Raw genomic sequence first — 288358 nt, forward strand, 5'->3', positions numbered from 1 at the left:
CCTTGGAAGTGGAATAATATTGCAGTTTGCTCAACTTATTCCTAAAATACAATGCGATAGGGTTATGCCTCATTGCTTATATGCTGATAATTATTTTACCTCTATGAAACTAATTGATTTTTTAACATCGAACGGAATAGGTTACGTAGGAACCATACGATCAAATAGAACAGAAACGTGTCCATTCAGTGAAACGTTCAAAAAATCTATACGTGGAATTTACGAAAATTGGTACGACGAGAAAAATAAGGTGCTTTTATGTAGGTGGAATGACAACAGCATAGTTACTTTGGCATCGAATTACCATAAAACGACGCCAGTTTATCAAGCGCACAGATACTCCTTTGCCCAAAGCAAAAAAATCAAAGTAACACAACCACATCTTATTCGGGCTTATAACGAAAATATGGGAGGAACTGATGGGATGGATCAAAATGTTGCCTATTACAGAACAAATATAAGATCCAAGAAATGGTATTGGCCTTTATTTATCTGGGGTCTTGATGTCTCCATACAAAATGCTTGGTTAATTTACCGTAGAATGAGACAAATTATCCCTGAACAACCCGAAATGGATTTGCTGCAGTTTCGTCGAAATATAGCCAAAACCTTGTTGACGATGTTCGGAACTCCTCCAAGAAGACCTGGTCCATCTCAATCTTCCATAAACAACATTACACAAGATGTTCGATTCGACAACATCGGCCATCTTATTTCTACCCTAGAAAAACGAACCCGATGCGTCTTTTGTCACTCAACAACCAATAAAAAATGTATTAAATGTAAGATTGCATTACATGAAAAATGTTTTATTAAATTTCATAGCAATACGCAATAATGTTTTTATATTATTTTCATGTCAGTTTATTTAAAACGCTTTTATATGATTTAATAAAATATTCCAAACAACGTATTATTAAAAAAAAAATTTACATCCTGACTGCCCAGTGTTGCGTTTTCGCAACAGCCAATTGTCAAGAAAGAAGAAGTTTTTCATTTTTTAAACATATATTTTTGTTAATTTTGTGACTTTTAGAACATAAATTTTTCAAAAATTAAAAAAAAATAAGCATAAATAGTTCTGGGCATTAATGGGTTAAGTAATATGCCAGCTAGGAGGCGTTATTTAATTATTTTCAGAAATCTAGTTTTCTTTGGAAAATATTAAATACAGGTATGCATTTTTAATCCTGTATTACAAAATTAGATCAAATTAGCAACATAATAGCGAAAACCGTATATTGATACCTTTGTTCTGTCTCGAGATATCTTAAGAAACGTGTAAGTTTTAAACCAAACCGTTACTGTCACCAGTAAACTAAGTTAAAGAAAGGTAGTGTGCTGTGGAAAAAACAAAAAAACATTTTTTAGATGTCAACGTGTATTAATTAAAACAACAGTAGGACAAGCAACACTATAAAATATAACAAAGAAATAAAAACAACTACTTCGTGACGACTTAAATGGTCAAATTATTGCCCATCGTTTTTGATTCAAGCATTTACTCTTTCAAGAGTATATTGAACAGCAGTTTTAATTTCTGCTCTCGAAATGCTTTGATTGGGGTTTCGTATTCTCTGGATCATTTTTTCTCGAGTAGGTGTAGCTGCAAAAACAAGGTCTTTAATCCGTCCCCATACCTAAATGAAAGTAAAATACTAAACCGTCTCCACACCAAACAGTTAAATATGGCGATATTCAGATAATTGGACCCTTTCTTTTCGATAATGCTATTATTGGTGAACGCTATCTAATTTTTTTAAGGAATGAATTGCCTCTTCTTCGGGAAGATGTACCGCTAGCACTTCGTATGTCCATGTTGTTTCAGCACGATGGTTGTCCTGCGCATTTTTCCAGAGTAGTAAGAGATTTTTTAGATGAATCATTCGCTGATAGATGGATTGGACGTGGAAGCCTATTTTTTTGCTAGCCAGATCACCAGATTTAACTGTTTTAGACTTCTATTTATGAGGGCGAATTAAAGACCTTGTTTTTGCCGCTAGGCCGACTACTCAAGAAAACATGATCCAGAGAGTAGGAAACGCCATGCAAAGCATCGCGAGAGCAGAAATTGAGAGTGCTGTTCAATACATAAAGAGTAAATACTTGCATCGAAAATTATGGGCCATAATTTGAACATTTAAGTGGTCACTAAGTAGTTGTTTTTATTTCTTTGTTATATTTCATAGTGTTGTTTGTCCTATTGATGTTTTAATTAATACACGTTGACATTTAAAAAATGTTTCTTTGTTTTTTCCACAGCATACTACCTTTCCTTAACTTCGTTTACCGGTGACAGTAACAGTTATGTTTAAAATTTACATGTTTGTTAAGATATCTCGAGATAGAAAAAAGGTATCGACATGCGGTTTTCGCTATTCTGTTGCTAATTTGATCTAATTTTGTAATACAGGAATAAAAATGCAAACTTGTATTCAATATTTTCCAAAGACAACTAACTAGATTTCTGAAAATAATTAAATAACGCCTCCTAGCTGGCATATTACTTAAGAGGCTGTTTCGAAATTCTAACTCTTATATTGACGAAAAAGATCTGTTTTCAACAAGACCAAGTTTGCAAAATTCGATTTAGCATAACCGGACTTACAGCCATTTTTGCATACCAAGGTTCCCACTCTCCCCTACCTCTTATTTGCAAAGGTAGACTTAAACTTGTGAAATCAAATATGCGCAGAATTTTATAAAGAATACGATGATCGGATTTCCGGTGCCCTTTCATTAGACAGATTTTGTAAAATTTAATTTGTTAATTTTCGATATTATTCAATTCCACCCTTTAGCGGTGAACCCACAATTATGAAAATAATTTCCTGGCTTTTCCGAGGCAACTTTTGTTATAAATATTTTTTTCTGAAATCTGTACTATAAACGGTTCCTGAGATATGGCTGAGAGCCATTCTTATTGGGACACCCGGTACATGTGAGGTCCACATATATTTTTAGAAAATAATTAATTTCATAACTGTTTAAAGAGCGTATTTTATGTTTTTGAAAAAATAAAGCATAATAGATTACGTAGTCCACACGCACGAAATGAAACACAATATAAAACAAGTCGGGACAAAACAGAGAGCAGAGATCGAAACTCATCACAAACTGGTAATGGCAGAGATGACGTCATGGCGAAAGCCGGTACAACAAGAACAGATAGAATACAGCAGAATAGCAAAAAAACCAAAAGATGAACAAAAGAAAAGGAGATATCAAGAAAAACTGATAAGGGGTTAAAAATGGAGGAGAGAAAAGTTGGAAATGGAGATGGAGGAAAAATGGGAATAATTTAAAAAAGTTATAATGAAGAAGGCCGAAGAGATATGCGGCAATCTAACAGTCGGAAAATTAAACAAAAAACGGAATGGTGGAATGCAGATATAAAAGAAAAAGTGAGGAAAAAGAAAAAGGCATGAAAAAAATACAATAGCATAAGAGAGAAACAAGATAAAAAATACCAAAAACACAGAAACACTTATGGTGGCTACGTACGTGGTTAAACACAACAACCACAATTCTTTTCAGAGCAGCAGTGTTCAAAATACAGATTGCCGTGATGATCGGCCACATCTGAAACGGATAGGTAGGTACTACAAAAATAATAACTTTGATTTAGATGCCGATGGTGATAAGCACAGGACATGTTGATTATGTAGGAAATCTGCAAGGATGTATAATATTTTTCTGTTAGATAATATATGCGATTCTCAAAAAATCTTTATACCTAGAATATTCTCGTTTAAATTATTAGGTACCTAAAATTTTATAATAATTAAACAGATTATGTCCACATATAATGTTCAAACATATAATGTCCCACAGGTCGACTCAGCCTGAATAAAAATGAGTACCTCGGGTAAAACCAGGTTTAATAATAGGCGGATGAAGCATAGCACTGGTCTGTTACCTTTCATGTATAGCGTTGGCCCTAGATATAATAGACTACCAGGCTATAATCCCAAAGCCGCGTCAGCGGTATAAAACGGGAGACTATTATTATTAGGCCAATCAAGTTAGGTTTTTACTAGACATAACGGAAAAGACTAGGTTTGACAGTTGAAATGTATAGTATGAGATATTACAAAAAGACTACCATCTTTGGATTCATCAATTTTTTAGTGGAACATTTTTTACTTTATCGTACTATATACGTAGTATAGTATAATAGATATTACTTTATCGTACTATATACGTAGTATAGTATATTACTTTATCGTACTATATACGTAGTATAGTATAATAGATAAAGTTATAGGATCGTGCAAAAAAAATTTTTTCAGATTTCACTTTTTTTCGACGTTTTGAGTCCCGCTGAGTCTAAAAAGCAAATAAAAAAACATGTCGGAAGTATGTACGTACGTACGTACGTATGTACGTACGTACGTATGTCGCCACCGCCCAGCAAAAACTACCGGACCGATTTTGATGAAATTCGGTATGAGTAAGTTTAAGAGAATTTTGTCGAGAAACTAAGCTTTTAAAAAAAACCTCTCAAAGGGGGGCCGAAATAGGGGGGTTATTTAGGGCCCATTTTTGCAAATTTTTACCGAAATGAATGAAATTCAACTCAAAGTAAGCTCATCTATAGGTAAATAAAAATACGGAATTTGACATTTCCAAATTCAAAATGGCGGCCAACATGGCCGACCGCCCACCCGACACATTTCGCTACCTATCTAAAAACTTGTTTAAGATAAGTTTAATTTGAAAACATCGTTATATAGCTTAAAGATGGGGCTATAAGAAGAATGTTATCGTTTTTCAGAGAAAGTTACGGGATGCCTATATTTAAGGGGTCAAAATTTGACATAAATTTGAACTAGATTTTCTCAAAAATGGCTCCAAGGAATTTTTTTATTTTTTGATATGTTTTTGATGTCCTATCGCTAAATTGAATGACATTAGTCAGATTTCTTAACTCCCTATAAGAGGCGAGTTATGTATTTTTTATAAAAAAATGTTTGAGTGCCCGTAACTTCCTTCATAATAGAAACTTAAATTTTAAATTTTGCAGACATATATGGTACTTTATTATCTATTATCACAATAAATTTTACCAAAAATATGGCTTCCGGTTGAACCGGAAATGAATAAAAAATCTTAATCTTTTTATATGCGCCCTGTATATTTTTACATATTTTGAAAGAATGCAAAATTACCTTTCCAATGACATAAAATTCGTTGCTGTACCTCAAAAACTCGAAAAGTTACGGTAAATAGAAATTTTGCTATAATCTTAAGTGTGTCCTCTCTCACGCGATCATAGCAGAGCATTATTGTAGGGCACTCAATGAGGGTATTTGGCTCCGAATTCTATCCTACTACATTGATGTACTTGATATTTTCACAGTAAATAGGGAATAGCTCAAGAAACAAAATCTACCCTATATACTATGGCGCTTTTATCTTGGGGCGGTTCCCACTTCTTCAAGGGGGTGGAAAATTTGTTGGTCAAAATAAGCACGGAAGTGGCTAAAGAACCTATGTCTAAGCAAAAACTGGTCTATACTTTTTTTTGAGAACTCAATACTTTTTGAGTTATGCGTAGTTGAAAATTTTCATTGAAAAATGACACCTTTTCGGACTGATTTTTTGTGAATACCTTAAAAACTATGCATCGAACTAAAAACACTATATAAAACATTATTTAGATTATAAATAATAAAGAGATTCGTTCATTCGTAAATGTTGTATTTATAATACAAAAATAGATATGGTAGGTGAAAATAGTTTGTTTTTTGGTGAATGCTCAAATTGGTGTATTCAACTTAAAATAACAGAGGAACGGTAGGTTTTAGGTGTATAATGCTACCAACACCTTTTGTAGTGTTTGAAAAGGCCTTTAAAAAGAGCACCGTTAAATGTCGGTTACATACAAATTAAGCGAGATATGGTGTAAAAAAATATAAGACTAATGTACTTTAAGGAAAAATGAAAAGTATATACATTTAACTCCCCATCCAACATAATTTAAATGTATTGTTTTTCTTTTGCAATACCTTTTAATATAGTGTTACTTCTACTTTCAAAAAGTTGAACGAGTTTAAAATGAATGGTTTTTGTAGAAAATGTGATCAAATTATAGAATGAATTTTTAAATTTTCTTAAAAATCTTCCTTTTTCTACATGTAATTCGAAAATAAAAATATTTCACCCCTAAGAATTGGTGGGAACCGCCCCCATGATAAAAGCGCCATAGTATATAGGATTGACTTTGAATTAGGAGATTGGACTACTCCCAAAATTTCCTTAAAATCCATGCAGTAGGATAGAATTCGGAGATAATATCTTGACTGGCATAATCGAAATAGAATGAAATGTAAATAATATAAGCTATTAATTTCTCAGAAAAATGAACTAATTTTAAATTCTAAAATATCAAAATAACGAGTAACTTTGTTATTTTTATAGAATGCCAGTATCTAGTACCATAACGATAATAGATCGGTACGATAAAGTTCTCGGGCGACCCTTCCGTCCAGCGTTTTAAATAAACAATCAAAACGTCAAACTTAGTTTTTTACTCATAACTTAAAAACTTGTTTATTTAGAAATTTGACGTCCACAGGTAGCTTTCTCAGAAAAAAAGATACATCGAATGAGATACGCTAAATAAAAATCGGTTAATAAACAAAAAAGTTATTGCAAAACGGATGACAAAATCACTGTTTTTGAATATAGTTAATAACAATTTTATTGTTTGTTAAAAGACGTTTTAATATACCCAAAATTGAGGGCACTATGGTGTTTGAATGGTGTGCAAAAAATTGTCCAGATCTGTTAAATAGTTTTCGTAAAATTTAATTTGTTTATAAAATTTTTTGAAAAACGAGCCAATTTCTGAGGCTGGTCCAGTTAATATGGCTGAATGTATCTCAATAATCCGGGGCTCATTTCCTTCGCTAAGATGTATACTAACAGCTTATGAAAAAAAAAAGTAAAAAAAAATTACATATATTTACACAAAATTATTTGTTAATAAATAGCAATTTTTAAGCTTATAACCAATTACAATATTTTCGTAGAAATTAGATAAAATTAAATGGCAATAAAAAATCCGGAAAGCTGGTTAAAATAAACAACTTTAAAAAAAAATTTTAGCTCCTACGACCCTTGGGGTCTGAGATAGCCCCTTTTTTGAAAAAATCACTGATACGTTAATTAACAACACTAAGAGCTGAAATTAACCAATCTTTTATAAGAAAAGTCAAAGTTTTTAACAAAGTTTTTAGTAAGAAAAAATGTTAAAAATTGTTTAAATAGGAGCGTTATAAACACAGAGTATTTTGCGTTCTGACTAAAGTAAAAAATAGCGGGCGTAGTCGACTAACTGAATAGTGTGCGCGTTTGGCGACCGGCATGCGGCAGCAACTATTAAAATTACGTTATCCCGACCAAAAAAAATCCACTTTAAGGTGAATGACAAATTTTCGTCATTCCTTATGTTTTCGAGGTCTCTGAATCCGAATATGGAGTTAATTTTTTTCTAGAATTAGTGGAACATGTTCAAAAATCAAATTTTATGCAAAAATGCGAAAAATCAATTTTGATGATTTTTCAGTTTTAACTCACTGTATTTTTGGTCGCTGTAAATATTTCCTTAAGAAAATTTTACTGTGTTATCTTTGAAGCATTTAGATAACAATGAGATTTGTCCAAAATGACTCAACACGTTAAAAGAGAAGTTGTTAATTTTTAAACATTTTGTCGTCATATTTCGTTAGTTTCATGTTTACTTAAAAAAGTTGAGTGACAAACTTGTTAGTTTATAATTTTAATTAACACAGAAATAAAATATAATTTATGAAGAAGTTTTCCAACAAAATTTAATTTAAAATATACAATAGGAAAAATGTTATGTGACTTTATAGACTAGCGGCACACCCCAAAAAAGCTTATTTCTCGAGATACTGATACTAATTTTGGTCATACTTTATATTTTTGATGGTGGTCAAAACTAAAATTAGGGTTGTTTTGAATTTTACGTGGGGGAACATTATCAAAATCGCAACTTTACCCCAAAAATAAAAAAAATCACGTTTTTTTGAGTTTAATTTGCTACAACTCTGTTCCATTGTCATATTTTTTTCTGATATTTTTATAGTATATATTTCTCACCTTTCTGAAGACAATGCTGAAGACCTGCTTCAATATTTCTGTCTTGCCATAAAGAAAGTTATAAATTGTTTGAAGTAAAAGGTGCAGATTCTTGAATTGCAAAGTTTAATCGCAAAAGTTGAGTAACAAAATTTGAAATTTAGCTGTTTAATTAATTTTAAGTTAAAATCTAAAGTACAGAGAACAAAATGTTTTATAGAAAAAAGTGGTGTAACTTTTAATTTTAAGAAAAACGTGATTTCATTTTTTTTATTTTTAGGGTAAAATTGCGATTTTGACAATGTTTCCCCATCTAAAATTCAAAATAAAACTCATTTTTGTTTTCAGCACCATAAAAAGTATAAAGTAAGACCAAAATTAGCCATTCACCACACCGTGGTTGATATCTCGAGAAATGAGCGTTTTTTTTGGGGGGGGAGTACCACGTACCACTCGTCTATAAGGTCGCGTAACTTTTTTTCTGTTGCATATTTTGACTTTGTGGCCTTTTTATTGTTATTTTTAAATGTATTTATTTAAAATATAATTTTACTAAATAAATGTGCAACATAGTAATATTCATAAAATTCAAGTTTCTACCAAAATATGTAAATATAATATTAAGCTTCGAATCCGGTATAGTGTCAATGTTAAAAATGGGCTGCAACGGTCTAGCGCTAGCGAATGCTAGTTCGCGAATTTATTCTCATTCGGCTGCGCCCATCATTTTTTTTACTTTAGTCGGAACGCAAAATACTCTTTCTTTATAACAATACTGTTTAAACAATTTTTAACATTTTTTCTTGCAAAAAACTTTGTTAAAAACTTTGACTTTTCTTATAAAAGATTGGTTAATTTCAGATCTTAATGTTGTTAATTAACGTAACAGTGATTTTTTCAAAAAAAAGGGGCTATCTCAGACCCCAAGGGTCGTAGGACCTAAAAATTTTTTTTAGAAGTTGTGTATTTTAACCAGCTTTCAGTATTTTTTATTGTCATTTAGTTTGATCTAATTTCTACGAAATTATTGTAATTGTTTATAAGCTTAAAAACTGCTATTAATTAACAAATAATTTTGTGTACGTACATGTATTTTCTTTTTACTTTTTTTTTCATATGGTATTAGTATACATCTTAACGAAGGAAATGAGTCCCTGATTATTGAGATACATTCAGCCATATTAACTGCACCAGCCTCAGAACCTAGCTCGTTTTTCAAAAAATTTTAAAACAAATTAAATTTTGCAAAAACTATTTAAAAGATCTGGACCATTTTTTGCACACCATTTAAACACCATAATGCCCTCAAGTTTAGGTATATTTAAACATATTTTAATAAACAATAAAATTGTTATTAACAATATTCAAAAAGAGTGATTTTGTCGTCCGTTTTGCAATAACTTTTTTGTTTATTAACCGATTTTAATTTGGTGTATCTCATTCGATGTATCTTTTTTTTTCTCAAAAAGTTACCTGTGGACGTCAAATTTTTAAATAAACAAGTTTTTAAGTTATGAGCAAAAAACTAAGTTTGACGTTTTGATTGTTTATTTAAAAAATGTTCCACTAAAAAATTGATGAATCCCAAGATGGTAGCCTTTTTGTAATATCTCATACTACACATTTCAACTGTCAAACCTCGTCTTTTCAATTATGTCGAAAAACGGCTTATTTTTTACTAACTTGATTGGTCTATATTATAATTTTCAAAAACACGAAAACAAAATAATGAAAAATTTTGGTCCAAACAAAACGTTCCGTAACAAAACGGTATTTATAAATGTATGAATTATATAGATTATTTTAAAAATAATTTTTCCCCGCTGACAACAATAATATGTTCTAATGCATGAAAGACCATTAATCAATCAAAACCTTTTGACCCAAATCACCCTTAGACCACCGCGCCCTTTATACTTCAATTACACACTTGCCAACCGTCAAAGTGAATTAAAAAAATTCATGCTAATTTTCAACTGTATCACCTGCACTGCTCCTAATGTTGTTTGTAGATTCGGGGGGTTGGTCATAGGAGAGGGGGCAGAGACGCCGGCGCCGTGTCGAACTTTGGGGTGTGGCGGACGTCGCCGCGTTCCGCTTTCACAGTCGGTCGTGCGTCTTCCATAACACCAACAAGTTGTGAGGTTATGGGGGCGATAAACTCGTAACAGGTTATCGTTTTGTGCAACAGTTTTCAACTGGGGGGAAGCCGGTAAGTTTCAAAATCAAGACATCAATACATTGTTTTCCTTTCCCAAACAAATGAAGTTCTTGATTTTTATTATTCTATTTGAAAATTGGAATATAATATTATCAGCATACAAAATATTTTTTAGTTTTGTAACAGTTATTAGAACTTTGAATTTAATTAAAACATAATAAATACTAATACTATTTAAACAATATCGAAAGGAGCTAATTAACAAGCATAACAAATATAACCTAATAAGCATAACATCTAACACATCACATAATATTAAGTAATTTCATAAATGAATTATACTTTATTTCTTTGTAACTGAAAGCTCATCACAAATGAAAATTCACTAATCTGAAAATAGAAGGTAAAGTAGTTAAACTGAAATCATTCAAAAGAATATCCCCTCCTGTTTAAATAAATGTAGTTTTATATATTATTTTTAAATAGTCCATCCTGTTCAAATGGAAATAACAATACAGACCCATGGATTATAATAAGTAATAGGTATGAAACTCATGGGTCAGTGTTACTATTTTTTGGTTTTACTGATGATTGTTTGCTGCATTGTTTTCTAAAATCCTCCTTTCATAATCTCGAACCGTTTTTTAACGTTTTCACAGTTTTTATTAAGGTACTTTACATTTACAATTTGGTGCTTTTCAGATTTATCAACATCCATTGTTGCTTTATTCAATAATTTTCCTTTTACCACTCAATTTTATTTCACAATATTTTTTCATTTGAAAGGGAAACTGGGTAGCCAAATTTTGATTTTGGTGTGGATCAACTATAGGCAGAGCTGGGCCGGTTACTGATAAATTGTACTCGGGTACAGAGTTCGGGTACTTTTCATATTTGAGGAAGGAGTACAGAGTACCGAGTACATTGCTCCAGAAAAGTACTCAGAGTAACATACTCAAAGTAAAATTACCCGAATTTCTCGGGTACCTACTTATTTCGAGTACATTCGAATATAGAACCTGAAAAAAGGTAAGAAGGTAATAATTATCTCTGCATCTCTAAACATATTTATGGGTCACGAAAACATAAAATACCGTACACGAACTGAAATTAAAAAATAATAAGAATTTTAAAAATGAATCGTCGATTAATAATTAGTACAGTAACACCACTCACACTCACTGATTAATTTTATTGACTTTTAAGATAACTAATTTTTCAGTTTTCATCAGTTAGAGCCTTTCTTCGAGGGCTATTAATTATTGTAGCATAAGAGAAAAGGCGTTCTACAGGCGCAGAAGAAGGCAAGCATGTATTACAGTAAAACCTGTGTTATCGGCCACCTGTACTAACGGCCAATTTCAAAATTTCCCAAACCAATTATATGTAGACTCCGCTATTTTAGACCTGTATTTACGGCCATCTGTATAATACGGACGCGGCCAAATAAACACATATAAGTCTGGATCCCGTGTATGAAAAAAAAGTTGATTAATAGCAAGCTGAAAATTTGTTAATAGCTTAAGGGTGTCTATTCGGACAAACTTTGATATATGGGAACACTGGAACAGAGGAAGTTTTAATTGTGGAACAAATTTGGAACGGTCAGACCACGAAAACGTCACATGTATTTTGTCCGACAGAACTTCCAATTGATTTGTTACCTTTTCATTAGACTCTCATGCAAAAATCAGACTGCTATTTATCACCTGTCATAATTCCTATTATTTGGCATGTTCTACGTGTTCCACTCATTGTAATGCCCATTTGGTGATAAATAGCAGCCTGATTTTTGCATGAAAATTTAATGAAAGCGTAACAAATCAATTGGAAGCTCTGTCGGATAAAATACATGTGACGTTTTCGTGGTCTGACCGTTCCAAATTTTGACCTGTTCCACAATTAAAACTTCCCCTGTTCCAGTTTTCCCATATATCAAAGTTTGTCCGACTAGACACCCTTAAGCTATTAACAAATTTTCAGCTTGCTACTAAGCAACTTTTTTTTCATACGCCGGATTCAGACCTAATATTTTTAAAGCACATTTTGTAGAAATTTAACTATTAATGTCAACCAAATTATTTTGTTGACGGAAATTCCCAGTACTATTTATTTATTGCCTATTGTACCTACCTAAAAAGGGATTAAATAATTAGGGTCGGTGCGCGGTGGTCACAGTGGCGGATCCAGGGGAGGGCGATGGGGGCGATCGGCCCCCCTCTCAACCCACGTTATATATAAATATTATAAAAACATTCATTTATTCATTTATTTTTCATAGGAATTTAGACAATCGTCCCCCCCCCCTCTTGACGATACTTTATCCTGCTGGATCCGCCCCTGGGTGGTCACAAGTTTCTTAAACTCTTATAATAAAATGTCGTAAACGAGGACATGTTTGTCACTATTTATTACTATGGTTTAAGATCACAAAGATTGGACGAAAAATATGGTGTCAAAATTCAAATTATCAAAGGATATTATAAAAACATAAAAGTGAATTGAAAAATTCTTTAAAAAAGCTTAGAATATATTTCGTAGTATTATGTACCTACTTAGTTTTGTTTTATATTAGTAGGTATATGTATTAAAGAGTCCGTTTATATATAGAATTATTTATTTAAAAAAACCTATACAGAAGTAAAAACTTCAAATTGTATTTTGGTATAAAATAGTTTATTTAAAACTTCTAAAAGTCATCCACATGGATTGCAAAACGTTTTCGTTCTGAACAGAACATCTTCAGTGCATTCCGCAAAGTATTTGTAACTAGCACACCAATGAAGGTGGTAACTTCAAAATATATGGCTTACATTGTACCTTATGATAAAATATTATGACTACAAGTCGATGTTACTAGATTAAAATATGTATGTGCCTAAAGAGCAACATGCTTCCCTGCCCGAAAAAACTAGGTACTTGCCATTTGAATTAGCACAGACCAACTGACCAACAGTTGAGAAAAAATTCAATATAATTTCAAAATGAAAGTCATAAAATTGTCTGGCCGAAAAATTTAAGCGAACCATTAAACTTACTTTCTTGTATTCTTTTCAAATATACAAACATATTTTCAAAATTTCAATATACAGGGTGTTGTTTTAAGGTCACAATTACTTTATAATTTTTTGTTAATCCGGACCTGGATTTTTCTTATGGTTCGGGTGTCAGTCGTTTGGGTTTTGAATGAGACATACGTGTACCAAATATCAAAAAAATATACAGGGTGGTTCTAAAGTTATGGCTTAGGAAGGAAATGGGCAAAATCGATAAAACACCCTGTAAATCGGTTATAAAAGTCGGTAGGGCAAAAAATGTAGTATACCTAGAACCGGCTCGGTGACCTCTATTCACCATTAAAATATTTCCGTTTCCCAATGAAACACCCTGTATATATTTTTAGAAAAAATTCACCGCCAGATCTCAGTGTTTAAAGCTTTAACTTCTCCCATTTATTCCTCAAAGATAGCAGACTTGGAAGTAAGTACCCATAATACACACATTCTTCTCCTTGCTGAACATCGAGGGTTGTAGCGAGGGGTTTCAAGACCATACAGTACTCCTCTAAGTACAGCAACTCGGTTTCTTTAAAGTTTTTTATATGAAGCCTTTGAAAAAGAGACAGTAGCTTTTCTTTTTCACTTAAAATTTGCAAAACCGACTCATAATAAGAGTTCTATTTTGTTACAGCTGGATAACTTTTGACGAATGGACTAATAAGGAAAACGGCGTTTTTGCGTGTTGCTATTAATTTGCTCTCCCACATGCAGCGACAAGTTTAGACTTGCAAAAAGTACTCGGAAAATGTACTCGTATAATAAACTCGGGTACCGGGTATTTTACCCATATGATATGGTCACGAGTACCGAGTACTTTATTGAAAATGTACTCGGGTACTGGGTACTGAGTACCCAAAATGTACTTAGAGTACAAAATTCGGGTACTTGTACCCGGGTATTGCCCAGCTCTGAGTATAGGTATATATTAATAATGCTTTTTTATTTCCTTATTTGTTTTTATGGTAATCTGAGGTGCAACAGCTTCCCCTATATACTTCGAGAGCCCGTTGTCTGGTTCGACCTAAAATTTAATAAATTTTATTACAAAATGTAGTTTGTGAAAACTTGTTGTAATTTCTTTGTCATAACTTTTTGTTTTTGGTACTTATCTTATTATCTCTACAGTATGACATTAATGTATCCGACGGAAACTTCTTAATTTTTGGTTATCTTGATTATTTCATTCATAGAGATTCTGACCAAAGAAAGCTACAGAAATAAAAATTACAGCGATTATTTCATTCATAGGAGATTCTGACCAAGAGAAAGCTACAGAAATCTGAATTAAATCGATAATTTGTGATAATTGCCCGTCGTTAAGTATATTACGTCAGATGCCCTTCGTTGCTACGAAAAAATACATTCAGTGACATTAATGACAATTAATGTTTTAAAAATTATAAAAGTGATGACTTTCAATCGTCAAATATTTATAAAACTGTGTGTTTAATGGTACTTACATAAATAAATTACAATAAAATTTTGGTTTTAAACAGTTTTATTCATGAAATAATCGCAACAAATTGCACTCGACCTCTGAAATTAATATAGAATTTTTGCTCTCGTGACACTTTGACATAATTTCACTCGCCTACGGCTCATGAAATTAAAACTGTCAAAGTGTCACTCGGGAAAAATTCAATAATTTCAGAGCTCTTGTGCAATTACTACTGATTATTTTTTGATGATTTTAATTTCCAATCGTATAGTAAGATATTTGATCACGTGTTTAATTCTGTCCAATAAGATTAAAATTATACTGAGAATTATCTACTGTAGAAAATTACCGATATAATTTTTTTAAGTAGATTGTTTCTGTTTAATGGCAACCCGTTTCCTAGTTTTGACAACTTTCACATTTAAGAAAATATCCATAATATACGTATTAAAAAATAATCTTACGAATATCACACGACAGTAAGAATAAATAAGAAAATATTGCTTCATTTTTACTCAAATTTGTTGTCATTGGGCAATAGCCCAATTTCTGTCTATTGCCAGAAAACAAATTTTCGAAAAACTGTCGCATTATTTTCAATTTTTTCTCACTCTCTTGTGATATTATACCCGATAATTTTTGATAATTTCCAGTCGTCAAGCATTACGTCAGATGCCCTATGATGCATTACGTCAGATGACAATAATTAATGTTTACAACTTGCCACAGAGAATATCTTTCCCAAGAAACAGGTTTGGTAAATATTCATGCGAAGATATCAATATTATATTAGTTAAAATTATTTAAAAATACAGTTTTATTATCTTTCTATCTTACCGAATTACCCCTCGAGCTCATAAATTATCGATTTGTTTTGCCCTCGTGACACTTTGCCATAATTAAAACTGTCAAAGTTTCAGTCGGGATACAAACTGATAATTTTACAGCAATTTTCTTCTTCTTTAAGTGCTGTCACACAATCGGAGGTTTGATATCATCATCACTATCTTTACTCTATCTACCGCTGCTCTGAAGAGGTCTATTGAACTGCATATAAACCAGTCCCTTACATTTTTCAACCATGACACTCCCATACTTCCTATACTCTTTCCTCCTCTTCTATTTCCCTATATTTTCAATATTTGCATGTTATATCGCTGTCCCCTCATTTCGTGTCTCAGATACTGTAACTTTCTTATTTTTATTGTGTTTATTATTTCGCATTCTTTGACATTATCTCGCAATATTTCCGTGTTCCTTTTCTTGTGTGTCCATGATATTTTACTAGTCCAGAAAGCCACTGCGCATCCGCTAGGAAAAATTATTCCGATTCGGATTTTTTGCACAAGCTTACTCAAAAAGGACCCCTTTTAACAAATTTGCATGTTGCCAGGACCAAAAATGGGTCAAAAGCTTTTTAAATGTTTTTTTTTATTTGTTTATCTGTCGCTGCTCCCCTCCATACATGGACTCCTAAAAATGCTTGTGCATCGCTGCTTACTGTGTCCTTTCAGCGCTTTTTTTTGTTTTCCAACCGGTCTCTTTCCCTGCATCCAAGCGTTCAGTGCTCTTTTTGGTAGTCTAACCTCTCCCATTCTTGTCACATGTTCGGCCCATTGCAATCTTTGCATTCTGATGAAGTGTGACAGGGGTGTTTCCTTATAAAGTTGATAAAGCTGGTTGTTGTATCGAATTCACAGGTCCTAGTTTTCTCCTCAGTACTTTATCTTCGAATGCGTCGAATTTGTTTTTGGATGTTTCTTTCAAGACCCATGCTTCACTGCCATAGCATGCTATTGGTCGAGTTAAGGTTTTATAGATTCTTCTCATTGCATTTCGGTGGACACTTTTAAACCGAAATATATGGGAGAGTGCAAAATAAGCTCTGTTTGCCTGTGTTATTCTCCTCCGTATTTCTCTATCTTCTAATCCATCGCCATATATTTCTACTCCCAGGTATGTAAACTTTCCAACCGTTTCAATGTCATCTTCATGTATAATGTTTTGTGGGACTATATTTCTTCTCGTCTGTATCATTATTTTTGTTTTTTTCTGTGTTAATTTCCAAACCTAGCTATTCGTTTGCGTTTTTAACTCTGCATATGGTTCTTATGCCCCTGTTGATGTTCTACTCATAATATTAATATCATCGGCATAAGCGGCCAGTTGAACGGTTCTATTGGTCAGTAGGTTTCCTCGTCCAGTCTATATTAACTGCATACTCCAGTGCCAGGTTAAACAATGTTGGGGCCAGCCCATCTCCTTGCTTCAATCGCTGCGAGATTTTGAAAAAGTCTGTCAGGTGGTTTTGTGCTCATACACATGCCTGAGTTTTATGCATTGTGTCTTTAATGAGCCCAATTAGCTTGTGTGGTAATGCCAATTCAGCCAAAGTAGGTATAGTCTCTTCCTTTTGACTAAGTCGTATGCCTGTTTGAAGTCTACAAACACGTTGTAAACATCAATGTCGTGTTCCCATGATTTGCTTAAGACCTGTTTGACTGTAAATATTTGGTCCATTGTCGAACTTCCCGTCTGAAGCCAGTCTGAAACTCTAAAATATCATTTTATGCTAGTGGTGGGAGACGCTGGTTTATAATATACTTACGTGAGGACTTTACATATAATATGCTGTACATTGTACATAGTATAGAGAAACTCCACGGTAGTTTTTGCACTTCAAACAATTTGTAATTATTGAAACATAAATTTTATTTATTGCAATATATATTATATATTAAAAATTTTATTAATTAAAAATTGCAATTTTAAAAATTTAAAATTTTGGTGCAACTATATTTTTATTAAATAATTAATACATTTAAAAAAGTTATTATTTATACTATTTATATAAATTTTTGTTAGGGACCCGAAAATTAAGTAGTGCCTCGGGCCTGATTTAAAGTAAAAGAGTCTCTGGCGCGACACTATTTTACATCGTTGCATGTGTATACAGTATGGTGCAGATGAAAGGAATAAATTGGTTACTTCGCAAACCGGCAACTTTAAGAAAAAATCCCGAAACAGGTCGATTTTTATTTTTAAGTTATTATATTGTTGCATATATGGTATACTAGTGACGTCATCCATCTGGGCGTGATGACGTAATCGTTGATTTTTTTAAATAAGAATAGGAGTCGTGTGCTACCTCATTTGAAAGGTTCTTCAATTATCTATTCAGTAATATAAACATTTACATAATTATTTATACAGGGTGTCCAAAAAAAGTTTTTAATTAAATTATTTGAAAAAAAAAGAAGAATGTATGTAATTTATTTAATTCAAAATACATTTTACTGTTACCCGAAAACTAAAAAATGTTTATTTCTCAAATAAACATTGCTTTTCGATTAAATTCAATCTCTTGCTCTTGGAAGTTTGAACTTTGAACATTTAATTTAAGCGAAAAGCAATGTTTATTTGTGAAATAAACTTTGTTTTCTGATTTGTGAAAGCAGTAAATTGTATTTTGAATTAAATAAATTACATACATTCTTATTTTTTTGTCAAATAATTTAATTTAATAAAAATTGTTTGGACACTTTGTATAAATAATTATGTAAATGTTTATATTACTGAATGGAGAATTGAAGAACCTTTCAAATTAGCTAGCACAGGACCCCTATTCTCATTTAAGAAAATTATCGATTACGTCATCACGCCCAGATGGATGACGTCACTAGTATACCATAATATATGCCACAATATCATAACTTAAAAACAAAAATCGACTTGTTTCGGGATTTTTTCTTAAAGTCGCCTGTTTACGAAATAACGAATTTATTCCTTTCATTTGCACCATACTGTATATACACATGCAACGGTGGAAAATAGTGTCGCGCACGCTTGATAACAATTAAAAAACAAAGGAGTTTTGAATATTGTATTGCAAAAACACTTCGGGATTTCATCAATCGATGTTCATAGAATATCTACCTACCTTGGCAACATTCAAATTTTCAGTTTTTCACATAGATTTTGAGGGTTAAAAATGGCCGATAACGCAATTTTTCAATTTTTAATCGCTTATATGTCAAAAACTATCAACTTTAGAGAAAAGTCACTAAAGACCTTTTCTGTTTGGAATGATCCAAAAAACCTAAAGAACTTTGTTCCATACAAAAAAAATAATTTTTGGGAAAAAAACAAAAAAACACATATTTGGGAAAAAACAAAAAAAAACGTTTAAAAAATATTTGACCCACTTTTGGTCCTGGCAACATGCAAATTTGTTAAAACCGGTCCTTTTTGAGTAAGATTGTGCAAAAAATCCGAATCGGAATATTTTTCCAAGCGGATGCGCAGTGGCTTTCTGGACTATAAGCATCCTTCTGTAAACCACATTTCAAATGACAATAGCGTATTTATGTGTTCCTGCTTCAGTGTCCAGTTTTCAAGTCTATATTATAGAATCAAAAAACACGCAGCTCATAACTCATACTCTTAGTTCTAATCTAAGTTCATTATTGCGAAGAATTGTTTTTACGTTTACACATTTCTTGCTATTTATATGCTGACTTTTATTTCTATTGTTTAATCATTATTTTCTGTAATCCAGCTTCCCAGTTATTTGTATTTATGAACCATTTCTATCGGCATATCTCCCAAATGTGTTTTTTATATTTGTTTTCTTTCTCATTATCACATATTTAGTCTTTTTTATATTCATTTTTTGATGAATTCGGAACGTCTGCTCATAAGCATCATAAAGAGGAGAAAAACAGAATACTTCGGCCATATAATTAGAGGACCTAAATACCATCTGCTTCGCCTTATAATACAAGGAAAAGTGGAGGAAAAGAGATGGATTGGTCGAAAGAAACTTTCATGGCTGCGTAATATTAGACAATGGTGTGGCTGCACAGTAGAAGAATTATTTCGCGCAGCAGCCGATAGAGAGAGATTTCAGGAAATTGTAAACATGATGACGGCCAACGTCTGAATACAGACACGGCACCTAAAGAAGAAGAAGATATTCATTTTTAGTCCACATTTCTTACAGAGACTGCTTGACTTGTTTCGTAATAGTTGGAGTTGTTCAGCAAAGCTTGCCATAATCACGATGTCGTCTGCATATCTTATGTTGTTAGTAGTTCTTCCGTTAATTGTTATTCCTTGATTTTCAGGTAGTAATGCTTCTTCAAAAATGGATTCACTATATACATTGATTGGTAGTGGAGACAAAATACATACCTGCCTAACTTATCTCCTGATTATAATTTATGAACTCCTTGTTATCTACATATTACAATTTGTCTTGTTTGATTCTAGTAAAAGTTATTTTTAGCTTCCTTTTGCCTATGTGTTTTGTCTTTACAATTTAAATTAATTTTTTATCTCGATTTGTCAAATGCGTTTTCAAAATCAAATTAACAAACATGCCATTCCACATTCATATTCATGCATCGTTGAGCTATCACATTAAAAGCAAATAACGCCTCTCTGGTTCCTAGTCCGTTACTGAATATAAAGTGGCCATCATCTACTCCTTCTTCTTTCTTCTTCTTCTTCTTCCTCTTTACAAGCAATTCTACTTGTTCATTGGCGGATTGATACCTCTATGGAAGGTTGTCACTCCATATTTTGCGCGGTCGGCCGATACTTCTTCTACGTATTGCTGATTTATCTCTTGCTATTTTGACCACACGTGTCTCCCCCATTATGGTGATGTGGTTGTTCCATATATGATGGGCTTTATAAATTGTAATCCTGACTTCATCTCAGTGTTAATATGTCGGTTTTGTCATATAGTTTTATTAAGGCATCCTGCCAATCTATTTGCTTTTTGTACTTGATTTCTCACTTCTTTGTACAGGTCTCCGTAACCTGACAATGTAATTCCAAGGTATTTTACTTCCATTACTTGTTCAACACTGATACCATCAATTTCTATTTTGCATCTGATTGGTTCTTTACTGATTACTATTGTTTTGGTTTTCTGAGATGAAATTGTCATATTAAATTCTTTTGCTGTTATATTAAATCTGAGGACTAATCTTTTCAGACTATCTTCATTTTGGGCTATCAATATTGCGTCGTCTGCGTAGCACAGTATTTTTACTTCTTTGTTTCCCATTTTATATCCTCTTCCTTTGTTGACGTTTTTGATGATTTCATCCACGATTAAATTGAAAAGCATAGGACTCAATGAGTCTGCCTGTCTTATCCCACTGCCTATATCTATAGGTTCTGTAAGTTGTCCATCTATTCTGACTTCCATTTTATTGTTTTGGTAGATGTTCCAATAGTTTTTATGTTATCTAGAGGGACTTCTCTGATTCATTACTCGTACGTCTTGTAAGATTGTAGGGTAGTATTTAACAAGCTGATACCTCTGTAGTTTTCTGGCTGCTTTTTATTCCGCTTTTGGAATAGTAGAATTAGTTCGCCCGTTTTACATTCTTTCGGTACTTTATTGTGTTTTATGATTTTGTTAAAATTAATGTTTTTAATTGTTCTGTCATTGCTGCTCCACAATTTTTCAGTAATTCGTTTGGTATTCCATCCTTACCTGCAGCTTTTCTGTTCTTCAGCTTCCTGTGCACTTATATTAACATCTTCATTTGTGGTAATTTCTGGTGTTTCAGGTTCTAGCATCATTTGTTCTTCCTCTGCATAGAGCTTTTTTAGATAGTCAATCCATGTATCCTTTTCTATGTATTTTGGTTCTATTAGTTCCTTTACCACCTCCGTTCTTTGACCTCTTATAAAGCGCCATATTTCCTTTTGGAAACCATAAAAATCATGTTCCATTTCTTTTGAAAAATGTTCCATTTTCTTCTTCTTTCATTCGTTTAATTTTGAATTTTATTTGATTATTTTTTTTGTAAAGCCTAATTCAGCAGCATCTTTTAGCCCAATGCAATCTTAAATCTTACATAATATTATTACATTGGGCTAAAAGCTGATGCTAAAAAAACAAACAAATAAAATACAAAATTAACCAAGCTAAAGATAAAGGAATAGATGATACTTAGTTTGGATTCAGTAACGGACTAGGAACCAGAGAGGTACTTATATTATAAGTATTTTAATTTTAGATTTGTTAGTGTAGATTTTGATTTGTTAGCGTAGATGAAAATATCAGCCCAAACAACAAAAAGCTTAGTAATTGCCAAAGAACCAATAAGATGCAAATTGGAGTTAGACAATCAAATTATACAAAAATTAATGACTTTCAAATATCTGGGAATTAATCTATCAGCCGACAACAATATCGAAGAAGAGGTAAAAGACCAAATAATTAAAGCCAGTAGAACGGCCGGATGCCTAAACGACACAATTTGGAAAAACAAACACCTCAGATTGAAAACAAAGGCCCGAATATATAAGTCAGTTATTAGGCCAGTTATGACTTACACGGCCGAACAAAGACCAGCTACAAGCAAAACACGAAGACATCTGGAAACCAACGAAATGAAGATCTTAAGAAGGATTGCTGGAAAAGGACTACAGGATAGGGTAATAAGTGAGGAAATCAGACGCATATGTGGGGTAGACAATATAAATACCTGGGTAAAGAACAGAAAAGAAGAGTGGAATGAGCACATAAGCAGGATGTCTGAATCAAGGATAGTAAGAATAGCCAGGGACAAGTCACCGTTAGGCAGGAGAAGTATAGGACGCCCAAGGAAAAGATGGAATGACAACTTAGGGGCAGAATGAAAGGCACCGTTGAAGAAAAACAGGTAGTACTGCCTATATAAAAGAAGAAGAAGAAGAAGAGAAGAAGATTTTGATTTTGCAGTATTTGTTTTCTCTGTCAGTAGCGTACTGATAGATCCGCGGGCCCTGGTTCTAGTTGGAATACAAACCCCCGCCCAATAAAACAAACATTGTATATCAAAAGCATTTACCAAACATTAAATATAAATCATCATACAAAACTTAAGCTAATTTAAAATAATAAAGTAGTGTTAATCCTATCTTTTTTCATACTGACATGAGTGATCACTTTACTCCAGCCGTTTTTATACCTAAGTAATAAAACTCAAAAATTTTCTACATCTAAGGCCTGGATCCCGCGTGCCAAAAAAAACCTTGGTCACTAAATTTTTTTGTATTGCTTGTGAAAGACAAGTTATGTAAAGGTTATGTAAATTTCCCTACTATTTTTTATATATTTTTGAAATGCCTTGGGGGGGGGGGGTACCTTCAAAACCAACCCTGGGTACGTAAATTACATGAAGAATATGTAATTTACATAAATATGTAATTTACGTCTGTAGGTAAGATCACGAGTGCGAGATAGAAACACTAAAGAACTTTGCCAGAATTGGTTCAACAACCCGTCAGAACAAAACATGGAAGAATACAAAATAGCGAGAAGGCCAACGCAACAAATAAAAAGAAGAAAACTGACTGGTTTCGCTGGAGGATATTGAACAAGACAGAAAAAGCTATAAATAAAATAATTAAAAAAAGTCAGAGCAACCAAAAATACGAGGATTTGCCCGCGTTAAAACAAGAGGATTAAAAAACCAAAAAGGAGAAACGGTATTTGAAGACATACACAAAGGCGTGGAACAAGGTTGCTCTATTTCCCCGGCACTATTCAACCTTATATTGGAAGTAATAATAAGGAGGACAAACTTTGCAAACAAAAACATTATTAGAAATCAATTTCAACTAACAGCATATGCAGATGATCCAGGCATTATAGCGAAGACGAAAATTGCACTTATAAAAGCAGTAGGAAAATTATAAGATAAGGATGCGAAGAAAAGTAGTACTAGAGATAAATCAGCACAAAACAGAATACGTGACAATAGGAAAGGACGACACTACAACTCAGAAATATCTAATAACACAGAACGATAAATTTGAAACTGTAGCACCTTTAGCTACCTGTGAGTAACAGCAGGAAAAACCGAAAAAGAGAGAACAGAGGAAAGAATTCTGAAAGGCAAAAAGACGTAACATGGAATGAATAGAAATCTGCTGAGAAGAAATAGAATCTGCTTAAAACTCTAAGTAAGAGAACAAAGATGGAACTATATAAGGCCGGTTGTTACCTATGGGATGGAAACAACGCCGATTAAAAAGAAAGAGGAAGATAGCCTTCTGTGAAAGAAAAATACTGGGCCACAATGTAGCAAGAGAGGGAGAAATAAATAAGAATGAAAACAAGTGCCGAAATTGAAGAAAAATTAAAGAGAGACAATATAGTCATATACATAAAATCAACCCATCATAAATACGGAACATTTAGGCGTCCCGCGAGACTTTTTCGTGACACCGGAACAAACCATTAAAACATGGGACAATCCCGTTTTTACGGGACGTTTAGCCACCGTACTAGGGAGATAAAACGCTTAAACAAAAAATAGTAAAAATAAAACCTTGGATAACGGTGGGGTCGATATCTTTAATCAAACGACCAGATTTTCGTAAAAAAAAAATTAATAAATCAATTTTTGCCAACACTTATGGACAGGCGCAAGTTTCGGCACCAATGTATTTTAAATGCATTCATTTTTTTCGAATCCTGAGAAAACTGATAGGTATTTTTCAAAAATTTAAACACAGAATGAAAGATTACGTTATTACCGAGGGCCAAAAGTTCCTGAAAACTTCTATGTTTATTTTATTAAGTTAAAGGGGTGAAAAAAAGGAGAACATTGAGTGTGATTTTCGATTACAAATATCTCATTCAAAAGAAACTTTTTATTTATTCTAAGGGATTTTCGACTCTTAGTTATCCTCACTTTTGTCTATATTTAGAATTTAATTTCAGATATTTTATACGAATTACCGAGAAGTAGGTAAAAGCTGAAGAATGAAGGTGTTATAAATACGAACAAAAGGCGCATCGAGCATTTAATTTATTGTCTTGGGATTATTTTTATAACCCTCCGTATTTCCATATACAACTTTGTAGTTTACAACAACTATTCATGGATCATGCTCATATAAACACAAGTGTTTGAGTATTAGGAACAGGCGGTTATTCTTTAAACAAGTGTTGAAACCAGGGCTTCGCGTAGATAAAAAGAGTACAGACCCTGACAAAAGAGTTCCCTATTTTCCCTAATATGTTTCAAGATTCAGATTTCAAAATTCAAATTTTTCAGATTTTCAGATTCAAAATTTAATTAACAGTTACATTTCCTAGCGTGTACTTGCGTAGTTCAAAATGTCCCCATCAAATTATAAAAAAAAAGAAACAAAAAGCATATTAGAGCGAGACCCTGTGGGGTCAGGGCCCTGGTTCCGCGGAACCATGCTCAGTACGCCACTGTTCTCTGTCACTTAGAATTTATCAAGTAGGCGAGGCAACTAAGCATTAAACCTAGGAATTTTGTACAATAAAATGAATCGTCATGCAACTTTTTGCATTCGATTCGGGAGAGTGTCAGGAAATTTTGTGAACTATCACCTGGCATTTCATCCATGCTAGCAACTACTTTAAAAGCGCCAATATTTAAAAATATTTTTTTGATATTTTTTTTTAAACCTACTACAAAAGAATTTTGAGAAAGTTTAATATTGAAAAATTCATGTTCAGCGACCTCCTAAACCCCCCGAGTAATGGTTACTGACTGATTTTAAATTTTTATAACATAAAACTCTAGGCGACGAGTTCCAACCTGGGCACCAGGTACCTCGGAGACCACCGCCGTCATGAAATTCGTGCTCAGCGACCCCCAGAACCCCCGAAGAATGGTTATTGACTGATTTTAAATAATTATCACATAAAACTCCAGGCGACAAGTTCCAACCTGGGCACTAGTTACCTCGGAGTCCATCGCCGTAATGAAGTTCGTGTTCAGCCACCCCCAAAAACCCGAGTATAAAAATTGGACTCATTTTTGTCAATATTTCCCGATTTCTAAATTTTTCATTTTTCATCTCTTCGAGGTGAACTTTAAAAATGCATTTTTCTTATGCACAAAATGCAATTTTCATCTCCCGGAGATCAATTTAGTTCACAGAATTCCCTGACAGTCTCTCGAATAAAATGCAAAAAATTGCATAACGATTTATCTTATTACACAAAATTCATAGGTTTTTGGCTTTTCGGTGCTTCCTTGATTCACCTAAAGCTAGAGTTTACATAAATTGTACTTTGCAGAATATTCTTTACTTACAGTAAACATATTTTTACGCTGTTAACCTTTTATAAAATCTGGGTCATAGCTAGGGAGAGACCAATGAAGTGATTAACAAGCTAATTAAAAATGGAAGTAAGCTACAATTAGCTGAGTTCATCACACTTGTCGGCTCAACAATAAATTATAATTATGAAGTGCTGGATAATTCCTACCATAGTTAATAATATCCTGGAAAAAATTGAGTACAATTTTTAATTCCAATGTGTATATTTCTGATATGATTTCTGTGCAAGAATTGCTAACATAAAGCAGCGTCCTCACTGGTAAATTTTTACGTGCGTATTGAACTAAGGGTTCGTCTCAATAATTTGCCTCACAGATTTAACTGCTCGACCGCCGAAAGTTTCTGTATCGTTCGTTGTGCTCGTCGGCTCAGGTTGTGTGGAGTAAAGTTGGATTTATAGTTTGACGTAGCTTAGACGCACTGGAAAAGTTTAACACCGAATTTTGTGTACTCTTGTTTATAAATGAACGTAAGCGGACGACGCGACGGCACGTAAGGCCGATGCCACATTATGCGTTTTGACCGGATGCGTTTCCTACGCATCCGGTGAAAACGCATAGTGTGACAGATCGGTCCGGTTGCGTTGGAAGCGGATGCGTTTTGAGTCATCGGTACGCGCTTACTACCTGCACCAGACTAAACGCATAGTGTGACAGGTCGGTCCGGTTGCGTTGGAAACGGATGCGTTTTCACCGCATCCGTTCAAAACGCCTAATGTGGCATCGGCCTAAGAGAACCGTAACGGAACGGAAGAGATGACCAACTTTCATCTTTTACAGTGCGTTTCTTGCATCTGTCCAATTAAAATGAAGAATTTTATTCTGTCACCCAAAGTGGACTCGCCCTTATTTTTTTAAAGTTGTTTATCAATATATTCCAATTTTGTTAATTATTTGTTACAATGGATGTTAAGTTATTAATTTAATAAAAATATATCATAGAGTAATTTCAATATTTCAGATAAATATGAGTTGTTTATTATCCCAATTCGGGGTTATCCAAACATACAATAGGTAAATCCAATAAACATTTTAAAGACTAGGAAATGAAACAAAATAGTTAGAAATCCCATATCTCACGGCACCAAGGAGCATACCTTCGTGTATTTCCTAATCCATGTAACACACAAAATGGATATACAGGGTGTAATAAAAATACAGGTTATAAATTAAATCACATATTCTGGGACCAAAAATAGTTCGAATGAACCTAACTTACCTTAGTACAAATATGCACATAAAAAAATTTATAGCCCTTTGAATTTACAAAATGAAAATATATTTTTTTGAATATATCGAAAACTATTAGAGATTTTTTTATTGAAAATGGATATGTGGCATTCTTATGGCAGGAGCATCTTAAATAAAAATTATAGTGAAAATTGTGCGCCCCATAAAAATTTTATGGGGGTTTTGTTCCCTTAACCCCCCCCCAAAGGGTTTTGTGTAGGTCTCAATTAAATTACTATTGTGGTACCATTAGTTAAATTTAATATTCTTAAAACTTTTTTGCCTCTTAGTATTTTTTCGATAAGGCAGTTTTTATCGAGTTGAAGCTTATTTTTTAATATGTTTACATAAAAATTTTATGGGGGTTTTGTTCTTTTAAACCCCCAAATGTTTGTGTACGTTCGAATTAAAATATTGCTGCGGTACCATTAGTTAAACACAGTGTTTTTAAAACTTTTTTGCCTCTTTTTATTTTTTCGAGAAGGCACCTTTTATCGAGATATGGCTTCTTTTTTAATACGATTCAAAATATACCTAAAAATGTAAATCATACATAAATTTTCATATTATTACCAAGTCTTGAAATCGTACTTAACCATATACAAATATGTGGTGGATTTGACAAATATTCGAAATATCTCGATAAAAACTGACTTTTCGAAAAAGTACTAAGAGCCAAAAAAGTTTTAAAAATATTGTGTTTAAGTAATGGTACTACAATAATAATTTAATTGGAACGTACACCAAAGTTTGGGGGGGGGGGAGTTTAGAGGAACTAAACCCCCATAAAATTTTTATAGGGTGTCCAAATTTCAATATCATTTTTTCTTAAGATGCTCCTGTCATAAGAATGCCATATGTTCATTTTCAATAAAAAATCTTTAATAGTTTTCGATATATTGGAAAAAAATCGATTTTCATTTTGTAACTTCAAAAGGTTGTAACTTTTTTGTTGTAAACACATTTGTACTAAGGTGAGTTAGGTTCAATCAAACTTTTTTTAGTCCCAGAATATGTAATTAAATTTATGACCTGTATTTTCGTTACACCCTATGTATTATAATAAAATAATAGTATAAATAAATAAACACAAAGTTTGTTGACGGTTGGTATAATTTATAGGCTATGTTGTTGTCACTGTTTCTACTTTTTACTCATATTACCCATGCGCTAAAATTCCGCTATGTCGATTTATAAATTGACATAATATTTTCTTACGTCTTCAGTCCGTTTCTTACGTCTCCGTTTCGTCTACTTCTATGCTGCGTCAACCTATAAATCCAACTTAAATAACGAAACGTCTACACTACACACCGTATGCGACGCAAATCCTTTGGTCAAAATCCGACAACCGATGGAGCGTGTGCGTTGTGTGCGTCGAAAATTCTTGCGTCCCATTTATGCTACGAACATGTCCACATTAGCACAATTTACCTCGAGCACGCAAATATTTGCGACGAACAGCTAGTTCGTTGCAATTTTTTACCAGTGAGGACCCGGCTTCAGTCATGTGAAGGACCCATCAGATAATTAAATAAGTATTTGAATAGTTGTGGTTGTGAATGAACACCATAATATGAGTGTTCCTGTGCACATTCATATGGTAGGCTCGCTACAGCCAAAAAAACCAGAAGGCGTCATTAAATATTGGACTCAAAAACAACGATACAATAAATTCAAACACAACGATACAAGATAAGCATATACAGAAGAAATAAATAATAGGTTCTCTAATGTTGAAAAGTAATAAACCACCAAAAAAGAATGATAAGATGATGTGCACAACACAGTTCTTCTCCAAGATAAAACAACTACCAAGAATAAGGGGATCATAGAAGAAATATTAGAGATGATAAAACACTGCCGGTAGTGTTAGATAAGGTAGGACCGAAATATTTAGAGCACAATTCGTAAAGAAATTACAGCTCCACAAAAAATTATGAAAGCTTCTGGTATCTTTAACAAAAAACAAGTCACTGTATGCGTAATGCTTGAAAAATGAACAAAAGCTAATTTGTTCAACTATCACAGATCACAAAAGCCACTAGAACTGGGACACAGTTTAAATGGCCAAAGTAATTTTAGCGCTGAGGTTGTACACGCTATCAAACCATTAAAAAGTAACTAAGCTTCAGGACCAGATTAATGATATGCATGCAGAAACAATCAGGTGACTCAATGAAGAAATTCTAGACATTCTTGTCATGAATTATAACTGCTTATAGCAGTTGGATTTACCGCTATAATGTTTTGTTAATAGCATTCATTAATTCTATATCCTAATTCCCAAAAAGAATGTCCATTTTCCAATTTATTTTATGAGTTGTATATCATATGAATATTTTAAAGCCGTCCCTGTTTGAAAGTTGCAGAGCATTGCAAAGTATTGCGTAACGTTGAAAAGTGCCCCAACTACCCTTGAAAGAATGGTTTAGTCCGTCTGAACTAGCTGAGTTTTTGTCAAGTAAGCACCTCTAAGGATCAAAATCGCGCTGTGGTTCCGTGGTACTTTTCTCGATCTGTGTCTTCAGAGAGAAGCGCAGTTAGTCCGGTTTGAAGATTTGAAGCGAGAAGACCCGCTTGCCGGTACTCACTCGACAGGGCGTTGCCCGTTGTCCTTTGCCGGTATTAAGTATAGTATTGTCGTTTTGTGAAGCTATGAAGATCTAGTAACCTGTAGTGAGTGCTCTAGGAGGATTTTTACCCCATGATAATGGATTTGTATGGTGAAAATCGGGTACTGCGTATGAGTTGTATGACGCAGTTCTATAAGCCGGCATTGTGTAGAAGTCTTTGTTCCTGTTTTATGATGTTCTGGTCCTGATTCACTGAAGAAATGTCTTTCCTGTTCCGTTTTGAATGCACCGCCACGCCTCGTGTCAAAAGGTCACCGATGTCTTGTTTCCTGTTCCATTTCCCCCCCGTGTAATGTTTGAAGTGTGACGATGGGATTTTGTTAAAATGAGAAGGTATGAGATATTTTCTTTTTAAATAAATTCCAAGTGGATATATTAGAGTTTGCTGGTAAAAGGTTTAAGTATTTTTTATAAAGATATTCTGTTTTCAACATGGTAAATTTTTTTATAAATAAAATAAAATGGCAGTGACTTATGACATCTGTCAAAGTCAAATTTTGTTAAGTGCGTCAAATTTTAATTTGACATATATACTGCCCATCAAAAAAAAAGGATTTCTAAAAGGTTAATTATTTGGAATATTAATGTTAAAACCAGTCAAAGTTTTGTAAATTAGCAGTCATGTTTGTAATAACCTCATAATGAAAGTATTTTTTTTTATAATAAAAACAAAGTTTTTAAAGGTTTGAATAAATGTAGTAAAAAGTACCTTTTTTGTTTTTCTCACCCTTTTGAAAATTTATTAACTAGATTTTAATACAAGTGAAATGAGTTTTAGTGTAAAAGAAGAAAAGGAATATGGCATAGAAGCCAGTGATGATAAAGATAGCCCAGTTTGACCCAACGAGGAATCTATGATGAATGTCCCCCAATTTGGTACCCGTAAGTGTAGCCCAAATGTCCAGTAAGTATCCATATGTGAACCAGAGGATTTATTTCGAACGGCGTCCTTTTTTTTAAATAATAGAAAGATCCTCTAGTCTGAGTAAGTACCCTTTTGTATTTGATTATGGTAGTTTAGTCTTCTTAACACCCCTTCACCCACCCTAACGAATCTGCGACCTAGCCACCGCACAACCAATGAGCTGCCGTCTCGCAAAGAGGCTTTATGTGTCTGTTCCTTCTACTAGCCCCATTTCGACCCACCCACTATTCAAGTAGATAGTCTTATCCCTGATCCCATTATAGCAGACATGTAAAACGCTTCACTCTAACGATATATACGATACGCGCCAGATTCCAAAAGCTTGGATTCGCTCTGCCCAAACCACCACCTGCGAAATTCTGCAAGGACCGCTGATGGTAGGGGAGCCCAAGCGGGGATTTTTGCAGTTACTCGAGCGGGTCAGATTATTACATTGGGAGAAACCTTGTACCCTTTAAATGCACATCTACCAAATTATATTGGCTCTTAATGCAGGGGAGTTCGTTAAGGGGGGGGTCGGAAAAAAATCTATCCTTGGAAAAACTCGAAATCGTCAGATTAAAATTAGGTAAGTTAAGTACATGGAAAACAGTGTATATTTCAAAAATCTGACGGTTTGAGCGGGCGTGAGGAAATGGGTGAGTCACAAAGTTTCAAAAGAAAAAAGCGAATATTTCGCGAAATGAATGACAGATCGAAAAACTAGAAAATATGTGCTCAATATTTTTCAAAAATCTATCGAATGGCACCAAACACGACCCCACAGAGGGGGGGGGGTTTACTTTAAAATCTTTAATAAGAGCCCCCATTTTTTTATTGCAGATTTGAAATCCTTACGTAAAAACAAGTAACTGTTATTCGAGACATTTTTTCGAATTATGGATAGATGGCGCTATAAAAAAAAAAACGATTTTTGGAAATGGAAAATTAAATTAAAAATGGAAAGTCCCCACTAAATTGGAAAACTTTACTTAACTTTTTTTGGTTTTAGGACCTACTCTTCACAACGCAATAGGTCCCCATAACGCTCGAGTGACTGACATTAATTTAGCATACTTTACTTCCCTAATAAGCCTAATAATGAGCTTAAAAAAACTTTTTATGTACTCTATCACATATTATGTCTAAGTTTTTAGTTTGTGAAAACTGTCATTATAGATAGCAGTGCGTGAAGTAACAATGTATTTTAAATGGGATTTACTTTTTCGCACTGTTTTTGGCACACTTTCATATAATCAAATATCCATAACTTTCGCGTTGTCATGGTGGTGACATTGTCAGCAATAAATTAAGACAAAAGTTTTGACAGTTTTGTGGTTTAAAAGAATTTTTAAATTTCAAAGTTCTAAAAATTGTAGAATAGAAATGAATTCCAGTGACGAAGAGTTACAGTTTTTTTCACAAGATTATTTAAGAACTGTGAAGAGGTCAGTGGCTAGAGGCAGTTTGGTTTCAAAAATGGACTTAGCACGGGAGAGGAGATTTTAAGTATGAAAGCATTAATACAATAGCAAATGAGCTCAGGTTCACTGCTAAGGCACGTCATCGGGAGTTTCTAGAGTTTTCGATACAAAATTGATGCAAACAGATTGCCGTGTAATCTGTTTGTTTATCGGCAATCTGTTTGCATCAATTTAGTGCCGAAAACCCTCGAAACTCCAAAAGATGTCGTGACTCTAGGCACCAGGTGATCCGGATGTCGGTTTTGATGGCCTATTCATATTCAGCGACTCAAAAAGCTCCGAGTAACAAAATCTGGACCCTAATATACTGTTATGACAGTTCCGTAGATTGATCCTACATAGAAAGAGTCCCTCGACGTGAAAGAAGAAGTAGTCGCATACGAGAATGTTCTGGATGTCATGGAATAACCCAGAAATGTCTGGTGACGTCTAAAACGTCAGAAATGTATATAAACTCAAATGTGTTTGACATTTTACAGTTCAGTTGTAATTCAGATTTAGCATTCGACAGTTGTCAATTTGTTAATATTGTATTTGAGTTTGAATAAAGTTACTTTCAAGAAGTTGTAACATTGGCGACAGCGGTGGGATAATAAGACATTATCTAAGTAATTTTCATATGGTCAAAACAAGATCTAGGTACTAAATTTAAGAAAGAAATGGATATATCTGCACCCCCAGACTGGTTTTTAAAAATGGAAGAGTTGAAAGAGAAACATAGGCAAGAAGAGAAAGAAAATGAAGAGAAACGTAGGCAAGACGAGAAAGAAGAAAATGAAGAAAAACGTAGGCAAGAAGAGAAAGAAAATGAAGAAAAACGTAGGCAAGAAGAGAAAGAAAATGAAAAGAAGCGCAGGCAAGAAGAGAGACAGCTTAGACAATAAGATGAGGAGAGGCGTAGACAAGTAGAGGTAGAAATAAGAAATAGTTTGTCTCAAATTCAAGAAAGTTTTACATTAGAGGTAAGTCAAATTAATAGTAGAATATACACCTTAGAAGAATTATATAACTATTTAGATAATAAACTAGAACAGCAACAAAATGATTTAATTACAACAAAGCAACAATAAAATAATTTAAAATCTAGTTTAGAAAGACAAATAATTATGTTAAAACGAAAAATAAATACCCAAGTTTCTTTGCCTAATATTATTTCAGTAACTAATATCGAATCAGAATAGACAGCTTCATCAAATTCAATAGTTTAACCAGCAATTAGAACAACCAAAATTTTAAAACCACCTACGTTCGATGGCCAAAGAGCATGGGAAACGTATCGTTTCCAATTTGAAGCTGCAGGTAGAGCGAATGGATGGACCGAGAAAGAAATAGCTGCTTCTTTGGTAGTGTCACTTAGAGGATAAGTAGCAACCGTTTGTAACGGGTAGTTCTTTCAAGACGACAGACTCAGTAAAACACAGGTTGAAAGCAAAGCAAACCTATTAATTCTAAATTATGTACAATATAAGGCAAAATAATAATTTAATATTCTATTTCGTCCCAGCGAAGTCCTCCTTCGGATGGGCGTCTCACTTCGGTACACCTTGCGTCTCGTCTCGAGTTGGCCTGCCTAAGTTTACGAATCACCTCAAAACAGTGCACGTCGCGACTCAGGTCGGCCTGCCTCGCTCACTTCGCTTAGCTGGTTATGGAGCCCAGAACGGTCGTTCAGGACTGCCTGATTTCTGCTTGCGACCTTCTTAAATATCCGTGTGCCGGTGTTGTCTCGGAGAGGTGGAACTCGGTGGGGGCATCTGCGCGAATTGAGAGAATCTCTCGGTTCCCAGTGTCGAGGAATGTTCAGCATATAGGCATATCATTACACGTTTTACAATTTCTTCCCCAGGATGACATTAGTTATATGTCGCTCGTACAAGCTTTAGAGACAAGATTTGGCCAGCAGCATATAAAGCAGGTTTTCCAGAGTCAACTGAAAGTTAGATATCAAAAACATAACGAAAGCCTGAAAGAGTTCGAAGCCGATATAAAAAGATTATTGCATTTAGCCTACCCTAAGGCACCTAAAGATTTTCTGGAACAAATCGGGATGCAGGCTGTCATAGGTGGACTACATGATATCGAAATGCAGCAGGCTCTCCGATTACAACACCACAACACACTAAATGGAACACTAATCTCAGCTCAGGAGTTTGAAGCTGCAAAAAGTATTTCCAGATCTCGCACAAAATTAAAAGAAATAAGATTTAGAGAAAACGAAGTAGTTACAACCTCAGATAATCAACAACCTATTTTATCCCAAATTTTAAGCATACTACAAAATATTCAACAAAGACCTCGAAATGAAAACAGAAGATGTTTTTGTTGCGGAAGAATTGGACATTTCCAAAATAATTGCAGAAGCCGATCCTAGTCAAGCAAAGAACCAAATACCGAGGTCAGAAGATCGCTTAGATCGACATCCAGAAGCCCATCACATAGTCCTACAAGAAATACTAGTAGAGATAGGTATCTAAGGAATCGATCCCCTACAACTGACCACAGATGTCCAAGCAATGACCAGGGAAACGAATAAAAGTCGACACTAAGGGGCGGGCGTCGGCTGTATCTAACGAAAGCCCCCAAATTCGCAGTTATACTTTTAATAAAAATGAACAGAATTTATTACTTAAGGGCCACGTTGACAATCAAAAATGCACCTTTATTATTGATACTGGTGCAACAAAATCTTTTATTCGCACCGGACTTCTGAAGAGAAAATTACAGCCAACTAAAACAAACTTAGTTCTTGAGGCAGCTTCACTATTCCAATTTATAGAGAAATAACGGCAACCATACAGATTGGTAACACCTTGATAAAACACCTGTCTCTTGTAGCTGATATTAAAGATGAACGCGTTCTTTGGATGGATATTATGCAGAACAAATTTATCATAGATCTTCAAAATAAAACTTTGTTTATTGAGAATGAAGAAATTGTCCTAAATTTTAAAGACTCGATAGCTCAAGTAAGAGTTATAGTGACCGAAGATACAGAAATTCCTCAAAATTCTGAACAGATCGTCCTGGCGAAATTGAGTCAAAAACCTGCAGGTCTACATTTTGGAGTTGTGGAAAGCGAGGAACTTGTTAATGACGGAATCTTGATAGCTAGATGCCTCGTCAACGAAGATGAGACGATTCCAGTAAGCGTTGCTAATTTGTCTAAAAAGCCTTTTAAATTAAAGAAAGAACAACAAATAGCATTATGGACGCCAATAGAAAAAGTAATCAAGTGTGAAAATATTTGAAAATGAATACAGCTTTAAGTTACCAAGTTGACGCTAACCTCGCGATATAATTAATCAAAAATTTTGATCACTTAACAACTGAAGAATTAGCAAAAGTTAATGAATTTATAAATGAGAACTACGACATTTCTGAATCAGATACAGCTACAGGGCGTACTAGTTTAGTTCAACATAGAATTGATACTGGAGATTCAAGACCATTTCGTCAAGCCCGACGGAGATTACCGTTTGCTAGACAGAAAGAAGTTGAAAACATAATACAAGATATGATAAACTCCGATATCATCGAAGAAGCGTCGGGCCCCTGGTGTTCACCAGTAGTCTTAGTAACTAAGAAAGACGGATCTACTCGTTTCTGTTTAGACAACAGAAGATTAAACCAAGTTACACTAAAAGACAGTTATCCATTGCCACGAATAGATGATACACTAAACACTTTATCAGGTGCTAAATGGTTTTCAACATTGGATTTAAAAAGCGGATACTGGCAGGTAGAAGTACATCCTGATGATCGAGACAAAACAGCTTTTTCAATTGGCCGTGGTCTCTACAGGTTCCAAGTTCTACCATTTGGTCTTTGTAAAGCTCCAGCTACGTTTGAACGTCTGATGGAGATGGTTTTAAGAGGACTTACCTGGAAAACATGTCTAGTATACCTTGATAATAAAATGATTAAGTCCAAATCATTTGATGACCATCTTAAAAATTTAAACGAGGTATTTGACAGATTGAGAAATGCCAATTTAAAGCTAAATTATAAGCACTATTTCAAAGAGGGGCGTACTATCTAGGACATATTGTTTCAGCAGGAGGAATGAAAACTGACCCAGAAAAGATTTCAGTTATTAAAGATTGGCCCAAACCAGGAAATAAAAAGGAGATCAGAAGTTTTCTTGGACTCTGTTCATATTACCGAAAATTTATTATAGATTTTGGCCGCATCGCTAAGCCCCTTCATCGACTTAGTCCTGTCGCCAGGGGGGGTACAACGGCCTCGTTAATTCAGATGGACTTACTCAAGTTTTTTTTATGTATTTTGACCCGTAGAACACGAATTTTTTGGGTAACAGTTGATCCGGATGTCGATAAGATTGTTATAGACCAAGAACTTGAGGAATCAAATAACAGCGATTTTTGGCAAAACAAAACAATATTTTGTATTTTTTGGGCCATTTTAAGTAAAAAATATTTCTACAAGTTTTTTCGTAGGATGCACAGTTTTCGAGATAAACGCGGTTGAACTTTAAAAAAATCGAAAAATTGCAATTTTTGAACCCGAATAACTTTTGATTAAAAAATAAAATAGCAAGTCTGCTTACCGCATTTGAAAGTTTGAGTCAAATTATATCGGTTTTGATTATTTGCATTGGTAAAAATTTATTTTTTTATTGTTTAACAAAGCTATAAACACGTAGGGTTTCCCGTGCTTTTACATGCGTTTTAACGCATGTAACGTAGAAATAGTATTGATTGCACTAGTACCTATTCTACCTACTCGTTCGATTTTAAATGAGAAATCATAGAAACATCACTCACGCACTAGTTGTTTGTAGCTTTGTTTAACAATAACACAATAAATTCGTAGCAATGCAAATAATCAAAACCGACATAATTTGACTTGAACTTTCAAAGGCGCTAAGCAGAATTGCTATTTTATTTTTTAATCAAAAGTTATTCGGGTTTAAAAATTGCAGTTTTTCGATTTTTTGAAAGTTCAACCGCGTTTATCTCGAAAACTGTGCATCCTACTAAAAAACTTGTAGAAATATTTTTTGCTTAAAATGACCCAAAAAATACAAAATATTGTTTTGTTTTGCCAAAAATCGCTGTTATTTGATTCCTCAAGTTCTTGGTCTATAACAATCTTATCGACATCCGGATCAACTGTTACCCAAAAAATTCGTGTTCTGCGGGTCAAAATACATAAAAAAAACTTGGGTAAGTCCATCTGAATTAACGAGGCCGTTGTACCCCCCCTGGCGACAGGACTAACTAACCGAAAACAATATTGAATTTAACTGGACACCGGATTGTCAAAATGCCTTCGTAGATTTAAAAAAACGACTTACAACAATCCTAGCCTATCCACGAGAAGATGGAAAATTTCTGTTGGATTGTGACGCATCTCAGCATGGTATTGGCGCTGTATTATCACAAGAACAGGAAGGCGAAGAAAAGGTTATTGCATATTTTAGCAAAACAATAGGAAAGGCAGAAAAGAATTATTGCGTTACCAGAAAAGAGCTCTTAGCTATCATAAAAGCCCTAGAACATTTTCATACCTTCCTTTATAACAGAAATTTTACAATCAGAACTGACCATAGTGCTTTGCAGTGGCTAATGAATTTTAAAAAGCCAGAAAGTCAAGTGGATCGATAGATAGAGAGACTCCAACAGTATAACTTCGACATAGTACATCGAAAAGGGCGTCTCCATAATAATGCCGATATTCTTTCTAGACGACCCTGTTTTGAACGACAATGTCAGTACTGTAAAAGACTTGAAGAAAAAGAGAGTGTTTCCGAAGAAGTAATTCTCTGCATGACTACGGTTGAACAGGATGAAGATAATGATCAGACTTCCCTGGAAAACATTAAGAAGAGTCAAAAGAAAGATAATGACTTAAGAGTCATAAGAGATTGGGTTAAAAATGGAGTAAGACCTATTTGGCAGGAAATATCCAAATAAAATGGAACTATAAAGGCATACTGGGCTCAATGGGAATCTCTATATCTTTCGAATAGTCTGTTATATCGGAAGTGGGAAAGTCCCGATGGAGTATTTATAGTTCAACAAGTGATACTACCAAAATCACACATTAAAATGTGTTGCAAGAACATCATGGCAGACTGTCTGGAGGACATTTTGGAGTAAAAAGAACACTGGCCAGAATTCGAGACAGATTTTTTTGGATAAATTGCCGCCGAGATGTAGAAGCTTGGTGTAAGAAATGCGATTTATTTAACGGTAGAAAAGGCCCTAGAACAAGAAGTCGTGGTAAAATGGCACAATATCTTTCCGGAGAGCCTTTTGAACGGCTTGCAGTAGATATTCTCGGTCCACTCCCGCTGACAGAGAGAGGAAACAAGTACTTAATGGTTGCAATGGATTATTTTTCAAAATGGCCTGAAATTGCACCCCTTCCTAATCAAAAAGCGACTACAGTAGCAGAAGCATTTATAACACACGTCGTATCAAGACATGGAGTCCCTTTAGAGTTGCATTCTGATCAAGGTCGAAATTTTGAATCAGAATTATAGCAAGAATTAATGAAAATCTTGGGTATTAAGAAAACTCGAACTACGCCTCTCCATCCACAATCAGACGGAATGATCGAAAGACATAATATAACTATTTGTCAATATCTTTCAATGTTTGTTGCTGATAATCAAAAAGATTGGGATACCCTAACTCCCCTGTTCTTGTTAGCCTACAGAAGTTCCGAACAAGAAGCAACTGGTTATCCTCCATCGATGATGATCATCGGAAGAGAAATGAAGCTTCCTCAAGATCTTATTTTCGAAAGATTGCCTCCCTGCGAAGAAGAACTTTCATCCTTGTCCTACGTTCAAAACTTAAAAGAAAGATTGGAAAAAGTCTACGAATTTGCTCGTAAAAGTTTGAAGCTCCAAAGTGATAGAGCTAAGTCCAGGCTCGATATGCATACTACTGGGACAATTTTCCAAAAAGGTGACCCCGAGACCCCGTATGGTTATACAATCCCACACGCAAGAATGGACTTTGTCCGAAACTTCAACGAAACTGGGAAGGCCCGTACACAATCTTGAAGAAAATAAATGATTTAGTCTACCGCATCCAGTTTTCAGTTAGAAGTAAACCCAAGGTAGTTCATATCGAGAGATTAGCCCCATATCATGGAACTGATCCACCCTGTTGGCTTCAACCAGACCCTGATAGACCAGTTATTCGAGGCGAATAACTATAAAGGAGGGAGTAGTGTTATGACAGTTCCGTAGATTGATCCAAGTTCCTCGACGTGAAAGAAGAAGTAGTCACGTACGAGAATGTTCTGGATGTCATGGAATAACCCAGAAATGTCTGGTCACGTCTAGAACGTCAGAAATCTATATAAACTTATGTGTTTGACATTTTACAGTTCAGTTGTAATTCAGATTTAGCAGTCGACAGTTGTCAGTTTGTTAATATTGTATTTGAGTTTGAAAAAAGTTACTTTCAAGAAGTTGTAACAATACTTATTTTGACGTTTATGTATTTTTGGATGCACCATTTGCAATCTAAAATGCAATTATGCATTTACACTTATTTTTCTATCGTAAACTTTTTTCATGGCATAATCCTGAACACAATGCAAAACATTGTAAGTTGCTAGTGGCTGTATTTAACAATCGATTATCGATTTATTCCGGTGTTTTTAGTGCTAAATACCTTGGTATTTTTATATAATAAATACTCATATGTGTTTACCGCAGTGGCCGATCTATGGGGAGGGAAAAAGGGAAATTCCCTCCCCCCCTAACAACATCCAAAATTAATAAAAAAAATTTATTTAAGCATAAAAATATATTAGCTGATATGTAACTTAAACAACAGACTGACAAATTCAACCCAATTAACACGCTAGTTAGGAAAAGTAAGGGAATTTAATGCATATAAGATATTATTTATGTCTTTTATGTAGTTGGGGTTAATCTCTTTTATGTCTTTTGGTTGGTGTTTCACTGGAAGTTCCCTCCACTAAGGCAAATTTTCCCTCTCTAGATCCGCTACTGGTTTACAGGTATTTAAACATCCAATTAAACAAAAAATCAAATCTTCACTGGATCAAGTTTTATGTTAACACATTCACGGTCATGACTGCATATGAATTAATTTACTCTATAAGAATACGTGTAGGTATACAATGACGGCGTGTCCGTGAAAGTGTTAAGGGAAACTCCGAACCTAATAATTTAATTTAAATACTACTATCAAAAGTGACAATCTCCCACCTAGACCAATCTGAGCAAATTTATAAAAACGATTTAGACATAAAAATCTGAAATTTTAAAACATTTATTTCTACAGGTACAAAGTTATTACATTCATAACTATAATAAAAAGAGTAAATAACTTGTAGTCTCATTAATATAAATGAAAATCGCATTAATATAATGGATATTGCTGACTTTGATATGAATTGTTGGAGATTGTTTATTTTGTTGTGATAGCATATGGAGATTGTTGACTATGCACCAGATAATTTAAAATATTCGTTTATGAGTGAAGATGGGGATTAATGATTAACATTCAACTTAAATTATAATTTATTGTTATTTAAAGTAAACAAATTATTTAGGAATTAAACTTAAACGACATATTGTATAGTGTAGATATACAACAAAATTGTAGGCTACATACCTTGATTCTTTCTTCAAAGTTCTTTTCCAATTCTTTGAATTTGAAGGTCTTTGTCTGGAATTTTCTTGATTTGTTTCAGTAGGATATTGTTCCATAATTAAAAATACGTTATACCACTCCTCAAAACTGAATCCTTTTTGTAATAAACCAAATTTTCTAATTGTGTTTTTCACGAAACAACCACTATTTGTATGTTTACAAGCATACTAAAATGACATTATCAACATGAAGTGTGGTTAAGTCACGTGATGGATATCTTGATGTTCATTGGTTGAATTGAATATTGTCAACTATGCTGTGAATACCCCAAGGAGATTGTTAACTTTGCAGCAAATGCCAGTTTTATTATATAAATTTGTCAGGGATTTTGTCTATTTTGACAAAAATACTCCGACTTATCCTATAAAGAAATAGCTAGAGTGAAAGAGAGAACGAAAATCTCAATTTTAGTCAAAATTGGAGATTGTTAATTTTGATATGACACGACTCTATTGTTAGCAATTGACGATATTTGGACAATAATTCTTGAATAGTAAAAATAAAAAAACTCTCTAGCAAACAAAAACCAAACTGGTACTGTAGTTTACCAAATTAGATTCGCACTGTGTTAATCAAGATGTAACTGATTAAAGATGGTGTGGTGATATGACTCAACGAAACTGAAGTTTGCATAATCAATAATCATCTTATGTCTTAGGGCCGGTTGTTCGAACGCTAATCAACAATGATCACTATCAAATATTTAATTTCTGTCACCAACTGTCAATGTCAACTTTGATTGGGTTGCTGAAAACATAATTGATTATAATTATGAGATTAGTTAATCAATTAACATAACAATTATTAACATAATTTATTAACTAATTTCGTAATTGTAATCCATAATTATGTTTTCAGCAACCCAAACAAATTTGACATTGACAGTTGGTGATAGTAATTAAATATTTGATAATGATCATTTTTGATTAGCGTTCGAACAACCGGCCCTAAGTCTAGTAGGGACCAGGTACTGACCACGGTGTGGTGAATGGCTAATTTTGATCATACTTTATGTTTTTGATGTTTTTACATCAAAAACCTTTTTTTAAATAGAAATTGAGTCATATTTCTGAGCTAGGTAACCTTTGAATGGCATAACCGATTTTTAAAATTAGACATGCGTTGGAAAGGTAATGTGCACTACTATCAGAAGCCGTAAAGGTCGGACTCAATTTTTCAAAATTTTTGGGAATTTTGGGGACGAGAACGAAAAACAGACCCTAAATGGGAAGGGCCGTAAAATCCACATCCTTGGACAAAAATGGATGGCTGACATATGGATGGGCGAGTCTTTTCCTAAACTTTAAGATAGGATTTGGCTTAATTTTTAATCTAGTCAGATTTAGAAAATCGAAAATTTCGTGTATAGTGTCGCATGTAGGGGGGTGGTGAGCCACTGGCGAGAACTGCCGTTCTCTGGTAATACCACTTTTATTCTTTTATTAATTGATTATAATTTCTTATTGTGTGTGTATGTCTCGATGTTTTCAAAGTTATTATTTGTCCATTTGTTCTTTTTCTGTTTATAAATTATAAATACTGGCATATTCAGCAACGAATCTATATTACTACAAAAAACATTAAATTAGGGTTCCCGCTAATTGTGATTTGTTCCGACAGATTGATTTTTTATGCCCCAGAGATTAATTATAAAATATATGAAATGACATTTTGTTATGAAATAAAATATTATTTTACACCATTCTGCTTTCAAAATATATACATGTAATCTAAAAACAGAGAAAGTAAATATTGTGTTGCATTATTGTGAAGAAATAACTACTATGCGGAAAATTATAAATAGAATGTTGATATTTGCAAATATTTTGAATAAAACCTAGTAGAATAATTGGATTTCTGTTTTATGTACACTATATCAGAATTTAAAATACACATAATAATATTTTAAAAATTATAAAACTAACCTATAGAAGTTTATATGGAACAGTTACAAATAAGCCATTTTTATTTAAAATATTTATATTATACCGGGTGTCCACTTATATTTTCCCCCATTTTAACTGTCTATAACTTCTAAACGGCTCAAGACAGAGATATGCAGTTTTCGCTGAAATGTTTTATTTTAGTAAAAGTTTTGTCTGAAGGGATTGAATTTTTATATCGCTTTGAAATACGAAAAAAAAATGGCTGATTTTTGAAAAAATCGGTGTTGACTTTTTCTAATGGAACACCCAGTATATTTTTCTGTAAATTGAAGGAAAGGTCATTCACCTATCCAGCGATATAAGTTTTTCAAAATCGGTTGTCAAATCACTGAGTAATTAATTTTTAAAATGAGAGGTGCAACGTGGATATCACATACCTAAACAAGTAATTGGACTTCGTAAGTCCTAGGTTTTCACTCAAAGTAATCGAAAGTAGAATTGGAAGTCGATATTTGAATTCTTCGTGTAACTTTGCGTGGATTGATATACAAATTTACTCATTTTGAGTCATTTTTACTAAAATGTTTACACAGAAATAACTCTAAAGATTCCAATCTTTCAATACGCTTCGATTTATGTGTTACATATACTATTTCTGAGTCTATTGAGTCCGTGCAAGTTCGGCAAAACGACACCTGGTTTCTACGCTCTGCAACTTTATTCGCACTTTTAATTATATTGGCCAGTTATATTAGTCCTGGTTACTGGATAATTGTCAAGGCCATAGTCCAAAAAAATAATAAGAAGAAAAAATAAGATTCAGGTTATGTTAGTAAAACTTAAACAATTTATGTAGTAAATAAAATTAGTTATTAAAATGCAGTACTGCAAGCAAAATACAATTAATTTAATTTCCTTTATATAATAATTGCATATAATATCAATATTGTAGAGCAGCATATAATTTTTCTTCTTCAATGACAGTAGGTATGAAATGTACGTCAATTTGACAATTTCAATGGAAAATATGAATTATTTAAGAAAGTTGCAATATTTCTCCGCTATTCGCGCATGATCGTTTCTCGTATCCCTTCAAAGTACTTTTTTTTTTTTTTTTTTTTTTTTTTCCGAGGTGGGAATCTTCTTAAGACCGTCTGGGAAGGTGTCCCAGGTGTGTCGGATTCGGCCCGCCCTCTCTGTATCACGAGCCGCCTACCGACTAAACCCACCTCCTCTTTCTCCAGCCGACGGGTCTGGAACCGCTCTTAGCGAGCATATCTGACCCGTCGACCTTACTCATAGCTCCCCTACGGCACTTCTAGCGTGCATTCCATGGATTGGTTGGCCGCTCGGCCGCCCCCCGCGCACGCTCCGCACCAGACAGGCCGGTGAAGCGACCGCCTAGCTCAACCCGTGCGCGGGTAGGTCGACCGGGGTGTCCCCAGCCCAGGATGGAACGAACCAGAGAATGTCAGTTGGCAGTTACGAGCAACTCCAGTCATTCATACTTTCATCTATCCACGCTGTCTCATCCACCCATTCATACTTTCTTTCATTTAACCCCAAACATTCCTTACTTTCATCTATGCACACTTACTCGTCCACCCATTCATTCTGACATTTAGATGGGACAGTCTGTGTAGGTTGGATGTAAAAGGTCCTTCCCCACTGATAAAACGATACAAAACATGGTATAACATACAAAGAAAGAACTAGAATAAAAGGAGATGAAAAGAGAAAGTGGAGATAGAATTAGAGAAGAGAGAAGAAAGAGAAAAGAAGAATAGGAAAGAAGCAAAAGAGAAAAGAAAAAGTAAAGATAGAGAACATAAACAGGAAATAGAAAGATAAAATTGATCAAAAGACGATTACTTGTATAGATAAAATTAAGTAAATAAATAAATAAACTACAATAAAATAAATAAATAAATAAATAAAACCATGTAAGAATAAAAATAGACAGTCAGTGTGGTTTGGATGTAAAGGGTCCTCCCCCCTCTGACTGCCCGCCACGACACAAACACATTTTTTAAATAAATAAATATAGTGGTCATCCCGTCTGCAGACGCCTCTCCTTCTCTTCCTTGTGTTTCATTGTCTTGGTGACAAAAGCAATGACCAGGTCGAAGTCTCTCTTGCCATTGATAGCTTTATCAATTAGCTCGTGAGGCTCGCCTAGAGGGGATCCCAGACCCAGCTGCAGCTCGGCACGCCCCGCATGGTACGCAGGGCACACGAACACGACATGCCGCGCGTCATCAACCACCCCACACTCGGGACACAGATCGTCAGCGGTCTTCCCTATACGGTGGGTATATTTTCTGAACGATCCATGCCCCGTCAAAAACTGTGTGAAGTAGTAGTTGACGCGCCGATGCCGACACCCGCACCACCTCACCACATCCGGGATCAAGGATCTCGTCCAGACCGCCTTCTCGACTTCGGCTGCCCATTCCCTCTGCCACAACTCTATACTTCTCTTTCTTTCTAATGGTCCTGAACCTATTGCCCCATTGCCCCGTTGGTACATTCGGACTCTCTCTCCAGCCAGGATGTGCACCGGCACAGAACCAGCCACCACCTGTAACGCAATGGTTGATACAGTTCTGTACGCGCTGCACACCCTGATCAGAGGTTTCCTTTGTGCCCTGAGAAGCATGTCTTTATATTTTTTCATCCGGAGGACCTCGTACCATACCGGGGCCCCGTATAATACTATCAATAGAATGGATTGTAACATAACTGTTCTTTTCTGTGATCCTGGGCCCCCTATGTTTGGCATTAACTTGTTTAGTACCGAGGTCCTTTTTTCAGCCTTTCGACATGCTTCCTGAACGTGTTGTCCGAATGCTAGTCTATCGTCTAACGTGATGCCTAAGTATTTCACGGTCTTTTGGGGTCTTATTTCGGAGCCATTGTACTCGAATATTATGTTGTTTCTGTATCTCGGTCCCCTCAAGATTATCGCTTCAGTTTTCTCTACTGCAAGTTTTAAATCGTTTTCTTCTATCCATTCCGCGGTTCTCTTTATTGCTTGGTTTACTTTTTCTATTATGCCCCAATCGCCTTAGACTAGTAAGGCCAGATCGTCCGCGTATGCAATCGCTTTTACTCCTCTCTCTTTGTTTATTTCTAGTACCCCGTTATATAATATATTCCATAGTGAGGGTCCCAGGACTGACCCCTGGGGTACTCCCGCGGTCATTTTCATCTTCTTTTTCTTTGATATGCATACGGTTCTTTCAGATAGGTAGTCCTTTATTATGTTGGACAAATATTCCGGAGCTCCACATTCGACTATTCTGTCTACAATGAGGCCCCAGTTTGCTGAGTTAAAAGCGTTTTTTATGTCCAACAGAACAAGGACTACCCACCTTTTCTTGCTTGCCTTTGCCGAGTCCTTTATCCAGGTTGCGGCATCTACTGTCGATCTGCCTTTCCGGAATCCGTACTGTTGATTAGATAACGCTCTCTCATCTTCCAACATGACCTCCAGTCTCTTCTTGATAAGTCTTTCGTAGAACTTACCAAGGCAGTCCAGGAGGCATATTGGCCGATAAGAGGCTGCCGAATCGGGGGGCTTCCCAGGCTTCAGGAGTAGAACTAAGTTCGCTTCCTTTAAGTCCCTGGGAAACTCTTGCTTCTGCAGTAGGTCATTACATATTCTTCTGATCAAACCTGGTTTCTCTGTTGCTATTATCTTGATTGCCTCTGGAGGCAGCCCGTCGGGGCCGGGAGCTTTCCCCGTCTTCATCTCCTGACCAGCGGTTTTAATTTCATCTTCCGTGAACTCCTCTACCATTGTTGGAAAAATCTTAACAAAGTTTTGGACTGTCTTCGTGGGGAAGAGGAGTTCAGCTGATTCCATCCGCTGGTCCTCGTCAAGTTTATATGGGGCCATTATTTTCAAGGACTTCATGGTAATTTTATATGCGTCGCCCCATATATCCTCATCTAAAGCTTTAATCAGGGCCTGCCACTTTTCTTTTTTACTTTGTTTTATTGTTTTGTTTAATTTTTTCTTCTGTTCTTTGTATATTTCATTGAGCTCGAGGTTGCCCTGGCTTCTCGTGTAATTCCTTCGAGCTCTGAGGCATTTCTCCCGTAGATCTTCAATTTCATCCGTCCACCAGTAGGGAGTTTTTTGGTTGTTTTTCCTTTTCACGGTGGCCAACTTTACTGCGCTCTCGAGTACTCCTCTCAGTTGGCCAAGGTCAGAAATCTCTTCCTCATTTATTTTTCTGACCTCCGATAGGTACGTATTTGTGTTAAAATATGTTGTAGTGTGTCCTATCGGCCGCCTTATTCCCCCTTTAACCTTTATTTCATATTTGATGTATCGGTGGTAGGTAAATAACTGATCGTCGAGAACATCCCAATCGTGGACTCTTCTTGATAGCCCCTCGCTTGCAATAGTAACGTCAATATGTGTTTGACTGGCCCCCCTTACGAACGTAGGTTTATTATTATTTAGAACTTGGAGGCCAGTCTGGGCTATCCACTCATTCCAGAGTTCCCCCTTTTTGTCGTTTATGGGGGAACCCCACAACCTAGATTTTGCATTGATGTCCCCGGCGATCATAATTTCTTTTTCGTTCGCGGCGGTACTCATTATCTCATCTACTATGTCTTTGTATCTAGGTAGAGGGATGTTCGGAGACACGTAACATGCCAGGAGGCTGAAGTCCCTAAGTCTGATGAGGACATGATTTTCCCCCCTGACAATGGCACGAACTCCCACATCCCCATTCCTAATGAGCACCGCCACGTTTTGCTGGCTATCTTGTACCCACCCACCGACCGATGTAATTTTCTTATTTGGTTCGGGGACGATGAGCAGATCTATTTCTAGCTTGCAGGCTTTTGCGTGGACAAGATCGTGCGATCTGCGCGCTCTGCCCACGTTCACCTGCAGTATCCTTATACCAGGTTGATCCTTGAGGTCCGTTTAGGTTCAGTTCCCTGAGGTCTCCTCTGCAGCGGATTCGCATCCTATTATTAGGTTAAAATGTCTAAAAACTAAAGTGAATAAATAAACAGGTATAGATAAAATAAATAAATAAATAGAAGAAATAAAATGTATATAGATAAAATGTATATAAATAGAAATTTTCAATAAATAGTATATATAGATGAATAAATAAAATAAATAAAATTCAATAATTAAGTTAAATAAAGAGAGTGTATAAATAAATTTTATTAAATTGAAATAGTGGTGAGCATAAGGTGTTTTCCGTGAAACTTTGTGAGAGGTGGCCTCCTGTTTCGCAGGTGGGCTGTATAGGGGTCCATTTCTGTTCTCCAGGAAACCATCTCTCACCTTCTTACTTTTATTTTTTTTCTTATGCACCCTTTGGGGGTTCCCTTTCCCTTCCCCTACCGTACACCCACGCCCGATAGGCTGGGCATTGCATGCGGTCCATGCGATGACCTTCTTCATTACAAGTGAGACAGAATGCAGTGTTACCACACTGCACTGCCGTATGCCCTGTTTTCATGCAGTTGTAGCAACACGCTACCCTGCTCTCCCCTTTACATTCAAATGTGCTATGCCCGTAATGGAGACATTTGTAGCACCTCATCGGGGTGTACCTCTCCATAATGGGACAGAACACCCAGCCTATCGCTATCGTAGTGTATCGTCTCAATTCCTCCGCTTTCGTAGGGCGCACGGCTATGGTTGCCACTTGTTCTCCGTGCTGGTTTGTTCGTAGCATTTTTATGTCTACCTCGTCCTGTGATATTCCGGTGTATGCTTGTATGGCTTCATGTAGGATTTTCTCCGTGACCCCTGGGTCCAGACCAGTTATTGTGAAATAATTCTCTTTGCGCCTTACTGCCATACTAATACCGGACATCTTCGTGTCCATCTCCCTTTTTAGCTTTTCTGCAGCTCCCCTTCCTTTAAGCTTCACGAGGATGTCCCCCCCTTCGGTTTTTTTAAGTCTATCCACCTTCACTCCTATTTTCCCTATATTTATTTTCGCATTCATCTCCTTTAAGACGTCTGTATATGACTTGCTCCCGGTTTTAATTAGGAGGGATTCCTCTTGCTCGTTTTTAACTTCTTTATCCATTTCTTTGCCTCGTATAATTATCTCCCACGTTATTTTTTCCCTCCTACCCACGAATTCCAGGGCTTTTCGTACCTTCTCTTTGTTTATTTCGTTATTAATTGCTACCCGTATTATTTCGGGCGGCTCCTTCCTCTCTTTAATTTGTTTTAGGGCCTTCTCCGCCACTTCATATATACCTTGGTCCTTAATTTTTGCGACATAGGTATACCATTCTCTCCTTACAGTTGCCATGGAGCTTCTGTTCCCATTTTCTATGTACTCTACGTTTCCCTCTTGACAACCCTCTATGATTTCATGCACTTCTTCTCTGATAGTGCGTATTACGCTTTCTATTCCACCCTCTTTTATTTCATTTTTTGTTACTATCAGGCATTCTTTCTTAGCTATTGTTTCTTGCAAGCCCCCTTGTTCCCATTTTGTTTTTTCGTAGACTGTTTCCTCCCACCTCTTTTCATATATTTGGTTGAAGTCATTTATGTCCCCCCCTTTGTTTAATACTTCAATTATCTTCTCAGTCTCCTTTCTTTGCTTTTCTCGCTCTATTTTTATTTTGCATTGTTCGCATCTAATGCTCTCCTCCTCCGTTTGTGTCTTCTTACTTTGGTTTAGGCCTGTTTTGTTCTGATTATATATTTCCCCAATCAGATTTCTAGCTATTATTTTGTGTTCCCCCTGTATGGGGCCTTTATTGTTTAATATTTCCAATACTTGTTTTAGCTTTCTCAGGATCCTTTCATTTTCTGTCTCCTCGGGGTATTCGGCGGTCTCTTCCCTCTTCTCTTTTTTGAATCTCTCATTTTCCTCTAGGCTATCCCCTTTTCTTTTTTTGGACTGTTGTATTGCTTCGTAATCCTCGTCGTCAAACAACAAGGCTTGAAGAATGCTATCTCCAGTTTTTTGCCAGTGTGTTTCCGTTTGATCTTCTCTTTTATTTTCCTCTCCTTCCACTTCTATTGCTTCCGCCGAGGGTTCCCTCTCCTCTGCATCTCCTTCTTTCTCTTCCTCTTCTCTATTAGTTTCTTCTAGCATGTTGTCCAATAATGTCGAGTGTGTTATGGGACCCGACCTGTTTATTTTTGGTTGATTCTGATGCCTCTTTAACATTTCTTCCTCAAACTTCTTTCGCTCCTCTATTTCTTCCATTTTGCCGTCGTGCGACAGTTCTTCCCCATTCTCGTTTTTGTTAATCTTAGCTTCGTCCTGTTTCTTTTGCCTGTAGTCGTCCTCTTTTTTTTCCTGTTCCTTTGGTTTTTTTAATGGTTCCATACAAATCCCACGAGTTGGGACGTACTATACGTCAGACGCGGCAGTGCGCCCTTACCGCGTTAAGGCTATGTTACTTCGGGAGGTCGCCAGGTATCCCGAAGGGATCGTTTGCGATGCTCTAACCCTCGCATCTCTCATATCTTTGGCACGATGCCTTCCACCGTGATAATGGGGATTATTTTATTGAGGTTTACTCCTCTAGGCTTTTTTCACGGTTGCCTCCGGACGCAGTGGCAGTCTGTATTCGCAGGCTACTTGGAATTTCCGCGTAACTGCTGCCTCCCCTGTTACGCGGGATTGGAATGGGGATTTGTGTATATGGGATAAAGGTATTTAGGTGGGGTGAGACATTTCGGCCACTCTTTATAAATGGGTTGGGATCATTCTAAGAATGAAAAAGGTGTTTGTCGAAAGTTGAAACTGGAGCCCCCGCAACGACGCAAAGCGCGATGCACGACGCAGGCACCCCGGCGAAAGGCCCCAGCCCCGACTCCGACAAAAACGTTTGTTGAAAGTGGCGATTAGAATTTGGGGATAGAGTAGCCTCCGGGAAGTTGGAATGTGTAACTTAAAATTGCTGAAGGCGAAGGCGCCGCAACTGTTCGCTTCAGTTGCCGCGCCTTTTAGCGTCCAGCGGCGGTGTCCGGCGACCACCTTCAAAGTACTTGCACACCGCGAATAGTGGTATTTCCGGTTATAACTTTTTAAGCGGAAATTACGAAAATACCAAAATTTTACATTTGTTCTCATCTTGCTAAGCCACGTTGAATAATATATCACTTATTCTCTTTCGGCGACTTTAAAATAGTAAATACTTACGGTTGCAACTCTAAAACCGGAACTCCGACGTCAAATTTCTCATGTTTAATAATACCATCCTTAGGTTAAAAGCATTCATTCGACACCCCATTTGTCATTCTATCTGTATTAATAACGGAGGAGTTGTATTCGCGGATGGACAGACAGACGGACAGATAACCTAGGTAAAATTTTTCATCTTTAGTACCATGCTTGAACTATAAGCTATCATTTGGCACCTCATTTGTCATTAAACCTGGTATAATGACGGAGGATTTATACTCGCTGTCGGAGGGATCGACAGACAGACAGCCTAGGTAAAATTTTTCACCTTTAGTACCATCCTTGTATTATACGCTTTCATTTGACACCTCATTTGTCATTTTACCTGGTATAATGACGGAGGAGCTATATTCGCGGTCGGACGGACCGACGGACAGACAGCCAAAATCAAATTTCTCATCTTTAGTACCATCCTTGGATTATACGCTTTCATTTGACACCTCATTTGGCATTATATCTGGTATAATGACGGAGGAGTTATATTCGCCCTCGGACACACCGACGGACAGATAGTTTAGGTCAAATTTCTCACCTTTAGTACCATCCTTGGATTATAAGCTTTCATTTGACACCTCACTTGTCATTCTACCTAGTATAATGACGGAGGAGTTGTGATTAGAGACAGACGGACGGACAGACGGACGTGGATAATCCAAAGTTTTCACATTTTTTCAAAATTGGGTGAAAACAATAACATAACTAAGCAAAATTATATTGTTATGAGTGATTTCCACATTGCATCTCTCATTTTAAAAATTAATTTCTCAGTCATTTGACAACCGATTTTAAAAAATTTTATATCGCTGGATAGGTAAATGACCGTTTTTTCAAGTTACCAAAAAATGTACTGGGTGTTTTAACAATTTTTTTTTTTTTTCAAAAATCCGGCATTTTTTATTTAAAAGCAATAAAAAAATAGTCATTTACCTAAAAACTTGAAAAAACGTTCATTTACCTATCCAGCGATATAAAATTTTTTAAAATCTGTTGTCAAATGACTGAGCAATTAATTTTTAAAATTAGACATGCAATGTGGAAATCGCATAACATAATATCAATATTATTTGCTTAGTTATTAGTCCTGTCGCCAGGGGGGGTACAACGGCCTCGTTAATTCAGATGGACTTACCCAAATTTTTTTTATGTATTTTGACCCGTAGAACACGAATTTTTTGGGTAACAGTTGATCCGGATGTCGATAAGATTGTTATAGACCAAGAACTTGAGGAATCAAATAACAGCGATTTTTGGCAAAACAAAACAATATTTTGTATTTTTTGGGTCATTTTAAGCAAAAAATATTTCTACAAGTTTTTTAGTAGGATGCACAGTTTTCGAGATAAACGCGGTTGAACTTTCAAAAAATCGAAAAACTGCAATTTTTAAACCCGAATAACTTTTGATTAAAAAATAAAATAGCAATTCTGCTTAGCGCCTTTGAAAGTTCAAGTCAAATTATGTCGGTTTTGATTATTTGCATTGCTAAAAATTTATTGTGTTATTGCTAAACAAAGCTACAAACAACTAGTGCGTGAGTGATGTTTCTATGATTTCTCATTTAAAATCGAACGAGTAGGTAGAATAGGTACTAGTGCAATCAAGACTATTTCTACGTTACATGCGTTAAAACGCATGTAAAAGCACGGGAAACCCTACGTGTTTATAGCTTTGTTAAACAATAAAAAAATAAATTTTTACCAATGCAAATAATCAAAACCGATATAATTTGACTTAAGCTTTCAAATGCGGTAAGCAGACTTGCTATTTTATTTTTTAATCAAAAGTTATTCGGGTTCAAAAATTGCAATTTTTCGATTTTTTTAAAGTTCAACCGCGTTTATCTCGAAAACTGTGCATCCTACGAAAAAACTTGTAGAAATATTTTTTACTTAAAATGGCCCAAAAAATACAAAATATTGTTTTGTTTTGCCAAAAATCGCTGTTATTTGATTCCTCAAGTTCTTGGTCTATAACAATCTTATCGACATCCGGATCAACTGTTACCCAAAAAATTCGTGTTCTACGGGTCAAAATACATAAAAAAAACTTGAGTAAGTCCATCTGAATTAACGAGGCCGTTGTACCCCCCCTGGCGACAGGACTATATGTTATTTAGGTATGTGATATCCACGTTGCACCTCTCAATTTTAAAAATTAATTACTCAGTGATTTGACAACCGATTTTGAAAAACTTTATATCGCTGGATAAATGACCTTTCTTTCAATTTAGAAAAAAATATACGGGGTGTTCCATTAAAAAAAGTCAACAACGTTTTTTTCAAAAATCCGCCATTTTTTTCGTATTTGAAAGCGATATAAAAAATTCAATCCATGGAGATAAAACTTTTACTAAAATAAAACATTTCAGCGAAAACCGCATATTTGTATCTTGAGCCGTTTAGAAGTGATAGGCAGTTAAAATGGGGGAAAATATAAGTGGACACCCGGTACAGTGTAGAAACCGCTTAGGGAATAAAATTCTTATTAAAATGTCATTATTTTAAAAAATTATAGAACACTGGAACATTTCAACTTTTTTTCTTCTTCTAGTGCCGACTTCATTAACCTTCCGATGACCAACCTTTTTTTGTTACACGGATGACAAAAGGGGGTCAAAAATGACTTCAGGTCAAAAATAACCTGGAATGAATGTTTTCAGCATTTAAATCTTCATCTAACAATACATCCTCGTTTTTTGATACTATTTCATCTTCTATATCATCATAAAAATCGCTAGCAGTAACAATTTCCTGTAACTTAGCCTCAGTAAGATATTTGCGGGCCATATCTTGCATGTACACAAAATACTAAGAAACTATAATAATATACGCCACGAAATAATAATAATGACTAACTGCAGCAGACAGGAATGTCATGATTCGTACATAATAGGCACCACAGTTTCAAAATAGGTTTTGATAAAGCGAATTGTAAAACTACTTGGAATTCCACATAATAGACGGTATTTTACTAAACGTCATCTTCATAATATATTTTTTGTTCGTAAAATATAGGGAATTTTATTTATTTCAAAATATAAGGATATCTAGAAAGATATTTAAGTCAAATAAAAAAATAATATCTTAAAAATTTTAAATATAATAAAGAAAAACATACCGTGTCCAAATTTACATATCGGGTCCAAATTTACCCCCTTGGTCATCCGAAGGTTGATGAAGGTTGGCTACGACCATTTTAAATATTTCGTGTCTAGCTTCTGCTTTTCTTAAAATCATATGTGTGTTTAACCCGGTCCAGTCGTGAATGCTTTTCAAACAGGGTAGTATTTGTCGTCTACCAAGACCCCGTTTTCCTTTGATCTTACTCTATATAATCAGCTGTAACAACGCGTACTTATCATTTCTAAGTATGTGCCCCAAATATGCTGTTTTTCTCCTATTATTGGTGTTCCATAGTATTTTCAACATTCTCCTAGGAAGCCACACCTCAAAAGCTTCTGTCTTTCTCATTAAGTCAGCATTAGGCACCATAAAAAAGAATAGAGTAGAACATCTTACCATCCGATATCCGATTTGTAGATTCAGTCTTTCGTTACTCAGAAATTTCTTGACCTTCAAAAAGGCTGCTCTTGATAGCTCTATCCTTGATCGAATTTCTAATCTCGGATTTAGATTTTTCATAATCTATAGATCAATACATACTCCTAAGTATTACATTTTGTCCACTTGTTCAATATGATTTTTTATCTGGATCCTTGTTATTACTTTACACCTCTTAATGATAACCAGGGCTTTTGTTTTGTTTATGTTTATGATTAAAAACCAAATTGTTCCAGAGTATCATAAATTAGTATCACAAAACTTCAGAAATAAATGAAGTTATATGTTAAAAAAGAAATTATCAAACCTTTACCAAAACACACTATTTTTTATTGGATTAAAACTTCAATTAACTTGCAAACAATTTAAGACCATTTCAGGAAATAACACTCTAACCTAACAAATATATATAAATACTATCTACTATTGAAAATCTCCCGAAATTTTTGATTTGTCGGGATTTTAGCGTGTCGGGATTTTGGCGTGTCGGAATTCTGGCGTGTTGGAAGTTTGGCAGTCGGGATTTTGGCTGTCGAGATTTTGGTTGTCGGGATTTTGGGGTACACCCCTATTTAATTAATATAGCTTTGTACAGCATTTTTTCATCTGAAAAACCAATATTAAGTGCCAATTTCTCATATCAAGTTCAACTCCCGTTTAACCTGAACTTTTAGTGAACGCCAGTTTAAAGTCAAAATCGTCTTTCTAAATTCCCGTTAAACCGATTGCAGTTTAAACTACGTTCAACCTGAACGCTAGAACTCGGCCGTTCAAAGATTTCAGAACCCGGTTCAGATGATTTCATGGATTACGCATACGTTGCATTAACACGAAACACTGTCATAATATACCTATTTTATTATATTAAGCCTAACGAAAAACGATAACATTATTTTTGTTTTTATTACATTTATTTATAATTATTAAAATGACTATTTGATTATAAATACTTACTTAAATTTAACTTTATTCAAAAACAGCATAAGAAAGGTCGTATAAAATGGCGATAGTTTTTTACCTTTTGCCATCTAGTGGAATATCTCGAAAGCTGTAGAACGTGCACTAACAATGAGAAATGCATTGCAAACAAAACCGAAGTTCACCGGTGAACCTCGGTCAACTGAACCATAGATTAACGCAGGTATGAGAAATCGATCCTTAAGCCGGATTTATACTCAGCCATTGCCACTGCTGCTGCCGCTGCCGGAAGGATTGCCCGAAATACGATATCGACGCGAGTGAGATGTTCACATCAGTTCCTCGCCAATGTCCTCACAACTCATTTACCGAACGAATCTCAAGAAATGGAATGTGACGACAGCATCGTCATCGTTTGACTTCCATCCCGAAAACCGACTTTTTGGGGAGCGCCGTGCAATGGCAGTAGCATGAGCAGCAGCAGCGCGAGTGAGTTATTTACACATTCACGCTGCCCGCTTCCCTGTCCAACAGGACTGAGTGTAAACCCAATTGTTAGTAACCCAATTGTCAGGAGTAAAAGGTGAAGCTTGGTACAAAAAACAGCAGTGGAAAAATTGAGCTTGTATTTCACAAATCGAGGGTTTAGTGTCAAACAACGTTATCTACATTTTTTGTGAAATTGAGGTATATCTATAACCGAGTTCACCGTTTTCGACTTCATTTAGTAACAAAAACCTGTATCTCTATATGCAGCAGATTACAAAATACATTAAACGTTAACTACCAATTGTGAAAAAATTGTTCATGTCAAAAACATCTAAGAGGTGATAACGTTATTTCACAGTGAATTTCGTGATACATCAAAAACAGTTATCGACTGTTAACGTTTATTGACACTAATATTTTAAGCTGTAATTGTAGACAGCGTTATTATTATAATTCGTATTTGTTTGAAAAACGTCATTTTGATACTGGATAGCTAAATACATTTGTTTATTTTCGATATTGTTCGATTCTACCATCTGATTACTCATTACAATGATTACAATAATCTGATTACTCATTACATTTTTTAGTTTTGCCGAAGTTAAAAGAAAACATATATGTTATTTTCTTATTGCTGATTACGTATATATTTGTCGTAATTATTTAATATTTTGATTTTGTCAGTGTTTAACAGAAAAATGTCCAGTCGTAGCACAAAAATTTGTATGACACGAAGCACTAGCGGGTCGTGGATCTTCTGAGGTAGCCTCTTGCCTTACAAATACAATGAAAAGTGAAGTTACTGGGAAAGACTTCGCTTTTATGTCTGAAAGTTGTTCGGGCCAAAATGTTTCTGTTTGCTGTTGAAACACTAAATATTTCAAAAATCGACCAGTTATTTTTTGAGCCCGGATATTCCCAAATGGAATGTGATATGGTCCATGCCCACATCGAAAACGCGAGTAAAGGCTTGGAAGTTTATGATCCATCGGGATGGTATATGTACAGTGATTAAAATGACTTTACAGAAATCAAAATACGAAGTAGTTGAAATAGATCAGGAAGACATTTTGAATTTTTAAGAACTTCAAATTCAAATGATTAAAAATAAAAAAAACTGATATTGAAGGCAATGTTGTCAAATGGTTGAACATAGTTTGGCTACAATATACATATTATAAAAGAAGACACTGCACAGAGTTATTTTAAATATAATTTTAAATCAGACAACTTTACGAAATTTCAAATACAGAGAAGGCAACTTCGAACATTTTCAATTAACAAACTTGTGTAAGAAGAAAATATGACAAACCGTTAACGACTAATAATAAAAAGTTAAAAGGTTTACTAGAATCTTCAAGGAAGGGGTGATGATCATAATAAAAATGTTTCAGAAGATGAAGACGTCTAAAGATGGTACCTATAAGTATTTAGACATTTCATAAGTTTAATATTTTTATGTTATTAGAAAAATAAAGTTTTTTATTTAAATACACTTACAACATTTTTTATAATATAGGGTTAGTGCTGCATTGGATATCCTGAAAATTTTGAAAATATCAGCGAATTTAAGTTAAAGGATATCCTGAAAAAGGGGGAAATATCAGTGAAATTTTCTCAACACCTTAGGGAAATTACATTTTTACATTTTCACCCAGCAGTGCTAACCCTGTAGTAAAACTATTATTATCAGGTGAGACGTTAATGGATACAAATAATATATATCGGTAATATCAAAAAGCGTTATCAGGTCATTATTAGAAAAAAAATCTATTTTTTTCTCTGTAGAATAACAATAACCGGTAATATTTTTACCATATGTCAAAGAAACCATAATAATACTATATAAATTTACAGATTTCTATTGTAATGTATTTTGCCTCCGTAATCACAAATTTGTTGGCCGATATTACGTTTTAAAACAGTTTTTCGCATTTTTTGCCACTTTATGTTTTTGTAGTTAACGTTGTTTGATACTAAACCCTCGAAATGAGATGTTACATAATTGTTTTTATTTTATTTTGTATTTTGCTAATGTTCATGATATTCATATGCTAATGTTCATATAGAAATTCTATAATGTCATCTAAAACTTATCCAGGAGCGGACATATTCTCCGATCACAACCCGGTTGTTTTGTCTATGAGAGTGAAACTAAAGACGATAAAGAGCCCTAGCTCCAATAAAATCATGGATACAAGGTGGCTCAAACAAGACAAGACCTATGCGGAAACGAAATTTAAAATAAACGAGAACTTAAGGAAAGTCAAAGAAGATAGTGCGGAAACTGACTGTTGAACAAAAATGGGGAAAAATTCAACATGCCTTAGTATCAGTTGGAAAAGAAACCCTCAAACCACTTGGAGAAAAAACAAAATCTTGGATGACAGTAGAAATTCTTGAACTTATGGAAGAACGAAGAAAACATAAAACAAAAGACCCGAATAAATACAAAGAAATTCAGAGAAACATCAAAAAGAAAATTCGAGAGGCAAAAGAGAGGTGGCTCTCCGACAGATGCAAAGATATAGAAGACCTGGATAAAAAGTATGACAGCTTTAATTTACACAAAAAAATCAAAGAAATGACAGGTTCTAGAAAAAGCACAAGAACGAATACCCTTAAAAATGATAAAGGGGATATTATTACTGACGTGAAGGAGAGATTGTGTCAATGGACCAATTACATCCAACAACTCTTTAATGATGAAAGAGGAGAACTGTCATTAGAAATCACAGAGGATACTGGACCACCAATATTAAGAGACGAAGTCATCTATGCCATCAAAAACACGAAAGAGGGTAAAGCTACTGGACCAGATGATGTGCCCATCGAATTATTAAAACTGATTGATGAAGATGGTATTGATGTAATGGTTGAACTCTTTAATCTAATATATCAGACTGCCACAATCCCCAAACAATGGCTGCAATCGACCTTTGTAGCAATTCCCAAAAAGTCAAGTGCAACAACCTGCTCGGATCACAGAACAATATCTTTAATGAGTCACACACTTAAAACATTTTTGAAAATAATACACAGTAGAATTGTTAAAACTCTCGAATATGAAATCAGTGACACACAATTTGGCTTTAGAAATGGTATGAGCACGCGAGATGCTTTGTTCGGCTTGAATGTGCTGGCCCAGAGATGCATGGACATGAATCAGGATATGTACTTATGTTTTGTAGACTTTGAAAAGGCATTTGATAAAGTTCAACATAAAAAGCTTGTAGATATATTAAAAAGCAAAAATATTGACAGTCGTGACATGAAAATTATATCTAATATATATTCGAATCAAACTGCCAAGGTACGAGTTGACAACCAGGACACCCAAGATATCAAAATATAGAGAGGAGTCCGTCAGGGTTGCGTGCTGTCTCCACTAGTTTTCAATGTCTACAGTGAAGCGGTATTTCAAGAAGCGCTCTCAAATTCAATAGAAGGTATATCTATCAATGGAGAAGTTTTAAACAACTTACGTTTTGCAGACGATACAGTAATAATAACAGATAATAACAATGATTTACAGAACGTTATGCAACGCCTTAATGAACGCTGTCATGAGTACGGACTGAAGATGAATTTAAAGAAAACTAAATGCATGATCATAACTAAATCAGCACAAGTAAACATCCAATTAACTATTGAAGATACTGTGATTGAGAGTGTGGATAACTACAAATACTTAGGAACATGGATAACATCAAATGTAGACCAAACCAAAGAAATTAAAACACGTATTGAAATAGCACGTGCATCATTCATTAAACTTAAAAAGTTTCTTTGTTGTCGGGATATAAGGTTAGAACTACGTCTAAGGATGCTTCGATGTTACGTGTTCTCTACTCTTCTTTACGGCTTGGAAGCGTGGACGTTGAAACAAGCCCATTTGAATAAGTTGGCCGCCTTTGAATTTTGGTGTTACAGAAGAATCCTATCAATATCATGGATTCAAAGAATGTCGAACGTGGAAGTAACTAGAAGGATAGGAAATCAACCGGAAATAATACTAACTATCAAAAGACGAAAACTTGAGTACTTGGGACATGTGATGAGAGGGCAAAAATACTCATTATTACAACTTGTTATGCAAGGCAAAATCCGAGGAAAGCGAAATGTGGGAAGACGAAGAACATCCTGGCTTAAAAACTTACGGGAATGGTTCTCGAATGCAGTAGTGCAGAGCTATTTAGAGCGGCAGTCAACAGGGTCCGCATTGCTATGATGATTTCCAACCTTCGATAGAAGATGGAACTTACAGAAGAAGAAGAATGTTCATGAGCTTAATAAATTAAAAGTAGGTATCATTCTTGTTTGGTTGGCAACGTTGCTTGGCTAGATAAACAAGTTCGGAAACTTACTGTGAATAAATCGCGAAAATTCTTAAAACTGAGGTGAAAATAAAATTTAAACACCACACCAATTCGTATCTAAGGACAACAGCGAAGTGTACAATCAAAATTCGGAGTGAAACAAACATTTTTAAGTAAATAAAACCTGCAGAGCCAGTGCTGGTCAAAAAACAAGGTTAGCTATAAATAAACAAAACAATCAATTATTGCATTCCATAAGAAGGTAACTGCTAAACAATTTTTGGCGGTGTTGCCAAATCTGAAAAAGCACTGAGAAATAGGGAAGAAAGAAATAAATACCCTTTTAAATAGGCCAGTCTAAGAAGGGCAAAAATCTCCGCGAGGTTGAATCGGATTTTTGCACTTACCGCAGACAGCCAAATTATACGTGTGTAAAAAATATATTTAGTATATCAAATAGTAACAATCAAATAGTAACAATCGAATAGTAACAACATGGAAGAATTCATAAAAGATTTGCGAGAAAAATTGGACAGAATGGAAACAAGGGATACGAGGATAAAGCAAAAATTGGATGGAATCCAAGAAGAGCTTAAATAATTAAGAAATCAAAACCAGGAGCTGAAAAGAGAAAATATGCTACTAAAGCAAGAAATGAGTGAAATAAGAGCAGAAAATAAACAAATGAAAGCTGAAATTAAAGAAGTGCGAGAAGAAATGGAAACGCTAAGCAAACTAAAATTTAAGGAGGCAGTGCCAAAAAGACTAAGCGACCTAGAGGATAGAATGGAAAGAGAGGAGAAAAAGAAAATTGAGAAAAACGTAACAGTCAGGGGAATTAAAATAGGAGAAGAAAATGTAAAAGAAGATCTAGAAAATTTACTAAAAATAAAACTCAACGTTGAAGCTAAAATAGAACAAACAGAGATAATTAGACCAAGAAATTCACAGCCGTTCATAATAGCAAAATTGGAAAATATACAAGATAAAAAGAAAATAATGGAACAAAAGAAAATCCTCAAAGGTACAAAAATATTTATCGACGAACAAAGAACCTATGAAGAACGAAGAATACACAGGCAAGTAAAGAAAAGAGCAGAGGTGGAAAAGGAAGCAGGGAAGAAAGTGAAGATGGGCTTTAAAAAATTATGGATAGACGATCAACTTTGGGAATGGAATAACATAATAAAAGACTTAAAGCTGAAGTGTACTGGAAACAACAGAGAAAATCCAAAAAACTGAAAGAATCAAACCGAAGGATAGTGGAAACAGACCCGGCTAAGGAAATGGATAATGCTAATAATAAAACAATGTACAAGAAAAAGAGGAATAAAATTAACATGAATAAAAGAGCTAAACCCATTAAAATTGGATCATGGAATATCCAGACAATGCTAAAAGTAGGGAAAATGCAGGAAATTGCTTTAGAAATGGAAAAATACGAACTAGAAATACTAGCACTACAGGAGATACGATGGAAAAATGAAGGAACAGTTAAGAAGAAAAACTTTACTATGTATTACTCAGGAGAAGACAAACAGGGGAAAAATGGAACAGCTTTTATGGTGAGCAAAAGAATGAGAGAAAAAGTTATACATTCCAAAGCTATTAATGGAAGAATCTCCTACATCAGAATCGAAAATAAAAAAGCCAATATATCTTTAGTTAACTGCTACGCACCTACCGAGGAAGCAGACCAACAAGATAAAATGGAATTATATGAACTTTTAGAAGAAACCTGCGAAAATATTCCTAGGAACGATATCTTAATAATACTGGGAGATTTTAACGCGCAAGTGGGAAAAGAGAGCTACAACCAAAATGTAGCAGGTAAAGAAACGATCCACAATGTCACAAACGATAACGGGGCAAAAGTTTGCAATCTGACAGCAGCAACAAATACCTACATCGTCAGTACGAAATTTATTCATAAAAGGGAACACAAGATAACCTGGATGTTACCAGGGAGATCAGATGGCAACCAAATAGGTCATGTTTTGATTTCGAAAAAATGGACAAAGATAATACAAGATGTGAGATCCTTTAGAGGAGCAAACGCTGACACTGACCACATACTCTTAATAGCCAAAATGAAGATGAAAATCATCAAAGCTAATAATAAAGTAGGAAAAAGAAGGAAGTGGAACTTAACCAAATTAAAAGTGCAACAAACAAAACAAGAGTATTCAGAGGAATTAGTACAAAAACTAAAGAGGTACAATGGCACGAACGTAGAAGAGGAATGGAAAAATATAAAAATGAGCATCATAGAGGCTGCGGAGCAAACCATAGGACCTCAAGAAAATAAAAAAACTAAAGAATGGTTTGACGAAGAATGTCGATACCAAAGTCAACTGAAAAAGCTGGCACGAAACAAATGGCTTGAAAATAGCGGACAAGAGGAAAGAGAACAATACCAGAAAGAAAAGAGAGAAGCGGCCAAACTTTATAAAAGAAAGAAAGAGACATGGATCTCAGATCAGATGCAAGAGATTGAAACAAATAATAGAGACAACAAAAAATTGTTTGAATATATAAAACAACAATATAATGGTAACAAAGTGACCAGCAAAATAAGCAAAAAAGATTGGGAAAATCACTTTAAAGATATAAATACAAGCAACCAAGCAATCGACACAGAAGAAGAAGATATAACAGATAACCGAGATGAAGAAGAAGATGCATCTACCTACCAAGAATTTATAGAAGTAGTAAAACAACTAAAATCTGACAAAACTCCAGGACCAGATGAGATTAACAATGAACTTATTGCAAATGGAGGAGATGACCTTCTAAACCGTATATATAAATTAATGGTCAGTATATCGGAAAAGGAATACATGCCTGAAGAATGGAAGAAAGGACTCATTATACCAGTTTTTAAAAAAGGAGACCCAACGCTTTGCAGCAATTATAGAGCAATTACGCTATTAAATACAACATATAAGATCATAACAACAATTATAAGAAATCGGCTAACCAGATACACAGAAAAAAACTTCATAACTTCATAAAAAAACTTCAGGACCATATCAACAGGGATTTAGAAAAGGGAGATCAACAATTGATGCAATCCACGTTTTAACGCAAACAATCGAAAAAAGTTACGAACATGGCATAGAATTGCACATATTGTTTATTGATTTCCAGCAGGCTTTCGACAGCATCTACAGAAAACAGCTATTAAAAGAAATGAAAAATATGAATATACCTGCAAAATTAATAAGATTGACCAGAATGACAATGATGGACACAACAGCAAAGGTCAAAACAGTGGATGGTGAAACGAAGAATATCAACATAGAACACGGGGTAAGACAAGGTGACAGCCTATCGACAACGCTCTTTAATATAGCCTTGGAGGGAGTAATTAGAAACACAGGACTAACAAAAAAGACAATAATCCAAAGTTCTACACAAATAATAGGGTATGCAGACGACCTAGGGTTGATAGCCCGTGACAAGAGAAGTCTAGAAGATGCACTGCTAACATTGACAAGAGAGGCAAAAATCAGGGGGTTAATAATTAATCAGAAAAAAACAAAATACTTAATAAGTACGAGAAATCAAGACCAAGTAAATAGAATAAAAGAGATAAGAATAAGTGATAATGTATTCCAAAGGGTTGACTGCTTTAAATACTTAGGAGTGATAGTAGATGGTCAAAACAGAAGAAGCATAGAGATAAATGAAAGAGTTAAAGCAGGGAATAGGGCATTCTGGAAATACCACAAGTTACTTAAAGATAAAAACCTAAGCAAGAAAACAAAGACAAAGATATATAGAGCGGCAATTAGACCAGTCATCACTTATGGAGCAGAAGCAATGTGCCTTACAAAAAAAGATGAAGAAAAACTGAGAATAATAGAAAGAAAAATTATTAGAAGAATACATGGCCCAATCAAAACAGATCAAGGAGAAATACGAATTCTGATGAATCACGAAATAAGAAATCTAATGGAAGGAGAAGATATAGTGAGATTCATTAAAGCACAAAGGTTAAAATGGTTTGGCCACATCCAACGAGGAGAAGCAGATGCACTAATTAGGCAGATAACAAATTGGACGCCAGTAATAAACAGACCTAGAGGAAGACCGAAAATAAGATGGGAAGACCAACTGCGAGAGGATATATCCAATATGGAAATTACAGGCTGGAGAGAAAAAATACAGAATAGGAAAGAATGGAAACAGATTACAGAAAAAGCAAAAAAAACACGAAAATCTATAAAGGATAATGAAGAGGAATTATGCGGACCAATCCACCGCATGAAATGGATTAAAAGAACTCATGAACCTGAGCGACCTATACTCTATACTAGAGTGACCGGTCTATATATATATATATATATATATATATATATATATATATATATATATATATATATATATATATATATATATATAATTCTTGTTTAATTTCACTCCTTCAAGGAGTAAACAAAACCCTACACTTGAAAGTGTGTCAATGGAAATATTTTTTTTATGTCGGTCTCTGACACCGATGTTAGCTTTAATATTCAGAAATCATATGTTAGTTGCGTTAATAAAAACAAAACTACATTCTTTTTTTGTTAAATCGTTTATTAAAACTCCAACCAGTATTAATCATAACCCTTCATCATAGTCGTTATCATAAATAGCAAACAACCTCTCCACGTTTTTAATAATGCACAGAACATCTGCGTCAATTGATGCCCCATGGTGAACCGCGTTACTCTAATCAGATGACTGTTAATCAATAAAGGTGATATTTGGAATAAACTAATATTTGTGTACGTAATTTTCGATTATTGTAGTAAAAATTTAATTAATATTAACACTTTAATGTAGACGGTAGTGGATATTCAACATTTACGCCCGGTTTCCGAAAGGATGATCATCTCAAAAATTATGTAATCGACGATTAACAATAGATTAAATGCGTCAGAAACGTCAAACAAACTAGTTTTAACAACAGTCGATCACCTGACAAAAGATTAATCGTTAGTTAACAGCCGATCATGAGTGTTTTGAGTCTGCTAAAGGTCGATTAACCAGTTTCGCTTGTCAAACGGCGGTAAAAATGGACTGTTACCTAATCTGCGACTATCCGTCGATTAACGGGCTGTTAAGAGTGTTTTTAGTTTTTTAATTACTGTAATTAACAAATTCCGGGAAAAAATTGTCAAATAACACATATGTAAATGATATAAATCATATTATTCAATAAAAATAAGATTTTTTATGGAAGAAATAATTTAAAATATTTATTTAACTTGCAGAACATGGATATCTCGGACATTTTTTATATTTGATTATATAATTTATATTTTTTTTCTTTTAACAATGTAAGGTAACAAGGATGCTAGACTCATGGAGCTATTTTTTGAGAGGCCAGAGCTCTAAAAAGCAGAACATAATGATTATAGCGATGTAAATAAGAGGGAAAACGTGTGAGAAATTATATCAGCTAACTTTGAAGACAATAAAACAGCCGGTAAATAAATTAAAAATAAATATAAAAAGTAAATATATAGACCAAAAATAAAAATAAGATTATAAAATATTATAGATCATAAATAAACTGTTTTATATCTCCAACTTTCGTCACAATACCTAGCCTCATTTTTAAAATGCTCTCGTTCAATTCTTGCTCCAAACAAAAGTGACAGTACGTAAGAGAGTATGCACCTTTAGAATCTAAAGATACAAGTTTGGATTTAGAGGTTAATATAATTGAAATTTTGAAGGATAACAGCCAATTGTGACAGTATCGCTACCAAATCGTATGTCAGATCATCGATTACATGATCTTTGATCATGCAATTTTACAATAATTGGCGTTTGAGAAACCCATCACAGGTTAACAGTTGATCAAATCTGACAGCCGATTAGATGATCGGAGATTTGAATAACGTTTCGGAAACCGGCTGTTAGTATATTATTCTTCTTCTAGTTTCGTTTGCGATTATCGAATTAAGGCAATCATTCTGAAAGTATTAGAGATCTAGATTTATATTTTTTTTTCGTAATCTTTTACGATATATTGTTGTTGTTCAGGACTGACATGGAGCGAAAAGACCAATATCATTAACATCGGTACAGCCATTCTTTATAGTAGGGGAGCCCAAGCGGGGATTTTTGCAGTTACTCGAGCGCGCCAGATTATCATACGGGGAGAAACCTGGTACATTGCAGATGTACCTCTACGATATATTGGCTCTTAACACAGGGAAGTTCGTTAAGGGGGACCCAAAAAAAATCTATCCTTAAAAATACTCGAAATTGTCAGATTAAGATACGGTAAGTTAAGTACATGCAAAAGAATGTTTATTTCAAAAATCTGACGATTTGAGCAAGAATTTGAGTAAGGAAATGGGTGAGTCAAAAAGTTTCACAAAAAAAGCGCGAATATTTCGCAAAATGAACATCAGATCGAAAAACTAAAAAATACGTCTTCAATATTTTTCAAAAATCTACCGAATGGTACCATACACGACCCCCACGGAAGTGGTGTGGGGGGTTCCTTTAAAATCTTTAATGGGACCCCCAAATTTTTATTGCAGATTTGGATTTTTTACGTAAAAATAAGCAACTTTTATTCCAGACATTTTTTCGAATTATGGATAGATGGAATCGGAAAAAACCATAGTTGGAAATGGAAAATTAAATTAAAAAAATTGAAAGTCCTCACTAAAATGGAAAATTTTACTTAACTTTTTGAAGTTATACTTCTTTACGCGCGATGAGGGTGAATTTTTATATGTTAAAACCAGGCGCATACGCGCATTATAACTTTGTTCTGATTGGATGTTCAAATGACATGTCAAAAATTATCCAATATGGCAGCTGTAGGACAGCTGTAGTTTGGAGGAAAAGGTAAAGGTAAACAAATGTATAATATATTAGTTTTATTGTTGTGAGGACAGAAACAAAACAGTTTATAATATTGTAGTGACTTTTAAATAGTTTTTAAAAGCAACAGGTACGTAATAATTGTTAATGTATCATGGCTATAAACCTACCTGTTTGATCTGCCAAAATACATAGTATGTAATAATGTAATACTTTTATTTATATAATTTGATTACCATCAATATTCACCTAATATATTGTTTTCTTACTATATGTTTTGTTGTATTTTTTTTTCAATTCTAAAGTCCACTTTACATCAACAATAATTGAATAAGGAATTGACAACAAGTTATTCAAGGTCAAATTTGGCTTATACAAAACACAATTCTACATCCAATTTTGCCGTGAATAAAAAGAAAATAAAGAAATTTGACAAAATAAAACATATCCAATTGTTCTATTTCATCAAATTCCTTCACTTTCTTTTACAAACCATACATTTTGTACTAGTCAAATTTGGCCTTGAATAACTTTGTCAATTTTTTGTTCAATTTATTGTTGATGTAAAGTGCACTTAAATCATTTCAATTCAAAATTAAAATAATTTGATCAATTTTCAAAATATCACAAGTTTAATGACGTTCTACACCTTCGGCAAAGGATTTGCATGAAATTTTAGTATGATATAGTTCAAAAAACTAAGACTTGATTTTTAAAAAAATGTTTTACCGTGCCGTTTTATTACTATTAAGGGTCAAAGTTAAGTTTTAACATGGGCTCTTATGGGAATTCTTAAAAAGTTAATAACTTTTGACCCAAATTTACGATTTTTAATTATTTGTGCTTAAATTAAAGGTATTTTTGTAAGGAATAACATATTAAAAAATGAGGATTGTTTACCATACCATTATTAAATAAAAGTGAAATTACTGTTTCGAAATTTAACAAAGTTGGTAGTAGTGAGATCAGCTGCACTCATAATTATATCCGAAACGTACGTGTCAATCACATGACCTCGGTGGTCTAGTTGTTGAGCGTTCGGTCAGAGTTCGAAACGTCCCGGGTTCCAATCCTACGATTCATTTTTTTTTTAGTTGTTTTAATAAAAATTTTTTGAAAGTGGTAGATAAGAAAGTTAGTTTAATATTTAAATATAATACAATTACTTCGTTAAAATTATATAATAGAAGTATAACTTCTTACGTGCGTACAAAGTACACACACATTCTTTTTTTTGTTTTAGAACCTAATAATCACAACCCAATAGGTCCCCATAACGCTCGAGTAACTGCAAATTTAGTATACTTTGCTCCCCTACCATGTGTAACTAGCATTAAGGTGATACAGTAGCGATCAACAGGTAGCAACAAACGCGGTCCAATATTGCGAAAGTTCTGCGAACTTTCAAAAGTGAGGCAACAGTGCGTCGGTAATTCGACACTGACAGTGACGTTTATACTATCAAAAACAATAATTTTTATACACATAGGCGCGAAATGTTGCCAAGTCAGTGACGTTCGATTTCTTGTTATAAAAAAATCGATTTTTAGTAGTTCCAAGATTACACAAAATCTAGGCATGGAATAAAAAAGTTTATTTGAAGAAAGTGTATTTTTTGTCTTTCTCGGTACAGGCTTCTTTTTTCAATATTTTATTTAGTTGTAGAGTAATTTCCACATACTAACATATTTCTGAAATTGGGCTCTGTACCGCCATTCTTTATTATATTACGAATATGTGTGCCAAACATCTCGACAAAATATTCAAAATTAGAGCCGTAATCTTGGAACGCGTTTGGTGCTAGCTGTTGATCGCTACTGTTTCCTCTTAAATGTTTTTGTGTAAAACACATTTTGTTTTAAATACAGTGATGAGCGCACTAATAACCGGCAGAATAACGCAAAAGATGGAAAACATAATACATTGCGATATAAAGAGAGATAAAACTAATAGAGGTGAAAATTATTGATATAAAAGTATAAATTAACAGTACATTACATAGTTTCCCACCTTTAGACTGATCAAAGAAATATGACAACTGTCACTGTGGCCTGTGACAGAAGAATTTTATAAAATACTCTTGTCACAGACGTCTAAAGGTGGGAAACTATGTAACGTAATGTTATTTCCACCTCTACTAGTTTCATCTCTCTTTACTTCGCAATGTATAATGTTTTCCATATTTTGCGTTATTCTGCCGGTTATTAGCGCGTGGCATCACTGTATATAAATAAACAGCGCAAAATCCATGAAGGCCTCTGGCTTCTATACCTACTCTGGGTTAATTTTATTTTTACTTTTTTGAATCCCTCTTATCCTTCGCTTCAATATGATATTTCCATCTTGTTCCTGTTTCTTCCGCCTGTAATATTCTTAAGGCGTTTTTATTATTACCCACTTCAAGTACTGGCCTAATTCTGACCGAGACGAGTTCCTGGCCGCTACGTATACTTTAACAATTCTTTGTCCTACCTAAGCGACGCTAATAGAAAAGTCTCTATAAAGTTGTTTACTAAAATTGTTCTTTTTTGGTTCTAAACCTTTTTCCCGAATGTTCGGGAAGTATTTATGTTAATATAAATAAGAAGCGATTTTATAATAATGAACAATCTAATAAATCTGCGATCGGGTATTGTTTTCGAACGTACGTTTTGGCGGTATTTTTGAAATGATTTGTAAATAGATAATCTTGTAACGTATAATATGAACTAGATACTTATTTAGGCCAGGGTAATAAGACAAAAATATACCCTGTTCGTGACACTACAGCAGCCAGGGTAATGAAGCGTTTTTTCGACAGGTAATAATACCTATAGGAACAAACTATAACTATTTCCTGCGTAGGATCTGGCAGCCATTTTTATTTATAAACAATTAACTGTCAAAAAATGGCATTTTCGCCTTTTTTTTTCAAATCAACGGAAAACAGTGAAACTTATGATTTTTTTAGTACAAATATCTTCGAGATTTTGGAAAAAGTTTTAAAATGACGTATTACAAAGTTTGATATACTCATTTATTGTTAATATAATTGCGAAAAAAAGGTCGGAATTGCAAAGAAAATATATTCTCAATAACTGTTGTAAAAATTAGTGTACAGCTTTGAAATTTTTGTAAAATGAGGGTTCTTTGGTGCCTTACCCGTTGTCCTAGGTGAACGACAAACGCGACAACGCGACACGACGCGACGCGACGCGAAAATATCAAGTAATGGTTATATTTGTGTATGGCCTACGTTTCCGGGTTAATCAGTCTACGACAAGACGCGACGAAGTGCGAACTTGATTTGTTCGCGACGAGACACGACACAGCGTGACGCCCCATTGCTTTTTTCAATTCAAATTATGCTACGCAATAGTTTATTAAATAAATAAAAACTAATAATAACTATATAGTACCATTGTTTTTTCATTAACATACCTTAAAGTCGGTAACAGCCTCTCCTCAATAGAATTTGGTTTTTGAAAATTACTTATTAGTTATTGATAGCTCAGTTATTAATACTGAGTTTAACAGCTGCAATGATATAATCGAAAGTGAATAAGCCACAATACTCTTTAAACCAACGTGGATTATTTCATTAATTTCGGATATAAATGATTAAACTCTCCAAATTTACTCGTTCTAAATATATGACATTTGTTGTCTTTCTTTTTCGTTTATGGAATTTTTTAGCTAAGTATTTAAAATATGAATTTTCTAGTAACACTGCCATATACTTCCCCACACTTAAGAATAGGAATGAAGAATTGACATCGTCACGTTTGTCCTGGTTTGAGTGATGGAAAGCGACGCGATGCGACGCTACATAAGCCACACGTCGCGTGAATTACTGGTCGCATCGCATCGCAACGCATCGCATCGCGTCGCGTCGTTTTCCGTCGCTCACCTAGGACAACGGGTAATATGTGATAAAAATTTCAAAGCGATTCATTCAATTGTTTAAATTTTATTCAAATTGTTTATCCCAGAGAGCATATTTTTGCAATAACATAAGTCAGAAAAAAAATGACCTTAGAACCATTTTACAGGTGTCAAATGAAAGAGCATGAGCTGCATTTTCAACATGATTTAAAAATGTGAATAAAAAATGCATTTATTAGTAATAAATAATTATGCAAAAGTATTGTAAATTTTTCTTTATACATTTTTTCCAAAAAAATTAACTTTTTTACCCTGTTTTAAGTGCACAACTACCAAGTAATGTTATCTATATCATAATTGATAAAAAATTGTAATAAATATGTATAATTTCTTATACAACAAAATAAAAAGTTTATAAGGAAAAATTTACGATACTTTTGCATAATTATTTATTACTAATAAATTCACTTTTTTTAAACCAAGTTGAAAATATAGCTCATGTTCTTTTATTTGACACCTGTGGAATGAAATTTTAACGTTGTTTTCTTCTGACATGTTATTGCAAAAAACTGCTCTCTGGGATAAACAATTTGAATAAAATTTAAACAATTCAATGAATCGCTTTAAAATTTATGTCACATATTAAGCACCAAAGAACCCTTATTTGACAAAAAATTCAAAGCTGTACACTAGTTTTTACAACAGTTATTGCGAAAATTATTTTTTTTTTGCAATTCCTAGCTTTTTTGCAATTATATTAACAATAAATGAGTATATAAAACTTTGTAATACGTCATTTTAAAGCTTTTTTCATAATCTCGAAGATATGTGTACTAAAAAAACCATAAGTTTCCCTGTTTTCCATTGATTTGAAAAAAAAGTGAAAAATGCCATTTTTTGACACTTAATTGTTTATAAATAAAAGTGGCCGCCAGATCCTACGCAGGAAATAGTTACAATTTGCTCTTATAGGTATTACCTGTCGAAAAAACGCTTCGGTACCCTAGCTGTTCAAGTGTCATGGAAGAAACCTTATTACCCTGGACTAATTGTATTTCTAATAAATTAAGTGTTAATCGTTTATTGTTCTTGTAAAGTTAGTACTCGTAATTAAATAATATTAATTAAGTCTTTTATTTAAATATAAATACAATTTAATTAAATATAAGTTAGTCTCTAAAACTATTAATAATAATCAAATCAGTCACTACGCATAACACTATTCTTTGGCATCCGTAAACGTGTTGTTGCACGTGTTGTTTCAAGAATTTCTCTCTCTCTCTCTCTCTCTCTCTCTCTCTCTCTCTCTCTGAAGTTCTCTCTTCAATTTGTATCAATTTTGTTTTAGTGGAAACCTATAAAAAATGTTCTCAGCATACTGTGGTCATGTGCGATGTGGGTAATATGAACACCTTCAGGTTGCAAATATAGCTATAGTTCTATCAATCACCAGTTGCGTCCATTTTTTATATTAGCTATGCTCCAAAGCAAATTCAGGTATCAAAGAAAAACATTAAAACAGTGGAAGATTGAAGACATGAAAAAAGTCACAGAGGTTGTTACCAATACACTAATGGATTTCAAATATCGTAGTAAAAGTTTTAAGGTACCAAGATCGTCTTTACAAAGGTCCTTGGAAGAAAAACAGTATTAGGAAAAGATATCGAAGTATAGTTGATAGATATTTTGGCAACGGAAGCTTCATTGTCTGGTCTAAAACGAAAAAATAATTCGCATAATGGCATAAACATTATACTATTAGCTACTAAAAATGAATTATTCAACAAAAAAAAAATGTACAGTAGTTTTTTCATGAACAGAAAACCGAATACAAGAAACATAATTTTTTAATTTTGATAAATCTGGTTTTTAAATTGTATAGAGCAAAGTTGCAAAAGTGGTAGGAAATAACGAAAAACGACAAGTTGTGTCTACATCTGCTGAACGTGGTTCCCTTGTAACCTTAAATCTAGAAATGACTGCTGCTGATCAATTCGTTCCGTCTATGTTCATTTTTCTCAGAAAAAATTGAAATGACCAGTTACTGCTTGGTGCTTCACCTAAGTCAATATATAATGCAGTTCACATAAGTGGTTAGATTTACCCGTGTTGAGCTGGCCCCCTCACTTGCAAAAATCAAAAAACAAATAGCCCTGATTTATGAGCTATTTATGAGCTTTCATATTCCGCAAACTAAAAATTTTGAGCTCGTTCCACTGAGCAGGAATTTAATACTTTAGTGGGGGGGGGGGGGTGAGTCAGCCCCCCACTACTTAAAAATAGGAATATTGAATCGGTTTTTGCGGCAGAATTACGAGCTATTTATGAGCTCTTGAAATTATATAGTTTCGATTTTTGAGCTCATCCCCTTCACCCCCAAACAACCCTTTAATTGATTTAACTTAAGAGAAAAATGCTGAGAAAACTTAAAATATATCGTATTGCGGATATAATTCCCATATCTTATATACTCTAAGAATAAACTATTAAATCACGTGTATTTCGATTATTGAGCTACAACCCCTTCGCAAGAAAACCACCCTATCTTCCCGGCTTAAGAGAAAGTTGTACTTAAATGCATTAAATTAATTAGTTGGCGACTACATATCATTTAATAATTTATAAGCTTCCCAATTAAGCGCATTTAGATCAGTAAATTACAATTTATTTTGTATAGTGCAGTCACTGAAGGTAAAAATCAACGATTACCTTCAATTTCGGTGAACCTTCATCGATTTTCACGAAAATTGGTCAGTGGTTAGAGGATTCCTCAAGAAACAAAAGTGACATGGTACCACCTTGCGCCTTTACCCTGAGGGTGGATACCGCCCCTTCTCGGGGGTGAAAATTATTTTATAAAAAATAACTGCACAAATCTATAAAAGAACAAATTATAAGCAAAATTTATTATATAAAGTTATTAAAATAATTTGATACTTTTTAAGTTATTAAAGATCAAAAATTTTAATTATTCGTGAAAAAAATACATGTTTTGAAGCGGTTTTTCGTAAATCACTGAAAAACTGTAAGTTTTTACAAAAAAGTTAATAGTAGTTTAATTCGTATAGCTTATATTCTAAGAATAAACTCTTAAATCACGCTGCTTTCGTGGCAGCAAGATAGGGTGGTTTTCTTGCGAAGGGGTTGTAGCTCAATAATCGAAATGCTCGTGATTTAATAGTTTATTCTTAGCGTATATAAGCTATAGGAATTATATCCGCAATACGATATATTTTAAGTTTTCTCAGCATTTTTCTCTTAAGTTAAATCAATTAAAGGGTTGTTAGGGGGTGAAGGGGATGAGCTCAAAAATCGAAACTATATAATTTCAAGAGCTCATAAATAGCTCGTAATTCTGCCGCTAAAACCGATTCAATATTCCTATTTTTAAGTAGTGGGGGGGGGGGCTGACTCACCCCCCCCCCTAAAGTATTAAATTCCTGCTCAGTGGAACGAGCTCAAAATTTTTAGTTTGCGGAATATGAAAGCTCATAAATAGCTCATAAATCAAGGCCATTTGTTTTTTGATTTTTGCAAGTGGGGGGGGCAGCTCAACACGGGTGTTAGATTTGGATAGAGAACACTTTATTTATATAATTTCTTCACCTCCCCATGCCACACATAAGCTTCAACATCTTGATCAAAACTATATGCGCAACTTCAAGGCATACTACAGTGAGGAAATTAAAAATTTGATTTTTAAAGTCATAGTCGAGAGGAATTAGCGTAAATCGAATCAGAGTAACGGAAAATTATCTCTTTGGTCGTAAATTCTCTTTTGTCACAGACTTTATAGCCAAAAAATATAAAATCGAAAAAACGTGTCACATTGTATCCGAAAATGAAGAGGATTTAAGAAGCTCCGATCAGAAATCAAAAATATTTCACTAAAGAGGCAGCTTCTAACACTACAAGAGAAGCTGGTGGAACCAAAACCTACCTGCTTCAAATTCCTTGACAAAGGGTTTATAGAACTATATTGACGTCATGCTTCCGAAAACCTTCAAGATTTGTGTCACCTTTTACAATCCTTATGTATATCCGTCTTAAAAAACATTCACCCGTCGCGTCGATAAATAGGTGCTGAATCTCAAATAATTACTCTCTATCTATGCAAAGCTGACTTAAAAATTTTCTCGGTAAGACTTCAAGCAAATGACTTGATAGTGTAAAAAGACAAGCATTTGACAGTTCAGAAAATAAGGTTTCAACATTGCCGAAACAAAATTTAAATCCAGATCAAATCAAAAACATCCGAAACCAGCACTGAATCTAGTTCCACAGCACTTGAACAAGTGTTCCCAACTAACGATGATGCTGAACTTGGGAAACTTAGACAAGCTACAATAAACGACGCAGATGCTGAGTGCATTATGTAGGGGGCGCTTTTAAGTAGACAGAAAGGAAGAGCTTAGGAGTTCCTCATGCGTAATTTGAGGGCACATAAACTATGTTTGGGGCAAGACATTTACGTTTGCGATTTTTGCAGTTTCAATTGATTTCTGTTTTACTATCTTAGCTACTAAACTACAATTTTCGGTTACATAAAAAATTGGGTCTGGTGCGGGAGCACGCCAAATAGAATTCTATTTTCGTGACGTCACGTTGCCTAGCAACCGTCGATTCTCCCATTATGAAATTATATTTTGTGACGTCAGCAAAATAGAATTCTATTTGGCGTGCTCTGGGCCCTGATTTTTTTAGGTGCCTATATTTCCAACACACCGAACAATATTAAAATGTGTATGAAATTTATATTACATTAATGATTGAGTTTTTCCCAAAGCTTTTAAATAAATAAATATTCCATATTATTAATAAATGTTGAATCTAAATTTATATATCCCATTTCACATAATTATTATGAAAGATAAACAAAATAATTACAAGAAACCAGACAGGGCCCTATTAACACTTTCTTCTCTAGCCTTTTTTATAAAAAATAAATTTTTTAGAAAAAAACTCGTACAGAAGTAAATACTTCAAGTTGTATATTACTATAATTTACCAATATACCAATGCCGTGGTAGGGGAGCCCAAGCGGGGATTTTTGCATTTACTCGAGCGCGCCAGATTATGGCATGGAGAGAAACTTTGTACCCTGTAAATGTACCCCTACCATATATTGGATCTTCATCTAGGGGTGTTCGTTAGGGGGACCCGAAAAAAAAATCTATCCTTAGAAAAACTCGAAATTGTCAGATTAAGATAAGGTAAGTTAAGTACATACAAAACAGTGTATATTTTAAAAATCTGACGATTTGAGCGTCACAAAGGTTCACAAGAAAAAAGCGAATATTTCGCGAAATGAATGACAGATCGAAGAACTAAAAAATACGTACTCAATATTTTTCAAAAATCTATCGAATGATATCAAACACGACTTCCCACGGAAAGGGGTGGGGGTAAATTCCCCTACTACCAATACCAATAGTATTATACATACCAATACAGTCGAACCCGCTTATTGGAATAGCCTTCGTGCCAAGCAATCGTATTCCTATAACCGGGATATTCTAATAACCGGTCATTGTCGGCTAGTAAAAACGTTTCGGGACCTCAAATGTCTATTTCTTAAACCGGAATATTCCTATAAGCGGTATTCTAATAAGCGGGTTTGACTGTATACAACTTGAAGTTTTTAGTTCTCTATGAGTTTTTTAAACTATGGTATACAGCCAACTACTGAGATTTTCCCATTGATTTTAAATTTTTTAGCGTCAGGTATATTTTTATAAAATCCATATTTGCATCTTACTCATTCTGCGCAAATAAATTATGCTAGTTTTGGCAAAGTATATCGTTAGACATTAATTTTATTATAATTTTATCGTCTCTCTACCTACAATAATGTTCCAATTAACTTTTAGATTTACATCTAGCCAGTATACGGGTTGGTATAAATACATAATTAAACACCCACCTTGATCGGTTAAGGTACAGGTGAAAGGTGAGCTACTAACGTGATACTGATACGAATATACTAGAATTACTGACAATTGTTTCTCGTTTATCATTTTTGTTACAAATGTGTTTAGGCGTTAGTATAAAATATTAAAAATTATTTATGGTCATTTCTTGTGATTATCTTATATTAAAAATTGAAAAAAAAACTAATTATTGATAAGGTTGTAAAGATTGGTCAAAGTGTTTGTTTAATAAATATTAAAACTTTATACAGGGTATTTCATTAATAATTGAAAATGAAAATATTTTAACTTCAGATTCCTGAGCTGAAACTATGAAGGTCTAACCCAAATTACTTAAATAAAATGTGGCCCCTCACTGAGTTTATTGGGTGTTCTTTTTTTACTTTTATTGGCTTTGGGAACTGCGCCCATTTAGCCAGCAACACTTCTTGAAATCGACGCCGACGCCTCACCATACACCAAGACCATTACGATTCCATCTCCGAATCCATTACAAAAACAATCCAGGGTAGGTAAGGGAAAACAAAAACTTTTCGCACCCAGATCGTTCAGGGTGACTAACCACAGACTAAGTAGGGATTATGCGGGGTATTATTAATTTACAAGACTAATTTTAGAAACTAAAGTTTCAACTTACACGACTTAAAATAATTTAGAAGAATCCTAAAGATTGACGGTTTGTTCCAAACTAGTAAATTCATCAGATTATATGGGGGATAAACGTTTTCTTGCAATAGCTGCATATTCAACAAATTTTTTTTTGTCACATATTTGTCACATTCAAAAAATATATGATCCAAGTTACTTATTGTATTGCAATTTTCGCACAAATCCGATTTCATTATATTAGGCCAGGCTAATAAGACAAAAATATACCCTGTTTGTGACACTCGAGCAGCCAGGGTACTGAAGCGTTTTTTCGACAAGTAATACCTACAGGAACAAATTGTAACTATTTCCTGCGTAGGATCTGGCGGCCATTTTTATTTATAAACAATTAACTGTCAAAAAATGGCATTTCTCCCTTTTTTTTTAAATCAATGGAAAACAGTGAAACTTATGATTTTTTTAGTACAAATATCTTTAAGATTATGGAAAAAGCTTTAAAATGACATATTACAAAGTTTGATATACTCATTTATTATTAATATAATTGCGCAAAAAGGTCGGAATTGCAAAAAAAAAATATTTTCGCAATAACTGTTGTAAAAATTAGTGTACAGGTTTGAAATTTTTGTCAAATGAGGGTTCTTTGGTGTTTAATATGTGATAAAAATTTCAAAGCGATTCATTGAATTGTTTAAATTTTATTCGAATTGTTTATCTCAGAGAGCATTTTTTTTGCAATAACATAAGTCAGAAAACAATGACGTTAGAACCATTCCACAGGTGTCAAATGGAAAAGCATGAGCTATGTTTTCAACCTGGTTTAAAAAAACCGAATAAAAAATGCATTTATTAGTAATAAATAATTATGCAAAAGTATCGTAAATCTTTCCTTATAAATTTTTGGATAACTTTTTCCAAAAAAATTAACTTTTTTACCCTGTTTTAAGTGCACAACTACCAAGTAATGTTATTTATATCATAATTGATAAAAAATTGTAATAAATATATATAATTTCTTATATAAAAAAATAAAAAGTTTATAAGGAAAGCTTTACGGTACTTTTGCATAATTATTTATTACTAATAAATGCATTTTTTATTCGCTTTTTTTAAACCAAGTTGAAAATATAGTTCATGCTCTTTCTTTTGACACCTGTGGAATGGTTATAACGTCATTTTTTTCTGACTTATGTTATTGCAAAAAAAATGCTCTCTGGGATAAACAATTTGAATAAAATTTAAACAATTGAATGAATCGCTTTGAAATTTTTATCACATATTAAGCACTAAAGAACCCTTATATGACAAAAATTTCAAAGCTGTACACTAATTTTTACAATAGATATTGCGGAATTAATTTTTTTTGCAATTCCGACCTTTTTTCGCAATTATATTAATAATAAATGAGTATATCAAACTTTGTAATACGTCATTTTAAAGCTCTTTCCATAATCTCAAAGATATTTGTAATGAAAAAACCATAAGTTTCACTGTTTTCCATTGATTTGAAGAAAAAAGTGAAAAATGCCATTTTTTGACACTTAATTGTTTATAAATAAAAATGGCCGCCAGATCCTACGCAGGAAATAGTTACAATTTGCTCTTATAGGTATTACCTGTCGAAAAAACGCTTCAGTACCCTGGCTGCTCGAGTGTCATGGGAAAAACCTTATTACCCTGGACTATATTGATTTTATATAGATGTGGGAGATAACAGGCATGGCCAAATTTTAGTCGAGAGGTAGTAACAATATCGTGTCTTGAAAAATTTAAATTTTTATGCCAATAATCTGTCGGGATTTTCGAGTGTAAAAGAGTATACATTGTCGGACAATTTACACAGTATTGATTACATTGAAGTTTCCAGTTATCATGAAATCTGGTTTTACTTATATTTATACATTCTTGAAATCCAATATCATTCAATGTTTCCTCGCCACTGAAAATGCTGTTTTTGCCAAGTGATCTTTTCATTATTTTTGAGTCCAATATGAGCTTTAATCGACGTGAATACTATATTACACTGCATAGTTGTTATATTAGATAATAGTATCTTTAATCCTTTGATGTAGGGATTTAGGGTAACAGAATTTTCGTCTAGTTGACTAGTAGACCAGTAAGGATCTGTTTTTAGGTGGATGTGAGAGCTGGCATTCAGATTTTTGCGGATCAAGTTAGTTGATAACATCGTTAATAATAATTGATTTATGCTCCTTCCCAAATATGCCCGGAACATTAATAAAAAAAATTAAATATTTAAACATTTCAAAAAATTTCATTTTTTTCTAGTTTTTTTGCTTATAACTTAAAAACTATTCATTTTAGAACAAAGTCCTATAGGAATAAAACAAAGATAATTAAATTTTCTATCAGATGCGATTGGTTAAAAATGTCTTAATTTATCACCCTTGCTTCAAAATAGCAATAAATATAAAATAAGGGGGCAAAACAAGCCTGTCCTTATTCAATGATTTTACCATCACTTAGGTTACACTTGGAACCTTCCTAATTCGCTTAGAAAATTTTTGTAATGTGCTAAAACCGTACACCAAATTTCATTAAAATTGATATACTAAATTTTGCATAATAATTTTGCAATCTAAACTTTTTTTTAAACAATTAAAATTTTTTAAAATCTTACACAACAAAAACTAGAATATACAAAGATTTGTCAATTTTTTTACATATAAAGAAGTACTCCACCTATCTTATTCACTTTACAGAATTGAAATCGGATTATTTAAGCAGCCTCAGCAATGTTTTAAATTTATAAACAATTTTTTGGCTTATAAACAAATTAGTGCTGTGGCCAGGAGGGGGTGCTACGGGTTCCTTTATTTATATGGACTTACCCAAGTTTTTTATGTATTTTGACCCGTAGAACACGAATTTTTTGGGTAACAGTTGATCCGGATGTCGATAATATTGTTATAAACAAAGAACTTGAGGAATTACATAAAATCGATTTTTCGCGAAGATTGTTATAATCAAAGAGCTTGAGAAATCACATAACAGCGATTTTTTGCAAAACAAAACATTTTTTTTGTATTTCTTGGGTAATTCTAAGCAAAAAATGTTCTTACAAGTTTTTTCGTAGGATGCATACTTTTCGAGATAAACGCGGTGGAACTTTCAAGAAATCGAGAAATTGCAATTTTTGAACGCGAATAACGTTTGATTAAAAAATAAAATAGCAATTCTGCTGACAGCACTTGAAAGTTTAAGTCAAATTATACCGGTTTTAATTATCTGCATTGCTAAAAATTAATTTTTTTATTATTAAACAAAGCTATTTGTTTATAAGCCAAAAATTTTGTTATAAATTTAAAACATTGCTGGGGCCCCTTAGATAATCCGATTTTAATTCTGTAAAGTGTATTAGATAGGTAGAGCACCTCTTTATATTTAAAAAAATTAGCCAACTTCTAAATGGTCTACTTTTTGTTCAGAAAGATTTTAAAAATTTTAACTTTTTTAAAAACATTTAGATTGCAAATTTATTATGCAAAATTTTTTAGGTCGATTTTAATGAAATTTGGTACACGATTTAAGTACGTTACAAAGAATTTCCTAAGCGAATTACTAAGGTTCTAAGTGCCACCAAAGTTGTTAAAAAATATTGAATAACAACAGACTTATTTTGCCCCCTTATTTTGTATGTATTGCTATATTGCAGAAAAGGTAATACCTTAAGACATTTTTTACCAGTCGTATATCACACAAAATTCAATTATATTTATTTTATTTCTCTACGACTTTTTTCCAAAACGAATCGTTTTAAAGTTATAAGCAAATAAAGCAGAAAAAAATTGATGTTTTTCGAAATTTTTAAATATTTTAATTTTTTATTAATGTTCCGGGCATATTTGAGAAGGAGCATAAGTCAATTATTATTACTGAAGTTGTCACCTAACTTTATCTGCAAAAATCCGAATGCCACCTCTCACATCCAAAAATAGACGTTTTTTCGCAGATCCTTACTGGTCTATAGAGAAACTTTTTAAAACTGATAATTAGTCGGACTATTTCACTCATCTTAAAATTTTCACATAATCTGACCAATCACAAACCAAAGACAGCTTGTGTTATCGCGAAAACACCAACTGTCTTTCAATTCTGATTGGTCTATATCAGCTTCGTGTTTTCAACGACGTAACCATGGATACCGATCGCAAAGCAAAGTTTGACGTTTGCCAAAAAAATTATTGTAGCTGTATACGTCAAAATGAGTCGTTTCGGTGGTACTTCAAACGAAGCTATAAACCAAAACATTGAAGAAAATATACCGAGTAACACAAGAAAATCTAAATCTTATATATGGAGAAAATTTATGATGTTCTGTGTGGATCGCAACTAAAAATTAGATGCAGAAAATAACAACAAAAGACTAGCATTCATTCTAAAAGACTGGGCCTTCAACATGCGAAAAATTGATGGTAGTGATTACAAGGAGATTGTTATTAAAACCATATGGAACACTACTGCAAAATTGGTACAAGAACAATATTTATGTGAGTATCAGAGACATATTGATCCCTTCAAAGATATAACCTTCAAGAAAGCGAGAGCGGCTCGTGATAGTAAGAGAAAATTGTTGAAAACTGTACCCGATAAAAGGAAAATGAGTTCTGTCGCTATGACTTCGGATGAATATAAAAATATGTACTTACAATGGGACATACACGCCAGAGGGACTCCAAAAGAAGTTTTTTCATATAGCTGCCGTAGAAATAGCTTGGAGAGGTAACGAAGCAAGTTTTTTCATGTTACATTTTTTCAAGGAAGAGACTAACGACAAAGGCTGTTTAACAAACAGAATTGCATATAACCCGATATTCTCCAAAACCCGCCAAGGTGGTGATAAAAACTGTGCAGATAATAAATGGCTTACTCAAAATTTGAAGAATCCTGAAATGTGTCCTGTGAGATTTTACCGAAAACTTATATCGAAACGGGAAACTATTACCAATGATAGACTTTTTCTGACTGTGAATGGCAAGTGGAATAAATAAAATAATAGTAATTGGTACAAGAATTGTCTTATTGGTATTAATACAATATCCAAATGGACAAAAATGTCTGCAGAAAAGATAGGATTAGACACTAAAAAAGTGAAAATAACGAATCACTCTAATCGTGCCACTGCAGTTAGTCAGTTACTACAATCTGGCGTTAGTGAAAAAAAAAGCTATGAAAATTACTGGACATGGAAGTTCGAACTCGATGAAACCGTATTTACATCTTAGTGCCGAACATCATCAGAACATAGTGAATACTTTTAGGAATACTCCAAGTACATCAAGTAATAATAGCAACAATACATTGTATCCACCTAATAACGGTCATACTATTCAAAATTTTTACAATTGCGCCGTTTATAATAATTATAGTCGAGAATAATGTATTTTTTTCGTGTACAAATTATTTATTGTTAAAGGTAAAAAATAATTATAACAAATTATTTATAGTTATAATAAATATTTCATGATTATGACTAATTTTGAATTATTCAAAAAATGGGTAGATTTGGGTTACCTAGATAAAATGTATTATTATTAAATTCCTTCCTCTCATTCTACTGAATTTTTGACCTATCACTTTGTTCGTGAAATAGTCTAATAAAATACCACTCGTGATTTAATTTATCTCATAAGTCTGTCTTTTATTTCTAAACTCAACTGAGTTGCTTAAAGAAATCACCACTCGTCCTACGGACTCGTGGTGTTTTCAAGCAACTCAGTTCCGTTTAGAAGTAAATCGAAGACTTATCGCGAAAATTGAATCACTAGTGGTATTACTATTGATAATATGTTTATTTGTTTTAGATTTTTATTTTCGGCGTAATGGCATGCTTTTATAATAGCTATTAGACAAGGTGAAAACGGCGGGTTCGAAGGGAAAAATGTTCCCATGAGATTTTTTTGCATAATCACATTCGTGAGACATCCCAGAATAAGGTTCAAGAAGTCGCCCAAGTGAAAAGTAGGCCAATTTTTTTTAACATTTTTTTTTTAATCAAATTGCAAGAATCAATATTTTTGGCCCGAACAATTTTTTCTTTAATTTTTTGGACCATTCTGGACAAAAGAGGTATCTTATAATCTTTCTCTAAAGTTGATTGTTTTCGACTTATAAGCAATTTAAAATTGAAAAAAACGAAAAATGGCGATTTTCAAGGCTTAATAACTCGGTTAAAATTATTATTATGAAAGTCAATATCTAACTAAATCAAAGCTTGAAGCCCCCCTACAAGATCCTGAAGAAATTTTTGTCATTATTTTATTACTAAGCTGTTATTTTTAAGTAATAATAATAAGCGCCATGCACGTGTGCGGGGCTGTAAATGCTGAGTGCGAGAGAGAAGCTATTCCAGCAGTCCAATTGTGCATCTTACTCGCACTCATATTTACAGCAGCGTCAATACGATACAACCACTCATTGTTATTAATTAAAAATAACAGCTTAGTAGTAAATTAATGACACAGATTTCTTCAGAACCATGTAACGGCGACTTTAAACTTTGATTTAGTCACTTTCTGACTTTCAAAATAATAATTTTTGACCGAGTTATTAAGCCTTAAAAATGGCCATTTTCGCGTTTTTCAAATTTTAATTTGCTTATAACTCGAAAAAGATCAACTTTAGAGAAAAATTATAAGAGATCTTTTTTGTCCAGAATAGTCCAAAAAACCTAAAAATAAATTAGTCCGTGCCAAAATATCGATTTTTGCAATTTGATTAAAAAAAAATTGTTAAAAAAAATTGGCCCATGGGCGTTTTCTCGTGGGCGACTTCTTGAACCTTATTCTGGGATGTCTCACGAATGTGATTATGCAAAAATATCTCATGGGAATATTTTTCCCAACGAACCCGCCATGTCCGCCTGGTCTATATGGTTTCTGCTGAAAATATCGATGTATTGGAATTCAGTTTAAATTTTTCTTTGATATCTAGTGATAGTATATAAAAAGCACAGCCCACATTATCACTTTCTTTTGAAGCATCGGTATATATTTATAGGTGATTAGGGTGTTTATTTTATTAGGTGTTTTGGTTTTGAAAAGGACCCTTATGTCATCAACAGCTATTTCTTTCATCGTCGCGCGTCGTATGTAAGCCTTTCGTAGGTGTACCAATTCATATATGTTGGCTCTTTTTTGCATCCATTCGTGCAGCCATTCGGTTGCTATCATCAGCCCTTCTTGTTTGATATCTGCCTCTTCTTCTTTTACTTGTCTTGGTAGCCCTTCGAGCATTCGCTTCGTCCAACGGTTGTCTTCCATTCTCCCTATGTGTCCTGCTCATGTTCCATTTTAGCATTATTTCTGTTATAATCTAAATACAATAACAATTTTAATGAAAACATCTGAAATACAACTAAACCTAAACTTATAATAAGAAGTTTTAAACTAAACCTTTTCGCCATTTCTTTAACTCATCTTCTAACTTTAAAAAATATGTTTGGCATATTGGCAATAAAATTTCTCTTGTTATATTTTTTTCGTAATTCGTTTATGCATTTTTCTATATTTTGAATAGTCTGCTTTGTGTATCCGTCCTTCATCCATTCATTAAAGGATATTTTATTATAGTCCATATTATAGTCTTTCATTCATTAAAGGGTATAAAGCCGTCATGCATGTTTTTTTAACTGTTATTCTTAATTTTTTTATATCAATAAGATCTATTGTAAATATCTGGTTTTTATCCACTTATTCGAAGATATGTTGTTTTGTGTTTGAATCTTTTAACTATTCCGAATTTGAGTATTCTTGACCTTCCGTAGGTGTTCTTGTTTCTTATTCTGTTCTAATTACTGACACTAACGGATTATGCCCTATTCTAAGCCAACGGTTCCCAACCTTTTTTTCTGTGAACCCCTTACAAAAATTGAAATCTATCGGTGAACCCCTGAACAGTAGTTAGAGAGAGTAAATAAGATGGTATTATTATGCTGTTATTAAATAGTCCAGGGTAATAAGGTTTTTTCCATGACACTCGAGCAACCAGGGTACTGAAGCGTTTTTTCGACAGGTAATACATATAAGAGCAAATTGTAACTATTTCCTGCGTAGGATCTGGCGGCCATGTTTATTTAAAAACAATTAAGTGTCAAAAAAATGGCATTTTTCCCTTTTTCTTCAAATCAATGGAAAACAGTCACACTTATGATTTTTTTTAGTACAAATATCTTTGAGATTATGGAAAAAGCTTTAAAATGACATATTATAAAGTTTGATATGCTCATTTATTGTTAGTATAATTGCGAAAAAGGTCGGAATTGCAAAAAAAAATAATTTCACAATATCTATTGTAAAAATTAGTGTACAGCTTTGAAATTTTTGTCATATAAGGGTTTTTTGATGCTTCATATGTGATAAAAATTTCAAAGCGATTTATTTAATTGTTTAAATTTTATTCAAATTGTTTATCCCAGAGAGCATTTTTTTTGCAATAACATAAGTCAAAAAAAATGACGTTAGAACTATTCCACAGGTGTCAAATGAAAGAGCATGAGCTATATTTTCAACTTGGTTTAAAAAAAGTGAATAAAAAATGCATTTATTAGTAATAAATAATTATGCAAAAGTAGCGTAAATCTTTCCTTATAAACTTTTTATTTTGTTATATAGGAAATTATATATATTTGTTACAATTTTTTATCAATTATGATATAAATAACATTACTTGGTAGTTGTGTACTGAAAACAGGGTAAAAAAGTTAATTTTTTTGGTAAAAGTTATTCAAAAACTTTATAAGGAAAGATTTACGATACTTTTGCATAATTATTTATTACTAATAAATGCATTCTTTATTTGCTTTCTTTAAACCAAGTTGAAAATATAGCTCATGCTCTTTCAGTTGACTTGACACCTGTGTAATGGTTCTAACGTCATTTTTTTCTGACTTACGTTATTGTAAAAAAATGCTCTCTGGGAAAAACAATTTGAATAAAATTTAAACAATTGAATGAATCGCTTTGAAATTTTTATCACATATTAAGCACCAAACAACCCTCATTTCACAAAAATTTCAAATCTGTACACTAATTTTTACAGCAGTTATTGCGAAAATATTTTTTTTGCAATTCCGAGCTTTTTTCGCAATTATATTAACAATAAAGGAGTATATCAATCTTTGTAATACATATGTCATTTTAAAGCTTTTTCCATAATCTCAAAGATATTTGTACCAAAAAAATCATAAGTTCCACTGTTTTCCATTGATTTGAATAAAAAGGGAAAAATGCCATTTTTGGCAGTTAATTGTTTGTAAATAAAAATGGCCGCCAGATCCTACGCAGGAAATAGTTACAATTTGCTCTTATAGATATTACCTGTCGAAAAAACGCTTCAGTACCCTGGCTGCTCGAGTGTCACGAACAGGGTATATTTTGTCTTATTACCCTGGCCTAAAAATGTATTAATTATATGTAAAGTAACCTAAAATATAACTTACAACAGTAAGAGAGATGTTACTAAAACTATTTAATCCTTATAAAATAAGAATTAATACACTGGGGTGCAAAATTAACCGGACACCTTAAAAATGGGCCATTTTTGATGTCTACAATTTCCTTAATCTGTTGTCCGATTTAAGTGATTTTTTAATGTGTTATAGCATTATTCATTAACAATATCCCTGTAATAATATTGTTACTAAACGGGTAAATTTTCATTGTATGCCGGGTGCACCAATGAATCTGTGTTTTTTTCTCAAACTTCGCATCACCCTGTGGAATATTCTAGCATTTATAAAATACTGAAATTAAAATCCAACTATAGGTTCATGTTTTCTCAACATTCTGTTTTTTGACTCATTCTTTTATGTCGGACCATAAAAAGTTAGGTACTTTAACAATTACCCAAGTTTTTCATAAATACAGGGTGTTTTTAAATAAGTGTGGCAAACTTCAAGGGGTAATTTTACATGAAAAAATAATGACAGTTTGCTTTATAAACCTATCTCCGCAAATGCTTCGTTCCTGAGATAGAGGGCGTGGAAATTTTTCTTACAAACTGACGATTTATTTATTGCTTTAAATCCGCTTGAGATATGCAAATGAAATTTGGTGGGTTTTAAGACGTAGTGATTGTACATTTTTTGACGTAAAAGTAAGAATTTCATATTCATCATTGGCGCGCATACGGGTAATATGATCGTATATATTACCCGTATGCGCACCCATGGTGAATATTAAATGCTTAATTATTGTATGTCAAAAAAATTGCAAAAACTTCGTCTTCAAACCGGCCAAATTTTATTTGCATATCTCAATCGGTTTTAAAGCAATAAATAAATCGTCATTTTGTAATAAAAATTTCAACACCCACTATCTCGGAAACGAAGCATTTGCGGACATACCGTTTATAAGGCAAACTCTCATTATTTTGTATGCAGAATTTTCCCTTAAAGTTTGCCAGACTTATTTAAAACACCCTGTATTGATGAAAAACATGGCTAGTTTTTAAAGTACCTAACTTTTTTATGGTCCAATGTAAGCGAATGAATCAAAAAACAAAATGTTGAGAAAACTTGAAGCTTTGGTTGGAATTTAATTTAAGTATTTTATAAATGCTAGAATGTTCCACAGCGTGATGCGAACTTTGAGAAAAAAACACAGTTTTATTGGTACACCCGGTATACAATGAAAATTTAACTGTTTAGCAACAATACTATTACAGCGATATTTTTAAAGAATAAGGCTATAATATATTAAAAAAATCACTTAAATCAAACAACAGGTTTAGGAAATTCCAGACATCAAAAGAGACCCACTTTTAAGGTGTCCGGTTAATTTTGCACCCCAGTGTATATGAGAAATATATATATTACATAATACAAGTAATGCGATACTTTAAAAAAGAAATTGATTGAAAAAAATCAAAATTTGCTTCAATATCTTATTTGTAGATTCCATAAGTAGTTCTGATGTAATTCATGAACCACAGAACACCAATCAAGTAGCCTCGAAGCTTCTTCCATCGTGGATAAAGCGCTCATTTAACAAAGATAACAGATAGTATTTTTGGGGATAAATACTTTGTCTCAATTTTCCATTTAAATTTATTGTTTTTATACTCCATTTTCTATATGTATTTCTTTTATTTTCGTGCCAGAAGATTATTATGCTACAGGCACGATCACCATGTGTTGTCGGTACGCCGCGCCGGCTAGCCAAACCGGTTTTGCAGGTTGCACTCTTAAAAAATATACTTTTGCATTCGTTATTGAAAATGTCTACACTCTCTACTATAAACAAATAACTAATAATAATAATAACGATCAGAAAATCGAAAGTTGCTTTAAATACTAATCTTGTGGCCCATAATTTCTGCTGATTCTACAAAGCCAAGTACAGACCTCTTTATGGTGAATTGGCGTAGTGTTTATTATTATTATTTATTATTATTCACGTACTTAACATTGAACTAAATCACGAAATATGCTTATTTTCAAACTTTCCTTTTAATAGTTAGATTTAACCTGAATATTCATAAACCCTTGTGTGGGATGTTCTGAAAAAATTTTCATTTCTGTACATTGGATCGTAACTCGTAACTAATTTTATGAGCTGTTCCGCTCATCAGTACGAGTATACTGATATTCATCAGCAGTATCAGCACGTCTATAATTAGTCTTCGTCTGTGGACTGTGTCAAATTTGTTTCTACTATTTTAAGTAGGTAGAAACAATAAACAATTAATGTAAACATTTCTCTAAAAATTATCGCTTTAAATATTCCTCAACTAGTTTTATTTTAAACATTATTTTTGAAAACTAATTTAACACATCTGTAATAGAACTTTCCTCGTTGTAGGTTCAGTTTTATATTATTATATTCTTTTAGATTTCATTTTATCTCTACTTTTATTGTACCCCATCCTAAAATAAAAAGGTAACAAAACTATATAAAGATTATAAATTAGAAAAATAAATTTAAAACCATATCGTTTCCACATCAAACTTAATATCATAAATTGTACCTTCTACATTAAATAGACATGCAACACGTCACCAGGAAGCTATATTTTAAATTGACAATAATAGGAATTATAGCCACACATAAAGTTCCCACATATTTTTCGCTTATAACATTTTTAATACAGTTATAAATGTGCTTTCGAGGTACATTTAAACCATCGATTTTAATAAATGTTGGCAATAATTTACTACAGTACGAAAATTATTTCATTGAACAAAGTGAGATATCAAAATCACGTATTTGGTTTATTAAACTAATTATTAATGTTCAGAAGTGCTAAAAAAATTAGAGAGGAACGCAATACATTATTTATAAACGACTTATAAAAACGCAATAATACATTGAAATGTTACATTCAGGGTTACATTTGTTAGAGGAGCCAATTTTATTTGTTTAATGTGTAGGGAAATTCAGTAGAAGCTTAAGTTCAAGATTTTGGGGTCGCCACTCTTGTCCCCCTCTCGCCATATTTGGAAAAAGGGGTGCAAAAGGCTTTCGCGATGTATCTCCTACACTAGCAACCCTACATGCCTGCAATTATAGACCTATTGCATTACTATCGGTATTCTCCAAAATTATTGAGAAACTCATAAAAGCCCGACTTATGTCCTTTCTCGTTGATAACAATATTCTATCACAAAATCAGTTCGGCTTTTTAAATAATAAATGTACCACAGATGCCATGTTTTCTGTACTACATGAGGTTTATCAAGCATTAAATAATAATCTGCACGCTGCCACTATTTTTTGTTATTATGCCAAAGCTTTTGATTGTGTAAATCACGACATTTTGATAAAAAAAAAAACTAGATTTCTATGGAATTCGAGGTATTTCTTCGAACTGGTTTCAAACTTACTTGGATAATAGGAAACAACTAGTTAGAGCCAATGATACACACGCTAGTCTCAAAAATGTTGTATGTGGGGTACCACAAGTTTCAGTATTGGGTCCTCTACTTTTCCTTATCTTTATTAATGACATCACTAGCTTAAAAATCGAGGAAAAAATTCTTCTTTTTGCTGATGATACCAGTATCACTTGGAGCAACTCAAATATCGCAACTCATCATGCTACTATAACTTCTGATCTACTCACAATAAAATCCTAGTCCGATTCAAATTTACTGTTTTTTAACGTAGATAAATCAGTAGAATTATCCTAGAAAGGAGCTCTTCAACCCTTACCTCTTCATAACAGCCAGATCAGTATCGTTGAATCTGTAAAGTTTCTTGGTATTTTTTTAGATAGCAACCTTAAATGGTCCCTTCATATTGATATGTTAAGCAAGAAACTATCCTCAGCATGCTTTGCAATATGATCTGTTTTGAAGAAAATGAATTTAGCTTCTTCCAAAATAACATATTGCTCTTTGTTCAAGTCCCATCTTCGATATGGTGTCCCTTTTTGGGGTTCTGGTACGGCTGTCCAATCCTATGTCATTTTTAAATTACAAAAAGAGCAATAAGATATCTGTTTGGCCTCAGAAAAACAACACATTGCAGAAGCTACTTCAAAGATTACAGGATTCTAACACTACCTTCTTTATATATTTTAGAAACTGTTTGCTTAATTCGTAAACATCTACATGTCTTTCCAGCAAGACCTAGACATGACTATTCCACCAGAAATTCTACCTTTGACATCTATTTACCGATCCCGTTCAATGAGTTAGTAAAGAAATCTATATTATATTCTGCAAAAAAACTTTACAACCATCTCCCTCTACAACTTAAATCTTCAATATATTTCCCCAAATTCCGTAAAATGACTAAAGCCTATTAATCTGAAAGATCATAATATTATTCAATAGCAGAGTTTCTTAACCAATAACTAAGAAAGTACAGTATTCTTATTTTTAAGTAGAATTTCTTATAGGTCTGGATCCCGCGTATGAAAAAAAAGTTGATTAATATCAAGCTGAAAATTTGTTAATAGCTTAAGGGTGTCTAGTCGAATAAACTTTGATATGTGTGAACACTGGAACAGGGGTAGTTTTAATTGTGGAACAGGTTAAAAATTTGGAACGGTCACAGCACGAAAACGGCACATTTATTTTGTCCGACAGAACAGACTTAAACTCTTCGAACAGAGATTAAACTCTCATGCAAAAATCAGACTGCTATTTATCACCAAATGGGCGTTTTAATGAGTGGAACATGTAGAATATGTCAAATGACAGGAATTATGACAGCTAATAAATAGCAGTCTGATTTTTTCATGAGAGTTTAATCTCTGTTCGGAGAGTTTAAGTCTGTTCTGTCGGACAAAATAAATGTGCCGTTTTCGTGCTGTGACCGTTCCAAATTTTTAACCTGTTCCACAATTAAAACTACCCCTGTTCCAGTGTTCACACATATCAAAGTTTATTCGACTAGACACCCTTAAGCTATTAACAAATTTTCAGCTTGCTATTAATCAACTTTTTTTTCATACGCGGGATCCAGACCTATTAAGGAAGATTATGCAATTTGAAATTTTTTTTTAAATTCCGTAATAGATGGTTACTGATTTTGTTTCACTTCATTATATTTTATTTATATTGACGATTTATATCATTTTAGTAAATTTTATTTGTTATTTGTTATTGTTCTTATTTATGATTCTTGTAAGCTTTGTCTATAAAATTGTTAAATTTTTCATGACAATAAAACATATTTCTATTCTATTCTATACAGAAAATTTACCTACACATAAAATGTGGCAAATTAAATTTTATGCAATTTTTTTGTCTATTACTTTTTATCGTCAAGTGACCAAAAAAAAGTTATAAACAGAAATAAGAGAAAGTTTTGTAAAAAGTTTCCTTTGGAGGTTATAACTTTGTTTCCATTCATTTCAAATAAAATAACATCATAACGATTTTGTAGAGGATTTTTCAACGAACAATTTCCACTATAAAGTTGTTTAATTTTATTTATTTATCTAGGTTTTACATCGCTCCAAACTTGACCAAATTCTCGAATTATCAGGAATACAATAAAAACAAAACCTTAGGCTTACTTTTGTATCTATATATTTATTTACTACCCTGTTTTGACCCTGTTCCACGCCACCTATGAGGTAGAGTCTGGAGGCGCGTTTTTTGTGTGGTATCCCCAAATAGGCCTAACCCACGGACAATTTATAGACAAAATAAATTATTTATTATTATGAAAGATCTATCATAGTTATTATTTTTTCATTTTTTTCGATGGTCCAGGCTGCGAATCAAGATCTGAATTAGTATCCGAGGTGAATTTTTGTGGTATAATGAGAGTTAGAGTTGGCGTCATTGTCGGTAATTCATCTTCCAATTCATTTTCTTCAATAATTAATGTTGATATGTCCACGTTGTTACTGCAACTTTCACCACCATAATGAAGGCACACTTCTGAACATTTGAGGGCTACTTTTCGGCAACCACAAGCACTTCCAGTTTCCATTGCATCTACAAAAGATAAATTTAATAAGCTCGGTGCACTGGAGGCTTGAAAGTTTGGATTGGTATCCAAAATTTTCCATGCTTTTTCCAGTCCCAATCTGCTGGATCTCAATGTTTACCGAGCCATGACTGAATCTGGTAATATACTCGGAGTCTGTGGAAACGGGCTGCATCTTGTGTTGGAGGAAGTGAGAAGAGATTAAATGCATTTTTTGTCACTGTTTTAGCGAATCGTTTGTATCTAAGGATTTCCAAAGAATTGTCTTTATTACTGCCATATAAAGAGACGAAAAAAGTTCGCCGACAACAGTGAGTAAAGATGGCTCAACTTTCCCACTGACAAATAATTTTCCCCAAAGTTTTCTTACAAATAAAATAACCACCACACATGATGCGCGCTTACAAAAAACACAAAATGCTTATCTAATCACAAAAATATAAATTTTACCCACAAGACTCTCAATAATATTATCTATAAAACTCAAAATACTTTTCAAAATTTTTAATACGACTGCACGTGGCCAAATAGGTAGCACAACTGTAACAGTAAGTTAACTAGAGGGGAACTGACTGCTGTGCCACCTAGGATAAATTATAATAATAAAAGTAATAGCAGGCAAATATTTATTTCGGTACGACAGAAGAATGACGTAACTGCAAATTTTGTCAATTCCTGTTTATTTCGTAATTAACTTCTAAAATACTACGTATAGATAATACAACAATGACAGAACTGTAAAAATTTGCTGAGCCACTATAGGGTAATTGCGTCTTTACTGCAAATTTTGTCAATTCCTGTTTATTTCGTAATTAACTTCTAAAATACTACGTACAGATAATACAACAATGACAGAACTGTAAAAATTTGCTGAGCCACTATAGGGTAATTGCGTCTTTACTGCAAATTTTGTCAATTCCTGTTTATTTCGTAATTAACTTCTAAAATACTACGTACAGATAATACAACAATGACAGAACTGTAAAAATTTGCTGAGCCACTATAGGGTAATTGCGTCTTTACTGCAAATTTTGTCAGTTCCTGTTTATTTCGTAATTAACTTCTAAAATACTACGTACAGATAATATAACAATGACAGAACTGTAAAAATTTGCTGAGCCACTATAGGGTAATTGCGTCTTTACTGCAAATTTTGTCAGTTCCTGTTTATTTCGTAATTAACTTCTAAAATACTACGTACAGATAATACAACAATGACAGTACTGTAAAAATTTGCTGAGCCACTATAGGGTAATTGCGTCTTTACTGCAAATTTTGTCAGTTCCTGTTTATTTCGTAATTAACTTCTAAAATACTACGTACAGATAATACAACAATGACAGAACTGTAAAAATTTGCTGAGCCACTATAGGGTAATTGCGTCTTTACTGCAAATTTTGTCAGTTCCTGTTTATTTCGTAATTAACTTCTAAAATACTACGTACAGATAATATAACAATGACAGAACTGTAAAAATTTGCTGAGCCACTATAGGGTAATTGCGTCTTTACTGCAAATTTTGTCAGTTCCTGTTTATTTCGTAATTAACTTCTAAAATACTACGTACAGATAATACAACAATGACAGTACTGTAAAAATTTGCTGAGCCACTATAGGGTAATTGCGTCTTTACTGCAAATTTTGTCAGTTCCTGTTTATTTCGTAATTAACTTCTAAAATACTACGTACAGATAATACAACAATGACAGAACTGTAAAAATTTGCTGAGCCACTATAGGGTAATTGCGTCTTTACTGCAAATTTTGTCAGTTCCTGTTTATTTCGTAATTAACTTCTAAAATACTACGTACAGATAATACAACAATGACAGAACTGTAAAAATTTGCTGAGCCACTATAGGGTAATTTCGTCTTTACTGAAATATGCGCTATGTTAGACCTTGTTTCAAGTGAATAATGACGCAACTGTAGATAGGGTTAAAAATGAGGCGATTATATTAATTGGTAGTTTTAAAGACTTTCTTAGAGCGAGTTCAAACAGTTTTGACGATATTATGTCGTCTAGTCTAACTAATTTTCTAATGGGGATGGATTTTGTTGTATTTTCATTTAGTTGTACTATTATAGTTGTGTTTTCATATGTATTATGTATAAATTGTCTATCTCTCGAATCCATTCTACAATTGTTAATATTTCTAAGACCCATATCTCGATACTGTCAAATACTTTTTCATGGCTTACGAAGGCGAGAAATATGAGTACTTGTTATTCATTTGCCGTTTCTATCAATCCCCTTAAGCTTGGTATTATTGAGCTAAAAATTTTGCTATAATGGAGACATCTATTGAGTAGCTCTGTTAGCATAGAAATTGTTCCTCTCTTGCTTGTTTTTACAAGCTTGGCAATGATATCGTAGGATTTTGGAGCTTTTTGAAATTATACTTCTTTAGGCGCGATGGGAGTGAAATTTAATATGCGCGAATTCATCAAAAACCTTGTTCCCTGGCACAGACGCATTATACCTTTGCTCTGATTGGGTGTTCAAATGACATGACAATAATAATTGTTCAATATGGAGGTTATGATAAACAAATATTGTATATTAGTTTCTATTGTTGTGAGGACACAGACAAAAGCAAGTTTATAACTGTAGTAACTTTTTAACGTACATACCTACTAGTAGGTAATGTTTTAATTTACATAATTTGTTTATCAACAAAATTTCTACCACTGTTCATATAATATACCTATTGTTTTCTTATTCTATGTTTTGTTGTATATTAATATTTTAATTCCCTTTGTGAACACACACACACAAAAATCAAATTAATTTGATTAAATTCAGAACTGTCAAATAGTAAAACGTTCAGTTAGCCTACCTTTCCTAATGACAAGTACGTGTAAGTGGTCAAGTCGGGTGACGGGTGTGTGTAAGTGGATTTCAAGTCTAAGCACGCGGGTTCGAATCCCAATGCAAGTTTTTATTTTTTTATTTTTTTATACATTTTATGATTGTGAATATATTTATTACATATTTTTTTTCAGAAAATGCGTATTTAGTTAAAATTGTTGCCAAAACAGTTCAGAAATCATTTGTTTGGTGCATTTTTCGATATGTTTGTGTGTGTTATTTTTTTATTTTTTTAAGTTTTGGTATTGTTTTAATAAAAATGTTTGAAAAGTAGTAAGTATTAAAATTAGTTTAAATAAAATATAAATAAACTGTTTAAAGTACATATACAGTAGGAAAAATGAAAGAATACCCATGAAGGAACATATAAAACACGCTGTATTTTCCTGTCACCGTGTCACACCAAAAATTGGCCAGCGCAAGTACATGTAATAATTATTGTTACATGTACTTGCACTGGAAAATTTTCTTTGTGACAAGGTGACAGGAAAATACAGCGTGTTTTCATGGGTATTCTTTCATTTTTCCGACTGTATATTAATTTCATTGGAATCATATAATAGAAGTATAACTTCTTACGTGCGTACAAAGTACACCCTCATTCTTTTTTGATTTTTAACTCTCTTAAATAAAATAAAATAAAATAAAATAATGTAAAAATATAATAATAGTAACTCTGATCTTGTAAACGGATACTGCTCCAAGTATGGAAAAAATACCAAAGGAAATAAATAATCTATTTTATGATCTATTATTAACTTCTGAATTCATATTTGATAAAATTAGATGACACGCTATTATAGTTTAAATATTTATTTTATATTTCAGAAGAATGTACCACCCTGTCAGATTTTTTTTATTTTAACTGCGGTTCAACGTTACAAGCTATCTATGGAAAAGCTTTCCTGCTTTTACATTATTCCTAATACTTTTTCCAACGATCGCACTTTTCACCTTGATTTTATTGGATTGCTTACAACTCCCCTGATTTCCCCCAAATGTTTCAGGCAGCAGTCCTCAATGTTCACCGAATCCACTCAATATTTCCCGAAAACCGATCGGCAGTTCGAGGGTATGATCAGATTTCCGTAACTCAGTTATGTGTATTTGGCCATACTGTTTGCTTACTTTTTGAGCCAAAAGAGATTGCTTTGTGGTTTATTTAACACTTCGAAAATTGCCGGATACATTGTAATCGATCAGTTACTTTGTAGTTTTCTACTAAGTTATTACATTTTAGATTTATCTTTTCCTTGCTTGCCGCGTACATAAAAATATCACGGAGTATTTCTTCAAAACACACTCTTGTAGCATTACATTTTAATATTTTTCTTCACTTTTTACATTTTAACATAGCGCTCAAAAACTGAAAACGTAAATGAATTTTTCAGCGCCAGAAAAGCAAATTTCACTATCATACAGAGTGTATAAGTAAGATAGAACCATATGCGAAACTTTTTTATTATTAATTTTACGAAAAAAGTTATTCTTCATAAAAAGTTCTGCATGGTCTAAAACTGCAACCCTACCAGATATCAAATTTTGTCAATCTTATACCTACGAGGTATATCAAAATAAATAAATTTCACTCAAGAATAAAGTACCTTTAATACTTCACAATATTAAAAATTGTTATTACGTAAAGTTGTTTGATATTAAAAACCATGTTCTAATGCAACTTCATCCTTGGGGAACACGCTTAAAATCGATTAAAAAAAAGGTTCATTCTGCTCATTTTTGGGCTTTTTGTTGTGTGGGCAAAACATCTCTTTGGATCGTGACATAAGGGTACTCGGTAGAGAGGGGACGGGATGGTAAATACGGTTTGTGTAGAAAAAACAAATAGGGTTGAATTAGCAAAGGGCATTATATCGTATCTTCGTAGTTATTGGTCCAAATTTAACGTTTGAGGTATCAAATGAAAGGGGATTGTGTGTAGATTAACCAACAAAAAACAAACATAACAGGATGCCAAAAGGGCGCTGGATTATATCTTAGCTCTTATTGGTACGACTTTGACGTTGGATGCATTATATGAAAGAAAATTGTACACCGAGGGTTACAGAAAATAACAAACATGGTAGGATTGCCAAAGGGTACTATATCGTATCTTTGTTTTTATTAGTTCGATTTTGACGTACGTTTACATCGAAATGAAAACATCAAACAAGAGGGTACGCCATACAGACCTTACACTCATAGACCTTATACACAGACTGCCACCGCTATACAAGTCGATCCATTGCTAAACGTAAGCCGGAAATTAGTGAATGTTCTTTTAATGGCATGTCATCAAGCATTAAGTTAGTAACACCATATGACAAATCGATTAAATCTAAGTCCCATGTCACCTGTCGCCTACTACTTTTTCATGATGATCAAATGCCTACAGGTCAAGCAGGCCTACCATCAGGTACAATTGGCACAAAAACCCATCCACCAAAAACTTTCTTTTCTTTAACTATATCACAACCATCCAACGCCTGTTGGCTATCGCAAAAAAGGTACTCTTCCTCTTTCCGTCTGTCACTTCTTGTTATATACAGGGTGCAGTTCTAAAATAGACATAGCGTCATTTTTATTTATTACAAATATGAGAGCTCTTATTTCCGGTTAAAACTGATAAGCAAATTTTCACAAAATAAATATCACTGTTCATTAGAATTTTCACAAAAATTCTAATGAACATTTAAGAGTTAATAGCCATTCAATCAGTTCATTTCTACCATTTTATTGATACATTTTATATAATGTAATAGTACGTTAGATGTAAGGAAACACTTTGAAAATCGTTTTAATGTATGGAAGAATTATATATCAGTTTTTTGAAATTTGTTTGCCTCTTTGGTGTCCAGATTTGAATCCATTAGATTTTTTTGTAGACGTGCCCACAGGAAAATATGTTCTTCAAAAGATCAACTGGCGAGGGTTATTAAAATATCTGTTCAGAGTATTACTTCGGCTAGGGATTGAAGTGTATTAAAAACTTTTCTTGATAGATGATTTTCTGATTACTTCAGAATGTTTTAGGCAGCAGTTCTCAATGTTCACCGAATCCACTTAGTATTTCCTGAAAACCGTTTGGCATTTCGAGGGTATTTTCTTACTTTTTGAATCCAAAACTTTTATTTGTGGTTTATTTAACAAGAATAAAAAACCGCTAAACTTCGTAAAAATAAGTGGCGCATACCATATTCCAGCTACAAAAGATCTGGGCCTAGATTCCGTGCACTGTAGATATCTACATGTCACTTGCTATCGATATTTGAATATCAAAATATTTGAATTTTTAGCTTTAATTGAATTATTTTCTAGTTTTGATAGGTTATACTCTAATTGATAAACTAGAGCAAAACTAGAAAATAATTCAATTAAAGCTAAAAATTCATATATTTTGATATTAAAATATCGATAGAAAGCGACATGTAGATATATACAGTGCACGGAATCTAGGCCCTGATATGAATATTACGTGGCGCGAAAATGTATTTTTATTTTGATGCAAACTAAAATTTTAGTTTTATATTAAAAGATTTTTCCATAATATTTGCTAAATTTGAAGTAAAACGCTCCACAAAAGAGTAATTTTGATACAGTTTGAATTTTGAAACTCTTTTGTGGAGCGTTTATTTCAAATTTAGCAAATGTTATGAAAAAATCTTTTAAAATAAAACTAAAATATTATTTTGCATCAAAATGAAACATTTTCGGCCACGTAATATTCATATCAGATCTTTTGTAGCTGGAATATTGTATGCGCCACTCATTTTTACGGCCTTTAGCGGTTTTTTATTCTTGTATCAGGAGTTTTTTAAAGTTTTTTATAAATTAAATGTATGAAGTTGAGTGCAATTTTTCTCGATTACACGTTAAGCTTTATAAATGGTCGCTTTTGTCGCATTATCTCCCAAATGATCTAGTGTCCATCGAATGAACACTAGATTTTTTTCTATTCGAAATAGATTGAAAAAAATTATTGGGATGGCCGGTTAATGAACTCGGATTGCCCGTTCTCAGATCAAATTTAGCGTCGTAACCACTACAACTACATAAATCATTTCAGGAATAATCGTTAATTTGATTATCAATTTGTAGCTTAATAACATCTAAACTGCTTAACCGATTTTGATCACTAAACATGACTTTGAAACGTATTGACAAGTAGTATCTGATGCATCTAAGGTCAAATATAATAACTGAAGATAGTTAATAATTAATTTACCCGTTGGATTAAATTTTAAACCCACTAGTACTCATTACGGGTACGCCTATGGCCGTTTTCGTAAATAACTACCCCTGGCTAATTTTATTACCATACCGGTAGAAACTTAGCGGTACTAGCACATTTCGTTGTCGGTATGACCAACGCAAATAACTGGAGTCCATTAGTATAACCGGGGACCATTTTTTATTGCATTCTGGCCGATACACAATGTTTTGGAAATAAACCCAAGTCCCTTATTTTATATGGTTCTCGCTATTGTTATCTGTTTCGTATATAAACCTCCCAAGGAGTTCACTAGAAAAATTCCGTTAGGTATGTTTCTTTATTCAAGGCGGCAAGGGCATTACCATGTTTTATGATCACTCTCCGTTTCGGTAATATTTCAATTAACTTTCCCTTTCGAAAACCCCGTTAGATTCGTTGCCTTCTCTTGCGGTCTGTTTGAAGCCCGACCCTATTTCAAAGGATCTATTTTTTTTAACACTTTACAACTCAAATAACGTTACTTTACTTAAAAACGCAAATAGGTCGGTTCCTTTTGAGAAATGCAATTTTTTTGAGAGGGGATATACTCCCACTTTTTTTGAAAATAAGCATCGCAAAGATTGCGAAGAGAACTTCGTGGCTGAGTATCGTGGGGTACAGACGTCTGTCTAGTATCTAATACCTTATCTACGATCTACCTTACCTACAATATATCTTATCTGAGTGATATTCACTCTCGTATCATATCTGTAATTGGATCTAACATCCGCTTAGATTCAATTACCAAATAACTTCAGTGTTAGCTTACTAAGTAAAGTAAATAATATAGAGTAAGTGCAGATTAAGAGGCAAAGCAACTGTAAGTGTCTTAATAATCCTACCTAAAACTATTTCCAAAAATAGAGCAATCTAAGGGCTATCTACCTCAACATATCTTCATCTGTGGTTAAGGCTAACCTCCGATGAATCTCATCAGCGATTTCATCAATACAATTTTTTATTCATTAATAAAACTTTTCATTATCAAAACCAAGTACAAACATTCACTAATTCGTTAATAGCTGTGCGATTGTCTTTTTGTTAATGAAACCAAGTTTTTGATTTTTGAACAGTAAACGTTTGTTAACTTTGGATGCTTGGCATTCAATTTTATTATATCTTTGTACGTTATATTTTCTACCAATCATTAAGTTTACCATATCAGTTATCTCGAGATAAGCCCTAAACCAGTAAAGAGAGGTTTCTCATTATAGATGCTTGATTTGTTTTTTTTTATTCATAACCAGGCTCTCTTTACTGTGTTTTTAATTGTGCATGTTTTTGTTATAATATGTTACTTGTATTTATTCCATCATAATTTTTATTTATTTCTAACTGTACACCACAACACATTAATTGTTGGTGCAGTTTTGATGGGTGTATGTGTATATATACATTGTTTTCTCTTTATTTCTTGTGTTTTTTTTTGGACTCACCCTTCTGGTGAGCCATTTGTTTAATATATTGTTTTTTATTTATTTTACTAGTTTTATTTATCTACTCATAATAAATTCCCTGATAATAAATTACCGCTAAATATTTACTAATTAACTGTCTATATCTTTTCTTGTATCTGGTCTCAGAACCTCATTATCTTTTCTTACCTACCTGTTTTCGTTTCTAAGGTTTCTTAATTTTCCCCTTTCAACCGCAAAAAGTTAAGTGGCGCCCTGTATCTCTTCTCTTATCTTAGGTAACTTTACTTATCTATCTTTTATCTGTTTCTCTCTCTTCTCTTATCTACCTTCTCTTGTCTTATCTTTACCTACATATTTCTTCTATTGGCTCCCTTCCACGTTCCAAAAGCTAGTTTCGAACCCACGACTCGCTCTCCACCTACCATCTGGCTGCCGTCGCAGTGTCTCCATTGGTGACCTTTCTAGCACCATCCAAAAAAAAGGTTTCCGAGGTTACACTTTTACAAACGCTTAGTTATTGGCGCAATTCGTAGATTGGAATTTTGAGTAATTGTCGAAAAACCAAAAATTTCAAAGTTTAGTTTTTCAGTTTTTGGAGATACTGAGCCGTGTATATGTCTGATCCTGACTGCTTAGACATCATTTGAAAGCCTAACTCAACACTATTGATTTGGTGTATTTGCGGTTTTCCTGTCTCATCTTGAACCGAAGATATATACCCCCAAAAAATATGCCGTTTTGTACCTACCAAGTCCTATAGCTGGCTTATGGGTGGTCAAAAGTCACAAACTACACCGGTTTTAAATCGGTCCTGACCCCCTCTTCAAGCACAGAAAAAAATTCAGATCGGTTTAACTTTTCCAGCCACATACATACATACATACATACATACATACATATCCACAAACATTTTCCCTTTTTTAAATAGAAATTGAGTCATATTTCTGAACTCGGTAACTTTTGAATGGTATAACCAATTTTTAAAATTGGACATGCGCTGGAAAGGCGATGATTACTACTATTAGATGCCGCAAAGTTCGGACTTACATTTTCTAAGTTTTTGGGTGTTTTGGGGACAAGAACGAAAAACAGGCCCTAAATAGGAAGGGCCGTAAAATCCACACCCTTGGACCAAAATGGATGGTTGATATATGAATGGGTGAGTCTTTTCCTGAACTTTAAGATGGGTGTTAGTGCAATTTTCAATTCCGTCAGATTTAGAAAATCGAAAATTCCGTGTATATATAGTGTCGCGTGTAGGGGGGTGTGGGTGTGCGCCACTGGCGAGAACTGCCGTTCTCTGCTAATACTTCGAAAATTTTTGGGTACATTGTAATACGCTACTAAAAATAGAATATCATTACTTTCTATTTTTGTTCTTTTTATATTTTTTACGGAGTGCTGAAAAACTGAAAACTTAAATAAATTTTTAGTTTTTCAGTACTCAAAGGCAAAAATTATCATATATTTCTTGCATGTACAGTACCATGTAAACTAGACTACTATACCTATTATTACAATTTATTCTCTATATCTAACTCTATAGGATCTATCTCTATAGGATCTAACTCTATAGTATTAAAAAGTAAGCCACAGATTCTACCGTTACTTGGGATACTTAGTCTATTTTATACTTAGTTTATTTTATCTAACAATAAAACACTGGCAACTTCTCGTTTTGGGTTGTCCATTACTTTTTATGATTTTCACAGCGGATTTACCAGAAACACACAATACTACAATTGCGTCCTTTGCAGATGACGTAGCTGTATTATTAAATAGTGAGGATCCAGTAGATGCTACTTCTCATCTCCAAACCCACCTAAATCTACTCGCAGAATGGTACAATCAATAGAGAATTAAAATCAATGAAACAAAGTCAGCACAAGTAACATTTACCACCTGCCAGGAAATATATCTTCCATTCCCATTTAACAATACATGCATCCCCCACAAAAGTGAAATACCTTGGATTGTATATCGACCAAAGGCTGGCTAATATGGAATAAACACATCCAAATAAAACGCAGGTAGTTGAAGCTCATGTTCAGATAAATGTACTGGCTTCTTGATAAGATATCCAATTTGTCATTTAATAATAAATTAGTCATGTACAGAACAATATTAAAACCAATTTGGATGTACAGTATCCATCTCTGGGGATGGATACCACAGTTTACCACACATCACGACCATACAGCGACTTTAATTAAAAGTTTTTAGATCAAGGGGGAAAGGCAATTTTGTTTTAATTTGATTCAGAATTGGACCACCACCAACAGATAGATATTTCTGCATCTTATGCTTCATCAGTGCTGCTATGCAGTTCTAACTCTGAAGCAAAAATCAACAATCCTGCCTTTTAAGGGAAATCACCGCGATGCAGTAACTCCACCTTTGGGACGCAAAACAGCGACAATTAAAATAATTAAAATAAAACAATAAACAATATTTTAAATCCAAGACTTTTCGTCAAAAGAAACTGCTTTCTGGTTACATCCTGAATCTCCGGCTTTATAAGCACGGAGACGACGAATATAGAAGAAAGTATAAAGGACAATGGTCACGTATCTACTCCCTTTTCTTCTAGGAAAAAGTGCCAAAAGACAGTTTCTAGTACTCAGAAATCTGAGTAAAGAAGAACAAGGGGGAATAGCAGTGTTGTTTTAATTGGATTCAGAGTTGGACCACCATCCACAGATAGCTATTTCTGCATCTAATGCTTCATCAGTGTAGCTATACAGTCCCAACTCTGAAACAAAAATCAACAATTCTGCCTTTTAATCTTTAGATCAATTACTGGCGCACCCTGGTATGTAGTAATCTCACAATAATTCACAATTATCTGAATGTAAGAGATGAAATACAGGTGTCAGCGGCCAACCACGAAAGTCGAACAAAAAACCATGTCAACGACCTGATTGAACATCTCTACCAGAATGTACCAATAATTAAAAGACTCCAATGAATGTGGCCACAAGATTTAATTACAACAGAGAAATACATAAACCTATAAGACGGAGTGTCATTGGATGCTCTTGCTTCCTTACTTAAAAATTTCATTCAAATTTACATAAAATTTTTAAGAAGTTGATTGTAAATAAAAGTTCATAAGGAAAAAAACAATATTTCAGGTATTAATCGAACCTAAATTTTAGGGCTTGTCAAAACTGGATTTCGGTGACTCTAATCCTTTTTCAGTAATGCACTTCTTACATATTTCTAATTTTTAGTTTTCCTAATATCGAGACTAACTTGATTTTTTCATCCTACCCATTTAACTTTAATACCTAACTTCTAGATTTTATTTTATCATCCTACTACTAAGTATGTTGCGATTAGAAAGTGTTTTGGAGTTTAAACCTGTAACTTCAAGCATCGTCACTAATCCCGCTTTACAGATTTTTATAACTTCATGTAAAATGATCATGCACAAACTGTAAAGTCAGATCGTTACGGAAGTTCTACATTATTTTGCTCTCACATAACCCTTTAAAAAGTTTAAACGCGGAAAGTCTGGTTTCTATCGAAGTTCTTGCATCCAATTTCCAATAATATTCGAAATTCTAAAATTTATTCAAAAAAAGTAATAATGATAACGCTACTAGGTCTATTTTAAACAATAATATTTACGTGCAACTCATGTTATTTGGATGTTACATACCTATATGAGGCCATGAGGGCCAGAGTGGCCTAACTAAGACGAACATTATTTAACATTATCAAAGAAAATGATCAAATAACAATGTCCGTTGTTTTAGTATTAATTGGATGTTGACCAAGAATCATTTTCGGTTTTCCAAGTTTCCCAAGGCAAAAATATGGAGGTAAAAAATATAGTGAGTTATACTTGGAGATATTTGTAATGGAACTTGAATATTCTATTTTCTAAATTAGTACATTCTTTCACGGTTTTTGCTGTAAATTTCAAAGAACCGCTTGGATGGACATGAAATTTGGCATACGCATAGCTAACATGTCAAAGAAAAAAAGTGATATGATGCCGATGTGTGCTTTTGCCCTGTGGGTGAGTTTCACCGTATCTCGGGGGTGAAAAAATATATGTCCAAAATAAGTCCCGAAATAGATAAACTGATTAATTTTAAGCAACTTTTGTTCCATAGAGTTTTTTCACCAAATCAATACTTTTCGAGTTATGTATTTGCAAGTGAATATTTGCAACCAAGACGGTTTTTCGCAAATAACTCAAAATGTAAGCATTTTGTCGAAAAAAATATTATTAGAAATACGATAGCCTATAAAAAAGTGAAAAAAACGGTGTATATATTAGGTCTCTATACCTAGCAAAAGCAGAGTTGTAGCTAATGAAAAATAGGTTCATATTCGAAAAATCCCAAATAGAATAATTCAATGAGAAATATCCAAAAAATGAAGCATTCTTGATGAAAACACTTTACAACTTTTTTTAAAGTGTTTAAAAAAAATGTGTGTGTACTTTATACGCACATCAGAAGTTATAATTCTATTATTATGATTTCAACGAATTTAATATACTTAACAGGTTATTTATATTTTATTTAAATATTAAACTAACTTTCTTTACACACCACTTTTAAAAATTTTTATTGAAACAATACCAAAAATATAAAAAAATAAAGAATATGAATCGTCCGGGATTTGAACCCGGGACCTCTTGATCTCCGGTCACATGCTTTACCACTGAGCTATATACCTTTTGCTTTGACAGGTTACAAGATTTCTCATACACAAATTTAATAGACCAAGTGAAATATACAAAAATACTTTAAGCCGGCACCTGCCACGTTGCTTTGCAAGGCGTCAACTGCCAAGTGGTGTGCTCACAGCACCCCTTAAAAATTTTCTGTGATCTACTTGTTTATAAACAAAATAATGTGTTGAGTTACACAAGTATATAAAAAAACATGTTTTATTAACTTATTAGCTACTAATAATATACACTAAACACCAAAATTAACGCAGCACCTTAAAATGGGACATATTTGATGTCTTGTATTTCCTAAACCTTTTGTCCGATTTTAGTAATTTTTGAAGTTATACTTCTTTACCGGCGATAGAGGGTAAATTTTTATATGGGAAAACCTAGCGACCGGGCGCATGCGCATTATAACTTTGTTCTGATTGGATGTTCAAATGACATGTCAAAAATTATTCAATATGGTGGCTGTGGCACAGCTGTAGTTAGATTATTTATGGTTACTGCGTTTTAAAATTTGTGTGAAAAGAAACAACAAACAAAAGTTAGTTAATAGTTATACTGCCTTTTTAAATAGTTTTCATATACCTATATTTTTGGAGTTTTGGACTATTTTGGACAAGGAAAACTCATTCTAATTTGGTAAGTACCTAGTTTTTATTATAATCATATTGTAATTATACATTTGGATTAGGTTGAAATACATACATTTATTTTCTCAAGAATGCGGATTTTAGAGAGAAATCCCAAATTAGGTTCGATTTTTATTTTTAAATTATGATTTTTTGGCGTAGATTTATTTATCTAGTAGGTATGTAATGCTTTGATTTACATACTTAATTTGATTATCAACAAAAGTTCTACCAATCTTCATCTAATATATTGTTTTCTTACTGTTTTGTTATATTTTTATATTTTCTTCCACAAAATTTAAACTACATAATTTTCAAAACAATTGTCAAACAGTAAAACGTTCAGTTACCGTATTTTTCCACATGATAAATAATGGAAGCTAGGACAAATAATCCCCGGACAAATAATCCCGGACAAAAAATCCCCACAAATTATCCCCGGACAAAAAATCCCCGGACAAAAAATCCCCACAAAAAATCCCCACAAATAATTCCCACAAATAATCCCCGGACAAATAATCCCCGGACAAAAAATTCCCACAAAAATCCCGGACAAAAAATCCCCACAAATTTTTTTGGACAAAATATCCCCACAAATAATCCCGGACAAAAAATCCCCAAGAAATTTTTTTGCTACCGAATAGTTCTCTAAAAGTTTTCCCGTGAATGCAATCGACGCAAATGTTTTTCAGCTTCAGTGCATGAGAGTTATAGTAATCGCCATGAAACCAGTTTTCTGCACGAAAATAATGATTAGCGATTAAAATTAAGCATACATTGTAATTTCGATTACCAAATGTCGAATTCCAATTGTGAGTTTTTTCAAAAATCGTGGAAGATATGGGGAATAAGCTAAGGCTTTGGGAATCATGTTGTACTTATTATCTATTCGTGATGATAACTGCTGGTCCAGAAAACGATAAGCTTGATTGTAATGCAAAAAATTCTGTTCCTTTTTGTAAGTTTAACGTCAAAAATATTTAGTCATCATCATCATCAATGGCGTTATAACTTTTCAACCTTTTTCTAGGCCGCCCTACCTCCCATCTGGCCTCTCCAGTGGGACCCAAATGAACATAAATTTGTTCTCAAAAGCAACAAAAAAGTCAAAATAATCGAAAAGCTTTGTATAACTTTCATGGCGATGCGATGCGTGGAACGGATTTTTTACATTAGCATAATCAAGATTATTGTTTTCAGTATAGTTATCAGTTATTATCATGAATAGACAATGTTTTGAACAGAGTTACTCAAAGCAGAGTGATCAACAGATTTAAGCCAATTACAACATGATTCCCACAGCCTTAGCGTATTTCCCATATCTTCCACCATTTACGGGAAAACTTTTAGAGAACTATTCGACAGCAAACATTTCTTGGGGATTTTCTGTCCGGGATTTTTTCTGGGGATATTTTGTCCAAAACAATTTGTGGGGATTTTTTGTCCGGGATTTTTTGTGGGGATTTTTTGTCCGGGGATTATTTGTCCGGGGATTATTTGTGGGGATTATTTGTGGGGATTTTTTGTGGGGATTTTTTGTCCGGGGATTTTTTGTCCGGGGACAATTTGTGGGGATTTTTTGTCCGGGATTATTTGTCCGGGGATTATTTGTCCGGACCCCAAATAATGTGCGATTGGACGAGTGAGTCTACGCTTCGATTACGAGTCAAAGCGGCACGAAATTCAAGGGTTCAATTCCCGATGCAAGTTTTATTTTTTTATTTTTTTATGCATATTATGATTGTAAGTATATTTGTTATATAATTTTTTTTTTCAGCAAATGCGTATTTAAAATTTTTGCCAACAATTATTATCGTCCAGAAATCATTTTTTCTTTGTGGCATTTTTCAATGTGTTTGTGTGCGTTTTATTCTTTTATTTTTTTAAATTTTTGGTATAGTCTTAAAAATCACAAATGTAGTAGAAGTATAACTTCTTACGTGCGTACAAAGTACACACACATTCTTGTTTTAATATGTTATAGCCTTATTCTTCAAGAATATCGGTGTAATAATATTGTTGCTAAACATATAAGTGTCATTGTATACCGGGTGTAACAATGATAGTGTGTTTTCTCCTCAAAGTTTGGAACACCCTGTGGAATATTCTGGCGTATATAAAATATTGAAATTAAAACTCAACTGTAGCCTTATGCTTTCTTAATAATGCTTATAATGCTTGATTCATTAGCTTATGTTAGATAATAAAAAAGTTAGGTACTTTAACAACTAGCAAGGTTCTTCATCAATACAGGGTGTTTCTAAATAAGTGCGACAAACTTTAAGGAGTAATTCTGCATGAAAAAATAATGACCGTTTGCTTTATAAGCATATGTCCGCAAATGCTTCGTGACAGCTTGACAGACAAACGCCCCACTACCATAATGTGCCAAGCTCCAAATGTGTCCGGCTCCAACCAAATAACAAGTACAAAAAGTTTCGACAGTGTGGTCCTAAATAATAATTTTATATGTGGGCCCAAACACTGGTATTGTCGAGTGGAGGCCACGAGAAGAAGCACTACGGAGCAGAGGACGACCACCAACCAGATGAGCTGACGATCTGAAGCATATTATCGGCAACTAGATGCAAGCCGCGCAAAACAGAGAAAGATGGAACAGCAGTGGACGAGTACGGGTTGATGATGATTTATTGTGCACTAGTTTGGCTCTTAAAATCGTTTTACGTTTATCCAGACCTTGTTTCCATGTGTAAGAGGTGGTAAAACTAGTATTTTGTCATTTTTATTTTTATATTCTTTAATTTCACTTTTGGGCTGCTTATATTGAAACCTATGAATAGACTTCTGAATTTATTAGATCTCACCCTAAATACTTTTTCCCTATAAAGTTAAACGGAAAGTGCCACCTTATTTTCCAGAATAAAACAAGTGTGAGTATAAAGTTTAAAACAGTATTCCGCGAACAAAGTTAAATGAGCATATCAGTTCCTAATAAGTAAAAATATATATGCGAGAAAAATTTTAATTCCCTAAATATACGAAATGCACAGAGCGAGCGCCACTGCATTGTAGACGCATTTAAACACCATAGGAAACCTTTTACAGAATTAACAGTTAGTAGGGGTTCTCTTGTTGCTAACCATTCCTTTTACTGCCATAAAATTTTCTGATATCCTACAAAGACGTTTATTTTTATAGAGATATTACTCACGTACATTAAAAGTCGATAACAGCATAAGGTAAACAGTTATAAGAAGCAAAATAGTTATCGTTATTAGTTATCTATCCTCACATACAAGTTTTCCTTGTCTCAGAAATAGGATAAACTAAAAACTAGACTAAAAACTAAACTAAAACTAAAACTAAAACTAGACTAAAAACACACAACAAAATAACAGAAGAATGAAGAACAAGCGACCTAATTCTTCTATTCTATATAAAAAGAGATAAAAAAAAACAGCCAGAAAGCACAGAGGTATCCACTTGTTAAATAATACCCTAAAACTTACAACTAAAATTTTACAAGAACTAACGAATCAGAACTAACGGTAGCGGGTAGGTACCCCTCTATGATCCCGATAGAGAGCAGACTTACTTCAGGGATTTAGCGCCCCTGCCCACGCGAGCTCCTGGTTTTTTCCTCCATTTCCTATTTAGAGGTAACCAGGCCCCAACCTCAGTATTATCCTATCCAAACCCCAAATCCCTTCCCTAATATCCCCTCCCACCCACCAACCCGTCTGGCCAGCGTGGTGGGTTATGGCCAAAACCTCCACAAATCAAAAATGTCGGTTTCAACAGATATACGGAAAATACCCCAGGTGGGTAGGAAGTTTATTCCACAGTCCCGCACCGAAATAACGGTCTGCCTCGAGGATTCTGGGGGAGGCAAGTCGACATTGAAAAAGAAGAACAACAAACAACTCCATATAGCAACTTACAACATCCGTTCCATGGCAAAGGACGAAAAACTCTACGAACTAGAAGAGGAATTAGGGAATATGAATGGGGATATAATGGGACTATCAGAAGTTCAAAGAAGGGGTGAAGGGTATGTGGACTTACATTCAGACAACAGGCTCTATTATAAAGGCAATGAAGACTATACATACGGTGGAGTAGGTTTCTTAATCAACAAGAAGAGAAAATCACAAATTCAAATAATTGACAGCATCTCAGACAGGGTTACATACATGATTTTAAAACTAAATCCAAAAACCAAATTAAAGATTGTGCAAGTTTATGCTCCAACTGAAAAGGCAACTGATGAAGAAATAAATACTTTTTACGAAGATCTTAAAAAAGCTATAGACACCAACAGAGAATCCAAAATAATAATAATGGGAGATTTTAACGCCAAAATTGGAAGTAAGATTGAAGACTCTGAAAGCAAGATTGGAAATTTTGGATTCGGCACAAGAAACACAAGGGGAGAAAAACTTATGAAATTTCTGGAACAAGAAAACATGTATGTTATGAATACCTTCTACAAAAAGAAACCAAACAGAAAGTGGACATGGGTTGCACCTGCACCTAACGGAACCACCAAAAATGAAATAGACTATTATCTCTCAAACAACAAAAGAATATTTGAAGACGTAACAACAATCAACAACGTAACAACGGGTAGCGACCATCGTATAGTTAGAGCAAAAATAAATATTAACATGAAAGAAGAGAATAAAAGAATATTTAAAATCAACGCGAATAGATGCCTTTAAAGTAAAAACAAATGAAGAGCAATTCCGAGAGGTCTTAGGGGATAAGTTCAAATATATGATCCTTCACATAATCAAGATGAAATTGACGAAATTAACAAAAACATCAATAAGAACCTTCTCGAAGCCGGACTACAGGTCGCAAAGAAAACAAGTACTAAAGAAGACAAAATAAGCAACGAAACTAAACAACTAATGACGGAAAGACGACAACTACTAACGCAAAACAAACGCCATACTCAAGAATACATATAACTTAATAAAACAATTAGAAAAGAACTAAAATGCGACTTACAAAAATGGAACGAGAACTAAATAAAGCAAGTCATTGAAAACAACAGAGGCTTAAAATGTCTAAGACCCGCACTGGGTGTTCAAAAAATCATCAAAATTAAAGACGCCAATAGTAAGGAAGAGAAGGACAAATATAAAATAACAAAAAAAGTCGAAGACTTCTACAAAAGCTTGTACAGCTCGCAAAGCCAGCCTAATGAATCAACAAAGGAGAACGTCAAAAGAAAAATAAAAAACGTGGGATCAGAAGTACTACCAAATATAAAGGGATTCGAAATAGAAAGAGCTTTAAAATAACTAAAAAATAATAAAACTCTAGGATAGGACGGTATAATTGCCGAGCTCTTGAAAACAAGCAAAACAGTAACAATCCCTATACTAACAGAGCTATTTAATAAATGTCTCCATAATAGCAAGATCCCTAAAGACTGGAACGAAAATCTAGTAATACTTTTACAAAAAAAAGGGGACAAATGTGACCTACAGAATTATAGACCGATATCGTTGCTCAGTCAAGTATACAAAATATTCATGAGAATTATTAACAACCGGTTGACCTACAAAATGGACAATTACTAACCAGTGGAACAGGCTGGCTTCCGCAAAGGATATAGTACATCAGACCATCTGCTGACAATGAGAACATTGATAGAGAAGGCAAATGAATACAAACTACCCGTATTTCTTGCCTTCGTAGACTATGAAAAGGCGTTTGATAGTATCGAGATGTGGGCCGTAGAACAAGCTATTAATAATCGTAGAATAGATTCGAGATATAGACAACTAATACATAATATATATGAAAATGCAACTATGATAGTACAACTAGACGAAAATACAAATCCCATCCCTATTAAGAGAGGCGTGAGACAAGGAGACGTAATATCGCCAAAGCTTTTCAACCTAGCACTAGAAGACGTCTTCAAAACGACAAATTGGTCAAGCTATGGCATTAACGTTAATGGCAAGAAGCTAAACCACCTCAGATTCGCTGACGACATTGTGAATATAGCGAGCTCATTCGAGGAACTGCAAATTATGATAAAGGAACTCGCAGGCAGCTCCCAATACGTCGGCCTGAAAATGAACATGAAGAAAACAAAAATAATGACAAACACAGATGACCCCAGACGTATAACTATAAATGGCAGTGAGATAGAAAAAGTCCTGGAATATATCTACCTAGGCCAAGTCCTGAAACTTGACAAAGAAAACCAAAGTGCGGAAATTAATAGGAGAGCAAGACTAGCATGGGCAGAGAGCCCTTTCGATTTTTTTAGGAAAAAGTGAAAAATAAAACATACGCCATTTCCACAAAAATTAAAATTTATAGTAATCCTTACTGGAATTTCTTTATATTAGTATAAGTAACGATTTCAATAATTTTGACCGGTTTAGAATGCATATCTATTTTTGAAAAAGGTGTAATTTAAGAAAATCAGAATTTTTAAAATTATTTTGATTTTCATTTTCTTTTGATAATAACTCCAAAAATACTCAATATACGTAAAAAATGATATATAACCAAATTTTAGTTCTTTCTATACCAAATACTCTACCCTTTTTACTGTTTCCCTATGGTAAAAAGTAACCTAGTTAGAAACGTTTAAAACTTAAATTTTGTTGCGACAACCATGTAACCGGGACTATTTAACCTTTTATTTTTAAAAAAGTAAGAGGTTTAAAAGGATAAATTCGACTTGGTTTATTATCACTTGAAATTAGCTTTCAAATGGTTTTTAGGAAGCTAGGACAAAAAATCCCCGGACAAATAATCCCGGACAAAAAATCACCACAAATTATTCCCGGACAAAAAATCCCTGGACAAAAATCCCTTGACAAAAAATCCCCACAAAAATTCCCCACAAAAAATCCCCACAAAAAATCCCCACAAATAATCCTAGGACAAATAATCCCCGGACAAAAAATCCCCACAAAAAATCCCGGACAAAAAATCTCCACAAATTTTGTTGGACCAAATATCCCCACAAAAAATCGCGGACAAAAAATCCCCAGAAATATTTGCTACCGAATAGTTCTCTAAAAGTTTTCCCGTGAATGCATCGACGCAAATGTTTTTCAGCCTCAGTGTATGAGAGCTATAGCAATCGCCATGAAACCAGTTTTCGGCACGAAAATAATGATTAGCAATTAAAATTAAGCATGAATTGTAATTTCGATTACCAAATTTCGAATTCCAATTCTGAGTTTTTTCAATAATCGTGAAAGATATGGGGAATAAGCTAAGGCTGTGGGAATCATGTTGTACTTATTGTCTATTCGTGATAATAATTGCTGGTCCTGAAAACGATAATCTTGATTGTAATGCAAAAAATTCTGTTTCTCTTTGTAAATGTAACGTCAAAAATATTTGGTCATCATCATCATAAATGGCGTTATAACTCTTCTAGAGTCTTGGCGGCGTTTACTATTTCCTTCCATGTTTGTCGGTCCTGTGCCACTATTTCCCATTGTTTTACTCCCATTTACTCCAGACCTTCTCTCACTACATCTTTCCACCTTTCTCTAGGCCGCCCTACAGACCTTATCCCATCTGGCCTCTCCCAGAGCAGCTATGTCTGGTTTGATTTATGGATAAATTTTTATGGATGCACACAGATCCTCAATTACGTTTTTTAAAACCCGGATATCGAATAGTAATACCCGTAAATTTATTCCCAAAACCACCAGAAAAATCAAAGTAATCTAAAAGCTTTGTATAACTTACCTGGTGATGCGTGGAATGGATTTTTTGCGTTAGTATAATCAAGATTATCGTTTTCAGTACCAGCAGTTATCATCACGAACAGACAATGTTTTGAACAGAGTTATTCAAAGCAGAGTGAACAAAAGATTTAAGCCAATTACAACATGATTACCACAGCCTTAGCCTATTCCCCATATCTTCCACCATTCACGAGAATACTTTTAGAGAACTTTTCGGCAGCAAACATTTCTTGGGGAATTTTTGTCCGGGATTTTTTGTGGGGATTTTTTGTCCGGGGATTATTTGTCCGGGGATTATTTGTCCGGGGATTATTTGTGGGGATTATTTGTGGGGATTTTTTGCGAGGATTTTTTGTCCGGGGAGTTTTTGTCCAGGGATAATTTGTGGGTATTTTTTGTCCGGGGATTATTTGTCCGGACCCCATATTTTTAAGTACTTTGAAAAATGTTTAATACTTTATGTTATAAAATGCAAATTTTTCCCGTTATTTAAGATTGAATATTTGGATTTGGGTATTCGCCGAAAAAATATACATCCAATTACCTATAACTCTCCTTAAATTAACACTAAAATGTTTTTTTAGCAACCAGTTTATTTATTTTTTATTAGTTTCCATTTTGGTAATAATAACTTTTGTCTAAAAAGTTACAGTTTTTAAGTTATTTATGAAAAATCGGTTAAAAACATGGATTTTTCTCACGAAAAATTAAAATCTTTGATGTTTAATAACTCAAAAAGTTTTGATTTATCTTAATAACTTTATATAACAAATTTTACTTAGAAATTGTCCCTCTATCGATTTATGGTATTATTTTTAATAAAATAATTTTCACCATCGAGAAGGGTGGCATCCACCCCAGGGTAAAAGCGCAAGTTGGCATCATGTCACATTTGTTCCTTGAAGTATTCTCTAACTACTCACCAATTTTCATGAAAATCGATGTAGGTTCAACGAAATCGGAGGTTATAGCTTATATCCACCTTTAGTGACTCCACTGTACCAAAAAAGATCAAAAATTTTGCCAACATCTAGAAACATCAACTGTTTTTTCGAGAGTTTCAAGTTATATACAAAATGATATTATTGAAGCTGTATAATATACATTTAGCCATATATTTTCATTTTTAAATAAGATTTTTTGCATCTGGTTTTGGTAACACTTTAGAAAAAGTCACGCATCGCCACTGATCTCAACGCTCTCCACGACGGCGTCTTACCATCCTACGACCATCATGCATTCTTAAACAAAATCGTGATTAATCGCTGAATACTCTTATGATAGTTCTGTAGATTGATCCTACATAGAAAAAGTCCCTCGACGTGAAAAAAGAAGTAGTCACCTACGAGAATGTTCTGGATGTCCTGGAATAACCCAGAAATATCTGGTGACGTCTAGAACGTTAGAAATCTATATAAACATATGTGTTTGGCATTTTATAGTTCAGTTGTAATTGAGTATTTGAAGTTAAAAGTTGTCAGATTGTGTGAAAGAGTTGTATTGTAATTATTTCTGTCGGAGTTGAATAAAAGTATTTTCAAGAAGTGTAACAATACATTATGCCATTCTGCCACCCAACGCTGCCGTTCTCTGCGCAAATTTAAATGTTGATGACAGTCATCCGGAGCCAAAGGAAGTATCAGTTGTGGGCGGAATGAAACCAGTCCAAAGGCTCGAATACAAAGGTCTAGTGTACGTATAGTAACAAATCTACCTTTTACTCCAAATCTGTGGTCAATAATTTGACGCGTAGTAGCAGAACTGTCTCGCAGAGCCAATAATCTAAACGGCCTATCTGGACGCTCTGTGGTAGGTCTCGGTTGACCAGTTGGCCTTCTTCGTATTCCTCTACCTTCGTTTGTCCAATCACGACGTATAATTGTCTATGCCGTAGAATTAACAAGACGGCCAGTTTCGCGATACGACAAACCCATATCTCCATAGGTAACAATTCTACCCGTTTTACTATTTTATTTGGGAATAAGCCAGAGTTTAAGTATGGAATTCTGCCCCTATCACAATCGCTAACATGGTGGTAATTTTGCTGTCTTCGAACACGGGGAATTTTCTTACACCGAATAGGTACAATAATTAGACTAATGAATATTAACTAAAAATTTTTGTACCAGCCGGTCTTCATAAGTCGGTCTCATCACAAAACAAATTTAAAGATTGAACAATATTTTTACAAAAGTTATAAAGATAAAATATTTATATTGTTATCGTAGTGATGCTGTTGCCAAAAAATAAGTTCAAGAAATTATTGCTTCGGTGTGCATTACTTTTAATGTCACTGAGTATATCATTAATTAGTTTATACTGACCAATCCTATAAACTTTATAACTACATACACATTTGATGTAAAAACCGTAATGCATTCTCATAGACAAATAAGTTAATACGTAGGTATCTATTCAGATCTACATGTAGCTATTGTCTGTAGCATGTTTTAGTTGAATTAAAGAAAAACCTTTCTAAAAAATCACTCAAATTAAACGGTAGCGTGAGATGAAGCAATTACTAAAGTTCATACATTTTTAGATAAATGGCATTTAAAGACAAACTGTTGCTCTCATTTATCTTGTAGTTAGTTATAAAGGCTTGACCAATGTTAGAAAAGAGTTAGGTTTAATTTTAATACAATTTTGTCAGTCAGCATGTCAAATCTATATATTAAAGCTTAAAGAATTTAGCTTTTTGTAGATATTATATAGGGTGATTTTTTGGGTGTTCCAATTATAAATACGTTTTAGGGAAACGTGACATAATTAACCCTCAACTGGTATGTTGATTTAGTTAACAATCTAAAGTATGTTGGGCAATGGTGACCCGCGACTATAAATCCTAAAATATAGTCCGTCCGCTATAACTTTTCCCATGCGGTACGATTCATTTTCAATCAAATTAAGTCAAAACATAAATTGAAACGAACGTCGATGTGTATATACATTTTGTATACTGTATACTATATAGGGTGAGGCAGATAACTGGCCTATTAGAAATATTTAGAGAACTAAAGGCAACAAAATCATGAAAATTGGAATGAAAGGGTTTTGAGGGGCGATCTATTTAATGAAAATATTTTCATCAATTTGCCACTTTCGGTTATACCGGAAGTTGCTTAAAACTTCGTTTTTTTAAATGGGACACCCTGTATATTTTTACATTTTTAGATTCTACTCAATGTCTTCTTTCTTAAAATATGCGGTTTGGTAATGTTATACAGGGTAGTTTAAAAGCTAATTACGTTTTTTTTATTAATTTCGTAGCAACTTTCACACCCTGTAGAATTATAGTAGTTAGATATCAAAAACTCTATTTATGTTAAAATGATTTTTAATATAGTCTACTATTATTAAAAATTATTAGTATAGCTAAATGTTAAATTTTAGTATACAGGGTTGGTCGAAACTCGGAATAAGGATTTTCTGAATTTTCTTAAATGGAACACCCTGTATTTTAGTATTGCAATGAAAAGGCATTTTATGGTAGTTTTTATTTCTTAAGCATTCCCTATACCTAAATGCTTTAATTTGTGCTTAATTGTTAATCGCGCCAAGAATGTTAACTATGTAGGTATTTTGATAGCTCAACCATTATTGACAATTTTAAAGATCAGTCTAGATTAATATGTATTTATTTTCGAAAAATTATTTGTTATTGAATATTTTCACGGCCAACCTAATAAAATTTCACGTATTTTTTGTTGAAATTAATGTTTGGTTTGATTCACTAATAACTCACCAATTAAAGCAGTTAGGTATAGAGAATGCTTAAGAAATAAAAAAGTAGCATAAAATATCATTTCATTACAATAATAAAATATAGGGTGTTCCATTTAAGAAAACTCAGAAAATACTCTTTTCCGAGTTTCGACCAACCCTGTATAGTACAATGCAACATTTAGCTATATTAACAATTTTTAACAATAGTAGACTATATTAAAAATCAACTGAACATAAATAGAGTTTTTGATGTCAAACTACTACAATTCTACAGGATGTGAATGTTGCTAGGAAATTAAGAAAATAAACGTAATTATCTTTTAAATTACCCTGTATAACATTACAAAACCTCATATTTTAAGAAAGAAGACATCCAGGAGAATCCAAAAATGTAAAAATATACAGGATGTTCCATTAAAAAAAAACGAAGTTATAAGCCACTTCCGGTATAACCGGAAGTAGAAAATCGATGAAAATATTTTCATTAAAGAGATCACTCTTCAAAACCCCTTCATTCCAATTTTCATAATTCTGTTTCCTTTAGTTCTCGAGATATTTCTAATAGGACTTTTATCTGCCTCACCCTGTATACTACACTCATCGGCGTACGTTTCACTTTATGTTTTGACTTAATTTGATTGAAAATGAATCGTACCGCATGGGAAAAGTTATAGCGGAGGGACTATATGTAATGTTGTAATTACTTTATTTTATTAATTAAACGTTTAGGAAAAATACAAACAAGAAATAAAATGGATACAGAGATCATATACCTTATAGACCAGTAAGGATCTGCGAAAAAACGTCTATTTTTGGATGTGAGCGGTGGCATTCGGATTTTTGCAGATAAAGTTAGGTGACACCTTCAGTAATAATAATTGACTTATGCTCCTTCTGAAATATGCCCGGAACGTTATTAAAAGAATTAAAATATTTAAAAATTTCGAAAAACATCAATTTTTTTCTGCTTTCTTTGCTTATAACTTTAAATCGATTCATTTTGGAACAAAGTCGTAAAGAAATAAAATAAAGATAATTGAATTTTGTATGATATACGACTGGTAAAAAATGTCTTAAGGTATTACCTTTTCTGCAATATAGCAATAAATACAAAATAAGGGGGCAAAATAAGTCTGTTGCTATTCAATATTTTCTAACCGCTTTGGTGGCACTTAGAACCTTAGTAACTCACTTAGGAAATTCTTTGTAACATACTTAAATCGTGTACCAAATTTCATTAAAATCGTCTTAATAAATTTTGCATAATAAATTTGCAATCTAAATGTTTTTAAAACAGTTCAAATTTTTAAAAATCTTTCTGAACAAAAAGTAGACCATTTAGAAGTTGGTTAATTTTTTTACATATAAAGAGGTGATCTACCTATCTAATACACTTTACAGAATTAAAATCGGATTATTTAAGGGGCCTCAGCAATGTTTTAAATTTATAAACAATTTTTTTGGCTTATAAACAAATAGCTTTTTTTAATAATAAAAAAATAAATTTTTAGCAGTGCAAATAATTAAAACCGGTATAATTTGTTTTAAACTTTGAAATGCTGTCAGCAGAGTTGCTATTTTATTTTTTAATCAAACGTTATTCGCGTTCAAAAATTGTAATTTCTCGATTTTTTGAAACTTCCACCGCGTTTATCTAGAAAACTATGAATCTTACGAAAAAACTTGTAAGAACATTTTTTGCTTAGAATTACACAAGAAATACAAAAAAATGTTTTATTTTGCGAAAAATCGATGTTATGTAATTCCTCAAGTTCTTTGTTTATAACAACCTTATCGACATCCGGATCAACTGTTACCCAAAAAATTCGTGTTCTACGGGTCAAAATACATAAAAAAAACTTTAGTAAGTCCATCTAAATAAGGGAGCCCGTAGCACCCCCTCCTGGCCACAGCACTGATTTGTTTATAAGCCAAAAAATTGTTTATAACTTTAAAACATTGCTGAGGCTGCTTAAATAATCCAATTTCAATTCTGTTAATTGCATTAGATAGGTGGAGTACTTCTTTATATGTAAAAAAATTGACAAATATTTGTATATTCTAGTTTTTGTTGTGCAAGATTTTAAAAAATTTTAATTTTTTAAAAAAGTTTAGATTGCAAAATTATTATGCAAAATCTAGTGAGTCAATTTTAATGAAATTTGGTGTACGATTTAAGCACATTACAAAAATTTTCTAAGCAAATTAAGAAGGTTCCCAGTGTAACCTATGTGATGGAAAATAATTGAAAAAACAGGCTTATTTTGCCCCCTTATTTTATATTTATTGCTATTTTGAAGCAAGGGTGATAAATTACGAAATTTTTAACCAACCGCATCTGATAAAAATTTAATTATCTTTGTTTTATTCTTATACGACTTTGTTCTAAAATGGACAGTTTTTAAGTTATAAGCAAAAAAGTAGAAAAAAAAAGAAATTTTTTGAAATTTTTAAATATTTTATTTTTTTTATTAATGTTCCGGGCATATTTGAGAAGGAGCATAATTCAATTATTATTAAAGAAGTTATCACCTAACTTTATCCGCAAAAATCTGAATGCCACCTCTCACATCCACCTAAAAACAGATCCTTACTTGTCTATTTTGGTATGAATTAATTTATGAATGAATTAAACATCAACATGCATTTTTTGCACGTTGACACAAAAACTAAAAAACAATAATAGAAATCGAAAGTTAAATAAGTCAGGAAATAAAATTCGAAATTATTTATCCTCTGAGCTTTTTAAGTTGGAAAAATAAAGCATAACAGAGTGGTGAAATACTTGACAAGGGAATTCTAAAATTTCATTTCACGTCCTGTCGTTCACCGTGATAATAATTTTAACGAAATATTTCCTTTAAATCCACAAAAGTGAGTAAATTTTTTCCGTTAAAATTATTATCACGGTGAATGATAGGACGTGAAATGCCATTGCCTTGTCGAGTATTTCGCCACTCTGTTATGCTTTATTTTTCCAACTTAAAAAGCTCAGAGGACGAATAATTTCGAATTTTATTTTCTGACTTATTTAACTTCCGATTAATAGATCGTCGCGATTAATAGATTAAAAGTCGTTTCATAACCGTTGACGAAACATAGATTCACTGGTATACACCATAAATCAAGGAACAGTCGAAAGAGTGGACAGGACCCGGCGAACATGCTCCAAAGAAGGGGAAGATTGTCCAATCAATGATTGTCAAGCTGGGATTCACAAGGTGTGATCTACATCGACTACTTGGAGAAGGGCAAAACGATCACAGGGCCCTATTATGCCGAATTGAAGAAAAAGACGACCCCATTTGGCAAAGAAAAAAGTGCACTTCAACCATGACAACGCATCGGCTTACACCTCCGCCGTCGCCATGGCCAAATTGGTCGAATTGGAACGAACTGTTGCCCCATCCACCGTATTCTCCAGATTTGGCCCCGTACTACTACTATTTGTTTCCAAACTTGAAAAAGACACTCGCTGGGCAGAAGTTTAAGTCGAATGAGGAGGTCATCTCCGCCATGGAAGCCTATTTTGTAGACCTCGAGCAAAGGTATTTTTCAGACGGGTTAAAGAAGTTGGAGCATCGCTGGGACAAGTGTATCGAGCTAAAAGGAGACTATGTAGAGATATAAATTACCATTGTAGTAAAACCTCGATAGAACGGACCTCTATTTAACGGACATCGGATATAACGGACAAAAAATCCGATCAAATATAAAAAAAATTTGAATGCAAAAAAAATATGAAAAATGGAATTCTGGAAGAAAAATCAGCAAGAACATGATCTCGGTACTGCTTTGTGCCAACGCCGATGGATCGCATTGATTAACTGTTATATTGTTGGCAAATCTCGTAACCCCTTGAGTTGTCAAAGATTTAATGCATCATCTGCCAGTTTCATATTATAGCTCTAATAAGGCATGGTTGATATTTTTGGCAGATATTTTTAAAAATTGGATTTTTATAGAACTTGCACCTACAGTGAGAAAATTTCAAGTGAAGAAACTGGAAATATCGCCGAAAGAGGTGAAATGTTTATAGATTTTAGGCAACGCTCCTGCTTATCCCCCAGAAAATATTCGACATTATGAAGATGGCAAATTTAATTGTATGTTTTTGCCAAAAAATACATCGCTTATTCAACCCATGGATCAGTAAATAATTTTGGCAACCAAACGAATATATCGCAGAAAGTTTTTAGATGATGTAGAAAAGTAAAAAAGTAGCAAACAATTGATTCCTTTGTACACTCTATTTAAATACAGTACATATTTTTTAAAAAAATTTTGACTGAATTTAAAGCTATTTTTATATAACGGACTTTCGGCTTTAACGGACATCCCGTCCCCCCAATTAGTACGTTATATCGAGGTTTTACTGTATTCCAAAGTTTTCCTTTTTCTATTGTAGGCTAAGTACTTATCGGACCGCGAATCAAATACCAGATGGAGTGAGAAACAGAGGCAGGCCCAGAGTACGACTTAAGAACCAGGTGAAAGACAACTTACAAGTATTAAGATTACGAAATCGGAAAACCAAGGCGAGGATAGAAGGGAATGGAAGCTGATTCTAACACATGAAACTGATTATAGAACCCACCAGGAATTGTAGATGCAATGACAGTACTTTTAGAAGACAAGTAGTAAAACCAAACAGAAAGTTAACAATATAATGAAATGAAAATATATTGAAATAAAATAATTATTTGAAAAAAACAAAATTTAAAAAAAATAGAATAAAAATTCCATTTTAATTCAGTTGCAATGCGAAGGCAAAACAATTTTATTTTTCAATTAGAATACGGAGCGCAGTCCAGCACTCTAAACCGACGATTTTCGACTCCTATTAGAGTCTCATCGGAGAGACGTAGGCCTACTGCTCCATAGTCCAAGTGACCAACAACGAGAGTTTACCCTCACACAGCGACTGACGTGAATAGATCAGGTGACTAGCGTCATCTGGCAAATGAAAGATGAAGTTTTCAATCCTAATAGCAACATTAATATTAAAAATATTAACATATTACTAAAAGATTTTTAAATTAAAAACTTATTGGTCCATATCCTTGGAAACACCTCAATGGCTTCTAAAATTTGCAAGCCAGATGGATGCTGAAGCGAAGAAGACAAGAGGGAATTCAAAAACCTACAATTCACGACCCCGTCTGTTCACTGGTAAATTCCAACAGAAAATGGACCTAGTTACTCAAAGAAGTAACAACCAATATAAAAAGAGAATAAAAATTCCATTTTTGTTCAGTTGCAATGCGAAGGCAAAACAATCTTATTTTTCAATTAGAATACGGAGCGCAGTCCAGCACTCTGAATCGACGATTTTCGACTCTTATTGGAGTCTCATCGGAGAGACGTAGGCCTGTTGCTCCATACTCAAAGTGACCAACAACGAGAGTTTATCCCCCACACTGCAACTGACGTGAATGGATCAGGTGAGTAGCGTCATCTGGCAAATGAAGGATGAAGTTTTCAATCATAATAGCAACATTAATATTTAAAAATATTAAAATATTACTAAACGATTTCTTTAAATTGAAAACTTATTGGTCTATTTCCTTGGTAACACCTCCATAGCTTCTAAAATTTGCAAGCCAGATGGATGCTGAAGCGAAGAAGACAAGAGGGAATTCAAAAACTTATAATTCACGACCCCGTGTGTTCAGCTGGTAAATTCCAACAGAAAATGGACCCAGTTACTCAAAGAACTAACGACCAATACAAAAATAGAATAAAAATTCCATTTTCTTCAGTTGCAATGCGAAGGCAAAACAATCTTATTTTTCAATTAGAATACGGAGCGCAGTCCAGAACTCCGAATCGACGATTTTCGACTCTTATTTTAGTCTCATCGGAGAGAATTAGGCCTGCTGCTTCATACTCCAAGTGACCAACAACGAGAGTTTATTCCCCACACCGCAACTGACGTAAATGGATCAGGTGATTAGCGACCTCCGGCAAATGAAAGATGTAGTTTTCAATCCTAATAGCAACATTAATATTTAAAAATATTAAAATATTACTACAAGATTTTTTAATTAAAAACTTATTGGTCCATTTCCTTGGTAACACCTCCATGGCTTCTAAAATTTGAAAGCCAGATGGATGCTGAAGCGAAGAAGACAAGAGGGAATTTAAAAACTTACAATTCACGACCCTGTCTGTTCAGCTAGTAAATTCCAACAGAAAATGGACCTAGTTACTCAAAGAAGTAACGACCAATATTAAAATAGAATGAAAATTCCATTTCTATTCAGTTGAAATGCGAAGGAAAACAATCTTATTTTTCAATTAGAATACGGAGCGCACTCCAGCACTCTTAATCGACGATTTTCGACTCTTATCGGAGTCTCATTGGAGAGACGTAGGCCTGCTGCTCCATACTCAATGTAACCAACAACGAGAGTTTATCCCCCACACCGCAACTGACGTGAATGGATCAGGTGACTAACGTCATCTGGCAAATGAAAGATGAAGTTTTCAATCCTAATAGCAACATTAATATTGAAAAATATTTAAATATTACTAAAAGATTTTTAAATTGAAAACTTATTGGTCCATTTCCCTGGTAACACCACCATGGCTTGAATTCCCTCTTGTCTTCTTAGCTTCAGCATCCATCTGGCTTGCAAATTTTAGAAGCCATTGAGGTGTTACCAAGGAAATGGACCAATAAGTTTTCAATTTAAAAATCTTTTATTAATATTTTAATATTTTTAGAATTAATAATGCTATTAAGATTGAAAACTTCATCTTTCATTTGCCAGATGACGCTAGTCACCTGATCCATTCACGTCAGTTGCGGTGTGGGGGATAAACTCTCGTTGTTGGTCACTTAGAATATGAAGCAGCAGGCCTACCTCTCTCCGATGAGACTCCAATAAGAGTCGAAAATTGTCGATTTAGAGTGCTGGACTGCGCTTCGTATTCTTATTGAAAACAAGATTGTTTTGCCTTCGCATTGCAACTGAATAGAAATGGAATTTTTATTCTATTTTTAAATTGATCGTTACTTCTTTGAGTAACTAGGTCCATTTTATGTTGGAATTTACCAGCTAAACAGATGGGGTCGTAAATTGTAAGTTTTTGAATTCCCTCTTGTCTTCTTCGCTTCAGCATCTATCTGGCTTGCAAAGTTTAGAAGCCATGGAAGTGTTACCAAGGAAATGGACCAATAAGTTTTCAATTTAAAAATCTTTTATTAATATTTTAATATTTTTAAATATTAATAATGCTATTAAGATTGAAAACTTCATCTTTCATTTGCCAGATGACGCTAGTCACCTGATCCATTCACGTCAGTTGCGGTGTGGGGGATAAACTCTCGTTGTTGGTCACTTAGAATATGGAGCAGCAGGCCTACCTCTCTCCGATGAGACTCCAATAAGAGTCGAAAATTGTCGATTTAGAGTGCTGGACTGCGCTTCGTATTCTTATTGAAAACAAGATTGTTTTGCCTTCGCATTGCAACTGAATAGAAATGGAATTTTTATTCTATTTTTAAATTGATCGTTACTTCTTTGAGTAACTAGGTCCATTTTATGTTGGAATTTACCATTTAAACAGATGGGGTCGTAAATTGTAAGTTTTTGAATTCCCTCTTGTCTTCTTCGCTTCAGCATCCATCTGGCTTGCAAAGTTTAGAAGCCATGGAAGTGTTACCAAGGAAATGGACCAATAAGTTTTCAATTTAAAAATCTTTTATTAATATTTTAATATTTTTAGAATTAATAATGCTATTAAGATTGAAAACTTCATCTTTCATTTGCCAGATGACGCTAGTCACCTGATCCATTCACGTCAGTTGCGGTGTGGGGGATAAACTCTCGTTGTTGGTCACTTAGAATATGAAGCAGCAGGCCTACCTCTCTCCGATGAGACTCCAATAAGAGTCGAAAATTGTCGATTTAGAGTGCTGGACTGCGCTTCGTATTCTTATTGAAAACAAGATTGTTTTGCCTTCGCATTGCAACTGAATAGAAATGGAATTTTTATTCTATTTTTAAATTGATCGTTACTTCTTTGAGTAACTAGGTCCATTTTATGTTGGAATTTACCAGCTAAACAGATGGGGTCGTAAATTGTAAGTTTTTGAATTCCCTCTTGTCTTCTTCGCTTCAGCATCTATCTGGCTTGCAAAGTTTAGAAGCCATGGAAGTGTTACCAAGGAAATGGACCAATAAGTTTTCAATTTAAAAATCTTTTATTAATATTTTAATATTTTTAAATATTAATAATGCTATTAAGATTGAAAACTTCATCTTTCATTTGCCAGATGACGCTAGTCACCTGATCCATTCACGTCAGTTGCGGTGTGGGGGATAAACTCTCGTTGTTGGTCACTTAGAATATGGAGCAGCAGGCCTACCTCTCTCCGATGAGACTCCAATAAGAGTCGAAAATTGTCGATTTAGAGTGCTGGACTGCGCTTCGTATTCTTATTGAAAACAAGATTGTTTTGCCTTCGCATTGCAACTGAATAGAAATGGAATTTTTATTCTATTTTTAAATTGATCGTTACTTCTTTGAGTAACTAGGTCCATTTTATGTTGGAATTTACCAGCTAAACAGATGGGGTCGTAAATTGTAAGTTTTTGAATTCTCTCTTGTCTTCTTCGCTTCAGCATCCATCTGGCTTGCAAAGTTTAGAAGCCATGGAAGTGTTACCAAGGAAATGGACCAATAAGTTTTCAATTTAAAAATCTTTTAGTAATATTTTAATATTTTTAAATATTATTGTTGCTATTATGGTTGAAAACTTCCTATTACCTAAAATTTTAACGTTTATAGATACAGTATAATAATGTAAATAGTAGGCCTTTCTAATTCCTTTTTTTTTTTGTTTTATCCGCATTTGAATACATTCCGGGTATAAATAGACCTTGATCCCGCCTACCAAAAAAAAAGTTGAATAATAGCAAGCTGAAAATTTGTTAATAGTTTAACGGTGACTAGTCGGACAAACTTTGTAGTATGGGAACACTGGAACCGGGGAAGTTTTAATTGTGGAACAGGTTAAAAATTTTGAACGTCAGATTCCCATGTATTTTGTCAGAGAGAACTTTCAATTGATTTGTTACACTTTCATTAAACTCTCATGCAAAAATCAGACTGCTACTTATCACCAAAATAATTCCTGCCATTTGATATATTCTACGTGTCGGTTAAATACCAGCTTGATTTTTTGCATGAGAGTTTAATGAAAGAATAACAAATCAATTGGAAGTTCTGTCCGACAGAATACATGGGACGTTTTCGTAGTCTGACGTTCCAAATTTTAACCTGTTCCACAATTAAAACTTCCCTTGTTCCTGTGTTCCCATACATCAAGGTTTGTCCTACTAGACTCCGTTAAGCTATTAACAAATTTTCAGCTTGTTAATAATCAACTTTTTTTGTACGCGGGATTCATACCTAGTACTGTGATTTTGACTGTGTTTTTATCATTATATAAATGTATGTTCTGATGAAAATATTAAACAACATGTTGCATTATTATTAAGCTCGCTACTACTCTAAGCTGCATTTTGTGTTGTCGCTAATAAAATAAGACCTTTTAATTTTAAGTAAGTTTTCCTTAGTTTCCACTTGCAGTTATTAAACTCACATAATGCACTAACGTCGTTAAGCTTTAGGAATTTCGTGTGAAATTTTTCCTCTTTTACGTTGATTCGTAGAGTGCTCTGCAATGTAGAAAATTAATTTATGGATTTAACGTCCGAGACTGTTTTCATAATAGAAAAGTTTGTTGTTTATTCAACGGTTCGTATCTAGTCCAGCTATCGTACTTTCATATTCTCTATCGCCATTAAGACACTTTTAATTCTATTAACACGTTCCTCTAATAACTAAATAAAATTATACTTTGTAAATCATTTTTTTGACATTGTATTTATAATCTAGCGTAAATTAGAATTAAGTTCTTAATAATTGTTGGTTATTAGCAGGTATTGAACGAAAACAAAAATAAAATCAAAGCAAGCAATAAACATATTACAACACCTGCTAGTTTACTAGGCCTTCGAATAGCTTCTATTGGTAGAGATGAATGGAAATTCTCATAGGTGCAATAAACATAATAATAAGACTTCTTCCTCTTTAAGTACCGTGCCCAAATTTTAGGCGTGGGTAGCTTCCATAACAATTTGCCGATATCGTTCTCGATCTTGTGCGGCATGTAACAATTGATCTGCTGATAAGCCAGTCCATTGACGAAGGTTTCGGAGCCATGAATATTTCTTTCGACCGATTCCTCTTTTTCCGTCGATCTTTCCATTGAGTATTAACTGCAGCATCCTGTATCTGCTACCTCTCATTATATGCCCCAGATATTCAAGTTTTCTCTTTTTTATCATCTTCATTAAGTCACCTTCGCCTTGACCTACTCTGTTTAAGACTTCTCTGTTTGAAATGCGTTGAACCCAAGATATTCTGAGCATTCTACGATACGACCACATCTCAAAGGCTTCTAATTTGTTCATCATGTTAACCTTCATGATCCAGGTTTCACATCCATATAGCAATACAGGATACACATAACATTTTAGGAACTTGATTCTTAGTTGTAAATTCAGCTGAGAGTTGCTCAGAATAGATCTAAGTTTCATAAATGCTCCTCTTGCAATTTCTATACGAGTTTTAATTTCTTCATCCGGATTTAGTGTCTCGTTTATCCAACATTCTAGGTATTTAAAATGGTTAACTTTTGTTAGTGATTCATCACTGACAATTAGTTGCATAGGGCCGACGTCTTGTTTACTAACCACAAGTAACTTTGTCTTTGTTGCATTTATGTTAAGTCCGTTATTGGAGCATTCTCTAGTGACTCGATCAATAAGGAATTGAAGTTCTTCGATATTTTCAGCCATGATCGCGGTGTCGTCAGGCGAATAATAAGACACACATGTTCAAATCAATTGGTGGTTAAATAGCTCAAAAACTAAACAAAGGAAACATATAGGTAACAACAAAATATAAGGTAAAAATACTAGGTATGTACTTACAATCGGGACATCATCGACGAAGTCACTATTTTACATCTGTTCACTCGAAGCGTCTGAATGCATCTCTCTCTCCTTATGTGCTCGGGGTAGAATCTTGCACCTCAAAAATGGTTGAAAAGTCCCTTTCTTGAACACTTGTGGATTTCGCTAGTATGCAAGGAACAACACAGGCTTCGACAAGGGAAAAAAGGGATATGATTTCGAACTATTTAAAACAATCAAATCAATTTATCGGAATTCCAACAATAATGAAACCTTAAACTTTATGCCGAAAATGTATTTTCTACAAATGGCCAAAATTAACATAATAGCCACCTTAAAAATGGCTCATTTTTGATGTCTAATATTTTCTAAACCTGTTGTCCGATTTGAGTGACTCTTTAAATTTATTATTGCCTCATTCATTAATAATATCGCTGTAATAACATTGTTGCTAAATAGGTAAACTTTTATTGTATACCGGGTGTACAAATCAAACTGTGTTTTTTTTCAAGGTTCGCATCACCCTGTGGAATATTCTAGCATTCTTTGTAAAATACTAAAATTAAAACCCAACTATAGTCTCTTTTTTTTCATTCATTCGCTTATGTTGGATAATAAAAAAGTCAGGTACTTTAACAACTAGCCATGTTCTTCATCAATAAAGGGTGTTTTTAAATAAGTACAGCAAACTTTGAGGGATAATTTTTCATGAAAAAATAATGACAATTTGTTCTATAAACATGTGCCTGCAAATGCTTCATTTCTGAAAGGCGAGGTGTTAAAATTTTTATTACAAACTGACGATTTATTTATTGCTTTAAAAGCGGTTAAGGAGTGCAAATGAAATTGGGTGGGTTTTAAGACGTAGTTATTGCACACTTTTTGACATACAATTAAGAATTTAATATTCACCATTGGCCCGCATACAGGTAATAATATCGACCATATTACCTGTATGCACGCCAATGGTGAATATCAGATTCCCTATTGTATGTCAAAAAATGTGCAATAAATGCGTCTTAAAACCCACTCAATTTCATTTGCATATCTCAACCGGTTTTAAAGCAATAAATAAATCGTGAGTTCGTAAGAAAAATTTAAACACCCTTTATACCGGAAACGAAGCATTGGCGGACATACATTTATAAAGCCAACTGTCATTATTTTTTCATGCAGAAGTACCCCTTATAGTTTGCCATACTTTTTTAAAAACACCCTGTAATAATGAAAAACATGGCCAGTTGTTAAAGTACCTAACTTTTCGTATTGATAACACAGTTTGATTCGTACACCCGGTATACAATGAAAATTTACCTGTTCAGCAACATTGTTAGCACAACAATATTACTAAAGAATAATGCTACGCCATATTGAAAACATCACTTAAATCGGACAACAGGTTTAGGAAATATAAGACATCAAAAATGACCCATTTTTAAGGTGGGCGGTTAATTTTGGCCTAGAGTGTATGTCAAAAGGCCACATATCAGATTTTAAGACTTTAGGTTATTAGCACAGCCCTGCTCGTACTCATGTTAACAGTACAACTTAAAAAATAAATTTGATCAAGTTCATGTGTTGCAGGAATGACTAAGGTGAACATTCTTTAGCCACATTAATGTAATCTAATCTTATTTGGTTTATGCTGCAGAGGTCCGTCAGAAAGTCTCTGTTTTCCTTTGTGATATTTTCATTATATCGCTGTTTTATTCCTTATATTTATAACATAACAGTTAAGTTAAAATCATCCGTAATGATCATAAGATATTAGTCATTTGGGGTATCGTTTATTACAGTCTGAAGGTGTTCCTACAAGTGTTCTCTTGTGGTGGTATCTTCGTTGTTCTCAGGTGCACTAACTATTCATTCAGAGACATATTTACATTTTTGTACTTTGTGTAAACATTTTCTCTGTACTTACAGTGAGACTTTTTCTTTGGCTTTGGTTCCTTTATTAACACCACTGTAAATCATCAGACGATTTCGTATAAAACTGAAGGAAAAATGTAAAGAAAACAAAACAGTTTACCTGAAATACATGTCAACCAAGATAAAAGAATCATATGATAATTACAAGACCATAAGAATTGAAACACATTATCAGTGGAAACGGTTTTTTACAGAAATTAAACATGCTTTTACTGATCTGCAACAGTTAATATGACAACTGATACGAGGTCAGAGAATGGACGTAAATTAACTAACAGGACCAAAACACATAGAAAAGGATATATGGATAGAGTATCTAAAAAACTCTATGCAGAGGAAGAACAAATTTCTAACACCGGTAACAGCATAAATTACGACAAAAACATAAAGTTCGAAAAGCACTCGAAAAATAATAGAAAAGAAACAGGTAAAGACGCAAGACCAAACGAATTACTGAAATATTGTTAAGCGGCAATGTCAGAGCAATTAGCAACATTAATTAACAAAATTATAAAACACGATAAAATGTCGGATAAATAGTTAACGAGTGAACTAACTGTACTATTCAAAAAATGAGATGGAAAACAGCAAAAAAACTACACAGGCATTCTTCTTCTTCTTAACGTGCCCTATCAAGTCCCCTTGACGTTGGTGATTAACATGGCGAAACTGTCTCTGTCTCGAGCTATTCTAAATAGTTGTTCTGCTTTCTTTATTCCTGTCCACTCCCATATATCTGTGTCACTTGTGAAAACTGTGTTAAGTGCAAATTTGTGAATTTTGAGCTAAGGGCATCACCAGAAAGCTAATTTTTCTCTCTATATTTGTGTCTAATGGGCTAAGTGATATCGCTATCATTACGGTCAATATCAGGGCTGCTTTATCAATTAGGCAATATAGGCAGTTGTCTAGGGCGGCACATTATGAGAGGGTGGCACAAATACACTGTACAAAAAATATTTGTATATAAAAAATATGGATCTGGATTCTGTCATTAAAGAGTATGATAAGATCTTTCAAATTACTTTATCGCAAGGAAGCCAAAAAATTGTGACCAAATAAAACATAGGTATAAAGAAATAAGAAAGAGAAAAAGAAAAATTCAATTTGACGAGGGGGCCGATGATGAACTAAACTTTTCAGCTAGTGATGAAATGAAAATCCACACATTCTATATATTATAATCGACACTGTGATAAGAGACCTGAATAGACGTCTGGAATCTTATCGACTTATTTATCAACGTTTTCGTGTTATTAACAGATTTTCCAAAATTAAGCAATGAAGAAATTATTAAAGAAGCTGAAAATCAAGTACAAAATAAAGACGGCCAAGATACATCATTCATGCATGAATGCATTCGGAATGCATTTGGATACCACAATAAAGTCACCAATTGACAAATCTTAATATTTAAAGAGAGTTAGTGCAGTCACTGAAGGTGGATATGAGCTATTGCCTCAGATTTCGTTGAACCTCCATCGATTTGTATGAAAATTGGTGAGTGGTTAGAGGATATCTCAAGCAACAAAAGTGACATGTGTCAACTTGCGCTTTTACCCTGGGGGTGGATGCCACCCCTTCCCAGGAGTGAACATCATTTTATTAAAAACATCCCCAGAATTCGATAGAGGGGCAAATTCTAAGCAAAATTTGTTACATAAAGTTATTAAAATAAATCAAATCTTTTTGAGTTATTAAAGATCAAAGATTTTAATATTTTATGAAAAAATGTTTTTAACCGATTTATCATAAATAACTCAAAAACTATAAGATTTTACAAAAAGGTAATTACATACTACCAAAATTGAATCTAATAAAAAATGAAATAAACTCCTTACTAAAAATACCTTTTAATATTAACTAAAAGTGAGTTATAGGTAATTGAATGTATATTTTTTTTCGGCGAGTACCCAAATCTAGCTAAGTATTCAAGCTAAAAATGATGCATTTTATAACATAGCCTTATTAAACATTAATTTGTCGAAGTACTTAGAAATGTCTATCAAATGAACAAGATAGCATTAAAATTTATGCACCAAATATTTGTCAAAATTTATCTTTTAAGAATGTTTCCAAAAAAGTTATTGTTTTTTTTAATAACTCCGTTAATTTTTACGATATCAGGTTTGCCTTAACATCATTTGAAAGATAATTTTATTGACTATTATACCACGTTGAATTTAACCTATTAAACCCCTAAATTTTTTAAAAATAAAAGGTTAGATGGCCCCGGTTAATGGTTCTCGCAGCAAGATTTAAGCTTTAAACGTTTCTATCTCGGTTATTTTTTACCCTATAGTTGTATACCCTATAGTTTTATATAGTTATGTAAAGTTAAAATATTTGATACAGAGAAAACTAAAATTTGGTTATACATATATCACTTTTTACGTATATTGAGCATTTTTGGAGTTATTGTCAAAAGAAAATGAAAATTCCGATAACTTTAAAAATTCTGATTTTTTAAAGTTATATCTTTTTTTTAATATGCATTCTAAACCAGTCAAAATTGTTGAAATTATTATTTATGCTAATATAAAGAAATTCTTCCAAGGATTACTATAAATTTTAATTTTTGTGGACATGGCGTATGTTTTAATTTTCACTTTTTCCTAAAAAATTCTAAAGGGTTCTCTTATTTTCATCATAACTTGCTTAATTGTGATGATATTGACTTCTACTGGAGCTCATTTAATAGGTACTCCGAAGTACTTTGACAAATGTTTAGTAGGTAAATTTTATAAAATGCATCTTTTTCCCGTTATTTAAGCTTGAATACTTAGATTTGTGTACGTACTTGTCAAAAAAAATATACATTCAATTAACCATAACTCACTTTGAACTAACATTAGTCTAGTTCTTTAAGCAACGAGTGTATTCAGCTTTTTATTATCTTCAATTTTGATAATAATAACTTTTTTGGAAAGGCTTATAGTTATTGAATTATACGTGAAAAACTGCTTTAAAATATGCATTTTCTTACTAAAAAATAAAGTCTTTGAACTTTAATAACTCAAAAGGTATTGATTTATATTAATAACTTTATATAAATATAACAAATTTTGCGTAGAATTTGTCTCTCTTCGATTTATGCAATTATTAAAAAAATAATAATTTTCATCCCCGAGAAGGGGTGACATTCACCACTACGGTAAAAGCGCAAGTTATCATCATGTCACCTTGGCTCCTTTAGGTATCCTCAAACTACTCACCAAATTTCATGAAAATTGATGGAGCTTCAACGATATCGGAGGTGAAAACCTTCAGTGACTGCACTAAGTGGATCGAAAGATATTTTCCCTAATTTTGACATTGCTTTGCAAATTTACTGTGAATCCCAGGTGCCAACGTTTCCGCTGAAAGGTTATTTTCGAAAATGTCAAGAATTAAAAACAATTTTTCATCAAGTATGACGCAAGAACGTGCAATTGGTCGATTTTGTCAAGAAAATTTTTTTTTGAAAAGTCTTTTTTGAAAAAAAGCCTCTGATGTGATCGAACTGGAATGACAATTTTTTCTGTTATAGGTACATACACATCGTAGTTTAAATCCATTTTTAGTGTTTTTGCAAATTTCTGCAATTTTTTTTCGCAAAAATGGTACATGGTTGAAGGGCGCCTACTAGAGAATTGCCTAGGGCGTCAATTGACCTAAACGCGGCCCTGGTAAATATTCCACTGTGAATCATGGGTTGAAACTTTAAAATGCAACTTGTACCTGTGAAAAGCGAGTCCAGTTTTCTTAGCCCACTTTGCACAAATTTTCTGTCACTTAAATATTTGTGTAATGTGAGTTATGTACATATTTTTGTACTTAGCACATTTTTCACAGGCGATTAATCCATATTTCAGGTTATTCGTTTACTTTTAACTCTTTTGTCACTAAAACCCATTGCGTATTTTTCCACTAAATTTGATACGGTGACGACGGCGACGCTTAAATTCTTAATCTCTTGTCGGCAGCGATACGGTCAACATGTCTAAACGGACGAAATTTATTATGCAAATGGCGAAGGCTACAGAAATTAGTTCATCTAATGATTCAAATTATGATTCTTCTGGTAAGTTTATTTGAAATATTACCTGAATAAATCGCACCATCAATGCAAGACTATCACAACTCAAAAATTGCCATTTTTTGTTTTTTTATGAATCTGTAATGGTAATGGGTAGTCTAACAATGAAAGAGTATTATAACTCAAAATTTAATATAAGACATTGTTAAACAATATTAATGTTAAGTTATAATACTCTTGCATTATGTTAGACTACCCATTACCATTACATTTTCATAAAAAACAAAAAATGGTAATTTTCTAGTTGTGATAGTCTTGCATTGATGGTACGAAATTGTAAAACTGTGTTTAAAATTTGGATAAATGTCTATACTGTACTACTGTACTCTATTTTTTAGAATCGAGTCCTCCGCCCACAATTCCTGAGGAATACAGAGACATTTTCGAATCCGATGATTCAGTCAGATCAAGATCCATTACATTTTACCTAATTATCTATTTAGATGGGAAATAAGCCACAATTAAATTGAAATTTTTTTTTATTATTACCCCACAAATCGGGTGTCGTTGTCAAAATACAAACTACTACTAAATTAAACAAAAATATTGTTGTTTAGTAAAAAATTCTTCAGAACAACATATTACGTATGTATGTATGTAATAATTAGGGAGCGGATTTTATGCTAAATGCATATTGCATGCATATTTTGCATATTTGAGAACTTTACTAAATTTTGCATATTTAAAAAAAAACATGCATATTTTGTGCCTATTTAAAAACATTTAAGTCAAAAAAAAATTAATTTTTTAATTCGACACAATACTTCCCCGCACAGGCTGTTCTATTAATTCGAGAACTACCTGAAAAGAGACGGCTCATTTTCTTCCTTTTCATTTTTTCTTAGAAAATACCCGATCTTTACACAAAGTACTTATAGTGCGCCGTTATAAAATGATTGTAGGATGTTAAAATGATGAAGGATGGTTTACCGGGAAATCCGAATTTTATTTACTTTTATTATATTTAGTAGGTACCTATAATTCTGGTGATTCTTTTAAATCCCCTATTGTTAAGAGAATTAACACCTTTAACCATAGTTTTACGATTTTCTAACGGAGTTGAAATAAATCGTTATTTTAATTACGCCCCAATTACTTCTGGTGATGTTGAAAGGAGTTTTTTAAGTTGTAAAAATATTTTATCTGATCAAAGAAAATGTTACCTCGTAAAAAAATTGAAAAAACACATTGTAGTGAATTATAATCGAAGATATATAGCGATATTGTTGTTTTATTTTAAATAGGTAACTATTGGTATCAGTTTTTGTAAAAAATGAGAATACATTGCATATATAAAAAATGATTTTATTTGAAAGATAATAAATAAGATTGCCGCCCCCCTATAAAAGAACCAACCAGAAAAGAATAGAACAGAAAATTTGTGGTTTTTTGAAATGCGCATTTTTTGAATTTTTGTGCATATCTTGTGCATATTTCGTAATTTTTTACTGCATATATATGCGCATATTTCCTCAAAATTGATCGCATATAAATCCGCTCCCTAGTAATAATCCTTTATTCGTTTTTGTAGAAACATATTTTGTATTAATTTAGTATTCATTTTATCGCACCTTTAATAAAAAAAAAAGAAATAACTCAAAAAACACAGTTTGTGGGAATTTGCAGTCAAAGTTTTTAAGTTTTGCACAGTACAGGTTAAAAATTAATTTCACAAAAATCATACGGGTTAGAGAAATTCTAAAGGTTGGTGTGGAGAGTTTAATTAGTAAGCTCTTAGATTTTAGTAAATGCTAATCCTCTCGTCTATTGTTAAGGGTGCAAATGTGTTGTTCTTTTGATAGTTTATTGTTATTTCACTTTATGATTAAACATATATTCTGCGCCGATGAAATAATTCTACATGATGCTCTTTTATTGCTAAATGAACTGTCATGTAAAATAAACAATTAGGTTTGTTGCAGTTTTGATGTAAAAACTTTGAGTTGACACTGAATTAATCCTAGTTGTTTCTATCTTTTCTTAAACACAAAATGAATTTTCGTTTTCTTTATAATAAAATACTGATTATTCGTTTATTTATCTTTATTAACAAAATTTCCTGATTACAAAATTAAACTAAAATATAAGTAACACTATAATAATACAATTAAAATATGTTAATACATTTTAAAAATAAACCGAAAATATAAAATAGATTGTTTCAAGAAACTTGTGTGGCTACTCTCAAATATGGCACAACATTTATCTTAGATGAATTAAAAAAACGATTAAATTATTGAATTAGAAAATTGGGAGTAAAAAGAAGGAATCAATCCTTTAGATAGCAATGCTTGCAAATCTTTCCGTTTGTTTGTACTCAATTTTTGTTTTTCTGTATAGGCGGGTTTGAGTGGTATTTCCGTCATTGATCCTATTTTTTTTTCGTTTGTTCCTTACATCTACCTGTTTATAAGTCTCATCCTTGTATGATGTCTTAAAAAAAATATGTAGGATTATCTTTGTTCACTTGTATTGCTTTGATTTCGTTTCAGTTAACATTTTCTCCCTCAGTATTAATCGTAAAGTTATACCCCAATTCTTCTTGCAAACCTTTTAAATCATAAAATGATTGGTAATAATTCATCTCGTGCACAATTAAAGGTGGGTTCGATTTTCTAGCATTCCTTGTTAAAGTTACATATTGGTCTGGAGTGTAAATAGATCCAGATTTCATGCTCTTTTTAACTCCTTTCTCAATAAGACTGTGCACACTATCGGCTCGTTCTGACTGTGGCCCTTTATTAAAAATTTATGTGTAATTCTCTTAATGTTTAACGTGTGCACAGCGAATAAATACAGCGACGTTATATACTTATTCTTGTTTTGGTCCACAGCAATTGTCTGAAGAGAATATGACTTCTTTTTCACCATCGCCCCCTTCACTTATATTTTTTAAATAGGCCCATATGCAAGAACCGATTCCTATGGAGCCTCGTTTTGCATCACATTTAGATTAAAAATAACAGTGTACATTTTTATATGCCTGCTTAGATTATTTCTGTCAGTTCCGACACCGTTAAATTGTAACAGTTCAGTTTTGATTTATAATAAAATGAAGAAGACCTGACCTGTATGACATTGCAGCACAGCTAGCTACTCTTACATTTTGGCTGACTTTGTTTCGGTCATTTAATTTCTCAGCCCTACTCCAGTTTTTTTTCTTCTAAATTTGATTTATATTTTTGCTCCAGGTCTTTATTTTCATTAACATTGGAATTGTTGTAGGTATTACACAGATCGCATTGATCTTTTTTTTGGTTGGAGGAAACCGATATTAAATTCAGTAGTAAATATTTTATAATAGGTATTATATGTACCAATTTCTTTATTGTTCCGCTCTTGTTCTAATTTAAAATCATTGTATAAATCTTTAATGGTTTTGCTGCCTTCTATGTATTCTCTTGAAGTAGAAACGCATAGGCAGTGAGATTCAACCCTTGGTATAGAATTAATATGCCCCTTGATGTCGGTTATCAGTTCGGGATCATTTTTTCTGTGCTTGCCATGTTTTCCTCTTAAATCATCCAGTGCAAAACCATTTGCATCAATCTTAGTCTGTATTGTAAAAATTATGCGGTCAGAAATATCTAAAGTTGATTTAAAAAATGTTTTGCACACTCTAATTTTGACATCTTCTTCTTCTTCTTCTTTTGCCCTTTAATTCGTCCAATTCTGAACATAGGCTTCCCCCAGTTTCCTCCATTCGCTTCTGTTTAGTGCTTTCTGTTTCCAGTGCGTTCCTCCTATCTTTTTAATGTCGTCTCCCCATCTCATCTGGGGTCGTCCTCTTGCTCTCTTTCCTGTCCATGGTCTCCATTGTTGTATCGTGCTATTCCACCTATTGTAAGTTTGTCTAGCGTTACGACCTGCGAAGCTCCATTTTAGCCTGGTTATATGTTGACCTGCGTCTTTGACTTTTGTTCTATTTCTGACCCAGATGTTTTGCTTTTTGTCTGTCAATTTTACTCCTAACATTGCTCTCTCCAGGGCTATTTGTGTCTTTATTATTTTATCCATGTTTGCCTTGGTCAAGGTCCATGTTTGGCATGCGTATGTGAGAATTGGGAGTATGCACTGGTCAAACACTCTTGTTTTTAAGTATTGTTGTATTTTTTTATTCTTTAGAAAGAATAAAAAAAAAGAATTTTGACATCATTTATAACAAAATGGAAAGCCTGGTTGCAGCGCCTAGGATTCTCAGCGTTTGTGTACCTGTACTTAGGTTGAATATCATCCATACAAGAATTTATGTATGCTCTTTTCTTTAGCAAACTGCCCAATTCCCAGAACTTGCAAAAAATACCATATCTGTTTGCTGTATTGATATTATCGGAGCACTTAGTCTGCACTTTTCGGTACTCTTTCAGACAACGAGCGGGGATAGTTTTTTTTGTATTTTTTGACATAGATACGTAAGTTTACTATTATTACGTAATATACTATTACTGTTTGATAGAAACAGGTAAAAGCCTTAGTTTATAATAAAAAAAATGTGTATTTATACATAATATATTAAAGTAATACAAATTGAAACTTACTTCTTCCGTAGTTTCACATTTATTATTAACGGGTTTTTCATTAATGGAATTATTATCCAATGAGGAATTTTTCGCTACTAATCCAAGTATTTTTGTGCTCTAAACTAGAAGACGCCACTCTAAAACAAGAGTATTAATATTATACCGGTTAGTTAGACAAGAAGCTGATAGTCAACAAGAATCTAATTAAATTGGATTATCAAAAAATAAGTACACAAGTATCAATGCAAACGTCAAACCATTGCATATTAAAAGTATTACTATTACAATAATTATATTGTTGATTTTATAATAAAGTGAAACAAGTAAAAAACGTGAAGGTTTCTAACTACCTATCTAATAAAATAATAGTAGAATATTGAAATAATACTTATTGTACTTAAGTAATTTTTAAAATTTTTAATTAGAAACTGCATAAAGTTGAAATAATACGGCGCATAATAAGAAATAATTTCTACTAAAATGAACTAACTCATAAATGAACTAACAAATCTTCAACTAGTTTTCTAATAAAGTGAAATAAGTCTGAAAGAATACACTTTTCTAAAAAGCGATAGCAAATAATATACTTACTCGTTAGTAAAACACAGAATTGTTTCGTATTGTATCACTTTCTTTGAAAATACCGATATCTTACCTCCAAACACAGCCGGAGTATAACTGAATTCCACCACTTTTTTACGAGTACCGGTTTGTGCAAAGGCGTTAGTAAAAAAGAGCGGGAAAATCATTTATCTCTCTCATCTTCATCATTTTAACCTGGCTGTTAAACGGAACAGGTTCTTCTCGTCTAGTTATTTCACTTTATGATTAAATCTCGAAAACCATGAATTTTGAGTTATTTCGCTTTTTTATTAAAGGTGCGTTATGTTGTGTTCTTAATTTCACATTATTTTTTACCTATGTATTTTGTTCTTATAAAAAGATTTATGAAAAAAGTATAATTTATTGTTTACATATAATTTTTTTAAGCTCTAACGGGACAAATTAGCATAAAATTGCCAATATTTTGAGGTATTGTTAAAACACTTAACACATTGTACACTAATGGAATTAGTGTAAAAGTACAGACAATTTAAAAAAAATTGTTAAAATAGAGGTTATAAATTATTAATAAACAGAACAAAAACATTTCCATATTAAAGAAAAAAGTACTGCCCAAATTTTGGGGCTTTAAAACTGACATTTCATCAATATATAGATTCTGGAAAAATTGTGAAACATTCAATTACGTTTTCTCGAAAATGCGATTTTGGCACATAACACCCTTTTCACAAGTGACACAGATATTATTCTTCAACCAAGAGGCCTGCTTTCTACCAATTCCTCTGCGTCCTTCAATTTTACCCATCATAATAAGTTGAAGAATATTATACCGGTCTCCCCTTACTACGTGTCCAAAATAGGCCATCTTTCTATATTTAATGTTATCAAGCAGCTCGCGGGCAGCATTTGCTTTCTAAAGGACTGCCACATTTGTCAGCATAGCCGTCCATGGTATTTTCAGTGTACGTCTGTGCAGCCACATTTAAAAGGCCTCCAAACGATTAATGGTGGATATTTTTAATGTCCATACTTCGACACCATACAAGAGGACTGACCAAATGTAACATTTAATCATGCGCTTTCGAAGTTGAAGTTGCAAGTTATTATTACAGAAGAATGACATCATTTTAAAAATATCGTGCGGGCTATCTAGATTCTACATTTTATCTCTTTATCTGGATCTAGTTGTTCAGTAATATGGCAACCAAGATATTTAAAACTGGGTACTCTTTGAATTATATGACCATCAACATATAACTGTGAATCTTGATGAGCCAAAGGGCTAAATACCATTTATTTTGTTTTTGAACAGTTTATGTTTAGGCCAAACTCTCTTCCCTTTGTGTCAATGGCATTTAAAAGGTGTTGTAATCCATTCATATCATCACTTAAAATAACTGTATCGTCTGCATATCTGATTGTATTTTTCAGAATTCCATTAACTTTCACACCCCATTCCAAATTATGCAGCATTTCCTTAAATATTATATCTGAATATAAATTGAACAACAGTGGGGACAGTATACAACCCTGTCTGACACCTCTTTGTATTTTGCATATTTCTGTTGATTTTCCATTTATGCAAGCTTTCGCTGTTTGACGCCAGTATAATTTTTCTATGATTCGTACAGCTTGACTATCAACTCCTTTATTTTTTAATATTTTAATTAATTTGTGATGTTGTACTCGATCAAAGGCCTTCCCATAGTCAATAAATACAGCAAAGACGTCTTTCCTTTGATCTGGGCATTTCTGCAATAATACATTTAGTGCAAAGACCCGTCCCGGGTTCCCAGTCCATTTCTGAAGCCAAATTATGTTTCATTCTGGTCTTCTTCACACTTATCTCTGATTCTACTGTGGATGATATGTAAAAATATTTTTAAAGTGTGGCTTATAAGGCTTATCATTCTATAATCTCTACAGTTTTTCGGACGTTGTTTTTTTGGTAGGGTTATGAATTCGGACTTTAACCAATCTTCAGGGATATCACCAGTCGAATAAACATCATTAAAAAGTTTGACTAGTATTCCAATGTTTTTCTTATTTATGAGCTTTAACATTTCTGTAGTTATGTTGTCAGGACCAACGGCTTTCTTGTTTTTTGCCAATTTTATATCATGTAGTATTTCTGATTTTACTATTTCTGGTCCTTCACCTTCATCTAAAGTCTCCAGTTCTTCGGGTCTATCATCATTATACAGTTCATTTATATAATTATACCAGATAGTTCGAATTTCGTGTTCGTCTATTATCATTTTTCCCGACGAATCGGTTATAGTATGTGAAGTTTTCCTATGATAAAGACTAGCTACTTCCTTAACTTTTTTAAACAATACAGAGGCATAAAATTGTTAACTCCTACTTTAAAATTTACAACTAAAATTTTACAAGAACTTATAAATCAGAGGATAAGTTAGTAGATGAACAATAGGGTTTTCGTACTGGAAGATCGTGTATATATGCAATATTTGTCCTAAAACAAATTACTGAGAAATCACTAGTTTACTAGAGTCTAATAGACCAGCATTTCTGTATATGATTGAGTTGAAGAAAGCAATTGACAAAGTAAGATTCAGAATATATTGATTACTTACAGAAACTACAGACTTAGGCAGTGGAATAAAACAGGGGACAGGAGGAATGAGCCCTATCGTCGTCAACAAAGTAAAACTCCATTTTCCTTAATTTTTCAGGAGAGCCTAAACCAGTAACATTAGAAGAACAAGTAACTCCAACATGGGTTCATAAAATAAAATATGGAAAACGATGTAATTCCAGCGATAGTTTAAAGCAACAAAAATCCCTTTATTTTTAAATCGTACTAAAACATTTATTACCCAAATCAACTTACTTTATCTTACTTCCTTACAGATGTAAAATTAGAACTTAAAAACCTCTATTTTACTCAAAAAAAAAAACAAATCAAATCAACGGCAATAATCACTTAACTGACTTAACAGAAAATGCGCGGGAGTTGCGTGTTTTACTAACATAATTTTTTGACAAGGGGAGATACCTGCTTTTCTAGTATACATTTTAGCATTAGAAATCTACATTTAAATGACGTATAATTTGTCGGATGGCTAGAATAGGTGATTGGCTAATGGATGGCAGTAAAATCTCATTTTAAGTAAAAATTGGAGTTACGCGGTTTTCTTGTGTCGACGACGCTATGCTTTTCAATTTAATCATAGATGAAATCCTCAAAAGTATCAATCATGAAGAGGATCTTCTTCTTCAGTGTGTGTTCGTCCACTGCTGGACAAAGGCCTCTTCGATTTGCTTCCATCGATTTCTACTCTTAGCAATTCTCATCCAGTGCTTTCCCGCGACTTGTTTGATATCATCTGCCCACCTCTTCTGCTGTCTGCCTACTCCTCGCCTGTTCTCTCTTGGTCTCCAGTTTGTTAATCTCTTTGTCCATTTTTCGGGTTATCTCTGGCAACATATCCGACCCATTGCCACTTGAGCCTTGCTATACGTTCTGCGACATCAGTAATTTTTGTTCTTTCACGAATCCTGTCTCTCAGACTAATCTTTAGCATGGCCCTCTCCATCGCTCTTTGAGTTGTACTGAGCTGCTCGAAGGTTTTCTTCGTAAAGACTATGGTCTCCAGTTCATAATATGTAGTTACAGGCAAGACATATTTGTCATAAATTCTACGTTTAGACACATTGGTATATCTTTATACCTCAAGAAAAAGCTTAACTTGCCGAAAGCCGCCCAAGACAAGAATGCGTCTTTTTATTTCAGCTATTTGGCTTTTTTTGCCGATTTTCATGGTAATAAATGAAGTGGATACAAAATGGGAAACAAAGAAGGACCTAACAATGAAACACTGAAAACGTTTGTTTTCTATACTTCCACAAAATTTATTACAACTAGGTGACTGACTACAGCTGTTTCAGCAGAGTGCCTTTCTCAAGTGATTTAATTTACTATGTGTTTGCCTTTTTAAAATCTTTAACTGAAGAGGTTGAGTAGTGGGGAGCTGTTTGTCTTGAGTTGATCATTCAGAATTATATCTTTATTTTTCAATTTATTAATTTCCATCGATTCTAACAAAGATACCTTAAGGCCTTTATTTTGAATATGCAGAATTTGAAACTGTTCATTAAAAGAATGATTATGATCTAGAAGATGAAGTGCGTATGTAGACGTGTCTGTTTTTCTATTATTGAAAGCCCTTTTGTGTTCTGCTATCCGTTTGTCAAAGGTTCTGCCAGTTTAACCGATGTAAGTTTTCGGACAGTCACCACAAGTTAGTTTGTAAACACCACTCTGCAGTTGTTTTCTCCCTCGGCTCTTATTATTGTTAATTTATTTGCTTAAGTTGTTATTAGTTCTGAAAACTGGTGTTATTCCTTTCTTTTTTATGTATCTTGCTATTGTTGTTGTTATCTTGCCAGTATATGTGATAGAGCAGAAGGTACTGGGTTCTTTCTGTGGTGGTGGATAAACTAATTTCAGGGCTTTCTTATGGAGTTTTTGGTTTAAAATTTTGTTAATTGTTTGTTCGTTATAGCCATTGTTTACTGCTATTTGTTTAATGATGTTCAGTTCTATCTCGTAGTTATTTTTGACGTCGGAATTTCTGTCAGTCTATGTATCATGCTACGGTAGGCTGCTAATTTGTGTTGTGTAGGATGGGATGACCAACTCGAGACAAACAGCTCCCCACTACTCAACCTCTTCAGTTAAATACTTTAAAAAGGCAAACACATAGTAAACTAAATCACTTGAGAAAGGCACTCTGCCGAAACAGCTGTAGTCAGTCACATAGTTGTAATAAATTTTGTGGAAGTATAGAAAACAAACGTTTTCAGTGTTTTATTGTTAGATAAAATGAACTTCCATCAAGTAACGGTCGAATCCATCAATTAAAGAAAGACCTAATAGAAGAAAGAAGTGTACTAATAAAATATGGACCTGGAAAAAGGAGTGAGAGGTAAATACAAGAAGCAAATAGGATGCCTAAATAACACTACCTATGTGGTGAAAATGACATGTTAACATTGAGGTAAAGTGTTTATAAAGCCAGTGTAAGACTAATAATGGCATACATGCATCAGAAGTAAGGCCCGACACAGCAGAGGCCCAAAAATGGACAATAAATAGAAAAAAAAAAATAGGGAATGAAATCACCACAATGGCAGAATGTGGGAGGACCGTGTAGTTCAAATACCAAGAGATCAATCACCAACCGACAGAAGAAGTATCGGACGATCACGCAAAAGATGGAATCTTCCATAGAGGTATCGATCCGCCAATAAACAAACAGAATTGCTTATAAAGAGGAGGAAGAATAAGAAGAAATTTAACCCGGGAGCAGTCGCGATCACTTCTGTAACGTGAACAGTCGCGTGATAGATTTTATCCCACAATACGAATTTAAATACGAATTTACAACAAATTTTTATTTTATAAAATGTTGAATGGGTTGCATATGTGAGTTCATTTTAAATGAAGTAAAGAAGCACAGACGTACTCACAATCATTTAATTTACTTCGACGACAGGTTTCGATCTCTACAATATACAGATCATCTTCAGGTCTGCGTTACAAGTGATTAAATGCTACAATTAAAGAAAGTCAGAGTTAGAACAGTGTCTGGTTGTATCACAATGCTAATAGAAAGCCAAAATTTTGAAAGGTATGCAAATGTTGACATTTCAGAACAAACAAATACATACGTATGCACACATATGAGCAAACAGGTACTCATAAGCACGCTTACGCACACAGATATATGAGGTTTATTACTAGAGAGCGGAATATATGCAAAGTGCATATAGATGCATATATTGAATATTTTCAGACAACAAACACAACATTGCATATTTAAGCTAAACACGATTTATTTTGCATATTTTAATAATAAATTATATAAAAGTTTAAAATTTTCCTCTCTAAGTTGGAATTTTATAACTTCGATATAAACGAGCTCCTTATTTATCTATCTATCGCTCATCTGGACTTTCCCATTACTACCTGAATTTGACAATTATGGGTGTTCCCAGAAAAATATCATTTTATTAGCGTAGCAAGTCGTAGGTACCTACCTGCTTTTAAGGGTCTAATAATTATTTTGTCAGTTTCCGGCCAACATTTGTTTAAAGTAAACGTTGTATTGTATTTAGTGTTTTTGAAGTGATTGGTATATATTAAATTTAAATATGTCTACCATTCAAAAAAGTGCTTGGATAAAGTGTTTTCCCGAGTTAAAGCTAAGTGGAGACAAAGTATTTTGCAAGGCCTGTTCCAAAATCGTAAGTAACATCCATTTTCACATTTCATTTTTTAAATGAGGAACTGACAAACAAAAGCATCATGTCCCACAAAATAAATTTTTCTGGAAAGAGTGTTTTTATTCGACAAATTCGCTTTTACTTCTATACAGACGGACATAGAGACAAGCATCAAAATACAAAAATCCATCAAATTGTAGACAATTCCGCTTTTGTTCTTCAGCTTAAGTAACGTACTTTTTTCTTTAAGTAACGTACAAATTGCTAAAGAACTTATTAGTCCTGTCGCCAGGGGGGGTACAACGGCCTTCTTAATTCAGATGGACTTACCCAAGTTTTTTTTTATGTATTTTGGCCCGTAGAACACGAATTTTTAGGGTAACAGTTGATCCGGATGTCGATAAGATTGTTATAAACAAAGAAGTTGAGGAATTACATAACAGCGATTTCTCGCAAGACAAAACAATTTTTTGTATTTTTTGGGTCATTCTAACCAAAAAATGTTCCTACAAGTTTTTTCGTAGGACGCATAGTTTTCGAGATAATCGCGGTTAAACTTCCAAAAAATCGAAAAATTGCAATTTTTTAACCCGAATAACCTTTGAATAAAAAATAAAATAGCAATTCTGCTTACCGCCTTTAAAAGTTTAAGTCAAATTTTATCTGTTTTGAATATTTGCATTCCTAAAAATTTATTTTTTGATTGTTAAAAAAAGCTATAAACACATAGTGTTTCCCGTGCCTAATACATGAGTTTTAACGCATGCTACGTAGAAATAGCCCCGCTTGCACTTTTACCTCCTCTACCTACTCATTCGATTTTAAATGAGAAATCATTGAAAACATCACTCAAGCACTAGGTGTTTATAGCTTTGCTTTAACAATAAAATAATAAATGTTTAGCAATACAAATAATTAAAGCCGATATAATTTGACTTGAACTTTCAAATGCGGTAAGCAGAATTGCTATTTTATTTTTCAATCAAAAGTTATTCAAGTATATTCAAATGGGAATTTGAGTGAGCCACAATTTTACCTAAAAATGATTTTATTAACGTTTCGACGCCCAAGTCGGGTGTCGTTGTCAAAATACAAAATAATACTAAATAAACAACAATGTTGTTGCTTAGTAAAAAATTCTTCTAATAATTTATTTAATCTGACTCATTTATATCGTTTTTTTCCTGGTTTTCCCTCGTGATTTACTATGGAATCTCTAACGCGAGAATTTCAGTGCCACCGTTGCATTTGGTTGTCTTTTTAAAGACAGATCACATGCTATGATTTTTTGTGGCGGATATTCTTGAGTTGGGATTGATTTCATGTAATAGAATGAACTATCTTTTAGTAAAGTCGTCCCAGGAACGCAACTCATCAATATTGGCAATATCATTTTAAAGTCGTCTACTTTAAAATATATAATACGTGTCTGAATTGCCGATATAAATGAGTCAGATTAAATAAATTATTAGAAGAATTTTTTACTAAGCAACAACATTTTTGTTTATTTAGTATTATTTTGTATTTTGACAACGACACCCGACTTGGGCGTCGAAACGTTAATAAAATCATTTTTAGGTAAAATTGTGGCTTATTTCCCATTTGAATATACTTGATTATAAAAATGCCACAAGAAAATAGCTTCAGAACAACAAAAAGTTATTCGGGTTCAAAAATTGCAATTTTTCGATTTTTTGAAAGTTCAACCACGTTTATCTCGAAAACTATGCATCCTACAAAAAAATTTGTAGGAACATTTTTTGGTTAGAATGGCCCAAAAAATACAAAAAAATTTTTTCTTTTGCAAGAAATCGCTGTTATGTGATTCCTCAACTTCTTGGTTTATAACAATCTTATCGACATCCGGATCAACTGTTACCCAAAAAATTCGTGTTCTACAGGTCAAAATACATAAACAAAAACTTGGGTAAGTCCATCTGAATACAGGAGGCCGTTGTACCCCCCCTGGCGACAGGACTATATGTTCATAAAAGTTAATTTTATTTTTTTACCAGATCTAATAAAGTCATTAGAACAAAGGAATTTACAATTAAGTGATTCGGTTAATCTTGTTAACACTTTTTCTGCTCATTGTCAAAAAATTCCCGGAAATACAGGGACTACAATTAGAAATAAATTAAAAACTGTTTTAGAAAAAAATGAGGGCTTTGATTGTTTGAGGAAAGTTGTACGTATTTTTGAAGCCAACTTTTCTGAAGATCTTACGACTTAATATATTGTTTTATTTTTGTGTATTTTTAATATGCATTTGCATATTTAGACAAATTTAGAAAAAATACCTGCATATTTGTAGTAAAAGTAATGCATATATATGCGCATATTTTGGTAATGTTTTGTTGCATATATTCCGCTCTCTATTTATTACTGTTTGTTAAATTAAAATTAAATTTTGTTCGTATATCAAAATTTAAAATTTAATTTTAATTTAACAAATAGTCATAAACCTCATGCATCTGTGTGCGTGTGCGTGCTTATGAGTACCTGTTTGCTCATATGTGTGCATACGTATGTATTTGTTTGTTGTTCTGAAATGTCAACATTTACATACCTTTCAAAATTTTGGCTTTCTATTATCATTTTAATACAACCAGACACTGTTCTAACTCTGACTTTCTTTAATTGTAGCATTTAATCACTTGTAACGCCGACCTGAAGATGATCTGTATATTGTAGAGATCGAAACCGGTCGTCGAAGTAAATTAAATGATTGTGAGAAGGTCTGTGTTTCTTTACTTTATTTTGGTTTTATAGTATTTTTATTTACTTGCTATATTAGAAATATTATTCAATTATGAAAGCTAATTGGGCTCTTCCCAGAGCCACAAATTCCACAAAAAGAAGAACAAAAAAAAAACCTACGCATTACTACACCCTTCCTCGAGGCACTTACGGGTGGAAAGTTATGTTGCAAAATTTTTTATCAAGTTATCGCGAAAAAGGATAAAATGTTAGATTTTTTCTAACGGCGCGACTGCTCGCAGGTTAATGTAATCAGTAATCACTATCTTAACTCATAACAAAACTAAAAAATGCAATTGGTTTTATTGGTTAATAATCTGATGTTTCTCGCCTATTGTTTGTAACTTTTGAGAAACGTAAATACAGACGGAAGTAATGCAAACAATGGTGTAAGTAATGGTTACACAGAATAAATAGTTGTAGAGAAGAAAGGAGTTACCGTTATAAAAATCCATGAAACACCAAATTACTTACATGAAATTATATAACATAATGTATCAATTTTAGTTATCATTTTTTACTAACACATACGAAAGATCAATCTTCCGAAAAAAAGACGCTTCATCTGCTTGCATAATTTATCTTTTCGTCAGTATAATTTTAAGATGAATGAAGTCGAGTCCCGGACTGTTTAAAAATTTATACCAACTTCCATTTAAGGTAAATCTCCAGGAAGAGAAATGTGATGTTAACATATTTTTCAATCGCACATTCCAAGAAATCAACATTTTCGGATTCACTGCCTGAAAAATATCCTCTTTATGCTAAAATATCTTTTGCAGAAAGCTCTGGAATGGCTTTCCGTCTTAGATATACAAAAGTAGTTTTTTCTGGCTTTAAGTAAAGAAGATACTTGTTTTAAAAACATGTTTTTATGCTATAAAAGAGAAAGCTTTAGTGTTTACTGCTTACTAAAGATCTGACTATTAGTATCTTGTACATAGAAAATCCGTCATTTTCCAATTTACAAAACAAAAAAATAATGTGTGTACTTTGTACGCACGTAGGAAGTTACACTTCTATTAAAATTAAAATTAAACATTTGGGTATAAAATCTGACGTTTTTAGATTTTCTACGATTCGTCAAGGGAAAAGCAATTGCGGGAAGGCTACAGATCATAAAAAATGACGTATTAACGTTATTTTTAACTTTTGTTATTATTTTAAGTAAGTAATAAAATTCTAAAGGAACAAATCATTGTTCGTTTTTATATTTTTTTTTTGGTGGGATGGAATCAAACTTTCAAAAAATTTACATGCATAGTTGAGGCTTGTACAAAACACGTCTCCTAGGTTGACTATACATAACCTTAAAAAAAGTTTTGTTGGAAAATCCATACAACTTTCTTTTTTGGAGATAGCGGCAGGTATATTTTTTTTTTATTTTTTGCATTTCATTTGGGGATTTCAAAATCCCCAAAACCCCCCAAGAAACAGTTTTTCTGATTTTTGAAGGTGGCGAGCTTTAGGAAACAATCTGAAAAAATAGAAATATATTATGGTGTGACGAAATACAAAAAATAAAAGAAAAATTAGGCCTGCACCTATCTCTAAAAAAAGTTTAGTATAGTCGGTTCGCTAAACTCAGACACAACTGGCTAGTGATTTTAGTAAGTTATTTTGCCAATTTGGTAAAATTGGCAAAAAATAATTACTAAATAGTTAATAATTACTAATAGTTAGTAATTTTGCGAATTTTGCCAAATTTTCCACAAACAAAAAAATTACCTACTAAAATCACTAACCTTAGATAAAAGTAGTTTTTCTAGCTTTAAGTAAAGAAGATACATGTTTTAATAACATGCTTTTATGTTGTAAAACAAAAAGCTTTAGTGTTTACTGCTTACTAAAGGTCTGGCTATTAGTATCTTGTACGTAGGAAATCCGTCATTATCGGTTTTTCAAAACAAAAAAGAATGTGTGTGTACTTTGTACGCACGTAAGAAGTTATACTTCTATTATATGATTTAAACGAAATTAACATACTTTTATTTATATTTTATTTACATATTAAACTAATTTATACTTACTACTTCTCAATACTTCTCAATAAAAGAATAAAACACACACAAACACATTAAAATGCCACAAATGATTTCAGAACATTAATTGTCGGAAAATTTTTTAACTAAATCGTATTTTCTGAAAATAAAATTATATAATAAATATACTTACAATCATAAAATGTATAAAAAAATAAAAAAATAAAAGTTTTTTGTGGGATTCGAACCAGCTATCAGCGCGGTTGGTATATTGGGGTTCATTCGCCTTAAACGCTTCGCCACGGAGGCAATGTGTCATTATGTGCGAAGATCGACTAACTAAACGGATTAAGCTTTTGACATTTTTGAATTAAATTAAATTATTTTGATTTTGAATTGAAATGATTTAGAATTGAAAAAATACAACAAAACATAGAGTAAGAAAACAATATATTAGGTGAACATTGATAGAAATTTTGATGGTAATCAAATTATGTAAATAAAAATATTACATAATATGTATTTTGGCAGGTTCAAATAGGTAGGTACCTATGATACATTTACAATTATTACGTACCTGTTGCTTATAAAAACTATTTAAATGTCACTACAATTATAAACTTTTTTGTTTCTGTCCTCACAACAATAAAACTAGTATATTATACATTTGTTTACCTTCATATTGAACAATTATTTATTATTGACAGATCATTTCAACACCCAATCAGAGCCCGTATAACGACTAATACCAGACTGTCGGTGTGCGCATTCGCGCAGCTCAATATAAATTCACCCTTAATCTCAATCGCGCCTAAAGAAGTATAACTTCAAAAATCGTAATAGTATATGGATTATTCTATAATGTGTATATGTAATTACTAAACCAATAAAAAATTTTATACTCGGGTCAATTTTTTAATTTAACCCTTAACCCTAGAAGGACCAAGGAGGGTTAAAAAGTATCCACAACATTGCATTACATCCGATTTTCTAAATATCTTTGTTCCTAAAAATCTCAAATAATTAGTAGTTGTCGGCGTACTACTGACCTATTAGATGGCATAACTAGCATTTCTATAGTTTAATTTATTTTCTCATATTTTTTTAAAAACTTAACAGTGGACTATAAATAATCCCCTTGAATACCTTCAACACCATCCCAAAATGGAAAGGGACGATATCATTCATGGGTCAAATTAGCAAAATCTAATAGAAAAAAAGACCAATAAGTGGGCAAAAACAACCATAGTTGGTTCAAAATGCAAGTATGTATGCGGTAAGCACAGCAAGATGTCAAAAATGTCACTGAAGCTGAAGACTCCGGGTAAATTATAAATTCGTATCTTTTAATTGTTCCAATAACATCTAGGAATAATATAAAAGTGTTATTTTTAAATTAGTTTAAATAAAGAAGCACGTTTTGATTAATTTATTTGTGGATATTTCTTGACACTCCTTGGTCCTCGCTGTTTCTACTAAAAGTTTGGTCCTGCGAGGGTTAACTACTGACGTGGATTTTTCAGGACGTACACTAGGGTGGTTCGAAAAATACTTTTTGTTTTATTTCAGATCGCTATAGTGCGCAAAAGTTGCCATTGGTATAGACTTGAAAAAAGCACTAATTACTAGTTTTTTATTAATTTGTCTTCCGGTCGCGCACTGCCATCGAAGTTAGCAAAAATTGAGAAAAACCTTAATTTTTCATATTTTTTTTAAACAGGCCAGATGGTTTTAATTGCGTTCCTACACCACTAGTAAAAGTATGTCAAATCAATATAAATGCACTTATTATACATTTGTTCATTCATACATATCTTCCGGTCGCGCAACATAATACAAAATGAGTAAAAATAGTAGTTTTTGCAAAATTTCAAAGTTTGACTATTTAGTGCAATTTAATCATACGACTTTTCGATATGCTATAGTTTAATTCATTTACAATAATATATTTAAAATCCAAGCATATAAGATAAATTTTGATACTCAAATGGAATTCGATCTCGCAACTTCGTCAAAAACAGCAGACTACCGAGAGGCGAGGCGAAGCGCTCGCAGCCACAAATAAAGATACATGTGGGAATACCTCTACAATGGAGTATTTGTCTTCTCCATTATAACGAACTGCCATTCTACCACCTTTTCCAACACTTAGATGAAAATACAACAGGCCCAATAGGATATTCCGTACCAATTGGAAAGGCCCTACCTGATTGTGAAAGACTACCACTTATTGATTTTAATCCTATTGATTGTGAGATTCTAAAAGTTGACAAGCGTATTCTTAGCAAGCACCAATAATTGTACTTGCTTGAGATATCAGAAGTCATCAAGTCAGGACATTGTTCGGAAGACTTTGTAGTGGGTACGTGATCCTAGCCCAACGTCACATTCAAGATGGCTTACTACTGCTAACAATGTTTTGCGTTTCTACATCAGTGTGTCCAACCCTTCTGAAAATCTGAGAGAGATTGTCACATTCATTCTCAAAAGTTATAATATGCCTATGTGGTTTGCCACAAAAATAAACCACAAATTCACAGATGGGCCTAGACATGATTACAAAATCATTGCATCTTCAAGGTTCTTACCAAAAGAGCTTCTTCAATTTGTTGATCACGTTTTACAACAGAATGCTTACTTTGTCCAACCGAAAATTAACTTTTGGCTATGGTAACTGATGAAAGAAACCATATCCGAGAGCTGGGCTTTAGGTGTATCATGAAGGAGAAGCCAGCAATATCTGAAAGTGACTCTATCAGAATCTTTATACTATCAAACTTAAACTTTGAAGCTAAATACTATTATGAAATTATCAAATGGAACACCAGTACACTGACTCCCCTCCACTGCTAGGAACATTGACTAATGAAGAGATAAAACAGTATGTGAGCAATGACTTCAAGCCTGTTATGAGTATAGATACTTTCCCATGCCATACACAGGCAGTTGAAAGATGCGTTAAGCTAATGACCGAAGCTTCAAGTAAAGTGTGTGGACACTTGGACACAGTTCCAGCGACGGCTATATTAGAACCACATTATTGCACCGTTCAGCGATGCCAACTTTGACATTGGGCCAGGATCACGTACCACAAAGTTTTCTGAACAATGTCCTAACTTGACGACTTCTGATATCTCAAGCAAGTACAATCGGTCCTTGCTAAGAATCCGCTTTTCAATTTTTTGAATCTCACTGGTAGTCTTTCACTATTAGGTAGGACCTTTCCAATCGGTCCGGATATCCTATTGTGCCTGTTGTATTTCCATCTAAGTGTTGAAAAAGGTGGCGGAATGGCAGTTCGTTGTAATGGAGAGGACAAATACTCAATTTTCGAGGTCTTCCCACATGTATCTCTATTTGTGGCTGCGCGCGCTTCGCTGGCACTCGTCACTTTCGCTTCGCCTCTCGGTAGTCTGCTGTTTTTGACGTAGCTACGTGACCGAACTCCACTTGAATATCAAAATTTATCCTATATTCTTGGATTTTAAATATATTATTGTAATTTAATTAAACTATAGCATCTCTAAAAGTCGTATGATTAAATTGTACTAAACAGTCAAACTTTGAAATTTTGCAAAAACTACTAAATTTACTCATTTTGTATTATGTTGCGCGACCGGAAGATATGAAACAAATGAATAATAAGTGCATTTATATTGATTTTACATATTTTTAGTAGTTAATGCATGGTATAGGAACGCAATTAAAACCATCTGGCCTGTTTAAAAATAAAATATGAAAAATTAAGATTTTTCACAATTTTTGCTAACTTCGAAGGCATTGCGCGACCGGAAGACAAATTAATAAAAAAATAATAATTAGTGCTTTTTTTGTCTATACCAATGGCAACTTTTGCACAGTATAGCGATCTGAAATAAAAAAGAAGTTTTTTTCGAACCAGCCTAACGTACACTCTGACATGCGATATGGAATACCTTTGCCTATTCTCCTTTGTCTTCAATATGAATTTGTCTTATATCTCTGTATTTGTTTTTTACATCAACTACTGAATAATTCTTCATACTTCTGTAGAATAAAATACTGCTCCAAATAAAATAAACTTCATTTTTTAAAGAAAACTATGAACGCATGCATCATATTAAAAAATGGTGAAGGTTCTTATAAAATCCTATATAAATTGAATCACAAAACAAACGAGTATTGGTAACTAAAGAATAATAAAATAATGTTGAAAGCACTTGAAAGTAGAACAACTGGATGAAATTCCTACCATACTAATAGCGAAAGCATACTGAATGGACTGCTTTTAACTATAGAAACGTAAACAACTATATGCGGTACGTGATACCGCAAGAAAATTTTACGTTAACGTAGCTCAAGTAGGGCTGCCAATCCCGCATCCTGAGTTCAATCTCGGTATTTGCGGGACTACGAATTTTTAATCCCGCGGGATCTCGGTATTTGCGGGATCCTGCATATTGAAAATAGTCATTGTATTTTTATAACGCAAATAAAACAATAAATTAATCAACTAACTCCACATTTATTTAAGTATTACTATTAGTATGAGATCAAAACTGCTTTTTCTTCAAAAAAAAAACAGTAACAAATATGAAAAAATAAAAAATCTATCTTCTTAAAAAAATACACCAACAAAATTTTAAAAATCAACCAAAAAACCCATTTTTAACTGAAAATTAATATAGTTTACTAATTTAGTTGCTATATTACTTAGCTATAAGTTACTATCTATTATTTAACTAAAGCTTTAATTTAAAATGTTTGCAAAGGAAACCCAACATATTGGATGGTATGAATAAAAACGGAGTATAAACTCCGAGTACATTCTCATGAGTATGAGCACAAAGTATAAGTTTATGCTACATTTATTTCATGTGAATAAAAATATGTTGATGTGATGAGTTTCTACTTACTGTACATAAGAGTAGATACTACCGTGTGGAGTATGTACTCCAAAATTTTGAGTATAAACTACATTCCCATCTTTATTCATACGAGCCAATATCTAAATCTAAACTGTCATCTGCCAAACTCCTGCGTATTTAAGCGAACGGCTCCACGGGCGAGAAATTGACGCTACCAGTAGCAGTAAAATGATCTTAAGGTTCCGCGGAACGGAATAGGAATAGCCGAACTGTACCGACTACAGGACTTGTGCGAGGTCGGTTCAGTTCGGCTATTCCCATTCCGTTCCGCGGAAACTTAAGTTCATTTTACTGCTACTGCTAGCGTCAATTTCTCGCCCGTGGAGCCGTAGCCTTAGCCTACGGCTCCACGGGCGAGAAATTGACGCTAGCAGTAGCCGTAAAACGAACTTAAGGTTCCGCAGAACGGAATAGGAATAGCCGAACTGTACCGACTACAGGACTTGTGCGTAGTCGGTTCAGTTCGGCTATTCCTATTCCGTTCCCTGGAACCTTAAGTTCGTTTTACGGCTACTGCTAGCGTCAATTTCTCGCCCGTGGAGCCTTAGCCTTAGACACAATATAGCCAGCAGCAGAAAATGCCCTGTCGGCTTCCATACGTCGACGGTATTCCTTTTTAGGCTTTATATGTAAATGTAAGATATTTTTCTTTTGACTCCCCAGATTCGTAGAGAGCCATTTCTATTTTAATAATGGACTCAAGTGTATTAGTTCGAGATGGCGACGGGCAAAGTAAATACATTACATGCTGACGATATAGTTAACTCTAACTCCTGTTGCAATGTAAGATCAAGATCGGAACCCCATGATGGAACCTCTACATTGTTTCTCACGTGTTTCTTACTTGATTAGAATCTTCGTCATCATTGCTCTCAGATGAATTTAAAAGGCTGAAGTTCATTCCTGTTACAAAATCATTAATTTCTTTTCGAAGTAAACTTTTCGGTGGGAGATGAAAAGTTTCATCGTCACACGACGCTTGGTAACTACGAGGCTTTTGGAGATAAATCAGTAGTGCCGTCACATTTCTACGTCGTTGTAAAATACGGCGCAAAAACAAAGCTAATTCTGAAGCTAACCTTGAATAATTTTTTCCAGTTTTTTGATAATTTTAAGCGTAGATACAGCAGTAAAGTACGCTTTTTTCAGTCCCGCAAATCCCGCGGATCCCGCGCCTGTAATCCCGCATCACGCGGGATTGGAAAATGACGCGGGATCCCGCAATACCGAGATCTCGGTATTGCGGGATTGGAAGCCTTAGCTCAAAGATTAAACCACACAAAAACTGCAGCAGTTGAGAGCGGGAGCAGGTACAATAATTGTTTAATTATTACACACCACTTGAAGGTACACAGATGGTGTTCTAGGAACCTTTTATATAACAAGTTTTACAACAAAATATATTTTCGGTGCTATGACATAGCGCATGTCAGCGGTTAAGTGTTAAGAAGATAAAGCCGCACTCACCCGAAGGTTATAGATATTAGCGACATTCCTGTGACATTTGTAACAATTGATAATAGTTATTAAGGTACCAACTGTACTATAGGGATAATAACGCTTGAGGTCAATGGTGTATATACCGATGGCCTTTGGCCCGAGCAATATACGTTGACCGAAAAAGTTATTATCTATATAATACCCGTGGTGCCTCCAACGTTTAATATCCGACTAAATTATTGGAAAAAATTTCAATAAATTTTAAATTAATTAGTTTTCAAATAAGTACATTTACCAGCAATAGTCGTAAGGTAGTTGTGGTAACCATAGTTTTACATAGGCTGTTATTTTTTGTCAAATTAACAGTATTTAATTAGTTATTAAAATTTAATGCCCTAATTTTGCCCTAGATTTTGAAAAATAACGCCCTAGGGCATTTCATCATACTTAACTGACTTCGAAATCATGTCATTATGTGTCGAATAATATACCAGTCGGACATTAATACATTTTATTGTAATATGTTTTTAAATGTTGTACAATGTATAAAATATGTAATTTTATTATAATAAGTAATCTATTACGCTGGTCACATACACTATCAGATACATCTTAATAGCTAAACCTGTCAGGTGTATCTAATAGTGTATGGCGGGAATAACTAGCGTCTCAGATGACCTGAAAGTTACCTGACACCTGATGAAAATTCGATCAGTTCTACCTGATGGGCGAGTGGACCTTTTGTGCGTGTGTCGGTTTTATCAGGTCTCAGTGAACCTGAATAGGTCTCAGTTTCTAACAAACTTTTGTTCTGATATTACTTGGACTATTACTTTTGCTCTTGGATATTATTTACTGATTTATTTCAAATTTATCTTGTATTCATGTTTTAATGAAACTAACGCAATAATTCGTTGAAATAGAATTATTTTGATATAATACTCAAAAGTCAAATCAGTGAACAATGACAATGGTTTTGAATCGTTGTCATGAAAACCAATATCTTTGTCATCATCGTCATCGGTGACCGCTGACAGCCCATGGAGGTCCATGGTCGCCCGTTGGGGTTTCTAAGCTCTAAAGTTTTACATGGTGTGGAGGCCAGCCACACGCATAACTCCTCAAAAGTTCTAAACAATATTTATCTAAAATATTACTTTCTTGTTTCTTTTTTTGAGGAGGTCTTTTCGGCGTTATGTGTGCTTTGCTTGTTTGACTATAGCTGCCCATGTTTTTCTTTCCTTTGCATGTTTTTCCCATTCTCGTATTCCTAGGTCTTTCAAATCCTGGTTAATACCATCAATCCATCTCTTTCTAGGCCTACCTCTCGGTCTTTTCCCATTTAATTCTTTTCTAAGTACTTTTTTTGTATTTCTCTTATCATCCATCCTTTCTACGTGTCCTAACCAACTCAGTCGTTTACTTCGTATTTCTTTTGTGATAGTAGGTCTGTTAAACACTCTGTTTATTTCGTGGTTCATTCTTATACGCCATTCTCCATTCTCCTGTATAGGTCCATATATTTTCCTTAAGATTTTTCTTTCCCATCTAAGAAGTTGTTCCTCTTGTTCACTAGTCAAGGCCCATGTTTCTGATGCATACATTACTACAGGTCTCATTATTGTTGTGTATATTTTTACTTTTGAATTAATCGATACTGATTTTGACTTTATGATATTTTGTAGGCTGTAGAAGCATTTGTTTCCAAGCGAAATTCTTGCTGTTACCTCATCACTGTTTTTATTTCCTTCTGTTATTGTTGATCCTAAATATTTGAAACGGTCCACTCTTTCAAATATTTGCCCGCTCAGAGATATGTTGCCTTTCGTTTGTACTTTTTCCCGAGTTGTTATCATGTACTTTGTCTTTGAGACATTAACTTCTAGACCCATAGTCTGTGCCGCTTCTTTAAAATATGTATAAATTTTTTCTAGGTCTTTTAATGTCCAGCTGATTATGTCTATATCATCTGCGTAGGCAACGATCTGATTGAGCTTTGTAAATATTGTTCCATCCCTATCTATAGGAGTTTTCCTGATTACTTGTTCCAACGCAAGATTAAAAAGTGTTGTTGACAGTGCATCCCCTTGTGTTAGACCTTCATTAATGTTAAATTCATCGGACAGTTGATTTTGGATCCTTACTTTTGCTTTGGTGTTGGTTAGGCATAGTTTTACTAATCTGATTAGTTTTTTTGGTACATTTAACTCTTGCATTGCGCTATAGAATTCCTTTCTAATTATTGAGTCATACGCTTGTTTGAAATCTACAAATAGATGATGTAGTTCGGTATTCCGCTCGTAGAATTTTTCCAGCGTTTGCCTTACTGTAAATATTTGGTCTATAGTTGACCTGCCTTTCCTGAAACCTCCTTGATAATCCCCTGTTGTTTGTTCCATTATATTATTTAGTCTTAATTCCAATATTTTGCTAAATATTTTGTATCCAACATTTAGTAGTGATATTCCTCGGTGATTATTGCAATCTAACTTATCTCCCTTCTTATGTATAGGGCATATCACTGCAATTTTCCATTGTTCCGGCATTATTTCTGTGGTCCATATTTCTAGTATTAACTTTGATATTTCACTCTGTATTCTATGTCCTCCATATTTTAACATTTCGACAGTTATTGTGTCGCATCCTGGGGCTTTGTTATTTTTCATTTTTTTTATTACCTCTTTTATTTCTGCTTCTGTTGGTGCATACTGGTCTACTTCAATCTCTCCTACTAATCTTAGCTCTTCTGTTTCGTAACGTTGATTTGGTTTATTCAACAGTTCATTAAAATGTTCTCTCCACCGTTTTAGCACTCCTTTTTCGTCTGCTATTAAGTCCCCATTTTTATCTTTGCATAGTTTTGTTCTTGGTTGGAAACCTTTTTTTTTTTCAAGATTTATTTCCTTATAAAATAGTTTTACTTCACGTTTTTGTTCATATTCTTCTAGCCTTTCAATCTTATCTTTATTGTGTTTCCTCTTTTTAAATCTTAGATGTTTTTTTAATTGTCGTCTTCTTGTAGTATATTCCTCTTTGGTTTCTTCCGTACTGTTGTTCAGCATTTTAAGCCTAGCTTGGTTTTTTTGTTCCATTAGTCTCTGGCAGTCTTTGTCATACCATCTTTTTTGGCTAGGTTCTTTGCTTTCCCCCACTACTTCTTTTGCAGCTGTTATCACTGCTTCTTTTAAGACCCTCCATTTATCTTCGATATTTCTGACCTGATTTTCATTTACTTGATCATACTGTTCAATTATGTTCTCTATTTTCGTTTCATATCTTGCTCTGTTTTCCTCATTAGAGGCCAATATATCTGAGGCGTATTTGATCTTTTTTTCACCTTCTTCTGTTTCTTTGGCGGTAATTTTTTGTTTATATTTAATTAGCACAAGGTGGTGATCGGAGCTGCTGTTTGCCTCTCTATGACTTCTCACATCTGAAATGTCTGAAGCATGTCTTGCTCCTATTAAGACGTGGTCGATCTGGTTTCTTGTTTTCATATCGGGAGAAACCCATGTTTCTTTGTGGATATTTTTATGTGGAAATTTTGTACTGCTTATCACCATTTTTTGGTCTGTTGCAAAATCTATGATTCTTTGCCCGTTGTCATTACTTATTTCGTGCAGGCTATGTGCACCTATTGTTCCCTGATAAAATTCCTCTCTTCCTATTTTTGCGTTTAAATCTCCTAAAAGTATTTTAACGCTATAATTGTTTATATTTGACACTTCTTGGTCTAATCTGGCATAGAAATTTTCTTTTTCTTCTGCTTCTTTGTCCTCTGTAGGTGCGTGCACATTAATGAAATTAATATCAAAGAACTTGCCTTTCATTTTCAGAATAGCTATCCTTTCGTTTATATTAGTAAAGCTTTTTACCGCATGTTTGTATCTTTCACTTATTATGAAGCCCAACCCACCTTGTCCACCTTTTGAATTACCATGACATATTAGATATTTTCCATATTCCCAGATATCTTCGTTCTTCCATCTCATTTCCTGCAACGCTAAAATATCTATTTTGTAGATTTTTATTTGTTCAATAAGGTTTTGTAGTTCTCCTATTTCTCCTAATGTTCTTATATTCCAAGTTCCAATTAAAATTTTTCCACTTTTCTTATTTTTCTTTTTCCTGTTGTACTTATTCACCTTTTTGTTTGTTTTATCCTGTTTTCTAGTCTCTTCCGTACATTCAGTCTCTATGTCGCCATCGAGGCCACTTTTTATTTCAGAATTACTTGTATTTTGATTTTTTGCGTTAATTTGACTAGAGCTGGGAAAATCCCCCGATGTGCCCCCAGCGGTCAACCTATGATGACGGTCCTTTCCAATACTCTTTGCTCTATTATTGCCCTGACTTTCCCTAACATTACAAGTATGAGGAGTTATGTCTTGGTGTATTATTGCAGCTTGCTCGTTTTTCTGACCTACCTTTACAATTCTGTTATCTTTACCCCTATTCTTAAAATTAAAGTCTACGCCACTATTAAAAACAAAATCAAAATTATCAAATGTTCTCATAAAAAAATCATCATTTCTCTTATTGTACCTATAACTATTACTATTTTCACCCTCAATGCGGACGCCGTCGCCATAATAATAATTAATCACCTTAACATTACTGTTACTATTAAGTACGCTGCAGGCGTCCGCACCGACAGTGAGTATTTCTTTCTCTCTTCGGTTTTCGGTAGTGTCTTCTTCCATTGCTGTTTTCGTACTCTTTTCTTTTTTCTTTGTCTCCGTCCAACTTGCTTTAGTTACTTGTTTTTTGAGTACGCTGTTTTCGTTATTTTCGTTGATCTTTCTGTAGTAGAGCCCATTGATAACTCTTCCTCCGAGAGGGATCTATCACCATATTTTCTAGCTCTATTCGTCTTCTGGTCTTCTATTACTATAGCTTCATTTTCTTGTGATAAGGTTTGCAATTGACTCAAAGTGAATAATTCGCCATTTAGAAGCAATTTGTTATAACGGATACCTGCATTTTGACCTTTCTCTCTTGCTTCTTTTTGATATTTGCGAAGTTCATTTCTTTGAATTTGTATGTGTTTTGGATAGTCTTCATTTATGAATATGTCTGTACCTTTTAATTTCTTTGTTTCTTTAAGGACCTCGTTTTTTTTACTCCAATTTTTGAATTCTATGAGGATCGGTCTTTTCTTATTAACAGTTTTGATACCAAGTCTTCGTATCTCTATAATATCCTGATCTGTATTTAGTTCTACTTGCAATTTTCTTGAAATTTCTGAAATCTTATGCTTGATTTGCGTTTCTTCTTCATTTTCGATCTCTTCTATTCCTTGGATGATCAGATTCTTTTTTCTTACTTCTCTTTCTAATACTTCTACCCTTCTTTCTTGAATTTGCAATATTGTTTGAAGTTCTTGATTCTTTTCTTTTAACTCTGTATTTTCTTCTGTTAGTTCTGCCAATTCTTTAGTGATTGTGTCGATTTTGTCTTCCATTCTCATGTTTTGTTCTTCCAGTAGGTCTAACTTTAGTAGTTTTTCAAGGATCGCATCAATTTTCTGTTCCATATTTTTTCTTCGGTAGATTTTAGTGTATGGTCACCTTTATTTTAGCAGACCGTAATTACTGTTTTGAACAAAAACGTTACAAAATGCAAAAAGTTAATGTATTAAAATTGGTTATACTAAAAACTTTTACTTTAATTTTAAGGAATAATTTACTAATTTTGAACTTTTCCTTTTATTAGAAGAATAGAATGATATTTTTTGAAATCTTTCTTCTCAAACTCTTCTTTGCATCTATTGGTATATGGTTGACAGTTCTTCAGTTTAAATATAAAGTGTACATACCCAAATTCACAATTTTTCTGAGAGAGCACTTTCAAACCGACTTGCTTGTAACAGGCGGCCACACACTCTTGTCATCTTTGTCATGGTAACCAACTTTATTGAAAGTTGGGTTTTGACCACCTTGTCAAAGAACGTATTAATTTGTGTATTTTCACTCCTAAATAAAAATTGATATAACTCTATTTGTTGTGGCTTTGTTCCAAATGCACGGCACTAGAAAAGATATTGTTCCTAACTCATGCGGAAAGTGTCTTTCCCGCACTCGACTGCTTGCCCGAACTCGTCTATCGCGTCGTTCGTGTCAACGGCAGTCTCGTGCGGGAAAGTATCACTTTCCGCACTAGTTATGAAAATAGCTATGCTAAATTAAAGAATTTACTTCCTTAAGTTACTGTTTATCAAATATAATAAGTATTTTAGGTACATATTGAAAAATGACACAACGAGATAATAAAACTCTTCCCGATTTCATTGAAATTTATCATTTATTTCATTTAAGTCAACATTGTTTGTTAATGTTGTTCTGAAGCTATTTCCTTGTGGCATTTTTATAATCAAGTATATTCAAATGGGAAATAAGCCACAATTTTACCTAAAAATGATTTTATTAACGTTTCGACGCCCAAGTCGGGTGTCGTTGTCAAAATACAAAATAATACTAAATAAATAAAAATGTTGTTGCTTAGTAAAAAATTCTTCTAATAATTTATTTAATCTGACTCATTTATATCGGCAATTCAGACACGTAATATTCATTTTAAAGTAGACGACTTTAAAATGATATTGCCAATATTGATGAGTTGCGTTCCTGGGACGACTTTACTAAAAGATAGTTCATTCGATTACATGAAATCAATCCCAACTCAAGAATATCGCCACAAAAAAATCATAGCATTTAATCTGTCTTTAAAAAGACAACCAAATGCAACGGTGGCACTGAAATTCTCGCGTTAGATATTCCATAGTAAATCACGAGGGAAAACCAGGAAAAACCTCGTGATACTATCCCGACATCGTAAGTATTTGGGTTTACATTTAGTTTACTCTCAAACTAATACCAAATTCTGACTTGATATTTTAAATTTTAAATAATACTAAAATACTAAATATGTACTAACTCGATATGTTACTGATTTACTAATTGAGGTATTTTCTTTCTTTTGACTTCCTCCTTTAATATAGGTAGAATGCAGTAGGATGTGGTTACCCATATTAAAGGAGGAAGTCAAAAGAAAGAAAATACCACAATTAGTAAATCAGTAACATATCGAGTTAGTACCTACATATTTAGTATTTTAGTATTATTTAAAATTTAAAATATCAAGTCAGAATTTGGTATTAGTTTTGAGAGTAAACTAAATGTAAACCCAAATACTTACGATGTCGGGATAGTATCACGAGGTTTTTCCTGGTTTTCCCTCGTGATTTACTATGGAATCTCTAACGCGAGAATTTCAGTGCCACCGTTGCATTTGGTTGTCTTTTTAAAGACAGATTAAATGCTATGATTTTTTTGTGGCGGATATTCTTGAGTTGGGATTGATTTCATGTAATCGAATGAACTATCTTTTAGTAAAGTCGTCCCAGGAACGCAACTCATCAATATTGGCAATATCATTTTAAAGTCGTCTACTTTAAAATGAATAATACGTGTCTGAATTGCCGATATAAATGAGTCAGATTAAATAAATTATTAGAAGAATTTTTTACTAAGCAACAACATTTTTATTTATTTAGTATTATTTTGTATTTTGACAACGACACCCGACTTGGGCGTCGAAACGTTAATAAAATCATTTTTAGGTAAAATTGTGGCTTATTTCCCATTTGAATATACTTGAACATTGTTTGTGGAAACTATGCATTGTTAGAAAGTTATTAGAAAAATCATTAAATACATCTTTTTTTGAAGTTATACTTCTTTACGGGCGTAATGACGGTGAAATTTTATATGGGAAAACCTAGCGACCGGGCGCATGCGCATTATAACTTTGTTCTGATTGGATGTTCAAATGACATGACAAAAATTATCCAATATGGCAGCTGTGGCACAGCTGTGGGACTGTGCATGGTTTGGTTATAATGTATGCTTGTTGCGTTTTAAAATTTGTAGGAAGAGAAACAACAAACAAAAAGTTAGTTAATGGTTATACTGCCTTTTTAAATAGTTTTCGTATTATATTTTTGGACTTATTTACATAGAAGAGATGATTGTTGCATGCCAATGTGAAAGCTCATCAAACTGTGCCTAGTATGAGTGCCGCAGATCTCGCTTATTCAAAGCTAAAGAATCTTTCACTGGTAAGTGTTTTATAAATAGTTGATCAAATTTTGTTATGATATTTGAACATAGCCACTTTGCACGACGCAAGTGATTGCGAAATTTATTAGTCGTTATACGGGCTCCGATACCTACCTTGAACCTACCAAAATACATAACAAAATACCAGTAGTATGTTATACTTTTATTTACATAATTTGATTACCATCAAAATTTCTATCAATATTCACCTAATATATTGTCTTCTTACTCTATGTTTTGTTGTATTTTTTCAATTCTAAATCATTTCAATTCAAAATCAAAATAATTTGATTTACATAAGTTAAAAATGTCAAAAGGTTAATCTGTTTAGTTAGACGATCTTCGCACATAATGACAAGCTGTCTCTGTGGCGAAGTTTTAATGCGGGTGAATCCCAATACAACGCAAATACCAGCCGCGTGGTAAGTTGGTTCGAATCCCAATAGAAACTTTTATTTTTTTATTTTTTTTATACATTTTATGATTGTAAGTATATTTATTATATAATTTTATTTTCAGAAAATACGATTTAGTTAAAAATTTTTCCGACAATTAATGTTCAGAAATCATTTGTGGCATTTTTAATGTGTTTTTTGGCACTGTTTTAATAAAAATGTTTGAGAAGTAGTAAGTATAAATTAATTTAATATTTAAATAAAATATAAATAAAAAGTATATTAATTTCGTTTATAATCATATAATCATATAATAGAAGTATAACTTCTTCCGTGCGTACAAAGTACACACACATTCTTTTTTTTTTATTGGCTTTAGGATTAGACCATGCGGCCAGAAACAAAGTAAATAGTACATACATAAACATAATATATTATCTTATCTAAACTATCTAATTACTAATCTAAGTTAAGGTTATCTAAGTCTGACCGACCTTTTTGTTAAGAATAGTGAATTTTTGCTATATTAATTTTAATACAAATTTTGGGATAAGGACAAGGGTCACACTTTTCTCATTCAAGGGTTTTTCTTTTTTCTTAATAAATACTGATTACCTATATACCCACCCCACACGGTAAGGCAGGCCTGTAGGCAATCAAAAGGAAAGACATTTAAGGTTACAAGCCTAATCTAGTCATTTTATAACTTAATATTACAGTCATATAGGAAAAACAAAATAAAATCAAAAATACGTTTATCACTCAGTGCCAAAAGATACATAACATTATAGGGACCGTAAACGTTTAAACTTCTTAAATTTTTTGTAAGAATATCCGACTGATGTGTGTACTTCTTACAATTAAAAAATATATGATCCAAGTCCGCCGTTTCATTGCAAATATCACAGAGATTGTTATTAGTTATTTTCATTTTGTATAAATGTGCCGGATAGCAAGCATGTCCAAATTTCATCCGAGATATAGTTGTTATGGAACTTCTCGGATAATCGTAATTTTTAAAACAGTAATTTTTTCGAATATCGGGTTCTAGCAATGTATATCTTGTGCCTTTTGTCGAAATAAAATGTTTATATTGTTTAGACCATTTTTTATATAAATTATCCTTAGCAATATTTATTCTCTCATCTAATGTTAATAAGGGTGTAACATCTTCTCCCAACTGTATGCTTTCTTTAGCCGCTTTATCAACTTGTTCATTGAATGTGATACCTGAGTGTGCTTTCACCCACACAAAAATAAATTTTCTAGTTTTTTGCATTTGAGAGAGCAAAGTTTTTATTTTGGCTATGTAAGGATGACTATATGCGGAGTTGATTTGTAAATGTGATTGTAAACTATTTAAAACCGAAAGTGAATCAGAAAAAATTATGGGGTATGAAATGTTATTTTCTAGCAAAATATTTCGAGCATAAATTCTATAGCTTTCAAAATAGCAAACGCTTCTGCTGTAAAAATGCATGTTTTTCTACTCAATTTAAATCTGCGTTTTACTTGCAGTGGGACAATAAACGCCGCAGCTGTGCCATAAGGATCTTTTGATGCATCTGTGTAAATAGCAGTATACATTTGATATTTGTTTAATAGCTGATTGATTATTTCATTATTGAGATATCTTAATTCAGAATATCTAGGTATAATTACCTGAATGTTCAACAATACCATATCTAAGTTGACCTTAACTGTTGTAGGGAAGAAGTCTATTAAGTTTCTAAATCCTTCACATAAAGGAGGTGAGTTTCTATTAGACCAGTATGATACTGTAAGGTCCTGAATATTTAGGGTGGAGATCTTTTGAGTAAGTGATGAATTTTTGACTTTGCACTTGATTATCATTTTTTTATGCCAATAACTGCCTTCTCAGCTCTAATGGAGGTTCCACAGTTTCTGCTCTTAACGGTTCAATTGGAGTTGATTTCATTGCACCAATGCAGAGTCGCAAAGCTTTGTTTTGTAAAATATCTAATTTTTTTAATAAGTTATTATTAGCACTCCCATATAAGAAGCTGCCATAATCTACAATGAACCTTATATATGATTTATAAAAAGTCAAGGCTGTTTGGGGCTCCGCCCCCCACCATGTCCTCATAGTACATTTCAAGAAGTTTAATGCCTTACTACATTTTTGTAAAATTTCTTCAATGTGTGCTCTAAAGGTTAATTTTTTATCTAGAGTGATTCCGAGATATTTTATTTGGTTGGTCAAAGAAAAATTAATATCATTCAGCTGTATGGTCGTACAATTTGGAATATTGTGTCGGGTAAAAATGACCACTTTTGATTTATGCGGAGATAAATCAAAACCTAGATTACTTATATTCTGGATGAAAGGTGTAACTGCTGTATTCAAACTTTGTAAACTTTTATCATAACTTCTTGCATGTGTGTAAAAGACGAAATCATCAGCGTACTGAATAATATTTGCATTAGGTGAAATATTGTGTAAATCATAGGTGTATATATTGAAAACTAATGGTGATAAAACCGACCCTTGCGGTAAACCCTTTGTTACCAAACGATATTCAGAAATGATGCCGTTATCTTTTCTGATCGCTACTGATCTATTTATGTAGAGTTTAAGTATGGTGTCCGCTACTTCTTCTGGAATTTGCAAGTTGATTATTTTATTTCGTAGTATAGTCCAGTCTACACTATCATAAGCTCCATTTATATCAAGAAATAATGAAGCTTGGTAGTCATTTCGAGAAAGACACAGCTGTATATCTGTAACCAGTTGACCAACAACATCACCAGTGCCATAATTTATTTTAAAACCGTACTGACTTTGAGGAAAAGCATTTGTGTTCTTGAACCACCATTCCAATCTGTTTTTGACAATCCTTTCAAACATTTTTAATATACATGATAGCAAAGAAATGGGTCTGTATGATTCGCTTTCATCTGGGTTTTTATCGGGTTTCAGAATAGGCACAACAATAACTTTTTTCCACTCTTCGATACATTCACCGCGTATCCAAATGTCTTTCATTATTTGGGTTAAAAATATTTTAGCATTCATTGGTAAATGATAAAGCATCTTCTTTTTTGGTTGATCATATCGGCCATAAATATTATATTATACTAACACGTCCCTAAAGAGTTCTAAAAACAACTGTTTTTTTTTATATAAAAGCAGACAAAAAATGTAAAAATTAAAGCGCTAAAGCAGAAAACACAAAAAATTGCTGAAGTAACTTAATTAACCTATGAAATGACAATAGTGTCAAAATTAATTTTTTTAAAACAATTTTAGGAGTGTAATCGAAATGTTAACCATTGTTTGCGTTTCTTTCGTCTGTTTTTACATATCGCATATAGTACAAAAAATAAGACGAGAAAGTAGATCATCTTCTGGAGAATCCATGAAGAAATAAACTTATTTCGAACAAGGGGGGAAAGTCACTTTTGTTTTAATTTGATTCAGAGTTGGACCACCATCTACCGATAGCTATTTCTGCATCTTATGCTTCATCAGTGTAGCTATGCAGTCCCAACTCTGAAACAAAAATCAACAAGCCTGCCTTTTATGTAAAGTCACGGCGATGCAGTAATTCCACCTTTGAAACGCAAAATAGCGACATCTCTAGTAAAACTAGGAAGACGACGAAAAGACCCAGATGCAAAGTTTACTGTAATAAAACGATTAAAGTAATTGAAATAAAACAATAAACAATATTTTAGATCCAAGACTTTTCGTCGAAAGAATCTGCTTTCTGGATACATCCTGAATCTCCGGCTTTATAAGCACGGAGACGACGAATAAAGAAGAAAGTAAAAAGAACAACGTTCACGTATCTACTTTCTTTTCGTCTAGGAAACAGTGCCGAAAGACAGTTTCTTGTGCTCAAAAATCTGAGTAAAGAAGAAAAAGAGGAAAGGCAGTTTTATTTTAATTTGATTCAGTTGGACCACAATCAACAGATAGCTATTTCTGTATCTTATGCTTCATCAGTGTAGCTATGCAGTCCCATAAAAGCATATTTCGAATACTTTGTAAGTAGAGAAATTCGTACGCACATCATATGACCAAAAACAACCCATGGCGTCGAAACATATATCAAAACAGACAAGACAATAAACTTCATTAATAGTTTTGGAATAAATAAGGACGATATTGACTATTGACTATATTAATATTACATAATATTTATATGCAAAAATACAAATATTTCGCTGGGCAGGTCACCTCATAAGAATTGATAATTACAGAACACCTAGTAGAAGGCTTAGCGGAACTATGGTGGAACGTAAATCAGTAGGCAGACCAAGAGAGTGGTGGATAGACGAAGTGAGAACCGATGCTAAAGAGATATAGAGGGTGGACAACTGGATGAGAGCAGCCAGCTACAGAGATACATGGAGGACTATGCTAAGGGAGGTCAGGTCCTAACTTGGGCTTTAACGCCATTGGAGTGAGAGAGAGACCAACGAATTCAAAAACAATTTTGTTGAATTTCCTCAGAGCATACCATTTTTTCTAAAAAAAAAATTCAGGTCATTACTCGTATGCGCAACAATGACGTATAAAATTCTGAATTGGATGTTAAAAAATGTATCATAACTACCTCTTAAAACCCACCAAATTTCATTTGCATATCTCAACCGATTTGCACCTCGTCAGTTTGTAAGAAAAATTTCAACATCCCATATCTAGCAATCGAAGCTTTTGCGGACACACGTTTATAGCGTAAATGGTCATTATTTTTGAATTTATACTTCTTTAGGCACGACGGTAAATTTTTATTTTACTTAGCGCATGCGCACACCGACAGTATAGTATAAACGTTATACGGGATCTGATTGGGTGTTAAAATCATCTGTCAATAATTGTTCAATATTGGATAAACAAATTAATGTTGTGTATATTAATTTTTATTGTTGTGATTACAGAGAAAAAAGCAAGTTTATAATATTGTAGTGACTTTTTAAATAGTTTTTAAACGTGACAGGTACGTAATAATTGTAAATGTTTCAGTATTATTTATTTTGCTCATCAGGCCATGTAGGCCCTGGGCGTGAAAAACACAATTAAATTTTTTTACTATACATATTTACAATATACAATATTAATTTGTCTATTTAAAAAATACATCATATAAATATATACATATATATATAGCTCTCATTTTACAATTCATGGCACATTCTTCTGTTACAATTTCTCTTGCGCTCTTCTTACCACTCCTCTCCATTCTTTTCTGTCTAATACCTTGTTTCTCCAGTTAGGTATCTATTTTTAATTCTCGTAAATCTGCTTGGACGCTGTCAAACCATCTTTTACGGGGTCTTCCTTTCCATTTTTTTCCTACTGGTTTCCTGTTCAATATCATCCTGGTCTGGTTTTCCAATTTTTGCACATGTCCCAGCCATCTTATTTTATGCGCCTTTATTATTGCGGTGATTTTTGGTTCCATATACAGCTCTTCCAACTCTTTATTTGTCCTTCTTCTCCATCCCATTTGTGTATTTATGCCACCGTAAATTGACCGGAGAATTTTCCTCTCCCATATACAACCGTAGCTCTAATCACTGTCTTGTAAATTATTTCTTTTGTTTTTCTTGAAACAAACTTCGACTTCATTAAGGATCTCAGCATTCCGTATTTCTGGTTGCCTTTTGTAATTCTGGATTCTATTTCTTTATCTTCATGTCCATTTTCCTTTACTTTCACACCAAGGTAAGTAAACTCTTCCACTCTGTCAAAACTGTATACCTATGTAATCTTTCTCCCCTTGTATTTTTATAAACTCTTCATTGTCTTGCTGTGTATTACCCATTATCATGTATTTAGTTTTCTTTTCATTTATCTTTAGACCAAACCTATTTGCTTCTTTTTCTATCTTTTTCACAATTCTTTTCAACTCTTTCTTTGATTTTGCTAATATTGTTAGATCATCCGCAAAAGCAATAAATTGATGTTCGTTTTTAAATATGGTTTCTTCCATTTTTATGCTGCAATTCCTCATTATTACTTCAAGAACAAGATTTAACAACGTGGTTGACATCGGGTCACCCTGCCTGAGTCCTTGTTTGATTTCGAAGTCCTCTGAGAGGTCTTTCCACACTACTTCGCTTTTAGTTTTTGCCAACGTCATTTCAATCAAGCTAATCAATTTTTTGGGGATTTGTAGTTGTTTCAGAGTACGGTACATTTCTTTTCTATTTATACGATCATATGCCTGTTTAAAATCTACGAACAGCGCATACAGGGTCATTTTGTACTCATAGTAATTTGCTTGTAATTCTTTTAGCGTGAAAATCTGGTCTGTTACCGAACGGTTGGATCTAAAGCCTGCCTGGTACTCTTCCACAGTCTCCTCCATGTATTCGTTCAGTATTCCACGTATGCATTGTGCTATTATCTTATACCCTGTCTCTAGGAGTGCTATTCACCTATAATTTTCACATGTTTGTTTATCTCCTTTTTTATGTATGGGGCAGATTCTAGCCAGCATCCAGTCATTTGGCATTTTTTCCTCTTCCCATATCTTTTCCACCAGCAATATAGTGGCTCGTACAGTTGTTCTCCTCCTACCTTTTACATTTCAGCTGTTATTTCTGTCTCTCCTGGACATTTGTTTTTTTTAAGTTGGCTGATTATATTCATTACCTCTTGCTTTTTTGGCGTTCCCACTATCGTATCGTTTTCTTCCATGTTCTGTGTTATGTCCATCTCGTCCTCTTCAACATTATTTAATAGCTCTTCGAAATAATTTTTCCATCTTTCTAGCACCTGCGCTGTTTCACTTATTAGTAATCCTTCTTCATTCTTAATATAGATGCTTCGGCTCTGATATCCTTTGTCCATTCTTTTAACCTCTTGGTAAAATGACCTTATTTCTTTAGTTCGAAATTTTTCTTCAATTTCCTTTAGCTTATCTTCTTTGGATATTCTCTTCTTTCTCCTACATTTTCTTTTCATTTCCCTTCTTGTGTCCCTATACACATTTCTGTTATTCTCATTTTCTTTTAATATCATTATTTGTCTAGCTCTCCTAACTGCTTCAGCTGTTTTTTCACATTCTTCAGAAGAAAAATGTTTCAGTATCCTAATAAAAAACTTCATTAGTACTTAGGTACCTACCTATTTGAAAAATTTAAAAAGAACCTACCAAATAGTATGTAATGCTTTGATTTACATAATTTGATTACCATCAAAATTTTTTGTCAATATTCACCTAATATATTGTTTTCTTACTCTATGTTTTGTTGTATTTTAATATTTCTTTCAATTCTAAATAATTTCAATTCAAAATCAAAATACTTTGGTTAAATTCAGAACCGTCAAAAGTTTAATCCGTTTAGTTAGTTAATCTTCGCACATGATGACACATGGACTCCGTGTGTAAAAGTTTAAGGTGAATGAATTTCAATACTAACTGCGCTGATAAGCGGGTTCGAACCCAAATGGAAACTTTTGTTTATACATTTTATGATTGTAAATTTATTTATTATACAATTTTTTTGTTCAGAAAATACGTATTTAGTTAAAATTTTTTCCTACATTGTTTAGAAATCATTTGTGGCATTTTTCAATGTGTTTGTTTGTGTATGTTTTATTCTTTTATTATTTTAATTTTTGGCACTGCTTTAATAAAAAATTTTGCGAAGTAGTAAGTATTAAAATTAGTTTAATATTTAAATAAAATATAAATAAACTGTTTAAAGTATATTAATTTCGTTGAAATCATATAATAGAAGTACAACTTCTAACGTGCGTACAAAGTAAACACATATTCTTTATTTTTCATGCAGAATTACCTCATAAAGTTTGTCACACCCTGTACAAACTTTATTTATTTACAAACACCCTGTACTGATATCAGGTATCCAGATCATTATTCGACAAATATGGCATTTTTTCCACTTTTCTTCCTCATAATATTTTTTTACAAAATACAATTTTATGTACTCTTAGTAATTAGTAATGTTTATATTCTCCCTACCTACCGTATAAAAAATGATTATGTCATTTTAGCTTCAATAATTGGAATTATTTTTGAGCAAATTTTGTCCTTTTTACCTGTTTATATTTGATTATGAAAGCGGTAGCTATAGTGCCGCATATACAATGCTATCAGATTATATATACAGCAGTTCGCTGTGCTTGTTACGCAACTTGAGTGAAGTGTTCTCGTCATCCAAGCGTTTGAAGCACCACTCGCATCAAAACTCCCGGCAGTTAGCGGAAATAGCAAAATAACTAACTATATTCTCTTCCCGTTAACAATGATTTAAGGTTAGTAACTGCAAAAATGTATTTTATATATATAGTAAGTGATCAAATTATTAGAGCAGGGCAGATCAACAACATATGCAATTTTCATTGTAAGGCAACTGATGGAAAAATACAGGAATAAAGAGACCAACGCTCATATGATATTCATTGATCTTGAGAAAGCCTATGATAGAGTTCCTCGAGAGATTCTGTGGTGGGCACTCAATAAGAAAGGAGTCCCTGGCGAATATGTAAAGATTGTGAGAGATATGTATGAGGGAGTAACGACTAGTGTTAGAACAGGTGTGGGAGAGAGTGATAAATTTCAGGTGAAAGTAGGATTGCACCAAGACTCGGTGCTTAGTCCTTATTTATTCTCATTAGTTTTGGACCAGATAACAGCGAAACTACAGGGTAGTATTCCATGGTGCCTAATGTATGCTGATGATGTAGTGTTAATAGGAAATAGTATAAGAGACTTAGAACAAAAACTGGAACAGTGGAGACAAGCTCTGGAGGAAACAGGTTTAAAACTTAGTTGGACAAAAACAGAGTATTTGGAATGTTCATTTAAAAATGGAGTTACTACAAATAAAATGGTATCTTTGGATGGTAAAATGATTGTGGAAACCAATAGTTTTAAGTACCTAGGATCGGTATTACAGAGTAATGGAGAAATAGATGGAGATGTATGCAGTAGAATTAGGGCTGAATGGATGAAGTGGAAAGAAGCGGGTGGTGTGTTGTGTGACAGAAAAATTCCAATGAAGCTGAAGGGAAAATTCTATAAAACAGCCATAAGACCAGCTATGATGCACGGAACTGAATGTTGGGCAGTGAAAAATAAAGAGGAACAACGAATGCATGTGGCGGAAATGAGAGTGCTTAGATAGATGAGTGGAGTGAGAAAGAAGGATAAAATTAGAAATGAGTATATTAAATTTATGCCAAAATGAGAGAGCATAAGTTAAGATGGTTTGGTCATGTTCAACGTCGAGACGTTAATCACCCAATACGAAGTATAGCTGAAGTGCAGATTCCTGGAAGGAGTATGAGAGGAAGACCAATGAAGACCTGGGGGAGACGATAAGGCAGGACATGTTGGTAAAGGGGATTAACATTGATATGACCCAAGACAGAATTGTGTGGAGAAACGCAATTAGGGAAGCCGACCCCGCATAGAGATAAGGCAGAGAGAATAATGATGATGATCAAATTATTAGAGCCACCTATGTGGAAGAGCCATATTACCCCTATTCCTATTTAAAAAAATTATCGATTACGTTATCACGCCCAGATGGATAACGTCACTAGTATGATATATATGCCAAAAAATTGTAAGTTAAAAATAAAAATCGATCTGTTTCAGGATTTATTTCTAAAGTCGCCCGTTTACGAAAATATGAATTTACTCCAACTCTTACGTACTCACTGTATATTTGCCTCATAAATAAGTATTAACGAAATGTTTTGTTTATCTCTATTTCAAAATGTGGAGTTGTCGTAAATCAGTAGAGCTCTATAATATTTTGGTTTATTGCCACAATAAAATATACAAGTTTAAAGAACTAATTTATAGCACCTATGGAATAATAAAATGCACACGAATGTTTGGTTTACATCGGAAGTCCATTATTTTCATTTTAAATTATATTGTTATTATTATATAATTATTTGAGATATAAAAAATATTCTTGTTATTTGAAAATGGATGTTGAAATTTATAAAATGCTATATAAATATGAATAGAAGCTAAGGACCGCTCAAAGTTAAAATAAATGAACAAAAATCTTATAATATATAATTATTTAATTTAACTTTTAAAATGGAATAAAATGTACATTGAATAATCGAATAAATGTAATAAAATGTATTTAATAAAAATTGACATGTAGTTTGTTAACAAAATAATATCATCAATTCAATAATAAAATAATATCAAAAATAACATCAATTATTAAAACAAAAGCTTATTTTCAGATTTTATATTCATTTATGTGAGTGAGTTTAATATTATATGGAACTTCTCGTTTATCTCGGAAACGGCTTGCAGGATTTTTATAGATTTTAGTGTGCAAGGGTCTTGTGATGCGGCCGATATTTTGGCCGTATTTAGATTGTTGCCATATTTATCAGTTTGTTTGGAAATCTAATTAACTTTCTTATTACGAATTTAATCATCTTGTATATTTTGCCTTTTGAAGGCCTTACGAAATACTGTATATTTTTCATATAATGATTCCTATGCCGAAATGCCATAGTTTCGGAACTATTGCTACATTTAAATTATCCTCGCCTAAGTTGAAATTATACAGTTATAGTCAGTCCATTTACTCACGGTTTTTGCTCAAAATTTTAAAGAAATGCTTGGATTGACATGGAATTTGGCATACACAAATGTATATAACATTCCAAAGAAAAAAGTGATATTGTGCCGATGTGTGCACATCGCTTTTGTCCCTTTTCGGAGGTCAAAAATGATAAGTTTCAAATAGGTCTGGAAGCGGATAAACTGAATAATCCTAGTCACCCTTTTTTCTGCAGCGATATTTTTCTAAGTCAATACTTTTCAAGTTATTTGTGAGTGAATACGATTTTTTTTTTTTCAAAAAAAGAAACATGTTTTTAGACGGTATTTTTGCAAATAACTCAAAAAGTAAGTATTTTATCGACTATTTCAAAAATCACGATTTAGATGCCAGTCAGGTGGAGAAATCAAAAAATTGGTTTCGGAAAATGTTCCATTGAACACTCAGAGGTCCAGAAGCTCTATTTGGACCCAAATTTCGGAGTTCCTACGTATGAGAAATTTTACGCTTGAAAGATGTACTACCAAAACAACACTAGCAAAAATTCTCGAGGATTATGACTTAAACATGAAAAAAGGCAATGGCGAAGACTATAAAGAGTTGTTTGTAAAGTCAATGTTGAATACTACAGCAAAAATGGTACAAGAAAAAGATTTTACGGAGTACAGCAGCGTTTCTCAACGTTTTACCATTAACGCCCCAATTTTCCATAATTATTTTCACCGCGCCCCCCTCGTTCAATAACAATATATCTATGCAATAATAATATACCTTGAGCAGCATGAAACCTAATAAACTAAAAAGACATTGGGAAACGCTTCATAGTGAGTACATCAACAAACCCCGAGGATAATTCTTCGAGTTAAAATTAAAACTTTGACTGTGAATGAAATAGATTTACTTGCCTCTTATAAAGTCTCATATTAAATAGCCCAGATCTAAAAAGTCTAACACTATTGGTGAAGATCTTATATTACCAATTGCAATCAAAATTGTAGAAACTGTGTTTGGAGATAATTTTGCTAAAAAATTAAAGTTTATACCTCTATCAAATGATACTGTTGCCCGCCGAATTGGTGATATAGCTGAATATGTACAGAATCAGCTAATCAGGAAGTTGCGTGAAAAGCTGTTTTCGATTCAGCTTGATGAGGCAGCAGTAGCAATAAATATGCTCATTTTGTTGCCTACGTTCAATTTTGTGATGGCAGATCAGTAGTAGAACTACTTTTCTGCAAACCAATAGAATTGATAGCAAAGTCGCTTGCATTATTTGCTATGTTAAATGATTATATAAATGAAGCAAAAATGGAGTGGAATAATTGCGTTATAATATGCACCGATGGTGCTCGTACTATGTCCGGTAAGTCTACACCCGCTTGTGAAACAAAAGTCTCCAATGTGTATATGGACACACTGCATGATCAACAGAGAAGCTCTGGCTTGAATATTGTGCTAACTACGGTTGTAACAATAGTTAATTATCTACATAAAAATGAGACCTTCAAAAACTAGAATCTTTTCTGTACTTTGCAAAGACATGGATGCAGTACATTCAGCATTATTATTTTATTGTGCGGCAAGCTGGTTATTGCGTGGAAAATTGTTACAACGTGTTTTGAATTAAGACAGGAAATCGCCATTTTTCTAGAAGAAGAAAAGAAGCCGCAAGCGAAGATGTTTCACGATGGTTTATTTTTGATGAAATTGAGTTACTTGGTTGATATATTCGAGAAACTAAATATTTTGAACTTACATTTTCAAGGGGCCAATACACATATATTTGATACGAATAATAAAGTTAACGCTTTCTGTAGAAAATTGAAATTGTGGAGCAGACATTTGAAGGAAAAAACCTAGAAATATTTGAAAATCTGGATGAATGTTTTAAAACTTACCAGGTTGAAGAACAAAACGTGAAAGTTGTTTTTGTAACCATTGAAAATCATTTAGCAATGCTGACAAAAAAATTTTAAAAGATACTTTTTTGCCGACGACCAATTAATACGTATTACCTAATAGTTATGAGTGGGTCGGGAATCCGTTTCAAATTACACCCGAAGAGCTCTCTACTGCAGAAGAATAAACCTTCATAGACTTCACAGCAAATGCCGAAATCAAGAAACAGTTTAATATTAGATCCCTCTTTGAATTTTGGCCAGGGGTAAATGATGAGTTTTCTGCACTGAAAACCAGAGCGTTCCGTATACTATTACCGTTTTCACCATCCTACATTTGCGAAACAGGATTTTCCGCGATGGCTGATTTAAAGACCAAATATAGATTGCAGCTAAATATAGAGAAATAACTGAGAGCGTCTATTTCTAATTTTACACCCTGTTTCGATAAGCTTTGCTCTGCAAAACAGGCCCAAGGGAGTCACTAATTTACATTACTTGTAACTTGTTGATTTAGTATTCAGTGCTCATAACTATGTATAGCTCCTTGTTCATGGGTATTTTATTTTTTTGTTTGTCAAAATTTTGTTTTGCTTTGATTTTAGTAAATTAGTCAATGTTTTAGGTATTTTTTTTTGACATTTTCACGCCCCCCCCCCCATTGCTAAAAGAGCACCCCCCTAGGGGGCGCGCTCCACAGGTTGAGAATCACTGGAGTACAGCATAAAAATCGACCCTTTCACAGATATATCTTTCAAATGTGCAAGATTGTAGCTTGTAGCTGAGAAGGTAGCTTCAAAGTGTTCATGAAAAAAGAAAACTCAGTTCAAAAGCATTGTCCACCGAAGAACTATTAAAAATCATCCAAAGCTACGACGAGGAAACCCCCGATGGAGCACAAAAATAGTTTCTTCACCTTTGCTCATTTGAACTTGCTTGGAGAAGCAATGAGGCTATAAACTGCAAGATTTGCTTTTTCCATAAGGAATTTGATGTTATGGGAGAATTTACGGGTTGAATTGAATACAACAGCATTTTTTTTAAAACAAATCAAAGCGGTTCGAAAAGTTTGGCAAGCAGCAAATGGCTGGTAAGAAATTCATCAGCAAAAATTTATGCCCAGTAATATTTTTGAAATTACACAAAAAACATAAAATACCAAACCATTTTCATCGATCTTCAGCTATGTCAGCCTTGTTCCAGCAAGGCGTTTCTGAACAGGAGTTGACTAAATTAACGGGTCACTCAAATTCAAGCTGGATTCCAGTCACCACCAGAAGTTGATCGAAAATCTCAGAACAACAAATAAAGCTGAACCTTCCCTAAAGCTGAAGTTCCCAAATGCTACAGGTCAATAATACACAAAATCATGCTTTGGTAGAAAAGAATGGGCAAACTACTATAGCTTATAATAATAATTGTACACTTAATATTGTTAATAAATAAATAACTATTATGTTCCGTTGATATGGTGCATTAATTGTCTCGTGAAATAGCCTTGTCGAATATCATTCGAGAGAAAATTATTTACCGGCAAAATTTTTCTTCTGGTTTTATTTAAGTTTGTTGCCTTTTGGCAATTTTCGCTTATGAAATTTTGACAAAATCTAACTGTAAAAATTTATTTCGCGAAAATTACCAGGCAACAAACTTTCATACCAGTCGAAAAATTTTCTCTCTTTTGAATACGAAAAAAACATTCTTATAGCTTCTAAAAAAGTAAAAAAAAATAGTGTATTAGTGTATGTTTGAATTCTCTTGACCCAGTAGAAGCAAAGTTGTAGCTAATGAAAAATAGGTTCATATCCTTCAAATTTCATAGCGAATAATTCAACGTAAAATAACCAAAAAATAATGAACTTTCTGGGCAAAACTCATTATAACTTTTTTAAAGTGTTTAAAAAATCTTTTTTTTTTTAGTTTTTATGATCAAAATAAGCAAGATACGCTCAAAATAAAGTTGGTCCCTTTTTTTAGTCAAAAAAATTTAGTACAAAAAAAGTAACAAATTAATTGTTACCGCTTCACAACTTACTTTACTTATGTATGCATTATTTATATAATTTGTAAGTTTCATCGTTTCAAAAGGCTTATTTTTTTTAATTTTCGAATGACTTCACTGGTGAAGTATTCATTTTGTAAATTATTCACTTACTGCACTTCGAAGTGTACACAGAGGTCAACGTTTGAAAAGCGAGACGATCACGAGCAAATTAATAGAGGTCTAAATTGCTTAGAACGTGACCTACACAATGTTTTATGCATTCCCTTTGACATACAGAAGAAGACAAATTTTACAACACATTCCCAATTTCCATAACAACACGTTGTTTTTGCAAGCAATATTTTTTGCATTAGTTGTTTTAATTCAAAGAACACAACATGAAATTACTAAACATAAATCTTGCGTTTCTTTGTTACAAATTTTATTTTATCTGATTTGGCGAAACAACGAATGAATGAGTTTTAATTTAAACTCAAACAAATGTAATGAAATACCTTTTAATAACTCCCATATGTTATTTGTACTTTCAGCCTTTTTAATTTCCATAAACATTCCGAATTAATTGCAGCTAATTTTCAATTTTCTAAATTGCAGTCAACAGAGTATTTAATAATAATTGCACTGAATGTAGTATATTAATTCATTAATTTGCAGCAACCATATTGGTTAAATATGGATTTGGAGATCTGTGTATTATTACAAGGTATTAGCTAAATAAATAAATACATATTTTTAATTAAATCAGATGTATTTTAAATTAATTCATTTAACCAGAAATTATTTGCGCAAATATACTGCTACCTGACGGCTATTAGACATAATACCTGTTAATATGTGGACGTACAATAGGGAACTTGCATAAATTTTTAAATTCGAAAAAAATGTTATAAATCACAACAGAACATAATTTAAAACATGTATCAAAGATAAAAAAAGTTTTGTTTGTCTTTCGTTTGGCCCCTAAAGACGATTAAAAATTCAAATTCAAACAGGTGGTCCAAAACGCATCGTGACGTCACTTGGTTTTACATTTACATTTTTCCAATAAAGTAAACAGAATTTTAAATTAGACGTTATAAACGTCAGTAGAAAATACATTTATGTGACGTTACAAGTGTTTTTGATCGTTTGACCTATTCATAGAAAATTTGTACTTTTACAAAATGGTTTTATTTTCAATAGTAAACCTTCGTTCCTTTACTTCAAAAACAGTATAAAACTACAATTTTAACAAACTGGTATATATTATTACAATGACATACGATAAATGTCATTAGAATAAAAATATTTTTGACTTATTCCACGACGATGAACTTGCCAAATACCCAAGTAGGTGGAGGCCAATAAACTAAAGAATGAGAAGAAGAATATACCTAAATATAAGGTTGTGTCTAGGTATACGCTAACGTGTACGCAAATAAAAAAGTTAGAGTGTCAGTGATTTCTTATTTTTTATTTGTTTAGTGTTTGTTTTTAAATTAACTACGGAGTGCGGACAATTATTTAGTTCTTTTAATGAGTTTAAGAACATTTTAAAACAGTACGCAAAAGATAAGAGACTATAAATTAATATATATTTTTTTTTAGTTATAAATGAAATAGTATTACCGTAAAAGATTAAAATAAAAGGAAGACCTAAAGCTTTCACAACAATAATTAACTTGTTTTGAAGCTATTATCCTTGTGGCATTTTTGTAATCAACGATTCTAAATGAGAACTAAGCCACAATTTAACTAAACAAGAATGTGTGTGTACTTTGTACGCACGTAAGAAGTTATACTTCTACTACATATTATGTGATTTTTAAGACAATACCAATAATTTTAAAAAATAAAAGAATAAAACGCACACAAACACATTGAAAAATGCCACAAAGAAAAAATGATTTCTGAACGATAATAATTGTTGGCAAAAATTTTAAATACGCATTTTCTGAAAAAAAAAATTATGTAACAAATATACTTACAATCATAACATGCAGCAAAAAATAAAAAAATAAAACTTGCATCGGGAATTGAACCCGTGAATTTCGTGGCACCTTGATTCGTAATCGAAGCGTAGACTCACTCGTCGAATCCCACATTATTTATCATGCGGAAAAATACGATGACTGAACGTTTTACTGTTTGACAGTTGTTTTGAAAATTAAATTATGTAGTTTAAATTTTGTGGAAGAAAATATAAAAATATAACAAAACAGTAAGAAAACAATATATTAGATGAAGATTGGTAGAACTTTTGTTGGTAATCAAATTAAGTATGTAAATCAAAGCATTACATACCTACTAGATAAATAAATATACGCCAAAAAATCATAATTTAAAAATAAAAATCGAACCTAATTTGGGATTTCTCTCTAAAATCCGCATTCTTGAGAAAATAAATGTATGTATTTCAACCTAATCCAAATGTATAATTACAATATGATTATAATAAAAACTACTTACCATATTAGAATGAGTTTTCCTTGTTCAAAATAGTCCAAAAGTCCAAAAATATAGGTATATGAAAACTATTTAAAAGGGCAGTATAACTATTAACTAACTTTTGTTTGTTGTTTCTTTTCACACAAATTTTAAAACGCAACAACCATAAATAATCTAACTACAGCTGTGCCACAGTCACCATATTGAATAATTTTTGACATGTCATTTGAACATCCAATCAGAACAAAGTTATAATGCGCATGCGCCCGGTCGCTAGGTTTTACCATATAAAAATTCACCCTCTATCGCCGGTAAAGAAGTATAACTTCAAAAATTGATTTTATTAACGTTTCGACTTCTAAACCGGATGTCGTTGTCAAAATACAAAATATTATTAAATTAAACAAAAATGTTGTTGCTTAGTAAAAAATTTTTTTCAATAATTTATTTAATCTGACTAATTTTTGTATTTTGACAATGATATCCGATTTGGACGTCTAAACGTTAATAAAATATTTTTTTTAGTTAATATGTGGCTTATTTTGCATTTAGAATAGTTGATTATAATAATTCACTTATGTATAAAAATTATTTTAACAATATTTTGTACCTACATGTCATGTCAACTAAATACATATAATTACTTTGCTAACCTAAATATATACTTTTATATACACATTGATTTATTAGAATTAAGTTTGAAACATCTGAATAGTTCTGCTTTCCTTCCCTTAACAAATATGTTTCCATCAAACAAACACTAAACATATCAAAATAGCATGTACCAAAATATATAGTAACTGCGCAAGCTAAATAATGACGTCACTGGCTTGATGAAGTTTAATTCGCGTCTACCTAACTTTTTTATTTGCGTACACGTTAGCGTGTACCTAGACACAGCGAAATATAACCATAATAAAAACTAATGCAAAACTATGTGACGTCACGTGCCGTTTGAACTATTTTATACCGCTGAAGACTTTAAATATGTATTTCTAAATTATTACGAATTTTTGAAGCGTGAAATTTTGAAAATCTCATTTTTAAACAAAACTGAAAATTATTATCTAATAAAAAAAAATGTGCAAGTTCCCTATTAGACAAGGAAGGATCTGTTTTTAGGTGGATGTGAGAGGTGGCATTCAGATTTTTGCGGATGAAGTTACGTGATAACTTCGTTAATAGTAATTGACTTATGCCCCTTCTCAAATATGCCCGCAACATTAATAAAAAAAAAATATTTAAAAATTTCAAAAAATTTCGTTTTTTCTTCTAATTTCTTTGCTTATAACTTTAAAAAGATTCATTTTGGAACAAAGTCATATAGGAATAAGACAAAGATAATTAAATTTTCTATCAGATACGGAAATTAAAAGATAAGAAATCCAAGACCACTGAGGAAATCCGAATATGTATCGAGAAAAACAAAGCTAACGATATTTAAAACTAAAAAATTGGAAAGATGGGAAAGGAAAATGCTCAGATGAAGGCAAAAACATAGTAGAAGGTTGGGTGCGACTGACGATTAGGTAGCTAGAGGAACTGAATAATGAACCAAGCAACAGTCCCTTCATAAAGGCACAGAGAGTGAGTTGGATGGGACACGTGATAGAAATGGAAAGGAAGAGGATGCCAGAGATGACCCTTAAACGGGTCTTACTCACGAAAAGAAAGAAGGAAGGCCCAGACGAAGAGGGTTTGGAAACGTACAGGATCTCAGAAATGAGGGAATAATTCCCTCAATAATTATTATTGGTTGGGAAGAAAGAGAACCAAATATGGATAAATGAAGGAGATGAGTAAGTCAATCTAATAGGCATAATTGGACAAGAAGTCACCCCACTGGATACAAGTTTTGTAATACATATGTAATATATTATTGTATTATCTTAATTGTGTTTCAGCCCTAGGCTTCACGACCTGTTGAGCTTTGGAAATCATTTTTTTTTATTGCAAACAACACCGAGGCGGTGCCTGGTTATTTACAACTAGTCACAAAATATTAGACTAACGAGCAAATTTTTTTATGACAATTTTAAAACAAGAAAATAATGCTTGTTGAGTTCTCCCCAATGGTATCCCTCAATTTTTTTAACCAGCCTAAACCTAACATCTAACACGAACATGTCTCTACACTCTACACTAACATTTACTATTTACACTAACTCGAAAGGTTTAGTCCTCTTGAATCTTCTCACTATTCCATGCTGGTCCAGGAGTTGAATAGCCTCTACGTTTGCATGGTTATGAAGTCTGTTATCATGCTTCTTTGCGAATCTTTTAATTACATCTGCCACCATTTTCGCACCTAGGTGTCTGTGTGTCGCTACTTCTTATGTACCAGCGAGCATTTACAATGTCTCTTAGTACTTTATTCTGAAAACTTTGGATCATTTTGATGTTACTCGCACTGGCACATCCCCAGCGATGTATGCCATATGTCCATACCTGCTTCAGTACTTGTTTATATAACATGATTTTATGCGACATGACTTTTTCCGAGGAGCCAGTACAATTTTCTATATTTGATGTTCAATTCTATTTTTTTCTTTTTGATGTGTTCTTTCCATCTCAGTCTGACATCTAGGTTCATGCCAAAATATTTTGCTGTATTGGCATATGGTATAGTAGTGCCATTTAGTATTATTGGTGTTTTATTTATATTTTTGTTGGTGAAATCTACACGTACTGATTGTCTCATTGAGTTTGATACGCCATTTCTTGGTCCATGCATTAACCTCATTGAGTGTCTCTTGCAATTTTACTTTTGCTTCAATTTCATCATTATCAACTACTAATATATTTGTATCACTAGCAAACGTAGCAGTGGTAGTTGTATCTAATACTGGTGTATCGTAGGTGTACAGCAGATAATGTAATGGACCAAAAACCCTACCTTGTGATACTCCAGTATCAATAGTTCTCAATTCAGAGTAAGAGTCTTTATATTTTATTCTAAACAATCTTTTACTAATATACGATTTTAGTAATTGGTTATGTTCTTTAAGTAAAATTAGATTCAGTTTGTATTCTAGCCCATCATGCCAGACTTTATCAAAAGCCTGGGCAACGTCCAGAAAAACTGCCGAACATAATTTTTTTTCTCTAGTGATTTTTCTATTTGATCAGTGATTCTCTAGAAATTCTGTTTGGAAATAATAAATAAGGATTTTGTTAATGTTTTTTGGTCTCAAAATAGTATGTTTGCGATTATAGAGATTATATGTGTATGTTTTCAAATATCATCAGCCGCTTCATTACCCATTATCTCAACATGTCGTTTAGTTGCCTTTTTTTTCTTTCCTTATTGGCTTTGGATTACTTGATCCATTCAGCCACGATAGACACTAAATTACTGTTTGCTACAATATTCCAAATATAATAAGATTACGTACATATGCGCACATATAATACTTATGAACGCACATACATTATATAAGTAGATACTGAAATCAATAAAAAGCAAAAAAAAACCAAAAAGGGGGGTGCAAACATTAAATTGACCGGCAGGTATACCCTTCATCCATGGCCCTAACCAACTTAAATTAATTTACAAATAATTAAATTGACCAAAAAAACTAAATGCTAATACTTCATACTAATAAATATATAAGTTTTTTTTTAACAAAATCTCTTTCTCTTTTTTATTTTATAATTTATTATACTTTTTATTTATTTTTTTTGTTTTTCTTTGTTTTTTTTTGTTTTTTTTTTGTTTTAATATTTTTTGTTATTTTTTTTTTGTTTTCTTTTTTTTAGTTGCCTTTATTCATTCGTTATTAAGTTTGTCACTTTGTGTAACCGAAAAGACAGATTTCGTTAAATATCTCTCGAAAAATCAAATATTTACTCATAGAATAGGAAAGTAGGTACCAGAAAATACCAGCATTCAGAGGTGGACAATACGCAAAGCAAAAGGATACCTGGATCACAGTATATAGAGGTTCCACAGTAAAATCACTCCTCTGTCGGCGCTTTGATCTCAGGAAGTAATACCGGCAGTACGCAATTGGTAATTCACGAGTGGTGGATGCGGGTTTTCCCTGTTAAAAGCCGTACGTTTCTCTGCGAATAACAATGCGAGAGTGGGGCAAAAACGACTAAGAACATTGCGCGGTCGCCATGCGCGACTACAGATTTTACTTCCAATTTTTCGGAGAGTGGTTCTACTGTCCCTTTTATACTGTGCCTGGATCAAATTTGGAGAGATAAGTACCAAAAATCACCCTGAGAGTTGAAGATGGCATCAGATGTAATACTCTGGGCTAATTAGCAAAATTCATGGAAGTTATTTACCAGCAATTTTATTGCTGGAATCGAATTATAAGGTCCTATATATTAATAATATAGTTATGCAAAGTCCGCAGATAGTGTGCTACTTTTTTTATAAACAAAATGGCGCCGACAAATCGTATTTTTTTCAATTATTTCTCTATAACTCCGAAGATTTTAACTTTACAACAAAAACACTCAAACAAAAATTCACCGAAATTAAATTCTGCATAGAGTGTTTTTCACGATTTGCTCCGACGAAAATTTTCCTCGAAAAATGCGGGTTTTCCTAACAAAAACTCTAATTTTCAAATAAAGTTTTAGGTAAGTAATTATTAATCAATAATTAAATAACTTAGTGACATCAAAGCTTTCTTGGTATAGATTGTAATTCCAGAAGCCGGTGAAAATTAAACGAATATTTTAGCAACAATTCAATTGTTAATAAACAATTTACGATCGCAATAATAACCAAAATAATCATGATACATTGATCAAACTTATAAAGATTATAAAGATGAGATGCTTATTTAATATTTTATCGACAAAATATAAATTTTTCTTTTTTTTGCATAATCTTTAAATTTTGAAAAAAAAAATAGTTATAATACGCTGGTCTAATTAGTAAAGTACAAAGAAAGGTTATTTACCAGCAATTTTATTGCTGGAATCGAATTATAAGATCCTATATATTATTAATATAGGTATGCAAAGTCCGCAGATAGCGTGCTACTTTTTTTATAAACAAAATGGCGCCGACAAATCGTATTTTTTTCAATTATTGCTCTATAACTCCGAAGATTTTAACTTTACACCAAAAACACTCAAATAAAAATTCACCCCAATTTAATTCTACATAGAAGCATGTTTTTTCCGATTTGCTCCGACGAAAATTTTCCTCGAAAAATGTGGGTTTTCCCAACAAAATCTCGAATTTTCAAATAAATTTTTTGGGCCAATAATTATTTATCAATAATTATATAGCTTGGTGAAGTAAAAGCTTTCTTGGTATAGATTATAAATTCAGATGCCGGTGAAAATGAAACGAATATCTTAGCAACAATTCAATTGTTAATTAAAAATTTACAGTCGCAATAACAAACAAAATAATCATGAGACATTGATCAAACTTAGAAAGATTGTAAAGGTGTGATGCCTATTTAATATTTTGTCGGCAAAACATAAATTTTTCATTTTTTTGCATAATCTTTAAATGTTAAAAAAAATTGTTATAAAAAAATTAACATTTCTCAGAAATTGTTTATTATATTCTAATTTTATAAAATACTTCAAATGCGTATTTCATAGGTCTTGAAAATGAATGCTTTAAAAAAAATTTCCAACCATTTGCAAAAAAGTTATGAAACAGCAAAGTAAATATACGAAAGCTCCGTTGTTTCTAATTTGTTTTAATTGTTTCAAAGCTTAAAATTGAGTCTATGGTACAATCTAATTACTCACAAAAAATGTCAAAAATTAGTGCAATGGTTATATTTGAATCAAAGATTAAAAATACTTTTTTTGTAATTTTTAGCGCAAAAGTAGGCCTGATACAGAGTCGGAGCTAAAATGTTCACTCGAAGCGACTGACACGCAGCATATATTATTTATAAAAGTGTACGTCTCGCGCGGCCGGTCGTCGCTCTGAGTGAAAATTTCAGCTACAGTGCTGTAATATTCTACTTTCGCGCGTGTAAATTACAAAAAAATATATTTATAATCTTTAATTAAAATATAACCATTAAATTGATAATCGATATTTTTTATAAATAATTAGCTTGTACATTATACTCACTTCTACGCTTTGAAAGAATTAAAAGTAGTAATCGTATGTTTATTTTGCTGTTTCATAACTTTTTTGTAAATGGTTGCAAAAAAGTTTTAAAGCATTCATTTTCAAGATATTTGAAATGCATATTTTAGCTATTTTTTAAAATTACAATATAATAAAAACTTTCTGAGAAACGTTAATTTGTTTATAACTATTTTTTTTAACATTTGAAGATTATGCAAAAAAATAAAAAATTTATATTTTGTCGACAAAATGTTAAAAAGGCATCTCATGTTTATAAGATTTCAAAGTTTGATCAGTGTATCATAATTATTTTGGTTATTATTGCGACCGTAAATTATTAATTAACAATTGAATTGTTGCTAAAATATTCGTTTAATTTGCATCAGCTTCTGGAACTATAATCTAAACCAAACAAGGCTTTTAAGTCACCAAATTATTTAAATATTGGTGGATAATTACTTATCTAAAACTTTATTTGAAAATTAAAGATTTTGTTGGGAAAACCCGCATTTTCCGAGGAAAATTTTCATCGAAGCAGATCGGGAAAAACATGTCTCTATGCAGAATTTAATCACGGTGAATTTTTATTTGAGAGTTTTTGTTATTGAGTTATGAGAGTAAAATTAGAATATTCGGAGTTATAGAGCAATAATTGAAAAAAACACGATTTTCGGGCGCCATTTTGTTTATAAAAAAAGTAGCACACTATCTGAGGACTTTGCATACCTAAATTATTAATATATAGGATCTTATAATTCGATTCCAGCAATAAAATTGCTGGTAAATAACTTTTCCCAAAAATGGCCTATTCTCCGATAATCAGCTCAGACTATAAGGTAACAATTTAACTACACATTTTACCTAATGCGGTCTTCGTGGATACGTTTTCGGTGACTTGAGACTGTTTGTATATGAAAGTTTAAATTCAGCGTTTTTATGCATATTTGTTACAAAATTAAATATCTAAATTTCATGTTATAATACGTTTTATTGATATTACGAGAATAGTAAAAAAGGCAAAAATGGCGGAATGTTTATTTTAACAGCTTTATAGAAACTGACTTCCTTTGAGCAAAATGTAAAAATTTCATACGGAATCTGCGCCCTTCAACTTTAATTTTTGTCAACTGGACACACTGATCAAAAGGTATCGAAATTTTAGCATCGCGTTGAAATAAATTTTATTTAAAAAAATTGATTCTACGTAGGTATGGTCGAAGCGAAGATCGGTGGGATATGTGCATTTTATCAATGAAATTCGATATTTTTAAGATATTCCAGAAGCCGCTACAGATAAAATGTTTTAACAATATATTAATCATTCAGAATTACTCGACGGATATTAGTACAGTTAAAATAATTAAGGCGATAACCGGACAATAATGATTTAATGAGTGAAATTTAGTTTTTTTTTTATTTAATGACAACAAAAAGCAAGCCCATTAGCAGAACCCAATTAAAAATTATTTTGCACATCATATTTAAAACATTATTTGGTTAAAAAATCTCATTTTTGTTGGCAAAAAATATATTAATTTGTTTGGACTAAATTACAGTTGTGCTTATCTTAAAAAGGATATGTTACTATCAACTTTCACACAGTGTTGCCAAACTGAATTTTGTTATTTTGGGTGTAACTTTTTTCCACGGATCTCCGAGGGTACTTTACCTAACTAACATCCAAAATCGCCAGTCACTTCAAGTGTTGTTTCTGAGGGAACGGTTCATTCTACACAACAATTACAAACAAATATTTTTGTGTAAGAGTATCTCAGCTACATTTTTTTTTAAACATTTTTTTCTAGGAGGTACAGATTCTTGGTAAATCTATATATTTTCCGTTTGTCATCCCTAAGCAGAATTGAGGGGAGTGCCAGGGGTACGAGTAGCAAATTTTTATGAGGATTTTTTATAGTTGATAGCTAGAGTAAAATTCAGACTGATCTCCTCGTTTTAAGAGATTAAATCTCTGAAGACTGCGACTGGACTATTAATGATGTCTAAAAATATTCCCATGGTATCGGACACTCAAACATTAATGATATCATATTTTCGTTGTACAAATGTTGTTCTTCAAAATAAAAACAACGTAAACAATAAACCGCAACCAGAAAGGTGAGTAATTTTCAATGTGATCGAAAACATTTCAATTTCTACCCCGGGTTTAACCAATACGGTTAAGTAAAACAAAAATGATATACTGAAAACAATCATTCGAGTGAAGTTGATTCCCCCGAGGCTATCTTAGGAAAGAAACAATTTATGAGAAATAAGAAAACAATTGAGTGAAGGCAGGGTTTGGTCTCGGAGGAGTGAACAGGCGTCATTGCCCAAAGTGACCTGAGCGCTCTCTATATGTTTCAAAGTTTGTCGTTTGTCGTGAAAGTTGCTTATGGTTTTAAAGCACAGAGATGGATTTGAGGAATATAGTTTCAAAACAAAAAATATACACATTTAACGATTTTTTCTCTCTTATTTTTATCTCACTTTTTTTCTGATTTACAACAAATTAGCCAATATTTGCTCGCGTCGGTCATTCCAGTAGCTTCTACACAATATCCTTGAAAATCCAAAGTAGCTTCTATACAAAATTTAAAAAGCTTGATTTTTAAATTAGGTTGTAGTTTCGAATAAGTTGAACGGTAATTTGAATGGAAGGTTAGAGTAAGTGTTATTATCTGTGTAGGTACTATGTCACCTATTTATTATGATTTAGCATAATACAGCTATTCAGGGTGGCCACAGGAAAACAAACACAGTCATTATCAGGAACTATGACAACATTTTTGAACAAACCAGTGACAGGTCAATTTTCAAATAAAGGAGGGATTTTGGCACTAAACTGATGCAACTGGACTACCCGGGGGTTTTTGAGGTCGTTAAACACGAATATGCCATCAGAAGAGACCTCTAGATCACCTGGTGCCACTGCAAGGACGTCATCTTCTGGAGTTTCGAGGGCTTTCGGTATCAAATTTCGGTATAAATTTATGCAAACGGATTACTTAAGGGTTTTTGGGGTCGCTAAACACGAATATGCCATCAGAATGGAACTCTGGAGTACCTGGTGCCCAGAATCGCTACTAGGGCAAGTCATCTTCTGGAGTTTTGAGGGTTTTCGGCATAAAATGGATGCAAATGGATTACTCGGGGGGTTTTTAAGGTCGCTAAACACGAATATGCCATTAAAACAGACACACGGGGCACCTGGCGCACAGGGTCACTGCAAGGGACGTCATCTTCTGGAGTTTTGAGGATTTTCGGCATTAAATTGATACAAATTGATTACTGGAGGGTTATTGAGGTCGCTAAATACCTTTAGGCTACGCTAAATTTTTTTAACCTATTTAGAAAATCTATATAAATTTTATTTATATCTGACAATGTTTTTCCTTTATATATTTCCAGATCGATTTACTATATTCTATTATGACACTGTTATTATGCGTTGGCGTTACTATTGATCATCGTAATCACTAGATACTCCAGAATCCTTCATCTAAGTCATACTCGTGTTCACCAACCCCAAAAACCTAAAAGTAATTTGTTTTCATGAATTTGGTACCGAAAAGTCTGGCAACTTTAGAAGATAACGTGCCTTAGGCACCAAGTGCTCCAGTGTCTGTTGTAAGGGTGTATTCTTATTCGCCAACACCAAAAAGTAATGAGTAATTCGTTTGCATCAATTTAGTACCAAAAACTTTCGAAACTCTAGAAAATGACGTGCCCTAGGTACCAGCTGGTCCGGTGTCTGTTCTGATGGCATATTCATGTTCAGCAACCATAGAAACCCCATAAGTAATCTGTTTGCATGAAATGAGTACCGAAAACTTTCAAAACTCCAGAAAATGACGTGCCTTTGGCACCAAGTGCTCCAGTGTTTGTTCCAATGGGGTATTCGTGTTCAGCATCCCGAAAGACCTATAAGTAATCTGTTTGCGTCAATATAGTACCGAAAAACCTCGCACAGAGGATGACGCCCATTGCACTGACACCGGAGACCAGGTCGTGTTTAACAACTTCAAAAACCCCCAATAAATCCATCAAAACTTCAGATGATGACGTCCCTTGCAGTGACCTTGGGCATCAGTTGCACAGAGCGTCGATTATGATAGTCGAGGAAATGAAGCTGAAAAAATGGCAAAACCTCGCAATTTTTTCGTCCAGCATCGATTTGTACAAAAATTTGGGATTAGGCTCACTACACCCTCTAGTTCATTTTCTATATTGAGCCGTTGTACGCTTTTGGTTTTTTAAGGGTGAAAACTACCCCTAATTGTAAAAAATGATAAAATAACATTTTAAACTTTAATATTCTCAACATTTGGTTCGTACTAGTTACATAATAATTATTTTATGCTTTAAGATATACTATCATAATATTTCAACCCTTAAAACCCCCCTTGTTGGAGCTATATATAAAAAATTTACTTACCTTAAAGAATAATTTCGGCTTGCATCGATTTACTTAAAAATTTGGGATTAGGATTATCTCACCCCGTACTTCATATTCTATATCATGCTTAAGGGTGTCGATTATTTTTAGGGGTGTCAACTACCCCTTATTGTCAAAAATTAATTATATAAAAACATTGTAAACTTTAATATGGGTAAAATTTGGTTTCGACTATTTAAATAATGATTGTTTTATGCTTTAGATGTAATATCATAATATTTAAACCCTTAAAAACCACCCCTAATGACATTACAGTTTTTAGTAGCAGATATTTTAATAGATCTATACAGAAAAAAAAAGTGGAATTAAAGAATTACAAAAACATTTACCTATTTACAAAAAAATACGAATTTACAAATATGTACAAATTCAAATACAAATAGTTTATTAGTCATCTTTCAGTACCTATACGAACCGGTTCTGTGGTATTATACATACATTGAAAACTATCCATAAGCGGACTATCCGAATTTTTCAAAAAAAAATTCGTTTTATATTCATAGCTTCTTCATTTTTGGCGACAAAAAGTTTTTCCAAAAATGACTTTGTAGGATTTTTGAAGAGTTTTAGGACTGTGTAAACTAAATTTCGTAAGATCCCTTAGTTTTTAATTAGTGTGGGTTCAGAGGGCTCGAATAAGGGGGTGTTTGCTCGTAAATAGAGGTTTTAAACAGCTATATCTCGCTAACTGTTCACTGTAATGCAAATATATGCACAAGGAAATTTTAGTTATTAAAAAAGCTACAATTCAGTAGTTTATCATTTTTTCGAATCTCCAGTATTTTCGGAGATATTTTGAAATAAAAGGTGAAAAATGGGAAATACAAAAAAATTAATTTTTATTTAAACTCAAATTTTTCTAAAATTAGGCCTTTTAAATAGGTCAAACTTCTTGGATGTATTGATAATGCAAATATAAAAAGGAATTTCAGAAAGGTGAAGACCAATTTTTAATTAGGGGGGTAGTTAGAGGGTTGTTTTCACTGATTTTTTCATAGAGAAAAGCAGGTACCAACCTTTTTTTGATTATAAGTTGCTTAATTTTCAGGCTAGAAACTTTTTATTATTATTTTGTGAAAGGACTGTTTGTATACTTAAAAAAAGATTATTTAAGTTTTCCTCGAAAAATTCAAGGTTTTTCCGTTATTTTACTTTGAATATTTCAAATTATGCATTTGACGAAAAAAGCTAAGTTTTAATATGCCGTATCTCGGTTTGTATTGGTCTTCAAGATATTACAGAAAAATAATTTGGTTTGTGTTGCTAAAAGATACAATTTTTGTATCTGCAGTTTTTTTGATTAAATGCATATTTTTCGAGGAATTCTTAAAAAACCCTCTAAAAAAGTCGATTTTTTCATCGAAAAACTGTTACTTTCAAGCGAAAATAACTCGAAAAATATTAGTTTTACGAAGAAAATGTAAAAGACTTTTTTTCTTAAATTACTTTTTACATGGATTTACATGGTTAAATTGTAATGAAAAATTCCCGCCCCCGAGATGGGGCGGCAACCACCCCCAAGCTTTTAGCGTAGAGCGGTATGATATAGAAAATGATTCTTGGACTATTCCCTACCTTCTGTGAAAATTTCAAGTAAATCCATGCTGGACGAAAAAATTGCGAGCCAAAATGCTTCATTTCCTCGACTATGATGGCATATTCGTGTTTAGCGACCACAAAACTCCTCCAGTAATCAATTTGCATCAATTTAATGCCGAAAATCCTCGAAACCCACAAGATGACGTGCCTTCTAAAAAATAAAGTGCGTTTCGAAAATTTTATCAAAAATTCAAGGAGTGCCCGTTTTTTTTGCCGGTGAGTTTGTTCACAATATATCCAAAACCATATACATTATCACTAATTACGAATGAATTTTAGCTATACATACATCTTTTGAGGAAAGTTTGGAGTGTATTAAGAAACGAACGGATAGTTATTAAGTAAATGTATGCAGGTAATAGCATTTTGAAATTAAAATAAATGTGTCTTGGTAGGAAAGTTTGTGTTTCATTTGTCTTAAACAATAATGTAAAAGTTTACATCCATTGTTAGCTTTTGGTTTTCCCAAAGGCGAGAAAGTTGTAATCTTTAGACGGCGCATTGTTCACCAACTCTTGTAAGTATAACGGCTCTTTTTGTATATGTTGCAGATTTTAACAGATAAAAATATTTTACGTCAGTTATATGCGGATTCATAATGTCAATAACACAATGCCAGGAAAAATATCGTTATTTTGCAGCAAAAATATCGTTATTTTGTTGCTACCAGAGTGTGCAACATAGTTAACGAATTTAAGCTAAAACATAATAAGATACTGATGGCAACACAATTTAACACATTCGCGGTCATGACTGCATATGAAGTCATTTACTCCATAAGAATACGTGTATAAAATGACAGCGTGTCCGCGAATGTGTTAAAGAAGGTTTTGAAGAGTCAAATAAGGAAAGTAAAGTGTTAAAATTAAATATAGAGAAAAATAATTACGAAATACGGCGAACTAAAGAAAAACTGATCTTAGAAGCAACAGTAGAGTACGGAAAAATAAGATCTGTAAAGAAAAAACACGGTACTGGAAGATACATTAGGAAAACAAAATAATGAAAAAGAAACTAGAATAAGAAGTAAAAAGACTCTCAATCCTGACCCCCCGGAGGGAGTGTAGTGGTCGACGTGATGTCGTGTATTGCCCGTCTCCAAAGATGTCTGTGGTCATCTCATTTTACTCATGCATAGGTCTTTTGCATATTCCTGTAATTTGATCGATACATCTTGTTGGGGATCGTCCTCGTCATCTACGGCATTCCACCTTTCCTTGTATAATGAGTCTTTCCCGATTGTCTGTGTTTGCTCTCATAACATGTCCAAAGTATTTTAATTGTTGGAGATGGACTTTACTAGAGAGTATTCTGCTAACTTTTATCTCTCTTAAAATTGAATTATTTTTCCTACGGTCCGTCCAAGGATTCGTAACATTCGTCTAAAACAGAACATTTCAGTGGCATCTATCTTCCTTCTTTCTGATTGTCTCAAGGTCCAAGATTTACATCCGTAGGTCAGTATTGGGAATATTAAGCAGTTGTTCAACTTCACCTTTAACGCCCTTTAAATTTGACAGTCTTTCCATATTTTGGTCATTTTTGCCGTGACAACTTTTGATAGATCACATCCACGTTAAATATCTTCCTGTAATGACCTTGCGTTTATGATCAATAATCCCAGGTATAAGTATGAGCTTACAACCTCAAACCGTTCAATTTTAGTTATGTGTGGATGATTGTTATGTAGTATATCCACTATCGTGATCTTCGTCTTTGATAGTTAAACTGCAGACCAAATATTTGACTTTCGTGCTCTTCTTATAAAGGAATGAACAGACTGCTGCGATTTAATCGTTGCGTCTGCGTCGACGACAACATCGCAATGCGAAATTTTCGCGAGACGAATGGCCACGGCGGTTAACGAGAACCAACACATAGGTGCGATGGTTTCTCGCAGCGACAACGTTAACGTTCAGTGTTGCCAATCGGCGGATAATTATCCGATTTGCGTACCTTTTTGTGAGTTGTGGTATCTTCTTCGTATCTTTAAATAAATCGGATATTTGCGGATATTTTTCAGTGTATCTACCATCGACTAAAACTTTCTCATCCATATATTCCCAACAACAACAACACATTAATTTTGTTTGGTTCCACCCAAATTTTTATAAATAGCCTATACTGGATGAATGTTAGCGACATCCGATACCTTTCATCTTTTGACAAAAGGTACATGTGCCGATTCTTTTGTTTAGAATTTAAATGCACAAGTGCATCCACTTAAGGCATACTAATCCAATTCAAATTTCAAAAGATGTTATTTATGAATTTTTGGTTTTTAGTCTTTAATCTTATGAAAGCTAATTCACGCATGATTTAGTTTTATTTTCATTTTATGTAGTGCAGTGCTTAAGTAAACGTCTCGTCTGTTGAAATAAGTTTTGGTTTGTGAAATTTTGCGCCTATGCTATTAATGTAGCTGCAGTTTATTTTGTATTGATTTATTTATTATTTATTTTTCCAGTACCTAGTTTTAGGTAGTTATTACGTTTTAATAAAATAATATTTAAAAGTGTTTTTTTTTACTTAAATAATTATAATAAATTAATATAACTATCCAAATAATGAAATATTTAGATTTATTTATTTATTTAGAATTTAACACTTGATAATACTATATAACTATATAACACTATGATAATACAAAATACGAATAATATAATAATAGTAAGTAAATTAGTAGTAAGGCGTACGTACGCCTTTTCCGCGCTTAGCTACTCATTTGGTATTATTAAGTGGTCAAAAACCGATATAGAAAGTCTTCAGCGGAAAGCAAGAACACTTCTCACAAAGGCACAAACCCATCATCCTCGCAGTGCAGTAGAGAGAACAACATTACCGCGGTATCTAGGAGGAAGAGGACACATGGACATAGGTGAGCAATTGGATAAACAAGTGGCTAACTTAAGAACTTACTTTCAGGCACAGGCTGAATCATCTCCTTTACATCGTGCAATCTGCGCAGTAGATGACTCAACACCGCTTAAACTGAGGGAACAAGAAATGCGCATAAACCACCTATCTAAGGACGAAAAAATGCACACCTGGATGGTTAAACCACTGCACGGACGGCATCTCAATGAGGTCAACCAAGAATATGTCGACAGTAGAGCGTCGAACTATTGGTTGGTATCAGGAAAGATGTTTCCCGAGACAGAAGGTTTCCTACTTGCCATCCAGGATCAGGTTATTTCAACTAGAAATTACCTGAAGTACATTGTAAAAGATCCTCAGGTCCAAAATGACAAATGCCGATATGGATGTCAAACCCAAGAATCCATCCAACATCTTACCGGGGGCTGCCAGGCGTTTGTCGGAACTGATTATAAAGAACACCACGACTCAGTAGGAAATATTCTCCACCAAGAACTAGCTAGCAAACTTGGACTTCTCCAAACCGACCATCTTCCTTATTATCAATGCATCCCTGACAGAATGCTTGAAAACGACAACTACAAGCTATACTGGGATCGCACTGTGCTCACAGACTAAACAGTGGCACACAATATACCGGATCTCATACTAGTTAATAAACTTAATAGGCAAACAACATTAATAGAGGTGGCGATACCTAACAACAATAATCTGCGTGTTAAGCACAACGAAAAGATCGCCAAGTATAGAGATCTCGAAATACAAATAAGGAGACAATGGAGAATGGAAAGTACCCAGACAATACTTATTATTCTTTCTACTACTGGAGTCATTCCAAAGAACCTCATAGAAAACATCAAAAAGCTGGGTCTAAATGAACATCTTTACAAAACTATGCAGAAAGCTGTGCTACTCTCGACCTCCATATGCGTGCGAAAATTTTTGGGAGATACTCCGGCGTACCAAGTCACCTAGGGCTCGATAACACGGAAAGAGTCCCACCAGAGCTCAATCCTTTTGATACCCTAGGTATCTGGGATGAATGAATTTTCCCCCTTAGAGGCAGTGCGGGCCGTATGGCTAAATCTGGGTAAGTAAATAGTATGTATGTATTTACATACATGAATTAGGTAATAAGCAGCTAGGATACGAGATTTTCATCTATAAACGAAAATTTTTAAACTGTGAAATAGAGAATCCAGTAGATTAAAGGGCCGGCTGTTCGAACGCTAATCAGAAATGGAATCAACTGATCATTATCAAATATTTAATTACTGTCAATGTCAACTTTGATTGGGATGCTGAAAACATAATTGATTACAATTATGAGTTAATTAATAATTAATTAATCAATCAATTATGTTAATTATCATAATGATAATTGATTACAATCAACGGATTTTGTTATTTGATGGTTGTTAAGGGGACTAAAAGAATAACATTGGCAACATTGATTTTAATAACACAATAATTTTTGACCTAGCGTACCTTTTCGTGACAAATCGGATATTTTTCGAGCGATCATCGGATAATCTAGAGAAATGCCATTGGCAACACTGTTAACGTTAGTACATTAGTATTAGCACTGCGTTATATTTTGTTATCGCAGTTGGTTGCGTTTTCTCTCATTGTCGTTGCGATTTTACAATGGTTCCAACAGAGAAATTAATAGAATGAGTTAAAAAATATCCAATACTTTATGATTTGTCACACGAGGACTATAAAAATATTAGAAAGAAGGATAAAATATGGGATGAAATTGGTCAAGAGATGAAAGAATGCCGTAAGTATTTTAGTTGTAAGTTTGTATTCACTTTAATTATTTTATTAAAAAATAATTTTTATACATTCACTTCAATTATTTTAGTTTAGAGTTTTTATTCACATTTCAAATATTAAAATAGTTAACAAACTTTTCTCTAGTTGAAAATGCTAAATTGGTTGCACGCCTTGGGTCTCTTTCTATATTGATAAAAGCTCTACCTAAATCTTCTTCAGTTTCTGAAAACTCTAGTCCTTGTTGGTTTACTTTAGTGCGTAAAAAATTATGCAAAATGCAACAAGTTTCAACGATTGAAATTGTCGTTTCAACTTTTGTCTCAATTGGCCTAAAAAATACTCGCCATTTTTGAGCTAAAATGCCAAATGCATTTTCCACCACACATCTAGCTCGACATAAACGAGTATTATAATTTTCTTTTCGTCTGTCACTTCCAGATTGCTTGTAGGGAAAAGGTCCCATTAAAAAAGATTTCAAAGCAAAGGCCTCATCTCTAATCAAAATATGTGGACAAGGTTCCACTTGCCCAGGAAGATTTTGATCTTCAGGAACATTCATTAAACGTACCTCAAATCTCTGGCCCTTGTTTGAATTTTAAAATATGCCTCCGTCGCTATTTTTTCCGTAGCCTCCTACATCAATGTATATAAATTTGTAATTGGCATCAACGATAGCCATCAGTACAATTGAGAATTTTTTCACATAACAAAAATGGTTTGACCCAGTTTTTCCAGGGCATTTTATAGTTACATGTTTCCGTCCAAACTGCCGATGCAGTTAGGAAATTGCCACATATTTAGAAAATCTTCAGCTGATTTTTGCCATATTTCTGTTGTCGGTTCAGGAAGTTAAATAGGCTGTAATCTTTTACGTATATCTTTACATACTTCATTTATAATTATTGTAGAGACTGTTAATAATCCAATACGAAAAGTCTGCCCTATTGTACTGAAGCTGTCGCCTGTTGCTAAAAACCTAAAACGGTATATTTTTTAGGTGAGGAACTAAAGAGAAGGTGGAGAAGTTTACGTGATTCTTATGTGCGATACTTAAGAGTAATCAAAACAAGAACTGGGCAAGGTGCACAAAATAAAACATGGCAATGGGCTGAAAGTATGAAAATGTTCCAACCTTTCTTGCTTTTTGCTAATACCTCTTCAAATATGCCGGAAGTTGCGACTAATGTAGAGTCTGCAACTGAGAAAGATGATGGTGTAGATATTTCGCGTAATGAAGAGAGTGAAATTGGTGATATATCTGAGGTACCCTTACCTACAAAAAATAAAAGAGTCTGCTACTTGCGCTGATGTAACCACCCCGATTGTAGAATCAGAACAAAAAAAAAACGAAAAGTAAGAAATGTACAAAATACGAAACCAACTTCAGTTGACTCTATTATTAGTTGTTTTGAAAGCAGAAATAAAAAACAGAAAAAGACTCCACAAATTTATTGTTTCTATCATATGCAGGCTTGATAAAACAATTTTCTGGAAAACGTCAGGCCGAAAAAAAATTACAAATTGCTGAAATAATTGCCAAGCAAGAGTTAATGCATTATGAAGAGCAGCAGCAGCAGCAGATAGTTGAACTATACCAGAGTGCTCAACCATCAACTTCCAATAGTTACACCTCTGATTCAAACTTCTGTGAAACTCCACTTATTTCGCCGGACCAAGGAACCATTTCCCATAAAGATAATCCAGGTACCAGCAGTTCAGATTGCGAACAATCATTTTCGACTTCAGCAGGCACCTTTTTACGAGTTTATACTCCTTTGTCATGATGATATATAAAAAAAATATATAAAAATAAAAATAAAATGAGTGATGATTTACCTCAAAGTAATGACTAGTCTTTCTTCCGCTGAAATAGATTCACGAAAATTGATATGAAGCTTACAACGGCGGGTGTAATTTCCTCACCAAAATAATCTTATACCTGAGTTTGGAAGGGTATGTCATAATCCGACAGGTATTTTCCTCACCAAAACTGAAATGGTTGTTTCAGGTAGATTTTACTAAAAGGCATTCAAGGAAATTATTTATCTACTATAAAATTACAGTAGGCACCTATAATAATTAATTAATTAATTTCATGGTATTTTATTTTTAGTCATAATTGGAATTTTGACAAAAATGGCATGTTTAATAGAAAGTAATCTCGGTATTTGAAAATTTTATTTTTTTTATAAGGTGAAAGTTTTAGAAAGTGAAGAAGTGTTCTGGAGGCAATAAAATAACTTTCAGTGCGAAATTGAATACTATTGGGGCAAATTTTACAATAACTAGAAGTAGCCTACAATATAAGCATGAACCAGATCTGCAGAAGATAGATCGAAAAATTGTTTCTAACTCTTGTAAACGTAGAGCCGAACAGAATATACTTAAAAACCGCCAAAAATCATTCGCCAAGAGCTTGCAGCTAATTTGCCTGAAACAATTACTACGATTGATGTCTGTTACATGAGAAAAAATATATATAATTATCGACGAAAATGATGCCTGGTCGACTTCCTTCCAATATTGATGAGGTTCAAGAATTTGTGAAGAGCTGTGCTCAAAAAACAACCAAGGAGGAAAATTTTCTCTTTATAAACTGTGTCAAAAGTAAGATAACTGTATTTAGTTGTGAATGTGAAACAAATATAAGATTTTTAGCAACATTGATTTTTATACAGAGAGGGGCAAAATTATGGAATATATTCATTTTCTCTAAAATGGACGATTTTGTACAAAAAACCCCCAACCACGTCGAATTTTATTTTTAAATCCCAATTTTTTGGCATATCTATATTTCATATTAGTGACGTCATCAATCAATCAATCAATCAGTCAATCAATCAATAATTTCACTAATGTTTATATTACTGCATAGAGAATATAACACCCTTTCAAATAAGCTACCACACGACCCCTATTCCCATTTAAAAAATCATTGATTACGTGATCACGCACAGTTAGATGACGTTACTACTATGAAAATATAGGCCAAAAAATTGTAATTTAAAAATAAAAATAGACCTGTTTCGGGGTTTTTCTCCAACATCGTCCGTTTTAGAGAAAATTAATTTATTCCATAATTTTGCCCCTCTCGTATATTATATGTATGGCACAATTACTGTACCACATATTATTTGCAATTATTCACTATTCATGGGGCAATTAATGGGCATTATATTTCTTTATTATACTGTTTACTGCCAAACAAAAAAAAACAGAAACTTAAAACAATCTTTTCTCTTTGTTAAAATCAGAAATTTTTAAAGCTCTCGAAATTGAGTTTAATCCTAGTAAAGTCTTTGTAGATTTTGAAAAGGTTATATTTATACATAATGCAATCATTCAAATGTGCCCAAACACTGAAATACATGATTGAAGATTTCACCTAAGTACACCAAACTTGGTATAGAAAATTCAGTCTCTTGATTTAACATCAGAATATAAAAATGATTCTGAAGTAGGCTCAAACATACTTTTGGCCTTACATTATATAAAACCGGAAGACGTATCAGATTGTTTTGTGTTTGATTTAATGTCATGCAAACTATAAAATGAATTTTTTTTATTACTGCAGTCTGCAAGTAAGCTGAGAAAAATGTAGAAAATTTACGTACGACTGGTCTATTATTTGACAAATAATGACATTATTTCGAAGTCTATTAAGTACGATATAACGCCCAAGGGGGTGTTATAGAAAAATAACGCCCTATCGCCTATTAAATTTAAATAACGAGTTAAATACTGTCAAGTTGACAAATAAAACTCTAAGTAAAACTATGGTTACCACAATTAGGTTACGACTATTTCTGGTAAATGTACTTATTCGAAAACCAATTAATTCAACATTTATTCAAATTTTTTGCATATAAAGAATAATTTAGTCGGACATTAAACGTTGAAGGCATCACGGGTATTATAATAATAAAATATCGCTTTCGGTCAACGTATATACCTCGGGCCGAAGGCCCTCGGTCTATACACTATTGACCTCAAGCGTTATTATCCTTATAATACCCTTGGTACCTTAATAACTATAATAAGTTATTAGTCTAATCAAATGACTATAATGGAATTTGTAAAGTGTGTTTCTTATTATAGTAAATAATAAGTAATAAGTTATACGTTTTGCACATTATCTATATTATAAACTATTATTACAACGTAAGGAAATGAATGTCTTTTATTCGGATTTCGGATGCTTTCATAATAATCGTTCTTAAATTACATCTATCTTTTATATTTTATTACCTGAGTGAGTTGGTGAGGAAAATACCTACCGGATTAATATGAACCCTTAAACTTGGTGAGGAAAATACCTGTCGGATTATATGGTTCTACTGGTTGGTGAGGAATTTACCTCCGCCCGCTTAGAAATATATTCTCTTATTAAGTTTACAATTTCATCAAAATAAGCAATTTTCATTCTGAAGTATTTATAAAGACGTTTTTCGTCATTTCGAAGTTGTTGCACTAACGTATGAAATTCTCCTTTTTGATGTCTTTCCAAATTTTTCTCATGAGTCCAAATTTTTCATTTTCTATAAAAAATATAAATAGATATTAAAACTTGCACATTATATGAAAACAGATTTTTGGTATAATATTTCCAGTTGCCTAGGGAGTACATAACAAGCCAATCTTTAATTTTAATATACTTATATTTAGATATTGTTACGGGTTAAAAGTCGCTAAGCAACTAGAAACGATTCTTATAAATAAGATTGTCATAATTTTTGCTTTATTGTCACAAGTACTGGCCTAAACAATTATAAAAATCAGGCTTCTATATTGTCTTGAACATTAGCGGCTATCAAGCCATTTTTAAGTCCGAAATCATATAGAAAATCAGGCATGAAGTAGGCTTTAGGTATACATTGCTACCTGTCTAGTAAGGGTCATCTCTTTGTCTTTACCTGTCTAGTGTCATATCTTACTCACTTTTGATTTACACTTCATGAGGACAAGTTAGTATTGTCCTATGAAACTCCTTGAGGATATTTAATCAGAAGTAATCCAGATAACTAATTAAGAAATATTCAATTTGATGAAGTTGACGATTGTCTTGCTCAGCAAGGATTTAAAATATCTGGATATTTAGGTCCCCAAGACCTTTCTTTTTGGCCATACGCTATCTTTAAGGTAAGCTTTGTTTTTTTAACACCTGATTCGTTGTCTAAAGGGAAACCTTTAGTAATTTTAACTTATACCTTTTGCTCTGCTTGCATGCTGATGTATCTATTCATTTCAGGCCAACAATTTTTCTTTCTCTCCAATTCATTTTGATGTTGTGAGTTTTTTTTGAAACACCCTTGTCCAGGGTCGATATTTATATAACCTGTATATCTGTGAAGTATCCAAGTATATAAATGCAGTACGACATCATCCACGTGTATAACATCGACGAAAAAAACATAAGGTAGGATCAAACCAATACTTCTCTTAAAAGAACGTTGTTTTGCCTGTCTAAGCCACCACACCATACAGCAGTCTGACAAATATCTCGGTTTTGTATTTTTTTCTTGTAAATAGTACCTAAATATAATATTACATAGTTTTAAGAATTATAATATGGGTGTACGCTGAAAAGAATATTCTTAGAGGCAAATATAAACTTTAGTTGAGCTTTTTACCTTTTCCTTTTGGGTTTTTTTATATTTTCAATTAAGATTAATATGAATTTTTTTAGTTTTGGTTAATAAGAATAAATAGTTTGTGAATTCTCCGATTTTTTTTTATTTCTTATTATTATTTTTTTGTTTGGTAGAAAATAAAACTAGTTATTTACCTTCGCATACCTTCAATAAAAACCGGTAACATCGGCGGAGAGTAACAATATTTTACCTTTGATCCTCCTCTTGTGCTAAAGTTACCAGCAAGATCAAATCTTCCTCCGATTCTGAAGAATCCATTCTAGACTATGTTGTTGTGGTCGGTTCAACGTGATCAATGAGAAAAAACACGTCGTCGTCACGACGAATAATCGCAGCAATGTGTTCATCACATGAAAAAACGCTGTCGCTTATATTGCGAGAAAAATCGTGTCGTCGACGCACCGATTAAATCGCAGCAGTCTGTTCATTGTTTAATATACTCCCCATATAGGCCTGTATCCCACGTACCAAAAAAAGTTGACTAATATCAAGCTGAAAATTTGTTAATAGCTTAACGGTGTCTGATCGGACAAACTTTGACGTACGGGAACACTGGAACAAGGGAAGTTTTAATTGTGAAACAGTTTAAAAATTTGGAATGTCAGATTATGAAAACGTCCCATGTATTTTGCCGGACAGAACATCCATTAATTTGTTACCCTTTCATTAAACTCTCATGCAAAAATCAGACTGCTATTATTAACCAACATCATTCCTGTCATTTGACATGTTCTTCGTGTTACACTCATTAAAATGTCTAGTTGGTGATAAACACCAGTCTGATTTATGCATGAGAGTTTAATGAAATGAATAACAAATGAATTGGAAGTTCTGTAGGACAAAATACATAAAACGTTTTCGTAGTCTGGCGTTCCAAATTTTTAACCTGTTCCCAATTGGGCCATGTTAAACAAAAAGCAACCAACCCTCAATTTGTAAATTAAGAGAAAATTAACTTTTTATGTTTTTCTAAATATTTAATTTTCCGTCATATTTTTTTAAACGATAACTTCACTAATCAATAGTTTAATTTTAGAGCAATTTTATCGTAGTTGTATCAAAATAATCCTAATAAATTTTTACAAAAAAAATAGCCATATTGAGGGTTAGTTTCTTTTTGCTGTTGGAAATATATCTAATAAAATACAATCTGCAAAATCCAACCAACCGACAAAATCCATGAATAAAACCGAATAATTTCAGTCAACTCAGTAATACCATACAGTAGAATTTCTACTATTAAACATAATATCAATACAAATAAAAAATATGCGATAATCGTTCAAAACAACAAACCATAATATTTAAAAAGTAAGATAAACATAGCCTTAATCCTAAAACTTACCATTTTCTGCAATTTCGCGAGCCGCTTTAATTATTAATTTTAACAGTTCTTGATTTAAACATATTTTTCGCATTAAAGATTCAAAGATTTCTTCATATAATAGATATAACACAACAAATATTTTAATATTTAAGCACGAACTAATATTGGTCAGTACCTACACGTAAAAACAAAAAGATGCAACATTCCAGGAACCGTAATCGGCATAACAATATCAACCCACTTGGCTGGTACTTTTCGACAGTGCAATGTAATAATATGTTCATGTTCAGTCACACAAACAATCCAAGTGGGTTGGTTGTCTTATGCGAAATCTTAAGTGAACTATTATTAAACAGAAATAATTTGGAGTAGTATTTTTCATGGTTTAATATTTAGAATGGCTTGGTTGCTTTTTACACAATGTAGAATACACATTTTTAAATCGATATGTGACATTATCTTGTTTTCCCCAAAAATGTGGGTTGGTTGCTTTTTGCATAACAAGGCCCAATTAAAACTTCTCCTGTTCCAGTGTTCCCATACATAAAAGTTTGTCCAACTAGACACCGTTAAGCTATTAGCAAATTCTCAGCTTGCTATTAATCAAGTTTTTTTTCGAACGCCGGATCCAGGTCTAAAAAGGTAGGTATTACGAGAATAATACCAATGCGTTTAGAGTTTTACATTACAAAACAGTTAAGAACTTACACAAACTTACCGAATATAATCATAAACCTAATTTAACGTTATTAAATACTTGTACTAGAAGGAAAATACCCATTATCCAAATTTTCAGCTCCAATTATGTAATTACGCTTACGTTCTAGCTCTAGGTAGTGATGAATTAATTAATTAATTAATTCTGTATCAGAATTAGCATACTGCCGCACGCTGCAACGAGAAGAAACGTTGTAAAGTTTTGTTTTAGCCATCTTCTGGCGAAAATCAAAAGTAAACTGGAAATTTTCACTCAGGGATCATCCACTAAATAAACTTTTTCCTTAAAGAAAATAGTTGCTAGCTGGAAAGTTAAGCACTCCATAAACTGATTAAGTTTTATGAATATTTTATTGGAGTTCATAGTTTACTTTGTTCTTACCAAAACTTAACTAATATGAAGTTTTGTGTTAAAAATTAACTAGCATGAAAGTTATTGTGCTAAAATTAGAAAAAAAAGGTTTTCAATATGGCTGAAACATTTCAGAACGTTTTATCCACAGAGAACGGCAGTTCTCACCAGTGGCGCACAACACCCCTACAAGCGACACTATATACAGAGTGTAACAAAAATACAGGTCATAAATTAAATCACATATTCTGAGATCAAAAATAGTTCGATTGAACCTAACTTACCTTAGTACAAATATGCACACAAAAAAAGTTACAGCCCTTTGAAGTTACAAAATGAAAATCGATTTTTTCCGATATATCGAAAACTATTAGAGAGTTTTTAATGGAAATGGACACGTAGCATGCTAATGGCAGGAGCATCTTAGAAAAAAATTATAGAGCATCATCCAACAAAGTGACCATAACCATTCTGATATTCAACCTCCGATAGGAGACAGAACTTTAAGAAGAAGAAGAAGAAGCAAATCGACCTTATATCGGATCCTCTACTATTATTATTATGTACTTGGTATTGTGTACCAAAACGCAGACTATATACTTGTAAGTCTTAAAATGATTGATAGGACAATATTGTAATAAGAAATGAAATTGATTATATTATAGTCAATGAACGATTTAAAAATGGCATTAAATCGGTCAGGACTTACCCAGGTGCCGATTTTCGATCAGACCATACTCTACTGTGATTAACAATCACGGTTAGGCTAAAGAGAGACCCTGTAACAACAAAAAACCCAAAATATCACTATGCACTCCAAGACCCATGCACTCTAAATAAAGTTTCTCAAGAAATTAATAACAAGTTCCACAAAATTAGAGTAGTACGTATTTACCAACAACATAAATGATTGCTGGGAACAAAATGAAACGACAATAATCACCGCAGCTCGAGAAATTCATCTAAAATAACTAACGGTAAAAATGACTGGAAGGCACAGGATATCTTAGATCTAATCGACGTTCGGAGGGAGTACAAGTCCATAAACAGAAGAAAATACAATGAAACACATAAAAAAATCCAAAAAAGAGAAAAATAATTAAAGTAGCAATATACCGATGGCTAAAAGAATCCTGTTACTCTGGGCTAATTAGCAAAATTCATGGAAAAGTTATTTACCAGCAATTTTATTGCTGGAATCGAATTATACGATCCTATATATTATTAATATAGGTATGCAAAGTCCTCAGATAGTGTGCTACTTTTTTCATAAACAAAATGGCGCCGACAAATCGTATTTTTTTCAATTATTGCTCTATAACTCCGAAGATTTTAACTTTACAACAAAAACACCTTAATAAAAATTCACCGCAAATAAATTCTGCATAGAGATTTCTTTTTTTTTTCACGATTTGCTCCGACGAAAATTTTCATCGGAAAATGCGGGTTTTCCTAACAAAAACTCTAATTTTCAAATAAAGTTTTAGGTAAGTAATTATTAATCAATAATTAAATAACTCAGTGACATCAAAGCTTTCTTGGTATAGATTGTAATTCCAGAAGCCGGTGAAAATTAAACGAATATTTTAGCAACAATTCAATTGTTAATTAACAAATTACGATCGCAATAATAACCAAAATAATCATGATACATTGATCAAACTTATAAATATTATAAAGATGAGATGCTTATTTAATAGTTTATCGACAAAATAAAAATTTTTCTTTTTTTTACATAATCTTTAAATTTTGAAAAAAAAAATAGTTATAATACGCTGGTCTAATTAGTAAAGTACAAAGAAAGGTTATTTACCAGCAATTTTATTGCTGGAATCGAATTATAAGATCATATGTATTATTAATATAGGTATGCAAAGTCCGCATATAGTGTGCTACTTTTTTTATAAACAAAATGGCGCCGACAAATCGTATTTTTTTCAATTATTGCTCTATAACTCCGAAGATTTTAACTTTACACCAAAAACACCGAAATAAAAATTCATCCCAAATTAATTCTGCATAGAGGCATGTTCTTCCCGATTTGCTCCGACGAAAATTTTCCTCGGAAAATGTGGGTTTTCCCAACAAAATCTCGAATTTTCAAATAAATTTTTTGGGCCAGTATTTATTTATCAATAATTATATAGCTTGGTGAAATAAAAGCTTTCTTGTTATAGATTATAAATTCAGAAGCCGGTGAAAATGATACGAATATTTTAGCAACAATTCAATTGTTAATTAACAATTTACAGTCGCAATAACAACCAAAATAATCATGAGACATTAATCAAACTTAGAAAGATTATAAAGGTGTGATGCCTGTTTAATATTTTGTCGACAAAATATAAATTTTTCATTTTTTTGCATAATCTTTAAATGTTTAAAAAAAATTGTTATAAACAAATTAACATTTCTTAGAAATTGTTTATTATATTCTAATTTTAAAAAATACTTAAAATTCGTATTTCATAGGTCTTGAAAATGAATGCTATAAAAAAATTTTCCAACCATTTGCAAAAAAGTTATGAAACAGCAAAATAAATATACGATTTATCCGTTGTTTATAATTTGTTTTAATTGTTTCAAAGCTTAAAAGTGAGTCTATGGTACAACCTAATTAGGTACTCACAAAGAATGTCAAAAATTAGTGCAATGGTTATATTTTAATCAAAGATTAAAAATACTTCTTTTTGTAATTTTTAGCGCAAACGTAGGCCTGATACAGAGTCGGAGCTAAAATGTTCACTCGAAGCGACTGACACGCAGCAAACATTATTAAATTAAAAGTGTACATCACGCGGCCGGTCGTCGCTCCGAGTGAAAATTTTAGCTACAGTACTGTGTTACTCTACTTTCGCGCGTGTATATTACAAAAAAATATATTTATAATCTTTAATTAAAATATAACCGTTAAACTGACAATCGATATTTTTTTGTAAATAATTAGCTTGTACTTTAAACTCACTTCTACGCTTTAAAAGAATTAAAAAAATTATAAACACAGTAGAAATCTTATGTTTATTTTGCTGCTTCATAACTTTTTTACAAATGATTCCACAAAAGTTTTAAAGCATTCATTTTCAAAATATTTGAAATGCGCATTTTAGCTATTTTTTTTAAATTATAATATAATAAAGACTTTCTGAGAAACATTACTTTGTTTATAACAATTTTTTTTAAACATTTAAAGATTATGCAAAAAAATAAAAAATTCATATTTTGTCGACAAAATGTTAAATAGGCATCTCATCTTTATAAGATATCAAAGCTTGTTCAGTGTATCATAATTATTTTGGTTATTATTGCGACCGTAAATTATTAATTAACAATTGAATTGTTGCTAAAATATTCGTTTAATTTTCATCAGCTTCTGGAACTATAATCTAAACCAAAAAGGCTTTTAAGTCACCAAATTATTTCATTATTGATAGATAATTACTTATCTAAAACTTTATTTGAATATTAAAGATTTTGTTGGGAAAACCCGCATTTTCCGAGGAAAAATTTTCGTCGCAGCAGATCGGGAAAAACGCGTCTCTATGCAGAATTTAATCACGGTGAATTTTTATTTGAGTGTTTTTGTTGTAAAGTTAAAATATTCGGAGTAATAGAGCAATAATTGAAAAAAACAAGATTTTCGTGCGCCATTTTGTTTATAAAAACAGTAGCACACTATCTGAGGACCTTGAATACCTATATTATTAATATATAGGATCTTATAATTCGATTCGAGCAATAAAATTGCTGGTAAATAACTTTTCCCAAAAATGGCCTATTCTCCGATAATCAGCCCAGCTATGTTTAGAAATTGAGAAACTGTAGCAATGACACGACAGCTTCCACTTGCATAAAATCTAAAAGAATTATCAGGCAAGAACAGAATTTACATGCAAAGTATATTGTAAGGCTTTGGTGGTAGATCTATCTTATATGTGATATTAAAGAGCTTGAAAACAAGCTAATCCCCTATTTTCCTGTGTGCTAATAAGACGTTTGGCTTGGTAATAATTTTCATAATTATTGCCTGGAGTTCCAGTCTCCTGTCTAATGATTCCTCTTCGATATTGCCATTAGTATTTATTCTAATCATTCCTAAATAAAGTGGTATAAATCAATTTGACTTGTCTGAGGTATATAGTGATTTGTTAAAATCGTCTGAAAAATATCAAATAAAATGATATTGCAATAGAAATATCTGAAAAATGTCTACTTTTAAGTGGTCAATCTACTCTAGAAATATGAATTCTACGTCTTTCACATATTCTTTTTGTTTAATAGTATATTAAGTATGGAGAACGGTAAGGGTTTTATACCGATAGAAGACAATTATTTGAAGGAGGAGCGGAGCGATGACTCCAATATTGTCTGAGATCGGTTACCCTTAACGTTCGACATGCTTATAACGTTTTTTGCTCGATTGATACCATTATCAATTATAAAATTAAACATTTTCGTCATATTGACTAGTTTCATTCATTTTATCAAGATAGATACTTTGGTTGTTAGGTAGTAACTAGGGTGCATAACAACAATGGAGAATTGAGTTTTTATTTAGTTGTCAATAATTTTAAGTACAATTTTGATTATTATAAATTAAAATATGAGCGAAAGTGAATTTGAAAAAATTGAACGGGCTTGGGAAGAAGGGTGTTCCGCAATTATTCCCGAAAAATCCAAAATCCGTTATCAAAATACCTACCAAAGTTTTAAAAAATGGTGCGAAGGCAAGAATTTAAGAATCGAAGAAGAGACTCTATTGGCATATTTCGTTCAAAGACGAAGCTCCTGGAAGTAGTTGAAAGCTCCTGGAAGCCTCTGGGCAGAATATTCAATGATTAAATCCACCGTTTTTCTTTATGATGGCATTGATATTTCCAAGTTTTCAACTTTGATCGCGTATTTAAAGAGAAAAAATGTTGGTTATAGGCCTAAGAAGTTTCAATATTAATAAATAATTCGTTAGTTTTCTTTATTCTTTCAAAAAATAAATTAAAATTAAGAGATTTTTTAACTCGACGGTAAGTGAATTACTTACCGTCGAGTTGGAGTACTTACCGTCGAGTTGGATTACTTACCGTCGAGTTGCTAGTAAATGTCACCTACTGACGTAAAATCTGTCACGGTAAACAGTCAAAAATGATCAATCGTGCAAAAATGTATTTTGCAATCTTTTGAGTAAGTATCAACAATAAACAAAGTAGTGACTAAAGACAAGAAAAAAATTTACAGGCTGGTAAAATCAATGGAAAATTATTATAACGGTATATGAAACATAGACAGATATGGGCCATTCCACGAACATACGCCTGTTTTGGATTACTTCGACAACGAGTATTTTACTGTGCAACATAAGAAGTACGAAAGTAAATGGCGCTAATAATTATTCCAATAAACAACAATGTAATTTGCAATTTACTTTCGTTCTTCTTATTTTGCACAGTAAAATATTCGTTGTCAAAGTAATCCAAAACATGCGTATGTTTGTGGAATAGGGTATATCCATCTTATAATATAACTAATAATTATTTACAAGTTTACTCTAAATGGTACAGTGGTTTGAATCTCTTTAACTTACGTAGACCAGGGCACATTTGTAAAAATGTTAGTACATTTGGATGTTGAGAGGTGACTAATATTTTTTTGCAGAAATTGCTTGAAAATAACTTATATAATAATATTTAGGATATCCTCCCACTCGAAAGGTCCGGAACATTGTTTAAATATTCAAAATGTCAAAAAATTAAGGAAAAATTCGATTTTTTCCAAGTTTTTTGACTATAACTTTAAAAGTATTCATTTTTGAGAAAAGTTGCACTGACATAAAAGTTTCGTAATTAAATTTTCTACAATGTAAGATAGGTTAAAAATTTTAAAAATTGTCATCCTTGTTTGCAAAATAGCAATAATTGCGAAAAAAACATAAAAAACAAGTATTGGCATTCTTCGGTTTTCAACAATTTATGCTACACGTAGAACCTTCATATTTTACCCAGAAAAACTGTATAATATATTAAAACAATACTGTAAATTTCGTTAAGATCGCTTTCGCAAAAAAAAATCATTTTTTCAAAATGTTGCAGGATTAAAAATAAAGCAGGCAGCAAGTTGAATTTTTTTTACATATAAAAGAATACTGTACATTTCATTTGCAATTTGCAAAATTAAAATTGGTTTACAACCATGGCGTCAGGAATTTTTTTAAATAAACATTAATTTTTGGTGCTACGCGCAGGACAAGGCATACGTTTGCTCTGATTGGGCATTTTAATGACCTTTCATAATGATTGAGAAATATTAATTTTAATAAATTTCGATATGAATAAATAAATTTGTTTATTGCAAAATAAAAACACATATTCTGTCCTTTGAAATAACAGTTTTTTTAGCAAAAACCTTCTTTGTTCATATATTTTAACATAGATAATAAAATTTTATTATTTTTGAACAAAATGCAATTGTTTAAACAATGTTTCACAAACAATAATCCAATTAGTTTGATTTTTGTGGAATTAAGATATTAAAATACAACAAAATATAGAGTAAGAAAATAATATATTAGATAAATATTGGAAGAAATTTTCGTGGAAATCAACTTGTGTGAATCGAACACTTAATGTTTATTTAAAAAAAATTCTGACGCCGTGTTAGTTAATCGATTTTAATTTTGCAAATTGAAAATGAAAGGTACAGTATTCTTCTATACGTAAAAAAAAATTAGACTCGCTGCCTATTTTTAGTCCAGCAACATTTTGAAAAAATATATTGCAAAATGTATTGTAAAGCTGTATTGCAAAATTTATTTTGCAAAATTTATTCAACCGATCTTAATGAAATTTATAATATTGTTCTATTATATTATAAAGTTTTACTGGATAAAATATGAAAGTTTTATGTGTAGCACAAATGGTTGAAAAATGTAAAATATAAATACTTGTTTTTTATGGTTTTTTCGCAATTATTGCTATTTTGCAACGGGTCCCGGTGAATTCGTAACTATTTTAATTCCCCATCCTAATTACAGGCCAATTGGTAACTCTGGCCCTCAGGTAATTTTTAGGTAACCATTCAACTACCGGTGAATTCGTAAATAAATAAAGGTATAATATTTTATACTTGAAATTAACGTCTCAATATATACAGAGAGGTCCTAAATTATGGAATAAATTCATTTTCTCTAAAATGGACGACTATAGAGAAAAATCCGGAAACAGGTCGATTTTTGTTTTTCAATTACAACTTTTCGACATATATTTCATACTAGTGATGTCATCCATCTGAGCGTGATGACGTAATCGATGATTTTTTTAAATGGGAATAGGTGTTGTGTGGCACCTCATTTGAAAGGGTTTTCAATTCTCTATTCAGTAATATAATCAATAATATTATTATTTATACAGGGTGAATAAAAAATATTTCTTGAATTTAATTAATTGACGCAAAAAGAAGAATGTATGCAATTTATTTAACTCAAAATACATTATAGTGCTGTCAGCAAATACAAAAAAAAATGTTTATTTGACAAGTAAACATTTCTTTTCGCTTAAATTAAATCACAAACAGCCTCCCACCTACCACTTGGCAGTTTGAACATTTAATTTAAGCGAAAAGCAAGGTTTATTTGCCAAATAAACATTTTTTTCTATTTTCTGACAGCGATAGAATGTATTTTGAGTTAAATAAATTGCATACATTCTTCTTTTTTCGTCAATTAATTTATTTCAAAAATTATTTTTTTGGTCACCCTGTATAAATAATGATATTAATTTTTATATTACTAAATAGAGAATTGAACGCCCTTTCAAATGAGGTGCCACACGACCCCTATTCCCATTTAAAAAAATCATCGATTACGTCATCACGCTCAGATGGATGACGTCACTAGTATGAAATATATGCCAAAAAGTTGTAATTTAAAAACAAAAATCGACCTGTTTCATGATTTTTCTCTATTCTATTTCTATTCTATTCTATTTCTATCAGGTCCATTTTAGAGAAAATGAATTTATTCCATAATTTAGGACCTCTCTGTATAATATATGTCTATGAAATAAATGTCTAAACATCTAAATATTGAATTTACAGTTACTTGATGAAAACCAAGCTCGTGTAGAGCTATATTTGATGGAAATAATATTTATAACACGTGTTAATGATACACTATAATATTGTTTCAATTATTTTATTAAGATATTTCAATGTTTGCTATTTTTTTATAGGTACATAATACAAATATAATGTTTTTAAGCAAACCAAGAAACATTCGGTTTAGATTTAAGGTATTAGATTTAGTCAATGGTTTCGAATTCACTTGAAGCAAGTTTTGAGTTGGCAGATCAGGTAAAAGAGAAGTTACGAATTGGCCGGTGTACATTTTGATTTGAAAATATTTGTCATTAAAAGTTACGAGTTGGCGCGTGTCCTTTGCAACAAGGGTGACAATTTTAAAAATTTTTAACCAATTCTGTGTGGTAGAAAATTTATTTACGCAACTTTTATGTTGGTGTAACTTTTCTCGGAAGTGAATACTTTTAAAACTATAATCAAAAAACGAAGAAAAAAATTGAATTTTCCCTCATTCTTTTGTTATTTTGATTATTTAAACAATGTTCCGGACCTTTTTGAGTGGGAGGATAAGTCAATTATTATTATATTAGTTAATTCCAAGCAATTTCTGCAAAAAAATATGAGTCACCTCTCAACGTCCATCTCAAATCAGATGCGCCCTGGACTAACGTTATTCCTTGGAATTGTCAAGGAGGTTAAGTGTAAACTGATTTTCATGATTTTTTAGATTGGTAATATTTACAGTGCTATGTTTTTTGATAGCTTTCTGTACCCTATATATTTTAATACTACGGAGCATAATTTTTCTGTGACTATTCTTAGGCAGTCATTTATTTTACACTTGTCTTGTATTATTTGTGTTGCTTGCCAGGCAGCTAATTGGATATTTGTGGTTAATTGTTTCACAGGGCAAGCAGAAGGTACTCTTTGGTTTTTAGAGGAATATCTAGAAACACTTGATTTTCCAAGACAAATCTGAATTTTGGCCAGTTTGTGCTTATGAAAGGTATAGCACCAACGAGAAGAAACGTTGTAAAGTTTTGTTTTAGCCATCTAATGGCGAAAATAAAAGATAACTGGAAATGTTCACTCAGGGATCATCCACTAAATAAACTTTTTCCTTAAAGAAAATAGATGCTATATGAAAAGTAGCACTCCATAAACTGATTAAGTTTTATGAATATTTCATTGGAGTTCATAGTTTACTTTGTTCTAACCAAATCTTAACTAATATGAAGTTTTGTGTTCAAAATCAACTAGCATGAAACTTATTGTGCTAAAATTAGAAAAAAAAGTTTTTCAATATGGCTGAAATATTTTATAACCGTTAATATTACACGAGAGCTATAATTTAAGTTTTAGCTATATCCATATATTATGTACGTTTCAAAATTCCTTATCATGGAAATTAATACATGGAAGAATTCTAATAAGGATAGCTTAAGGGCTGTATTTTAAATATGGATAATTTTAAACTGGTCATTAAAATAATGACTATGATCTAGAAGGTGAGGTGCTAACGTAGAATCAGTTTATTTTATTCTTGAAAGAATTTTATATATTTTTTTTTGTTTAAAGACAAAGTTGCATCCACCCGAAGGTTATTAGCGACATTTCTGTAACATTTGTAACAATATTAAATTAAAAATTGGTAAAAATTAATTACAATTTGTAGACAATTAAACCTTTGAAGCAATAATTAAATTCCACGCACTAACACTTTATTTTCAAATGAACTTTTAGATCGCTAGCGATACTCCGACCCTCTCTTTCTGATGCATCATTAGTGATAGCGTTACGCGCACTAGTATCTGCTTGTTCATATTTCTTTCTATGCCTATGTGGGATGGTATCCACAGGAAGTGGATTCTTCTGAAACTTTCTTAAGCTTCCATTAGCTCGGCCTTGGTTCTTTTCTTGATGGGGTGTTTATGGAATATATTTTGCATAGCTTTGACTGTGCTAAGAAAGTCGGAAAGGACTGGATAAGGGAGGTTTTTAATATAAACATGTTTGATGGCTTTAAACAAATCAAAAGACTCTGCACTATAGATGCTTGAATTCAGAGAAAGATGTAGGAGCATAGCAAGGCGATGAAAAAATCCATCAATATTCTTTTGAAGTAGAAACTTGAATCTTAATATTGGCTTAATTGAGATATGTCACTTTCCCAGTCCGATGCCTCACTGCTAAGATAGCTATTGATTTTTTTCTTTACGGACGTGAATTTTCGTTTTATGGATCTTTGCTTTAAATGGCGGTAAACTTGACTGAGCATATGGGACAAAGCTGATAGGCCTGTGATATATTCTTGAATTGGGGTTATAGGATCTGTTAATCCCGTGATATTCGTTAGGAGTATGTTAAGTTGATCAAAGTTTAGACGGAAATGTGGAGGGTGATTTTCTATGAAGTATTTAGCAGGGTAAAGTAAGAGCGAAAATGAGCATTCAGAAGTGCTTGCTGAACTAATTTTAGCTCTTTTAAATTTTGTTTGGACTTTAGGTGGTGGAAAAATGTTACATTCTTTTGAAGATGGATCTGCTTCAGGTGAAATAATTTCATCAAAGTTACGTTTTGGTTAATTAATTATGTGACTGTCCTTATTTGATGCATCTACATTGTTAGGTATCTCCGGGACATTAGAAATAGATATTTGTTCACACTGAGAAGGGTTTGTATCATTGGGTGCTTGCAAAGATATATTTGTTGCGCTGGATACCGGTGCTTCATTGTTTTGTTTGGGGTTTAGTTGAGCTAGTGGTTCGGAGCACTGTGATGCAATGTGACCTGGCTTCTTGCATCTAAAGCAAACTAAACTGTCTTGAGAAATGAATATTCTATATATCGTGTTGTCAAAAACAAGAGTAAATGCCTCTGGTAGTGTTAGACTGTGAGGACTGATATAGATTTGTCTTCGAAAACTAAGGATGAGAATGTACTCAGGCATGGAAGCACTAATTTTAAGGAATGTCATGGGGGAGACAGGAACTATGCCGATTTTTTGTAACTCATTGATTAGCAAGTCGTGCGGTATTGAAGGACATACGCCGGAGAGCATAAGCCGTTCCGCTGGTGTAACTAACCTTCTTGCTCTGACAATTTCACCTTGTATTTCTATTTGACCATGATTATTCATAAAATCATCCACTATTTGTTTATTGGATAAATACATACATATGCGATTATTAGATAATCTAGAAGAGATTATATTTTTCGGTTGAATTATACTTCCAAGTGGAAGAAGGTAGTCTTGAAGTTTGGTGTTGTCTAAGGCGCTAAAAATAATTGCTTGGGACTTTAAAGGAAATTGCACTCTCGACGCTGCCAAAGAGTATGGCTGTGATGCGTTTATTTGACTTTGATGGTCTTGTATTGTAGAACTGTTGTGTGATTCCATGTTTGAATTCATTTCGATAAACGTTCAGGGAAAAGTAAGTCCGACCCTGTACACCTGCTAAAAAAGATATATCGGTCTTTACTAAAAGCGATTATATTTCTGGTAAAGCTGGATTTGTTTATTGACAACAATAACAAATAATTGCAATTAGCTGACTTTAATGTTAATTTAATTGGATATTATGTAAAGAGTTTGTACACTTACAGTTTATTTCAATATATCACCGAGATTCACAATGTATAACTTATATTAAACTTTGTTAATATTAAAAATATTCGGAGCCCACATTGAATATAGCAGGACCGGTCTCCGCATTTTATATTCTGCTATACGATTGTTAAAGTTTCCACCAGTTTGACCGATGTAAATTTTTTGGCACTCACCACATGTACGTTATTATATACCACTGGGTGATTTCTCTTTTGGCTATTGTTTTTAATATTTTTGCTTAAATTGTTGTTTGCGATGACATCTGGTGTTATTCACTTCATATTTGTGTATTTGGATATATTAGTTCATGTAGGTTCATAAGCATAAAATAATGTACAAATAATGTTCGAAAAGGAATATTTATCTCTCGTTTAATTTTCAATGTATTATCAGTATTTCATAATAATTTTAGCTTCATCATAAAAAATGGCTAGTAATCTAAATCTAATAAATTATTAGAAATTTATAAATTTATAAGATAATTTATATCTTAATATTTTGTTTTTTTTTTCAGATTTTTCCATTGACGAAGGACAAACTTTTCTCGTAAGTATTTCTTATACAAACTATTATTATTCTCTTCTAAAAATTATGATAATAATAAAAGAACGAACAATAGTAAAACTCCTTATATAAACAAAAAACTAAAAAACAAAAAACTACTTTCCGTTACAAATACATCGAATAATTGTATTTTTAGAGTGATGCCTTTTAAAGAAATTTTTTAGCTGGACATTTTATAAGACTAAAAGAAGTTTTTTTGATAGATGATATCGTAATCATTTTCTTTACTTCCTGGATCGGCTTCACTAACTACCTTTCTGCATAAATTTTAATCACATCATACCAGTATCAATCCTTTTACCGACATGTATTGCCTAAGCTTCACCTACCAGGTCTTCTTTTTTCGTCCTCTCTTACTAATTCCAAGAACTTGGAAATCAACAATTCTTCATATTATTGTATTACTAGCTTCTAGATGTTAGCCTATCCGAAAAATCCCAACTTATGCTCTATCTTTCTGGCATCAATTGATGGTATTCCTAAACTTTCTCTAATATACGCATTTTTAATATTTTTTCTTCACTTTGATTTATACCTGGTTGCACCAAGAGATATAAAGCTTAAGACGTGCTCTAAGCTTAGCTTACGAAACATATGCGTTGCAGCATTGAGTCTTACATCAATTTTTAGTTTGTCACAATGGATTGCCACGTGGATTGCATCTTAACCTTCGTCTCAGTTAAGACGTACTTATATAAGAATCGAAAATTACGGTGGAACGTCAGTGACACTTAAAGCTACCCTATCTATAAGCTTATCTGGATTTAGCTGGAGCTTAAGATCTGTTGGTACAACCAGACATTACGCTTTCTTACGTCTATCACATGCATTCGTTATTTCTCTTTCTTTTAAACTGTATAACATTCGGTTCCTTAGATCATAGTTGGTACTAATGCTGCTTAGAATTTTTTTTTCAGTTTCATTGTAATCTTTTTGTCACATAATTCATCACTTGCCTCTTTGCATTTCATTCATCCAGTCATAATTCTTCTCTAAGCGTCTCTCTTTATTTTCCCACTACTCTGTCATATCAATCCAAGATACTTAAAGCTAATCATTTCACCATTCAAAGTTCATTTTATTTGTAGTAGTTTGCGCGATGGTAGTTTTTGTCCTACCAAGTTTTCGACTTTTTTTTACACAGAACAATAATCATAAATATATTACGAGTGGATATTCATTAAAATTCATTCAAGAATATTTCCACTTTTGTTTGAATGGACTAGTATTTATTTCGTTATTAAACTGTACATATTTTTTTGTTATTAAGTTACAATTATTTACTATACGCACCTGTGCTTGGTTTTCTAGAAATTTTTACCCTATTTTCTAGTCGGGTCAAAATTTAACCAACATTACAAAAAGGTTATTACCAAACGTATAATATTTTAAGTCAGACAATTGGTATATTTGCAAACTGTCGTCAAAACTGTATAGTTAATTAATTAAGGAAGCTCCGTGTATTCTCAAGCAATAATATTGAGTTTTTTATATTTTTGTTTCGGTTTAAAACGATATATAACGGTATTAAAGGATATTATTTTATTGCATTAGGTGCATTATTCCGATATTAACGTATGAGGCACAAACATGGACAATCACAAAAAAGAATATGAACATACTCAGACTCACTCAACATGCGATGGAAAGAGCAATACTTGGTATATCACTTATGAACAGGGAAACAAACACATGGATAAAACAAAAAACCAAATCATTAAAATTGAAAGGGGAATACGCTGCACATGTAGCTAGGAGCGATCTAAACAAATGGCACAGAACAATTCTAACCTGGAGACCATACCAACACAAGAGACCTAGAGGCAGACCTCCTATGAGATGGACAGATGATCTGAAACGGACTGCCGGGAAAAATTGGCTACAAGTAGCATACAACAAAAAACAATGGAAATGAAGATTTGAAGAGGCTTATGTTCAGATGTGGACGTGAATTTCTAGACGAAGAAGAAGAAGAATAGTAATTAAAGAGCTTTTGTGGCATATCATCGGAAATAACCCGCTTAACAAAATATTCAATTTCTCGGGATGAACACTATTTGGCTAAACCTCATCGTCAGAATCAGCCGTTTTGATTTCACTGCTGAACATAGACCATTGCATCCGAACTTGAGCACCCTGACTTCAGTTGTGCTGGATGCGTTTCATCTCGTCCGATAACCTTGCTGGAGAACGTCCTCGAATACGATAAGCATGGCATCCTAAATTTTTTTTGTCCATTTTCCATCTTTTAATCTGGTAACATCTCCCGTCCAATTCCATGTAAGCGCTGTAATTCATTGAACTGCGTCCGTAACACCAGTTTTTCTCCTGTCTATTTTATTTGATATTCTGTCTCTGAGGGATATGTTTAACATTGACTTCTCCATTGTTCACTGCTTTGTTAAACAATGGCGTTGAAAAATATGTAAAATATCTAAAGAGAGACCAAAGAAGGCAAAAGATTTTAATCAGATAGGGGGCGTTCAAGTAATACGTAACGCGATTTTTGAAAAATTTTGACCCTCCTCCTCCCTATGCAACGCACCGTAATGGGCGTTCAAGTAGTACGTAACGCAATTTTTGACCCCCCTCCCCCCAACCTGCGTCACGTAATACTTGAACGGCCCATAAGATATATCCGAGATCAAAACAATAAATTATTTATTCACAAAAAGGGTATCAAAAGGAAATCGAAAAAGTACTTCTGACAGTTTAATAAATGAAAAGTTTGAGAGTAGGGATGGGACAAACCTACCGGTTATAACCTGAAACCGGTTTTTTTCCTCGGCAATAATCGGTTTTTCCGATTGTTTCTTTGACCCGGTTATAACCGGTTTTTTCTTTTTAAAGTAATAACCGGTGTAAAACCGGATAAGTGGAAAAATTACTGAATTCAGACAAAAATGAAAAAATTTTTCGCTCCTCGCGCGTAAATGAAAAATTTTCAGCTGACTGAAACCGATTTCACAACACTGATGACTGATTTCTATACTGATATGATTTCGATTCGAATGGAGCATCGCAAACTAAAGCGCAATGTAAATGCAACCTATTGGGTATTGGCTATGAATAAAAAAACCGAACACCGCTTTTTAGAATAACCGGTTTTTTGACCGATTATAACTCCTAGGTTAAACCGTAGGTAGAAAAAACCGGTATACCCGAAAACCGGTGTTTTGTCAATAACCGCCATCCCTATTTGAGAGAAAACCAGTTGAGTTCACTGAGACAGTAACAAAAATGATCACTGTTGTTCTGAAGCTATTTTCTTGTGGCATTTTTGCAATTAACTAGTTTTGATGGGAACTAAACCACAATTTTACTAAAATGATTATTGGGTGTCGTTACCGACACCCAATTTGGGCGTCGAAACGTTAATAAAATCATTTTTTTATTAAAATTGTGGCATATTTCCCATCAAAACTAGTTAATTTCAAAAATGATCGCGATTCAAGGCAAAATACTACAAAATATTAGGAATCGACATTTACGTCCCCACAAACGAAATTAATGAGGAAGAGCAGGATGATTTCTATGACCAGGGCCTAGATTCCGTGCACTGTAGATATCTACATGTCGCTTTCTGTCGATATTTGAATATCAAAATATTTGAATTTTTAGCTTTAATTGAATTATTTTCTAGTTTTGTTAGGTTATACTCTAATTGATAAACTAGAGCAAAACTATATAGAAAATAATTCAATTAAAGCTAAAAATTCATATATTTTGATATTCAAATATCGATAGAAAGCGACATGTAGATATCTACAGTGCACGGAATCTAGGCCCAGCTCCAAGCAACATGCTATGTACAATGTAATTAGTAAATAAAAAAGAGATATAAAGATAGTAAATGGAGATGTGCACACCAAGGTAGAGAATGATAATACAGGATGTATAATTCTAGGCTCAGTGGAGGCTGCTCTTGAGATAATTAAAACACCAAATATTAATGCGAGATTTTATTTATAAGACCGACACTAAGGGTAGTTACCCCGGTAGAACTTTGAGTATTGACTTGTGACTTGTACGCGATTTAGTTGAAGACTCTATTTGATACTACATATTGAATTTAGTGAATGAAGTTAAAGGCACCTCTGGCCTGGTTAAAGTGATTCTTGAGAATTATTCTAAAATGTATTATCTCTTGTTGGCAACATGAATTGGGTCACATAAGAGAACAAAGGTTTATACTTAGTCAGCTAATTTAATGTCCATTGCCCAAATATTGTTTATAAATTGCTACAATTAAACAAATTAAATAGTCCGCACATGTTTAAATATGATAACAAATTGGCTCGTGTGATGTACGGGGTGATAAAAATATACTGTTCAATATCGGATATGAATAATGAATGTTTGATATTGGACACAGGACATACACACACCCAAAATTATATGAAATTATCTGATATTTCTTATTATTTCGTGCGGATTTAAAAAAACGAACACACGAATTCAAACAATATTTATTTTGAAGCAATTTAATAACTAATACATAAAAATTAAATAAAACAATAAAGTATTTAAACAACAAATTGAAACTAGTTGTTTTAAAGTCAATAGCATAAAAAATTTCAATGTAAAACGAATAATTTTTAAATTGATTTTATTTTTTTTGCCTTTTTTTGGTAGTCCGTGGTATCACCTCAAGTCCGTATGCAAGTTTCAGTTTGCGTGGGCATGCTCCTAATCAAATTATCGACTTTTGTTTTGGCAGGTTGCTCCATCCTTCAAGAGCTGCGTGTTAGCCGTGCGGTGTTTGTAGATTTTCCCGGCGAGCTCTAATTTTTCTTTTAAGCATATCCCACAAAACTCTATAGAGTAAAGCTCGGGTGAGCAAGCAGGCCACTCCAAACAAAGGATACCTTATGCTTCAATGATGTCTCTAGTCACTATAATGGTATGTGGAGGTCCATTATCATGCATGAAAATTAAATTTTCTCCTGTTGCACCTCTCCAGAGCCTAACTACAGGTTATCAACATACCCATGAGCAGTTAAAGTTAATTGGATAAAAATTAAAGGAGTTTCTTTACGGATCACAATTCCTCTCCAGAACATTATACTTCCCCTTGTATATTTGTGAACAGATCTTACAGTTTTCGTTCTTGCTTGTCTTCCTCGACCTCTAAGTACACGATTTCGTGGGTCATCTGATTTTACACAAATCCTGACTTTTTCTGAAAATAGCATATTTTGTCATTTCCCAATGTTCCAGTTTTGGTGGTGAAGACACCAATATAGGCGATCAATATTGTGCTGCCTGGATAACTCGGGAACCCATAACTGTCTCCTGCTGTATACTTCTTGTCACGAACTCTTCTTCTTATCGTTTCAACTGAAACAGTTACACCTGTAGCTTCCAAAAGCTGCCTTTGGAGCTGCAGGTGAGAAATGGTTGGGTATCTTCCAGCTGATTGGACAACTAAATGATCGTGGCGAGCCGGTTTTACTTTTTGGCGACTTTCCCTTGCTTTATTTTTGAGCTCCTGTTACCTAGCATAGGTTTTGAACACAACGCCCTGTGTTACTCCTACCTCTGCAGCTATGTCCGGCTGAGAACATTACTTGTTCCACAAGATCAATAATATTTCCCTGTTGTAAGTTTTATAACCCCACATGATGCATATTTTCGTCTTTAGACGCAAAAGTTAGTTTATTTATTTTCGTTCAGTTTGCAACTCCAGCAATTAACCTATACCGTACCGAGCTGTACTAACTATCTGATCATCTTATCGAATTGTTTATATTCAATAAAAACCTTTATTCTTCACGACAATAACCACTGTTTTCAAAAGAAATAAATATTATTTTGAAATATATGGTGATTCCATATAAGTTTGGGTATGTGTATATCGGTTATAGGAAAGGAAAGATTATAAAAGGAACCATGTACGTCATTTATTACACCTTTATTGGCTTTACAATATGTATTAAATGGCAATAAAAACAACTGCAAATTTATCGGTGTTAAAACAACAAGCGAATAATAGCAGCAAAAAAGCATATCAATCTAAAAATTATTTCCAATTATTTAAGCAAGTAACAGTGGCCGAATTTAGCGGATGCAATACCGAACAATAAAAATGATTCAGTTAAATCTGTAACACGTGCACCTCACTTTTATATTACTATTTAACAAGTTAACAAAACCAATCGAGAGGGAAAGTAACAACTAGGAACAGCATACTCTGAACACTAAAGGGAAGTAAATGGGGTGCATATCCTGGCATTGTGTGCATTAACGGCACATGCAATGTGTTTCTCAACTGCTGCATATGCGTGCTCTGTTTGGAGTAGATCTGCCCACACCAAACAAGTTGATACTGTGCTAAATTAGACACGTAGAATAGTAACGGGGTGCATGAAACCAACGCCACTCTCAAATCTATATAAAGCAGCAGGTATTGCAGGCAACACACAGAGGCGTTGCAGAGCACATAGAGAAAATCAAACAGATCGCGGACGAACGCCATGCCTTATACAAAAGGAAATACAAAAAAAAATCCAGGAAATGCTTCATTGGAAGAGTGCAGGATGAACCGCTTGAGTATTTTTCTCTTCCCCAGGTTCAATGGACAATGGACCGGCCAGTCTCTAGACCTTTAAACGTGGAAAACTACGAATAGGATAAAAATGGAGGTCGCTATATTAAAATCAAACAAGATAAAATGGGGTAAAATAGACCTTAATCGACTGGGTCATGAAGAAGGCGACGAAAAATAAAACAGGAATTAGATGGGATGCTTTCGGTCAGCTTGAAGATCTAGACTTTGCGGATGATATATATCTGGTGTCCGAAAAAAGACAACATATGCAGAAAAAAAACAGAAAAGGTAACAAAAGAAGCAAGAAAAATAGGATTAGAGATTAACACAAGAAAAACCAAACTTATGAAGATAAATACGGAAATAAGAAATGAGTATATTCATTGAAGGAGAAGAAGTGTAAAAAACAGAAAAGGTAACAAAAGAAGCAAGAAAAATAGGATTAGAGATTAACACAAGAAAAACCAAACTTATGAAGATAAATACGGAAATAAGAAATGAGTATATTCATTGAAGGAGAAGAAGTGGAAATGAAAAGTTTTGATATCTGGGAAGCATAATTGACGCTAGCGGTGGAATAGAAGAGGAAATAATGGAAGGATAACTAAAGCCCAAAATGCGTTCTATATGCTAAAGAAAACATGAGAGTTCAATAAATTAACAACCAAAACCAAAATCAGGATATTTAATACAAGCAGAAACTTGGAAAATAGAGAAAAAGATTATACAAAAGGTTCAAACATTTGTAAATAGATGCCTTGGAGAAAAACTTATCAAGAGCCGATAGCCAAAACGATAAATAGACGCAAATGGAAGTTTATTGGACACACATTGGGGAAAAATGAAGATGATGTCACCAAACAAGCCCTCGATCACCAACCAACTGGAAAAGAAAACAAGGCAGACCAATGACATCCTGGAAAAGAAATATTACCAGAGAGCTAGAAGACAATGGGTTACCATGAAAAGAGGTGAAAGCCCTGGCCAGAAACAGAGATGAATGTAGGGGGACTGTAGAGGGGGGACTGTCATAGGCGTAACCAGGGGGGGGGGTTTTGGGGTTGTAACCCCCCCTCCATTGGGATATACTTTGAGCTCTATACGCTTAACACCATAGCCCTCAGAGACCTTCCAGTAGTTGTAACCCCCCCCTTTTAGGTATTTGTAACCCCCCCTTAGGATCATCCTGGTTACGCCTATGGGGACTGTAGAGGCCCTATGTTCCAAATGGCATCAAGAGGAGTAAAGTAGTAAGTAAAATAGACCAAGATGATGTGAACTGTGACTGTGGAGAAACACAAAATAAGGAATATCTTCTTACATGCAGAAACTCTCCCCATCGGTGTACCATCGAAGATTGGTTGCTCGCCAACAAAGATGAAACCGACGTAGCCCGATACTGGGCCGAAATTCTATGAATGACATGTCCGGACTCGATAAAGTAAAGTAAAGTAAAGCATCATAAGAGAATGTGAATAATAATACAAAAGGTATATAAAAATAGTAATTGGAGATGTGTAAACACCAAGGTAGGGAATGATAACACAGGACATAAATCAATCGGAAAGAAAGGAAAGAAAACAGGTACGGTATTTATTACAATTTTATTGGCTTTAAAATATGTATTAAATAGTGAAATAAAAAACAACTGCAAATTATCGGAGCAAAAACAACAAGCGAATAATAGCAGCAAAAAAGCATATCAATGGAAAAATTATTTCCAATTATTTAAGCGAGTAACAGTGGCCGAATTTAGCGGATGCAATACCGAACAATAAAAAATGATTCAGTTAAATCTGCAACACGTGCACCTCACTTTTATATTACTATTCGACAAGTTAATAAAACCAATAAATCGACATTACTACACCAGGGATCGGCTGGATCAGCGGCAGCAAGCGCAGAGTTGGAAGGGTGAATAGACATTGAACGAGAAAATTTGCATTTTAAGTGCTTTCGCCATACAGTGTCGGGGATATTTTTTGGATATGAGAGAATTCTGTAGGGAACTTCCTCGAATACTGAAACTTTTGGATTGCAGTCGATTTTATCTGTGTCGGTTTTCCTGTTCGAAACAAAAAATGCTGATGGACTACACTTACATTTAGAGTGGCCAAATGAGGTTACAAACAAAACGAATTTAGAGGATGTAATCCTGGATTGCATCTCCAATTTTTCGTGATTTATTTTGGTCGATAATATAATATACCTGGATCATGCGTACCAAAAAAAGTTGATTATTAGCAAGCTGAAAATTTGTTAATACTTAACGGTGTCTTGTCGGACAAACTTGAATGCATGGGAACACTGGAACAGGGGAAATTTTAATTGTGGAACAGGTTAAATATTTGGAACGTCGGACTACTAAAACGTTCCATGTATTTTGTCGGACAGAACTTGCAATTGATTTGTTACTCTTTCATTAAACTCTCATGCAAAAATCAGACTGGTATTTATCACTAGCTGGGCATTTAGATGAGTGGAACACGAAGAACATGTCAAATGACAGGAATCGTGTTGGTTAGTAATAGCTATCTGATTTTTGCATGAGTGTTTAATGAAAGGGTAACAAATAAATTGGATGTTCTGTCCGACAAAATACATGGGTCGTTTTCGTAATCTGGCGTTCCAAATTTTTAAACTGTTCCACAATTAAAACTTTCCCTGTTCCAGTGTTCCCGTACGTCAAAGTTTTTCCGACTAGACACCGTTAAGCTATTAACAAATTTTTAGTTTGCTATTAATCAACTTTTTTTTGCTATGCGGGATCTAGGACTATAATAACAAAACCCAAAACTTAGTACTGTAGTTAATAAAATTGTAAAATACATACATTGTGTTTAGATCAAAAACCCTTCTGAAGACAGGGGTATTAAATATAAATATATAATTACAAATAAAATTTACTTTACTATTTTTATTGGAAATAAGCTTTAAGTGTGATTTAAAATAAGTTTATTTTACGTTTCTATTTCCACATCGGAAACTTACGAAACATTAATATTTATGTAAAAATTTAAAAAATTGTTGCTTTGGTTAATTGGTAAAAAATTATTCTAATTATATTGTATGACTCATTCATGTTCACAATTCGGACATATTATATATTTTACCGTAAAAAGCCGATTTCAGTTAAAACCCGAATTTACTAGGAAAAACTAGTTTTAACTATGGGCTTTAGACAATTCTAGTTTTAACTAGTGAAAACTAGAACTATCAAATATTTTTAGTTAATTCTAGTTGAGACTAAACATAGTTCAGTCAAAACTAGTTTTTAATAAACTTTTCAGTAATTTCTAGATTCAACTAAAACTCGGTAAATAATTTGCTGCTCTGGTTGTTTGTAAATAATTTCTCTAAAACGTAAAATACTGGACAAGATCGTAGACGTAAAAAAACGCAAGTCCTTTGACCACGTTTTTGTTAGGTTAGGTGTTGTCTTTACCAACTGTCGGCCATTATCCGAAAGTAAAATGCAAGAATGTAAAAAGTGAAGAATATATCCGTTAATTATTGATAAGCAACTTCGTCCGCCCTCTTACTTTGCAACAAAACAAATTTTGTCAAATGGTCTTGATAAACCATAATAAACTTGTAGTCGTGATCCTCTTGTGATTGCATATCGATCAAATCTATCTAACATCGACTATCCATTTCTGAACGCAATATAGGTTTCGGCACAAGAACCCTCTTCGCTTTACTCTTCTTCTGTTGGCAGGTCTCACAAATTGATATAAAATTATTGAACATACCAATTGTTTTATTTGCGTATTTTCTGGCGGTTTCAGTCTTCAACCCATCCCAACTTCCATGACCAATAGCAACGTGGGCTGCTTCAATTATGTCAAAAATGTCTTCAGCAGGTACATAATATTATTTGATAGGTTCAATTCTAGAAACCAACTTTTTTATTTCGCCAACTTCAACAATTCTAAATCGTTTTAGTGTTTTCTGGGCAGAAAGTTCCGCATCTTGTACTTCGGACATTAATTTATTATACATGCTTTGGTCACAACATTGTAGTGACTTTCTTTTTTCTCGCTGTTCTTTTTTCAAGATCTTTTCCAAAAAACGTTCTTTAAAAGTTCTTATATCTCTGCTCTCAACCTGATCTTCGACATTATCACTCATGGTGAATAATACGCAGTAGTGCAATATATCCAATAAAAACGATGCAGAAAAATCAACAGCTGCACACACTAGTTTGTTACCGACCGGCCGCCTTCGTCACTAACCTTACCCCGAAAAAACCAAATCGTATTTGTCTCTTCTCGCAAGGATTTTAACTGGTATTCGCTAGTAATTTCTAGTTTTAACTTAATTTAGCAGTCAAATCTAGTTTTGACTAGTTAAAACTAGAATTGTCTAAAGCGCTTAGTTTAAACTATTTTTTCCTAGTTAATTCGGGTTTTAACTCAAAATCGGGTTTTAACGGTAACATATACAATTTGAATCATTTGATTTTAAAATTATACATATTGTTAATATTTTTGAGTTGCTTTTCTGGGATGACTCTATTAGAAGATAGGTACTTCGATTACATAATATCCACTTTAGCTTAAAAATATCCGCCAGAAAAAACCATAGTCCTTGATTTGTCGTTTAAATCTCCGGCAAAAATTTTGTGCATGAGAAAATGTATTTTCAAAGTGCATCTCGAAGAGATGGACAAAGAAAAATTTATAACTCAGGAAATATTGACGGAAATGTGTTTAATTTCTATATTTGGAGGTTTTGGAGGCCAGTGAACACAAATTTCATGACAGCGATGGTCTCCGAGGTACGTGGTGCCCAAGGTGGAGCTCGTCGCCTGGGACGATGGAATAATTCTCGGGACGATCGAATAATTCGCGAAATGAAGATTGGATCGAAAAACTGAAAAATACTCGTTTAATATTTTTCAAAAATCTATCGAATGACACTAAAGACGAACCCCCACTCCATCCCCTGGAGGTGGGGTAGGGGTAACTTTAAAATCTTAAACGTAAACGGCCAGTTGTTATTACAGATTTGAATTGCTTATGTAAAAATAAGTAACTTTTATTCGAGAAATTTTTTCGAATTGTGGATAGATGGCGCTATAATCGGAAAAACCGTTTATCGTGATACTATAGGTAAATTCTGCCGTGTTAACTCAAAAGGGCGTATCTGCTTTAAACTAGTTTGCGAGAAAAATCAGTTTTACTGGTTTTGATTAGGCAATCGTGATTTTTTAAAAAGTTGTGACTTGCACCATATAGAAGTTAAGAAATAGGTTTATACTATCATGTGACAAATTTTGGTAGAGTATCAACTTGGGAAAATATCACTTTTGACAGATACGCCTTTTTCACTTAACATGAGGTATATAATTAAGAACGTAACTACATGATTTTTTGAAAATATTTATTGCATTAAACAAATGAACGTTACAATATTAATGTATTAATTTCGTAAGTTATTCTTAATAATTAGGAAAAGTTAAAAAAGTAAACAACAATACAGACTAACTAAAATATCATACTCAGTCAAACAAATATAAATAATTAATACTAAATTTTCTACTTCGAACTAGTTATTATATTATATTAATCATCAATATTGTGTCCACATTTTCGCTGACAAAAATATTTTTCCAAAATATAATGCGACTTGGGGGCATTATTTGATCAATTTTAGTGATTATATTCTGTTTTCTTTCCATGGTAATACCTCGTGGTTGAGAGATAGAGAGTGGTCTTGCAATGCCATTTTTTTTATATTAGCCTTTAAAAAATTGGCACTTATGATTTCTCCTTCAAAACTAGTTTTATAACCTAATGTATGGAAACCTCTCATGAACTGAACTTCCACCATTTGTTAAAGGTACGGACGAGGGACCAACCTTGTTATTTTATATTGAGATGATTCGTATTTCCAGTTGTAAAGATCCTTAAAAGCCATATCGATAACTTCGACATTACGTGTTGACGTTTTAACCGCATTTACAAAATCAAAGAAGTCATAAACTTTACCTTGTCGATTTAGTGATTGCTCGACTCTATGGTGAAATGAGTCAGCTGCCATAAATGTATGACCTGACTCAAAATATCTTACGAGTTATTTTCCTAATGTTCAATTCTAATGAGTTTACAGCATACACAAAAAATGTGTACAAGCACCAATTTTTGTTCTGACCGGAACAATTATCCAGCCAAATAACAACTTCTTCGGAATCCCTAATTTTATTTAAAAATGCATAAAATGTGCTAACAATATCAGCATTTTTTCGTCCAGAAATAGCTTCATGCCATAGAACAGCTGTAGAAGTTTTAGAAGTACCAACTGGAACAAAGCTCTCATTAAAGGCTATCAGTCTAGGAGTAAATATAATTTCTTTGAAAGTATCGCATCTTGGGAGCATAATTACCTACAAAAAGATTGTGTAAGGTCAAATATAACAGATATTATTCAAAATAAAATTCATACCTTCTGCAGATCAGCTGTATAAACTCTAGAATCGCCCAACAATCTGAAATCAGCGTTGTACATCTCTCGGGCCTTTATAAATTTTTCTTGATGATTTTGTGATATGTTTCGCATTCAGGACAAACTAGACCGTCATCTAACACGTGTGAGCTTTCTTTTTTATGAATTTCGTATTTTTCACAAGTAAAGCACTCTTCGTTTCCAAGCTTTGCAAATGAAATATTAAGCTCACTAACGAATTGACGATATAAATAATACGAACATTGAATACTGTACTTTGCTTTAAATGATTCATACATTAGTTTTACAGTTAATAACTTTATAAAGTAAATTGACAGTTTACTACTTTTCGCGCCAACATATTAATATCTTGAAATGTTAAGTGAATAGGCCGTATCTGCCGAAAACTTTTTAGTTACGGCTTTTTGTGTTAACATTTACAGTTGCGGCTTTTAAAGCTAACATTTTAGTAAAAAATTCAGATACGGCTATTAATTTAAGCAGTATATATCCGGTTTTATTGCAGATATGGCTATGAAACTCAGGTAGACTTGTAGAAAAGATTACTAAATAACGCGTGGGATATGAAACTCGTTTTTAATAAAAATTGCAGTTACGCCCTTTTGAGTTAACACGGCAGAATTATAGAAACGGTGTAATATCTCGAGAAATACACTTCCAAATAAAAGACCAAAAAATACGTATTTATAATTTTTCAAGAACCTATCGAATAACATCATACACGACTCTCCACTCCACCCCCTGAAGGTGAGGTGGGGGTTAATTTACAAATCTTAAATAGGAAACCCCATGTTTGATTGCAGATTTGCATTCCTCATGAAAAAATAAGTAATATTTATTCGAAACATTTTTTAGAATTGTTAATATATGGCGCTAACCCACCCCACCTTCAAGGGGTGGAGTTAAGGGTCGTGTTTTATGTTATTGGATAGGTCCTTAAAAATATAAAAGACGTATTTTTTGGTTTTTTATTTGGAAGCGCAGTTCTCGAGATATTAGACCGTTTCTATAATTTACCTCTGGTATCACGAAAAAATCGTTTTTTCCGATTATAGCGCCATCTATCCCCAATTCTAAAAAATGTCTTGAATAAAAGTTGCTCACTTTTACGTAAGCAATCCAAATATGCAATAACAAATGGGGTTTCTATTTAAGATTTTAAAGTGACCCCCACCCCACCTCCAGGGGGTGGAGTGAGGTGGTCGTGTTTAGTGTCATTCGATAGATTTTTGAAAAATTTTAAATACTTGTTTTTCAATTTTTCGATCCAATCTTCATTTCGCGAATTATTCGATGGTCCCCCGAATTATTCGGTCGTTCCAGGCGACGAGTTCCTCCATGGGCACCCAGTACCACGGAGACCATCGTCGGCATGAAATTCGTGTTCAGTGACCTCCAAAACCCCTCATTTCCGTCAATACTGTTATATAAAATACTAGTCACTTTTGTTGATCTGAATTATAAAAATTAGAAAAATGTACAATTGTTTGGCCATCCCAAAAACGTTTTATAACTTTACAAGCAATTAGGATGTACGAACTGTTTCTAAAAAATTTTATAACAGGCAAGAGGGTGGCAATAGGTATAGTTTTTAGACAAAGGAAATTATTTTACGACTGAATTTGTCGGTAAACGATTGAATTGTTATAGTTCTTACGATGTTAGTTGGACAATTCTAAAAACAAAATTTGACACCAAGTGTCGGCTTCTTCTGTAAAACATAGGCGGCGCAATAGAAATTAAATAATAAATTTTTATTTTTCAATTATTAAGGTCTAATATTTGTTTGACCATTAGCTCCGATGATGACAATTTTGTAGAAAGCGCTTAACTAAGGAAATAAAATACTACTTTTACACACTTTAATAAATAATATATATCATACGAGTGATGTCCTCCCTATGGGCGTGATGACGTAATCGATGATTTTTAAACTGAGAGTAGGGGTCGTATGATAGCTCATTTTAAAGGTTACTGAATTTTGTATTCAGTAATGTAAATACTAATATGATTGTTTATATTGGGTGTCCAAATTTTTTTTAAATTAAATTAATTGACTCTACTTGACAAAAAATTCATACATTCACGAGCCGAAGGCGAGTGAAATTATGTCAAAGTGTCAGGAGAGCAAAAATTCTATATTAATTTCAGAGGTCGAGTGCAATTTGTTGCGATTATTTCATGAATAAAACTGTTCAAAACCAAAATTTTATTGTAATTTATTTATGTAAGTACCATTAAACAGACAGTTTTTATAAATATTTGACGATTTGACGAAAAGTCATCACTTTTATAATTTTTAAAACATTAATTGTCATTAATGTCACTGAATGTATTTTTTCGTAGCAACGAAGAACATCTGACGTAATATACTTAACGACGGGGAATTATCAAAAATTATCGATTTAATTCAGATTTATGTAGCTTTCTTTTGGTCAGAGTCTCCTATGAATGAACTAATCTATATAATATAACTAAAAATCATCTCCTCCCTTTATTAAGCTACCAGTTATTAAACTTTTGTTGTGCTCTATATCGTACCGCCCGTGTTCTAAGGCCATATCGTTGCACATATTCGTAGGTGCTTAGAGACAATACGTAAACCCGTTTTATACACAGGCAATAGCAACGAAATTGTTCGATTTTAGATTCGCAAAATGATGCTATTCGCTACGTTGACAACGATGTAGTTAGAATTGAGACTGTTCTACTAAATATAAAAGATAAACACCGTTTTCTATTTGAGTGTAAGAAGTAAAATAAAATGGGTATTTTATAGCTATGTATAGTTTCTTCGTGGGTTTGATATTTAAGTAGAAAAGTGCAGGTTTATTGGCTTTAAGTATTTATATGCTAATATCAATTTTAATTTTTGTAACTTGTTTTTTGATCGCCTACAAGATGATTTAGACCCTCTTAGATAATGTAGTAAATGCTAGTGAGGAAAATGGACTAACGCTTAACTCTAATAAAACAAAATTTATGACAGTTTCCAAAGCACAAGACATTTTAAACATAAGAGTGTTGCCAATAGAAAAAGTTAAAAAATACAGATATCTTGGTCCAATTATCAATGAAAATAACGACTTTACAGAAGAAATGCAAATGAGAATTGAACAAGCTAGAGAACCATTTAACAATATGAGAAAAGTATTATGCAGTAGAGACCTTAGTTTGCAACTCAAAATAAGAATATTACGCACATATGTGTTTCAGTTTCGGTGCTGCGTGTGGGGTGGAGGCCTAGATATTTTAAGTGGAATAATGTATTCATTGTGAGTTAGTAATATCTGCCCTCATAGTTTAAAATAATATATTAAAAAAATCCCAGGAAATTGTAAGAATTTCCGGGAATCGGGATTTACATTTTTTACTGATTTCCAGAGAATGCAGCTCTAGTTTCGGAGCTGCGTATGGGGTGGAGGCCTGGAGATTAAAGAAAGAAATAAGCGATCAACTACGTGGACCTACTGAAAGAATATTAAAAATAAGTTGGGTAGACCAAATAACAAATGTTGAGGTCCTCAGAAAGATGAAAAAGGAAAAGGAAATCATGAATACGATTAAGATAAGAAAGTTAAAATATCTCGGTCACGGTATGAGAGGGGGTAAATATGTGTTGTTACAAACCATAATGCAGGGAATGCATGGAAAATACAGGGAAAACGAAGTATTGAAGGAAGACGCATCTTCTGGCTCAACAATCTGAGAAACTGGTATAATTGCAGTTACATCGACTTATTCGGAGCTGCAATCACAGAAGTGAAAATAGCTGTAATGATTACCAACCTACTTAGAGGAGACGGTACCTAAAGAAGAAGACAAGATGATTTAATCTTTAACTACACGCGCTGGCGTATTTTGTACGCCACATATAAGAATTCTACTGCAAATATATTTAAAAATTTAATTTTTGACCTTGTTTATCTCTCTAACCTATCACTGGAATATGCTTTGCAATTTGGTTTTAGTTTCGTTATAATCGGCGTTCTAGGAAGATCGTAATTTACAGTTTATTATTTGTTGTTTCCGGTGGTGGACAATATACGTCACGATTATATTAATATAAGTCGTAATATAAGTAAATATTTCAATTGTTTTTGTAGTCATTATGGCACAAAATATATTTCTCTTTATAAACAGTACTTTTTCTCCTGTAAAAAATCACATTTCAAAAAATTTTTTATTTGTAATTTTATTTATCATGGAATCCAGTTATTCCATGATTCCAGTTATAAATCCCAATTGGCTTATTGAGAAGGAACTCCAAGTATTCACTGATACCGAATAAGGTTTATAACAAACAACTAAGTGTATTTTTTCAAACAAAAATAAACAAAATCCGCTGTTTTTAAGTGTATTTTCTTGTGGCGTATAAAGTACGCCACGCGTGTAGTTATGTTATAACTTGATGCGCGGGTAGTTCAAGGTTAAACTAAGTAATAATCTGTCGTTTTAAAGCAAAAATTTCTTATAAAAAAGAAAGTCAAAAGTTTAACCCTCCAGCGGATGAGAGAAATAAAATTACACGTACACCCTGGTGATATTTCGAAAGAGACGGGTATTTCGAAAACAAAACACCAAAATAAATCGATTTTTAAAGGTATTACCCTATTTCGTATATTGTGTTAAGGGGGGGGGTGGGGTTTGAAATAGTTACTTTTTTTTATTATTTCAGATAAAAGTATACTTTCAAGAATACTCTCTGAAAATTTCAAAATATTCGGAGTAAAATTACCAGAGATGCAGCGTGTTGAATATCTCTACCTTCGACTCGCTTTGACGCGACTTGGCGCCAGCACGCTTAAGCGTAGTGAGAAACGTTAAACAACTGTTCGCCTTCTCTTTTGTAGATTACTCATCGATTCAAAAAACTTATTCCAATGTGCATTACTTTACGATTTTGCAGACAAATAAGAAGATGAAGATGCAGTTGTCAAAACTTTAAACTCATTTTTCTCAAAACTGCTTTTTCAAATGCGGTGGACATTGTAACTGAAAAACTACTCGGCCCATCTACCTAATATTTTGCACAGATTTTCTTAAGACATTTCATGAGGTAACAACGTCGAGATATTTTTCTTTCTTTGCTTATTTTTTGTTCAAGAATAATAAATCTGTTGATTTTCACAAAGTTTTTACCAAAAATTTCTTTCTTTTTGATTTCTAAGTGATACCAAAAATTCAAAAATCATTAAAAATAAAAAAACTCGAAGTTGTGACCTCGTAAAGCTCATAAGCTAATTAAATCCTTTTGAATTTTCTGTTTCGTATGATCTAGTGACGAGTTCTGATGTCAACCACAAATCCATTTTTTTGTGAGCTGTCTGTCAAAATTTGTCACCAATGGCTTACGTTTCAATATTTTGGATTGATTTTTCTCCTAAATATTCTTTGAATTGTACTTAATATGTTTATTTAATTTAAAAGTAAAATAATTGTACCATGGCTTCGAAAAAAATTCACAAAAATGTGCTTGATATGTTGATTTCAAACCATACCCCCCCCCCATTAAGCAAGCGACTCATATTAGGAAGTTGATCAGTTTTATGAAGGTATCAGAGCAGCTATACAAAATTCAAAAACCCATTATATAATGCTAATTGGAAATTTCAACGTCCAATTGGGATTCAAACAAGATAAGGCAGAATCCTCTATGGGAAACTTTGCATTTGGTGAGAAAAATGAGAGAGGTAACACGCTTCTTGACAGCTTACACCAGGAAAATCTCTTAATGATGAACTCATTTTTCAGAAAGAAACCCCAAAGAAAGTAGACATGGATGAGTCCGAACCACAGAATAAAAAATGAAATTGATTTCATAATATTAAATTGGAAATTTATTGTTGAGTATGTAACAGTATTGAATAAATTTTCAACAAGGAGTGACCGTAGATTAAATACAGAGCAAAACCACTTTTACAATGAAGTTCAAGGAACAAAAATGATCCTTAATAAGAAGAGTGTAAGGTGGACCTTCCCAGAAGAGATAACACTTTATGAAGAAAACGTTAAGACTAGTTTGGATACACATGACTTAGAGAATATCAGCATCAATGAAATGAACAAAAATATTATTCAACCATTGAAAGAAGCTGAAAATAAATAAATACTATACTCGTAATGAAAACAAAGACAAAAATAAGCTACACCTCAAAACATCATCTAGAGGAAAGTGGAATATTTAGAGATAATCAGGTTCATAACAAACATGAACAACGAATCTTGAATAAGATTATGAATAGAATTACCATGAAGTTAGAAAAGATCTGAGACGATACAATACGATGGAAATAACTCGAGTAATAGCAGAAAAAAAAAAGGTTGAAAGTACTCAGAGAGAACATGTCCATTGGAAGAGAAAACATCCAAGAAATGGATCGAGATCAAAAATTTATGAAGACTATAGAGAGTTTTTATAGAAAACTATACCTACAAAGAACAGCAATGTATCCGGAGTGGATCAATAGGTACCAAAGATAATCAATCAGGGATCTGAAATTTTACCGGATATAACACCCAATGAAGTTCAAAAGTCAGTGCAAGAAATGAGGATCATTAAGTACCCTGAAGGCGATGAAATATTGGCAGATGCCTTGAAAGTGGCTGGAAAAACATTGTAGCAGGTCCTTGTCAAACTGTTCACTAGATATCATAACTCAGTGGCATAACGCAGAAATTATCCTACTTCATAAAAAAAGGTGGTGTTACCGACCTCAAAAGCTATAATCCCATAAGTTTACTTTCCCGTAAATTTATAAACTAATAGAAATAATTAGAAAATAAATTAGTTCAGACAATTACGTAAAAAAAATATTCTATTGGTGACACAACCCCGTCCAGGCCGAAACCAAATTTTTTGAGTAGTATGGACATATTATAATAAACTATATGTTTCCTGCATAGTTAAAAACAAATAAAGATCAAAAAAAGTTAAGCATTTTAAACAAATTTGAGAGTAAGAAACTCATAAATCTTATAAAATACTTCAATATGGGGTTCGCTGAATATGTCTATATTTATTGGTTGCTTAGAAAATAGCAAAATATATCATAAATTTTAATTTTTATAAATAGTCATAACTTATGTAAAAATTAAGTTAGAACCTTATTACATGAAATGCTGAAACCTCTGGTGCTTAAATCACACCCTAAATTTCAAAGCAATTGGTCAAATAATTTAAAAGTTATTTAATTTTTTTATCCCAAATTAATTTTTTTGCAACATTATAAGTCAGAAAATGATAAAGTTACAGTAATACCTTGGATGGTTTATGAAAGAAGAAGATTTACACTATTAATTTAGTTAAAAAAAATGACAAAAACAATTCTAAATATTTGAAAATTATTTTGCAAAATCATGTGATTTAAAAAAGGGGGGACTAACTTTGTCCCTAATTGTCCTAGAACAATTGTTTTTCTTTCTAAATGTGTATAAAAATTTAGTCCTTTTAAATATGAACAAATAATTTTTCTACGGGTATCAGTTAAAATGTTATTCTAATTGTTTATAAGTAAGCAAAAAATCGACATATTTTTGCAAAATAAGTTTACACTGTTTAAAATTACTTTTTGTCATTTTCTAAAACTTAGTTTAACAGAATAAAATGTTCTTTTTTCATAAACTATCCGAAGTATTATTGTAACCTCATAATTTTCTGACTTATAGTGTTGCAAAAAAATGAATTTGGAATAAACAAATTAAATAACTTTTAAACTATTTGACCAACTGCTTTGAAATTTAAAATACACTTTAACCTTCGGATGACCAAGCGGGGGAAATTGTGACCCCCGCGTATGTTTTTCTTTAATAAATTCACAAGTATTTTCAATTTTTAACTCATTATTTTTTTATTCGACTTTAATATCATTCTAGATATCCTCATATTTTGAAATAAAAAAAAATCCCCTATATTTTACGAATAAAAAACATATTCTGAAGTTGATGTCTAGTAAAATACCGTCAATTATGTGCAATTTCAAGTAGTTTTACGCTAATTACGTCGACTTTTCAAAGTAACAAGACACTTACTCAACATACACACTACACCTGACACTAATTATCATGTTGTGACTGGATAAAGTCCAGGCCTAAAAATAAACTTCATTTTTTTGTTAATTGTCATTTTTGACCTGGGTCATTTCCCCCCCCCTGGTCATCCGTGTAACAAAAAAAGGTTGGTCATCGGAAGGTTAAGCACACGAATCTCAGCATTCCGTGTAATAAGAAGGTTCTAAATTAATTTTTACATTATGAACATTTATATAATCTCAAAATGTATGACTTATTTTGCAATTTTCTAAACAACAAATAAGGATAGACACATTAAGCGAACGCCATATTGAATTTTTTTATATGATATATGAGTTTCTTATTCTCAAATTTGTTTAGAATGTTTCATTTTTTAGTAATAGACGAAAAATGCGAAAATTTACCGTTTTTTGATCTTCATTTGTTTATAACTATGTATATCATTAAAATCGGCTGCAGGAAACATATAGGTTATTATTATAGATGTCTATACTACTCAAAAAATTTGGTTTCGGCCTGGATGGGGATGTGTCACGAGAAAAATCTTATTTCTCTGGACTAAATTGGAATTTTATCAGCCCATAGAACATTCGGGTTTTAGAAAAGGCTATGGAATAAACGAGCACCTATTGGTAATAAAAAATCTTTTAGAAAAATGTACTGAATAAAATAAACCACTGGCTTTAATATTTCTGGACTATGAAAAGACCTTTGACACCACAAATAAAAAAAAAACATTAAAAGCTTTGACAGAAGGCCGAATTGACTATCGGTATATAAATATAAGTAAACAATTATACCAAAATGCAATCTAAAATGTAATATATGTTGTTTACAAAATATACGTTGATCCTCACCATCTATAATTTAATATATTACTGAACAACGTCCCTATTTCCTCCATAGACTAATATTACACTATATCATCAAAAACTTTTTATGTACATACATAAACATGCATTATTACAAGGTACCGCATTTGAATTTGTTTATAAATTGTTACCATTACAGAGCTCTGTTTGAAGTTATCTCGACTAAGGGCGCTTATTCAGTTACACAAACTTGTTCCAATTTCGTTTATGCAACAATTACGGCTATATTTACATACAATGGATCTCTCTATAATATAAACTCTGATAAACTTTGTACCATTTGTAACTAACACCGGCTTTAAAGTATTTGTCACGTTGTTCAGTTTAGTTGTAACAATAAGCGGAACTACTAAAACTTAATAGGTAAATAAATTCGTAATACTTGGACTTTTCATAAAAACGGTTTTCCTAAAACTAAAGTAGCTATGCGGTAATATTCCTATTCTTTTGCCCAATGGCAATTATTATAAATGTAATATATAACTTCATCATCCAGCCCTTTGCGTCCGATGTTGAACATATGCCTCCCTTAATTTGTTCCAGTTTTGTCGGTCATCCAATTCCAGCGTTTATTGTGACGTACTCTGTTCATCGTGTGGCGATAGGTATACACCTCTGCTTCTTTAGTCTACTCGTGGTCCTCAATAGGGATGGGAAAAACCTACCGGTTTAAACCTAAAACCGGTTTTTTTACTTCGCAATAACCGGTTTTACCGGTTGTTTTTTTGTCCCGGTTTTAACAGTTTTTTTTAAGTAAAAACCGGTTATTAGGTTTTTACGGTGATTAGGATTAGGTTAGGTATTATTTCGTATCCCAATAATAATTATTATTCTCAAATAATTATTCCAAACAAAACCATAATTCAAATTTTATTTTATTTTATAAAATACAGAAGTAAACTGAAAGTGCAATCTCACATCAGCCAGAAACAATTATTAAGATTTATTATAATATTTCCTTGAAAAGGTATTTGTAATGTGTTTGTAATCATAATATTTACATAAGGAGTGTTCTGGTTGAATTAGACGCAAACATTATCTATTTTTCACATTTAACTCTTGACATTGAAAGTGGATGAATGACTTTTTCTGATTACCAAAAATAATGCTCTGAATATGAATATCGAATTACTGATTACGAATACGAATCTCCAAGATTTTCGCTACATTTTCAAAACGATACACTCATACAGGAAGTATTAAATGAGTTAAATTTAAAATGTACATATTCTACAAATATACAAACGTGTTAAAAGTAATACATGTTCTTTCGATAGCACTAATTTTGATCATATTGATGTCGAGTCGAATGGAGTATCGCAAACTAAAGTGTATTGTAAATGTAACTTTGTAAGCTCTTGGATTAAAAAAAAACGAAAACCGGTTTTTCCAAAAACCTGTTTTTTTGGCCGGTTATAACCGCCAGGTTAAACCGTAAGCAAAAAAACCGGTATAACCGAAAACCGGTGTTTTCTCAAAAACCGCCATCCCTAGTCCTCAACATTGTAATTTTTTGGATCCACCGTCCGTTATTCATTCTGGACACATGGCCTGCTCAGTTGCGTTTAAGCCACGTCATGAGCTCTATGATATTTGTAATGCCTCTCCTTCTTCTTATTTCCTCGCTTCTCAATGTCTCTGAGAGTCAGCCCAATTAATCACCGTTCTCCTTTGAGCCACTCTAAAGTTGGTTGCTTTGGGCTAGACTAAGGAAAGTCTTTTACCTCTGCCTGTAAGTCATGGCTGAACGCACACAGTGCTTAAACGTCTACCCTTTCAAATAATTTTGCATGCTACTTTTGAAGATGTTTGATAGAGCTCCATATGCCTATCACAGAAAATAGTTTTTCTTTGCAGTTCAGCAGTTTGATTGCCCTGGCAATTTTTATTTCGTAACCTAAATATTTCTATTTATGAACTAATGTTCTTTTGTTGTAGTCTTTTGAATTTTGAAAGACTACAAAAGATGCAAACATGTTCCATAATTTTTCCTATAACCTGCCTATTTCGTAGGGTATTAAAAATTTAATTTTGTTGCCAATCGATAATTGTTATAATTTTTGTGAAAATTTTTTTATAAATAATTATTTAAAAACATCGTGCGGTATCCGGTGTGACCAGACGTGATCGTATAAGAAATGAAGACATACGTGAAAGGTGCGGTATTGGAAGGACCTTAGACAGACTTGAAACGAAACAGTTATCGTGGTTCGGACATATGACGAGAATGGGTGAAGGTAGAACTGTAAAGAGGGTATGGAAAGCGGCATCCGACAACAAACGAAGAAGAGGCAGGCCAGCAAGAACGTGGAACGCATATATTGGAAAGGCTTGCGTAAAAAGGAATATTGGGTGGAGAGAAGCAGAAAGAATAGCTACTGACCGAAAGGCATGGAGACGTCTGATTTCTCCACTTACCTCGACACCGTAAGGTAAAAGAGGACGGCTTAAGTAAGTAAGTAAGTAAGTAAGTATTTAAAAACAAATTTGTGAAATGTTGTAAAACTATTTAAACAATGTAACATTATTTGGTCTCACTATTTTCTTTAAAAATCTAAACAAAACCTACATGAACATAGATCAGCCCATATAAGGAAACTAAAACCGAAATATAGACTACACAATCTCCAATACCAAAAAGATATGATCCGTCGTAACATTACTGTACAAATGTTATACTAAGTTACTATATATTATTATTGGGTATAGCAAATATTAACATACACCTTTGCCTGAGGTCTGTCCTATGTTGTCTATCCGATAATGATTTTCCTGTGATATCTCGGACTATTTCCATTTCATACGTTTTCATCAGTCTTTTTGTCCTTGTGGTGTCAGGTCTTGTTTCTGCAGTGTAAATACTGTCAATTATGTGTAATTTCAAGTAGTTTTACGCTAATTACGTCGACTTTGCAAAGTAACAAGGCACTTACTCAACATACACACTACGCATGACACTAATACTCATGTTGTGACTAAATAAAGTCCAGGCCAAAAAAACTTCATTTTATTAAAAACAGCAAATCCTGTATAAAAGGAATATTTAAAATCCCTAAAAAGGGCTACATCACAAATACATAACTAGTTTTCGACTGGTTTACCAGTCATCATCACTGCTTACGTAAAGTTGATACATCCTAACCACCAAATATAGTTTTAGAAAAATATGAGGGTCAGAGCCCTATAAACATGGTCCGTTAAGGAAACATCATTTTAAAATGCCAAATAAAGCATGGATGTTTTAAATATTCTCAAAATGCCCCAGGTAACATCTGAGCTGTAGTGTGACTTAATTACATGGTGGAAGACAGGCAGCAAGTGATGACAAGTGATGGCAGTGACTTGCTGCCTGTCTTCCACCATGTAATTGAGTCACACTACAGCTCAGATGTTACCTGGGGCATTTTGAGAATATTTAAAACATCCATGCTTTATTTGGCATTTTAAACTGATGTTACCTTAACTGACCATGTTTATAGGACTCTGACCCTCATATTTTTCTAAAATTATATGTTGGTGGTTAGGATGTATCAACTTTACGTAAGCACTGATGATGACTGGTAAACCAGTTGAAAACTAGTTATGTATTTGTGATGTAGCCCTTTTTAGGGATTTTAAATATACCTCTTATAAAGGATTTGTTGTTTTTGTATTACATGGTATACAGCCAATTGCAGGAAAACTTTTTCCTTGTGGATTTTCATTTTATTGTTAATTGTCATTTTTGACCTGGGGTCATTTCCCCCCTCCCTTGGTCATCCGTGTAACAAAAAAGGTTGGTCATCGGAAGGTTAAGCGCAAGAATCTCAGCATTCCGTGTAATAAGAAGGTTCTAAATAAATTTTTACATAAGTTATGAACATTTATATAATCTCAAAATTTATGACTTATTTTGCAATTTTCTAAGCAACAAATAAGGATAGACATATTCAGCGGACGCCATACTGAATTTTTTTATATGATTTATGAGTTTCTCATTCTCAAATTTGTTTAGAATGTTTCACTTTTTAGTAATAGACGAAATTGCGAAAATTTAGCGTTTTTTGATTTTCATTTGTTTATAACTATGTATATCATCAAAATCGGCTGGAGGAAACATAATATAGGTTATTAAATATAGATGTCTATACTACTCAAAAAAGTTGGTTTCGGCCTGGAGGGGGATGTGTCACGAGAAAAATCATATTTCTCTGGACTAAATTGGAATTTTATCAGCCCATAGAACATTCGGTTTTAGAAAAGGCTATGGAACAAACGAGCACCTATTGGTAATAAAAAATCTTATAGAAAAATGTACTGAATATAATAAACAACTTGCTTTAATATTTCAGGAATATGAAAAGACCTTTGACACCATAAATCAACAAAAAATATTGAAAGCTTTGACAGAAAGCCGAATTGACTATCGGTATATAAATATAAGTAAACAATTATACCAAAATGCAATCTAAAATGTAATATATGTTGTTTACAAAATATACGTTGATCCTCACCATCTATAATTTAATATATTACTGAACAACGTCCGTATTTCCTCCGTAGACTAATATTACAGTATATCATCAAAACCTTTTTATATACATACATAAACATGCATTATTACAAGGTACCGCATTTGAATTTGTTTATAAATTGTTACCATTACAGAGCTCTGTTTGAAGTTATCTCGACAAAGGGCGCTTATTCAGTTACACAAACTTGTTCCAATTTCGTTTATGCAACAATTACGGCTATATTTACATACAATGGATCTCTCTATAATATAAACTCTGATAAACTTTGTACCATTTGTAACTAACACCGGCTTTAAAGTATTTGTCACGTTGTTCAGTTTAGTTGTAACAATAAGCGGAACTACTAAAACTTAATAGGTAAATAAATTCGTAATATGTACTTGAACTTTTCATAAGAACGGTTTTCCTAAAACTAAAGTAGCTGTGCGGTAATATTCCTATTCTTTTGCCCAATGGCAATTATTATAAATGTAACATATAACTTCATCATCCAGCCCTTTGCGTCCGATGTTGAACATATGCCTCCCTTAATTTGTTCCAGTTTTGTCGGTCATCCAATTCCAGCGTTTATTGTGACGTACTCTGTTCATCGTGTGGCGATAGGTATACACCTCTGCTTCTTTAGTCTACTCGTGGTCCTCAATAGGGATGGGAAAAACCTACCGGTTTAAACCTAAAACCGGTTTTTTTACTTCGCAATAACCGGTTGTACCGGTTGTTTTTTTGTCCCGGTTTTAACCGTTTTTTTAAGTAAAAACCGGTTATTAGGTTTTTACGGTGATTAGGATTAGGTTAGGTATTATTTCGGATCCCAATAATAATTATTATTCTCAAATAATTATTCCAAACAAAACCATGATTCAAATTTTATTTTATTTTATAAAATACAGAAGTAAACTGAAAGTGCAATCTCACATCAGCCAGAAACAATTATTAAGATTTATTATAATATTTCCTTGAAAAGGTATTTGTAATGTGTTTGTAATCATAATATTTACATAAGGAGTGTTCTGGTTGAATTAGACGCAAACATTATCTATTTTTCACATTTAACTCTTGACATTGAAAGTGGATGAATGACTTTTTCTGATTACCAAAAATAATGCTCTGAATATGAATATCGAATTACTGATTACGAATACGAATCTCCAAGAATTTCACTACATTTTCAAAACGATACACTCATACAGGAAGTATTAAATGAGTTAAATTTAAAATGTACATATTCTACAAATATACAAACCTGTTAAAAGTAATACATGTTCTTTCGATAGCACTAATTTTGATCATATTGATGTCGAGTCGAATGGAGTATCGCAAACTAAAGTGTATTGTAAATGTAACTTTGTAACCTCTTGGATTAAAAAAAACCGAAAACCGGTTTTTCCAAAAACCTGTTTTTTTTTGGCCGGTTATAACCGCCAGGTTAAACCGTAAGCAAAAAAACCGGTATAACCGAAAACCGGTGTTTTGTCAAAAACCGCCATCCCTAGTCCTCAACATTGTAATTTTTTGGATCCACCGTCCGTTATTCATTCTGGACACATGGCCTGCTCAGTTCCGTTTCAGCCACGTCATGAGCTCTATGATATTTGTAATGCCTCTCCTTCTTCTTATTTCCTCGCTTCTCAATGTCTCTGAGAGTCAGCCCAATTAATCACCGTTCTCCTTTGAGCCACTCTTAAGTTGGTTGCTTTGGGCTAGAATAAGGAAAGTCTTTTACCGCAGCCTGTTAGTCATGGCTGAACGCACACAGTGCTTAAACGTCTACTTTTTCAAATAATTTGGCATGCTGCTTTTAAAGATGTTTGATAAAGCTCCATATGCCCATCACAGAAAATAGTTTTTCTTTGCAGTTCAGCAGTTTGATTGCCCTGGCAATTTTTATTTCGTAACCTAAATATTTCTATTTATGAACTAATGTTCTTTTGTTGTAGTCTTTTGAATTTTGAAAGACTACAAAAGATGCAAACATGTTCCATAATTTTTCCTATAACCTGCCTATTTCGTAGGGTATTAAAAATCTAATTTTGTTGCCAATCGATAATTGTTATAATTTTTGTGAAAATTTTTTTATAAATAATTATTTAAAAACATCGTGCGGTATCCGGGGTGACCAGACGTGATCGTATAAGAAATGAAGACATACGTGAAAGGTGCGGTATTGGAAGGACCTTAGACAGACTTGAAACGAAACAGTTATCGTGGTTCGGACATATGACGAGAATGGGTGAAGGTAGAACTGTAAAGAGGGTATGGAAAGCGGCATCCGACAACAAACGAAGAAGAGGCAGGCCAGCAAGAACGTGGAACGCAGATATTGGAAAGGCTTGCGTAAAAAGAATATTGGGTGGAGAGAAGCAGAAAGATTAGCTACTGACCGAAAGGCATGGAGACGTCTGATTTCTCCACTTACCTCGACACCGTAAGGTAAAAGAGGACGGCTTAAGTAAGTAAGTAAGTAAGTAAGTAAGTATTTAAAAACAAATTTGTGAAATGTTGTAAAACTATTTAAACAATGAAACATTATTTGGTCTCACTATTTTCTTTAAAAATCTAAACAAAACCTACATGAACATAGATCAGCCCATATAAGGAAACTAAAACCGAAATATAGACTACACAATCTCCAGTACCAAAAAGATATGATCCGTCGTAACATTACTGTACAAATGTTATACTAAGTTACTATATATTATTATTGGGTATAGCAAATATTAACATACACCTTTGCCTGAGGTCTGTCCTATGTTGTCTATCCGATAATGATTTTCCTGTGATATCTCGGACTATTTCCATTTCATACGTTTTCATCAGTCTTTTTGTCCTTGTGGTGTCAGGTCTTGTTTCTGCAGTGTAAGTCATAATTGGCCTAACTACAGTGTGTTTAAAACGTTCTGTTATTCTATTGTCTTTGTTTATCTGTTTGACAACTTCTGCTTCTGTATCTCCATAATTGTGCATTAGCACTCCCAGGTATTTCTTTCTTGCTGGATTATTTTGCTCTCCATAGTTTTCGTTTTATTTGGTGATATTACCTACTTACTTATTTAGTATACCCATTTGTACCTTTCGGTGTTGGGCCATTTATAATACAATTCATTAGATTACAATATTTTAAAATTTTCTGAGGTGTCCTAGCTCTTAACGAACTCTCTCCATTCCTTCCTATTGAATGCCATCTGTGTTGCTTCCTGCCAAGTCTTACCCTTACTCTGCAGTATCTGCGAGATGTCACTGTTTCACTCTTTAATGGGTCTTCCTCTTCTGTTCTTCCCTATTGGTTTGGCGTCTCACACTCTGTTTACTTGTCTAGTATTGTCCATCCGGGTTAGATGTCCGAACCATGCCAATTTTTTCTCCTTAATTGAGTCGAGTATCGGTTTGATTTTGAGTCTTTCTCTTATTTAATTCATTTCTGATTCTATCAGTTCTTTTTACTCCGATCGTTCTTCTGAGACAATTCATCTCTGCTGCCTGAACTCTGCTCTGCTATCTTTTGTTAAATATCCAATTTTCTGCTCCATATGTGACCGTAGGTCTATATATTGTTTTGTGTATTGTCATCTTGGTCTATGCTGATATTTCTTTGTTACTAAGGAATCCTCTATTTAGTGCTTGGAATAGTTTTCCTGTGTTTTCCATTCTGTTGTTAAGATCGTCCTCGATGTCTCCTTTGTTGTTGATTACTGTTCATATGTATTTGTATGAATTTGTCTGTATTATCTTTTGTTGGTCTATCCTTACTTCTATTTGTTCTTCCGTCCCTTTCCTTGATATTTTCATTATCTGAGTCTTCTATTTGTTTACGTATAAGTTGTATTTGCTTGCTTCTAGGTTCCATTTCCCTAAGTTGTATTTCAGTTTTTCTGCTGTGTCCGCAATTATTACTGTCGTTTGCAAATATACACATCTCAGCGTTTATCATTTGAATTTTGCTCCAACCGATGCAGTATTTCTTGAAAGTTTTCTTACATTCTTTCACTATCTCATCTATTACATTTATGAATAGCACTGGGCTGAGACTTCCCCCTTGTCTAACTCGTTGAGTTGTTTTAAATGGTTCTGACTGTATATTTAACGTTCTTACTGTATTTGTTGTTTTTATGTATATACTTTTTGTTGCTTCTAGCAGTTTTTCACTTACTTGTTTCTTCTTTGGGCTTTCCCATATGTCTTTTCTTTTGACTGAGTAGAATGCTTTTTCCATGTCTATAAACCTCAGATATATTTCTCTATTTTTCTTTAAGGCTTTTTCTATTATTTGTTGCATGGTAAATATGGTCTTGTGTGTTGTGTCCTTTCCTGAATCCACTTTGTACGTCCTCTAATTTGTGTTCTATTTCTTTTCTGATTTTCCTTTCTATTATGGTTTCGTATATTTTTGCTGCTACACATATTATTTGATAATATTAACATTGTAAAATTAATAAAATTAATAAATCTAAATAAATAGAAAACCATTATTTGTATAACAACAATAAAAATGAATGTTTTAAAGTTTGCTTTTAATTAAATTAAACTTTAGTGCTCATTTACCTTATTTGTTAGCATTGATTAAATTCTCTTTTCGTCCTTTACTTTCAGCCTCTACATGTTTATTAGCATCCAACCCATTGGGAGATCCTTTTCTTATTGTTCGAAGGAGCTTATCAATTACCTTTAACTAGTAGTTTCCCAGTCAACATTTACATCATGTTTACAACGTAAACGGAGCAACCTGCTGCATGTATACAACATACTCACAAGCTCACTCGTTTGAGATACAGGATCAATCTATTTTAACAAGGTAGATCGAATACTTACTATGATAAAAGGTGTTCATGTAGGTACTTGGGTTTCAATACATTTTGGTTATTAACAGGCAGTTCGTAACGTAGGAATCTCGTATTTGACATGAGAACGACCTCGTTATTATAGTTACTTTTAAGTATCTTTTATTACTGATACCCAATTTTAATAGTAAGTTAGTTCATTTTAATATAATTTTTGTTTTCTAATAGGTCTGGATCCCGCGTACCAAAAAAAATTGATTAATAGCAAGCTGAAAATTTGTTAATAGGTTAAGGGTGTCTAGTGGGACAAACTTTGATATATTGGAACACTGGAACAGGGGAAGTTTTAATTGTGGAACAGATTAAAAATTTAGAACGTCAGACTACGAAAACGATAGATGTATTTTGTCCGACAGAACTTCCAATTGATTTGTTACCCTTTCATTAAACTCTCATGCAAAAATCAGACTGCTATTACTAACCAACATGATTCCTGTCATTTGATATGTTCTTCGTGTTCCACTCATTAAAATGCCCAGTTGGTGATAAACACCAGTCTGATTTTTGCATGAGAGCTTAATGAAAGGGCAACAAATCAATTGGAAGTTCTGTCCGACAAAATACATCTGACGTTTTCGTAATCTGACGTTCCAAATTTTTAAACTGTTCCACCATTAAAACCTCCCCTGTTCCAGTATTCCCATATATCAAAGTATGTCCGACTAGACACCGTTCAGCTATTAACAAATTTTTAGCTTGCTATTAATCAACTTTTTTTTCTTCTGCGGGATCCAGACCTATAATACACTCACCGGCACGAAAAACGGGCACCCCATAAATAGGTCATTTTTGATGGCTCGTGTTTTCTAAACTTGTTGTCCGATTTAAGTGAATTTTTTAATATGTTATAGCCTTTTTCTTTAGCAATGTCTCTGTAATCATATTGTTGCTAGACAGGAAATTGTCATTGTGTACCGGGTGAACCAATCAAACTGTGTTTCTTTCTAAAAGTTCGGAACACCCTGTGGAATATCCTAGCATTTACAAAATACTGAAATTAGAACCCAACCATAGCCTCAGGTTTCCTTAACATTCTGTGTTTTGATTCATTCGCTTATGTGAGATAATAAAAAAGTTAGGTACTTTAACAACTAGCCCTGTACTTCATCAATTCAGGGTTTGTCTAAATAAGTGCGACAAACTTTAAGGAGTAATTCTGCATGAAAAAATAATGACCGTTTGCTTTATAAACATATGTATGCAAATGCTTAGTTTCCGAGATACGGGATGTTGAATTTTTTCTAACAAATTGACGATTTATTTATTGCTCTAAAACCGGTTAAGGTATGCAAATGAATTTTTTTTAGGATTTAAGAAAAAGATATTGAGCATTTCTTGAAGTACAATTAAAGATTTTTGTATTCACCATTGGCGTGCATACGGGTCCCCGGTACCCGGTCATGTTACTTGTATGCATGCCAATGGTGAATATAAATTTTTTAATAGTACGTCAAAAAATGCCCAATAACTACCTCTTAAAACTTACCAAATTTCATTTGCATATCTCAACCAGTTAGAGCAATAAATAAATCGTCAAATTATAAGAAAAAATTCAACATCCCGTATCTCGGAAACGAATCATTTGCGGACATAGTATGTTTACAAAGCAAACGGTCATTATTTTTCATGTAGAATTACCCCTTAAAGTTTGTCGCACTTATTAAAAAACACCCTGTATTGATGCAGAACATGGCTAGTTGTTAAAGTACCTAACTTTTTTATCATTCCACGTAAGCAAATGAGTCAAAAAGCAGAATGTTAAGAAAACCTGAGGCTATAGTTGGGTTTCAATTTCAGAATTTTATAAATGCTAGAATATTCCATAGGGTGTTCCGAACTAAAAAAAAAACACATTTTGATTGGTACACCCGGTATACAATGACAATTTACCTGTCTAGCAACAATATTATTACAGTGATATTTTTAACGAATAAAGCTATAGCGTATTAAAAAACTCACTTAAATCGGACAACAGGTTTAGGAAACACGAGCCATCAAAAATGACCCATTTTGTGGGGTGCCCGTTTTTCGTGCCGGTGAGTGTAGACAACAATTGTAACGAAACTAATAGGTAATGAAATAGAATAATTGGACATCGTAATTATTATGTATAATATTTTTGACAATATTTATGTTCAGCAGCCTATTCAGACAATATTTTATTGTGGCAATAATTATTTTTAATCACCAACTCATTCTTTAGTTGTCACTAGTTTTTACATTTTTGGCGATACATATGCCATCTATACGTTATGTGAGTTATAATACTAGTCTCCTGTTTTATACCGCTAACGCGGCATTGGGATTATAGCAGGGTAGTCTGCTATCCCAAGGGCCTACGATATACAAGGAAATAACAGGGCCAGTGCTACGCTTCAACCGCCTGTTATTACCCCTGGTTTTACGCAAAGTTCTTATTTTTATTCAGGCTGAGTCGACCTGGGGTCTATAGACAAATAGACATTTTAAAAATGTCTAGATGTTCTCGCCGGTGCTGGCATCCGAACCCCGGCCAACCTGCATGGAAGTCATACATCCTACCGCCTGAGCTATCCGGGACCTCTGTGGGATATATAAAAAATATTAATTACATTTTGTGATTATTATCATTTAAAATATTGCGCATGAGCTTTATTACAATTATTAAAAATGATAGTAAATGGACAGCCAAACTCCTAAACGTGTGATATATTTTAATTTGTCCCAATATATAGTTGTAAAGTTATATAATATATGAATTTTTTTTGGTTATAATAACTCTTGTAAACATCAAATATCTTCTTGGTATCTATACCTATTATACAGACATATGTCGAAACATATTAAACACAAAAAATGAAAAAAAAACAGTATGTTTTACTGTGGTGCTCTTTTCTAGAAAAAAATAATCTCAAGCATATCAGCTACCAGTATAATTTTTATATCTAGTTGAAAATTAACAATTTGATTACACGACACACGGAATTCACATTAGCGGAATAATTTAATTATATGTGTTTAAGTATATGCTTTTCAGTTAATTAACTCTATTTGGTATTAAAATTAGACCATAATTATGACTAATTAACTCACGGCAATTAGCATTCAAAGAAAAATTATTTTTATACAAAATAAATGGTTGTATTAATAAAATAGTCAGTAATGGTATATGAAAATGAAATATTAGATAGTTGAACAAGTTCACAGAGTGGTCAACTTTATAAAATCAAACATTTGAAAAAAAAAGTTACTGTTCAGCAGCATTCCTTGATGTTAGCCAGGCTTTTGATAAAGTTTGGCATCAAGGACTGTTGTATAAATTAAAGAAAAGCTTACCAGAGGAACTATATACACTCCTGAAATCGTATTTATCAGAAAGATACTTTCGAGTGGAGTTTGAGTCAACCTATACACAAGTATATCCCATCAGATCAAGGGTACCGCCAGGAAGCGTTCTGGAACCACAAATGTATTTACACATCCGACTTACCCACAAATCGTGATACAACGACCACCACCTTTGCGGACGATACTGCAATCCTAGCAGTACACAAAAATCCTGTCGAAACTGCTGCCAAACTCCAGAAAGTATTAAATCAAATAAATATATGAGCACAAAATTTGATAATTAAATTATGAACAACAATCAAACCGTATTGTTTTTACAAAATGTCACAGTGAATCACCTACAGTAACAATAAATAATAAGGTAATTCCCTCACTTACCTCTGTAAAATATCTGGGCGTGCACTTGGACAGGGGATTAACCTGCAGAACCCATATATGGAACAAAAGGAAACAACTGGGCATAAAATTTTCTAAGCATTATTGGCTTCTAGGGAGTAAGTCTAAGCTCAAAATAAATTGCTAGTCTACAACACAATATTCAAATCAGTCTGGGCATAAGGTCTGCAGCTCTGGGGAACAGCATCCAAGTCGAATATATCCATAATTGAGAGATTCTAGTCCAAGGTGTTACGTTCAATGATCGATGCTCCGTGAATTGTTACTAACAGGGATATTTACAATGATCTGGAAACGAAAACTGACAGGGAAGTAATAGCGGAGTTAGGTGCAAAATACATCGTACGTCTTGAAAGCCACGCGAATGTGATTGCAATTAATTTGTAACAGTCAGGAAAAAAAAAACGGTTAAAAAGACAGTGTACAGCAGTAACAGCTAAGTTAAATGTATAAGGGTGAGGCAGATAACTGGCCTATTAGAAATATCTCGCGAACCAAATGCAACAGAATAATGAGAATTTGAATAAAAGGGTTTTGAAGGATGATCTATTAAATGAAAATATTTTCATCTCTTTGCAACTTCCGGTTATACTGAAAGTTGCTTATAACTTCGTTTTTTTAAAAGGGACACCCTGTATATTTTTACTTTTTGGATTCTCTCCGATGTCTTCTTTCTTAAAATATAAGGTTTTGTAATATTATATAGGGTATTTTAAAAGATAATTACGTTTTTTTATTAATTTCGTAGCAACATACACACCCTGTAGAATTGTAGTAATTTGACATCTAAAACTCTACTTACGTTCAAATGATTTTTAATATACTCTACTATTGTTAAGAATCATTAGTATAGCTAAATTTTTAATTTTAGTATACAGGGTTGGTCGAACCTCGGAATGAGTATTTTCTGAGTTTTCTTAAATTGAACACCCTGTATTTTTGTATTGTAGTGAAATGATATTTTATAGTACTTTTTTATTTCTTAAACATTCCATACAACTAACTGCTTTAATTTACGAGTTATTGGTGATTCAAGCTAAACATTAATTGCAACAAAAAATACGTAAAATTTTATAAGGTTGGCCGTGAAAATACTCAATCCCAAATAATTTTTCAGAAATAAATACATATTAATCCAGACTGGTCCTTAAAATTACCAATAATGGTTTAGCTATCGAAATACCTACTTAGTTAAGTTTGTTGGTGCGATTAACAATTAAGCACAAATTAAAGCCGTTAGGTATAGGGAATGCTTAAGAAATAAAAAGTACCATAAAATATAATTTTATTACAATACTAAAATACAGGGTGTTCCTTTTAAGAAAACTCAGAAAATACTCATTCCGAGTTTCGACCAACCCTGTATACTAAAATTAAAAATTTAGCTGTACTAATGATTCTTAACAATAGTAGAGTGTATTAAAAATCCTTTGAACGCAAGTAGAGTTTTACATGTCAAACTACTACAATTCTACAGGGTGTTAATTTTGCTACGAAATTAATAAAAAAACGTAATTATCTTTTAAAATACCCTGTATAATATTACAAAACCTCATATTTTAAGAAAGAAGACATCGAAGAGAATCCAAAAATGTAAAAATATACAGGGTGTCCCATTAAAAAAACGAAGTTATAAGCAACTTCCGGTATAACCGGAAGTTGCAAAAAGATGAAAATATTTTCATTTAATAGATCATCCTTCAAAACCCCTTTATTCCAATTTTCATGATTCTGTTTCCTTTAGTTCTCGAGATATTTCTAATAGGCCCTTTATTTGCCTCACCCTGTATATGCAGTAATTTAATATGATATTATCAGTATGTCATTGTCATTATTTCACACACAAAATGTGCCTATTGTTAAATGTTATTACAGATTGCCCAATACACATTAAAAAAAATTACATTTTTGTTCTTTTCTATTCCCCCCATCCAATCCAATCCAATCCTTGATTGGATGACCGATAAAATACTAGACCTTATTCGACAAAGAAGAAATTGGAAAAACAAAGACGAGATTCGGTATGGAGAGATATATCGACCAATAAGATACGAGGTTAAGCGAGCAAAAGAGGACTGGATGGAACAAAGATGTCGTGAAATGGAAGAACTACAAAGAAAACATAACGAGTTTAATATACATAAAAAGCTTAAAGAAATTACCTACACTCAGAGAAAAAGAACTCCTCACTTTATGAGAAACTCCAAAGGTAACATAATTCTCGACTTGGATGAAAAAAAGGAAGAATGGACTAACTATATAAAAGAGCTCTTCCTGGATACGAGGCCACCACTTAACACCACAAAGTATACGATTACTGGTCCTAGTATTTTAAAAGCGGAAGTAAAGAAAGCCATCAAACAGAGCAACAATGGAAAATCTCCAGGCCCTGATCAAATACCATCAGACTGGCTCAAACTTCTGGATGACGATATTGTCTCACAATTTACAAACATTTATAACCATATATACGAGACTGGAATGATGCCACAGATATGGTTGGAGTCTACATTTATTCCACTCCCAAAAAAACCTAATACATCATCATGTAAAGACTTTAGACTAATTAGTCTCATGAGCCACTCTCTCAAGCTACTTCTTAAGATAATTCTTAATAGAATCAAGCAGAAATATGAAGAGACAATGGGAAACAAACAATTCGGTTTCAGAGAAGGATTGGGAACAAGGGAAGCTTTGTTCTCAATGTTAACATTACTTCAACGATCATGGGAAGTAAAGAAACCAATTTACGTCTGCTTTATAGATTTTGAGAAGGCGTTTGATAGAGTTCAACATGATAGGTTGTTTGAATATCTAGAAATGATTGGAATAGATGATAAAGATCTGAGACTTTTACAACATCTATATTGGAATCAAGAAGCTTCTATTCTGGTAGACGGCAAAGAAACAGACAAAATTTGCATTCAAAGAGGTGTCAGACAGGGTTGTGTGTTATCCCCAACTTTGTTTAACGTATACTCAGAAATAATTTTTAATGAAGCCTTGGAAGGACAATGTGGAGTTCGAATCGGGGGAGAAACTATTAACAACATCAGATATGCAGACGACACCGCGATCATGGCTGAATATATCGAAGATCTTCAATTCCTTATTAATCGAGTCACTAGAGAATGCTCCAATAACGGACTTAACATAAATGCAACAAAGACAAAGTTACTTGTGGTTAGTAAACAAGACGTCGGCCCTATGCAACTAATTGTCAGTGATGAATCAGTAACAAAAGTTAACCATTTTAAATACCTAGGATGTTGGATAAACGAGACACTAAATCCGGATGAAGAAATTAAAACTCGTATAGAAATTGCAAGAGGAGCATTTATGAAACTTAGATCTATTCTGAGCAACTCTCAGCTGAATTTACAACTAAGAATCAAGTTCCTAAAATGTTATGTGTATCCTGTATTACTATATGGATGTGAAACCTGGATCATGAAGGTTAACATGATGAACAAATTAGAAGCCTTTGAGATGTGGTCGTATCGTAGAATGCTCAGAGAACAGAGAAGCCTTAAGCAGAGTAGGTCAAGGCGAAGGTGACTTAATGAAGATGATAAAAAAGAGAAAACTTAAATATCTGGGGCATATAATGAGAGGTAGCAGATACAGGATGCTGCAGTTAATACTCAATGGAAAGATCGACGGAAAAAGAGGAATTAGTCGAAAGAAATATTCATGGCTCCGAAACCTTCGTCAAGGGACTGGCTTATCAGCAGATCAATAATTGTTACATGCCGCACAAGATCGAGAACGATATCGGCAATTTGTTATGGAAGCTACCCACGCCTAAAAATTTGGGCACGGTACTTAAAGAAGAAGATTCCCCCCATGCATGACTGACGCAACACCTGGCGTAGTCGTTTGACATTTTTGGCGACAACAATTTGACATATTTGACGTTAATATGTAAGTAATGGTTATTTACAATTTTTGACAAAATTTCTTATAAAATACGTTCGAATGTCAAATAAACGTCAAATTAAAAAGCGGATATTTGGAAGTTCTCTGGATCAATTTTAAGCGTTTTTCTTGACATAATATAAGATAGAGTAGATAATAGTTATTTATGAAACAGTTCGTGAAGTATGCTTTTTGCGCACGCACGCGATGTTTAGAGCACGAACTAGCCGAGTGCTATACATCGCCTAAGTGCGCAAAAAGTACTTCACGCACATATACATACAATATTCTATCTACCAAAAAAACAAATAAAGAAACTGCAACTCTTCGTAACTGGAATACATTTCTATTCTACAATTTTTAGAACTTTGACATTTAAAAATTCAAACTTCTTTCAAACCACAAAACTGTCAAAACTTTTGTTGTAATTTATTGCTCACATGTCATCACCATGACAACAGTAAAATATATTTAAAGTAAAAGATATTTTAGTACGACAGTAAGAGATATTTAATTATATTGTAAATGTGCCAAAAAACAATACAAAAAAGTAAATCCCATTTACATAAAATATATTGTTACCTCACGCACACTTTACACCCTTCACGCAGTGCTATCTATAATGACAGTTTTCACAAACTAAAAACTTATACATGGTATAAGATAGAGTAGGTAAAATAAGTTACCACGACTATAATAATATATGTATACCATGCCCCGCGCACTCTAATAAAAAACATGTAATCGTATTTATTTTCCTTCCATTTTGTCAGAGGCGCTGATGTCGGCATTGTGATTGGTGGAACTTGACTTTTGCCAAATCCTGTCGTTCGTTGTCGTTCAGTTATTTTATATGGTCGGTTAGGTGATGTGTTTGTGTTACCATAAAAAGCTGATATTCAGTCGTGTTTTTTGATATTTTTGTTATTTTGTAATCGAGTACCTTTTTAAAGGTAAGTTTTTCTGATTGTAAGGTAGAGATTTTCTGATTGTAGGTACTGTTTATCCAACAGTTTTAAAATCCACATTTTATTTCGCGTTTTGTTGTTAGGTCTAATGGCTCCCATCAGGTGTTCTGTGCAGACGGTGGAAAATTCAACGAGTAAACATATATTTAATCCAAATTAAATACTCATATTTCTATGTAAAATGTCACATTACTGTATAAATAAATAATTAAGAAACAAAAGTTGTTTGTGTTATACCTTTATTGTCCACTTGAATAAAATATTAAATATTGGAAGTACCGTATGGAGGCTATGATGTACCTAGCATGGAGGCTAGATTACGCCACTCTTCCTATCCAATCAACAACAAGAACGTTTAAAATTTCACACCTATCATGTCGAAGCTACAGACCACTAATGTGGAGGCCAGATTTGTAGTACCGTTCCATTTAACCAGGTGCTGCGATGGCGCTGAAATACGTGACATATTTTTTAAAGAGTAAGATCGCATTCTACCAAATCACACAACACTTTTTTCTATGAGGTATACAATTTCAAATGATTAGGTACACATTGATTTTTAGCCATTTGGAGTTGTATTTATTAACTTTACTGCGTTTCTTCAGAAACTAATAAAGTAACCGACACTGAAAAAGATATCTGTAACAATGCGTGTATTGACCGTAATGATTAGGATGAATAAATGCATTGAACGTATCTTAAAATGTTTGATGAATCCATATTTTATTCCTATATAGGGATTAAAAATACAATCAAATTATTTTTTTTATTGGATTTTTCAACACTATATACTCGTATGAATTAATTATCCATTTTTAATCAAATATCGAGTTTTGTATCGAGCTTAATTTTAAAATAAAATTCATAAAATTCCAAAACATTATTTACGGATTTATTTGGTTCATTATGCAATCATTTATATATACGAGAATTATAATTACTAAGTTTTGAAACATTTATTTTTTAGTCATGATTAATTATATAATAATCAAATTAATCGATTTCTACAAATGACTATCTCATTATCTCACTCACACCTACTCGTACGTATATTGTCTCAAAATTGCACCTATAGCCAGTCTACATGTTTGTCTAGCTAGGTATTATAGGTATCAAAACATCTTTTAGTAGTTAACCAAGTAACAAGTATACAATTTAACTCTTTTACCATGATGTAAGTAAAATTACAATTAGTTAAAGTTTAGGGGTATCTGACAAGGGGGTAGAAATGTCACCAAAGGAGTGACAACGTATCTCGGGGCAGATATTCGATCTGACAACAACACAGTTGTTGACAAAATAGAAACAAGATTAAATAAAATGCAATCTAAGAAATTGTTGTGTTGTTAACCCCCTACGGCTAGCTCAGCCGATTATAATCGTATAATCGCTTATACTCGATAAGTATCCATTATCCATGTTTAACTGTTAAATAAATGCTACTTCTGCGTTCTTTACTTGATAACTTAATGATATTTTAACCCAGATCGGGTCGAAAATCGTATAGTCTGGGCTGATTATCGGAGAATAGGCCATTTTTGGGAAAAGTTATTTACCAGCAATTTTATTGCTGGAATCCAATCTTATGATTGTATATATTAATAATATAGATATGCAAAGTCCGCAGATAGTGTACTACTTTTTTTATAAACAAAATGGTGCCCGAAAATCGTTTTTTTTTTCAATTTTTGCTCTATAACTCCAAAGATTTTAACTTTAGACCAAAAACACTCAAATAAAAATTCACCGCAATTAAATTCTGCATAGAGACGTGTTTTTTTCGATTTACTTCGACGAAAAGTTTCCCCGGAAAAGCGGGTTTTTCCAACAAAATCTTTAATTTTCAACTGAAGTTTTAGATAAGTAATTGTTAATACATAATTAAATAACTTGGTAACGTAAAAGCTTTTCCGTATGTATTATAATTCCAGAAGTCCATGGAAATTGAATGAACAGTTTAGCAACAATTGAAATGTTAATTAAAAATTTACGGTCGCTATAATAACGACAATAATTATGATGCATAAGAATAACTACGATTTTTTCATAAAAAGATACTATACCTATCTACTTTACAGAATTGAAATTGGACTATTTAAGAGGCCTCAGGAATAATTTAAGTTTATAAACAATTTTTTGGCTTATAAACAATAGTACATTGTTTACCGGGTAGGAAAAGCTTAACATTCCTGGACGACTGTGAAGATTGCTAAGTCGAGGCGCAAGCCGAGACTTAGCAACACAGAGTCCAGGAATGTGGCTTTTCCTACGAGGTAAACATACTATTTTTCCGCAAATCGTTTAAAATTCGACAGATATTGATTGATTTAAAAAAAAACGCGATAATTTTATTCCCAAATAAATGGTGCTTTGAAATTCCTAATAAAATTACTTGGGTTACTATGGAAACGTATTGAGGTTGTATTATCATTTATGTAGAACACTAACAACTGTACGGAAATATCATTTTTCTACAACCACTATTCAAAGTGCACTTTTCTGCACGGTTTTATGTTAGCAAACTTGATATTTTCTCACAGTATAAGATATTTGACATTAGTGTGCAGAAAAGTGACGTTTCTGTGCCGCAAAGTGACGTTTCTGTGCCGCAAAGTTCTTTTCTGCACAGTTGACTACCTCATTCTGAGTAACGTTATATTCTGTTTACATCCGTGGACTACCGCATTCTGAGTAACGTTATATTCTGTTTACATCCGTGGTTAAACTTTAGACAAATATATAACCTATAAGAAAATTATTATATTTAACTATAGCATAGAAACTAAATTATGGATGTTACAACTGTTTTATTTTACAATTTTATTCTTATTAAACATTTTATAATTATCAAATAACCAATAAGGATTTAGCAACCTGTGCAAGAGACGTCGAATGAAGTAGGTTTTGTGTAAATCCGTGACTGCATAAATATAATGTCAATAATGTGTAATAATTGTTTAAATTTAAACAAATTAAGGCAGTGCATTAATTTTTTAACTGATTTCTGTGCAATTTATTTGGGTATAAGGAATTTAAATTGATTAGTAGGTATTAATTAAATACAGTTTAAAATTTATCACATAGGTACCTATTATAATTAATCGTCGTTTGGAAATTGTGATTTTTATTTTTAGGAAAAACTGTGCTTGTAGAAAAAGTATAGTGTGAAACACGTGCAGAAAGGTAATTTCTCACTCGTTTGAACTTTTCAAACTCGTGAGAAATTAGTACCTTTCTGCACTTGTTGCACAATATACTATTCCTTACAGTAAGGAAATGACATTTCCTTACAGTAAGGAAGTCCTGACTTTTTCTTCAAGAAATTTTGACAGGAATGTCAAAATTTCCTGGCGATTTGCGGAAAATATAATATCTCGGGAAATATTAAACTAACTTAAATTGTGAAAACGGTATTCGAAAGACAGCGGCAGGACGCTTCTTTTAAAAGAAAAAAAAGTTTATTTATGACGAGTGGTTCCTGAGATACAACCGGTCAAAGTTGACCGAAATTTACGGCAAAGATATAAACAATAAGATCATAATTTTCAAACCATCACCTTTTTATTTTTGTCCTCTTTCTCAACACCAATTTTCATATCTTTAAAATCCTCATAACATATATTATTATAATAAAAACTATCGATAATACGTGTGAAAATTGCCAAAAATGGCAAAATTCCAATCAAAAATTAGGTTGGAGAAAATGTAACCCTCAAAGTTCAAAATCGGCATACGTTAAAAAAATGCATTTTCTCGGCTTCCCTTGGAGCAATTTCCTTCATTCTTTTTTTGTTCCCAAGTAACTCGAGTAGAGCCATCGAACTAACGCATTATTAAATGTCAAACTTGCTTTTGTTTTGTTATAATAAATTAATTTATTTATTATAACACAATATTTTAATTTGTTTAAATAAAAATTGTTTAAATAATTATACAGCTTTCAAATGAGAATATTTATGTTTTAACTTTAAAAGGTACACTTGTAGTACGTTTATCTAAAAAAAGCCTACAACTGGAAAAAATATGTAATTTTCTGTTCTTATAAATAAATTAATCTATTATAACAAAACAAAAGCAAGTTTGACATTTAATAATGCGTTAGTTCGATGGCTCTACTCGAGTTATCAGGGAACAAAAAAAGAATGAAGGAAATTGCTCCATGGGAAGTCGACAAAATGCATTTTGTTAACGTATACCGATTTTGAACTTTGAGGGTAACATTTTCTCCAACCTAATTTTTGATTGGAATTTTGCTATTTTTGGCAATTTTCACACGTATTATCGATAGTTTTTATTATAATAATATATGTTATGAGGAATTTAAAGATATGAAAATTGGTATGGAGAAAGAGGACAAAAACAAAAAGGTGACGATTTGAAAATTGTGATCCTATTATTTATATCTTTGCCGTAAATTCCGGTCAAATTTGACCGGTCGTATCTCAGGAACCACTCGTCGTAATTAAACTTTTTTTCTTTTAAAAGAAGCGTCCTGCCGATGGCTTTCGAATACCGTTTTCACAATTTAACTTAGTTTAATATTTCCCGAGATATTCTATTTGATTATAAACCAAAAAATTGTTTATAAATTTAAAATATTCCTGAGGACGCTTAAATAGTCCAATTTCAATTCTGGAAAGTACATTAGATTGGTATAGTGTTTTTTATGAAAAAATCATAGTTATTCTTATGCATCATAATTATTGTCGTTATTATAGCGACCGTATATTTTTAATTTACATTTTAATTGTTGCTAAACTGTTCGTTCAATTTCCATAGACTTCTGGAATTATAATATATACGGAAAGGGCTTTTATGTTACCAAGTTATTTAATTATTGATTAACAACTACTTATCTAAAAGTTTAGTTGAAAATTAAATATTTTGTTGGAAAAACCCGCTTTTCCGGGGAAAGTTTTCGTCGAAGTAAATCAGAAAAAACAAGTCTCTATGCAGAATTTAATTGCGGTGAATTTTTATTTGGATGTTTTTGGTCTAAAGTTAAAATCTTTGGAGTTATAGAGCAAAAATTGAAAAGACACGATTTTCGGGCGCCATTTTGTTTATAAAAACAGTAGCACACTATCTGCGGACTTTGCATATCTATATTATTAATACATACAATAATAAGATTCGATTCCAGCAATAAAATTGCTGGTAAATAACTTTTCCTTGTATTTTGCTAATTAGCCCAGAGTAGTAAACAAAAGCCAATGCCTACACTCTACCTTTGCCGACAAATAACTAATGTTTGTGTTAAGGCAGTATGGCCAATTCTTAGACGGTTAATAATAACTTGATTTCTTCTGTTGGAAGGATTACCCAGGACAACATTTATTTTTGGGTAGATTTTATTTAATTTGGTACCTACATAATTTTTCTTAATGATTTTGCCGATGCATTAATTAGTACAGTAGATTATGAAGAATATTACTTACCAAGGAGGTAGGTTAGACCCAGTACCTTTAATAAATATTATAGATTAGACAAAGAAAGAATGTAGGGAAACCTTTAAAAACACTGTATGGGTTAGAATAAAATACAAATTATAAATACAGAGGTATGTGAATTTCCAGATGACATAATGATATTGGCCAAAACAGCAGGAAAACAACAATCTAGAAAAATGAAACTCGGAAGCAAAAAATATAACTGCCCATAAGCCCCGTGAAAATTGTCCGACAAGATTACCACATTATTGTAAAAATGTTTTATGGTAGATTCTGTTAAAATTAGCCATGTGGTAATAAATTTATTATTTTCACAAATTTGACATATTTAGCGTGTCCGACGCGTCATATGGCCCAATATTTTTGTACGACAAAATTTTTTTCGCTGTTTATATGATAAAAACCATTGATTACAATAAAATGACCAATATGGTTATAAATTTTTTTCTTGCATAAAATTGACAACTTCGTGACAGCTTGACAGACAAACGCCCCATTACCATAATGCGTCAAGCTCCAAATTTGTCCGACTCCACCCAAATAACAAGTACAAAAAGTTTCGACGGTGTGGTCATAAAGAATAATTTTATATGTGGGTCAGAGGACTATTTGGTAGACGCGCAGTCAAAATGGAATAGTCGAATAGGTACCTACCTAGTATTAGTACATAGGGTACAGAGGGTGTTATGTACGCTTATAATGTACACAAAAATCCAGATGCAAATAGAGCAATATAAATGATGTCGGGAGCCAATAGGTATTCACAGTGCCAGAACAACCTACCTGAATCTAATCTACGATGAACTACGTATTTTCAGTATTACTAAAAAACCCAACAACAAATTGTTAATACGGATAATCTTTGAAAAGCTCTGACTCCGCTGAAAGGCGCAATAATTGTTGTAGTAATAAAAGAAAATCTTCCTTTTAAATAATTTTAATCAAAAGAAAAGCCGCTTTACTTTATATTTACATGTTAGCTTAAATATAATACATAATCCATTCCGTCAACGCTTATTTCGCAAAATTACCCCGCGACACGCGGACAAACGCCTATGAAAATGCCCGGCAAGTCCCAAGCAATTTTACCTTTATTGGTTCCACAACCTATTTCGAAATCATTGTCGATATGTCTTCAAACGAATCAAAAGATTACCGCCCGTCCATTGGAGCGTTGGACGGACAGATGGGCGGGCGGCATTCTATAAATCGCGCCTAATTGCCAATGTAATTTTTCATTAATCGTTTTAAAGCCTATTTTATGTTGAAACAAAGTAAAATACCCGCTCTTTGGCGCTCGGAGCCCCAACATGCCGGCGTGCACCGCACACCTTGCACAATAGGTAAAGCCGCCTCTGGCAGCCAGGAAAAAAACAAGGAAACGTATACGTGATGGGAGCAACTAGCAGCATATTATTATAATATATCTTCTTCTTCTTCTTCTTCTTAAATTAGGCCTCTTGACCTGTTCTTAACCGAATTTGAGCTAGTATTCGTAGCTGTGGTGTCAACTGCCAGCTATCTCACCGCCTTTTAAAGGGCCTTTCTATTGGTTTCTTGCATGTAGGCTTTGAATTTCTGGCTATACGGTCTATTCTCTACGAGAGCTTATTTTCCCGACCTGGCACCCCCACCAACATTTTTTAGGAACAGTTTGACGTTTTATGAATTTGGACTTAACCTAACTTTATTTGAATTGGGTAAACGTAAACACTAGGCATATTTCGGTACCTACTTCTGAAAAATATAGGAAGTATACTTACTTACCAATAATTACATATTATATTGGTAGGTACTTTCTTTAAATTTTTTGAAGAACTGAAGTAATAATGCGGAAAATGTTTTGAGTGTCTCGACCATAATTATTGTGAATTATTTTGATTGAGTTTTGATATTATTTGTTTTTATTCCTAAAAAGATGAATTCTGAAAAGGAAATCATTTTTCCGATTTAGAAATAAACAACAAAATGAACATTATTTTTCAAGAATTCCAGATCATTAAAAATAAAAAAAATGATTAGGTGCTTTTACAAATAATATAATATATAATATACATACCTATATATGGGCAGTCCATTTAAAACTACAAAAGAACAGTTACTGCTCCACATCATCTACCCTGTTTAAAGATTTCAGTAAAAAAACCCTGAAACAAGGAAAAAGTGCGAAGGAATGGGAATACCAGTAAGAAACAAATACCTTTATATATGCTAAGTTTTACTGCTGATCAAATAGTGATCGCACAGGATGAATATGACCTCAGCTTTATGATGAAAAAACTGGAACAGAAATACACAAATAATGGAATGGAAATAGACCGAAAAACAAATTGAATACCTAACAACGGAGAATACAGAAATAAAGCAGCTGCAAATAGACGAAGGTCAAAAAATCAAAGGAACAGACAAATATAAAAGTATTCAGGTGTCATTATATCAAACAACGGAACAACTGAACAAACAAAAAAGAAACATACAGTAGGAAAAATGAAAGAATACCCATGAACGAACATACAAAACACGTTGTATTTTCCTGTCACTGTGTCACACAGAAAATTGGCCAGCGCAAGTACATGTCATAATTAGTGTTACATGTACTTGCACTGGACAATTTTCTTTGTGACACGGTGACAGGAAAATACAGCGTGTTTTATATGTTCGTTCATGGGTATTCTTTCATTTTTCTGACTGTATATAACAGCATGACAAGAAATACCTATAAGGACTTAAATATGTGAAAATTGGATAATAATAAAGAAAACCAAAAACAAAATAAGAGCAATAGAGATGGAATTCCTAAGGAGAAGCTGCAGAGTAACAAGAAGAGATAGAACAAATAACAGAGATTAAGAAAATAATGGGAATGAACTCAAATATAAGATTACATAGAACAGAAGATATTAATCTCTTACGGACAGGTCAGGAGAGCAGACAAAAAACGTTGGATAAAAGAGTGGAGCCTGATAGGAAGAAGGAAGAGAGGCAGACTCGAGACTCGAAGATCTTTCAGAAGAGATAAAGCGGACCAAGCAATGGAAAGAAGAAATCTGCAGTAAGGGACTGAAAAAAGAGAAAGAACTGGAGAGAACGGTTGAGTGAAAATAATAAATTTTCATAAACAAGCCATGTTTCAGACATTGTGGATCAGTTTAGAATTTGCTATAAGGATATATTTCTAATTGAAAATTAGAATAATATTCAATTCAAGAGATGTTCAACATAAAGTGTATTAAGAATATAAACTAAACACAAAAAAACAAAGGTTTAAATATTTATTATAAATGTTAAATTTTTTAGCATGTTTATAGATTAGTACTCATAAATGGAATATCTTCTGTGTTAACATATATTCTCTATCAATATCAACAACTACGTTATCTGCCAGTACTTCATGGGTTTTATAAATCTTTCAGTAGTTGTTTTGTGTAGGTATACCACCAAACCATACAATAAATAAAAACAACTCGTAATATAAGTTTTTAAAGTTATTAAAACTTGATCTGTGATATTAGGGCTCATCGTACCTAAAAAAAATTCCATTAGATAATTATCAAGCAAGAAAGTATCATAACATGTATTTCCATGAAAGGAAGGTTACTTATACTTACTGAAGAATTACATAATGGAAACCAGGAACCAGCTCTTGTATAAATTATCTGACAGTATTTTTATGGAAACTATAAACCTTAATAAAAAATTTGTTATATGTATTTATGTATATCGTCAATTCTTCCATATTTCGTTCTCGTATGGTACAGGTTCAAGCGTTATTTAAAAAATATTATTCTTTCATCATCACTAAATTGTTCCTCAAATTCTTAGGATACATTTTATTAATATAAAATGTAAATTTGATAAAATTAAATTAAAATAGTTCAAACACTTATACAAAAACAATAACAAAACACCTTTATAAATAAATGTAAGGTTAGATTGCTGATTGCTCTGGTTGCCGGTTGGTCATTGATCATGGCCATTTTCAAACTTCCCGCCATTCGTTAAATACGTGCACATATAAACAGTAGTGGGGGGTGCAGAGTCGGGAAATTAAGCTCTCGTCTATTCTCTCGCTGTCCGTTCTCGTCACATGCTGATTCTATTCTCATCTTCTCTGTCTTTCCTACCGTACTATGTCTTGTATTACAGAGATATCCTATTTTGTCGTTCGGTATTCTGTCTCTCAGTGTTTTTCCAGTTATTGACCTCATTGTTTTTATTTCTAATGGTCTCAGTATCCTATTGCTTTCTGCTGTGTCACATCTTGTTTCTATTGCGTAGATACGTCATGATTGATCTTACACATGATTCGTATATGCGTACTTTCCCTTCGGGAAATATAAGCCTCGAGTATAATACCGGGTGGGCACTTATATTTTCCCCCATATTAACTGCCCATAACTACTAAACGGCTCAAGATAGAAATATACGGTTTTCGCTGAAATGTTTTATTTTAGTAAAAGTTTTGTTTCAATGGATTGAATTTTTTATATCGCTTTTAACCTTTCGCTACCGAAGGGTCAAGTTGTTTTGTAGTTGACGGAGGGGGTACATTATGTACCCCATGCATTTTTATGGATTAAATATTAACATAATGCAATAATTTTGGTTAAAACATAATTAAAACAAATGCAAGTATTTTTTATTGAATATAAGTAACAATAAAAAAATATATGGTGTCTTGAAAAAATTAATTATCTTTTTTTGATTAGCTTTACATTTCGTACATATTATTGTTTGAATTGTTGTGGTTGTTTGATGTTCAGCACAAACAAAGAATTTACAAGAATTGCACGTTTTTCTGCTTTTGCGGTCCTTCTTGCGTGGACAAAGTAAACATCGCCCTGAGGATTTCAAGATGGTGGCGTCGTTTTCGCGAATCTCCCTTGGTGGCGGTGGGCATAATTCGTACATCGCGTTTATAATTCGCTTATGGAATTTTTGCGGACTTTGTAGTCGCCTATCTACATGGGGCTTTATAAGTTCTTGATCCAGGTTTAGTAAAAATTCTCTGCGTCTGTGAGAAGCTTCACACGCACGAAGGGAATTCTTTGTCGTCCACAGTACGTATGCATTCAGACCTGCAATGTCTAGAAGATTTTGAAACAAAACAAATGGCCATCTCTTAGAGGCTCTTTTATGTCTGGCTTATAGTCCGTCTCTTCTCCGCTAATTTTATCGTCGTTATGTTCTGTACTCAATAAAATTACTGCCTTATTCTTTTTAGGAACGTAAGACGCCAGTATTATTTCCTCAGTGAAGGCAAAAACTGAGGACTTTTGTTGTCTAGAAATATTGGATAGTAGGGCTGGAGGGATATTGCTTGTTTTTTTCGAAGTGTTCCACATAATGTTATTTGTCGATCTAGGAGTTGTTTTGCCAAGGGAACACTGGTAAAGAAATTATCAGTAGTGATGACATAACCAGTTTTTAGAAATGAGACCAAATCAAGTACTACTCTTTTGCCCTGGTCTTTTTCTGGTTTGTTACCATCTTTTCCAGTATACATCTGAAGGTTAGCAGCATAGGTGATTGTTGCATCAACTAGAGCCCATATTTTGATGCCATACTTGACTGGTTTTGATTTCATGTAGACTCTAAATGGACACTTACCTCTAAAACTTACAAGTTGTTCATCAACAGTTAGATGAGAGTGGCACTTAAAACTTTCTTTACAGTGTTCTACAAACTTTGTAAACACTTCCCTAAAAGCTGCTAGTTTGTCAGAACTTCTACGTTCTTCTCTAGTGTTCAAATCATCGAATTGCATAAGTGAAATTATATCTAGAAATCGGTCGCGTGACATGGCAGCCGGAAAAATAGATCGACTGTACAAAGGGTTTCGACACCACAAAAAGTGCACTGGTTCCCTATTGGCTTTTAGCGCACCCGCCGTAATCAAGAGTCCCAAGACCGCATAAATTTCCACTGAATCAGTGGGCAACAAGGTTCTTGTTTTATTAGGACTTTTCCCATTCCAGTCCTAAATGTACTTCTCCGCTTTCTGGTTTGTACATTTGACGATGATCTCTACAATTTTCTCATCTACAAATAATTTGAAGCAATCACTAATTTTAGCGACATTTTTAGATTTTTCTGTAAGCCCTGGTTTTTCGAGCAAGTTTTTTGTGCGACATCTAGTTTTTCGTAAAGGACGATTTTTCCAAACTGTACCATTCTTGGAAATAAATGTGGAATCTACTGCCCCCAAAACTGGTTTATCAGAATCATTACTGTCGCTCTCAGATGGCTAAAATATAATAAACTCAAGATATAAATATCGTACATAAAACAAAAATAAAAATTACCTGCAGAATTTCAGGCTCATATTCCGCTACTTCTAAATTATCATCTAATTCTGAATCATCCGATAAACTATCTCTTTCAGAAAGATAATCATCATCACTTTCCTCTAACCACTGCACTGCAGTTTCACGATCCTGTTCTTTCCGAAGGTCTAACTTTATTTTTTTCGACATATCGGTAAATCGTGTAATCACAAATGGATAAACTAAAACGGTATGTTAGCACTAAGTCATCCACAGACAGTGTTCCCAGATGACTTGTTTGATAATCAGTAGGTGTCGCTTCAAAAGATCAGTAGATTTCAGTAGTATCAAGTTGCCTCAAAAATCTATCAGTTTATAGATAGACAACTAGATGTCGCCCCGAAAAATCAGTAGAATTCAGTAGAATTAGGGGGGAAGGCAACCAGATGCTTCAAAAAATCGGTGGATTCAACCGATTTTTCGTTAAATTTACCGAATTCCTCTATTAAAATAAAGTATTTTAATAATTTTTAGTATTTCAGTAGGTTTAAGGATGCCATCAGTAGACGAGGATCGAGATCAGTAGGTCTACTGATTTTTCAGTAGGTCTGGGAACACTGTCCACAGAACTGATTTGTGTGTTATTGCAAACAACAGGTTTGGTGCCGTGCGCAAAACGTCTGGTTTAGTCAGTGGCGTCGACCGCAATGAACTGTACCGCGGTTGACGGAGGGGGTACAACTTGTACCCCAAGCACAGTGCTGCACTTTTCATAGGTAAAAATATGTAAAATTGAAAACAAATGGTTGGATATGCTTTTAAACATCCCAATGAAGGAGTAACTAGAACAGTTAAACAAAACTCCAACATTTTTAAAAATTATTCATGAAAAATCGAATTACGTTTTTTTTAATAAAACACCCAGTATATTTTTTTGTAAATTGAAAGTTTTATAAAATCGGTTGTCAAATGACTGAGTATTTAATTTTTAAAATGAGAGATGTAATGTGGAAATCAAATAACAGAATATGTATCAATAATTTGCTCTCATTTTAAAAATTAATTACTCATCATGGCTGTTATCCTTCAAAATTTCAATTATATTAACCTCTAAATCCAAACTTGTATCTTTAGATTCTAAAGGTGCATTCTCTCTTACGTACTCTCACTTTTGTTTGGAGCAAGAATTGAACGAGAGCATTTTAAAAATGAGGCTAGGTAATATGACGAGAGTTGGAGATATAAAACAGTTTATTTATGATCTATAATATTTTATAATCTTATTTTTATTTTTGGTCTATATATTTACTTTTTATATTTATTTTTAATTTATTTACCGGCTGTTTTATTCTCTCCAAAGTTAGCTGCTATAATTTCTCACACGTTTTCCCTCTTATTTACATCGCTATAATCATTATGTTCTGCTTTTTAGAGCTTTTTAGAGCCTCTCAAAAAATAGCTCTATGAGTCTAGCATCCTTGTTATCTTACATTTTTTAAAGAAAAAAAATATAAATTATATAATCAAATATAAAAAATGTCCGAGATATCCATGTTCTGCAAGTTAAATAAATATTTTAAATTATTTCTTCCATAAACAAATCTTATTTTTATCGAATAATATGATTTATATCATTTATATATGTGTTATTTGAAAATTTTTCCCCGGTATTTGTTAATTACAGCAATTAAAAAACTAAAAAAAACTCTTAACAGCCCGTTAATCGACGGATAGTCGCAGATTAGGTAACAGTCCATTTTTACCTCCGTTTGACAAGCGAAACTGGTTAATCGACCTTTCGGAGACTCAAAACACTCATGATCGGCTGTTAACTAACGATTAATCTTTTGTCAGGTGATCGACTGTTGTTAAAACTAGTTTGGTTGACGTTTCTGACGCATTTAATCTATTGTTAATCGTCGATTACATAATTTTTGAGATGATCATCCTTTCGGAAACCGGGCGTCATCAGTCATTTGACAACCAATTTTAAAAATCTTGATATAGCTGGAAAGGCGAATGATCAGTTTTTTAATTTACAAAAAAATATACTGGGTGTTCCATTAAAAAAAAGTCAGCAACGTTTTTTTTTCAAAAATCAGCCATTTTTTTCGTGATTGAAAGCGATATAAAAAATTTAATCCGTTAGACAAAATTTTTACTAAAATAAAATATTTCAGCGAAAACCGCATATTTCTATCTTGAGGTAGGTTAGACCCAGTACTTTTTATAAATATTATAGATTAGAAAAAGAAAGAATGTAAAAACAGTGTATCTGTTAGAATAAAATACAAATTATAAATACAGAGGTAGGTACGTGAATTTCTAGATGACATAATGATATTAGCCAATACAGCAGGAAAACTGAACAATCTAGAAAAATGAAACTCGGAAGCAAAAAATATAACTTAAATAGAAATAAATAGAAGATAATAATAATAATTCACACGTAATGAAAACAACAAGGAAAAAAGTCATGGAAGACCTAATCTAATAATTTATTCTATTTTTTTTTTGAAAAATGGCTTTGGCAGAGCCAATTAGCCAGACTTGTTTCTGATTGATTGCAGATTCATAGTCATAAATTTCTTATAACATAAGTACATTCTACAATTTTATTTTTATAGATACATTGGTACACGGTGTTTTTTTTTTATTTTTTTTTTAATTATTTTACTGTGTTTTTTTAATATACAGGGTGTCCAGAAACTCTACCGACAAACGAAGACAGATATTCCTCAGATAATTTTAAGACAATTTAACCCAATTCACCTAGTCCGAAAATGCTTTTTAAGGGAGCTAGAGCTCTTTGAAGATGGCGTCATGAAATTAGTTTTTCTTAAATACCTCCAGAACGCTTCTATTTAGAAAAACGAAAATTGGTATGCATATTTACTTTTTAGAGATGAATCGATTCCATTGATTGCAAATTTCTAGTACCGGTCATAGGCGTCCGTTTTGGGTAGAGTAACGGGTATTTTATCGCATAACTTTTTTGTCCTTAACTTTTGTGTATTTTTGACACCGGATTATTAAATTGTGAGGTATTCTAGTACTAAAAGGTGCTCTTGCTTTAAGTCGGTAGGACACACCGTTTTCTAGAAAAATCGATTTGAAAGTTTCTCGTTTTTGGAATTTGGAAAAAAATTAAAAGAACTTTTCAACAAAAAACGAAGTATTTTACCAACATAAAGTAAGAGTAACTTTTAGTACTCGAATACCTCATAATTTAATGATCTAGTGTCAAAAATGCTCAAAAACTCAAGACAAAAAAGTTATGCTATAAAATAACTGTTGACCTACCCAAAACGGACGCCTATGACCAGTACTAGAAATTCGCAATTAATGAAATCGATTTATCTCTGGAATAAAAATAAATGTACCAGTTTTCGTCTTTCTAAACAGTTTTTTTTTTGAATTTTTTTTTAATTTAAGAAGCGAAAAATTTTTAAATCGATTTTTCTAGAAAACGGTGTATCCTACCGATTTAAAACAAGAGTACCTTTTAGTACTAGAATACTTCACAATTTCATACTCCACTGTAGGAAATGCATAAAAGTTAAAGATAAAAAAGTTATGCGATAAAATAACCGTTGCCCTACCCAAAACAGGCGCCTATGATCGGTACTAGAAATTTGCAATGGATGGATTAGATTTATATCTTGTAGATAAATACGCGTACCAATTTTTGTTTTTCTAAATAGAAGCGTTCTGGAGATATTTAAGAAAAACTAATTACAAGACGCCATCTTCAAAGAGCTCTAGTTCCCTTAGGAAGCATTTTCGGACTAAGTGAATTGGGTTAAATTATCTTAAAATTATCTGAAGAATCTCCTGTCTTCGTTTGTCGGTAGAGTTTCTGGACACCCTGTATATTTTATTTTGTGCGAAACACTTTTTTATACTTCTTTTTTTTTTCTATTCTTTTTTATTTTTGTTCCTTTTTTTGTTTATTATTTTTTTTTGTTAATATTTTATTTTGTGTTTTTTTTAATATTATTTTTTTTTTATTTTTTCAAACCAGATTAACAAATTATGCCTAATTTATTCTAGATCAACAAAAAACACTAACATATAAAAATACCTAGGAAAAATAAATAATAAATGACAGTGGAAGCATCGATGACAATTACTACAATAGACTGGCAAGTAACAGATAAGTCAAAAGAGCGTGGGAAGCCAAACAATAGTGAAAAAGAGAAGGGGAAATCAATGAGCACAACAGCAACATAGTAGAGATATTATTACAGACAAAGGGCCAAACCAGACAGACCACTTTGCAGCGCTACTCTGTGGATCCACAAAGCAGCTTCCGATGATGGGCCGTGGGTTCTTATGTGAAGTGGACGTCGCACCCCAGACGAGCGACTTTGGCCAGCTACAGTCGCCGATCCTCACTGCTAGTTGCGTCCACTAGCCGCAAAACCTATTCAGATGGACCACTTTTGTAGCTGCCACAATATTGACGAGAGTTTACACGGTGAGCACGTAAAATTAATTTTGATTCCGAAAGATTTTTAATTGAATTCCAAAACAGACCGGCTATATGGGATACAAGAACCCGAGGGTATAGTTAAAGGGCATTGAAAGGAAAAGCGTGAAACGAGATCTTTGACTAATTTGTTCCTGATTTTAAAGAAGGTAGCCCTATCGAAAAGAATAAACCGGTAAGCAGTCCATTCTTTCACGGTTTTTGCTCTAAATTTTAAAGAACCGCTTGGATTGACATGAAATTTGGCATACGTATAGCTTCCATGTCAAAGAAAATAAGTGATATTGTGCCGATGTGTGCTTTTGCCTTGGGGGTGACTTTCACCCCCTCTTGGGGGTGAAAAAATATATGTCCAAAGTAAGTCCGGAAATGGGTAAACTGACTAATTTTAAGTAACTTTTGTTCTATAGAGCTTTTTCGCCAAGTCAACACTTTTCGAGTTATTTGCGAGTGAATATGTTCATTTTTCAACAAAATAACCACATTTTTAGACGGTCTTTCGCAAATAACTTAAAAGTAAGTATTTTGTTGAAGAAAACGTTCTTAGCAAAAATATAGCATATAAAAAAGTAAAAAAAAATGGTGTACGCGTTAGGTCTCTGGATCTCGTAGCACCAGAGTTATAGCCAATGAAAAATAGATTTATATTCACCAAATTTCAAATAGAATATTTCGACGTGAAATATCCAAAAAATTAAGCAATTTTTGGGGAAAACCCATTAAAACTTTTTTAAAGTGTTTAAAAAAAGCTTTATTTCTGTTTTTACAAAAAGTTTCTAGCATTAAATTTAAGCAAGTTACGCTCAAAATTAAGTTGGCAACTTTTGTTTTTACAAAAAAAAAAATCGGGAAGACCCCCCCCCCTAATTAGCAACTTAAATGAAATTAATCGTTACTGCTCCACAAATTATTTTACTTATGTTGTCTTTATATGATCTGTAAGTTTTATCTCTTCAAAGTGCTTATTTTTGAAAAAATTTGGTTTGAAAGTAAAATTCTTAAAAATTTAAATTTTGAAAAATATGCCTTTTTTCAAAATAACTTAAAAATTGTTAGAGATACCAAAAATCTCGAAAAACAAAATAAAAAGTCAGATTTGCTTTTCTGAATATCATGTATTTTTTTGTTTTTCTGTTAGACAAAAATTGATTAGGATTTGGTGTTTCTAAATTTGCATACATTCGTGATCAATGACTCGTTCAACCCCCTTTAACTACAGCCCTTTCAATAATAAGGACTTTTAACCGATGAAACTTACAGATTATATAAACAATATATACACGAGTCAAGAAACTTGTGAAGTCGTAACGATTAAATTCATTTAAGATACTAATTAGGGGGTGATTTTCTCGATTTTTTTACCAAAACCAAAAGGGACTAACTTTATTTTGAGCGTAACTTGTTTAATTTTGATGCTAGGAATTTTTTTTATAAAACAAAAATGAAGCTTTTTTTAAACACTTTAAATAAGTTGTAATGAGTTTTCCCCGAAACGTGCTTCATTTTTGGTTATTTCACGTTAAAATATTCCATTTGGAATTTAACAAATATGAACCTATTTTTCATTATCTATAACTCTGCTTCTACTAGGTGTAGAGACGTGATATGTACACCATTTTTTTTAATTTTTTACAGGCTATATTTTTGCTAAGAATGTTTTTTCGGCAAAATACTTACTAACTATTTGAGTTATTTACGAAAAAACCGTCTTAAAGCGTGGTTATTTTGTTGAAAAAATGAACATATTCACATTCACTGCCAAATAACTCGAAAAGTATTGACTTAGTGAAAAAACTCTATAGAACAAAAGTTACTTAAAATTAGCCAGTTTATCCATTTCCTGACATTCTTTGGACGAAAATTTTTTCACCCGCAAGAGGGGGTGAAAACCACCCCCAGGGCAGAAGCACATATCGGCACAATATCACTTTTTTTCTTTGACTTGTTAGCTATGTGTATGCCAAATTTCATGTCAATCCAAGCGGTTCTTTAAAATTTAGAGATTTTGCAATATTTTACCGTTAAAGAACGGACTAAAGCAATAATTTTTCTATTTATATTTACATTTTATTATACATTCTGACGAAAACAAATACTTTCCTCATCTAAATCCATCATTGAACTGAACAAAACAAATACTCACAATCTTGTTTGTTTATTTATGTTAAATAGTGGGGTCCCATCCTCTGCCAAAAAAAGGTTTATTGTTTGTTGTAGAAAACAAAACGATAAGATATCAGTTAAAAGAGTGTTGCAAGTTAACATGTTTACATAATATATTTAATGTCATCTTCTCCTTAAAAACAGGACCTCGTTCACTCAGTTGTAATGGGAATCTTAATATTTGCGTGTGTTTTTTTGTGTTGAAAATTGTATCAAACTATTTTACGGCTGTAGGATACCAGATGTACTGGTTAAATTTTTATGTGCTTCTTTCTGTGATATAGCTGCTTTTGTCTGGTTCTGCTTAATTCCAGTTATGGAGTTTATTGGTATTTTTTCAAAAGGGTAGAAATTTTATAAAATATTTAAAACTATGGACATTACAAAAACTGACTTTGACGAACACACTTTTTTAAAAGATTTTAAGCTGGCAAGTTTTTAATCATTTGAACAAACTTACTTTTTTTTCTCACTCATTACATTAAACGCCGCACATTAAGGGTAAATCTTGGCAAGCAGCAATACAAATTATGGCGAAGAAACGAAAGAATGGAGAAAATTCATCAAAAGCTAATGGTAGGAGAGTCACCTATGTATGTAGGTACATTTTGTTCTTAACACACTCACGAACACGGATCACATGACATGTATACAAGTCTTCTTATGGAGTAAATTACTTCGTATGCAGTCGTGTCCGTGAATGTGTTAATTAAAATCATTTGAATCAAGTAAAGTCAACTAAAATGTATTGGTGTACAACTTTTAACCTGCAGGACGGTTAATTATCTTTAATTTTTATTATTTTTTCATTATGTTTACCGAAAACTTTAATTTAATTTAGATAAAAAAAATTTAATTATATTATGTGAAAACCTTTAAGTAATCCAAAAGAAATATAGGATAAGATACTAAAATAGCAAAGATATTTTTTTGTTTTTTCCTCTCTGTTTGACTAGATCCTGTCACGTAATATTTAAACCTTTTAATAAAATATTAAATTACTGTACCTATTTGGATTACTTTTATTTACAAATTCATCGCCGTTTATTATACAATTATTATTTGTACATACATTAGCAAGTTGTTCCTTCCACTTGGACGAACACAGAATACACAGTATCCTGTGATGATGTATTAGCTGGTAATTACTGGTAAAAGCAATATAAATATTAATATCGATGATTGGATGGATTATATTTGACGCATACCGTTTACTTAATATGACCCTAAATTTCGGTTAATTGTGTTCAATTATCGTGTCGAATTCAACCTTCCAGGAGACTAAATATGTCAAATCGATTGCAGATGAACAAACAGAGGGGATGAAATTCATACGGTATAGGTTAATGAAGTGAGGCACGTGAGGTAAATAATAAATTACAGTGTGCCACTCGTCTCACAGTATTCATATTTAGACAAGGATGACAACATCAAATGTAAATTATATATACGTATTTTGCTTATGTTAATAAGTTATACAAAGACGGGTACAATACAAGGATACAATTTAACATAGGATATAATTATACTTAGGAATACTAAGTGTGTTCTTATTTTTCGTTTGCCTACTGCAGTTGAATCTTTTTCTTCTAGTGCCGACTCCCTTAATACAGTGGCGGCTCGTACCACTTTAAGAAGGTAGTGCCAGAATTCGGACAGCCGCCAAAATTTTTAGTGACGGGTTCACGATATTTTCCAAAAAGTTATAAAACAAAAATTAAAAAAAAATAGGCGCTGATACTTTCACCTTATGTATCTTATGTATATTTATCTGAGGGGCCAAGAAATTGTTTAAAATTTATCAAAACAGTTTCGTAAATTCATTAAAAATAAAAAACTCTCAACTTACCATTATTTACTGCTAATATTACTTAGCTTGTATTACGATTTAGTCTCTATTTACAAAATTATAAAAATAATACAATTTCATTATTTACACACATGCACAAAGTTGTGTTATTACCACTTTTAAAGTTTACGATGCATCCTTCTTGTTTTTTTTTCCAAAGTTTTCAATGACTTTATTATTAAAATTATCAATACCATTTACAAAATGCTTTTCTACAGATAACATACCTACGTCGTTCTTCTTTCATTGCATTTTTAACTAATGTTTTAATTCGTTTTAACATCGAAAAACTGCGTTCTGCTTTAGATATTGGTATAGGAATGGTAATTAAGATGCTTAAAAGTTTAATAGTTTCTTCCAATGTGCTTTTTAAACCTTACTCATTTAATAAAACTCATAGCGGAGTAGCTCCAGAGGTAGTACTTAATTCGTCTCACTAATACAGTACTTCTAATTCAGTTGGAAACCGAGTTTTGTTAAAAAATTAAAATTGTCTCCATGTTTAATTAAAAAATGATTCGAGGAACCGACGCTTGTAAGCAGAAAACTTCTACGACATAAATAAATTAGAAGCAACTACATGTCAGGAGACGGTAGACCTTTGAAAGATCTGGAACTTTAAATATTATAAACCTTTAAGTCGTTGTCTAATTCGGCGCTAAAATTGACCAGTTCCTTAAATATGCCTCTATTTTGTTAATTTTTTTTCGTCGTGACCTCTTTAAGCTAACTCGAAAGCTCCACAAAACCTTACACAAAACCTTATAAAATTTGTAAAGAAAAACCACCAAAAGAGTTTTTAAGATACTAATCTGATTCATTGTCAATTAATAAATTAAACTTAAGAAATAATCAAAATATTATTTATACTACACCCACGATAATAATGCACTAAAAGTTTAATAATAATATTATAAATACAAAAATTTTTAACAGAAAATAGACATAACAAAAGCGACAAGGCAGCACTTAAAGAAACTCAAAATAAATAGATACCGTGCCCGGCACGAGATTCTCATTTAAGGTATACTAAATAGTCCAATATAGCTCTTTCTCTGTCACTTATATAGGATGCTCGTAAAATCTTTCTCTTTTCAGCCGTGCCAGTACCAATTTTGGCTCAAGATTCTCCAGCCGAATAATCTCCGCTGTAAGTGGCAGCGATTGTACTACGCGCACAGTTGCCAGATTTTATATAATTTATGAAGATAAAAAGAAATACACACAAAAATTAACAGGCATTGAAAGATTTTAAAAATAAAAAATATGCTTCTGCATAGTTAGGAAGGTAGTGCCATGGCTCTATGGCACTACCTCACGGGCCGCCACTGCCTTAATGAAGTTTAGCTACACCCATTGCAAATTCGTCTCTATTTTCTACCTTTCTGAAAAGTGTCTGTGTGTTTAACCGGGTCAAGTCGCAAATCTTTTTCAGCCAGGATATTTCTCGTCTACCAAGACCCCCTTTTCTTTCCGTTTTGCAAATATACTGTTTTTCTCTTTTTAATGGTAGTCAAAAGTTTTCTCTCTCTTCCCATTCTGTGTAACACCATTCTAACAATATTCCCAAGTACTTAAATTTTTTTACTTCTTCAAAAATGTATTCTCCTACTCTAACCTTTTTATTCTCAAAGTTTCTGTCAAATCTCATTAATTTTGGTTTTTCTTGGTTCATTTTTAATACCATTACTTTTCCTTTTGTTACCATTTCTTTTAAAATTCATTCCATTGTTTTTCTATTTTTTGTTATTAGCACACTATCATCAGCGTGTGCTATTGTTTGTTCCTTTCTAGTTCTGAGGATGCCTTTGTTGATCTTTTTGATGATATATTCCAGGGGAAGATTAAACAGAGTTGCTGATAACGACTCTCCTTTTCTAACCCCTATATTTATGACTATGACAGATTCTTCTGTATCTTCTACTCTAGTTTTTATACTTACTACAGTTCTACTCATTGTTATTTTTATTAATCTTCTTAATTTGTTTTGTATTCTCATTTCTTTCAGAGCTACTATTAATTTTGATCTTTTTATTGTATCAATAATGAAGCCGATATGTAAAAAAAATTGTACATTTAATGATAGAAGTATATAATTTAGACCACATATACTACACATATTAAAGGTAAAAATTTAGATATAAAGCCATCTCAGATTTTGTCTTTTACGAAAATGGCGGGCATTCAAAATGGCGACTATACATATGTGACTAATAGCACGATAACTTTTGAACGAGACGTCAGATCTCAACCAAATTTGGTATATATAATCTCTTTTTGATGTATAAGGTCGAGGTCTTGAACCGGAACAATAGGTTTACCAGAAGTTGTGTTTTTCCTGGTTCTTATGTAAAAATATGCTGTTGTTTTTTTCAATTCCTTCACCCTGTATCTATTAATTTTTCAAAAAGGTAATACCGCCATTGAAAAGAGCGTAAAAATATTTTTTAAGGAATATTTTGAACTTTTAAGTTATGTTAATTACCATTTAATAAATGTATAACGGTCGCCATTTTGAATGCTCGCCATTTTGAATGCTCGCCATTTTTGTAAACGGAACAAAAACTGAGATGGCATCATACCTAAATTTGAACCTTTATATGTGTTGTATATGTGGCCAAATTAAATGCTTTTACCATTAAATGCACAATAATTCTTTTAATATTTGCACGAATCTGCGGCACATAGGTACATGTGAAGATACGTTATACATTTATTAAATGGTAATTAACATAATTTAAAAGTTCAAAATATTTCCTAAAAAATATTTTTACGCTCTTTTCAATGGCGGTATTAACTAGTTGAAAAATTAATACATACAGGGTGAAAGAATTGAAAAAAAAAACAACACATTTTTACATAAAAACTAGGAAAAACACCACTTCTGGTAAACCGATTCCTCCGGTTGAAGACCTTGATCTTATACATAAAAAAGAACCCATATACCAAATTTGGTTGAAATCTGACGTCTCGTTCAAAAGTTATCGTACTTTTAGTCACATAATATACATATTATGTATAGTCACATATCTAATTTTGAACCTTTATATGTGTAGTATATGTGGTTTAAATTATATGCTTCTATCATTAAATGCACAATTCTTATAATATTTGCACGAATCTGCCGCAGTACATATGCTTGCCGAAAATCTATAAAAAAACAGTTCAATTTCTATTATAGAAAGAATTAGAATTATGATTATACAGGGTGTCCAGAAACTCTACCGACAAACGAATACAGGAGATTCCTCAGATAATTTTAAGATATTTTAACCCAATTCACCTAGTCCTAAAATGCTTCCTAAGGGAGCTAGAGCTCTTTGAAAATAGCGTCTTGTAATTAGCTTTTCTTAAATAATTCCAGAACGCTCCTATTGAGAAAAATGAAAATTGGTATGCGTATTTACTTTCCAGAAATGAATCGATTCCATCCATTGCGAATTTCTAGTACCGGTCACAGGCGTCCGTTTTGGGTAGGGCCACGGTTATTTTATCGCATAACTTTTTTGTCTTTAATTTTTAAGCATTTTTGATTCTGAATTATTAAATTGTGAGGTATTATAGTACTAAAAGTTACTCTTACTTTAAGTCTATATGATACACCGTTTTCTAGAAAAATCGATTTGAAAATTTTTCGATCTTTGAATTTCAAAAAAAAGATTTAAAAAAAAACTATTTAGAAAGATGAAAACTGGTACATTTATTTATATTCCAGAGATTAATCGATTTCATTAATGGCGAATTTCTAGTACCGGTCATAGGCGTTCGTTTTGGGTAAGTCAACAGTTATTTTATAGCATAATTTTATTGTCTTTAATTTTTAAGTATTTTTGTCACTAGATTATTTAGATTATAGATAATTATGAGATATTCGAGTATTAAAAGTTACTCTTGCTTTAAGTTGGTAAAATACATCGTTTTTTTTTATTTTTTTTTCAAATTGCCAAAACTAAAAACTTTCAAATTGATTTTTCTAGAAAACGGTGTGTCCTACCGACTTAAAGTAATAATACCTTTTAGTACTAGAATACCTCACAATTTAATAATCCAGTATCAAAAATGCTTAAAAGTTGAATACAAAAAAGTTATGCGATAAAATAACCGTTGCCCTACCCAAAACGGACGCCTATGACCGGTACTAGAAATTTGCAATGTATGGAATCGATTCATTTCTGGAAAGTAAATATGTATACAAATTTTTGTTTTTCTAAATAGAAGCGTTCTGGAGGTATTTAAGAAAAACTACTTACACGTCGCCATCTTTAAAGAGCGCTAGCTCCCTTAGGAAGCATTTTCGGACTAGGTGAATTGGGTTAAATTGACTTAAAATTATCTGAGGAATCTCCTGTCTTCGTTTGTCGGTAGAGTTTCTGGACACCCTGTATATCAGTTTAGTTTATTTAAAAATTTGAAACGACTAATTAATGAAACTAAAAAATTTGGACTATCAGATACAATCCCTTCAACCCCAATGTTTTAATAGCTTACAACATATATTACGCTGTAAAAAACTTAATATATCCCATTTTAACTAGTAACTTATTTATTGCATATAACTTCCGTATTTGGTACTACTTAAATGAGAAAATACAGTGTGGAAATAAAAGTGCTATAAAATAACAACACTTTAATAATTAATTTTCGAAAAGCACTAAAATTTAATATGGCAGTGATAATGTGAAATCCCAGACAGGAGCACATGGAAACCAAAATATAAATTTTATCTGCTCGACACAAGTAATTTTATAGGTTGCCGAGTACTTTATAGTCCATACATTAGATATTTTACAGGCAAACCCTTTATAAAGTTTAGGGATATTTTAGTCCCCCAAGGGCGCACATTTTATTGCTTTATGGGATGCGTATTAAAAGTATAGATGGATTTGGTTTTAATATAACGATTTAATGCGTAGCTTTTAACTCGAGTTTTATAGAAAACAACGGGTCATAAGCCGGCCCTGGACGTGGTAAAATATTATTTTATAGAATAAAATGTGTTTTATTGATTACGAAAAGTGATTCCATAGGGTAAAGTAACAGCAATATTAGAGACCAAGAAAAAAGGACAAGGAATAGTAAAAATGAAAAATAATTTTACCTTAATAAAAATAGTGTATACAGGATTACGATTACAGGATACACGATTAAGAATAATGACAGAATAGAACACACACTAGACATCATATATCATCATCATCATCATCATCATCATCATCATCATCATCATCATCAGTGGCGTTACAGCTCTTTATGAGCCAAAACCTTCTTCAGAACAATCCGCCATTCACCCCTGTCTCTGGCAACTCTTCTCCATGCTCTAATTCCAATTAGACCGGGCAGTATCGTCGCCCCCGCTAGCGCAATTATTCCGATTCGATTTTTTTGCACAAACTTACTCAAAAAGAGGTCCTCATAACATATCCACAGGGTGCCGGGCGGTGCCGTGGTCAAAAAAAATTTTAAACAATTTTTTTAAAACAAATTCACAAAAATAATTTTTTTATTTCCAACAATTTTTTTTTAGATAATTTGGGCCATTCTGAGCAAAAAAGGTCTCCCGTCATTTTTCTCTAAAATTGACTGTTGTCGAGTTATACGCGATTAAAAATTTGAAAAATGCGAAAATGGCCATTTTCAAGGCTTCATAACTCGATTAAAAATGACTATTATGAAATTCAAAAAGTGACAAAATCAAGATTCAAATACCTCCTTCAACGTCTTGAAGAGATTTTTGTCCCTATTTTATTACAAAGCTGTTATTTTTAGTTATTAACAATTCGCGGTATAGTCCAACTGTATCGTCGCCCCCGTTAGCGGAACTATTTCGATTCGATTTTTTTGCACAAACTTACTCAAAAAGAGGTCTTTATAACATATCCACAGGGTGCCGGGCGGTGCCGTGGTCGAAAAATTTTTTAACCAATTTTTTTTAAACAAATTCACAAAAATAATTTTTTCATTTCCCACAATTTTTTTTTTAGATAATTTGGATCATTGTGAGTAAAAAAGCTCTGTGGTCATTTTTCTCTAAACTTGACTGTTGTCGAGTTATACGCGATTAAAAATTTGAAAAATGCGAAAATAGCCATTTTCAAGACTTCATAACACGATTAAAAATTATTATTATGAAATTAAAAAGTGACAAGATCAAGATTCAAATACCTTCTTTAGCGCCCTGAAGAGATTTTGTCATTATTTTATTACAAAGCTCTTATTTTTAGTTATTAACAATTAGCGGTATAGTCCAACTGTATCGTCGCCCCCGTTAGCGGAACTATTTCGTTTAGATTTTTTTGCACAAACTTACTCAAAAAGAGGTCTTTATAACATATCCACAGGGTGCCTTGCGGTCGAAAAATTGTTTAAACAATTTTTTTTAAACAAATTCACAAAAATTATTTTTTCATTTCCAACAATTTTTTTTAGATAACTTGGGTCATTCTGAGCAAAAAAGGTCTCTCGTCATTTTTCTCTAAAATTGACTGTTGTCGAGTTATACGCGATTAAAAATTTGAAAAATGCGAAAATGGCCATTTTCAAGGCTTCATAACTCGATTAAAAATTATTATTATGAAATTCAAAAAGTGACAAAATCAAGATTCAAATATCTTCTTCAACGTCTTGAAGAGATTGTTGGCGTTATTTTATTACAAAGCTGTTACTTTTAGTTATTAACAAGTAGCGCTATAGTCCAACTGTATCGTCACCCCCGTTAGCGGAACTATTTCGATTAGATTTTTTTTGCACAAACTTACTCAAAAAGAGGTCCTTATAACATATCCACAGGGTGCCGGCCGGTGCCGTGGTCTAAAAATTGTTTAAACAATTCTTTTAAACAAATACACAAAAATAATTTTTTCATTTCCAACAATTTTTTTTTAGATAATTTGCGTCAATCTGAGCGAAAAAGGTCTCGTTGTCCTTTTACTCTAGAATTGACTGTTGTTGAGTTATGTGTGATAAATTTTTTTTTATTTAGCTAATGCCTCGACAACTAATGGCCATTGGCATGGTAGGTACGGTAATTTTGAACAGTTAGGTACCTAGTGTCATGTGTAGTGTGTGTGTTGAGTAAGTGTCTTGTTACTTTGCAAAGTCGACGTCATTGTCTTTGCAAAGAGACGCTAATTGTATCCGAACGTCTGCGGTCCCTCCGGTGAGTACCGATCCCACAAGGAGAGAAACTATATTCAATTATTAACTTATAATAAATGAAAAATTCCTGACCCTGGTGAGATTCGAACCCACAACCTTTCGGATTTTTTCGATCCAAAGGCAGGCGCTCTTACCACTGAGCCACGGAGGGGGGAGATTAAAAATTTGAAAAATGCGAAACTGGCCATTTTTAAGGCTTAATAACTCGATTAAAAATTATCACTATGAAATTCAAAAAATGGCCACATCAAAGTTTTAAATCCCTTCTTCAAGGTTCTGAAGACATTTTTTTTTCATTATTTTATCACAAAGCTGTTCCTTTTAATTATTCACAATTAGCTCTATAGACCAGCTGTATCAACGCCCCCGTTAGCGAAACTATTTCGATTAGATGTTTTGCACAAACTTACTCAAAAAGAGGTCCTTATAACAAATCCACAGGGTGCCAGGCGGTACCTTGGCCGAAAAATTGTTTAAACAATTTTTCGACCACTGGCCGGCACTCTGTGGATATATTATAAGGACCTATTTTTGAGTAAGTTTGTGCAAAACATCTAATCGAAATAGTTTCGCTAACTGGGGCGTTGATACAGCTGGACTATAGCGCTAATTATTGTGAATAATTAAAAGGAACAGCTTTGTGATAAAATAATGAAAAAATATCTTCAGAACCTTGAAGAAGGGATTTAAAACTTTGATGTGGCTGCTTTTTGAATTTCATAGTGATAATTTTTAATCGAGTTATTAAGTCTTAAAAATGGCCAGTTTCGCATTTTTCAAATTTTTAATCGCACATAACTCAACAACAGTCAATTCTAGAGAAAAATGACAACGAGACCTTTTTTGCTCAGAATGACCCAAGTTATCTAAAAAAAATTATTGGAAATGAAAAAATTATTTTTGTGAATTTGTTTAAAAAAATTGTTTAAAAAATTTTTCGACCACGGCACGGCAAGGCACCCTGTGGATATGTTATGAGGACCCCTTTTTGAGTAAGTTTGTGCAAAAAAATCTGATCTAAATTGTTCCGCTAACGGGGGCGACGATATAGTTAGACTATAGCGCTAATTGTTAGTAACTAAAAATAACAGCTTTGTAATAAATTA

At 33.0% G+C, this 288358-nt stretch overlaps 1 long non-coding RNA gene across 1 annotated transcript; it reads left to right on the forward strand.

The window, feature by feature from the left end:
- Positions 1–204691: 204691 nt before the first annotated feature.
- On the forward strand, positions 204692–205486 carry LOC126879803 (uncharacterized). The gene is made up of 2 exons (XR_007696276.1): positions 204692–204852; positions 204962–205486. It is a non-coding gene; the product is annotated as an uncharacterized LOC126879803 (long non-coding RNA).
- The last annotated feature ends 82872 nt before the right edge of the window (positions 205487–288358 follow it).

This window comes from Diabrotica virgifera, chromosome 2 (genome assembly GCF_917563875.1).
Source record: "Diabrotica virgifera virgifera chromosome 2, PGI_DIABVI_V3a".
Taxonomy (NCBI): Eukaryota; Metazoa; Arthropoda; class Insecta; order Coleoptera; family Chrysomelidae; genus Diabrotica; species Diabrotica virgifera.